The sequence below is a fragment of the Sylvia atricapilla genome, chromosome 2 (assembly GCF_009819655.1).
Source record: "Sylvia atricapilla isolate bSylAtr1 chromosome 2, bSylAtr1.pri, whole genome shotgun sequence".
NCBI classification, from domain to species: domain Eukaryota; kingdom Metazoa; phylum Chordata; class Aves; order Passeriformes; family Sylviidae; genus Sylvia; species Sylvia atricapilla.
The window spans coordinates 3,523,577-3,767,369 of record NC_089141.1 but is presented as its reverse complement, the minus strand read 5'-3'; the positions used below and the strand labels follow the sequence as shown (position 1 = coordinate 3,767,369).

The 243,793-nt window shown below is 38.5% G+C and overlaps 1 protein-coding gene across 1 annotated transcript; it reads right to left on the bottom strand.

The window, feature by feature from the left end:
- Positions 1-377: 377 nt before the first annotated feature.
- CBLB (Cbl proto-oncogene B) lies at positions 378-121,675 on the bottom strand. Its single transcript, XM_066340687.1, is given in 20 exon segments — positions 378-2,415; positions 7,958-8,071; positions 10,720-10,857; positions 12,123-12,254; positions 12,356-12,435; positions 16,334-16,477; positions 19,969-20,063; positions 21,818-22,168; positions 24,714-24,899; positions 32,557-32,760; positions 36,483-36,614; positions 38,883-38,970; positions 40,499-40,636; positions 43,006-43,127; positions 46,857-47,013; positions 58,114-58,201; positions 58,204-58,259; positions 110,808-111,058; positions 120,578-120,736; positions 121,540-121,675. Coding segments are annotated over 19 exon segments (2,886 nt in total). The 5' UTR covers positions 120,725-120,736; positions 121,540-121,675; the 3' UTR covers positions 378-2,152.
- Positions 121,676-243,793: the final 122,118 nt, after the last annotated feature.

The following is a 243,793-nucleotide window of genomic DNA, read 5'->3' as shown; positions in this document are numbered from 1 at the left end:
TTCAGTAATTCCAGTACAGCCAGAGTGTATCATTTAATAGCATGAATCATTTTCAATTCACAGCCAGCTAAAATGCTACAGTCATGTTGCAAAGAAACCAAATGAACAAGGGGATTCAATACTACACAAAACTTTCTCCCAAAAGAGAGGGAAGAGATGAACTTTAGCCAAAAGCACAGACTATAACTTACACCAAAACTTTTCCTAAACTGTCCTTGAGGCATGAACAATTACAGGAAGATGCAAATGTCTTTTCCTGGAACATAAGCTCAGAAGCATTTGCCTAAATCTAAATGGAGCAGCAGCTCTTCCCTATCCCTTGTATTCTCCTGGTCATCTTTTATCACTGCAGCAGATTAACAATATCCATACTATGCTTCGTGATGCTACAAAATAATATAATTTGTTTTAAGAGTAAGTTTTTTGATGAAACAAGAGGACTTTGAGATAGCACAGTAATTTCACTTCAAATCCTGCAGTTCAGCCACGTGCTGCCTTTAAAAACATCTTTACAACAAATGCACCGGCTGATGAGATCTGATCCTGTAAGTGATACAAATTCCAGCACTTGCTCAGAGTGAAAGAGAACTCTAACAGCTGAAAGGGAATAATGAATATATACTTCACACCCAGCCTAGCACACTGAAAATTTTCATATACTTATCACATCTGAAAATGAGAAACAATATTCTAACTACCGCATGGTTTTATTTTTTCAACAGTTTAAAAAAAAATAAATTCCAAGTTTCCTAAAAAAACCAAGAAAGCAGCATTCTTAATTAATGTTCTGAAAATATCTGGACTCAACTTTGAAAGTACTCAGAAGAGAATTGTCTTCTCTCTTTTTTTTTTTTTTTAAATCAGGAAGATTTTCAAATTGGCTTGCATCAATTTGGGCTCAAAAATAAAATGTCAAAGTTTGGAGTATCACTAACCAAGTAAAGCAAAAGATGTATGTCCAACTAACCAGCTGGAAAGTGAGTGAATGAATTTGGGTGTTAAACACATTCTTGAGGATTATGAAGTGTACAGGGGGGAGGGAGGCAGTTAATAAAGAATTTTGCAAAAAATATTGCTACAGTAGCATTAGGAATTAACAGTGCATCAAAGATTTAAAGTTTCCAAGTTAATACAAACTGATCCAAGCCACAATGAACCACAGCATAATCACTCAAACCAAACAGGAACCACATTCTACTTTACTGAATCTAGAACTGGATTTTCCCCAAATACCTTTAATATAATTGAAAAAGATTCCTTTTAGTCTTGCCATGAAGAAGTGGTGCCATTAGTGTGGAATCAAAATACAGTTTTATGATGTGCATTTGGCTTTTTGTGAACATCTGCAATCAAATACTCAAATTTGAAAGAGATTTTACAGGTGAGAACTCAGTATCACTGCTGCATGAAGTGTTTTATTTGTTGTTTGGGATTTCTTTGTGGAAATTGCATATAAAAGACCTCGAGACTACAGGTCACGGAATTCTTGTTTGACAGAAAGCTGCCCAACAATAATGTCAAAATACCTTTAAAAAGGCAGTTCACAGAATAATGTGTTCTACATTCAGATACTTCCTCTCTCAAAAGCAAAGGAATCTCAGAAGAAAAAAAAAATCAGTAGTGAAGGCCACATACTTTTTGCATTTGATGAGCTGAAATGCAAAACACAATTAAAGCATTTTGTAAAAGAAAAAAAAAAAAAAAAGACCAAAAGAAACACAGAACTTCTGGAAAGTGATGATTTAGTTGATGGAGTGGTCAGCATGGAAACTGTTGAGAATGCTACAGCAGAACTGACCCCAAGTACAAGGGAATATGAACAGGACATAGTACAGGCACAAACTAGAAAACTGTAACTTGTAAACAAGAAAAAGCATTTCACAGATTAAAAGTTCAAGGGAAGTAAACTCTTTTTAAATTACTTTGTAAGTTCAACCCTGATTTAAAAAAGTATGGCTAGCAAAAATACATAAGCCTCAGCATATTTATAAGTCTTGATCAGAGCAGCCAGGAGCCTTTGATAAACGGCTAGAAACAAACATCCTTCTGGTAAGGATGGAAGAAAAATATTCCATTCTGTTCTTCCTCTCGTTCCCCAATCCACAACGTGTTATCTGCAGAATTCACATGCTCCAAGAAAATCTTGACGCTGCTATAGATTGAGACGTGGGGAGACTGGTGGAGGAAAACACACAAACTCTCTTAAAATACTACGGGCCACGTCAACATTATTCTGGGCAATTTCAAGCGCCCTCTTGACTTCTTCAAAGGAATAGCCCTCTCCCATAAGTTTTGCAATTTTGGCATCCACGTTTTCCATGGAACTGTCAGAGTTGTATGCTTTCCTGTGATGTATCTCTGGTGCAGTTCTCCGAGGAAGTGGTTTAGGGGGCCTGGCTGGTGCTTGTGAACCATCTGTTCCAAACAAAAGAGATAAAAAAACATTACAGATTTACCTAAGACTGTGTTATAGGTCGGTCAAACCCCCATGAAGCTGTCTTAAAAAGTAAAATTCTAAAAGGAACGTGAAGAAATATTTAAGTTAGCCGATATAGCTCATTTTAAAATTTTGACCGAAGAAGTCCTCAAGAACATCCTAAATGGGAATAATGTAGCAATATACTATTTTAATAATATGACAGGAATGTGCAGTTTACAATCTGGATTATCTAAAGTTGGGAGAAAAATAAAGCCTGCTGGAACAGCAAAGACACTGAAAACAGTGTCTTTTAAAGGCAAACTCTTAAAGGCTATCCACTCTCAACCCACTAAGTTTGAGAACTCCTCAGTTAAAAACAAAAAACAACAAACCAAAACAACAAAACAAACTAACAAAAAAACCCCTACAAAAACAAACAAATAAGCAAAACACAAATTTGATCACAATTTTATCGAGGACCGTAAATTCTGTTGAAGAGGAATCCAGACAAATACAACTAAAGGAGAAAAATCCTTAATTTAATGGTCCATCTTGAAGATTCTGTTCATTCCACTGCTATTCATTTCATGCACAGCAGCTACACCTAAGTACATAAATAAGTGGCTTCTCAAAAAGACCTCTAGCCCAATTATTCTCATGATGAGAACAGAGCATGCTCCTTCCTCTTCAGTCCCCCTTTGGAAACATCTCCTGGTTCCTTATCTTCTGTGCAAAGGTTACCTTCACAGCCAGTGCTGGTGACTAAGAATCATGATGTGCTGGCAAAGAAAAGCTAATATTCAAACTTGCTAATCTTCTCAGAGTCAAGAGTTTCGTGCTCAAGTAAACTTAGTACTTTACTGAAACGCCTTTATCCTCACTGATTCCACAATAAGAAGCTTAAATACAAGCAGGCAGAGCTCAGAAAACACTTTCAAGAGCAAAGTATTTAAAAAAATTAAGAAGTCTTTAATCCTTCATAAAGGGTTTTAACAAGTCCTATCAACAGTGACTTTGATAGATAAATTAGAGGAATTTCTGGCTGTGATACTTCCTGTTTATTTACACTGAAGGCAGTGGCATTTTCCAGTGTTAAGTACTTCAGAGACAGTATTTTAAGCATGGAAGGAATGTTCTATTTCCAGTATTCTTGCTGCAAACTTATCACAGCACTGGACAGAGAGAACTATAATTCAACCAAGTGCATGAAACCCCTCAGATACACGAAAACAGTTCACACAAGAGCATGTCTAATGCAGGTGTATTTTTCTTTCAAGTCAGTTTTGCCATCAATTTGGATTCATGTTGCTATAAAATTTAATACCACTTCTTAATTCAGAGAGTTAATAGCACCTTGAGCAAGATTGTGATATTCATGTAACAAATGGATGAGAGAGATTTGATTAAAGATTTACACTAAGGGGCTAATACCTACAGGTATGAAGGGCTACTTCTTATTTGTTTTGATTTTTTTTCCTCTCTGAAGATAAAAAGAATGATGTAAATGATAAACATTCTGAAGCAGATCCAAACCTGCTAGGAAGGTGTGGAAGATCCATGAAACACTTGTCTGAGAAATTAACTATAGCTCAGGAAATGCAGTTAATGGCTAAAAACTGAACCAGAAACAAGTCCAAATTTCTTCCTTCACTTATTTTAGGAAACTCAAGACTGTGAAAGAATAATATTCTTTATTTTTATAATAATGGCACATCATTTAAAACCAATCACTTTTCTTCCACAAACATTCAAACTGTTTTAATATGTACACTCCATTACGGACTTCATTTCTATACAGTATGAAGCAAAATTAATTTACAAAATTTACATTTTCCCCTGGGCTTGAAGTACAGAAGAAATTCCTTATGCATAAATCAGATCCCTCCCTGTGCTTGTGTTACAGGGGAATATTTTTGCTTGACTCAGTCTAATACAGGCTTAAAACTGAAATTATTTCTTGTTTAAAACCTTCACTTCGCTGAAGCTTTCACGTCACTTTGTTAAGCAATCACATCCTTTAGAAAGGTCATTTTTAATTCTGTCAGCAGATTTGAAGCAGAGGCATTTTATTCTCACTACAGCAACCATCTCTCTATAGCACAGATACTCTGAGATCTTCAGCACTCTCTCTCAATTCCCATTATTATTTTTTTAAACGCTGACATCTCTTTCAATATCTTCACATCCATATAAAATTTCAGCTAAAGCTGGGTATCATATTGGATCCTGAGCTTAAAGATACTAAGCCTAAGCTGCATGCCCATCTGGCCACTGAGATAGAGGTATTAAGCAGGACTTTCCTTCCTTACCTCCCATCCTCTGATGTTTCAGCCACCTTAAACGTCTAACTACAAATTCAAATAGATTTTCCTAACTGTGCAATTCAATTAACAGCCTCTACCATGTGCAGCTTCCTCCACTGCTCACATTTCTGTAATTCAGCACTAGATTGAACCCTCAGGTAAGGGGTTAGTACAAAGGCATTTAATAAGTGCTTAAAAAGCAGGAGAAAAGTGGTGAGAGCTCTGTGGCACAGTGGGAGAGGCTGTTGGTAACAATGCCAACTGTCTGCTCCTCTCTGCTGTGAAATGCCCTCCTTTTCCTCCCTTGCTGCTTCTCCTGGCCTTTCACCAGGACATACTGAGGAGCATCAGAGAAGCAGGTGAGAAAGGCTGTGGAACAGTGGCAAGCAGCTACACCTCACCTAACTGGGGTACAGGAACAAAGCACACCCAGGAGAAATGGCCTCTAAGGAGAGAAGAGAGAAGGACCCACTGTACACACTGCTCCATCAAGCTGTTAGGCACACTCTCTTTGTATTTTGGAATTCTGTGGATTGCATTGTTTCCTCCAGTGTTCACTGAAATACACCCTGGAATAATATTTTTGTAAAAGGAATCCAAATTTGCAAGCATTTTCATAAGGCAAACTGAGTGAATGAATAGGCAGCAGGCAAATATAGTTAACCAATCATTTGAATCTGTAGCTTACAGAATAGCCACGTTCAGCAAAATAGAGCAGACATCTGTCAGAGGCTTAATTTTCTTCTTCCTTTTCCTCTTATTATTGGCTGTGCTTAGGTAAAATATTCTAATTATTAGCAATATCACAGAACAATAGAATGGGTTGCGTTGGAAAGAATCTTGAAAGATAATTTAATTCCATCCCCTCTGCCATGGGCAGGGACACCTTCCACTAGACCAGACTGCTCAGAGCTCCATCCAACCTGACCTTTAACATTTCCAGGGATGAGGCATCCACAGCTTCTCTGGACAACAAGTGCCATGCTCACAGTAAAAATTCTTCTGATACCTCATCTAATCTCCTTCAGATCTCCCCTGAATTCCCTCCTTTGCCACACTGCTTTGGATGCAGCCCAGGACACTTTTGGCTTTCTGGGCTCTGAGCACACCTTGCCAGCTCATGTCCAGTCTCTCACCCACAGCACCCCCAAGTCCTATCTCCTTTTCCTGCTCTTTTTGTAATAACTTTAAACAGTTGTCCATAAAAAGTTTGAGAAATCATGCCTTTGGGGGAGTGGTTGCATGGCTGAGTACTGTTCCTGAAGTGCTCACTACTGGACACCTGAATTAAAACAAATTACTCAGTAGATGCTAAGGATTCAGTTAAACATCAAGACAGCAATCTTAAAAACAGTGAAAGTGAAGCAAAGAAGTGCTGCCCAAGCCACTGTAGGAACCCCGTGGCTAAATTATAACTAGATTTTAGAGTGAACTCCATTTCTTTTTCAGCTAGTTCAAAGAATCGCCTTACAAAAGCACTGAAATGAAGAATTTTTTAAGTGAGCTGATTAGTTAATAATAAATGCAAAACCAAAGTTCTGAGTACAGTTACACTTTCTACATTGTCTTTTTAAATCATAGATGAAGGTGAACCAGTTCATCCTGCAGCTCATCAGTTCTGTCCTTTGGAATTACTGCCACTGTAAAAACAACTTTCCAATTAAGAGAATGACATGATCTATAACATAGTTTTCATCTAATTGAAATTAAATGGAATATCTTGCTGCATATCATGCTGATTTAGAATGATATTTATAGCAAAAGCTGACACGTGAGTGCTTTAGAAGATGGCTGTGGGAAACACAGATCAAAAAGTATTAAGTAGCACTAGAAAACTCCAAGTTCTTAACTACCAAGTATCTTGCAGTAGTTTAGGAAAATTAAAAATTGTTCGACCCCAGAAGCACAAGAATTGCAGGAAAACTCCACAGCTTTAAAAGTAGTGACATCACTGTCATAATTTGCATTATAAGAGAGCTCAAAACATGTTGAATAAATTGAGTGAGCATTTTAAGACAAACAGACCCCTCACAATGCCACAAAAAAAACTCTTTTCTTCCAACAACTGGAAACAAAAAGAGAAACAGCTCTATTTGTTAAGATACCCTCCCAAAATAGATAGTATTTACCAAAGGCATCACACTAATTCACGATTACACTATTCATTAAAAAATAAGTAAGCCTGAAGAGAGCTACAGAAACTTCCCATCATTCATGTTGCAATAATATACTCTTTTTTCCCCCTCTACTCCACCAGCATGAAACTCTGTATTTCTGAGAATGTAATTACTACTAAAAAATATGGGGTTTTTTTTCCACTTTGGAATGCTGCAATTGAACAGTGATTATTACAACTGAAAGACTGAAGTCCTTTTCTTTATTCATAACAAATCTTTACACACAACTTTATCTATCTGGAGAATGATTAATGGTACAAGACATCACTTGGCTTCTTCTTTGTGTGGTTTCCTCATACAGCAAAATAATGTGGTTGAGCCAATCCTCCCCCTTCCCATGTACATCTAAAACCAGAAAATTTGTCTAAAAACTGGTGAAAGTACTTTAAAATAATGTAATACTGTTATTAATTTTATTCACTTAGTAGATTTCCTTTAAATTTACAATTTTTTTTGCCTGATAACCATAACCAAAATGTCTTTGGCAGAGGAATTGTTTCTACTGTACCTGTCCCATTGAAAAGGAAGATTGAATTTTAAGTGGTTTTGATTCTTGCTGTTTAATTAAGAAGCATCTTAAAAGTTTCTTAAAAATTCAGACAAACATATTAGTGAAAAAAGACAGAAAATAATAATAATAATACTTGAAGAGTTAAGCCACAATTTTTTTGTTTAGGAGAAATGAAACAAAGATGGAAATCAGATGCTTGTGTTCCATTCTGTACTTCTGAACTCTTACGAGCTTGAAGTGTGTCAGGAAAATCTCAGCCTTTCTCAAAAAATAAGGAACACTGTAACTCACATAAGCATCCAGTTTGGCAGCTAGTGAAATGGATGCCTTAGTATATTCACTTACACACAACAAGAAGTAGCCACTTCTACCTCGACTGCAGAACTTCAGCCTCTGTTATCCTCTGATGACTTAATACTTTTGTAAAGCAGTATTACCATTGCCATTTGTTGCCCAGAACGACAAAAAACAGGCATTGGACTTTAGGGATGCAAGTTATTTTCTTCATACAATTGTAATTTTCTACAAGAACAGTTTTCTGCCTTACCTGAAGATGGAGGAAGTTGATCATAGTCTTGAGATGTCCTATTTGTTTTGGCATTTTCTCCTCTCCGAGCAGGTGGCAAAGGAACATGACCAGTTATTGGGTCAAAATGAGGATCTGTGACACCAGAATAAAAAAGTGTCTTAGAATAATCAGAATTACTATTTGAGAGAGGGCTGAAGCACAGAGGGTAGGATTAAAATAGCCTCCCATAATGCAGGGGAACCATGAAACCAGAGGTGTCTCGAACAGCATATGCACATAAACCTCCAAATTCAGCGTTCATAGTACACATCACATGTCTACACACACATGTAAGTATGATTTGAAGCGACCAACACAGGAGCACAGCCTAAAGGTGGTGTGTCCTGCACTGACTGTGGTCTCTGCACATCCATGAGGTGCTTTTCAACCACCCAACCCTGACACTGCTGGGATTGTGCCTGGAAGCAAAGCACAGAAGAGGCTCCAGTGCCTGAAGCAGCACAATTAGAAACATCCCAACTATTCAGTTTACTTAGAGCTTCATTACACTTCTTTGCTTTGCAGTTCACAAAGACTGCAGGGCTGATTTCCTATTCATACAGTCCCAGCTATGGGTAAATATTACAGGGACAGAATTTAAAAAATCAGAGAAATAAAAAAATCCTGGTATATTATCCCTTCCTTTTTTCTTTGGCTACCAAAGATGCTGCTGAGCAAGTGCAACATCAGATCTGGCTTCTGCTCTGGACTCAGTGCTTGCAGAGTGTTTGTTTTGCATGTGAGTGCAACTTTTTTGCTGGTGTTGATGATGAGATTATTATTCTAATCTGACAGGCTCTGATGGATAGCTGAGAAATCACCCTCAGGACTTGTATGGAAACCAATCATCAAAAACTCATCATAAATCTTCTACAACAGATTATGTGACAAGATGCAAAGCGAGTAATATGGCTTTAGAAATACCATATGAATAAAAAAAAAGACCAATTCACACAACCATGCCTGCCTAAGTAGATGCAACACACTGCTAAGATTAATGAGAGCTGCTGCTGTACAATTGCATTCCTTATGCAAATACAAAGAACAATACATGGCTGCAGATACGTATTCCAGATATTTATTTTAAAGCTCTTAGATGTTTTTAACACCATCAGTGACATTCTTAGACTGTTTGAAAGTTACATTTTAACATGTAAAATTCTGCATGTTTCTGGGCACTGGAGCTACTTGAAGCTTGTGTGCACCTGTGTGTGAGGCCTCCTATTTTTCCTCTCCATTCCCATCAGAACTGAACAGTGCAATGTGTGTTTCTAAATGAGATGATACAATTGAGGCACCCATTCAGACTAGACTGCTGAACATCACATTCCTTTTATTTTGAAGTGAAGAAGATAAACTACACCATATTTATGGACATCAACCTTCAAATTCTGTAGTGTGCCAAGTCTTTTCACCTGGATGCATTCAGCAACTTGGATGAGAAAGTAACACACTGAGTTGGACTTGCATTATAAAATACACAAAGCTTTGGCAAATTACTCAATGTCAGGCCTTGACTGATAGCAAAACACACATAATAAAAGACAGGCCATAAAAGGTCACTATTCACAGAAAAGGCAAACTTAAGGCACTAACATCCTTTGAAAGCTTCCACAGAGGAAAACAAGCAAACAAAAAAATCACTTAAGCAACATGCGCTATAACCCACAAAAATCCTGCTGTAATCTGTATCATAATCAGCAAATGTATTCCACACTTCATTAACCTGAAAATCAAACTCCTTTCAACTCAAAGACAAAAATCATGGATTGTAAACACACTTTTCATACCTTTGATAAACAAAATAGCAGACTGAATGTATCAGTGATTAACAGGAAGAGGCAGGCAAAACCTGACTTAGCAAAGAGGTTTTGACCCCCAGGACCTAGCAACTGTGCTCACAATGTGGTTTTGGATCAGAATTTTACAACAGTTCTAACAAAGCAAAACATGCTTTTCCCTTATTTTACCGCTTCTTTTAAAGTTTCAACTTGAAAATAACACCCTTAAATATTGATCTCATTTTATTACTCTGTGAAAATGGAAAGTGAAGTCTTTCTATCTTCTGAGTAGCTTCACTTCCACCATTTGAAAATTCAATTTTTGAAATATTTTGTGCAATGAGTTCTGAGGGCTAGTGACAACTTTATCGCTGAACAGATAAGCTTCTGAAGTAAAGGAAAATAAAATAAAATAAAAACTAAAATAAAAAATATATTAAATATATTAAAATAAAATAATAAAAAAATAAATTAAAATAAAGAAAAATAAATAATATTATCATTAATTAACACAATCATATAATTATAATTATTATATTTTAACAATATATACTTTATAATATCGTTTAATATGTTTATATTAATATATTATATTTATATTTTATACCGTAATTTAATACATTTATCATTTATATTATATTTATAATCTTTATAACTATAATTATATCATTACAGCTATTAATTATTAATATTATTAATATTATTTCATGAATAGAAAAATAAAATAACTAAAATAAATAAATAAAACATAAAAAACATAAAATATAAAGCAAAATAAAATAAAATAATTAAATAAATAAAAATATAGAATAAAAAATAAATACAAATGAAAATAAAATAAAAATTTAAAAATTCAATAAGAATAAAAATTAACAAAATAAAAATACATAAAAATTAAATTAAATAATAATAAAATAAAACAACCCAAACCCAAACCTGCTGTTTCCTCTGTGCTCTTACCAGAATGAAGGAACAGCTCGTGTCCTGACGAGGGTCTGCTCCCTGAGCCTGCAGGTTTGCTGTGCTCGCCCACGCTGTGCCGGGCAGGTGGTGGGGGTGGGGGGAGTGAGGGGGGAGAGTTATCAAATGCATCCTCACCTGCAGGTTAGAAATGAATCATTAGACGGGCAAAACTTCATTAAGAACTGTAAAATAAAGAATAAAGCTTCAACTTTATTTTTCTCTGGCTGCTTTACTCCTACGGTTCATCTAAGCAGTTCAGTGACTCCAGTAATGAAACTGTAAACCTGACTGTTAATATCCACAGCCCTCTTCTAAAACCTGCTCTGAATGACCTTTTGCAGTGCTGCTTCTCTGGGATGGAAGGAGAGATCACTTTTAGTGACTCAATTGCCAAGAGTGTACTACAGTGAAAGCTTCACTGAGTATCACAGTAGAATAACAGCTGTATTTCAGTGGCTAAGCAAGTGTATTTATATACAAACACCAGTGCACTGAATCTGCTGCCTTTCTACTGTGTATTAACTATATCTGCTGTTCAGGAGCTCTGACTCTGGATATAAACTGAATTTTCTAGAGCTTGGCAGAAGAATGCACCTCTTATACAAAGGTGGTGCAAGCAGGACTAGAGTTACCAAGCACTGTGGGTTTTTATGTGTTCTTTTGCCTTAATTTCTGCTGCATCTCAGGAACTCTTCAGGGACCAGAGGGAGCATAGTGCAGGAACAAGGCAAATGTTCAAAAGGTTTTATGGAACCAGAAATTTGGGATGCTGATACACACACACAACCATGCAGGTGAGTTTGTCAATGAAGGTGTGGGTGGTCCCCAAGCACAGCACTAATATATATGCAGAGAACACAGATTTTTGTGTAGAACAGAACAGAAATCAGAGTTGGTAAAAAGAGCTTTTGGCGATTGTTGACTGCCGTGAGTTTTGAACTGTCCCCTGATGGGGGAAAAAATCACAGAAATTAACTTAGTAATTTAATTTAGCGGTTTGGTTCTTTTACTCAAATACCATCTTTTTGGCACTCTTCTTTGTATTTGATAAAATAAATGGAATTATTCAAGCTACAGCAGGAAAAATGCTCCATTACTGCATTAAACAGCAATGCTCAAACTTCTTAGCGAGAGACAACTAAAATTTATTCTAGGGAAAATGGATTTTACTTTTCTGTACAGCTGGAACACAGATTTAGTATACCTTTTCACTTTTCCCAAGCGAGGCCTTACAAACAGACTCCAAATGACACAAACATTGACTGACAGCTATAATATTTAGCTCGTAGCTTGTCTGGTACTCCTAACATACTCAACATTGGCTGTTTTGCAGTAAACATGGCATTTAGTTTATTTGGGCAGCATTAACCATTACATGTAATCAGCAAAAAGTCTGCAACCTAAAGGGGGCACCAGAAGATCATAATCGGAGGGTGTCCTGTTGAGCAAAGAGCTGTGTTTGGGGCTGTCTCTGGCAGGAGGCCGTGCAGGAGGCAAAGGTACCGGAGCAGTAGGAGCATCACAGACATCTCCTGAATGACACAACCACAAGAGGTGAATGTTTTCCTGCTGCACCCCCTGGGGCAGCACAGAGTAAATCTTCTGGGCAGACAAGGAGAAAACAGAAACGTACCCGACTCCGGGTGTTTGGATTTCTTCAGCTCCGAAGTAGCGCCGTGTGTTCCATTTGCACATTGCCCATTCTCACACACCCTGAAGACAGACATCAAGCAGGGAGCAATGAATCATTTAGCCAAGCATTAATTCCCTGAGCGAGCAGCACCTGGAAGTTCACTACATGGAAGCAAAGCAGGGACAGAAAGCCGCACCGATTTTAAAATTTACACTTTTAGATATTGAGAGCGGGGACTGGGTAACCCTCACTCAAACTGCTTTAAGGATTGTGCTGCTTTCTTGGTGATGTTCTGACATGGCTTAAAATAACACAGGCTGCAATAGAAGTTAGAGGATGAACTAACATTAAACAGTCCTCACTTCAGAGCTCAGGTCATTACTTTATTCACACAGTTACATCACACGCTCGACTTTAGTTCGCCTTCCCAGATGCTGAATTTTCCCTAGCAGAATTATGAAAAAAGGGAAATGGAGATTTTGGTAATTATCCACACCAAAGCACACAGAAAGAACCATTAAACAAAATGTAAGAACAACAACAACAAAAAAAAACAGACCACCACAATACACACTAATAACAAATTTCAACTCAACTCTGCCAAACATTAAAAAAATCCCCAGTGAAAACCCCAAAACTGAACTAGTTAAAGCAATTTTTCAAGAACCTATTCATTTCTTTATCAAAAAACTGAGCCTTGATGATACTGCCACCACAGTTTACTGATTTTTATTTCTTAAATGGAAGCATATTCTGCCCTCAAAACTTAACAACAGTAATATGAAATTAGTATGAAATTAATAAGAAAAGCATCCAACCAAACAGCAAAGAGTGCCTACAATCTTGTTGAAAATATTGGAGATTATTTTTTTAAGAAGACTTTGTTTGAATATGGCAGGAAAAAAATAATGAACAATCCTTTTAATAATATTAAATATTGTTTAAAAATATGAAAGAACCAGGAAATTGCTCCTGTCGCTGGAATGTGGGCCCTGTGTATTCAGAAAGATTGAGAGAGTTTCCTTGGAAAAAGGCCACCACACTAAGCAATTCCAACTTAAAGACAAAACTCCCAATTCACCATGCACCACTATTATTAAACATTGGGAAATGTGCTAGAGTTATAAACAACTAAAATTTCAGATTTGGAGTTTTTACCAACAGTATTAATAAATTCATCAGCTTTGGCCAAATGGAAAGGAAGGAGGAACGAGTAAGGGTCTGGAATCATTTAAAATATATAAACAGGAAAGAGGAAGTGAATTGCATTTGTGGTCCCAAGAGTTACAACTAAGAACAGTGAAATATAAGAATAATTACAAGATTTAAAAACAAACAAAAAACAAAAGCCCCTAATGGTAAGAGACCTTTTGCTATAAATTAATTCCTCCAGAGAAGTGGTAGAGGAAGTACTGTTTCTTCCTTTGACATTAGATTGGTTTAAGTCTTTCAAATGCAGTGGATGCAACACTTCGACTCCTCACCATATTCACTAAGTAATTAAGAGTATTTTCTAATCTAGTTGCAATCAATTCTGCATTTTCAACAATGCAACTAGCCACAGGGAGCAAGGCAACTTAACATGGCACCACTTCAGAAGTATTCAGTCCACGATGAGCATGGCTAAGTGATCAGTTTATGAATAATGCTGAAATAACTGTTTACATTAACAGTAAACTCCAGAAAAAAGGGAATCCAATGAGTACTAAGGAGCAAGCCTTCTGTCCTTTCCCTTTTTGGAGACAGCTTTATTAGGAAAAGACAGCAAATGTAACAATATAACGTTATTCTAATAATAGCCTAATTAGTAATGCTGAAATTCTTCTTTCCTTTTAATTCTTATTCCTGAACTGAACTGATGTTCTGCAGTAACACACCAGACAATTAAATGATCCACCAGAAAGTAAGACTGTGAATCATTTTTTGTATTATTCTTGAAATATTTTTAGCACTGTCATATCTACAGGTAAAAGCAAAAAAAAAAAGGTAACACATTTGTGAGTAGGATGGAACAATTACATAATTCTAAACTACAAAACAGTCTGACAAAATTTTTAAGCTCTTTAGCTTACTGAAAACTCCAAGTACTATCCAAGAAGTGAGGGAACTAACACTTTGGGAAGAGAAAGTGACATGGGGGCAAGAACTGAATTGTGCTAAAAATTTATAACATTTCAAAGAAAAAGCTGATAGCAGTTTTGCTGAACAATAATGAGAGGTTAAGTTTCACTGAAACAGAACATCCCTCCCATGTTACTTAATGAAATGCATTAGAAGAACACAGCATCAGCCAGGAACCAGAATGTTTCTTGAAAACTTTATCTCAGCTTTTACATCTAAGCAGTGACATTAGCTAAAAGACATCATGGAACATCAGACTATTTTTTTTTCTTTAATGCCTAGGAGAATGGTTTGAGTCAAATCTTTTATCAGAATGCCTAAGAGGAGTTGGTGGTTTTTTTTCCATGTAAAAAAATCCTCCATAAGCACAGTAAAAAATGAAGAAAATTTAGAAATTGTCTACCTATAGCCTCTATTAGTAATTCTAAGGGTCTGGTAAAATACTGCATCAGCCAACTGAAGGCACTCAATTATTTTTTTCAGTAAAATAAAAATTATAAGATGCTATTTCTCCAGCTGCTTATTTTCACAAGAACCTTTCAGTCTGAATCTATTTGCATCATTCCCATACAGAAGCCGCAACATGATCCCAAAAAAATGGCAGAGGTAAAAAGGATTAGGAACTTGGAATTTTTTTCCTCTTGCTTCCCATTTTTTTGCTCAGCCAGCATAGTTTTATTTATCATTGATTTTTTTAAGTTTCATACGGTATATAAAAATTTAAGGACTGAAGTTCATTAAGGTTTGGCAACTGTACAATATTCATGTCTATGCAGTGAAGCCTGGATCAGGATTTCTAAGACAGAATTTTTAACCTGCATTCAAAGAATGATCATATTATGAGCTTTTTTTCTACCTGTTTTAAGTTCTGACTTAAAAGGTCTAAAAATTATTATTGGCTAATTTTGGAGTGAGAGACATGTTGAGCGTTATTGCTGGTGTGTCCTCGAGATCACATTCTGACAGAGGGAAGAAAAAATGGCAATATGCCTCCAAATTTTCTTTATCACAAGAAGGTCTAAATTTTTCAGATCAATACTTGATCTTAATATCCTACTTGTGACCTACAAGACTGGTAAAACATTTGCCCTTTTTACCTCCCTATGACTCCAGACTTATTGTCTTAATTCCAGCCATTCATGTCTTTTTAAGGGGCAAAGTTCAGCAGGAATGTCACAGCCTTCTGTTGCCAACGTCCCCTGCTCCAAGTCTCCTTGTCATAGTCCATTAGCAATTCTGAACAGTGGAAGTTTGGAGGCGTTGTTTCAGAACACATTTAAGGCTAAGGAGACATATTCCATCTGTATTTAAAAAAATGTTCTCTTTCTGAGAAGCACAAAGAAAATATACTGCCAAATGGGCTCAAAAAGCTAAAAGACACACTATACATTGGACAAAAAGAGAATCAAAGTCTGTACATAAGGCTGCCAGTTCACATATTTTTCAGTACTACATTGCTTTTAAACTGAATTATATAAAATGTGAACGGCTAAGAATTTCAAAGCTGATTGGGAATTTCAGTCACACAATTCTCCTTAAAATTAAATTTGGAAGAGTTTTAGGGGTTGAATCTCCTGGTCAGTTTTGAAAACCTCAACGTAAGGGAAAAATAAAAAGACCCCAACTGCAGAAATGGTATGTAAAGGCAAAAAATACCCAGTTCTGACACAAGAGAGATACAATGATGAGAACTTGATAGATTTATATCTGTGGCAATGGCCAAGTGAAACAGAAGTATGGGTAATCCAAGCTTAGAAGGCAAGGCAAGCTTAACCATCATTACATTGAACCCAGTTAATCTTGGAAATAGCAGAGGTTTTGTAAAAAATGCTTTTCAAGGCTGCTGAATTACCTTACCGAGCAAGAGGTTTTATATTATGACCATGAGGTGGTTGTGAGCTCAGTATTACAGGATGTGAAGAAGGAATTTTGTATTCATCATCATCATCTGGGTGCTCCCTTGATTTATCAGATAGAGGATTTGCTGAAGGGCCAGGGCACCTAAGGAGATGAGAAAAAACATTGGTTTATCTTCAGCTGTTAGGTACTTGACCTCACATAATACCAAAAATACTCTTCTTTAGCCCCAACACCCTGAATGCATCTGCTACATATAAGGAGACAAAAGCACCATGACAATCAAACTTGTAAGGTTACTGACTTTTGGCACAAGGGCAGCTGCCCTTCTAAGAGTTAAACAGCTACTTTAAGTGAGCACCACACAGCAGAGGATTGTGAAGAATTAGAGTATTAAATAGCACAATAGTTATAGCTGGTACAACAGCTGCCAAGACTCAGCCTGTTTGCACTTACCAAAAGCACTAAATAGAAGTTAATTCAGGACAAAAGGTGTTTAGCAGGGCTCAGTGATGCAGAGGACAGTCACCTTTTCACTGGCCTGTCATGTCTGGAACGTGCACATCAGCCCTGCTCCCTCTGCCACCAAGAAGTGCCATGCCAAAGGCTGATCTCAAGGGAGACAAGGAATTCCAAGCCACAGCTTGCCTTAATGGAACTATGATTTCACCTTCAGGATTTTGTTAGCAAGATGAGACAGACAGCAAGAGGAGAGACAACTAAATACTCCTTAATTTATTTACAGATGACAAAAGGTGCTTGGAATTGGATCCCTCATTGCATACTAAAAATGAAAGCTCCCTCGTGTAAAATACCACTGTGGTTTACAGTACTTTTGAGACAAAGAGTCTGCTACTGATGGAGCAAAATGGGAGCTACCCACCAGAATGAAACAAACACAATTTAATTGGAAATTTTTGGGGAATAATCACTCTGTATCTTTGACGTAAGAGTTTTAGATATCTTTTCAAGAATAAAATAGCAGTTGGATCAAAACTCCTAAAAAAGCCTGACATAATTACAGAAGTCCCATTAAAAATAACTATTTTCACATGTCCAATCAAAAACATAGGGGCTGTGTGGAAAATAAAAATCAGATGTTCAGTTAGCAAGAGTCCAATATTTCATTACTGAAGTACAGTTTATAATAACTACTTAAGTAAAAAAAAAAAAAAAAAATTGCCACTGTTTCCAGGGGGGGAAAAAACCCAACAAAAACTTGCAATGCTTTTCTATCAATGTAACTTTTTAAGAAGAAAAAAAAAAAGTCATATTTGTAGCATTATACTCAGTAAAAGCTGATCAAGCAATTTAAGTAGGGACATTTTAGAATTGTGCAGGTTCAAGTAAGAGTCATTTTGCCTCCTTGTCATTTAGAATAAGACATTTCATACATGATCAATGTATCAAATGTTTGGCATTACAGACTGATTATAACAACTAGAAAGAACAGAATGCCTTGGAGCTACATGAAACAAACCAGTTCTCAACCCACCACACAGCACAGATTGGAGAGCACAAAAAAATGAGCAACTTGCTCAGATTAATTGGAGTAGCACAGTTGCAAAAAGCAGAGTATTTTGAATCAAGTACAGTTCAACATTTATGAGTGCTGAGTGCAGTCAATTCAACAGGAGTAAAAACAGACTGTAAAAATATTCTCTCTGACATTTTCAAATAAATCATGATAGATGTTATTTGAGTTACTTTTTATGAAAGCAATTGTTGTGGTTGGTGGAAATTGCTGTTTTTAAATATTTTTTTCCCTTCACCCCCCAGTTTTTCCACCTACATATTGTCACATAATATTGTAGATTACTGGTGTATTTCCTAGTGGTGACAAAAACTTAATTTGAAATAAATTATAACCAGATATATTAGAATTTAAAGAAAGAACATACTATGATCAAATTTTAACAGTCATTCCCATGTGGTATTTTAGTAATTAGATAATTTGAACTTCTTACTCCTAACATTATGCATTGATACTTTGACATTTTAAAAATCAAAATCTAAAATTTCCAAAATCCAAAATAGTAATTTTTAAAAGATGTAAGTACAAAGCCAAAACAGAAATGAAGGTTAATTTCTTCCTCAAAAATCAATTGTTTTTTGTAAATGAATGTTTTTCCCTCTTCCTGGAATTCATGAGTTTTCTATTCAGAAGTCTTTGGTTAATGGAAGAATTTCTTTTGAGAAATTCAAGCTGAGATCTCACATTCTAGCTTTGGATTGGCCTGACACAGATTTTGTACCTGTACATATGGTTACAATATTGTCTGGACTTTCCAATGCTCTGTGTATACACTTTGGTTCTAGGTTGCATCTGCAAATATCTGAGTAAAAAAGTAGGATTCTCAAGAAGGAGGGTGTTTTCCTATGCTATGAAACACAAAAACAAGAATATTCCCCTATTGAGATTTGCACTGTGTTATGAAATAAGTAGACTAGAAGGGCACTGATTACATGAGGTACCCAAGTGGTACTCCTCTGAGACCCTACCTCCATCGGGTTACATCCCCACATTTAATTACAGGTTTGTCTGGATAATATTCTCAAATCTTCTTCTGAACTGAAAGTAGGCATGGACAACTTTACCTCAGCAATTGCTCCACCTGAAAACAGGCTTCTAAATAAAGAAGTCAATGCTTCACTGTGCCTTTATGGTAGTGCTCAGGAAGAAAAAAACCCAGCATATTAATAACATGCTGAAATATATTTGACTTCTGCATTAAAGCTAACTGAACACAAAAATGGAATGAGAAAGTTCTCACGACCGATATGAACTGACTGTCCAATTGTATTATTTAACAGGAAGAATCGCACGCAGAACATTGGAAACAAGTTGTAGGATAGTATTACTGTGACATGCTCCAATTTCCTTACAGAAACACAAAAAAGGACAAGCCATATTATAGGACTTCCAAGATATCAACTTTAAATATATCTTTGTTCTGGACAAAATCCTGTGTTGTTCAGAGTCTGAAGACACTCAATATGACAGCAACGTCTTCATTAAAAAAATAAACAGTTATTTTACTGGAAGTCTAACAGTAGCCTGCACTTGAAATGACAAATCTTCCCATATTGTGGAACTCAGGAAGGTTAATCATATTTAAAATTATATAAAATTGTTTTGGCTGCTTGTTTTTTAGCCACAACAAATCAGAGATGATAGTGTGAACCCTGGATAAAGCTCCACGTACTGAAAGCCCAAAAAGCCTGACTAGATTAGGGGCAGAACAATAACAGAACGCATTTTTTAGCCCTAACACTCCCCTTAGAATCTGTCATCTCCTGTGACAAACAGCTCTGACCACTCTTCTCCTGTAGTAATAGAAGCCAAACCAGACAGTATCTGCTCTCACTGCCAAATGCCTGTGAGCAAGATCTGCCACAATTTATCCCCTCTCCCTATACAAACATGCTGTGTTCAATTAACATTAGCACTGTTCCCACTTAATCAATACCATTTATGTTTCCTTTGTAAAGGCACATGAAAATTCATGGAAAGCATATCAAGTTATATTAATCAATTTTTTTCCTTTTCCCATTTTTTTCTTTTAGGACTAGAGAGTCAGTGCTATTATCTAACATTAGCTAGCACTTTTCTTTTATAGATAAAGTTAACTTACTTTATACTAGGGATGACAGAGCCAGCTGGAAGAGGGGGTGAAAGCCGTGGAGGGACATCATATTCCTCATTTATCAGATGACCATTTGAAAAAACCTGAAAAGCACACAAGTATTACAATGGGTATCTCCTATCACCATCAATATTCATCAACTAGGTATTACACAATAGCCCTTGAGAAGCCTTTGGGTAAACACTTTCCCAGGTCACCTAATCTTGGAGCATTTTTAGTCTAAAACTTCACCAAAAGAAGTTGTTTCACGTGACAGTTCCTAGACAGACACTCAGTTACAGCTGAACTGCTTGGGGGAAAATTAAGATTTTAAGATTGCAAAGTGAGAGAGATGAAGTGCAATGGCAAAGCAATGGGTACATCATGCTAAACATATTAATTATTAACACTGTGATACAGTGCCTGCCAGAATACCTCCTCTACCCACAGGACTGTCTTCCCAGTCCTTGGCTTCTACCAACAGCAAGAAGTTTATATTACAATTGATAAATGAATCAGGGAAGAAAATTCATTCCATGTTTCCCTTGTGAATGTAAATACAGCCAGAAAAGGTAACTCAGCATTGCTTCCTCTAATCAAATGGTTTAGATCTACAATCTGAAGATGACTGTTCAAGCAGCACTTTGGTTAAAGACATGTATATGCAATTTCTCCAGACTAAACTTCCACACTGACTGGGTATTCTGATTTGAGAAGTATTCATTCCATCACCTTCAGTACTGTGCTAGACCACAACAAGAATGCTACCTGGAGGTACAACTGAAGATATAAACCCAGTATCTGTCCTTCTAAAATCAGAAAAAAAACCTGCAGCATTTTAAACAGCCTAGTTGTAAGTAAAATTCTGATGCTTTGCCTCAATGCTGAGAAAAGTACTATATAATAATAATTTAATTATATATAAAATCATAGATTACTTTAGTACCTTTCATCACATATGCCAACGTGCCTTATCAGCAGTAACTGAATTTCAGTAATGTACTTTCAAAATAACCAAAACTCCCATATATATGTATATATATATATGTACTTATATATATGGGAAGGTACTTGCTATATATGTACACACAAAAAAAAAAAGAAATTAACTGGAGATAGAAAGGTTAAATAGCTTATATCTTTGGAAAAGCAAATAGATGAAAATAATTCTTTCTAACTACCATGACTTAACCACAAGTCCATCCATCTAAGCAAGAGCTATGTAGCATTGCAGAAGCTATGTAGTCTTCAAGCAAACAAGGAGAGCAGCTTTGAGTTAGTAACTTCTGTGAATAAATTACTGAGCTGCTTTGATAAAACTGATTAGAGCAGAACTAGGGTTTTTTCCTTAGGACATCATCATTTGATCTCTTTTCAAAGCTAAGCCTGCCCAGCTGTATACGGTTTTGGAAGTGTCTGAAGCTGCTAAATGCTGAAATTCAAGCCACCTACAACAGAGCTAACTTGAACACCTACTACTCCATCAGAAAACGCATACACACTTTTGGGATAGGACAGTTCCAAAGCGGACTTGTGATGCTACATTATTACAACATACAGGGATAAACTGTTATCACGAATAATTCACTAGAAGAATATAATAAACCTAGAACATTCTCTCAAAGATATTTTTCAAAGGTTTTATTCAAAGGTTTTACGTGTCAATTGTAACGCGGACCCTCGCATGCCATCGCCTTAACAAATCACAGAGTTTAACGAATTATTCCTTTACGAGCAGCTTATTATTACGCATCCCCAGAAAAGACTCGGGAACCACAAACCAACCACAACCTAAGCCAGGCCAACGCTGCAGCGGGGTGTGAATTTGGGCTCCATTTGAGCTCCCCATCATCCATACCTTGGTGCCTTCTGCGGGCAGCTCGTGCCGCCTGTGTTTCCTGCCGAAGCCCGGCTCCGCGGCCACGCGGCCGTGCCTCCCATTGGCGTGCGACACCGCGGCCAGCCCCGCCTTGGGGGACATGTCACCCCGGCAGCCCGCTGGCTGGCCTGTCCCCAGCACGTCCCTGGGACACCAGGCCTCCAGGGGCAGCTCCCTGGCGGGCAGGCTGTCCAGGAGCCCGTGCCTGCCCGCCCTGCTGTCCGGCAGCAGCGGCGGAGGTCGCTCCGGCGGCGGCGGTGGAGGGTCTCGCAGCGGAGGCGGCGGCGCTGGCAAAGGTTTGTCCTGTTTCCTCATCATGCAGGGAGAAGACTAAACAATGCAAGAGGTTACAAAACAAAAAAAAATGAAAAAAGAGAAGTTACACAGAGGTGTGAATGCTGCTCGTGACCAAGCATGGTTTTATCATTTCTGGCTGGGTGTTTTCTGGCACCACACCAGTCCTTGCCATGAGATTAAATACCGGGATTTTGCAGACAACCTGACCCTCTCCAGAAAGTGTGCCCCCATTTCTGATGTTGCATGAGTAACCCAAGCAAGGAGTGGAAAGTAGAACAGACGACTAACTCAGGGAGATTTATATGACCCATAGTTTTTTCCAGTGTCCTTTGCTTTGATCGTTCGAATCATTTATTCATCTGCTGAAATGAATTCTGTGGAGTGTTTGGAAAAAACAGGCTTACTCATGTGGAAAAGAAACCCAAAATCCCACAGAAAAGAAATTCCCAGAGGAGTAACTCGCTGACAGCAAATGAGCGCAAAAAACAATGATTAGAGAGCAAGGGGAAGAAGAAACAATTATTCCATTTTTAATGATATACCTAGGGATGACTCCAGTCTTTACATGACATGCACTGTGTTAGAGTGCTGAATTTGTTTGAACTGCAGTTCAGTTTTTCAGGTAGCAACTTAATTAGTTTCTAGTTTTACTTGCAATTAGCTTATCTGCAAGAAACATTTGTCAGAATACTTGCTTTCTAAGAATTAAATTATACCATAAATGGTTAAATGTGGCCTAAAATTATGCATGCTAGTACTAAAAAGCTGAAACCCAGGTTATCAGGGAAAAAAAAAAAAACCTCATAGCTGCACAAATCTGACAAAACCAAACCATTTTCACTATGACTGAATTACTAAGGGAAATTTACAAAGTAACAGTAAGGCCAGGTCTTTACAAATGTTTTATCTCCAGTTAGCATAAGAAATTCAGGAAAGATTCTTTCCCCAGGAATGTATAATTTTCTTGGACTTCGGTGAGCCTGCATATTATTACCACTTAAATGGAAAGAAATGGAAGTCACCCAACTTTTAAAGTAGGAACAGCATTTGCTCTCACTTCACTGGCTAGCCCAGCACTATTCTTCAAGCAGTACCTCAACACGTGACTTGAATTGAAAATAAAGTTATTCTACCTACAGGCCTATGCATATTAGAAGGAAGTAAATTAAATAAAGAAGAGTTTAACTCACTGGCTAGTCAAGTAAAATAGTTATTTTCACTGTCAACATAGGAAAATAATACCCTGATCCAGACTTTTTGTTATATCTTAGTTATAAAATGTAGTTTTTAACTTGAGTAAAATAGAAAAGTTGTGTGTTTTTTCTTGTGAAGGAGAGTTTTGGCAGGACCAAATAATCTTTTTTTTCTCTTTAATATAAAATTTTTCAATGGATGAGATTATTCTTTGTTGCCCCAATCCGGTTTCTCTTGTACCCAACAATTTTTTTCCTAGGAAAAGTTTCATGTAAGAAAAACATTTTCAAAAATTAAAACAGCTTATTAAAATGCTATTCCTGGTTTATTTTTTTATTAAAGCCATGAACTCTGCCAAAAACCCTATTGTAAAACCAATTTATAATGGATGTGCCATATGTTTTGTGTATATCCTCAATGTGTTATAAATTCCTTTGCATAATATAGGAAGCTAAGAATTAAGATTAAAGAAACTACTCAAACTTTTATCTTTTATTCTAAATTATAAACCACTAAAATCTTAAAAAAATATTTATTTTCAACCCTAAAGTAAAAATCTGACAAAAGGAAAAAGCGCTTCAAACTGAATTATTATGAGCACATAGGTTTCATGTCCTGTACTTGGATTTACCATATAAAAATGAAAATTTTTAATCTAATTCCCTTTCTCTAAACAGCAATTACAATAAATCAAGCAACTTCTTACAGAGAGCAACAAACAGTATTTGTTCTCTTTCATGTTTATCCACTCAAAAAATCACTGAATCTTTAGGATCACTAGTTTTACGAAACACAGCATACAAGCATATTGACTATAGAATCATTATTATTTCCCTTGAAATTTGAGTCCTATTATATGCCATTTAAGGTTTAGAAAGCAGTGTATCTGCACATATTTTTCTTGTAAGGACACTGTGGAAATTGAACATAAATCATCATGAAAGGAAAACATATAATTTTAATGAGATAATAACCTTTAAATCTATTTTCAGGAAACTTTAGCTTCTATTTATTTTCATTAATCAGAATTTGTTACAGAACTGATCCATTACTGCAACATCTTTAAACTTCTGACCATAACCACGTACAACATAATCATCAGACAAACTGAAATTTGACCAACACACACAGCCAGAAACATTTAACTACATAAAGTATTATGGAAAGAGAAGAGACTTCATCAGTATGGATCTAATATAAAGTTCCTTTCAGCTACAAGGAATTAAAGTTCTTTTGGGCAAAGCAAAATCCTGAAAAAGCAAAATCCATGGAAAAGTTTGAAACGGTCTGCTACACAAAACAGACAAGAAGCTCAACTTGGAAAAAGGCAAATGCAATTTCTCAGAATTCTTATACCCAGAAATAATGGTTCAGTAGCACTCACCTTTGGTGACCCTGTTGGGCTGGCACACGGTGACCGTGCCACTCCCTTCTGAATCAGATCCAGGCGCGGAGGTACAGGTGGAAGGCTAAGATGTGGGATTTGCAGGGGGTCTGGAAGTGGTTTTCTTCTTTGTGCAAGAGGGGAAGATCCTGGGGAAGTCACTGGTGAATTCTGCCTCTCATTGCACTTCAGGACAGAAAAAATAAAATTACCTTTTACCTGACGGTCAAGTATACAACTGCCATTCCACAACTAAACCAGTTGATATTTATCAGATACTTACTAAGAGTCAATTTTAATAGTCATTTTTCATAATGGACATCTGGACAGTTGAGCTCATCTTATAGTTACTGAAAAAGAAGTCTACAAGTCATTCTATCTCAAAATTATGACCCATATCAACTTGTGATGAAAATAAAAAATATATATTCTAGTAATTTGTATAAAAATCTAATGACTGGTGCCAGACATGAGAAAAAAAGAAAGTCTACCGAAGCACTGCTACCCTTCATAACCTTTTTATTAATAAAGAGTACTCAATCTAAAGTTCTACAAATTACTTTTAAAAGCTGGACATCCATATTGCCTGTTAATGTATAGCGCTCATTTTCAAATCATACTTCCATACAAAATAGAATATATGTCTCCTGAAAATTTACCAAAATCACCAATAAGACATTAGAAAAGGAAGTAAAATCAGCAAAAAAAAATAAGTGATCACAAAAATAATTTTACAATAGTTCTATCATTTAAGCAAATACTGAACTGATAAACATTTAACATCTCCCTCCAGTGACAAATTACAATTTCTTTTTTCCTTGCCCCATCCTTTCAAATTCATCAGAACCAAAGATTTCAACTGTCAGTATATGGCTCTGCCCAATTCTGCAACTACTCCCTATCCCTCATCTGGCTCAATTTAACAAACACAGCTGAAGTGTTTGCATAGTTCAGTTTGAGCTATTTTTACAAACTCACTGTATGAGTTTCAGTGCACTGTATAAACCTGAATGTCTGTGCTGCTCTTTCTGTGCTCTCCCTGAGAGTAGACACAAGTAGCTGGAAGACATTCCCACCAAGGATCAGCCTTGGGCCACTTGTACACTGAGGCATCCCACTGTTCTTATATCAGAGCTTGCCTAGACAGGCAAAAACGCACCCATCTTTAGGCTAAACCCCTTTGATAAAAACTTCCCCCTCTCTTCATTCCCCCATCTCTTCTTTTTCTCATGAATGCTGAACATCCCATAGTGATAACTGGGATGACAGTAGAAAGTTCTTTAACAAGGTAAACAATCAAGCAACACTCCACCTTTCTTTACACTCAATAATTATATTAAAGAAACTGGAAACTTCATAAATTCAAAAGCAGATTGAGGAAAAGGATCTAGAGCACAGGCTCCTTATCAATCAATGCTCTGTACTACATCTTCATTTAATATCCTGTTCTATACAACAGAGATTACTATTATTAACTTCAAAAATAGGAGTCAGCACAGTATTACTGTCAACAGTGCAGGAAAATGCAGGAGAGGGGTGAGAAGATGTTGAAAGCTAGAAGGGTAATGTGCAACTCCATCATCAGGGTGGGTTTTTTGTTGCTATTTAGAGTCTTCCCCACTTTGTCTACATGTGCAAGCTCAATATCACAACTCAATATTCAAATTGAAGAGACAGAGCAGTTTGAGATTTGTGGTCCTCATGGCCACCAGAAGTTTCTCAGTTGCACTCTCCAGTGAAGAGATGGTCTCAATATTCATATTAAATGCCTTGAATAAAATTTAAGACTTTGTTTTCTCCAATTGATGAAAGACCCTGTCCTTGACTGGAAGACTATAAAGAAAAGCACATGAATTACCAAAGCATTTAGCCTCTCAGTGTTAAGGAAAGTTGAATAACTAAGCAAGATATGTATCTTGCAAGCATGCCCGAGCAACCATAATTATAGAATTACTATAAAGCAAATGTCAATTCATTTTCCTTATCAGAAGGCATCTAACAGTTAAATAGCATAATAAACATTGTATCATTCAATAGCATTAGTTTTCAAAGTTTAGTTACAGCTCCATAAAGCATTCCTGAAAGCCAAGAACCATGGAATACAATATACTCAAAGGATTGACTTCAGCGGACACAAAATGAATTTATTTCCAAAATTATCTGAAATAGAACCAAATAAGCAGGTCACACCTCCAAAAAGATTCAATTATTTAAAATAAATGAAAGTGATGTAGTTAAGTCAGTTTTATGGTGTTGCACAACATAATGCATTTCAGCCAGCAGGGAATTGTTCCAGAAGAGCAATCATATGTGATAGGAGTAGGAAACAGAGTAAGAAAGACAGGAAATACTGAAAAACCAATTATTGGACAGGAAACATTTGTTGGGAATTTAAAATGTTCTAACTGTCGCATCATCAAACTAATTAACACAACTTCCTGAGAGAGCAACCTGAGAGTCTCAAATGGGAGACTATATGGAGTTGTACAAATCCCAGCTAAGTGAACAGTGCTGTTACCAGATATCATTTCAAGAATATCCACCTCTGTTTCCATCTGGCAAACATCTCCTACACAGTTCTACTCAAATGAATCATTAGGCAAAATGAGGCACTCTTCCCTCAGTGTGCTCACTGGTTCCATCCATGTCACACTGCTGCTGCAATAACAGTCTAGCTTTTGCAGAGACAAAAATCAAAGAATATTCATATTTAAAACCCATTTGTTTAAAAGTTGAAGATTCTTAAAGCCTGACATGCCTTTAAACCAAATGAAGCAAGCAATGTAATTTATGTGATAAACTTTCTAGTTCCATATATGCTTGGTATTTGGCTATCTCTATCACATTCCATGGACAGTAAACCACAACTAACAAAATCAAATGAAAATTTTTCGAAGTAGTAAGTGTGTGAAAGGACTTAAATTTAGGCTTACATCCATTGTAATGTCATATTTCATAACAATGACATATTTCATATCTCGTAACAATGTCTTGTTATGTCATATTTCAAAACAGCAAAGTAATTTTTCCCCCTGAACGACTATGCTCTACTACAACCACAACGCTAACAGAACATGCTGTGACCCCAGAGATTTCAAAAAGGGAATTGATTACAGACAACAAGTTAAAGAGTAACTTATCAGGCGCACACACACACACACACAAAAAAAAGGAAAAAAAAATAAAGTTAAATAGTTGCAAGCAAAAGCAGCTTTTCTCCCCCTGCAAGGAAGGTTAATCTGTATCACCACTTGGTGCTGAAGTAAGAGCAAAAGCTTTGCTGGGACAAACTTGTAATTTCTTGTTTGGATCCATGGATAGTAAAAATAAAACAAAACCAAATATTCCACAGCAACAAACAGGTTTTCCTCAGCATTCAGTATCAGATTCCCATTATAACAATCCCATATTTTTCAGTCCACCTCCATCCAACCTGTCTAGGTGCATCATTGGATGTGTGTTGACAGCTAGGCCAACAAGACAGCTGCATCTCACGTGGATACCAAGGCATTAACAGACATACTAACATCTACCCTTTTTGGCACACTCTCCTAAAATTTCTCTATTTGTCACCTACTGGAGACTTCTGTGTGTTTTCTGTGTGCTGGGAAAAAAACGTGCAATGACAGAGAACAGTGACAAAAAAGCTAAAACAAGCAAGTGATTAGGACACAAACGAACTCAAATTAACTGGCAGTGACAGAAGACAGACCTTCAGCGTACAAAGGGGCTCTGCTGCACCACACAGAGACCTGTGCAATAAAGATGTAATTAAGGAGAAGAACACAGACTCCTTTGTAACAACGTGGACTTCATCTGGTTGGCGTGACTGCTGCCAAGGGAAGAGCAGCTGTGACTTCCTTTGCAGTTGTACAGCAGAAGGGATCACACTTGTTTTACTCCATCAGATGAATTTGTCACTGGGGTATACTTGTGTAAGTCTGCCCCTAGCAGTTGTGAATTCAAGAAAAAGCCTGCTCCCCACACTGATCACAATTTCTAGTCAAGGTTTTACTTCTAATGGAAATAGTAACAGCCAGGCTATCAAATAAAGAGTTTTTAAATACTTTTATGCCAGATAGGCACATATGAAAAGCATACTCAAAATAAATCCTAAGGATTGACTCACTGAGGAATACTATCCTGCCTGTTAATGTCCTTGGAGCAAACTCAAACTGCAGAAGACATCTAAGAGGGTCCAAGCAGACCTATACCAGAAGTAGTTCTCTAAAGTTTATTTATTTATAATCAGGTAAGAGTAACTCACATATTTGTTACTTCTTGTTAAGATAAGCTGTGACATTGGCAGAGCTGTATTATCTAGGCTTAAAAAAATGATATGAGGATATAAATTTACATCACTTAACACTGATGACTGTAAACACGTTTTTAAGAAGACAGATTTATTCCCTTTATCTTTGCATGTGAAGGAGGGAGAGGGAGTTAGGTCTGTGAGAGTCAGCAGCACACTGCCAAGGGAATCCATAATTAGGGGAGGCACACTGCCTCCCAGCATTTATTCCCTTCAAATACTAGAAAGTAATCAGTTAAGTAAGTCACTCCTGTTGAGTGACATGATTTGAATACACTCCCACCAACCAGGTGTACCATTACGTAGGAAGTGATGTGTATATATGAGTTCAGGTACTGCCAAAGGGAATATCTGGATATGTATTTCAAGTCTTATTTTACATGTTTTTAGATTTTATATAAAGAAATGAAACACATGATTACTATGTAATACATGCCTTCTGCCATTACCAGAAAAAAGTCAACTTAATAATATGGAAATGAGTGCAAACAGCTTCCTCCTGTATTTTGAGAGCCAAGGTATTTGTTGTGATGTACCAAATTTGACCTAACTCCCTGCTGGAAGAAGCCTAGTCATGGCAAACTGTCTTTCAGCCTTGACAATTTCCTACCATAATTTTAAAGTACAGTGTAAATCAATCAATCAATCAATCCGGGTTTTGTGCGTTCAGGTATCTAGGAAATTAATTTCAGAGAAGACAGTAACACCCTAGATGGAGTAACTTCATCTACTTTCAAACAGAAGTGTTAATTCACTTTAAGGAACTGAAAACCTCATAGTCTCCTATACTGGTAGAGCCCTCCTCTATGTTTTCATATTATTATTAGTTATTAGTTGGATCAAACAAATACCTTAAGCACCTATGAATTCAAAATTATTTGCTCTTAGCAAGAACTCCTGCACTATCCATTTTCCTTATCTTCCTTCACTCTTTTTAAAAGAAGTGTATCAAATGTAAAGTGACAGAGAACTCTTCATTCATTAGGACAATTAAATATTAAACATCATAGAACAACTAACATCCTCTACTAGAGACTCAAATGCCCTCTTCAAAAATTAAGAAAAAAAAAAGCTATATTCAATATTTACTGTAATCTCCTGTAATCTCCACTTTTTTTTAATGTGCATTTCATAATACTGTGCTTTGCTAGAACAAAAGCTGAGAAAAGGAACATTTTGGGCAATAACTGCATTAGCTAATCTGATACCATGGGGCTGGAAATTTCTCAACGAGGAAACAATTAACAGAGGCTTTTGGCACCACTCTTTCTCTTTTTTTCATTAAGAAATATCTGAAGACAATTTGGAAATAAAAAAATTAGGCTGACTGATGAAGCAGATAAAGAGCCTAACTGCAGTGAATTTCTCCAAAGCCTCTGTTATCTGCTGCTACTGCTGACTCATACACAACACCTAGCAAGAATTATTCATTTTTCTTAATGTGTATGTACTAATTGCCTTAAAGAATGACTAAGGAGCTTCATGATTGGTTTTTTCCTTAAAGCAATTTCAAGTCTGAGATCTTTCAGAGACTTAATTCAGACACCTCTTAAGAGTGTCTGAGTACAGTTCAGGGCTAAGAGTGATAAACTGCATAACTGGTATTTTTCTGATATCTGATTATTTCTACAGCACACTGTGAAGCCCTACAGTCACTTTCAGGACTTCATGTCCCTGAAACTCTCCTCTTCTGGTGAGTTTCACAGCCCAGCTCACTACTAAGCAGATATTTCTTAGAATGATCAGCCAGGTGGTTTGACACAAATACAGCCCCATTTGATTCTCAAGGATTAACAGATTTACGTTAAGAAAGCTTACCACAGTCCAAGCAATAAAGCAAGAATTGAAAAATTTGTTCACTGAGATTACAAAGTTACAATAATATCAGCAGGTTGGCTCCAAGAGCTAAATTATTGTCCTTGCCACCTACCTCCCATCATTTCAACAGATTACGTTATGACAATGCAGTTATTATGCAGCACCCTGTTTATATGAACAGCATTAATGGGAAACAAAAGAAAATTTTACAGAGAGTGAAGTCCTACATAATGTCACAGGGAAAAATGTAATTTCTTCTGGCAGGCTCCAAAGATACACTGATTAGCAGGAAAAACAATGGTAAAAGAAATAGGCAAGTCTGAGGAAGATATTGCTAACAAGAAGTGTATTTAAACCATGCTGTATTACACACAGGTATTATGGTTAAGACCATCACTGCAAGACCAGTGGTAACAACTTGAAGAAAACAGCAGCTAAAAATCATCAAATGCCACAATAATTCAACGATTTCAAATAGACTTGAAGAGGCTGGCAGAGTGAAGATTTCTTTCACTGAAAATGAAATCAATGAGGAAAAAAAAAAAAATAGCAAGGCACCAAAGCACTCAAGCACTTGGTGGATACCTAAAAGAAGACTTCTTATACTAAGCCTTTTGTTCCTTCTTTTGATAAACGCATAATGCATTTTTGCCTTATCATGGAAGTGATAGCATTATAAAAGCCCATCAATTCAAGGCTATCTCACAGAGGTCATGCTGCAGACTGCAATTTAAGTCCAGGCAGGAAGGAAAAACTGTTCCCAAGGGTAGAGCATGTTGTATTACATACACAACACAAGAATGATTCATAAGCCCTAAGAGGTTAGGAAGGATATCAGAAGCTTGTATATTAACTGACAGATACTCTCAGATATGAGGGTGAAGAACACTTTTTTTAAAATTAATACAATGATAAGGAAATGGAAAAGTAAGATGTTACAAAATTAATTCCAAGGCAACAATTTCATCTAGATGACCTTAGTATAAGGTAAAAATCTAGTAAATGTCCTGTCAAAATCAGTGTTGCCTGGCCTCTGACAATATCTATTCCAGGTTAAAATACAGTAGTAAAAACGATCACCATGAAATAAACTTTTGTCAATGATACTGCTTATTTATCAGTAATAAAATCTCCTGTGACAAAGATCTCAGAATTTAACACCGAGCACTTTCAGGACAAGCAACAAACAAAACACAAAGTCATTATGGATAATCTCAAAAATACTTTTCCCACTAAGAATATCTAACACTAAAAATTACAGAAAGAAAATCATAGGCAACTCACATGAAACATAACTAAAAGTTACCTGTGTGCAGTATGAATTAGGCAGCAAGTCACTTTTATAAAGTAATAATATTGGAAACTGTTTGGAAACTCAACTTCCATCCTAAAACATCCTATGCATGTGTGCACACATGTGCAGAAAACAAATGAATATAGGAAATGTTTTCTTCTTTACAAATAAAAGCTCAGGGAATTGTCCATACAGCATAGTTTGGGTCAGAGTTTCAGCTGGTGCAAACTCAAGCTTCACCCATTATTAACTAAGTTATCTCAGTTCACATCAGCTGAGAGAACCTGGAGTATTTTTTTTTCTCCAATTCAACTTCAGTTTTAATGCATTTATATGGATATATTTTGTTTTTTCAGCCCAAGGACTGTTCAGTTTAAAAACCTCTGGGTTTAGCAGTAGTGCAGTGTGTGAGGAGTTACCTTTCTGACTGAAGCCAAACGATTCATCATCAGAGACTCTTCTCTGTCATCATCATCATCCAAGTCCAGCATGGGCATGCTAAAGCTGTCCATAATACTGCAGCACCTGGAGTTCTCATCCCTGGGATCAAAGGGATCCACGATGATTGGTTCTGTCCCTTTGATTTCACAGCGGCAGAAAGGGCAGCCCTGGCCATCTGATTCCTACAGCAAGACAAAAAAAAGGAGGTGAATTCAAAGAAAAAGGAACAAAACCAGCAATAATTGAAAAAGTAGGACTTTTTACACAGAAACATCCTCAATCAGTCTCTAAAAGCGGTGAAAAAGAACTGGAGTAAACAGGAAATAGTTTAAAAAACATTAAACTATAGTAAATCGTAAAATGACTGCATATTTAAAGCTGCCTCTAGTTAATAGATTAAGCTTCACTTAAAAATTACTAATCAAAATGTAACTATTATCTCTGCAAAGCACTAAAACAGTCTTAATATTACAGGTCAGAAAGCAACACATTTCCTCCCAGGCTTACAATTTTGCTATTTCTTCAGGAGAAAGAAGGTGAGGTGTGCACAAGAGATAATGCATTTTATTATGTACTTTTTATATTAACCATAAAGTATTTCTTTTTCATTTGACGTTAGGAAATGCAGGCAAGCTCTGTGGCATGCAGCTCTTCTTGGAAAAACATATTCAGTCCATCAGAGCTGCAACATTCCCAGCATTCAGAACACCTAAAGCTACAAACAGCTTTCCTCACATTTACATAAAAAAATCAGGACTTAACTATATTTTCAATAAATTATATAAGATGAGGAATTATTTTCACATATTATCAGAAACAAGAATGACTTGAATTTTAATTTTTAAGTCGTATCTGTTCAGTGGTTTTCAAGCAGCCATATTCAATTCCTTTTACTTATTTCAGAAATGTATTTTTTCTAACCAGAAATAAACAAAGAGCCTTTAGATTCAGACTACTAATGAACAAAAATCAGAGAAGTCTTTCAAGCACTTACAGAAACACTTCCATCAAGAAGTACAATACAGATTTGGATTAGAAAAAAAAAAAAGAAAAACTGACCCCCAAACAAATCAAACCACAAACAAACCCACACCCAGAAGAACCATGAAGCTTTCAGAGTTCGAGATAACTGAAATCAGAAATTATATTGTGTTTTATTTGCAGTCAGGTAGACAGACAGCTAAAGAGATATGAACACCAAAATGAATTCTAAACAACCCACTTATACTGAAATATAACCAAGCAAGCACAGGTTCTTGATTACTCCAATGAAAAAACAACTTTAATTTTTTCTACCATTATTTTTATCTGACACTTACTAAACTGCCAGATTAGTTTACAGCTTTTGGATGAGTTGTATCACAAGGCCAGATGACCATAAATGGGGTCTTATGACAAAATTTGCAGGATTAATACTGGATTTTCATTTTATATACACCTACTCTACTTCCAGCACCATAAGTACAACTAGCTAGTCAATTTTACTACCTCAAAAAACATCTTCAAATTATATGGTCCTACTGAAGTAGCCATGGTCAATCAAACAGAAGTCCTCCCTCACTCTATACAACTCCTTACAGCTTTATTTTTCTAAGAAAAAAACCCAAACCTTACCAACAAAGCACATAGCTTTTTGTTTTCAAGGCTCCCTTATACCTGTGTTCTGCTCTAGCAGCTTCCATCCTTTCTTTTAAAAAGCCTTAGTAACCAAACACATCAGCAACTCATATTCACTGGTAGGAATACATATCTGAGATGTCTATATTAATACACATCCTTGTCCATGCCCTCAGAAAGGTTATTGAGAACATTATCAACCTTACAATACAGCCTATTATGCCCATGTGCCTTTATAAACATGTACTTTTCACAGAATAGATTTCTGCGGTATAAAATGACATTTTACCCCCGTAGCATAATACAAAAAGGAAACAAGTAAACCAAGTCCTGTTTGAGAGACTGAGCCCCATAAAGGTGAACAGCTCAATCATCCTTAGTATTCTATGCAGAGCTGATGCTGCTTACTCAATTTTTTCCTGCTTAGTGAAAACATCTGTATTGGCTCTCTTGAGGCACGCCTAAGGAGCCATTATGCTGCCAATTAAACAACCCACCAGAAGCTCCCAACAGCTGATGCTGTTGCAGTGTCATATTTCTTCATTGCCTCACTAATTATACCAAAGTTAAATTTGTAATGAAGTCTGAAATGTACCTGACCAATGGCAGCTGGTAGCTATTGTCCTGATGAAGCCTGGTGCATTCAACACATCATTTTGCTGAGCCTAAAACGCTTTGGCATTGTCATCCTGAATCCCTGTGCCACAGCCAAGCACTGGAGAGCTCAGCTCCTCAAGTCTTCACCATCAGAGCACATCACTGGCCCAAGACTGCACCATGCTCCCACCACACCACCAGACCCTCAACAATCAGAAGTACAAAGATTTCAGTCCTTCTACTCAGCCCTGTTGGCTGAGCCAAAACACAAATGAACAAGCAAACAGAAACAACAAAACTGCAGGCCTCTAAGAATTTTTCAGAATTTTTTAAGTCAATGATTTACGTGGTCAGACCTCTGTGTCTGTCATTCAGAATGAAACTTAAATGAATAGAGAAAGGGTACTCCTGAAATGAGAAACATTGTTCCAGCTCAGCAGCTGCTTAGTAGTGAAATAAATATCCTTTGGTGAGTATGCCTCAAATGGAATTTCCTCAGAATTTCTGATCTGTGGCCTATTAGAAAGATTTCTGTTCGGAACATCAAACTCAAATTTCACAAAGAACACAAAATTGGAAACAGAGAGTACTTCTATTTCAAGAAAGCTTTATTGCTAACGGAAGAAAAAACTCAAATGATACTTCTGATATTTCGCGTTATTTTGCCACTGAGGCTTTCTTAATTAGGCAGAAAATGTCCTAATTAGAAAAGGAAAATTATAGTACTTGAAGACATGCCACAAAGAGAAGAGTGAAGACACATTGATGGAGGTAAATTCATTTATAAACAGGTCCGAAATGGACTAGACTCAAGGACTCTTCACTCTTCTCACTACATTTGTAAGCAAAGACTGATAATTAAATGTCAAACAAAGTCCTCTCTGAAAAGTGGATGAACCTTACTCCTCCTCTTAAAACACAGATGTGAAAGACGAGGCAGGGATGGATGATGCACAATTGTAAAGAGGAATGACCTCAGCTTTAGATGCTACTTTTTAGGTCAGCTGCCCTTAATGAAAGGTATTCTCCCACAGACTGGTGCACCCATGAACAAGGCAGACAAAACACACCAAGCTGTGCCACCACGAAGTCTCTGGGTTTTTTTGGATGTTCTATAAATGACTTTGAGAGAAGAGAGCTTCCCCTCCATTCAAATCTCTCAGTCCAACAACCATCAAAAGCCATGTAGGTGCTTCAGTGCTCTGCATGTTACTAATGTGAAACACAGGCATTCTAAAAGCTTAATCTTCCACAGGTCAATTCATGACCTCTACTACTGAGTGAATCCTTCTCTCACCAAAGACATCCCTTCTCCTTTTAAAATGCTGTCTAGTCAGTTATCCACTCCCAGCAGCTATGTGTCCTCTTTGTGTCTTTTAAATCCATCATGAAGTGACCTAAGTGAGTGAATTGGCACCAAATGCCCAGCTTGTGCTGTCTGAGGTACTGCACTCAGGAAATAGTTTCCACTCAGCAGCAGTCAGCAAATGGTCTTGGCAAGACTGCAAGTCCAGACTGCAAAGACTCCTAGAGCTTTATTTTTCACAGATTTCTGGTTTGAAAAATGAGGAAGTTTATAATTTTAAATATATACATCCTTGTACCTGGAAAAGTAAATATATATCCACATTGCAAACAGGAATGGAACAGAAATCCACCCCCTTTCCCACCAACTAAACTGTGACAGTACCTGCCACGCTGTAAGACAAGAAGTGCACATAAGGTGTCCACAAGGCTCTATCTTCACATCCTTGTCATTCTCTGCACAGATTTTACACAGCTGAAACGTGGAACCCATTTCACAGTACAATTCGTACTGCTCCTGTAACAAAAGAAAGTCAAGTGATTATTTCTTTCCAAGGAATTGTTCACAAAGAATACACTTCTCCAAATGCCCTGTTTTCCAATCTGCTTTACTTATTAATCAAGGAACTCTTGCTATGGGTCTGTCTAAAAGCCACACTGAAGTTACTGAAACAGCTTACTTTTTTGCTTCTTCCAACCTGTGATATACTACAATTCATGCCAAAAAGTGTTATATAAAAATATCTGTGCATAATAAATTTTGTACAGACTTGTCATATGTAACTGCAATGCAAGGCACATCTCCTGCTTTGCTTTGGTTGCAGCCAGAAGGAAGAAAATGAACATACGGTTCTAAGTGAAAAATTAAGTGATAAATAGGAACAAAAGGAGGATTTTCATTTCTAGGTATGAGTTTAGGACTAGGAAGATTATTGGATTGAAAACTGACAAGCAAGAGGGCTACAGCAAGGATGTTGTAGAGATGTTCAAGTACACAATCCTTGTAAAGGAAGTTTGGCAAGAACACCTGCAGGATAATTTGGCAACAGTCATGCACAGACTGTTCAGTACTCTGCATCCTTACAAGACTGACAGGAAGGTAGAACACCACCTTTGGAAGGAACAAACAATAGACAAAACTCAAGTCTAAACAGTTTTCTAGAATTAGTTATTATTGGGGAACTGACATTTAAATGCATTTGTATTGAAATAAGCTTTTTTAGCCTTGAAAAACCAAATTTTGAAAGCGTAAGGTGCAATGTAGATCACAGGAAAAATAAGCAGCTACAGCTAAGTAAAATGAGGGGACATGAGGCTAAGAAAAAGAGGAAAAAAAGAGAGAGTTTGTATCTGCAGCTGTAGTCAGTGTACTAAGCATGCTTACAGTAGAGCTCTAGCAAAGTATCCATCTGCAGCAATCAAGCCCTGCAGCCACTTCCATTCCATCTTTTCACAGCTTAAGCAGGTATAGTGACAACTTTAAACCTCTTCAGTTATATATTATTTCAGACAGACTCACATAATTCAGACTTTGTGGAATTACCACCAGAATTAGCTAATAACATCCTTGTAACTACATGTGTAGAAATAACTTGATTCATTCAAAGGATGCCAAATAAAATATGATTGGCTTGTGAAGAACGAGGTAGTCACAGACCATGTTCTGCTTCTCCTTTCTTTGAGCAAAAGCAAAGATATGGGCTGGAGCATTTCTCTGCACAACACAAATACCTGATGAATCTCCATTACTCTTCCACTATTATCTTAAGACTGGAGGGAAAAGATGGAAGTCAGAGATGCAGAAGTATTCAGGTTTTCTTTAGGTAAATTGTTTTAGGAAATCTCTTATTTACAAAACAGATATATTTGTAATGATATTTCTGATAACTCCATAGATAAGGAAAGAATACTTCTTTTCTAAAATACTTCTGGAGGTGGAATGCACACAGAGCACCCAGAAGTACAGAAGATCCAGCAGGTCACCCAGTCTGATTTGAAGAAACAGAACACCATCTGGAGCAGCACGGCTTGTATCTAGTCTTTGAACATATCCTCAAACGTTCCTGATGTTTTCATCAGGAAAAATGTTCAACACGGTATTCCTTAACCTTATAGTGCTAATTTCAGCACAATTTTTAATCAAGCATTTCTCCTGGGGTGGCTACTCCTTAGTAACTTGACCACCAAACATCTGCACAAATAATCACTTAACAACACTATAAAGACAACTACATATTGTAATTTTCTCTGCAATTCTCTGCAAAGTGACTCTGTTTAGGCATTTAATTACTTCTGCTGTTTTTCATGATCTCTCTGTCAATTTGCACCATAGACAAAGAGGAAATGAGAGAACTGGATACCCTAGAACTGGTATTTTTGTGATGTATGAACTTTTCCTCCTGAACTTGCCAACCAACTGTACCATTCCTACTCAGGCTTCCAAACTATTATTTGGCCCTCATTTTGTTTCTGTATTCCCCTTTGTTATTAGCAAGAAAAAAACAAGCTACATAAATCTCTCGCATAAATATCAGAAAACCCTTTAATAGCTGTTTGAAACACTTCTGACTTGGAAAAGGCTCACAGTAAACAAAACTTTCCAAGACATGCCATCTCTACAGTCTAAAGGATTATTTTCCTTTTCTTCACCTAAACCCTTCCATCAACAGCTGTTTTCACTCTTATGATCTTATTACCCACATTTAATAAAAGCTTATTATTAACTGCTAGGTGAGACACTAAGGGAAGTGAGACTACAAAGTAACTCAAAACTCTGCCAACGTACCTGCGTGACTTTTATGTGATCATGTGGTGTGGGCTCACATAATCCTGTCAAATCAGGATTATAACTTCGTCCATCTGGGAACAGATAACTGCATGACAAGAAGACTGTTAAAAATATGCACATTGCTTTAGCTTTATCAGCTAAATCATACTTATAAAATTTCAAGGGAGCAGAATAAGTTACGGTAGACATTAACTAAACTAAATCATCTTTCCTCATCTGTTTTATCTTTTGAGTGCAACTGAATTATGACATACTCATTTTGACACATGCTTAAGAGTATTTATAAAAGCAGAGGAAAGATTTTGACATCACTTGCATGGCTACCACCAGAATGCATCTGAGTCCTGATTAGCAGATAACCTTCTGGGGCAGCTCAGAAGAGCATTATTTCAGATCTTTGTTCCACAGTGAGCTCATATTCCTAGCAGTTTCCCCACTGAGAACATCATGCTCAGGACTCTTTAGATTATTTCAAGTAAAGCTGCAGTAAAGAAGATAACATTTGTGTGTATCTGCATTATGAGATATAAAATATTTTACATGTCACAACATTATATATGTGCGTATCTATGTGTATTATGACAAGAATCTACACTGAGAACTTCTGATGCAGACTGGACATTAGGCAAGAATCAATAGGAGCATTTCAATCATGTGGAAAATTAATAACAGGTTAAATGATATTACAGCAACCCTAAGTTGTTCTACATTCAGGTTTATGATACCTGTGACCTGGAAACAGTTTCTTAAACGTCATTAATTCATAAGTCACATAATGAAAAAGTTATAAGGCACAAAAATATCACTCTGCATAAAATATTCTCAGCTCCAGTTTGTTTGCTCAGTTTTTGTCAGAGAGAAACACAACCAATATAAGTGTATTTTTATTACAGGTATGAAATCATACCTGAAAAAAATACTAGGCTGTGTAGGACTGAGAAAAATTACAAGACTGCAAAAGATATATCAACTTCTTTTTTTTGAGGATTGATCAATTGCCTTTCCCTTTTCTTTCACATTATATATATTTATATTAGGTATACCAAAACATGTATCCCAGGGAAAAGATTCTGACACCAAATATTTGTCTGTTACTTCAGCCAACCCAGCAAAAATGTACTACTTCTCCCTATAAACTTACATTCTCCAATAATTATAAATCTTTTCAGTAAACTATTAGAATGTGGAAAATGTTCTGGCTGCACAATATATAAAAAAGCAATTACATAGCTTTCAAATCATTGTCCACAGTTAGACACATGAGTAACTGGAAGTAGTAACTGTTCAATAAGCCTAAGTGCATTTGGGACTCTTGTGGGGCTGTGGGGGGAAGGAGGGATCAATGCAACAGCTGCCTCATTTTATTTTCTCATGGAATTTATTTGCTATGAGATATGACTTTGGTTAACTTTCAGTAACTCTGGTTAATGAAATTAACTAGAAACAAGCGGGTTTTAAATGAATTAAATGCACGGTTCTTAAAACTCTGGAAGAATGCTAAACCCCACATGCAGACTCTCTGTTTGAAACATCTTTAACTCTCCATACAAGCATCAAGGGAACGAGGAAATCAGGATTTCATAGCCATGGTGGCTGTAAGAATTTGTACTTACAATCCTTCCCGGCTGCCATCGATCAAAGCTTGAAACAGAGGCTTATTGTGAGGTATGGTCTGCAGAATGTTCCCATCACCAGTCACATACCCAATGGCCCACTGGCCCAGGCGAGTGCAACTCAGTCTGAAAATGTAGCTTGATAAAAAAAAAAAAAACAGGATGAATGAAAAGTCAGTGCAACTCAGCAAAAGAAGGGAAGAGAGCAATTACAGCCTCTGGTTCAGACACTGAATTAGGTCCCCAAACATTTGGGTCAGATTCTCAATTCTTTCATGGTCTTTGTATAACCTTAAATAAACCTGCCTCTTCCACACTGCCAGTTTCTCATGGGCAGAAATAAAGCAAGAGGAGCTGCCTACCCCCTGCTTTTCACCTGCTTGTGTTTTAGCTCCCAGAGTGAAAGCTGCACATTCACCATGAGCAGCCTCACTCAGACATGTCCATAAACCTCTCCAAGGAGAGTGCATGATATTATCCAGTCTCCACAGCTGCAACAGACACCTTTGGTGCATGTGCAGGCCAAGAACCTGAACAAGTGGAAGGAAAAAATATAAAGCATCTTTAGATGCCACAGAAACAGGCAAGATGAATGATAAAACCTGCTCTACTAGAAAATGGTTGTTTCATGTGAGCCTGTGGAGGGGAACAAAAGAAATACCACTTCTGCTTCAGAAAAATCAAATATGAACTACACAATTGGACTTAAATACTTCTCTGTGTTACAGGTGATAGCTGGGAGTATACATTATGTAGACAGAGAGCACAATCTGAAAAAAAAGGAAGATTAAAGGCAACAGGATTGGGTATGGATAGAGCTTCTTACTAAAAACTCTACTCCTTTTCATGATAGATACTATTTTACATGCAAAAACCTCACTGAGCAAAGCATCTCACTGTTAAAGACCACAAACTCAATTCAGCATTATAGAGCACTTTTCTTAATTACCTATCAATATTTCATTTTGTTCCAAACTACTATGAGCAATCTAAGCCTCTCTGAAGTTTGACAGAGCTCTTACAACCTTCAGTGGGGTCCACATTAGACTGAAGTACTAACCATGCATCTGAACAGAATCTTGTAATTTGCAGGATGTTTTAGTTGGATTAAATTTCACTTCATATCCCCTCTTTTACACTCCAGCATTTCACCTAAGCAACTCAGGAAGTGATTTTCTCATATACAATAGAAAGCTGGTTTAAAACTAACAGAGTTAGAACTGGATACCCTAGAACTGGTATTTTTGTCATGTATGAACATTTCCCCCTGAAATTGCCAACCAACTGTACCATTCCTACTCAGGATTCCAAACTATTATTTGGTCCTCATTTTATTTCTGTATTCCCCTTTGATATTAGCAGGAAAAAACAAGCTACATAAATCTCTTACATAAATATCAGAAAAACCTTTAATAGCTGTTTGAAACACTTTCACTTGGAAAAGGCTCACAGTAAACAAAACTTGCTAAGACATTTACAAGGAACATAAGAGCTATGTAGGATAATTTCTCTATCACACCATCAGGATCAATAATAGAGAAAACACTAAATAGATCAAATGCTGTCAAAATCAGCCTAGTTATTTGACTTATGTAGTGGTGTCCATGAGTATTAATTAAAAATGAGGAGTTTTTTCTTGGAAGAACCACAAGAGTTTTGTATATATGCACTCGAGTACTAAGGTAACTCAAGATTCAGTATACTACTTGCTAAAAATCAAAAGAAACCAAGTACAGAATATGGTTATAACTGGCTGTAGACTTCACTAACGAGCTTCAAAACAATGCACTTTTAACTATGAGTACAAGTGTTTCTGCAGAAGTTTCAACAACGATACCTCAGGGAAAAAGCTTCATAACTCTAAGATAAAACCAGCAAAATAAATGGCGAGTAAAAAAGGATTAAATCCATTCTTGATTTCTTTTTCTCCTGAGTGATGAAAAAAAACCCAGGGAAACAGTGATATACTGCTAAAAGCTCAGTTTAAATCATTTACTATGCACAGCACCACATAAAAAGTATTTAAAAACTCCACACGTCATGATCTTTAATCTGACTGATTGCTTTTCTAGGTGAAGAGTTTATGATGTAGAATGATACAGGCAAAGGGAAAAGAAAGATATGAAACACAAAAGGAACACAAAATCACAGATTAAATTTACAGCTGGAATGTTACCATGAAAGGTGTTAGGGTGAGTTTTGCTTTACCATTAAGTAAAAATTCAATGTAAATTTTGAAAATCGAATTATATTTTAAAATATGCTTTTCAAGAACGCATTGCTTGTTTTACCTCATTCAGAAGAAGAGGGAAAAAGCAATTTATTTTCAGTTTATTTTTACATATTTAGACTTCAGTGTCCTAATGTGGTTTGTTTTGCTCCACTTCTTCAGCAGGTTTTAAATAAAATGCAAAAATATGCAAAACAGAAGTCTGAACCTAGCAGAATGATGCAGGTCCTGAGACAGCAAGTTTATTTGGTATGCAGTACAGAGTGAAACCTCTCACCTCCCAGGTTTAGTGCTGTATTTTTGAAGCCTTGCTTTCACTTCATCATACGTCAGGAATGCCATATATCCAGGATGTGTCACAGCTAAGAAGTTCCAATTCCGTAAGATTGAGCCCCACGGCTACAAAAAGAAGAAAACAAGTAAAGACATGAAGCCAGGTAGTTCTGTATTTCTGATAAAACTCAAGTCTGTATGTCAGAGACACCTGAAGTGTTTTAGCTTCAGCTGAAAAATACACAATTTTGTTTTAGGTCTGAATGGTACAAAGGACTGTCCCATGTATCCAACTTTGCTACAAGTATTCCTTCAAAAGAATTATTCCAAGAACACCAAGCATGACTTTTTGGATAAAGATTTTGAAGACTCAGAATTTAAGAGACCTTCCATTCGTAGCTACATAAAATACTAAACATCATATTTAGTTAGAACGTGGAAAGTGTGATTCCATGATGGTTTAATAAACCACAATTAAACCTGAGAGGTCCTGAAGCACTTTCATAGTTAATGATCAGTAACACTAACAAATGAATCATAATAAAGCTGCTATTATGAGCTGTCATTCCTTTTTTTTTTTTTAATTCTCTACTTTTGATTTCTTTAGTCCCCATAATGGTATTAAAGCCAGAAAACAAAACAAATATTGACAGCACTTCACCTGAGTATTTGCTAACCTGAACAGCAAATGCTTCAGAAAACTCAGTGAAACATTCTTGATATGCCATCACTTCAAAGAACACAGCACAGCTCATTACTGTAAATGAAGGATGATTTTTTTAAAGCAGTGGATTAATACAGATGTATATCAATGTCCACTGCCAGCATTTGGAAAGTCAAGAAACTGCCCCTGAATGGTTTGCAGATTTTTAATCTACTTCTCAGAAGATCAAGGCAGTTGAAGTCAAGCAATGTTCTTATCTGCCCTGAAAATTCCCTTTAGAAGAACTTCTAAGGGCTAATCAGGCAAAGATGAAATGCCTTGAGCAGATTATCCCAACAGTGAGATTCTAGATATCCTGTCTGGATTGAGAGTGTTACATTTCTCAGGTATACCCTAGCCACTACCTAAGCACAGATGAATACCTGTTTATTTTAAAATTAGTACCTCATCAAGTCAGACACATGGAACAGAAGACAGAGCCATAAGAAACCTGAAGTGTTTAAATTTGTCCAGAAGCAAGCAGGGATAAACCCCAAATCCCAGTCCTGGATTCAACACCGCATCCTGCCAGCTCCTTCAGCAACTTCACCAAGGCCAAGTGCATGGTCCTGCATGGAGCTGGAGCAATCCCAAGCACAGGTACAGGCTGAGTGGTGAATGCACTCAATCCTGATGAACAGGACTTGGGTGTGCTGCTGGAGGAGAGGCTGGACACAACCCAGAAAGCCAAATGTGTCCTGGGCTGCACCCAAAGCAGGGCACAGCAGGGGATGCTCGCTCTCCTCAGCTCTCCTGAGATCCCACCTGGAAAACTGCATCCAGCTCCTGGGCCTCTGGCACAGGAGGGACAGTAAGATGATCAGGTGGATGGAACACCTCTCCTATAAAGATAGGCTGAGAGAGTTGGGACTGTTCAGCCTGGAGAAGAGAAAGCTCTGAGGAAACCTGGAGCAGGACCCCAGCACCTAAATGGGTCTGCAAGAGAGCTGGAGAGGGACTTTACAAGGGCTTGGAGTGATAGGACAAGGGGGAACGGCTTCAAAATGAAAGACTATAGATTTAGACGGGATATTTGGAAGAAATTCTTCAGTCTAAGTGTCCTGAAGGCACTGGAACAGATTGCCAAGGGAAGCTGATCCACAACGTTTCAGTTGATGCCCAAATCCTGAAAGTGTTCAGGTTGGATGGAGCTCTGAGCAGCCTGGTCTAGCAGAAGTGTGTCCCAACCCATGGCAGAGAGGTTGGAACTAGATGATCTTTAGGGTCTCTTCCAACCCAAACTATTCAAAGGAAAGAACCCACAGCTTGCCTTCTGTACAAAATCTTACCAGAGCAGAAGTGCTAAATGGCACAAGATTTGCTCCCTTTCTCTTCAATGGAAGTATTTTCACACCAAAGGACATGTTAACAGGAACAGACTGAAGTTCCTGCAGAGCATCCAGATATTCTGCTTGCTAAGCTTCTCTCTGGTCAGGGAACAGAGCACTTAAAGCTGTGCATACATACAGTGGGGAGGCAGGGGGAGCAACTTCACTTTCACAGGACGCCCACGAAGCCTAGTCTTGCTTTCTTCTGTGAATAAACACCATTAAAAAATGCAGCTTTTCTGTAACATAACCCACAGTTGGCAAAACACTATTTTGATTACTTAATTGGGATTTGCTCTCTGTGGGTGTATGCATACATAGCTACAGAAGCTGTTTGAAAAGTGGAGAAGTAAAATGTAACCCCCTGGGAGAAGTTCTCAGACCAGGTTCAGCGCAAGTTCAGTTCAACAGTTACACAGCTCTTGCACCAAATCTGTTTGGCAAAACACAGCTCTCTGCTTCTCTGCTGAATTAAAAGTTAACCCTTACCAGCCATCTCTAAGTGCACCAGTACTGCTGATCTCCTTCTTCTGGCACAAGGCACAGCAATGAATCAAACCAGCAGTGGCCTCACAAAGAAAATAAGTGACCAATATTTGTGCTTGAATTAAAAAGAGATTACCGACACCATTGACATTTGCAGCTGTGACACTGTTTTGACTCAGAATGCAGAAGAGATAATCGAAATCAAAACTCTATGTACTAAAAGCATTAATCCCCTCCTGCCAGATTTTACTATCAGCTTCATAATGGCACCCTTTACCACAAGAGGAAAACTAGGACATCTAAGCAACAACTAGCACAGGACGATGTGGAAAACAGAACAAACATCAACCCAGGGTTTGATGTAAAATTGGTGTTTTGAACATGTCTCCATCAGGCTAAAGAACAATGATATTTCCATATAGGTTGGAAAAAGACCTCTAAGATCATTGAGACCAACTTTTAACCCAGCACTGCCAAGTTCCCCACTAAATCATGTCCCTAAGTGCTTGACATTTTTCAGTGAAGACACTTTTTCTAATATCCAGTCTACACCTTCCCTAATGCAACTTTTGGTTCTGTACTAGTTTACTACTGTACACGGTAAAGAATATAAATTATCAAATAAATTATTAGATATCACAATGGTTTCTATACACAAAAAAATAGCCAAAGTGATAAATTCAGAAACAGTACATCTAATATGGATACAAATCAGTAGTCTTCTATATGGACTAAAATATCTTAAGCATGTCCTCTAGAAGAGACATGAGGTTAAAACAGACACATAACATCCATGAAAAGCTTATTTCATATAAATATTAACAGTAATACAAGTAATGCTATTCCCAAATACAGTTCCTTGCTGTAAATAAGCAGCAATGCATTAATGGCAAAAATATGTTCATAAAAAAGAGTTAGGCCTATATTTAGCCTAAAAGAAAGTAATATGTAACTGTCTTCATGTGTTTGTAGAAACACCTCAAATGGGGAGATAAAAATGCACAACAAAAAAACACAACAAAAACTCTGATTATCAGGAGGTCTACATCCCTAGAAATGTATTTAAAAATAGGGAAAAATAAATAAGCAGCAAACACAAAGCTATTGTACTAACACTAGATGCATGCAGAAATGAAGCAGGTGTTGCTGGATGCTTTCAGTTTTTCTGGTGTGTGTGTTGCTGCCTCAAACATCTCTGAAGGACTAAAGGAAAGGCACAATTTATTTCTAAATCATAATGCTTTCATTTTTTCAGTTTTTTAAAAAAAATCTGCTTCCTTGCCTCAGGGCACTAAGCTTCTCAAATTCACACAAGTGTCTAAAAATTTCAAATCTTACCTGAAATAATCTAGTGAAGATATCAAATTCAAAAATTGAAATGTAGTCGTTGCAGGTCAAGTCAATAGTAGATTTAAGAGCCATTGCTTCCAAGCCAGAGCTAATCTGATGAACTTCATGAAGGCACTGCCTGAACACTTTCCATGGCACTATAGTTCTGTTAAACACGGAGAAAGAATAAATTCAATTAAATAACATATTGAGGATTTGATATCTCACTCAGACATCAAAACTGAACTTTTAGAGGAGTGAAGTGTAACATTAATTTTGTTTCTCTACAGAGGGAAGAAACCAATATAAATTAAGTTTTCTGAAAGCATATATAAGAATGGCTTACCTTCCTTTAAACACAGTTGAAGTGTCATTTATTTCACAATGATAAGTATTCAAGCTTCCTTAGGAGTACAACAAAAAGAGCACTGCAGAAACCAAAATACCCTACCAAGTAGATGTTGCAAACAATCTCACATCCTTCCAGATATAAAGGACCAGCTCTGTGTTTGTTAAAGAACTCCTTTCTTCACAGCCTCCCTTCCCAGAATGATAAGCATCAATTTAATATCCACAATTAGGATTTTTGCTACAGCTAAAGCTCATGACCAGTGGTCAAGGAACATGACAGCAATCAACCAGATACCACCAGTGATCCAAGCCCTGTCCTAAAGCCAGTACAGTTACATTAACTTTCACAGGCAGGAAATCAGAATTATCCTTTCTAACACATAAAACTACGTTCTGTCAGATCCAGTTTCTATCTGCACAGCTCAAGATAATGCAGGTTAGTTATTTTACCAGCCAAGTACCTGCATTTGGAAACTAGGATGAGGCTGATCACTTCAATGTGCTCCATCTTAACACTCTCAATAACAGCAATTCTTTAGGTGTCATTAGGGCTAAATCCAAATTTTGCCAAGATACAACACCCCTTAAAATGTTCAGCCTCACATTGAGATCAGATTACATGATATTTTAAAAACATTTTAATTAACCAGAGCATAATTATCCAGGACATAAGAAGATATCACACATTCATAGTGTTATTTTGTCAACAACTGCTAAATCAACAAAAGACACAGGCCTCACAAACTTGGTAATATTTCCTCTAAATTTTATTAGTTCGAACTGCCTTAGTTTTTCTAACTATTTTCTCATGCACAAATGTAAATTACTTAGTTTTGGGGGGGTGAAGTGTGGGGAACCAACTGTATTAAATTGGTCCTGTGTAACAAATACTATGCACTTATTCAAAGTAAAAACAAGCAATAATTTGAAGTGCAACACTAAACTACACTCCTGTATTTCTACTGCAAAAAATAGTCACTACATTTCTAAGTGCAAAAAAAAAATCCACTTGTTACATGCAGGCTGCTATTGAGAAAGTCATAAATGACAAAATGGGAAGTTTAATAGATCTCAGCAGATACTTTCATCTGTATATGAAAAACAGGAAACCACAAAGAGCTGAAGAGAGATACCACATCAGATGCCATTTATGAAAGAATGCACATCAAATTTTCATTAGGGAGAAGAGAGAATAAAACATTGCATTAAATTCAGACAAAAAAAAAAAAACCCAGAAAACTCAGTGCTTTTGTGGTGTTAAAGTTGTCTTAGTTCAAGTGCCTACTGCTTATTTAGCTCCTGTAACCATGGCTCCAAAACCTTTTCTGATTCTCTTTATAAAAGCACCATAAATGGTTACAGCACTGAGACTATGCTGAAATGGGGTTAGAAAAGTTTCAGGGTTGACTGTGGGTTTTGTGAGCTTTTTGTTTGGTTGTTATTTGTTGGTTTTTTGGTGGTTTTGTTTTTTTTTGGTTTTTTTCTTTGCCAGGTGGGGGAGGTGGTATTAACTTCATTGCTTTGAGTTTTTAAAAGGTTAAGACAATAATAATAGTAAAAAAAAAAAAAATAGAGCATTTATCAGATGTGATCACAGCCATACTACACCTTAACAACTGGTTTTTCAGGCCTTGCACAAGACAGTTTCTTAGATGCAATCGATAAGTAGGATCTTTGGCTACCTATTCACTAACACCCTGCACCCCCAAAACTCCACCAGCAACACAGAAAACAAAACTCTTCAGGAGACTCTGTTTTCAGAGCTCTGTTGGCTAGTGCTTTGGCTAAGACAGAAACCAGATGCTGGAAATTGAGTGATTAGCTAATGAAATAACATCTGAAGTTATTTTTTTGGGATTTCTCCAAGAACAAGTGTTTGGAATAGTGGCGGCCCAAATTTAAAATCCACGCAATTCAGCAGATTTTTTATTTTTTTTTTTCTCAGCAGCTTTGAGGAATATGTCTTTTATCTTCTGCTTTCTTTAAATAAAGGTGTGAATTGGTTATTGAAACCTATTAAGTGCTATCTCTCAACAGCTACTTTATAGTTATAATCCCTAAATACTTAGAAACAGAAGCAGCCAGGCATCATCTCTCCTCCAGCATCTCTCTCCAGTTTATCCCCACATATGCTCAGCTCTTTTGTGACCTTGCAGAGAGCCCAGAGCCACTAAGTGCAGGTGTTCCTGAGTCTCCAGGAGGTGAAGGTTTCTGCAGTGTCCTCCACCACTGAAACCCCGGTGACCTTTGCGGCACCCTGAGAAACACATCCTCCGGCAGACATCGGGGATGGGCTCACACAGCACGGAAGAAGCTCTCAGAGATGGCTTGCAAGTTGAGTTTCTGCTTGAATTAATATTTCACTGCTCTTGTTCTCATGTGTTTTAGGGGATGCACAGCCTCAGAAGGCATCAATTCATGACTCAAGCCTAAAGAGTTATTGTAATTTGGGGTTTGGTTGGTGGCAGGGGAGGTGGAAGGGAAAAGAGAACAGGACCAAGGCTGAGATTGGGATTGTCCTAGTTAATGGCATGTTTAGACTGTTCCTTAAACATATACATATGTTTAAATATATAAAACACCTGTCCTTATAGGAAAAAAAAAATAAAATAAAATCCTGTTTGCCATGAAATCACTGCCTGCCACATTCAGCTCCTGAACCATAGAAGGCACCTCCTAGAAACATTTTCAGGGATTTTTGTCTTTGCACTATTTGTTACACCATGTCCTAATTGCACTAGAGGCTGGCAGATATTCTGTGTATGTCTCATGCTGAGGCTGAACCTGTGGGTGAGTCAGTCAGCTCCGCCTCAGCTCATCAGAAAGATGTGGTTTGATGTCTTGGGCACATCACTTGTCTACAGAACAAGGCGGAGGAAGAGCAGCTCTCAGCATTTCAGATATTTCATGGTAGGTACAAAAGCTAAGCCTTGTAGAAGAAGTGCCCATGGCTGATTCCAGCTGAGGAGTCTCCCACAGGAGGGGATGGCACTGAACAGTCACTGTACTTCCCTCAAAGGTGTGATGCCCAAAGTCTACACCACTACTGCATATGGACACATTACAAACAGGAGCTTTGGTAGCAATTTTCCTTCTTATAATGCAATAGGGGCGGGGGGAACTGACTAAATTACACATAAATACCATTACTGTGCTACATGTTCATTTATTGCAACCCTCGATCAGTTCAAAAAATCTTCAGAGAGATAATATTAGAAGGAAACAAAAATATTTAAAAAAATTTGAAAGCCGCAGTGTACATGATGTACAGCAGAAAAAAACAAAAACAAAAAAATAGAAGGATCTTTTATAAGGAGATCCCAATCTCTACCTGCCAATCTTTTAGAAAATTATTTATACACAACATGTCCTTGTACTGTCTTTCCTCATCGTTAGAGTAGAAGCAATCCCATGCCAATTCAAGGAAAAAAAAAAAAAAACAAAATAAAACAAATGATCCTTAAAAATACTTCCTTAAGGGGTTTTCTGTGCATCTCTCAAACCAACAAAACTATCTGGATCTTGGTATTTACCCTGGGATTGTCTTCCTAAAGAGTCCTGTCAAAAACTCTAAAATAAGCCATTTCTCCACAGGCCTCTACTAAATTACTACTTCTCTCTCCCCTTCTCCTGCAATAGTAAATCAAGTAAGTGCATTTAAAAATGATGAATTCAAAAGTGTTCTAACTGAATCATAAGGTTTTAAAAACACTGTTACATAGGATGGTATCTATTTACTAGCGTTGGCACACATCAAAGCCAAGTATGACTCTATAAATCTTGAATATAGTGTTTTAAACACCACTCACACAACTTCCAAATGCTTAAAGGAAAAGGATTAGTGTCGAGCACGTGATTTTCAAGCAATTTAGCAGAGGAATTTAGGTCCTCTCTTCCTTCCTGCCCTGATTATGTGTACATGAGATTTTCTAAACTCTCCAAATGTTGCTACATTATCAAAAAGCCAAAGACAGTAAAATAAACCTGGAGATGAAGCGTATATTTCCTGAGCACGAAGAGTACAAAACTTGTGTAAAACTGCAGGGATGCAGCTATCCTGGAATGTCAAGTGACTGCTTCCATTGGAGTCAGAGCAGACCACAAGAATGTCCAGGGAGGTAAACACATACCTGTATAACTTACACTTACAGGGAACAGTTTTGTCTGCAAGAAACTCTCTCAAATGTTGCAAAAAAACCCACAAAAAAAATAAAAACCACACCATGAAAAAGGCCATTACTGTTTTCAGAGCAATCTCAAAAATATTCAAGCAAACACTGCCCCAGACAGAAACAACATTCTTTGTAAATCTGCAGTGAGCAATGTCGATTTTGACTTATCACCACTGAAAAGAGCATTTTCTTAAGACTGCTTCTTCAGTTTTAAGTGAGAGGCCACATGTTTCCACTGCTTCTGAACTGCAAAGCAAATAATTGACACACAGAAGGCTTGAGAAATTCAATCCTAAGGGACAAAAAGGAATTCTGCGATATCATGCCAGTACAATTGTTAAATAGTGACATCATTCCAAGTAAATACAGATTAATCTAATGAGAACAGAGAAGGTAAAAGAGAGAAAATCAGCCTTATGAAATGCAGAAAATATACCACCAAAAAAAGCCACCTCCAAAGCTGTGTAACTGGACATTGCTGAAGAGACAGCAAATTCCTTAAGAGAAACAGGAACTCTATTTCCCCAAGTGTCCCCAAAGATATACACTTCTCTATATTTTCAACTCTGATCTCTAACCACAAACCCAAGGCACACTCATGTTTTTGCACATCCTTTTATACTTTAAAACATGGCCTCTCCTGTATATCCATGGAGAACGTGTTCCTGTCTCAGTCTCGTGTGCCAAACATCAGAACTTTCTTCTCTTTTGTAAATGAAATTTTACCTTATTCTTAGTTAACCAGAATGGCTGTGATGACTCTTTTTTCATTTTTTAAAATTTTTCCATTTTTTAATCCCATCTTGCAACTTTCTACTGACCTGCTCTTCTCTAGAACATTACCTGTTGTCTCATTCCAACTTTTTTTTCCTCATGCATTTGTAGGAAAGAGGTCTAGAGAGATTCCTGCCTCACTAGCACCCAGAGAACAGCACCTTCTGTCTCTGGCTCAAGCTTAAACAAGTTTATCCATGAAGCCTGTGCCACTGATGAGCTGAGGAAGGAACCACACTCCAGAAGCCCCATTCCTGTTCATCCCCCCCTCTTCAGAAGTTGCTGTTGTTAAAACACCTGCCTGTGCTGACACTGATGAAGGCAATGGCTTTTGGATCACTGTCTCTTCTGCTTTCATCTCTGTTTTTGGCTTCCCTTTACACTTCAGCTCATATTCAGATTTGAAGCTCTTTGGGCCAGGACCAACTCTTCAGTCTGTATTTTTACACTGTTCAGGCAGTAATAGGGCTCTTGGGCACTATCAGCAGCAAGAACAGAAAATCAAGCAATAAATTAAGGGGATTAACAAGGTGTTAAAACTTAGCTTATCTGAGGTCTCTTGAACTTGGAAACATTTAACTGCCAGATAAGTTGTGCATTGTGGTCTGCCTGTTTTACTGCTTCTTCTGTGAACCCAAACCACTGAGGCTGAGTCTGTTCTATCCTGAGCCAAAAAGCACTGACCACAGCAGAACCACAGCTACTCAAAGTTCAAAATATCAATTTGAAATGCACTATTTAACTGCTACAGAGAAATGAATAGCCACATTTTTTCCCCATAAATTCCAATAGAAAATAAATACATTTCAGGCCTCATCTAGAAAAAATGTACAGGAGCATTAAAACAGTAATGCCTTTGATCTGAACAGTAAAAGAATTTCTATTTCCTCAGCAAGTAAAAGGTGGAGGGAATTCAATTTACCTGAAAACAATAACAGAAATGCTTTAAAATTTTTAAAGTCCCACAATAAAGAATAAAAAGCTTAAAAGTTAAATAAGTGGCAGAACTATGGAAAAAAAAAATCTAAGAATATTGACATTTTGCTGCTGACTCGTTCTCCAACAGCCACAAATTTGTGTAGCAAATTTCAATAGTTACCAAGCCCTGCATGACTTCTGTAGTTTTCAAATTCAGAAGCTGAAAAATCTGTTAGCTTATCCTACCTACTCTCCTTCTCAGTTAAGGATTGCTCCCTGTGGCGTTCTGCACACTTCTACTAGAAAAAAAAAAAAAAAAAAAAAAAAAACAAAAAACAAAAAAAAAAAACAAACAACAAACCAGTAAAATATGTAAGGTGCTATAAAAACGAGCGAGAAATCAAGGGAAATTCTCATCAAGCACTATACAGTAATAAAATGTTGCTAATGACAATCAGATTGTGTTTCATTTGCATATTTACAACCCACTTGGGGGGGTTCCTAAGGTCTCTGTAAAGAAATGTAACTGCTGATTACACGCCCAACAATTTCCCAGTTGCACTGAACATCACTGTTCAGCTGTACATGTTACCAACACTTATATATATATATATATATATATATAAAACCAGCACTTCTATAACCAGCTTCAGCACAACTGTAATGGTGAACCAGGGGTGAAGATTCACTCCACTGAAACCACTTGCTCCAATCATTGTACTCTTAATAATCACTACAAATTCAGAAAAGTCACGTTTTCTCAACTCCGTCACTTTGCTGCTTTCGACACGAATGAGTTCTTTCTTGGTACAGGTAAAGCTTGTGGCAATTTATTTCTTAGTTCTTTTTCAGTCAGCTCCTTTATATTCTTCAAGAGGCTCTCTTTTTTCACCTGGTCTGTGACAATACCAGAAATTACCTATTCCAGGCATCCTGCCTTTGAAACGTTCTCGCTAATTCCCCATTTTTGTTTCCAGAAAGCAAAACCAGTCTATTCCCCATCTCCCTGATATCTTTTCTCTCTCAGCTTCCTGGACGAAATTCACACACCAAAATAATCCTGAGCCTTCTATTGAACACTGCTGACCCTCCCTAGTTTGGGTACATGTTTCACTTCCTCCTTGCAGAAAAATCAATACCTCCACTTCTTCCTTCTTCCTACGGCTATTAGCAGCCTTCTCTTCTACCCAAACAAACAAACTCTCATTCTCTACCACCTTGATTTATCAATTCTTCCTACACACTCCTAAACCCCACATCAGTGTCTCCAGATCCTTTCCCAACATTCTGTAACTTCCAAAGTTTCCTGTTCTCCTCTGAAACTGGAGAGTTTCACTGCAATTTCCAGTGCAATACTGGAAAAACCTCAAAACTGTAAAGGCTCTGTGTGAGGTTGATGATTTCCATTATTGATATATCTGATGCTCTCACATAGCCTCCTCTCCTTCTCCAGCTACTGGTTTTTTTTATTTTAGGGTGTACCAGAAATGTGAAAGGTGAGAAGGTATTTGAAGGCCAAGAAGATGTGGTTATCTCAGCACTTTGCTCTGAGGAATTCAAATTGCTTTGCTGACTTCTACACAGTGTTTTCAACAGAAATCCAAAGAGCAGCTAGATGTATGATCCAAGGCTGGAAAGAGCCTAGCCATTTCTTTTGCTCCTGAGTTTGAGGCCATGTGAATTTTCACCTGACTAGCCCTACACACAAAAAGAAAGACTGCAGATTATGACAATTATTAGTAACAAGAGAAATCAACTTAGTTGCAGCTGCACAATTTTGCAGCAAGTGCTCAGACAGACAAATGTAGCCAACAAAATTAAGAGTTCCCCATTCACTGGAAAAGACAAGTGAAAAAAAAAACCATTTCTTTTTTTAAAAAAAGTACAAACTGGACTCATGAAAACTGCATGTTTTGGATTTCAGTCCTCAGCAAAACTGTTGCTTTCTGTAAACAGAAGTGCAGGTCACATTTTCAAAAACTGAAAGTCAAACAGCCAACTAAAAATATAAATTATTATTGGGGACCTTCTTGCTATTTAAAATATTTCAAATTAAAAAATAAAAAACTGAGTATTTCAGAAAGAAACGAGTGCAAAAAGTTGATTATATAAAAAAGCATCCAATTCATGTTCATTTAGAAACAGGAAGGTTTTTATGACAATACATAAAAAAAAATGGCAAGTTAAATCCAACACTTCAAATTCCTGCCTTCCAATCAGATCAAACCACAATAGAAATTTGGTATTAACAGTTTACCATCAGAAGCCAAGATCCAGCACAATTTACTTTTTACCTATGCTGTAACCTTGAGCAGTGTTATTCAGTGACCCAAAGCAAGGGGGTTTCAGAAGGTCCTAGGGGCTTCCTTCAGGCAGCCAGGTTACAGAAAGATATCAAGAGTTATTTCCAAAACCTTTTTGCAGGCTTTGCTTTTAGGGAAGTGATACCAGCATATTTGCAAACTAATTTGTCACAACAGGCCCATTGTAAAGGATGTGGCTTGCAGGCATATCTGCCATATATTTCTAAAAGGATTAGAAAATAATTAATGCTTAAAAAGCTTCAGGCATTTTGTTTAACAAAGAGATTAAAAATAATGCCAAATAAACTTTTTTTTTCCTCATCTGTCTGCTTGGCATATATATGCTGTTACATGTTTTATAGTTACTTAAGCACAATTAACTAAACCTGAGATAATGCCAAGGCTGCCAAGCACAGGTCTACTGCTCCTTGCTTGGAAGACAGGCAATGAAACCAACTTCACTTTACTGGAGAAGAGCTGGGAACACCAGTGACTTTTTCACTTGGTCTGAAAGTAAAGCACCTGACCAGAAATAAGTCAAAAAAATTCTTCAGGCTATATTACAAAACCAAAGATACATATGTTTAACTGGATGTCACCAAACTGCCTCGATTCCTACACATTTTTGATGATGTTTTGCAAAAAGCCAACAAAACTCAAATATCCAGTCACCCTCCCTAAAAAAAACAACTAAATAAAAAATCCCAAACACAAAAACCCCTACCAATGTACACAGGGGAGAGCAGAGAAGGTCAGAGGGTTTGTACCAAAGGTTCATATTTAAAGCTACATTCTATGCAAAAATTTGCATAAGCAGGAAAAAAACCCAAAACCTAGAAAAGTCATGGCAAGAGCTCTGGGGGCATGAAAAGTTTTACAAGTCAGAGCTTCAGGAGGTAAAAGTGTGCACAAGAAAAGGACAAGGGTAGAGCTGAGTTGTTCAGACAATGTGGTGCATTGAAAGATTCTCCTCACCAACCTTGTTCTGATAAAAACCTACTAATATGTTACAGTGTCCCACTGTCTGACACCTCGAATATCCATCTCCCAGGGGAAATTGGCAGGACCAGAGCACTGGAAGGAAACCTGAAGGCAACCTCTGGAATCTCACACAGACAGTAAGAAGTCAGTGGGGAGCCCCAAAGGGGAACAGCACAGGGAATAGGGGAGCTGAGAAAACTGGTCCAGATGAAATGACAGAAAGGAACAGCAGCTTGCAGATCTCTGAATCCCAGCGACAGAAATGCAATTTTTGATCAAGACATCTGCTAAAGGTCATTCAAGGATAGAGCCCAACAGGAAAAGAGAAGTACCACAAGGAAATTTAAATTCTGAGAGCTCCTAAGCAAAGGGGGAAAAGAGAGGAAGAAAAAATAGCAACACTGAACAAGCATGATCATTAGTCATTTTATCAAAGATCCTGTTTTTCTGTTCTTGACTGACATGTTTTTTAAAAGCCTTGTCTGATAGAGAAACCCTACATGTCACTTAAGTTAATCCTTCAGAAAACTTTAGCTGAACTTTTAAAGTTATTTTGAAAATCATATTCACATTAAAATGGGTAACACGGAACACGGTTAAATTCCTTTTCTCTAACAAAACAGAGGACTGATATAGAAACTTCATCACCCTCTAACATTACTTACATGGGAAAGAAATTATCAGAAAACACTACCATCAACCCAGAAAGAGGAAAGCTGACAGTGGGTGTGTTTAGACTAACAAAAAAAAAAACATGGAAGTGAAACTTGTAAATTCACACTGAACAGAACTGATTTGCAAAAGTGCCAACCTGCTACGCTGGCATTCTAAATTAAAAAATTACTTATTTTAAAGAGCTGTTTATGCTCACAAGATGCAACAAGATTGTTGCAGAAATTGTTCTGCCTACATTGTGCATGATGGCCATGGTCATAATGACTGCTCTGTTATAATGAAAAATACACCAACCTATTGCCTCTGGCATTCCTCTTATGTCCCTGTTCGACTTACAAACATTCCATATGAGAAAGTGAACACGCTGCACATCTTCTATTAGCTTATATATGTATTCAAAATGGACTTTTCCCCCAGAAACAAACCAAAAATCCCACATATGCATGTTTTTACATTTTCACTAGTGCATTTCCTACATGGATTAAATCACATATCTACACCTGGCACGCTTCATTCCACCAAATACTGTAGTAGTTAGAATGTTAAAGGTGAGATAAGGAAACATACTGTCCATGGAACTAACATCAAGTTCCTAATTCAGACTTCGAGTGTTTTTGTTTGTAGATTATATATATATTAATATGAAAGGACATGATTTGCCATATATTTGTGAAAGCAATCTATCTTCACCCTATAATGGAACAAATAAACTTCTTGCAGTAAGACTGAACTTTAGTACCCTTGACAGAACTACCTTTAAGCATTGGAAAATTACAGCATTGGGAAAAAAAAAAAAAAAAGAAAAAAAAAACAAAACACCCCCAAAACCCAAAAAAATACCAAAAAACAAAAACAAACAAACAAACAAAAAAAACCAAAAACCAAACAAAAAAAAAAAAAAAAAAAAAAAAAAAAAAAAAAAAAAAAAAAAAAAAAAAAAAACCAATTGAACTTAGCAATTTCAGCTAATTTAAACGACTTAGACAAGAAATTATCTTCAAAACAGCCACCAACCCTCATTTGGATTTGTGAAAAGTTCATTTTTTATGCTTACAATTAGAAAGAATAGAAGATTTTACAGAAGTTACTTACTTATCTCCAAAGAATTTTCTCCAGAAATCTGCAGCATCGGCTTTGGTGATGCGAAAGTTATCACCCTGGAACTGTCCATTTGGAAAATAGCCTTGATTTCTGCTAACATGTGGCTGAAGATGAGAGACAGCTTCGTAAGGTTTCTCCTGCAAATACAGCAAGGGATAAGAATCACAATGAATCCTTCGAATTTAATAAATTTCATCAATCTTTCAGTATTTCACACAGCCCATGCATTTCTGTCATCATCACTGTGTGACACAAGAAAAACACAGAGCTTTCAGCTGAAAACACAAAGGAATACAAATCAGTGGTTTGTGTTTCCATGGACACATTCTGAGGACATATTCATCATAAATCTCCATGAGTGTAAACTGACTTTTTGGCAAAAGAACAAATTTGAATTCTCAACTGCATATTCAGACACACTTCTTGTGCATTACGCTTGTGTGTCTCTATTTATTTATTTACTGCAGAAGCAAGAATTTATACTAATTAGACAGCTTATACATTAAAAAAAAAAAAACCACACAAAAAAAAAAAACACCAACAAAGAGAACTGAAAAACTACCCCACACTCAAAATCTATAATTACAGTTTTGTATATGACAACAAACCTGTTCCAGCCCAGGTTTCTAGAAATATAAACATGGCACAGAACTAGATTTACTCCTTTCTCCTATGATAGCTGAAAAGAATAAAAAGAATAAAACTTTCTTCTCCTCCCAATGCTCTCTACTTGAAACTTCCTTTCACTTGCATATTATAGACTTAATTATAAAAACCTAACTTATTTTAAAGAAACAAAAAAAAAGCTTCTCTGCTATCATCTCATTTCCATACTTTTCCAGTTAATCAAAAATTAGTTAGCTTTGGCACAGAAATCTCATCTAGTATAGCACAAAAACCACAAAGAATCCCTAAGTGCAAATAATCCCTTTGTATGGAAAAATCTGTGGGAAATTGTAAGGAGAGGAGAAAAGAAAGAAACAGCAAACTTTCTAAGAACTTATGCCTCGAGATTCCTTGATGCTCCTTGCAGTTAAAATAGGGCATCTCCCAGGCTAATATACAAAATAGAGGAGACCAAGCAGTTTCTGATGAAGGATTTGTATTCTTGTGAATTCCACTGGAGCATTTTAATGTGTTAGAAGGGTCCCATATATGTCAAGCCCATTCAGCTTTAAACCATCTCAGGTACTACTTCAAAATGATTCAAGCAATTTAATGAAAAACACACTAAAATGCTTATCGATCATGTCATTTATAGACTGCATCAAGACAGTATTTCAAATAAACTTAAACTTATTCGTAAGTTCTTTGCCACATGGAAATATTAAGATAGACATTTATTTTAGTTGAATATATTTCCTGGGTCTTCCTAAAAGAACACTCAGTTTAGCACTGAGGTAGCAATTATTTCAACTGCATTTGTGACCTTCATAATAGAAATTTCTGTGTATGCTACATTGCAGATTTACCATAGGTTTTATTACCAAGAAAATGGTGATAAAGTTGTTGTGAAAACATAGTAATTTATAACAAACAAAGCAACCCCCAATGAACACACTCTCTCTTCCCTCAAGATTAAGAATGGCTCTTGGGCTGAGTCATTCAGAGCCCTCTAATTCCTTCAGTAAAATCAGATGTCTATAATTATGACGCTCAACAGTTCCTTGCCATCCCCCTTCCTATTTCCTTTGTATTTTAATTACACACACGTGTTCTTTATTATTTTACCCTTCAGAACTCAAGCCTGATGCAGAGGAGCAAGCGACAGCTTTTTTTTTCATGTGGCTTCTTTGGTGTGCCCTAACCCCAAGATTAAACAGCATCTTTCTGTACTTGGGACAGATGGGAACACGACTGGGTGCAAGTTTGAGCAGAGCTCTGCCTTGCCTGGCACAATCAGCGTCCCACATCCATGTGCTGTGCTGCAGGGGCTCTTCCAGCTACAAATACACCCAGTGAACTGGCGGGATGCGTGATGCTCCAGCCCTGCAGAGGATTTAAGGGATGAAGTCCCACATCTGGGGCACTTCCCTGGCTGGAGGCAGCGTGTGTGTGTCCCTGCAGAGGGATGGGCACAGCTGGGCACAGCTGCACAGGACATGGCCAGCAGCTGCCAGGATGTGGCCACTGAGTGCACAGCACACACACCCCAATGTCTCCATCTAAAACACAAAGCCTCTTCCTCCTCTCTCACAACAGCCACTAAGTGCTTCAGGACCCCACTTTCGTCCCAAAATCGAAAAAGAAAAAAAAGTAAAATTATTTTTTTGTTTGCGTTCCGTATAAACGTGAAAAGATATTTTAACACCTGAGACAGCTTCTTCTTTTTTATCTGATGGCAAAGGTGAAACTTGAAACCAACTAGAAGCTTGTCTGTGCTTGAATATATATCACAGCATGTACAAACAGCAAGAGGTGGCAAATGCCTAGTAATTATATGCAGGATATCTGGGGTTTTTTTTCTCTTTAATTTTGACTCTTACTCTATGAGATCATTATCTCAGTCCTTCTTTGGCAGCAAAAAGCCACGATAAATCATGTCTCAATATTTCATTTACGTATTCTTTTCTTTAGAAGAGCAAAGCACCATATTTGCTCAGATATGCTATGTGATAGCAGATCTCAGTACCATCCTTGAGGCAGAGACACACAGCTCACTGATTTCAGAAATGGTATTCTACAATTATGGTGCAGGGATGATGGTTGGTACTGGGGTGGGCCAATGACTCTCCCTTTCTGGGCATTTCACCTGCCTGAAGATGATCCATCTCAGCAAAGCACTTTTCCTGTCTTGGGCAGGGCTTTCCCAGGCCATGTCAAGAAGCACATACTCCACTTTATCAGACTTGGCAGTCTGTGTAGCTGCATTTTTCAACTTAGGATGATTTTCTTCTTTCCCCCATATGAAGGATGGAGCAGCGTCAAAATTTTTTCCATCCTACTTTCACTCATAAGTTTAAGACAAGGCATTTAAGCCCTATTCATCTGAAAAAACAACACCTGAAACTATCAAGGTTTGGCAATTTGGTGAACAATTCTAATGGAAGCCAAAGAGCTGTTCCATCTGAGCACCTATTTTAGGTCTCATTGCCACCATGAGACTAAAGAAACCGGTCTGCACTCTTGCAGTAACAAAGATTTTTTTCTCCTGGTCACAGCAAAGACTGATGTCGTGGCAAAGGGGCAATTGCACTGGCAGCCCAGCAGAGCAGAAGAGCTGAGCAGACAGAGATATGCTCCACAGACCCTTTGACTCACTGGATTCCAGCAGGGGAGACATCCTAAGGGATCACATTGGAGCTACAGCTCAAAATAGCACCATCCAAATCACACAGTAACAGTGGGTTTAATGCCTCAGCAGCCAGCCTTCAGGGTTTAATATTATAATATAATAATACAATATTATAATATCTGCTTTAGCTAGCAACCTGGGGCCAGTTAGAGGTGGAATTTCTTTCCTTAGGTGTGGAACAGAGCACAGACATCGTTATCTCTGCAGAGAAGGGATTTCATGCTGATGAGAAAAACCTAACCTTCCTGAAATTAAAATCAAACAACACTGCTTTATACAAAAAGTGACCAAGATGATCCTTCTCCAGTATATAACAGCTACTGTGGTAAAATACAACAATATTTTGACACTAAATTATGTTATATCAACTATGAAATACACAGTCTCACAGACATATCTCGTCCATATTACTTGCAACATACTCAACACCTCCTAGGTCATGTTTTTCCTATGATTTTAGCTTAGATTTTGCCACCTTCCTTTCACCAAGTCAAACTCATGCCATACAGATTTCTGAAGTACCATTTTGTCAGTCATAGTCCGTGATTTGTTGCCAAACACTGTTGCATGTGACAGATCTACTGAAGAGCCAACATGGTTTGAATCAACCCCAGAATCTGGTACCTAAGACACAAAAATTTAAAACTGAATTTTCGTTTCATATAAACTTGTGAAGATCTACTGAATCAGTAAGCATCTTCTGGTTAATCAGAAAGACACATTTTTTTTTTTCATTTCAAAATTCATCTGTCTTTTAGAGAGAGCAAAGCCTGAAGACAAGAATTTTGCATTTCTTCATTTCTCAGCAAATTGCTATATTCTGAATTAATTTTCTCTTCAACTGTTAGGACTGGGGTCAGGCTAGAGAATTCAGTAAGATTTACAAAGTAAGATTAACAAAAATTTAGTAACTGAAGAACTTTTCAAATACCAGCCACATGCAATGTGAAAAAGGGGCTTGATGATGGAGATACCATGACATCCCAGCCAAAGCAAAACAGCAGCAGCAGTTGAGTAGCAGGAGGTCTGGAGCAGTCCTCCCCTCCTGGATCTATTGAAAAAGCAAGTGCAGCATGATCAGCATGCAATAAAACACAGAGGTTTGGCTGTGTCAGCTTTGTCATCATGGTATGAAATGAATTCTGCTTGCTGGAAGGCAGCATGGTCCAGCAAACAGGAATTAGCAAGTGCCAGTTCCTTTCTGCCACTGGCCTGAATTCAGAGGTGGAAGGAACACCTGAGTCCTGCATTTACTGCCTGTGTACATGGATGAGCAGAGCAAAATGTTCAGAGAGCTCCAGACTCAGGGAGCTCTGAGCAAAAACACATGGCAGATCTGGCCTGTCCATAAATACACAAAGCATCCATGTGTGCCCTGATCCTTCATAATTCCTGAATGTCACAGACAATAACCAAGACAAAGTCGTTATAACAAAATGTACTTTTACTCCTGCAACCACTTAAAAAAAAACCTAAACCTACCTACAACTACATGCATATACAATTTCTACTTTCATGCTATATTTTACTATGGCTATGAAAAAAAAAAAATCATTTACAACTACAAATATTTCTGGAAAAAAAGAAAACAGTCTGGAAGAGAAGTCTGAATGCATATTTCTGCAGTTATTTATGTCATTCCAAGAATTAGGTTATTGCTGGATTTCCTTCTCCATTGCATTTAGTAAGTGTTTAATCTTTCTGGATCCACATTGATACACTTTGTTAAACGATCACCTGCTGTAATAAGCAATACACCAATTTTCCAAGCTCATATATACAACTCAACCACCTGGCACGGAAAAACAGTCTTTAGAGTTTGCAGCTAAGAATATTTTCCAGATATATCTTCACAAAAGTACACCAAGCTACTCCTAATAGCAGATAATTCCTCTATAACCATTATATAGAATATTCACACAAAGACAGCTCTCTTAGCTGGCAAAACTGCAATCATAACTGCATAGGAACTAAGATGAAAGAAGGTTTGAAGTATGAATTTCATCAGGTGAATTGTTTATTTGGACTTCTAAAAATCCATCCACCCCCAAATATTAAAGCCTCAAAATCCAAAGCATATGTACAGAGCTCGTTTCACTTAATTAGTTCTATTCAAAACAGATTTCTGATCCATATGCTTGACTGTGGTAAAACTCAAGGATTCTACAAAATACAAGTTACTAATCCAAAGGAACAGAATAGTGTCTTGTGATTCAGGTACAAAAGGGGGAAGTGAAGACCCATGTTCTGAGCTCCATCACCCCCATCTCCCAGAGTTAAAAATTTTGTTTGTGACTCAGATTTCCATTGTGTGAAAAAAAAAAAGCTCTTTACAAATTATTTCCCATTTTTATTTTGCCACCATGAGGACAACCATAGCTGTTCGTAAAACCCTTTGACAGATGATGCTTCTGCCATCAGCTACTGATAGTGACTCAAATAGGAATGCACTAAGTCTAGGATAAAATACCAAAGAGAAGAAAAACCTGAACAAATATGTGAATTTTTTAAGATCTCCAGAAGGACATAGGAACAAGACTAAAAATTATGCATGCTGATAGTGGTTCACTCTTGATAATCCAGTATAACCCTGACTCATTCATTCCCCTTCCTTTTACAGAATTTCCCTTCTCAGAGACAGGAAAACATAGGAAAAAAAGAATTAGCAAAAAAAAAAAAAAAAAAACCACCCACAACAATAATTCCTCCCCACTGCCCAAAACAACACTCCCACAAAAAAAAAAAAAAAAATTAAAAACACACACACACACAAAAAAAAAAACCAACCAACCAAAAACACCCAAATAACGAAACAAAACAAACCAAAAAAAATCCCCCAAAAACAGAAACAAAAACAACAACAAAAAACCAACCAAACAACAACAACAAAAACCACCAATCACACAAAAAAAACCCCCCAAAAACCACCAAGCACACCTCTCCCAACACTTCTTTTTTAGAAATCTACAGGTGTAGAAATGCAGTCAGAAAATCTTAACAATGGAGCACTCCTTAACACTTCGGAGGAAGCAAAGGAAACCAGAGGTTCCTGTCAATATGCTTGCAGAGAAAAAAAAAAATACCTACCATCATATTTGGCAATCAGATCAACTCTGCTTCTGTGCAATGATTATTTTAAAAGCTATCTATATAAGGACAGAGCATTGTTCAGGGACCAAAGTATATGAGCCTACTCTTGGGAACACATGCAATTAAACTCTGCTGTGTTTAAGTATTCCTCATCTGTAAGCTGCCCCACAAACAAACCTAAACCCTGCCTTAAACATAGATTCAGCCAATAACTAAAGTTTTCATATATTAAGTATTAAAAAAATATAAAATTGTAAGAAAGTAACTGGAGACAAGTATTAGTTTTCTTTGAATCCTGCAAGAGCTGGGTTTATTATAGGTAAGAAAGCAGCATCCTCCTTGGATGCCTCTTTATCAGCCTCTTTGTGACAGACACAGGAATATGGGACAAGTCTGTGCTATTCACAATGGACACCTGAAAATGAGGAAATGGCAGACTTTGGGCAAGGATGTTTGGGAAAACAAAAACCTGATTCCAATGTCATCTTGAATTTTCCTCCATCTTTCCCTTTCCTTAGAAATCATTTTACACGGATACACCAACTTTCACCAGCAGCCTGGTTCCTTTTGTTCTCATATTTTTAAAAAGAGATTAAAATGGGAGAAGGCAATGCTTGAAGAATTCAAAATTTCATTTCATCTTGTGCAACTGCTTATCAGCTACCACTGCTTTTATAGCAGGCATTTACTGCCCAATTTATACAAAAAACCAGAATTAACTTAATGTACAACAGCTTAGTAAAGAAAGTGGAATACAAGCACAGAGGAAGGAAGAAGGGGTTTTGCCAATCTGTGACACTACAAACTGATGAGTCTGTCTGCTCACTGCTCTTTAATTTCTGAACTGTCCAGCCTCTGTGCCACCAACATCTCTGAAGCAAAGTTCTATCCAAGGTTTATGTTTGCTCTTTGATAAAAAATAAAAAATGCTTCATACAGCAGCAATCTTGAACAGCTCTTGTCAGCTGGGCCTTTAGGCTTTAACGTCCAAGTTTTGAAAACTTCATTACCCCCAGTTCTGTCCAAGGGGCTTTTATCCACACAGATAAATGTCTCAAGGTACTCCAAAACAATTTTAATTTCTTTTCTCCCTCGTCCTCTGGTACACGAGGTAAAAAATATAACCACGAAATGAAAACCTAAGGAGTGCTGGCAAGAGGAAGAAGCAACAAAGGAACAGTCTGCAAAATGTGAGTCAACAATAAAGAGGGGTGTTGACACGTAAAGATTTATAATTTTGCCCATAATTATATCTTTAATTACTTATGCAGAAGGAGAGGTTACACAAAAAAAAACCAAAACCAACCTCTAGAGAATGCTACTCTGAAAGAAGTTGCAACAAAACTGATCTGAGTATTTACAAGTGCAAATACTTTGTGAAGGATAGTCAATCCTGTAACACTTTAAGCAGAAAACATCAACTACGAGCTAACAGACTTATTGATTTTTATTACAGGACTTTCAATGGACCTACTAGATCATCCTTACAAACACACATGATTTAACATCCTTAATCTAATACGTATAGAGATATAAAACCAGAGTGACACTGGCTGTTTACTTTTATTTGCCACCTTTTAACAGTCCATTGCTTTTGCACTATGGTTCCACTCATCAGCAACAACCTGCTGTTCAAGCACTGCTTGTTTCCTCCAACATCCTCCCACAGAAATCTTTGTCTACAATGGTCCAATATTATTTAATTGAACACTGACTTATGTCTAAAGCCTAATACCTGTACGTAAAAATGAAACCGAAGTTGTCACAGAATTCTCCAGGAAGAGAGCAAACTCAGTCTTTTAAAAGCTGAATTAATTCACTGACACACAAATACAAAAAACTTGTTAAAAACATGATAATTAATATGAATATGGGAGACTGAATTAGCAACCTTCACCATGTTCCAAAGCCTTTTTTAACGGAAGGAATATTCAAAACAACACTCGGCCAAAATAAGCAGTCCTAAAGACAGAGGCATGGTTGGTATAATTTTAGTACCTGATTAGGCCAGCAAACACCTTGAACTGCACTGCAAAGTGAGGTCACTACTATTATTCCCACTGTTCAGGCTGAGTATCACTGACAGCCCCAAGGGCGTAACATTTCCCCATATAACCATCTTCCTCATAATTCTTGCAAGGATGCCCTGGTTTGAGACTATTTGCAGACAGAGCTGGACCAAGCAAAGCTGTGTGCACAAAGGGACCCCTCTCTCTACATGGACCAATCTGAGTGGCTCCAGAAGGGGTAAAAAGCTGGAGATTTGGCACGAATCCTGCCACGGCCAACACAGCAGCCAAAGGCCAGGGTTGGCACAAGGAGGTTCTGATGTGACTAAACGCTCATCCCCCCGACAACAATCGAGCAGGAGCAAAGGAAAGTAGTTTACTTCCTTTGTGTCACGCTTCATCTAGTTTGCTGTCATGCAAAAAACTCAGGAAACTCAGTGGTTCTGAGGTGCTAACACCAATAAAGCACGTGTGCCATGCAGCACCCCGAGCAACCCTTTTCCTGTGCAGGTCTGCCTCCTGTTATAAATGCCCATTATAAAGTTGGCTTTTCACAAGATGTGGGCTAGATGATTAATAACTTTGTGGTAAGGATGTAAGTTTTTATTTCTGCTGTTAGTAAAGAAAATTAGGCATAGTGGTAGTAGTGATGCTTAAACTGTCTGTTTGGCTGGGATAACATCCAGTGAATATGTAAAGAAGACTCTGCTAATCTAATCCTTACATAGGGGGCTTCAAACACCAAAGAGGATAGAAGAAGAAAATATTCTCCATTTCTCTCAGCAAAGCTTGTATGAACTCAGAAAAACAAGCTGTTTGAATCAAGAGCAAAGAAGACAGAAGCTAGAGGAGAGAGATGGAAAAAAACAGATGGCAACATTGCACCCAGAGAAACTTTATTTACAAGGTATGATAATGCATAGATCAGCACAGGAAAGCCCAAGAGAAAAAGCCAACGTTTTCAGAGAAAAGTTTGAACAGCATGAAAAAATTGAACTATAAGGAGATGCATTAAACAGCAGGAACAAATGTATTTATTTTGCAACTGCTGTCTAAGTGAACATCTCTCCTATGCATTCATGCCTAGCCAGGCAACAGAGCATGGAATGAAAAAATCTCGTATCTATTTAGAGACAATCAAAATGTACAAATCTAAAGGGGATCAACAATGGCCACGCACAGAATCTTACTCCTGGCAATCTTTTGAGACCTTAACGTTTCAGTTACGGGTTTTGCTTTTGTTTGTATCAGTTATAAGAAGTACAGTACTATTTTTATTGATCAGATCTAATGCAGATTAGGGATCTAAAGAGAAACTTTAAAACACTATCCTCTCTCGTGCATTAGGAGTGTACAGAAGTATCAAAACTGATGGATTTTCAGAAGTGCTGTCACCTGCCCAGGTGCTAGCAGCTGCTGCATCACACACGATTTCCAATGAGTGCAAGTCAACAAACTGTTCCAGTGTTTCCAAAAGCCTGGCCAAAAAGGGATTTTCCTGGCTGAGCTGCTTCTGTGACTCGTTTGAGAGAAAATAGTAAGCTCCACGTTTTGCCCTATAATTCAACTTTAGAAAAAGTCCTTGGATTTTACTTTGTGAGCTTCTTATGCATCATCACTTTTATTTATTTGTTCTGTGGCAGTGGTAAGAGCCTCTCATCAAAAGCAGAACTGTTCCACAAAAACTAACCTCTTCATCCCATGTAGCTTCCTGTCAAAAGTATCATCACTAAATGAGTAGAGAAACTCTCTAACTCTACATTTTAACAAATATATTTATATATAATAATTTTGACCCTAAGCCCTGAAATCAGATTTCATGTAGGCAGATGCTCTCATTACAGCATTCTAAGTGTCGTAACGAAAGCATTCTAAGAGAATTTTAGACCACGTGAAATCATGTTATTTATTCAAAATGGAAATCCAAGTGAGAGCTACATAACCCATCAAAATATAATAATCAGCCTTCGAAACACATCTCAAGGTATTGAATTCCTATCAAACATGTAATAAAATTTCCATTTCCTCAGATCCACTCTAATCAAATCCACTTGAAATCACTCACTGAAATTATTTAAACATTGCTTAGAACTGAGATGCAGCTTGTTTGCAACATTCAGGTGACAGAAATCTGTGTCCCACAGCTAAGCAGCGTCACACAAATGCATATGGCACAACAACATACAAAATAAGATATATGAAGTACTGAAACTGTATGGGTCTCAGAATAATCACTGGGGGGTTATTCAGTGAGAGACTGCAAAGTGACTTTCATGGAGAGAAGAAAAGTACCATCTCTGGCCCAAACATATTCCCTTTCACACACACCTGAGGCACTCAGTCGCCTGTCCTCCTGCATATGAGGAGCACATCTAAACCATTTAAATCCAGATGCATTGCTGCCACATTGTGTTAGGAACTTTATCTGTACAGAATGGCAGGAAGAGAAAAATCTAATCCTGCTTCCAAAATGCCACTTGAAATGATGACATAGATACTTCCAGCCCTTGAGGAACAGGTCAGTGTGTACTCAACAGGACACTTAGGAACAATCTGGCATCAAGGGAATACAGCACAGTATTCCAAAATCTAACAGATTTTATAATAAGATGTGTGATTTCCTACTAACTAGAAAACATAGAACTGGCTGAAATATTTTCATCAGTAATTTGGAGAGTAAAAGCAGGCACTAAACCCCACAAGGATATAGCTAGACAGACAGGTGTGTTTTCATGTAAACAGAGGCAGAACCTTTGCCTTCAGGAAGTACTGATGTCAAATCTCCAAACAGAAGCTGTCCATACATATCAAAATGAAGTGTTTTGCTTCCTCACTCCTTATCTCTCATGAAAAGCAAAGGACGAGAACAGAATTAAAATGATTGAGAAGTAATTTGCAAAAAATTACTTTTTTTGGTCTAAAGTACAGTAGCAAATGAAGAAATTATACCCTGATCTGCTGATTATTTTTTTATATGAAGCTATTCAAAGGCTGACAGATAACTGCATATAGCTGCAGATGACTGCACAACAAAAACAGCAAATGAAGTTCAATATACGTGAAGGCATAATGTATTTGAACAAAAAATCTTGACAGATTTAGAAAATGGCAGGCTCTGAGCTGTCCATTGTCCGTCAGAAGCAAAATTTTCAATTATCATTGGTAATTCCATGAAAATATCTGCTCAGCGCTCATCAGCAATAAAAACCCAGATCAAATATTATGAATTATTAGCAAAAGAAGAGAGTAAAAAGAACCCAGCAAACATAATTATGCCACCACATAGAAACACAGTCCCTGTTATCAAACCAGATATACGAGAAACAGACATAAGAGATACCCTGAAAGACAAGTGAGGCTACCAAAGGTAAGAAATGGCTACAGACTGAGGAGGAATTAAGTATGGTGGGACCCTTCACCTTGGATGAGTAACCACAGAGGAACTCTGACAGAGATAGACAAATTGCAAGTGACAAAAGGAGGATGGATGAGGGCTGACAGTAACTAGGAACATTTAGTGATGGTGACAGGAAGCCAGCTCAAAACAATCCCTGACCCACAGAAGTTGTTGCCTAAGGATACTGAGGGAGGCAAGTTGAAATAGGTTTGAGGGGAAGCTGGGAAAACACCAGGAAGAGCTGCTTCACAGAAGGTTACTAAAGCAACAAAGCACAAAAAGAGCTCAGGAAATCCCTTAGCTAAAAATGGCCAAAGGCTGAGTGTGTACTAGGGAAACGTACTAAATTATACGTGTTTGCCCCATTTATTCTTCCTTAGGTATGTTTATGCTCACCACTGAAAACAAGAATGACTATAATAATTCAGATCAGGGTCTGTCTTAAAAACAAGACACAGCACTTAAGACATAAAGCACATGGTTCACAGGTTACCCCCAAAACTCAAACAATTTTATTGCACTGAACATCTAACACCTGAGCACTCATAAACTAATTTTGGATGCCTTGGTAAATGGAAGCATTCTACTGTTGACAATTTTTTTTTTTTTCCACCCCCATGACTGAGATGAAAAAGTGGAAGTTGCCCAAATCACAGCCTTTATCATGAGCGTGGTTATGTGTTTCACCAGGAGAAATGTACAAAGATGGAGAGAAGGACCAGGGCAGATCAGGAGCAGAGCCCTGTTCTGTGCTTTAAAATGATTGCTGCAACAAGAACCTAGAAGGGCACTTGCCAACACTGGAGATGTGAGGAGCGTTTATAGGGCTGGTGGTGAAACTGAATCACAGATGTCTTCCAAGATAATCCGCTTCAAGAGTGAAAGCCAAGTAAGATAGCATTCCTAAAATTAGGTGAAGAGGCTCATAGAGGGCAAGAGTCCAAAGAGAGAAGGTTACTACACCACAGCTGCAGTGGAAACTTCAAATTCGGAGCACCAATGTGAAAAATCTCTGTTTTACTTACAGCTAAATTTGATGACATGTAGGCCATTAAAACAACGCACATGAATAGAATCACAACTAGACGCAGAATGCACTAAAATTCCTTCTGGTAAAAATAGTTTTAAGGCACAAACGTTCCAGGAGTCACACCCAAAGAGTTCACTCCCTTGAGACAACACGTGTGGTTTGCCCAGCAAGACACTTCACTTTGCTACTTGCAAAAGTAAACACTTTATGAGGTTATGGATTCCTGGAACAATCCATCAGTCTCTGAAAACAAGTTGCTTTGAAACAGGAATGTAAACCTAAAGACAATACTGTTCTTCTCTCAACACTGAAGCATTCCAGCTCTTCCTACCAAAGCAAGTAAGAACAGGAGACAGAAATGGAAGGAAACAAAAATCTCTGGATACTAAGGCATCCAGCTGCAAATTTCTAATCACTCTTTTTTTCATGAATCATCCTTAAAATCACTGCGCTAAATAGCCTCACCACCTGAAAATACTTATATTAAATTATATGAAATTATACTATCTTTTTTTTTTTTTAGTTTTTGGACCCAAACTTCAATTTCTCTAATTATTTGAACGCTGTAGCTAAATTAAGTATTTAAATACACTCTTAAGAGCCATTGGGCTAAAATATTCAAAGTCAGAAACATATTCCTGCTTCTGTTTTTTCAGATCAGCCATCTTGCGATAGGAAAGGAGCATTAACTACCAAAGCATACCATGTATTTAACCACCCTTTGATATTATGAACAATGAGATGACTATTCAGATCTGAAGGGAAACAGAAGTGAAAAATAAAACTGCATTCCTTCCATCTCTGGGGAGCTCAGAGCACCAGGTACCACAGCAGGTAGCTTGCTGATGCTGGGCACAGTTGGAAATACCCTTGACAAAGAGCTTCAGTGTGGCATATTTGGTGTTGGAAGCCCTTTCATTCATATTAGAAGTTCTCATCTCACATAGGAGACATCTGACATAACGTGGATGACAAATATTATTGCTGTAATAAAAGCCATATGAGTTACTATAAAAAATACTTGTGATCAGTAGCTATTGTTGGCTCTTATAGTCAAACAAAGCCTCTATTCTAGTGACTGAAAACAGATCATTACCAAAAAAAACCCAAAAAACTATTACAGCTAACTACAAGAGAGAATACTGGAGAAGCTTGTGCAGCCAATTTGAAAAATATCTCAATCTGTATCAGCAAAAAGACAGAGTTCTTGAAAGCTTTGGTGCCCCAAGTCCTGGACAGCTTCCCAGAAAAAGCAACGTCCTGTACACCACTTTCCACCAGAAGTCCCACAGTACTCCTTCACTCCTCCTATTCCCTAATGGCTAAAAGTAAATTTCTCATCTGGCTCCCAGAGAAGAGAAAGGAAAGACTGTGAGAGACAGAGAGGGAAAGGGAAACAGAGAAGGCAAAGGCCGAATAGCTAATCCTGGAGCTTCTGGCTTCCCACCCACCAAGGCACATACCACAGCCCCACAAGGGAGAGACCCCTCTTAGCACACAAGATAAAGTAGTCTTTGACATGGAGCATTCTCCCAAGGAACGTGCATCCATGGAAAAGACTGACGCAAAACATGGAATATCCCGTGTGCTGCCTTCATGTGCTCAGAGCAGTCTAAAGCCCACTTGTAAACATTTAGGAAGAGAAAAAAAATCTTACTCTGCGTTAATATCCTGAACACAAAAACTCCCAAAGACTTCTCCTGAGAGCTTGAGGATTAAAAAGCCTGGCTAGTGTGTCATAGTGACTCATTGCTTAAATCCAGAATATTAAAAGATAAGCTAGCCAGACGAAACTTTACTTTTGTCGTAAGTGATGGTGATTAAAAGGTCAAGAGATCTAGAGAAGGTATTGAGAGAAAAACCGCAGAAGGAGGAAATGAGCAGGACATTAAAAATATTTTTAAAAGGTGGGGATTAAAGGAGGATAAAATAAAACCCTTTGAAAGCTGAAAATGAGGAAAAGGACGAAAAAGCAGAAATGAAATCATAAAATTTATGTTTCTAATTCTTCCTTCAGAACTTTATAGCTCACATTTTCTTCCAGGTTTAGTCACCCTAATTGCACATATGATTCACAGCAGGTTCACTGCTAGTAACAGAAGATTCATGATTAAGAAGGCGCAGTAAGTTTCGATTTCGATAGCTAAGACCTCAGTATATCTAAAAAAATATTTCAGTCAAAATGCACAAGTATGTGACGAATAACTCTGAATTTGATTTTTCCATTCTTGATTTTTCTACAGTGTGGCTGTGAAGAGTCTAGTAATAACAGCAACAATGTACTAACACTGAGCAGTTCATCAACATCTCACACTAGCTGTACATTCTTAGGAGAATATAAAAACTATTTCTTTCCAAAAGCAAGCCCTTAGTATATGTTAGGACCAATGTAAATAATTTTGGATTCAGACTGTGCTAGACAGCAGTTTCAATTTGTAACATTACTCAAACCAGTCACAACTGTGGAAATAAGAAAATGTTTTTAAAGTAAACTTAATTCTGTAATAACGTTTTTAAATAGTATGTTTAGGAAAACACACAGGGAAAACTAGCTTCTTTTGGAAGAAAGGGCAACGCTAAATAAATCATTTCTTACCGAAACTCTCAGCACACTCAATGGTAAATCTGAACGTTGATGAAGAGATAGGAACGTGCTCAAGAGGTGGGATTGTTTTTTCCTGCAGACCAAAGCTGAGCCCCCAACTACAAAGTTTAATCAGTCAAAAGAGAGAACATGAACACTGCAGAGGATCTCTGCAGTGTTCATGTCCCTCCGCTCAGGTGCTGGGAGGTCACAGACATTTTGCTGCAGGCTGGAGATTTGAGCCTGTCATGTGCTGGTTTAGCTTCCCACACTTGTGCCTGTGCAAATTAACCACCACCAAGTGTAAAACATCAACTCCAGCTCTGTACAGCTGCAAGTGAGTACATAGGTGCTGCTTCCCAGTGGCTCAGCGCCAAGATGCTCAGTGCCATGATCCTGTATCATCATTTCATCCTCCTACAGCTCACAGTCGACTCCTCCACAATGGGTATTTAAACTCAACATTATTTCATCATCAAGGCTGGGGGTGGAGGGAAGGAGCCTGAGCAGCAGATCCTGGAAGCATTCAGTAAAAACATCCACTCTGCTTGTACATGGGGAAACCTGAGCTTTCAAGCTGCACTGAAGTCATTTCACAGTCAATCCTCAGATCTCAGCAGATCCTGCTGTAAACAAGTCTTGGCTGAAAACAGTGTTCACTCCACTACAAATCTAGTGCTATATTCAGAATAGATGGCCTAAATTCTACTTAGCTTTCTGAGTGCTTATACTTGAAAATGCCTGAAAGGAAGACTCACTGAGCAGCTACAACAATTAAAAAAAATAAATAAAATGGCACTAAATGCCTTTGATCTAAAATTATGTTTTCTCCCCAGGTAATAGGATTCTCATAGAAAAAGACTTCCCTTGAATTAAAAAATAAAAATAATAAAATAATATACATTTATACTTTGTTTCAAGAATTATTATATCAGAGCACATTATTTTAATAGTCTTTGACTTTTTACTGCTTAGATGTATACTATCTCACAAACCTACAGAACTGCAAATACACCCACTTAGGATAAACCAGAAATTTCCCTCTGCTTGCTCAACAACTTGCTCTGTTAAAATAAACCCAGATTAATAATTTTTGTCTAAAAATTGAAGATTTGTAAAAGCTTTGGATCAAATATTGTCAGATAAACACTAGAAAGAAGCTTTTACAAAACTCGACTTAAAGCTGACGGCATCCTGTGACACCATAAAGTGGAGACACTTTCAACCTGCAAATTCAGGAACACCTTGAGATAATGGAAAGGCACAGAAGATAAATCACCATATGACTTGCTGTTATAGGGCTTGTAAACACCAATATGTGTCATTGCAACATTAGTCCAAAGGCAATCACTTAGCATTTCTCAGACTGCAAGTAGTTACTACCAGGTCCAGAACTTAAAGTGACACTATTTTAACAGTAGCCCCAAGACCTCTAAGTTCATCAGGTCAAGTGTAAAGGACAAACACTTCAGTATTCAGAGTGTCTTGTATCCATGAGTTAATTTGCATTAGTCACTGTATTATAAATTCCTAATCCAAACAGAGATCTCTAATTTCAATAAGCCAGACAATAAGGCAAACCTTAAGGCAAGTGTTATGCTGATTTTGTCTGATAAAGAGCTCTGTTGCAGGTACCCTGCCTCTGCCAGAGGTGAAGCAAGTATCTCCCAACAACCTCCCATCAGCTCATTAGCATCCCCCACCATCTCTCTCAACAGCAAAACCATCTATGTAGATGCAAACAAAAAGCAGAAACCCTCTTTTCATAGAGGACTACAGCCTGCAGCAGCCAGCACTATCAACTGAAATCCTGCCTGTTACATAATAAGGATTAAAAGGAGAGGTTAGAAGAAGTATTACTCTGCAATTTATTATCTGTCTTCTGACAACAAATAATAAATCCTTTTCCTAATTATTAATCATTAACTACTGACTTTTATAATGATTACCTTCATTATACTACACTGAAAGAGTAACAAGGTCTCTCTAAAGATAGTGACAGGAAAGCTCAAAACAAAAACCAAAAATATTTCCTCCATTTAATAATTGAAACTTCATTCAAAGCTTCACTATTCATACAGGTTTCCTTGGATTAGTTATCTTAATGTCTGAAAAAGTTTCAGCTTGTGGTGAGAAGTATGGCTTCCTGGAACCCCTTCAGAATGTGTTTGTTCTGGAATATCCTTGGGGCACTTACTGTCTCTTGTGCATCATCACTCACCCCCTGGATACAGTGCAGCTTGGCAAAACACCTCTTCAACAAGGAACAAAAACCATGATATTAGTTATCCTTCATTACACAGGACAAGGTGATCCTTTTATTACAAAATTCATACCAACCATAACGCCAAGAATATATGCAATATATGGCAGGATTTACCTGAAACCCATGTCATAAAAACAGCGTGCTGTTTCTGCATGGTAAATGTCACATTAGCACATTACATAACAAATATAACATTCTCTTCTATTCCTAACTTTATATTATCTGCCTAGTCGACCACGCTCACCTCTCACCTTTGGTATTTTCTTTAGATTACTTGCATTAATTTTAACATTTATTCAGCTGACTTGAAAGGTATTTTTCGGCTACAAGTAGGAGTGAGGTAAGTATCACCTATCTATATAACTAATAAACTAGTTCTGTCCTGTATGCCTTTTGGTACCAGAGGGCACTGAGATACACACATTGGAAATGCATATATATTTACATGTAATTGGCAGTTAGCTTTAAAAGGTGGTGCAGGGTCAAAGGTTGGACTCGATGACCTTAGAGGACTTTTGCAACCTAAACCATTCTGTGTTTCTATAGCACAACAGCAGGTCACTTCCTCTCCAATACTGAATTAAACTGAAACCAAATCAGGTTGGTTTACACAGTAAACCAAAGTGAAGTGGACATTCCTTTGTGAAGACTCTCAGACTCCAGACACATTTTGAGTGTTGCCTCCAGTCCCACACTTCTTGTCACGCTCTCAGTTGCAATTAAGACTTCGTAGGTGCATGACACCAACAGTACATTTACATACCTTGCATCACATCCCACATTTTGTCCCCTCAGGAATGAAAAGCATTCCTCTGCACCATAAATTTGCACCTCCTCACACAGGGAGGACAACCCACCCTGGTTACGCTCCAGACTCCACACAGTCTTTGCTCCTTTCACAAAAGACTATTATTATTATGTAAATAACTTAACTAAGGGGTTCGTGCACCTCTGTGCAGCAGCATGTTGCAAGGCAGTAACAATTTGTTTTAACGAGGGTGTTAAAATGAACAGTTTGAACAAGCTTTGCTATATTCTACAGCAAATGTTTGCTTTTCCGACTCGCAAGACAAAGCGAAGGCTAAGAGAAGTTTTAACAATAAAAGCCTGACCACACTGGCTTGTGTGCATTCCCTTGAAACAAGAAATACAACATGAGGATGCCCAGCTGCAGGCAAGTGCCTTGCCTGTCCCAGCCCCCCACTCAGGGACCATTTATCTGGGTGACAGCTCCCATGGGAGACCATGCCCAGCAGGGCCAGTGGATCAGCTCCCCCTGACCTTGGAGGAAGGCATGTCCTTCTGGACACACGTGTCACACCACACTAGGACTGCACACAACGAGCATGGGCATGGGGTTTATTAGGGAACACCAAAAGGGCCATTGGGGTTAGAATGGAAATCCAGGGAAAACCGCTCACCTGGGATCTAACCGAGACATTCCTAAGGCTCACGGACAACACTGAAACTCAGCAAATGTACCAGTGTTTGATCAATTAAAAAGGAAGTTAAAAATACCAGCGTTAACCTGCAGAAAAAAGTTAATAGTGATTCAACTCAGACGTCTGTAATGTTCATTCTGTTGAAGGGAATATGTCAGTTGAATACCAGCAAAAAAAGAGCAAAGGAAGAACAGACTGAGCTTTGAAATAGAAGGCAAGAAACAATAAAGCATGCTCCTCTTCTAATAAAAATGTACCAGAAGTTTACAGTGTAAAAACCTGAATATTCACTCTCAAAAGCACAAAGCCATTTCAGCATCTGTTGAAAACACTGCATTATGTCAGAATGTAACTATGACACAAATATACAGAACTATAAATACAATTACATCTGTAGCTTTTATCTAAAGTAAAGTATCTAAAGATGTTATGCATGAGATTATCAAATCCAGGAGTAAAACATCAGATTTTGATAAAGGTTGAGATATTCTAGAGTTTATATGGCATAAATTTTTCTCTGAAAAGAAGACAGATGCTTAAAAGGGAAAGAAACAAAACATCATGAAGTCCACTGGAACTTCCAGCACTCCCCTTCTTTTTACAGGCAAGTAGTCAAATATAAAACCATGAGAGTTTGTACAAAAGAATTTCTCCTTTGTACATAGAATTTCTCCTTTGTGTATTTTGTTTAAGTAGACCACAGTATTTTTAAAATAAACCATAACCCAAATGCTAAAGAACTAAAGAACAATGCTGCGTACTCTAAGATTACCTATAAGATGAAAGTAACTTTAGGAAGAACTGATACTTGTTTATTCGACTGATATCCAACACTTGCTGAGACCACTTGAAGATCCTCTTCCCATTTTAAAGTGTGGAGTTTTTGTATCTACTTTGTTTGAACTCTCCCATGACTAAGATTAGACTTTCGCTCAAATAAAATTATAGGGAGAAATCGGTCTTCTAGAAAGGGCGAAACCACAGAACTTCCCAAAAGTGAGATTTGTGTCCAATTTCCTTTTCTTGTGAACAACCTGTTCCAAGTTTTCCTGTTTCAAAGTCAGCAGCAGTTTCCACACTGATAATTAGTCACCTCAAGGAATGCACAGCAAACTTCACAAAGCCACCAGAAAAAAAAAAAAAAATGCATCAAAACTCTATATGATGTAAAAGGGGTTTTGTCCCATTGTAACAGCCCAATCACAGATCTGACTGGGAATAAAGGTCTGGATTTTAGTTTGGTTGGTTTGGGGTTTCGATTGAGCTGGGGAGCAGAGGTTGGATTGGGTGCCTGGTGTTGGGTTTTGCATTTTCCAGCATAATTCTCGAAACACCAAAAGAGTTTTTCATTTTTACATGTTTTTTCAGCAAAAAAAGATGAGCAAATTGTTTTCCCCTACAATTTAGCTAGCAAGTTGTAAAATTCCTCAAAACAGAAATTTTGACACATGCTCAGTTAGAGCCACTCTAATCAGCACTGGTTTGTGCAAGTTCTGCTTAAAAGCATTTACTTTTCCATATGTGATTTTCTTGTAAAATTCTATATTTGGGACGGCTTTTCCTCTCTACTTAAAATCACTGAGTTGCTCTTGCAACTTGCTGTTGTCTTTTTTCTCTCTTTCAGGGGGAGAAAAATGAATACATTTTCTACGGGCTAAGAGAAGTCAGATGCCTAGCACTTAACTACTTAGCATCCAGCAGATGTGAAACAATGCCAAGTCAAGGTGGGAAGTGAAAACAGAAAGCAGGAACAACTTTGTTTATAGAAGTTGAAGCAATGGAGAAAAAAAGGCTTGCTGGGTTAATTGATCAGCCTAATGCAATATGATATATAGATCTATGTAGATGTTTTGGTGCCAAAAGTAGTACTGTATTTTAAATATTTTTGGAAAGTTAGGCAAGTATTTTTGCTTATATTCCAATGGAAAAAAAAATGGTTACTTTCCTGACTTCCCACTGAATCTAGCACTAACACTCTAATATTTACCTAGAATTCACTTTTGTAACAATTAAATATAGATTTGGATAGCGGAAAACTGTAATTTTACTTTTTTCCCCCACTCTGGATCATTAACATTGAAATAAAGAATACCTGGTTGCCTTTTCAACTTTCACAATGGAGACTGGTGTTCCTCTGATGCTACATACATATTTTTGTGCATCCTAAGGTGAGTCAGCTACACTCTGAGTAAGGAAAGGGTTAGCACTGTCTTACACAAATGACCAGAGTAGTTAGGAAGTAAACAGAAACGCTTCAGAGTTCACCTTCACTAAGCAGCAAATTGGATGGGAATGATGAAGGGTTTAATTATTGTTTTTACCTTTCATAAAGAGCAGAAAGTGGAGACAAAGAAAGAATTTTGTAGTAAGAAAATAAGAAAGTAATCAAACTGCAATTCTGTTATACAAACACACAACAAATGGAAAACTGCTTGGGAGCTTTATCTCACCACTGGAACAGAGGTACTTAAAATACATATTCCCCACCCAAATATATTTTCCCACTCTTTTTCCCTCCTGTGTGGAAAAAAATCCCAAAAACAACAGAACAGCAAAACCAAAACTATCAACACTATCTCATCTCACTTACTTTGTGCACTAGTTTACAAACCTTTCTAATTTCCTCAGCCACAAACAGGAATAAAACCATCATCATCAGGAGCAGAATTATTTTGCAAAAGCAGCAGAAGGTTATCCCACAGCACATGGTACAGGAAGCAGCTTACTCATTTTTACTAAGCAGACATCTCACCTCTGGAGCTGATAAACTATTCTGAATGCGTTTTCAGTTTCCAACAGGAGAGGAAACACTTACAGAAGTATATATTTTGTAGGTCCTCATTCATTAATAAAAACACAGTAGCAAACTATTACTGAATGTGATCTGTACAAGCAAGCCTGTGAAGGCCTTCCAGTTCCATCCAACCCTAAAATGATGCATTGCATTAACTGCTTTAAAAATAAGTCATTATTGCGAATTACATATGGCATATTAATCAAATGGAAACCGCATTCTCTAGATAAAATCAATTAGCATGATGCATGCTGTGTTCCCTTGTTATCCATAACATATTCATAGTCAACAAATGAAAATCCTTTGGATGAAAAGTCAGTTCTTTCTGTCAGCATTCCTCAAGAGAATTAAGAAATGTAGCCCTGCCCTGGCAAGGATCCTGATTTTAAAAGAGGAACAGACCAATGAGAAGTCAAAGGTGTCCAAGAGACCAAGGTGAAGCACACCAAAGTACACCAAAGGTGGTCCACGAGGCTAAAATGAAAATAGATTGAAGTTAAAAAACCAGGGCTCCAGGTCCCCTCTGTACACATTTAAAATCACTGGCTGAGAAAGAAAAAGGCACCTGCCCTGCTGTTTGCACCAGACCACACTACTGGCATTTGCAACAGCAGTTTGAGAATAGGTGAAGCTCTGATAGTCTGCAAAAGCTTTTTTGCCACCTCCTAACCCATAACTTTATCTAAATTATTTTTGCCAAGGAGAAGTAAACGCTCAACAACTTGCCAAAGACCATGCAGTAAGGAAGCAACTCCTCTCAGTCTGACATTAGCACAGTATATTATTCACTTAACCTAGATCCTTCCCCACCTATTTGCTTAAACAGCCTGAAGTTCTTAATAACAGCTGAGCCTAGTCTTCATATCTTCACCTGTCATTTTAGATAAAATTTTAATTTCTGATTTCCGGTATTTCCAACATGTTTCATATATTCTCATTTTCCCGTTCTACTTATAAAGCACAATCTGTTTGGCATCTCCAAAATTTTCTTTAAATTTGACATTATTTAGGTAAAGCCTGAAACGGGCAGAGAGCCCAAGGATGGTTTTGAGGCTTGGCCTGAGTTCAAACAGAGAGCAGTAAGAAAAATCCAAAAGGTGAGGAAACCCACCTTTTCAAGCCAGGACCATTACAGAACAGCTCTCAAGCTGCTCTGTGCACCCAGTTTCTCTACAGATACCCCAAAATAAGACCCAGAGCACTGTGTCCTCCCCAGTGTGTGCCACCCTACAACTGGAACAAGGATGACAGAGTATAAGATACTCCAGCAGCTCTGCTCTGTCTCCTGCAGTTCCCTTAATAGAAAAATAAGCACAGGTAAGGTGCATCAGTGCCTAGACTCTCCTAAGCAAAGCAGGAGAGTCACTGCATCTGCAAATACACTGACAGATTTTTCCTCATCTCATGATAACAACCACAGACCTTATGCAAAAAAAAAAAAAAAAAAAAACTTAAATCAAAACACCATAGAGGTCCCCCTTCAAAAGAATAATTATCCTCCCACTTGGCTGAAGTGCAAACTAGCAGAGTAAGAGCCAATTAATTAAAAAGCCACATAAATTACATGGTTATTTTTTGCTATCCTGCTGTGCAGCTTGACAGTCACCCAGTAAGGGGAAAGAAAAAAGCAGGGAATGTATTTGTAAGTGACATATTAAGGACTGTATTCTGCAACCAAGAAGGAGTTAATGATGGGATTACTTTAGAGATGTCTCAGGAATGAAGGTTTGCTCTCTGGCATGTGGAAGGATTACACAATCTGCAGAGTAGGCTGGGCAAACAGATGAGGAGATAATACACCAGGAAGGGCACTGAGGGAAGTTACACACTCACGAGACAAAGAAACAGCTGATCAGTTTAATTAAATGTGGCTTTTTTGTTCAAACACTTTTGTAAGGAGATATTTTCTGTCTGTGCCAATGATCTGACTTTTTTTAAAGAAACATTTCCCAATTATTTTATTCTTTATTCCTTTCCAGCATCTCTGCCATCAAATGGGTAAAATTTAAAATTTCTCTCAGTCTCTTCTTTCTCTCTGTGCCTCTGTTTTGTTAACTAGTTATAATCTTTCCTCAAATTGTTCTGCCCTAAGTTTATTTTTTCGTTCCAGTGCAATGACCAAGAAGTCAGACTACACTCAGAAATGTCAACAACTTCAATCACACAACAGCAAAGTCTCTCTTAACACATGAATGAGCACCACTTAGTTTTGCTTTCAAAACACTGATCCTTTAGCTCTATTGTGAAACAGCAGACAGCACATAATCAGAAAGAGCACACTATTCACTCAGTGAGCAAATAAAATCATGTACAAAACATACACTTTTTTTTAAGAGCCCTGAGGATGACCATTCATTTGAACAAAAAAAAAAAAAAAAAAAAAAAAAAAAGTGGAGGGAATATTCAGCCTTAGTCCAAGTTTCAGAATGCCTATGGAAAGTCTTCCACCATTAGACATGGTTAAGACTGTATATTACAGTATTTCCTTTGAGCTGAATACATATTATAGCTAACAAACTATCAGAGATGATCTTCTGAATTAGTCCACAGTGGATTCACATCCAGAGCTCACAGTTCTCACCCAGAACAGCTCAGCCTCAGTAATTTGTGCCTAAACAGTTTTCAAGCACGTTTTTCTTTGTTTCCTATTCATTAAGTACATATTTACAAACACTACTACAAAGTAAGTAATAGTATTTTTCCCCATGAAAATTTAGCAATATTAAGACCTTAAATTCTAGCTGCATCTATCTCTATAAATACAGTTTTCTTCCAAGGAAAGATGAAATGATTAAAAATACCTTAAAATTTCTACCTTTTTTTTTTTTTTCCCCCTATGCAAAACATTTCAGGTTGAAGATCTTTGCTTTCATCTTAGCCAAATTAAATGGAAAATAAAAAAAAAGATTGTACAGAGCATATAATTCCACAGCATACTCATCTCATTAAATCTGTTATACAACTAATTCCAAGTTAGGTTACTCACTTTTAAAACCCAAGCAAAGCTACCAAGGGACTACTGCAACTGCTTAAAAATGGATTAAAAGTACCGTAGCAAAAACCTGCCAAATAATATCAAACACTGTCACTTTACTCCTTTTGCTGAGACATAACATAACATCAGCTCACGGTTCAGGTAATTTTATGACTGCAGGAGGAAAAGAAAGGCAGGAGAGTCAACAGAGTCATGGCTGGCTGGTTTAAATACACTACTGAAAATTCCTAATTGATTCCTACCAGCACTGCTTTTCAGAAATGTTATCTTACACAACTTGTTCCTTGCCTGCATGCATTTTGGCCTGTTCTGGTGTTGGCACACAAATTGTTCCATAAAACAACCACACCCCAAACAATGAAATTATACCATAAAAAGAGAATTAATTTTTGCCTAGAGCGCTGAACTTTTTTATTAGCATTAGAAAGCTTCCTATAGTGTGAGAGTATATTCCTATCTGCGTGAGAGTTTAGAGTCTTGGGTTGCTTTTGTTTTGGTTTTTTTTTTGTCTTTGTCTTTTCATTTGCTTGTTTATTTGGGGTTTTTTGTTTGTTTGTTTTTAAACTAAGTAGCCAAAATTTGGCTGAAATGAATGAATTCTTGTTTCAGTTAATAAGGACAAGGAGATTGCTAAAAATATTTTGTGAAGTTTGTGTTCGAAATATTTTTTTTTTCCCAAATGATAAATAGAAGCATGAGAAGCATCACTTTAGGAAGACAAGACTGAATTCAGAATAGGATTTTCCACTGTAGTATCAATTTCCTGAAGCAATATTCTGAGGGTCAGAAGATTCACTATTTGTTTGACACAATTTTTTAAGAATTAATACCTGCCAGCTTTTAAGCATTGAAGATAAGAAACACAATAGTACCATCACTCTGTAAAATGTTTTATCATGCATTATACTTTGTTTCAGTAAGTTTCTTCACATCATAGTACTTTTACAAATAAAACAAGACAGTAAAGACCTCAGGCTACTGGCAACAGCTCCAAGAATACTAATTTATGAACAGAGAAACAATGAAAACCTCTGACTTCAGTGCTTAGCAAGTATGTGAAAATTACCAATATCCAAAGTACAAAATAACCATGTATTTGTTTGCATTGAAACCCACCACAGGTTGGTCAAATTTGATTAATATGCAAACATTCAAGAAAATCCTGGCAAACATTTATCAGAGTAACAAGGTAATATCAAGTAAAGCCACTATTTTCAGCACGTTCACCCTTTTCTGACAGCAGTTTCTAGCAGGAATCCTTTTATTTCTTTTGTTACTGTACATCTCCAATGCCACTCCCATTTGGAACTTTGCACTATATAGAACACAGGGTGCTCCTGAATCTGAACTGAATCTCTCAAATGATTACAAAGTTGGCCACAGAAATGTCACAGCAGCAGCTTTTGCCACGACGTGGAAAGTCTGACAAATCCAAAGCCATTTTGGTAACTGCTAGGTCATTTCACAATATGTTAAGATCATTATGACATTTCTTGGGTACCTCACATGGTAATTTTAATCATTTTCTTTCCCACAAATAACTTGCTGCTCCTCTCCTCCCTTTTTTTTTGTTCCTGGTTATACATGTCAGAAGTTCACAGTGCTGCTCTCTGCCTTCTGCAGAACATCACCCACTGGCTCCCTCGTTAATGAATTTATTTGCTGCATGCAAAGAAAATGGCTTTTTTTCTTTCTAAACTTACTTTCCCTAAAGCTCTTGAGTCCATTAATTATGGCACCAGTAGCATGCATTTTCTTTAAGGAACAAATACAAGGTCTGGAATTCTATTTTCCTTGCTTCTAATACAGTGTTTGACATTTTGATGCCTTTAGATGGGGCTTAGTTTTCACTCCAAATTATATCTCTACACACAGAAACATGTAAGCTTCATCTCACTTTTGGCTGCAATTCAATTCTGAGAAATTATTAAATATCAAGGGATTTTCACTGTGATTAAAAGAAAACCTATCAGTAATTCAAAATTTCAGCCTCCTAATAAATTAGTTCAGAATATTTTCAAGACAGAAAACAGAGAAGGGAAAGGCTGTCTAACAAATAGGTCCAATCTTTTTGTTTATGATGACGATGATTAATATAGTGCAGCCTATTTCAGAATTAATCTGGTAGAAAGATGGAAGGCAGGTTATTTAATTTTTTATTCGTGACAATCTGGGTTTTTTTTAAGCTATTCTGTCTTGTAGTTAATTATATTATTTTTGTATTAATCCAAATGAGAGATCTTTTCCTCCTCATTCTACCAATTTTCAAGATTTATGAATCTTTTACTTGCTCTCCTAAAAGCTTAAAATCATTTGTGTTGTGACCAGTAAGCACATATGGAAGATGTACACTGCTGATACTGCTGCCTAGAAAATTAAAAACCCAGAGCATCCAAAAATAGATCCTCCTACACAAACATATTTTAAATGCATTTCTTTAGAGGGTAGTAAGTAAGACTTTAGTGAATGGTCACGATGTATGTGAGCAGATGCACTTTTCTGAAATACTGAAAGTTTTGTTCTCTGTATGTACCACATTTGCCAGTAATATCAGAAAAGTTTTTATTGCCCGTATTTAGGCACATGTTTTTAGATTAATTTTGCAGACTGATATTCCCCTTGTGTGTCAAAAATATAAAATACTTCGTGACAAAGCTCCCAGCAATACCTGTAGAAATAACATGTTCCAGTTGTCCATGACTATACAAACACAGGGAGTAGTATCACAAGTACCATAAAGTTCAACTATTCAGGCAAGAAGGGGCTTTCAGGAGCTTTGGGCAGAACCTGGAGAAGGGGTTTTCAGGAGCCTTGGGACAGACAAATGCCAAGCCCTGCACCTGAGGAGACACCACCCCATGCAGCATCAGGAGATGCTGGGGGCCCTGCAGCTGGAAGGCAGCTTTCAGCAAAGGCTGTGAGCTCCTGCTGAGACATTAGTTTTAAAAAATTAAGGACTTTAGTTAAACTAGATATTGTTGAGGTAAACTTCTCACTGCTGGACACGAGCTGGGCAGGAGACACACACTCTTGCAGCCCAGAGGGTCAGTGCCATGCTGTCTGGCACGAGGAGTGCCACCATCCAGTGACTCTTCCTCTCTACTCAGCATGGGTGAGTCCACATCTGGAGCACTGCATCCAGTCCTGGGCTCTCCACTGTGAGACACAGAGAGTTCAGCAAGGAGCCATGAAGATTGAGAGACTGGAGCATTTCACATGAGACAGCCAAGACCATTTAGACTGGAGAAGACAAGGCTCAGGTGAGATCCCATCCACGTGTAAAAATACCTAAATGAAGGAGAGGTATGAGCTCAAATCGATAAAGACTGAAACACAGGAGGTTCTCTCTCAACATCAGGAAACACTTTTTCTCCTGTGAGGGTCAGCAAATACTGTCACAGGCTGCCCAGGGAGGTGCTAGGGTGTCTACCCCTGGAAACAGATAAAATCCACCTTGGACATGGCTGTGGGCAGCTGGCTCCAAGTGGCCTTTCCTGAGAAGGTGCTGGAATAGAGGAGCTCGAGAGGTCCCTTACAACCTCAACCATTCTGCAATTCTGCAATTCTCTTTTTTTATTTTACAGACTCAATTCAACATAAATGATTATGTAAGGAAATCACGTGACACATCAATTCCAGGAATAAATGCATGATCAGTAGTATCACACTGTGACAGCAACCTGAGAGGAAAGCTGATGCAGTATCAAGTAGTTAATGCCTCATTTAATTTAATAAGGTGAAAATATCTACTGGTATTTTAGATGATGCTGATCAACTGATCCTGATTTCATTGATCCTGATCCCAGGTCAATGTTTGGAAGAGCCAGAAGTTTCAAAATATACATATTCATTTACCTTAAAAATCTGAGAACAGGCTAACAGTATAGAAGAATACCAGAGCAAAGTTAGACCATATAGGAAATTTTAAACAATGTTTATTCACGGAAAATTAATTATACCAAATAGCCTCAGATCACTTTGATTGTCATTTACTATTATAAACAAACTAATGCCTGAGTACTCTCAAATTAAGTGCTCAATCTTCATCAGTACATGTCATATGATGGGTATCTCAATTTTCAGAAAATGTTACTTGCTTTAAACACCAGATTCAGCAAAACACATCCTTAACTTTGAAACAAAATAAAAGCATCCCATTGGGAAGCAACTAACAGCATTTATAAAGACTCATCTGGTTATTTGCACACCTGATGCCCAAAACAATATGCTAGTCAAGCAAGAACACAATTATCCTGACTGAGTCATACTCAGGATACAGTCACAGAGTTCCAATAACATTTCTTTATAGACACAGAAAAAAACTAATCAGCTTAACAGACACAAGAGAGTTGGTCTAGAAATGAAAAGGGGAGCGAAAGGTTAAACTTTCACAGCTTACAAAGTTTGGCATGGGTAAAAGACGCCACAAGTCCTACGAAGTTTCACAAATTGAAGCTTAAATATCTCTCTTAAAACAGTCAGAAGCCTACAAAATTCCTCCCTATGTCAGACTTCTGTAATGCAATAGCACTCTGAATCCCTTCCCATACACTGCAGCCCATTGACTTTTGCCTTGCAGGGTGGAAGTTTGGAACTGTGGACAGGCTCCTACTCAGCACATAGTCAGCAACAGCTCAATAAGGGGCTGCCCCTGTCAAGGCAAGATTTAATCACCAGCAGTAGAAACGTAGTTCAGACTGCTGCGCTAGCAGAATTCATCCAAACATCTCCCAGGGAGGAAGCAGACCACGACAAATATTTCTTTTTACTGGCACTACGCATAGAGACGAACAGCTGTTAGAGTGAGGTATAAACCTGCCTGCTATTTTCAGCCAAAGCAGGAGGACAGTCATTCTTTGAGCTCCCTGGCAGCGGAAGGCGTTGAACTGACGCGCTCTGTGCTGCCGCTTGGCACGGCTTCGGCGTCGACACAGCAGACTTCCCATGCCATGAAAGCTGCCTTCACTCTGCACTGAAGGGCACAACTGTTACAGCTTCTACACACGGAATGTCTGCCCTCCACAGCCCACCACATCAATGGCAAACTTTGCTGAAGCGCAATCAACAGAGAAAACGCAAAAAAAAAACGGGAACTCAAGGTAAGCGGCTATGGAGAAGATGCTGCAGATCTTTTGATATACATACAAAATGACCTACAAAATGATCTCAGGGAGGCACAGCTTTCCTGTACCCCAGCCTCACAGTGGGGACAGCATGGACACACAGATCAATCCTCACTGCTTTAATTCATCTTGTGTTGGAAGGCATGGATTCCCTCACTTTCCACGTGGGAAAGCCCTTCCAGAAGGCTGCTTTACCAACAGTCATGGAAGGCTCCATGTGCTCCAAGTGCTATGGCTCCAACAGCAAACCAATTCAGTGAAGGACCCATTGATTTTTTTAAAGAAGTGTTCTGGGAGGTGCAGTGTCAATAAAATCCTCTACTCACTCAACCACAAGAAATTCCAAAAATGAAATAGCTGTATTAAAGGAGTCACGAAAAGTCTCAGTATATTGAAGTTTCATATGCTGAAGTCTCCAAGTTTAAAAAGCACAAAACTAGAACTGCACACTACTGCTAGAAGAGTTATGATTTATCATAGGGCATTTAAAATTATTTCACCCTACAGAACAGCTTACTTTGAATACCACAGACATAACATTTACAGGAAAAAACCAGAAAATATAACACTATGAAAAGAAAGAACATAGACATAAATATTTTTACAGATTAAAATATGAAATTTAATTCAACAGCAGCAGCAGATTGGGAATAATGATTATTCAAAATAATAGAGCTCTCATTAGCCCAAGCTATACAATGTGACTGAAAACATATTTTATGGAAATAAAATAAACAGAACATTTACATTTGAGATTTTTAACTATCTTTAAAAGCTAAGGTTGTGCAAACTTTTTTTTTTAACAGAAGGCAGTCTAATATTTTACTCTTACATAGTTCTAGAAAAACTTCACACATGGTGTCTATGAGTAACTTTTAAGGTGGTCTAGAAGCATTATATTCTTTTTTACAATACCCAAATCCAAAATATCTAAAGAGGAAACTGATTTAAAATTATACATTCTTCTTTATAAAACACTCAGTTCCCTCTACACACATATTTTGTCCAAAGACAAGTTTATGCCTTTGCCTTCAAATTCCAAATGTGGTAAATTTGACACACAACTAAACACACAGAAACCCCACCAGGGGCAGGCACAATGTGCACAATGTAAAGAACTCAGCTATATACACATCTGGCAATTGCTTAAGCACAAATAAAAGTATCTCCAAACGTTGGCCAGAAATTAAGAACACCTTATATCGAATACAAAGAAATTATTCAGCAAAGGACTAAAACCCCAAGGAGTTACAACACTTGCCATATTAAAAAAAAAAAAAAAAAAAAAAAAAAAAAAAAAAAAAAAAAAAAAACCACAAAATAATATGCACAGTGGAAGAGAAGCATCTCAGAAATTTAAATCTCTACGTGCCTGTCAAATTTTAAAGCCAGCTTCCTGTATTTTACTGACAGATACACATTTTGCTAACAAACCTGTGCATGTAAATCGTGCCACTGGGGCTACAATCTCATTATCTATAATCTAGTGGATTGAAACCTCTCCTTCTGTCATCAGGCATAACACAGCAGCTCAGGTATTAGTCTTCAGTTACTTTTCTTGGATGACTTGTTTGCATTATATACTTCCCTCCAGAACACAACGTGAGTAACTAAACCCCTGGGAGCCAAAACAAGGGACTAATCAAGAATACCTTTGGAGTTATTTCCAATTAGTAGAAGTACACGTGTATTGGAGACCTGAGTTCATTAACAGCTCTTCAAAGAAATAAGCATGTCTTACACATCAGACTACATCCTGAGCTTTACAATTTCAGTCTCTCGCCGTGTCATATTTATGGGTTAGCAAATTAATGTTCTGCTCTTCTAAGTATAACTAAACCCTGCAGCTTAAAAATCTGCATGGCTGATGAGTTTGGAGGTACAGCCTTAGAAGGGCCACATTCACCTTCAACATGGACAGGCCACTTCCAGGCATTAGTCTCCCATCCTCAGACATATCAATCCATGAAATGCCATAGGACTTCTTCTTCTGTAACCCCACCTTTTCTTACATACATCTAAATGTTACCAACAGTGTCCTCTCTTTGAAACACACCTAGACCACAGGTTGTGTCCATGGTTCTTCCTTGTTCAAACTAGGGGTGAGAAAGCCATGTGCCTCTGCCTCAAAAACCTTGCTCTGTGCTCTTTTCTTTTGAAAGTCACATGTTGATTTTAGATTAAACAGGCCCAACACCCTGTGCTTACTGCATGGCTGAAAAAAAAAAAAATTATATTATTGTTTTTAACCTATTTGCATCGTTTTGGTAAGGCTTTGGTCCTCCATCTACAATCTGCTTCTCTGCAGTTCAACTGTACACACTCTTCTGTATAAAACACATATATAAATTAGCAAACAAAACCAATTAACCTTGCATCAGGCTAGCTGTCTTCTTCCCTCCAAAATGGAATTTTGTCAGCTCAGCAATTTTTATAGCTTAAAGACTGAGCAGAACTCAAGGTGCCTTAGCCACTTCTTCATCAGCAGGGAACACCTTTTTCAGTGGACCTTTGCTCACACTACATTCCTCCCCTGTGCCAATATCACTCCAGTTTCATATGGCACCCAAATTAAAGTGTGCAGGGAGGTCTCTTCTCCAGTCATTTAAAAAAAATTCTCTGTGTGGTTTTTTGAGCTTTACCTTTTCTGTGACTCTGTTTTCAGTGCTACTGTCATCCAGCTGGTATCTATTAAACACATGCAGTGGATCACAGCTCAGCAAAGGCAGCATCAGATGTATCCATACCCTAAAGCTCCCCACAAAAGGAAAAAAAAAGGTGGCAGGGGGAGAAAGGGACAGGAAATCTCTGTTACCAATAGACGACATCCTGTTAACTTCACTCACATGAGTCTATGTGATACATACTCAGTAAGTGTTAAACTGAAACCAGAGTCTATTACAAAAGAAAAAAAAAAAAATCCATCTGATGCCAGCTGCCACAACATTAAAATAGATAATATTTTAGGACAGTTATTTGTACATGGCTATGACTGCTGTCTGCAAGAACTAAAATAAAAGACAGGACATGGACCTTCCCTTGAACTTGTGAAGAAAATTAATTATTTCTCTCCCTCCTCCACCCTCTGTGCCTGGGCAATTGGCTGCAGGTGGCCCTGCTTGAGCAGAGAGGTTGAACCATATGATCTCCACTTGGAAATGCAAGTGTGACAAGCAGTAAAGTCGAGGAGTTGACTGTTGAATGCTAACAACATCACCTTTTCAGGAAAAGGCTGAACATCCATTATAAAAAGCTAACTAAATAAATACCACCACAACAAGGAGGAAGAGATAAGATTCCCACGAGACCCAATTTCAAAGCTGTGTGAATTGAAGTTTAAAACTAGTTTCTGTGTGTCCCCAGCTGTGTCCTGGAGTACTATCTGTCCAACAGTTGCAGCTCAGCTGGGAGCATCTCTGCACTGAAAATGGAAACAGCCAGCATAAGACACTGCAGCATTCCCTACATCCAGGCAGGCACAGAACAGCCAGCTCCAGGAGAACCAGTTCTGTTCTAAGGGCAAGATCCTTTTGAGAACAGCGTTTCTTCATTCACTACAGCTGAAGCCAAAATTCACTGTGACCTTTGGAAATAAAAAACTGTTCGATTTAGCTTTTAAAGGCTTCACTTCCTCTTCACAGACTGGTGAATACTTAGATACAAGAGTGGTGATTTGAATGTAGGTTTGATCATGAGTGAGTCATGGATGCCTATTGCTCAACTTGACACCTTTTTCACATGCTGTCACAAACCACTGCATTGCATCTCACCTGTACTACACAGAACTAACTCCAAAACGCTCCATTTCCTGATACCATAGCAGAAACTAAGTCCACTCTCCTGTTTTCAAGCAGTTAAAAAGAAATGGTTATAACTGATTAGGTTGGCTTCTGCTTTGCTCAATAAATGAAATCAGAAAAATCTAACGTTTCATGGAAATTTAGTTACGTAACGTGGTTCTACTATTATTCATTGCATCCCCTGTGTCTATGCTTGATGCCAGGCAATGTCTAAAGAGTTTTTAATCCAGCTTGGTAGCTATCCATATGAAAAGCAAATTTGTCCTAGTAACTCCACATCCAATCTGCTTGTTTCTCCAGGAAAGATCGTCCTTAAGGAAAGGTCTTACAGCAAATCCCTAGATCAGAAAGGGGCTTAACAAAGGCAAATATCTTCTTATGTATCATCCCCTTTTTAATAAAAATATGGAGACAAAAAAATCTTTAGCATGATATAATACAGAAATCAAAGCAAGGGCCTGAAGAGCTGGAGACACTCTTCTGGCACTTCTCTGAACAAGCTACATAATCCTCGGAAAATTACTTTCACACCTCTCTGTATCTCAATTTCCACAATTTCCGCTTGATGAAAAATTTAAAAGCACTTTTGTAGCAAGAACTAAATACCATATAAAAGTCAGGAATATGGCCAAAATCCCACTTGTACCTTATTTCACACAAAACACTAACAGGTTGGTCTTTGTGTAAATTATATAAACCATATAAATGTTTCCATGTCTTTATCTACACGTCAAACATTACTAGATATGATTCTGAATCAACTTTCAGAAACACAGTGCAACAATTAATTTAATATAATGTTTAAAAACAAAGTCTTAGAGTGCATTCATCTTTCATCAAGTTTTGGATAGACATGAAAACATATATTAACTCATCATATAAGCTTATTAAAATAATGATCCAAAAATTAAACAGGAGGGGTTTCTTTGACAAAAAAAAATCTTAGTATTATAAAACTATTTTGCTAAGTCAGATATTAAAATTTAGAGCAGTTGCATCTCTAAGAGTGAGATAAGTAACATAATAAAAACCATAGAATGCAGCTCTCTGTTATGATATATTTGGAGTCAGCTGGGGTTATTTCCCCATGCACTCCAATTTAAAACAGTTCCATATGAGAAAAGCAAAACCTCAACTTCTTTCATCCTCGACTTGATCCCTCCATCAGTACTACACACAGAGTACAGCTTCACTAACTCAAACACATTGGGTTAATAGCACCTTTCACAAACAAAACTGTGTGTTGACAAATTGTGATGTATTATTTTCTTCAGATATGTTGCTGAGGCACCCTTTTGCCCTGAAAACGAGCACAATTTATCCTGCAAACCAGAAGGTGCACTGACATCCAAAAGAATGCACTAACAACAAACAGTTTTTGGGAGGAATGGTGGCAGGAGTAGCAGAATCAGCAGTTTTGGGTCTCACGATTCAGAAGATTTCTGGACAGCAGCCATTGTCCAGCATTTCCTTTAAAACTTATGGTATGGGGAAGAAAAAATGACACCAAAGCATTTTAACTAGATCACTTTAAGTTAAAAGGAACACACAACAAATTAGCACTTACTGGTGGATAAATTAAATTTGAATAGACATTCAGCTGTCTAATAAATCTTATTTCATTCTTCACTGCAAAGAACACTCAAACCTTCCAACTAGCTTTGACTTAAAAGAGGTACATAAACTTAGTTCATTCTTCAATTTAGTCACAAATTCCAGATTAAGGAGATACCATAAACCAAATGAAATCAAATTAAATTACACACTTGAAGCGCTCCTTGGAGAGAGCTACTGACTAAATGTTGATTTTTCAGGAACACTGAGGTCATATATAGCTAGAGGAAATTCAGACATGCATTTTGTGTGGTTTTCTCATGGACTCCATCAATTTGACTGACTATTCTAAGTGAGTAGAATAGAACTCTACCCATAAAAAGAGATTCCAAGAAAAGGAAATCTGCTTTTACACAAACTAAGTAAGTGATCATGGGCTACTAATGTTATAACAGAAAACAGAATAATGTTAATCATGTCATGCTTACCAATTTGCTAAGAAGTCACAGGCCACAGAGACACCAGGTTAGAGCAAGGGTGAGTCAGGACTCCATGTATCATGTCCCTCCTTCATTCTTCCTCTGCAAGTTTTTCTCTTCTGACCCTCTCTGGCCATACCTAACACCTTTTAAGACTGTTACAAGAGCAACAGTGGAATATATCCCAACTTTCACTGCACCAAACTCAGTCTGCTTAATGAGAAATAGAAGTAAATTGGTCTTCTTCAAAACTCATCTCTGATCCATCGCTTTGTCCCACACTTTGGAAACCAAATTTCTAATTAACTGGCAGATAAAATCTTAATAACGTTTTGTTGGGAAGAGAACAGCGAGAATCAGTTTCCACTATTTAATTTGGAAAGCACAAATTCAGGCTGTATCAAGTACTTATTTTCTAATAGCTCATGTGCAGATTTCTTTAAACAAATTATAGTAGACAGGGCACATGGAATTGTGCAGCAAGCAGAGCAAAACTCTCAGTGCAATCAAGTATCTAAGTTAAAAAGCTAAAGTATGGTTGTTTAAAAATAAATCTCTCTGAGCATAAAAATCTAACTACCCTTTGTAAGACCACTTTGAAGAGTTAAAATACTGTACAAATAAAACTGCCACTCAACTATTAACAACATCAAAAAGAATAAAGTAAGCTTTTTGTGAAGGTCTGGTGAACATTTGCTGGACTGGCAAAATAGAAATGTTCTCTAATTATTCAAAGATGAAAGAGTATCTATTTAAGTGCATTTGATTGTTTGAATAGTCCTTGATGGGACAGCATTATTACTGCTTAGTTCTCTCCATTACTAGCTAAAGACTATATAAAATCTCAGCTGTCAGTGTAAAACTGTGTTATAACACTGCAGTCATGGACAGCTGGATTTGCTGACTATATTCTTTTTTTCTCCCCAGGGTGCCACACATTCATTCTAGACTCACAGGGGAATCAAGCCTTGTGGAAGAAGGAACCCTGGGGACATTTTAGCCACTGCAGTGGGGAGGGAAGGCTAATTATGAAAATGAGGCAGAACCATTACAGTGGGAGCTCCAGGGTACGCAGGACTTACACAGAAATGAAAGTAGCTGCAAAATAAGAAATATGACTAATCCAAGGCTATTCAACCACCTTTTTTTTGTTATCATGATTAGTGTGCATTTTGTCATCCAGCACGTTACTCTTGAAAGAAGCATGCTATTATAAAAGAAAATTAATTTTGCACTATTAAACCCAGAAAGTGTATGGTCTTTACGAAAAACTCCAAAAGGACACATAAAACTAGTATGTCATCAAGTACATTTTATTAAGCAGAACCCAATATACATGAAACTTAAATTACTCTCAAACTTCCAGAATATACTGTCAAACACTCAGACTTACACATGCACCCATCTTTGTTTTAAGTATTATTAGATGGTATCTTAAAAAGTAAAGGCCTAAAGAAATTTTGATTTTGGCTGAGGTTTGTGTAAGTTCCCTCCATCTCTGATGTGGAAATACCATTCAGAGGAAACATGTAAATACGAGCTTAGGCATCACCCATAGGAATTTAACCCAACATCAGTGCAGTCTGATGCATAAAGACAGAAGCACTTACAAGCATGAATAAATTAAGTAAACAATCACATTTTGCAGCTGGAGAAAACAGGACACAGACCTTCTAATCACAAATTATGGCTATCATCCTGCAAAGACATTTACTGCAGGACACAGTAGTGGCTGACCATCGATGCATATTTATTGCACCCTAGATGAGATCTTTACACAAGATTTAATGCCTTAGTGACCTGCAGACTTCATTATAGACACGCAATTCTCTTGGACCAACATTAAAAGGACCTCAGACTACAGTGATTCATCTAATCAGAAGGGCAGTTGGATTGCACACCCAAGACATTAATGTGGTATGAGCCCTGCTAGCTACCTGATTACAGCCAAGACATGGGAGCATTCCTTCCCCTGCAAACTCCACTCACCCCAAAAAAAGGGACCAAAGGTTACACTGCTGTTTCCTTCAGGGTTTAACCTCTCCAGCTGACAGAGGATAAGCTCTTGCAACAGCTGGGCTCATTGTTCTTTGCAGTCAAAGTTTCAGGTTCCAGAAGATAGTTAGATGTTTGAGGAGAGGTTATGGCTAGTTGGTGGCAGTGCACTGACAGGGTTTCAGAACCGAAACTGAAAATCTCAGGTTTCTGTCAATTCAATATTCTTTTATCAATATAAACTCTTATTTCCTAAGGGAGGCACAAAATCCAAGGCCAGCAATCTGCACACTTGCTGTCACTTGCTGTCACTATGCACACTACCTGACCTACTGCACATCTACTTCCTCTCAAGAGGTTCAGGTTAAGTCACGAACAGGATTCATTCCATACAAAACAATAATCAGAATAATCTACCACTGCAGAAACTACTGGATGTCCCAATGTGATTAGCAGAGCTGCTCATGAGAAGAGTTTACACAGCCAGTGTCCCACCCACTCACCTTTCCTATCAGGGATGCACAGAGGAGCTCTTTCCAGGGGTGTCAGTTCTCCGTTCGGATTTCAAAACGGGGAAGAACATTGATTTGCTTATCTCCAAACTGCAGGCTTGTCTTGTTGGCCTGCTGTTACTCAAATGAAACCATTTGCCATTTTTATGGAGACTTGTAGATGGCGTTCAGCAAAAGAGGGCTCAAAACACATTCATTTAAATTAAAACTTCTGTCCAGCAAACATAATCACACGTAAGTAAATCCCAAGTTGTAACACAACATTTTGTTTGCAGCATGTAGCTTTTGAAACTACAGCAGCGAGTCATTGTTCATGTGCAGGAACTGAAATGTTTGAAGCCTGCCTGTTTCAACATCCAGTCTGAACCCTGCTCCTACACAGCCTCCCACATGCCACACAGTCAGCAGCTCCTGTCCCAGGGTTTGCTCTGCAGCATGTAGGAAACAAGATGGTTTCTTCATCAGCCAAAGGCTTCTAGCAAAAAAAACCCCACTAACTTGGGGGAACAGAGTTTAAATAAAAACAAATATGCCACCTACTTACCCTGTTTTTCATTATATAAGAAAGACTGATTTGACAAATAAGGGAGACACCAATTAATTCTAGATTATTACAATGATGGAACCTCAATCAGCCGAAAGAAAGTGAAACTGGAAGTTCTCCATACTCAGATATGATTACTAGAAAAACATAATTGTTCTTCAGCCTAGACAACAGTCACAAATCCAAGCCCAAGGCCATCATCTTTTACCACAAATCTCTTACAATTTTTCAAAAATAGTGGTATGCACTATAACTTCAGTGCACTTAGTGATAAGGTACCGCTTTAGAGTTAAGAGTCTATCAGAACACCATGCCTCTAGATGCATTCCATTCAATTTGCATACATTAATTTAACTCAGCTTATATTCACCTGACAAAAAGTCACACTTGAAAACTACAACGGCTGAGACCGTGTGTAAAGTTCCATCACAGACAACTTTCACATACAGGCTAAAATAAGGCCCTTAAAACAGGGAACTACTCTGGAAATGCTGACACATCTTTAACACTGTGAGTGGGCGCCAATATAATACACACATTGTGGACACATATGTTGCTGTCTTCCTGGGAAGCTTAGCTGAAAGCCCACATGGTTGATGTGGGACAGCAGGAATGCCTCTTTGAAAGCACTCACACTGCTTATTCATAGTATCTCTAACGAAACCCAAGGCATATGGTAAAATTATGCCATTTCACAAAACAGCACTTATGGCAGCAAACAATCCTTTTGAATCTAAACTACTCTTGACACTTCAACAAAGAAAAGAAACACCTTGATGACAGAATTTACACACAATATCAAGCATTCAAATTAAAAACAAAAAAAATCTTAAGAGCTAGAATTGCAAAGGTCATCATCAACAGTTTAATAAAGTGAGTTACATCCATTACAAACAGACCTACTCCAGTTATTCTTTTCCCACTATAGAGGGTCAGACTCTCAAAAGAATAATGAAACAATAAATGGACCATCTGCTGTTACACAAAGCAAACTGAAAACCCAGGAATAGAATATATGGGAGCTGTAGCAATATCAGCACTACCTTTCCATTTGCCTTCACTCCAGATTCTCAGCTAAGCTTTTAAAAATGAAACCAACAAGAAAGGCTACCACACAGCAAAGCTGTAAGAGACACAAGTAACACAAAGGTAAAAAAGAACATGAAATAGCCTTTGAGACATTTTATTTTTTCCTTTTCTTGGCAACTCTAACCCATATACCACTTTTCCAGTGACGAATACTCTTCCTTCTGTTAATACAGCAAATGGCTGACATTTGTGGAACTGGCCTTCCACAAGGGTATGACAGGTATCTGAAATTGCATATCCATGATTATCCACAACTTCAACATGTCTTCACAGATTTCAGCTGGTTTCACACTAAGGTTTACTTGTTCCCTCCCAGCTTATTTAGGCACATCAAGCACAAGGCAAACAAAACTCCTTAACAGGCTTAAAACAAGTGTGAACAAATAACTACCCAAGGAAAAGACTGCCTTGGAAACACTTTCTGCATAGTACAACATTACCCAAAAACAAAGTGCAAAGAAATGAAGGAACAGCACATTTACACGTCTCTTTTTTCCCAACAAGTGCTTCAAACTCACGTAACAGCCAGGACTCTTCTGTTCAATTAGCTTCAAAGGATTTAGCCACTAGACACTTTCACTCTGTTCAAACAGATACTAAGAATTGTGTCTTTTTCGTTGCTTTGTTTACACTGAGTGAACATAAACTAGTTTGTTTCACTAATATTTCCCTAGCTATTACCCTTTCCAGTAGGCTGGGTGCACTGGGCTTATAGGTTTGGAGAAAGTATGTCAAAAGTCCTTGAAGTTTGTTACTGGAGTGGATGACTGAATTCTCAAAAATCATTACATAAAAGACTGATTTTTAAAACAAATATCAAAAAAATCCATCTCCCAAGTCGATCTAAAGATATATTGGGGGATTCTAAAAAATTATGTTTATCTTTTAGGTTACCCATGACAGTTCAGCATTATTAACACCAAATTCATGCAGTGCAAACAAATGGAAACCCAAAAAAACCCTTTCACTCTCAGAAAAGCATTTTGTATTCATATTCCTCTTGACCCTCTAAAAAAACCTGTATCTGGTGTTCAAACACAGCTCTTCCTGGCATTGAGGACTAATTAAAGATTATTTCAAAGCCACTGCCAAGATCCATGATCCTCAGAGAACAGCTTCCCTCCCTCATTCTTTTCTTCCTCCCAGTGGAAGAGGAGAAATAGAGCAAATAACCGAGTCTATCTCAGTGGCACTTAAGTTCATAAGGCAAAAATTGCTCTCAGACAAGCATCAGGAGCCTGCCAGTCCTGCATGGGTGCAGTTAATGACACAAGCACAGGCTGGAGGACAGCAGGGTCAGCCCTGCTCCATCCTGCTGCACACCCCCAGACAAACCTGCCATGCCTGTGCTCTGCAAGTAATCACAGCCCCATTCCTCAGAGGGCATTAATTACAGGGATTAACAGTAAAAGAAAACATATGAACAGGATGCTACATACTTCGGGGATTTTGGTTGGTTTGGGGTTTTTTTGCCTTTTTTTTTTTTTTTTCTTTTAATCTTTGTGTATTTGCTGCAGCCATGAATTAAGGGGTAAAAAAGGATGTGCAGAGATCTGAAAAAAAATAGTACAATACAGTCTTCCAGTCTGCCATATTAAAGAAGCCCATTAAGAAAAAAAAACTGGAGGACAGGATTTCAGCCTGCTGACATATGGCTTTCTATGGAAGACAAAAAACAATTTGCTATATATGGCACAATTTCTGTATTTTTCCTATTTCAGCACAGAATATGTATCATTAAGCTGTAAAACCACTGGAGCATTAGCCACTGGGAATGAGCTGTCAGTAAGATGCACTGATGAAGTGGATTAAAAATTCTTATGAAGTTAGAGCAGACACAAGCTTTTATCAGCACTCCTATCACCCAACATTACTCTGCTGCTATAACCAAAATGTATCTGTAAATACTACTCTTAATTCTAGAAAAACCTGGAACTGATGCACTGTAAATTAAATGGCATAATACTGACATCTAAGTGAACTACTATGACTCAGGCAACCAGCAAAAAATAACCTAACCAGAAATAAAGCATAACTGTTCAAACTCAGAACAAAAAATACAGACACAGCCTATTCATTATGACCTACTCAGCATTACTGAGATGATCTAACAACTGAATATGTGCTTTTCCTACTACAGTGTTTCAGAGCTGAAAGCTAGAACATTATTTCATCACCAAAAAAATAGGTTTTTTCTAGTATTTTAAAACCAAATACTTAGAAATGAAGAGACAAAAGCTAAGTTAACATAAAATAGACACCTCCTTTATTGCTGGCACATTAGGCAAGCAGATGTTCTTAACAGAGACTGTCATCATTTTTAATGACAAACAGTTGGAATACAGGTTCTCCACTTCAGGATTTTCACAACAAGCTGTATATCTGAACAAACAAATATTTTCAGACTCTACTTGTTGCATTATATATTCCTTTAACATGCATGACATTCATAGAGTATTAAATGCAATTAAGTGTTTGCCCTAAGCTCTACCCTAGGTGTACTGATGGAAGGCTTACACACCATATTTGCTGAAAGTTTTCACTTTGACTTGAAAGAAATTATTTTTCTTCTGTCAAAACTAAGTGTTCTCCAAAATAAGAATGGTGCTCAGGGACTAAACCTTAAAGTAATCTGGTAACACAATAATTTAATTTCTTACAAGTTACACAATGACTAATTCTCTATAGCCCCATAAACGGTTGAAATTGCTAACATGAAAAACATCTGAAGGTGTTTCTCTTTGTCTTTGCACATTTTCCCACTGGTGAGAAGAATTAAAGGTCTGCTCTAGGATATAGACCTGTCAGGTCTCACCAATTAATGACTGCTTTTAAAAAAAAAAACCTAAACACTGTTCTAAGGAATGTTCTTGGGTACAAGACGTTTTATTACTGACCCTGCATTTCATACTTCCCATGACAGACATTCGTGACTCAGAGTCAGCTCTGAAATGAGTTCACAAAATCTTCTGTTGGCTAAGGACCACGTTCCATTGGAACAATCTGAAAACAGATGCTAATACATTTTTCTGTCCTACATTAAATGCCCTTTAACTTGTAACGGGAGGCAACTTTTTTTTCCCGTGCAGTCACTTCTTAAACAATACTGTATTGCCCAAAATACCCTATTTTTAAGAGGGTTAACTAACAAACTAACTTATCACCTCCTAAAATGTAACAGGATGTCTGATACAGAGCCAGTGAAGGTGTTTGAGTTTTTTTCAGAACAAATAATGAGGTTAGCAAAAACCTTCAGAAAATTACTGAAGCCTAGCGCACGCACATGAAACAATTAAGATGATTAAAATGTTTCTTTATTCTTACTGTAACCAAGACTAGAGTTTGTCACAGAATTATCCTCTACACAAGCAAGGGAAGGATCACAGATTTTCCACTAAGTCTGTAGGTTTCACTTCTTGGAAAGTGTGTCCTGGTTGCAGCCAGGGCAGGGGAATTTTTTGCAGTAGCTGGGATGAGGAGCATGTCCTCTGCTGTTATTCCATCCCACCTCAGCTGATTTCCTTCTGGTCACAGTGGTGGGAACGCTGAGCCAGAGGGAGCACGGCTGTAGTCAGGTCAAGCACTCTCCTTTCTGGAAATTTTTCTGATTAGCATTGTTACTGTCCCTGCTCATTTTCTTATCTCAACGCTGCTTCCGGTAAATTGTCCTCTCTGTGCCTTTTCTGCCTCTGATTCTCCTCTCCAACCTGCTGCAACAGAGAGGAAAAGGAAGGGAACAAGTGGCAGTGTGTGGTTTGGGGTTTGTGGGAACACTCAATATCTTTCCTAAAACAAGAACATAACTTAGTCAACAGATACTAGGAAAAAAAGGTGAACACAGGGTCCTAGGCATAATTAATTATTTTACTCACTCATAAACAAGCCCAAGAATCCTTCTCTTTCTGCCATCAGTACCCCATGTCTAATCCAGTCCTGCAATATGTCAAGTATTTTCTCAAGAGTCTTGATATTCTCCACTGTTGGTCATATCAACATAAACAGACACAGTGCAATATTTTGGATTGGAGCTCAAGAGACAGAGATAGCAGCTAATCAGGAGCTGATAAGACTTTCATACCTTATTACTCAGTATTCCTCTCCACCAGGAGACATTTGCATTGTGCAAGTGACATGCAAAACTGGGGCTAATCATTAAAATGTCATATGGTTGTGGATTTTTTTTTTTTTTTGTAAAGATACATCTATTCAGTACCACAGACAAAACAAAGTAAGGCTAAAACTATTATTAGTGATAACTTCGAGTAAGAACTGTGGAATAAATAAGATAATCTTTTTAGTAGAGATGATAGGAATCATTTCCTTTTTTATTGTTGCTTCAAATTTCAAAGTCATATAGTTTCACTGTTTTATCTTGGGGGAAAGCAAGGATGTGTTTTGTGAACTCTCCCACAAGTGGTAACAAGTGGAAGAAAAAAAACCAAACCTAAGTTTAAGTATTTTTCCCCAAAATTTTTGTTGCCACTGTATACTTCATCGTATATCCCAGAAATGTGTTGTTTAGGCATCTGCTACTTCTATTTAGTTTATTGTCTTACATCATATAGGAAGAAATACAGTTAAAACCTACCTCCACTTCTTCTAGTGTATCCAATGTAATCATTATTATGACTAAATATACTAAAATATACAAACAATTACTTCTTTACCAGTTTTCTGATTTGCCAGGATATTTGCAGGATACAAATACAATAAAGTCAACATACTCTTCCAGTATGTATTTCACTTCACACAATGTTAAAAATTACGTAATGAAAGAGATTATGGGGAAAAATCTTCCATTACGAGACAGAATACCTCTTTAATTCCAACATGAAATCTGAGCAAATAATGGTCACTGACTTACTGACTTCTTTTTCCACTTGTACTGTGGGTTAAGATGTGCTTCTTTTCAGAGTATACTCTTGGTCCTTTCTACATATTAGTCATCCAGTTTATTTGGATTTTTTAAATAGTTTCATTCATTGCACAGTCTTTTGTGTAAATATCACATTTTCTTTCAAATCAAGCAAATCATATTCCTAAACTGGCTCTCAAGAGAATATGCTTTCAAATAATTTGGAATTGCTCAGTATAAAAGAATGAAAGATGCCAATATATTCATCTTACAAGCAACTAAACTGTTTTGTGCAGACAACAGCAAACCTACATTTTTAACCACAAATCCTTGTTCCTCCAATGCAAATTAACCATATTAAAGCTTTGCCTTGTTCTAGAGCATGCACAGTATTATTGACCATTCTGTAAAGACAAAGTTAGCTTGCAAATGTGCAGCCACTGATAAAAAGACCTGCTAATAATTATAACTCTTAATTATAGTACGATTCAAGTAAATTAACTTTATTAATACTGAAGCAAAGAACAGAACAGGAAGGAAAAAAACTTAAGTCGAATGATCCCAAAGTATTTTTTAAATTCCGTGACAGTATCAAAATCTAGCATGCCAGATTTTAATGAATGGAATACAGCAGTTCCATCCATCAGTTTTTCCATCAATATCCCACTCTGTCACTTTTGTTTTGAACTGAAACTTCAACCGTGTTAATCTAAACATATACTGCCACTTTTTCAGATTAAGGTAATTAACTCTTTGCAGGTTAGTGACACTGTCTTGACCATGGGTTTGATACATAGCAACCATGTCTTGTAGGCTGATTTTTTGATCAAGCATTCTTTGGACAAAGGATTACCACTACAGCACGTTTGTTTTTATAAACTGGCTTTACTTTACTTTCAAAGAGTTTCTACTGACTAAACAGCAAGCATAGAACTTGAAAGTGATTACTCCCAACTTTTTTTTTTCATCTCTTTATAGAATAAAAGCAGTCTTTTATTCTTTCATGTTTCTAATTTTTAATGGAAAACCATGCCACAGAAGGTTAGGAAAAGGAAACCATTTCTATTTATAGCCTAAAAATAAAATTGTATGTGGTTATAAGTTTAGGCATACATTTCATAAAAAATGGATCCTTTCTTCTATAATCTTTCTCTGTGCTCCTGCTTGCACGACAAGCAGCTTCCATCATGCCAAGTAGTGTTGAAGGCATCCTAAAACAAACACCTTATCACTGAAGATAGAATAATACTTCTGGAGACAGAGAAACAGAGATCAAATTTTCTAAAAATCAAATGCACACAGAAAAGTGATTGATGGAAGATGCATTCAGATCCATCACAGAAGCCTTCCTTTCCACAAGCTAAATTCAGGAGTCAGCACTGCCTGCTCCTCAGAAAGTTCCCAGAGGTGCTCACTGGGGCTTTTCATACCTAATGACACAGATTTATTGATAGTTGGTGACCATGGTCACTCACAAGCACAGCTGCTCCCTACACAGACCCTGCAGGAAAGTGTGGGGAAGAGATGTGAGACACAGAGCTGCTGCAGACCAGAAATGGGCACTGGTATCCTCACTGCAATAGAGTATTTCCAGATATCTCTGACCAAAAGCACTGTGTGGTCAGAAAACCACCTACTGCCCCCAGTTCACTCTGCCATCCTGTATTATGCTCAAAAGACAAACTGAAATCATATAGAAAACTGTGTCAGTTCCAGACATTGCAACAGCCATTTTGTATAATCCCAGCAGCAGAACTACCACTAGCTTTATCATAAAGGAAACTAACATATGGAAAGCCTATAGAACTGATTCCCCTAACTGTGCTTTTTGTGAGCTTCCACACTTGCCCAAAGTGGGTATAAATGGTATGGCACCTTTAAATTTGGCCATAGCATCATGCACACTTTCATAAGGCATAAATAATTATAAAAAAGACAATAAGGAAAATATCAGACTGTGTATATATGCCCTTACAACCAGCTGAACTTTACTCAAACATGACTGTCATCACCACGTTACTTGTAAAATAGTTTGAAAGAGACCTTTCACTAACATACAAAACGCTGTTTGATTTTACAAGAGTAAAAGACAAAGTGCACCTCTACACAACCAGATATGAATCAAGGATCTAAATCAATTACAAGAATTTACAAGCCATTATTTTTTCATTAGGACCTTCTGTGGTTTTCAAATCCTTGTCTTTCTCTGCAATCTGAATAAATAGCTGCCTCTAAGTAACTCTGGTACTAATACTTCCTTTGTTCTCATTTGACAATACCCATCCCCAAGCACAGAAGATGATAAAAAAAACAAGCTAGAATTTAAATACTGCCTTAGAACAACTGCAGTCACACAGCCTGTTTGCATTTCTGCTGAGAACAAGCTGTCATAATACTGCTCTACCATTTGTAACCTCCACGCGTTCTCACCTGCCCTCTGCAACAAGAGTCTCTTTGTCTGAAAAGTGTTTGTGTAACATTCCTTTTTTAATTTAAACTACAACCAAAAATAGCAAACAGCTTGTGCTCCACCAAATCTGCACTGAAGCTCAACTACTCACCTGGATCAGGTACACAAAAGGGTTTATTAAAGCTGTTTGGTTTACATGTGATTTACATCACATCTAAGGAACAGGATGGGAGAAGAGGGTGGAAATTCTCACCATAACATAAAAGCTTCAAAAAAAAAAAATCATTGCATTTCCTCCTCCCATGCAACGCTATCTAATCAGTCATGCACTCATTTTTCTTTGGAAAAAGTCTCTTTGTTCCATTCCCAATTACCTTATCATACATTAGACATTGAAAGACAAAGTGCCCTCCTTTTTCTAGAGACACACAAGAGCAATGGGCTAACACTCCAGAAGACTTTGATGCAGAGCAAGACAACTTTTACTAAAATTCTAGTGAAGGAATCATCTAAAAACACCGGTAAATAAATACAAGAAGGGGAAAAACAAATGCTAGATTGTTTTCTCAAAGCTTCAGCAAGATTAGAGTGAAACAGTCAATATATTATATCTCTAAAATGTGCTGAGACAGTTTAAGTTTAGGGGTTTTCATATCATGTTAAGCAACAGACTGATGGTATGTATAGCTTAGCTCAGAACCTACAGGAGACCAAACACTACACAGGATGCTTGGAAAATGGAACAAATCACAGGATACCAGGGAGTCCATAACTTTTATTCGACAATTGCCAAGTTTTCTACGTGATGTCAACCAAAAGCCAAACCTGGCTCTAAGAAAAGGGCCATGAACATCCTTTTCTGAAGCTGTTCTGAATTCTGTTTGCCAAACAAAAAAACATCAGCTAGAACAATCTTAACTTCTCCAAACAAAATCATTCTGAATTAAAACTTTACTCGTCCTCATCCTTCCCACAATCAACAAAACCTCCTCTGCCTGGAGACACAAACAAGCTGTGAGGCTAGCCAAGTTATAAATTTCCTAAATTCCTATAAATAAAACAACAAGGTTGTGATATAAGCAGAGGTAATTCAAGGAAGCAGGGTAAGTTAGCTCACGACAGAAGTACACAAAGGGCTACTGCATTACAGATGGCACACCTGACACTCATCCTGATACTGTTTTAACCTCTTCTGAAGTCTGTTCTTTCAGGATAAGGAGAAAGAGGGGTAAGTTTCTGTGTCAAGAAGAACACTGTGTACTTTAATGTACCAGTTCAAGGACTTGATCCAAGAACCATAACTGATCACTGTTGTCAACACGGACTTATGGAAGAGGAATGAATACTCTATAAACCCAGTAACCAACATGAACAGTAACAAAGGAGAACTTCATCTAGCATATGAACTGCAGAAACAAGACCTCCTCAGAAGACTTAAGAGACTGTAAGAATTCTGCTCCAACATTTAAACAAGCTGTACAATATAGAAACATGTTTGAATCTATAGACACCAAATGGCCAGATGCACAAGAGAATTCAATAAGACTTTCTAGACAGAAGTGCTTTTACGATCACCTTGAAGGACTTCTTTGTTTCTGACATTCCCTTCATGCACACCTTCCTACACTGACCACAAAGCCACTACAAATCTTCTCCTCTTGACATCTTCATCCGTACCATCCACTACTAAATATCCATCTTCCACTTCTGGAATATCACCTTCAAACAAACAGCCAACCAACTTTGGCTGAAAAAAGGAGCATTTTAAGAGATTTTTAAAAATAAATATACACCCTGGATTTATACCTTTCTTCCTCTCCTCATATAAAGGGCCTATAGCAGAAGGCAAGCAATATTAAAAGTCAGAGAAAAGTTCCATTTGAAGACATTCTTCTGAGGATATGGTTTACAGGAAATCACAGGAAACCTGCCACTTGTCTCCATCAGTAAGAAGTGAAGACTATGTCCAGCACCTTGAAAGAATCCAAAAGTAATCTCCCCACTGCCACTTTATTCCTCCTATAGTCTTATTACTATAACTTATGTGCTTGATTTCTACACCTGGATAACACATTTGTCTCAAAAACTGCCACTCTACAAACCTTCAACTTTTTCTGAACGCCAAATTCTGGAATACAGCATAAGGGAAGGAAGTTTGGACATCACAGAAATGATGCTTTCCAGCTTTAGTTTATTTCTCAACAAACAAAGGGCACAAAGAAAACCAACAAAAAGAAGAAAAGACAACCCCCAAACCCTCCAAGACAGAGAAAGCTTTTTAAGAGTAGATAAGCTTGAACCTGTAATTCTAATAAGCCTTCATTAATAACTCTTTAAAAAGTAAAATCTGTGACAAAAAGTAAAATTACCTAATTCATAAAAAGACTTCTGTGCAGCCTATATCTAGTACAATTTACAGAACTTAGTGGACATTATCTCTTACTGCATTAAGCAAGAAGAATGAAAGGATTTGTAGAAGGCACCATATTCAGAAAATAGATGCAGTTAAGCACAAGATACAAACTTGCAAACCCTGTTTTCTATTCTTAGCAAGACTTATCCAATACAGTGGAGAATGACAGCACCAACTACTCTTAAATGGCTATCACATGTGTTTGATATGGAAACAAGATACTGTGCCAGTCACATTTTGTACAAATGGCCAACACAAAAGCTTACACTGTATTAGTGCTGCTTCTTTAACTTGTTTCATCCACAGGATCTTTGAAAACTAGAATTCATTCACAGGATTTCTGAAAACTAAAATTCACGATAAACTATTGACAATAGAGCAATTTGTGTGTCATCACACAAATAAAATCACATGTATACTGGTACTGGTTCCTAAATGTACTGCCACTATATAAATTAAGAATAGTCAATAATGCTAATAGGTTAAAATGATACCAATCAAATTTATGAAGAATGAAGCATTTATTTTCCATTATACCCTTTTATCCAGAAACCAAAAGAGAATAAGAATGAAAACCACAGAAACCATCCAGGTGCCAATATTTCCCTTACCATTTTCCAAAATTTACTATTTCCCAATATTTCTAAAACAAATTGACTACTTTAATTTGACAGTCATTTTAGAAGCATCTTCAAAAATACAATCTTTAAATGACCACTGCTACCATTACATTATAATGCTAACAAATAAGGCTAATGTAAGCATATTTGGAACCAAAGAGGCTAAACATTAAAAATTTCTTTTCCTAAGTTACCAAGAATCAGCATGATCAAGTATATTGAAGCACTGCTTAGCAGTGCTCAGATACTTAGGCATATGGCTCAGCAAACAAGTACACCTTCATTCAACTTAAAACTAGGACACACAGATTAAACACCACCAGCAGATGAAAGAGGATGCACTGAAATCAAAAAGATACAGACTTTAACTAGGAATGACATGGGTTATGATCTAATGAAGTAAAGCTTACAGTTTTTTTTTTCATTTAAGCGTTCTGACAGAGTCAGAATGCAATTTGTATAGGAAACACAACAAACAATTTGAACACAAGAAAAAACATTTCTATTATGCTCCTTTTCTCAAGCTCTGAACTCTATCAGTGAAGCAAAATAAGATAGCTGTCACCTTCTGATATACTAATTTTAAAAGCCTGAAATATTTACAATAATTCGGTATGCTTCATTAGTATGATTTGGTTTAATATCCCTCCTCTCCAACCATCTCATAAGAATGGCCCAAATAGACAGTAAATATGCTAACTACACCTTCTTCAAAAATTCTAAGCTTCAAAAAAGATGTTCTTCTATCACCACTATTACTCTAATGCAGGAAATGAAATGGGTAACTGGAAAGAAGCAACTCTAGGAACTAGATGGGGTTACTAACATACTGCCAGAATGACTGTACAGAGCTTATAGCAAGTATTTTGAAAAAGTGACACTGAAATTAGCTTTAATTTTTGTTAACATTAAGCAAACCTGTAAATAGATTAGAGTTTCATACAACACAGCTAAGTAAAAATAGAGTCTCCTTCTATAATCCAACTACTTCTGCCAAATTTCCCTTGTCACAATAAATTCTTATTTCCTCTGAAACACAATGACTTCTGTCCATACACCAAACTGGATGCCTAACATAGGCAGCCACAGGCTCAGTGATGAACAACTCTCCCAGGAGCTCTGGTAAGAATGCATCTACAGTGAAATAAATCACTGCTTTACACACTTGCAAATTCAAACACAAGAAAACCAGACATGCATCAAAATCTTTACTTATCACTAAAAACAGCTTAAACAGTGTCTTTTGCTCCTCTTGGAGCGTTTTTGCCTAAGTATATTCACACTTGGACAGTTCTTGATGTACTTTAAGAAAAAAGTCCTTAGATGTCAAGCAAATCTCAGACACCCTCCCAAGCCCAAAAGACTACCACAGTAGACTGAACAGCTACAATCATTGCCAAAGATCTGGAAGGAACATATGTATAATTCAAACATAACGGCGGTGACATTTACAAGAATGTAGACATTTCACTGTTTCTACCAACCAATTTCACCAGCTGTAAAAACTATACCACCACCACGCCTGCATCAGAGCTCAAGTGCAGACAGACAGAAGAACAGGAATTCAATCCTCCATTCACTTGACATCTCATTCCCCACTATCTCCTTTAAAAAAAGGAGAGACTTCCGAAAGAGCAGCATCTCTTTTGTTTGAATGGATTTACAGTAATACCACACAAGGCAAAGACTAATGGCCACAACAATGTTGTATCCTCCTCTCCCCAAAATAAGATTGCAGATCTTGCACAGAATTTCCTGAAATAGTAGTTTTTAAAGTATTAGGTAATCAAATCAAATATTAAAAACCTCTACAGTTATCACTAAGAGTGCAGATAAAGCAGTCGTTAACTCCTTTTATTAAAACTGAACCACTGCAAATCAAGATTCCATTAGCTTTCTGAAAAGGTTTCCCAGCAAGAAACTAACATTATTACTACCTTACCACAAAATCACACAATGTTTTAAAAGTGTGACTGTCGTTCTGCTTCATTCCCTCACTTGTGAAAACTCTAGGTCCCTATCCATCATGGCTCACAAAGTTTAAGGATCTAGGGTAGGGAGGGAGGTCAAGCTCAATCCAAATTAACAGTCACTCTCTACCACAGGAAAAACTACATACTGTAAGCCCTGAGAATAAGTAATTACAACGAAATGAATGTTTTATGAAGAAAATGCACTTGGTTTTAAAGGTCACAAAGTGACAGATAAGAGCATAGAGTGAAACAAATCCAGCAAATTACTGACTGACCTGCAGGGTCAATGAACCCAAGCAATAAATATTTCTGCCCTTTGAATAATTAAGAATGTTAAAACACAACGGCTGCAGACAGCAGCATTAAGAACAGAGACAGACCAGACGATCTACTGCATATTTAAGCATTTCACTTACCTGTCCTGTGACTGCTCTTCATACATTCTTTCCTTTCCTTCTTTAAAGAGTCTTATGGCCCGTTTTGATTTTTTCATAAGACTGTCAATATAGATTTTAAAATACTCGTTCTCACTGAGTTGTGCGAGTTTCTGGTTGTCATCGTATTTGCTCAGGATAAGTCGCAAATGTTGGTAAGTATCAGGTAGAATGTCAAGTATGTAAGGTGGGCTGTTCTTAAGTTGAAGCTTTGGGTTTTGGCACAATCTGACCTATAAGCAAAAAACAAGAGAATGTAAAAGGCAAGAAATCCATTGCAACAAAAACTGATCTGATATTTTCAAATTTATCAGGTATAACATACTTCTCTAACCTCCAACACCAAAGAATTAAATCCTACTTCATTTATATTCTGTGAAATTCCAACATAATGTCAAAAGAGGCAAAATTTGACCTAATCTTGTCACACCTATAAAAAGCAAACAAGTTTACCTACATACTTTGTGAGTTTGCCCCCAAAGTATGTTTTTTCCTGTCTAATGTATGCTAAGGAGCACACCAAAACACAGCATACAACAAATGCCAAGAGCAGTACTTTCATACAGATCTGTTTGCTGCAGGTTAACTTAGCTACAGGTGTTTATCTACTAAGAACTGACAGAAATGACTTTGTCATCTGCTGGCTCTCTTTTCTTTATCCAACAGTACAGCCTCTCAGACCCTAGGGAAATTGAGTTTAGGAAGCTCTGCACATAAGAAAATGGTCTGAACGGTGACAGTGGTTCAAAAGTTACTGCCTACAGACTTTAGGTACTCAAAAACATCGTAAAGCAGGAAACAAAAGTAATATAAACTGATTATTTCCGGCTCCTGGCTGGAATAAAAATTCAGTGCTTTGCTTTTGGCTGGATGAGGAGGTGCCCACCAAAGCTGCTTTCTCATTCCCCTACTTATAACAAAAGACTCACACGATCAAGACAAGGACAGGAAAAGATCATCCACCAAATACTGTCACAGGTACTTAATATTAAAATACTTAGCCTCGACTTGGGGAACTTAATTCATTTAATTACCAATCAAATCAGAGCAGGCTAACAAGAAAATAAAACCAAACCTTAAAAACACATTCCATCCCCTGCTCCCTCCTTCCTGGGCCTAATTTCATTTTCCTAATTTCATTTTCACTCGACCTCCTCCCCAACAGTAGCACAGGGGGATGCTGAATGGGGGCTGTGGTTAGTTCATCACATCTTGCCTCTGCCACTCCTCACACTCTTCCCTTGCTCCAGACAGGGCTCCCTCTCAAGGAGACAGTCATCTTTGGACCTTCCCAAGGTGAGTCCTTCTCATGGACCACAGTTCTCCATGAACTCCTGAAGAACATATCCCCTCCACAGGGGTCAAGGTGCAGTCCTTCAGGAACAGACTGCTCCAGCATAGATCCTCTGCAGGGTCACGAGTCCTGCCAGGAAACCTGCTGCAGCGTGGGCTCCTCTCTCCATGGGACCACAGGTCCTGCCAGGAGCCTGCTCCACCACAGCCTCCTCCAGGCATCAGCCTGCTCTGGCATGGGATCCTGCATGGCCTACAGTCAATGTCACACTGTGGACCTGCCTGTTCTTCACTATGGGCTGCAGGGGAATTGCTGCTCCAGCACACAGAACACTTCCTTCACAGAGCTGCATGGCCACAGAGTTGTTTCTCGCACATATCCTCGCTGCCCTCTTCCCCAGCTGCAATTTGCTTCTGCACAGGAGCTTTTCTCCCCTCTGCTTTAAGACACCACCCCAGAGGCACCACTGCTGCCAAAGGAATCAGCCTTAGCCAGCAGCAAGTCCATCTTCAGCTGGATGCTCTACTGGACAGGGATGAAGCTTCTGGCAGTGCCTCAGCAAAACTACCCCTGCTGCTCCTTCACTGCCAAAACTTTGCCACTTAAACCAAATAGAAGAAAGCATCTCAATGGGCTTGGAATTACTGTGATCCCAAATGGCACAAACTGAATTCATGTAACTCAGAGGGTAAGTTCAAACTAACAGAATACCTTTATTTGAATCTAGTTTCCACTGGAAATGTTAATGGAAGAGAAAGGTACCTTTTGTTTCCTACACCTCCTTAACATAACAAGATTAGAATTGTCTCCTGGCTATCTAAATTTTCTGATGGTTTGTCCTGTAATGTTCTGTTCTAGAAAGAAAAGAGACTAAAAGTAACAGGTGGTTTTTGACTGCTGTCCCACTGAGCTATTCAGGCTAAAACACTGCATAGGGACACATTCTAGATGTGTGTGCAGCTGCACATATGCAAATACTTATGAAAAAATCAAGACCATGTGGTATAAAAGTTTTATAGTCATCATTTGGAGATTGCCACATTATATATTAGTGACTTGGAGGTTCTTTTAAGGTAACTAATGAGGTTATAAAAATATCTTAATACTGCTGAAAGTAGATTCCTACTACTATCAACTTGAAAAAAATGCATCCTTGAGCTTTTCTGGGTGAGAGGGGAACAAACCTGTGTCCTGCTCCCCTCTCTAAACTCAGAGCTCTATGATTATTGATAACACCTACACCACTAAGAAATTCACTGCCCAAAGAACTGCTGCCACTAACAGACCTTCATGCACCCCAAACAGCAAAGAAAACACTAATAGTTTGTGTCTGAAACAGACAGTGCAGAAACACAACCAGGTAAAATTAGACAGAGGTAACAGGGGGTCATAGTGAGGAAAGCAGAGAGAGAGTGGACAAAAGTCAACAAGTTTTTAAAAAGTCTAGCACTATTCGAAACGGTATTTAATACAGGACATTTGCAACAGCTCTCCTCATTTCACTGATTGTTTAGCAATTTCTATTATTCTTTCAGCTTCTAGACCAAGTAATACATACAGTCCTTATCCTAGAGAAATTTACATCTCAGAAGTAAAAAAAAAAACAAAAACCCACAAACAAACAGAAGCAGGCAAATACAAATACATGAGCAGTTCAACACGCTGAACAGTGGTCCAGAGACTGAACAACAGCAGTTTGCTGTTTCCAGACACAAACTGCTAAATTCCAAATAATTTAAGCTCTCAAATAATTTAATGGTTTATAAAAGGACTCCTTAAAGGTGAGAATAAGCTGGAAGGAAACAAAACAGCATATTTGATCATCTCTTGACCAGTAATGAAGTCTGAAACTGCAACTGACAACCGCAAGAGCTTCGAAACTGAAAATAACTTGTTTGTATTTTATGTGATAAAGTTAAGGTCATTAGGATTAAAAAAAGGGACAACAGGGCTCCATTTGTAAGTGAGGAGATGTCTAAAGCAGGATGCTCAAAGAATAAAGGTTGGCTACGATAGCATTCTTTCAAGATCAGAAAAGCGCTGAAGTTAGGCTGATAGACAGAATTCTCTAAGGAGATGTCAGAAACACAGCCAAAGATTCTTACATGTGTAGCTAGACCTGAAAATCATCCATGCAGAAACAGACATGAATTTCTTAGCAGAAGAACTGGAATCCCAAATACAGAAGTGAAAAATCTTCATGAAAACCATTTTTTTTTTCCTCTGAACTTTGAGTTCACTGTGATTTCTGGTTTAGTGAAAACTTGAAACCAGACTGACATTCTTCACAAGACCAAATACAGGAGACATGAATCTGTCATTGATCAGGCCTTCCAACTCTCTGAAGTAACAAGCACAAGAGAAAAAAGCATCTGAAAGTTCAAAATGTTTATTCAGAAAAAGAAGTTAGCAATGAGAGCAGACCACAAGCACAGAAGGCTGCAATCATTCCGAATTACTTATTAACCCTAACTTAAATCTCATGAACAAAGAATTAATTATCTTTCTGAAGTCTGTCTTTTTGACCAGATGTGCCAACGAGCAGAATAAGTGATTTCATATATGTTAGAAATACCATTAAAATACTCAAACAAGAAAAAAGCAATTTGCATATGCTGGTTGCATATGCAGCCAATCCATTCAGCTATACAAAAAGAATATACAATTAAAAGGAAGAACGATTTTCTCTTTCAGAAGTTCCAGAAAAAGTTCTCTTCAGTCTCACATCATTACATACAAGACAGTTTATGAGGCTTCACTTTCTGCTGAATTTGAAGAGAGAAATGCACCACATCACCACAACCTTCCATTTTAGAACAAGCTTTTAAGAAAGCCACACAAAAATTCTTCAACACCTTCACTAGTTTTGATGCATTATACTTGGAAAAAAAAAAAACACATCAATATTATGTTCAAGTCAGTGATCCACTGAAGTAGTAGTATAAGGTTTCCTTCACTTTACAGAATACACAAGGCTTCAAAGGAAGTAAGGCTGTAAGGAGATGTTTGGTAAACCATATGGTTTCCAGTCAGGATATCCTGACACATACCACAGCAGTTCACAATTAAAAGTCAGCAATAAGAAATGACACCTGCTGACGCAAAACATTTGCCAAGACCTTTCTTCAAAAGAAAACAGAACTCAAAACAAACAAACACACATACAAAAAAATAAAAAAAAAACCCAAGGCCCCTAAAATAAAGAGCTCTACGCTGCTCTTTACAAGGCAATTCTCACCAACACATTAGGAGCGGACATGAATCATATCACTGTGTGATTTTTGTATTGTTATGACTGGAAGTAAGCATGTATATATTTAGCAAGCACTCAAGTGGTAAAAAATGAAAAGCAGTAAGCAAGTTAGTAAAAAATATCTCTCTTTTTGAGGCAAACTGAGACAAAATTAAGCTCCTTTCACTAGCTCACACACAGGGAACAATCCAAGTACTTAATCCAGAATCACAGAAACAATAAGAGTGCAACTCGGTGAAAACTGAGGCATTACCTTAATCTACCAGAAACTGATTTTGAAACAGTTAACTCTGGAACTTCCAGACAAGTTAAGTCCAGCTCCTTTGCAGAAAAAACATTAACCCCTCTCCCATTCTCTCCTACCCCAACCAAAATAAATGCCACTACTCATAACACTTTTGAAGATAGTTGACCTAAATTACAAGGCATTATTTCATAGCATCATCAGAGATGAGAGTAATGGAGGACTATTGGAGACAGACAATTCATCTCTTGCTACAAACTATCTTCTATTTACTTTTTAAAGCAAAGTTGAAAGCCTTTGACTCATTTGAGAAAAGGATCCTGGTTCAAGCAAAGGATAGCAGCATTAACACAATCTGTTTAAACACCTAAGGCTAGTCAAAGACAATACAAGGAAAGTAACTCAGCTAAAACAGAGCAAGCATCTAATGAGTAGGACATCCGCTCAGCACTGTTTTCAGCTGGAGGGAATGGGTCACAACAACTGGAGCATCAGTGCTCACACACTTCCAGAGCTACACTTCCAAACTGCCCACCTGAACCAGTGTCCTCTGCCCTGCTGCACAAAATAGTCAAAAGTGCTAGAAAATGCCTAGAAACATCAAAAAGAGCATCAAGGCAGCTCTGAAGTTAAGACACCAAAACAATTCTCCAGCAAGCCACAACACCCAATGCAACCAACAATGAACTCTGAAAAAGTTAATCAGGAGGGGTTAATAAGGAAAATAGTCCATGTTTGAGCATCCTGCTTCTTCCACACAGATTTCTTCTGAAGTTACCTTAACTGCAATGCATTTCGTTTTCCGTAGGAAAAAAAAGTTCACATCAGAATATAAGTAGAGGTGGCCCAAACACCAACCTGTTTACCTAAAAATACAGAGCTTGTTCAACAGCTACCACACTGCAACTGAGCCATACATTTCCACAGTGGAAGAATAAACAAGAATGCTGATGCCACAGACACACAAGGGCACTTGACTTTGGAGGGTAATTTTACTTTCTTCCAATCAGAAAAAGAGAAGCCTCTGTTTCTCTAATTTTGTATTCTTCTCCCATAAGCAGCATACACAGGACATAAGATTTCCTACCAACTTTGACCACAGAATCAATTACGTGAAGTTTTGCAAAGGCTAACCAACTGCACACTTGGTTCCAGCTACCATGCTCTGTATGCTCAGACACTGACAGATGTTAATTCAAACAAAACCACAGTACCAAGCTGCAGAGGTAACACAGCTTTTACTCACTAAGTATAGTATAAGCTTTGGAGAAGCACTCTAGTTTGCTCTTAAATAATTACTAAAGAGCAAATCAATGCTATCCACATTTTTACAGTCAGAGTCAAGCAACTGGTGGGCCATGACAGGACACCCAAACAGTCTAGGCATTATTGTTAATCCTCACAGTAGAAAATTTAATACTTTTCAGGCCCAGTGCATAGGAGGAATGAGAAGTGATTAAAAGTTGATGAAATATACCTGGTTTAAAAAATCCCATTCGGAATGTGTCATGATTTTATCAGCTTGAATCCCACAAGAGTGAAGTGTGAAAAAAACCAGCACTGACAACTCTAAAAAGCCCAAGCAGTAAACAGACCTAACTACTCCAACGCTTACATAGTAGTAATTCTCTCCCAAAGTTGGTCTCAACATACCATTACTCTCTAAGAGTAATACATGGCTAGGGTCTAGGTTTTAAAAGCCATTAGGTTTACAGTCTCTCTCATGTAATTTATACACAGTTTAAAGGAAGACATGAATTATTTGTTAACAATATTCATTTTTCATTTATTTACAGGATACAAACTTTTTTAAAACACAGATCACGTTTTAAAAACAGTAACTTGCTTCCTACAAGTCCAAACATATATGGTCAACTTTTTTATACAATGTAAGCGTTAAAAAGCAAGGCTAGCCTTCTAAACCATAAAAGAAATACTATCTTTTGCATTGCAGGGGAATTAAAATATTTTTGGTTCTAATGATAAAGCTACTGCTTACCTATGAGAAAAGCAGCAGAGAAACCTGACATTCATGCTAACTGTTGCTTTCCCTTTAATAATGCAGTTAGCACTGTAAATTCACATAAGACATCCCAATAAACCACAAAAAGTATAGATCCCAGTGGATGAAGTACAAAAAGGAAAGATACACGGACAGAAGGCAATTTACATTCACTGATTATCTACATGCAGATTTTTTTTTATATACCCTGCAAGAATGTTGCTTATGGTAACTTTTACAAACAAGGCTCTAAGCAGGAGCACTATTCCAACATTCCAATATAAAGAACTCTTTTTCAAAATCCAAACCAATAATAAAAGTTTAAAGAGAAAGCACCCAAACAGAACTGCAATATTCTGCCTATTCAAACCTTATGTATCAGCCCATGGAAAACTGACCTTATCATGAAATCTGAACAATTTGAAAGCAGGACACATAACCAATTCTAGACAAAGAAGTTTGCATGGTATCTAGGTGGCCAGAATTTTTGCATACACCACAAAACACACACCTTCCCAGTTCTTACAACGTGGCAATGTCTGTAGTATTGGTTAATCCCTTATTGCTGCAAACAAGTAATTAATACAGAAAATCTCATCTGCCAGAGGACAAAATTACAGAAAGAAATGAAGGAAAGGTAGAGGATGGCAATTTTAAAAAAGAAAAAATGCAAACCAGGAATTATTGAGCCCTGCCACTAGGTTTTAAGACTGCTCTTTCCTCAGTGTTTGGTCAAGATAAAAGCTTTGCTTTGTTTCCATTACACATTTTCTTAACATCATTAGAAATGGGGGAAAACTTCAGCTACCTTATTACATCAATAAGATGATAATCACAGCTACTATAGTTAAAAAATAAACAAGCATAATAACTGTTATTACAACAAGTAAAATAGGCCTCCAAGGCACAACCTTACTATGGGTAGCACCCCACTGACTTGGCAGAGCTACTGCCCTCAATAGGTATTAATTTGATCACTGACCCACCACAGAAAGCAGTCACAGGACACACTCCAGAAATGGGATTTAAAACAACAGTTGATCAAGCAGGTTTCTATTTCTGATTTTAATCCCTGGGTTTGATCTAGGCAGAGGAAAAAATGACCTTCCTGTGCTTACTGCCACACAAGGCTATGAGATTTAAATTTTTTGTTGCCAGCATATTAAATTTGCTCAAACACATCCTTTCACTACAAGTACCAAATGCTACAAACTCAACCAACAAGCTAGAGCATTCCCACACTATGACATCATCCTGTCTGGTATACTTTAATACAATTTGAAAATAAAATTTGATTAACTGAGAGCAGCTTAAAGAGGATACATTAAAGATCCAAATTGAGGACACTTATCCAGTAAAATGAAAAAGGAAGCACAATGTCCAGCCTTTCCAGTGACTTCTACCAAACAGGCCTTCCTGGCTGTTCTGACAGGCTGTGACAAATACAGTTACCCTGTTTTGGATGAGTGAAAGCAATCCAGAAGTCTAATCAGTGGAATAAAGACCTTCTGGTAACTGTGATTATACAAACCAATCAGGGTTTGTATAATAAATAACCTTACCATACAGATCTGTAAAAGACCTGACACAAGGAAATCAGACCTCCACATTCCCCACGTGGCTTCAACAACAAACCAGATTCTGAGTTGCCAAGCTGAAAACTTCTTCCTACTGAAGAAGAGTATCTACTTTTGAATACTTATACTTGCAGTTCTTAGTAAAAGACAGCTCACTGTTCACAGCATCCGGACCATTGACAGGAAAACATCAACAAAGTCTTTGTAATAATACCCATTCTCACTAAAGCTGGGGTTTCAGTTTATAATTGCTATCAGCAACCACAGTGGAAATGGAGTTCTGTTCTTGAAGCATCAAAAAAGAGCCTTCCAGCACTTCAAAAAAATAATATTTGTAAAGGCATATTACATGAAATAGTCTCCACCCTGCTAGCACAACTAATTATGAACGTTAAGAAATGTTGAACATCTTATTCCACAAGAGCCACGGGGAAAGCAAAGAGCTGCACTAAAATCAGAGTTAAAAAGTGGTAATTGTATTGCCATGTGGACCCAAGATCAACAGGCAGTGGTAATCCTCCCTGCTCAGCAGTTCCAGGAGGAAGCTTTTAAGTATCATCCCGTGTGCATCTCCTGAACAGCAAGCCATGTTACAATCAAACTCTTCCTACCACTCTCCTAGATAATTTATCATGATGCAAGCTGTCATTTCAAAGACCACTAAACAAAATGTATCAGGACGGTGAGGGGAAGCATAAGAGCTAAAAAGCTACAGTCTATCTCCTCACTTCCTGAAAAATGAGTTTCAGTAAAGTGTATTTCTAGTTTCAAAATTAATAGTAGAGGTACTTGTAAGTCATTAAAATGCAGAACACGTACTTAAAAAGTTAGGCATGCCATACTAATCTGTTTACTAAACTGACAAGAGTGACATCCCCCAGTCCCCACGCACATTCCTAAAAGCACAAACACATCTCTGCTGCCATCACCAACACATCTCACAGGACAATTAGCTTCAGTGAAGCTTCATACTTCAGAGGTCTTGTTTGCAGACTAACAAAGTCACACAAAACGAAACACACAGAATATGTGATTACTAGTCTAAGTTAAGCAGCTTTGGGTTAGGACAGCTCTTCAACTTTGAGTCATTTTCAAGGATCTGAAAATAACAATAGCCTAAGGCAAACACACACATTTGTTTTCTTTCCACTAACCAAGATTTAAAAAGAACATAGCCAGAGGCCACTGGAAAGGAAATAAAAATAAAAAAAATAATAAAAAAGACAAATGATGCTTAAATAACATAAAACATAAATCCCCTAACTTCCCGAGGCACATGCAGCACAGCACCCAGAGCTGCAGGAAGAAGCTGTTTGCTTCTATTTAAATAACCCCATTTTTTTTTACCGTGTGTGTATACACGGTCGCACACAGACACCCACCACTTTGTCCATAAGCTTCCAGGTCTTCTCCACAGTCCTGCGGTCGGCGGCCGCCTGCTTGGGGGGGCCCACAGCATCCTGAATGGCATCGATGAAGCCCAGGATCCGTCCCTTGCGCGGGTTCCGGCCGTTGAGGGAATTTGCCATCTGGGAGCCAAGCTGGCCGCAAGGACAGAGACACAGGCTCATCACAAGGCGCTCCGACAACATCTTGTCACAGAACCCGCCGCAGCCTGCCAGGCAGCGCTTCCTTCTCCGCGGGCAGGAAAGGGCGAGAGCAGGGCATGTTTAGGAACAAGCTTAACTTTTCACGACCGACGGCGTAAACCCACCTGGCGCGGGTTTACCTTGGCAGAAGCCATCCCGGATTTATGGTCAACACCGGCGGCCGGGAGCGGGGCACACGGCCCGGCTCCGCGCCGCGCCCCTGCCCGTGTCCGCGGGCACATGCCCGGCACCGCACACAAAAGAGGCCGCGGGCGAGCGGGAGGAGGGAGCGGAGAGCAGAGGAAGGCAGCAACCCGCAGGGCAGCGGCACACACACACACACAGGCACGGACCGGCACCGCCAAGGGCGAGAGCGGCCGCCGGGAGAGCCGGGAGCAGACAGGGAGGCTCCTCAGCCCCCGCGGCGGAGCGGAGCGGAGCGCAGGCGAATCGCGTCTCTCCGGACCCGGCTCTCCTCCCTCCGGCCGCGGCGGCTCCAGCGCCGGAGCGCATCCCGCCCCGCCGCCCGCAGGACTCTGCCCCGAGCGGCTGCTGCCGGCGCCGAGCAAACCAGCGCTGCCCCACCGGGGAGCGTGGGGAGCTGCTGCCCCGCCGCCCGCGCCGCCCTCCCGCAGCCCAGCACCGCACAGCCCGGCGGGTGGGTGGGAATGTGCGCGCGTGTGTGCGGAGTCCTACAGGCACATGCAAAAAAGAGAGAGACAGAGAGAAAGAGAGAGAGAGAGATGCACACGCACAGGTCTGTCTGTGGCACCGCTCGCAGCCCCCGGCAGGCTGTGGTCTCCCCGCACTCCGAGGAAGTGAGGCTGGCTCCCCGGCGGCGGCGGCCCCGCTCCTCCTGCCGCGCCCGCCCCCTCCCCGCGGCGCGCTGGCGGCCGCTCCTCTCCTCGGAACATGCCCACCCCCGGGACAACACTCCGTGCGCGCCTGCGCGCCGCGCCGCCAGCGCGGCCCTCTGCCGGGGGGCGGGAGCGCTGCCGCACCACAGCCAATCCAACGGCGGGTTTCCTTGATTGACGCGGCGCCCAGCAAATGGAGGTGGGTGCAGGCAGGGGGCGGGGCAGCGGCCGGGAGCGGGCTCGGCGTGAGGAGGGGGCGGGAAGGAGCGGCCGGCAGGGGTGGGAGCGGTGGCGGTGACAGAGCGGGCCGGGGCCGGGCTGAGGGTGGTGGGGTGGCGGTCTCACCTGGTCCCGCTGGCTGTGGGGCAGCGTGAGGCCTTTGGGGCCGGGTGAGGGTGCTGCCGTTGTCCCTGTGGGTCTGCAGGGGCGTGTAGAGTGTGTTAACAACTCGGATAGTTCCTAGCGCCTTTTGAGTGCGCTGACTTTGCGCTTCCCCTTCACGCTTTTGGGAGTTTGCTGGGGTTTTTTTGTGGCCACGAAGAACGAGAACTTTTTGTTTCTCTGTGTCTGGTTTCTTTTCTTGGTTTGTTGCTTTTTTTTTTTTTTTTTTTTTTTTTTTTTTTTTTTTTTTTTTTTTTTTTTTTGAGTTAGAGATTTTTACTGTTAAACAAGTGCTGAGATTTTCATATTTCCGTGCTGGGAATGGGCTGGAGAGCTCCTAAAAATGGTGAGGGAAAATAGAAGCACTTTTTAGTTTAAAAGACACTTTCAGATGGGATTATTTTGATACGAGCACTTCCCCTGGGGATATAATAAATAAAACTCAACTGGTTGTTATGCTTGAATGCTACAAAGAGTGAGGTTTACCTGTGTAGGGTACAAGACACTTGACTTCAAATCCTTTTGAAGGTTTTCCAGGGAGTAATTATACTTTGCAAGTGTTAGTCTCCTAATGAGCTGTCAGAAAAGGAAACAAAATGCAATACTTAGTAACAAAAGTTTTTATTTTCCGCAGGCAATTGTATTAGAGGACTATTTTTAAGCTTTGTGTTTTAAAATAATCTGCAGATGTGGGTTTTGTAGTAGTTTTCTTTCCAAAGATTTTCTTTCTTTTTCTCGGGGTTTTATTTTCTACTTTTTTCTTGGATTTGACTTTTAATAAGCAGCAGAAAAACTCAAAGAGTATTTCAGTGTCGCTTTTATTTATATTGTAATTTATAGGTATTTTTAGTGCAGGTATCTTCCTGTTGACTTAAAATGTGTCATGTTATTCTTTGGAACTCACAAAACAATAAAATCGTATCAATGATGTCTTCCTCAAAGGCTGTTCCTCTATAGCTTTTAAATACAGCTTTTAAATATGAGTTGGCACTTACTTGCCTTTAGTGGCTTGGAAGCATCTCGTTTTATTGCAGTCTCTGTAAATTACCCTCTTCCCTGAGTTGGTTTAAACCTTCCCTCTGGCACATGTCCTTATCCCTTTTTTCTTCGGAGCTCGGCTTTCGTAAGATTAAGTCGATAGTGACTGCTCACTCTGTTGCTGTCATTTGGTCGTGAGGAAAAAAAAAAAAAAAAAAAAAAAAAAAAAAGCCGAGGAGCTGAGGCTTTTTTGGAGCTCGTGAAGTCTTTGGTTCCCGTTCTCGATTGTTTTGTTTTCGCTGTTGTTATGTCATTCCCTGCGTATCCCAGGCTCTGCCAAGAGCTGTGATCTGTGAGCTCCTGGTAGCGTCTGGGGCTGAGTCATGGTGTCGTGCAGTTGGTGTGAGCGCAGGGCCAGCAGGAGCCAGCGGCTTGGTTCCTGCATCCCTCTGCCCCTGTGCTGCCTCCTTATAGAGGAGTAGCCAGCTCCCCGGGGAAAGTGAGTGGGCGCAGGCAGTGTGCTGTACAGTAAGCACGGATATTCTGGGAATCGCAGTCCTCAGAGGGTCATGTGAGTGCATTGGAGGCGAGCTAGCTGGGAGAGATAGCCATGGCTTCAGCATCAAGGCTGCTAAAGATGGGTCAGGATTCTGCGGGCTGTGCTGGGGAAGGGTGAGGAGACACAGCACTGCTGATGTGGCTTCGGGCACACAGAGTGACGAGGCTGTTTGACAGAAGATGGCTGAGACAAGTGGAGCAAACAGCTGCTGTGTTTGAGGTTCAGGGCATGTCTTGTTAGCAGTTAGCACTGTTATAAATGCCCATTATAAAGTTGGCTTTTCGCAAGATGTTTGCTAGATGATTAATAACTTTGTGGTAAGGAGATAAGTTTTTATTTCTGCTGTTAGTAAAGAAAATTAGGCATAGTGGTAGTAGTGATGCTTAAACTGTCTGTTTGGCTGGGATAACATCCAGTGAAGATGTAAAGAAGACTCTGCTGTTGATACACCAACTATCAGCATCTCCCATCTGAAGAAAGCACGGACCAAGGCCCGAGCTGGAGGTGATGATGAAGACACAGCCCAGAAACACACAGCTCTAAAAAGGCAGACCCAAGGAGGGGCCATGCAAAACAGTCCCTGGAATATGGAAACTGGTTTATGGAAAAATATGAATATTCCACAGACTGATACAACAGAAAGGGTATTTAAAGAAAGCCAGTGAAATAGCAATTTGTGGACTTGGCTAAATGCCAAGTCACCCGACCGACCGTACTTTGCTTTTTTTTTCTTATCTCCTAATTGTCTTATCTTTTATTAAACCAATTTCTTAAAATCTACGTGAAAAGTGACTCTCGTTTTTCACAGCACATAAAGGCTTAGCTTGCCTGCTGGATCTGTGGGGTGCATAAGGATGAATGGTGGTTGCTGAAGGCACTGGCCGCCTGGAATATTTTAATACAGGCCAGCAGCACTGTTTTAATGTCCAGGTGTTCCCACTGCCCACTTTCAGGCTCTCTAGTAAGCTAAACCAAGCTGAACTGCTGTGTATAGATCCACTGAGAAACCACAGAGTGTTTCAGAGAAACCTAGGTCAGGTACTTTAAATCTCAAGGAAAGAGCACCTTTCTGTTTGGGCTACATGTAATTTACGTAAGCAAGTTTGGTGTCTGAGGTCCAAAAATTTTGTAGATGCAGTTAAAACGGCTCCACAGATCTCTTTTACTTACAAGCTCTCCAACAGAATGTTTATTCTACTTGATATTATACTAAAGAATATGACAGTTTGTGATTTAATCACTTCTGTAGTGAGAACACTACAGAAGAAAGCATGGTGAATCCGAGGTGTCAGATTCTGAGATTTGTACATTACATGAGACTGACCCTCAGCCTAGTCAACGTCCTAATCAGTCATGTAGTGGTGACAACGTTAGGATGGCATCCAGGATTTGGTAAGATTCTATAGTGAAAATTGTGGAGTGAAGGTGGTTGGGAGTCAGGATGTGATGGAGGAATCAAGACTGTAAAAGCAGGCTTGAATTGAGCTCTCTAAAGTCCCTTTGTAAAGTAGGGATTTTAGGACTAAGCATTTTACTGGAAAGCAAAATCGTGAGTTCTTGAAAAGCCCTGCTGGTAGGGAGGAAACAGATACAAAAGATTGACATAACAGTTATGTTTGTCCATTGTAGTATTTTCCTATCTGTTAGCTTTTGGGATTTGTTGCGTTTTTGGTTTTGTGGAGGGCTTTTTTTGGTTGGTTTTTTTTTTACTTTCTTGGTGACTCATTTTTCTGGGGTTATTAGACAGCCTTATGAATGAAACTTTATGTTGGTGCTCTTGATTGAGCTCCATTCCATCAAAGAGCAATTGACAGGCATCTGGAGCAAGAGAGATGGTTTGGTTTGGTTTTCTTTGTTCACCAGCTATTAAAATATTATTGATTCTCTGCAGTTGGTCAATGCATGTGGTTTGGGACCTTTTGTCATTTGTGTGTTTTTTGCTGTGGTACAAGTGGTTTTGTACTTAAATACACTGAAACAATAAGAACCCAGAAGAGGACAGATGTAGATTCTATTTATAGCAATATAAATAATTAAGATAAGGTTAATATAGTATATAATTTGCTGAGTTAAGGGATATGGTAGTAATGCTTTTAAAGCTTAAGCCATCAGTTTCAAAAATTGAATGTGAAGTGATTTCTTGCTAATTGTAAAACAATATCCTGGCTATCCCAGCATCCTTAAACCTTCAAATTTCTCTCTTGGTGTTTTGACTGGATACATACGACGTGATGAAAAGGCTGTTCATGGGGGTGTAGCCTTCTGTGGTGCAGGGTCAGGCAGTGGTTTAATGGCTGAGCTCTGACAAGGTCATCCTCTTCTCAGCATGTGCAGTGCTCCAGCAAACGCAGCTGGTCCCTCTTTGCAGGGAAACTGAAGCTTTAAGGGCCACTGGAACCTACTGGTATTTTGGTGCCCTACCTTTATCTGCTCTGTAAAAACATCAAACAAACAAGATCAAGAAACTCTCACAGTACAACCCAAACAGACAAACAAACAAACAACAACAAAAAAAAAAAAAACAACAAAAAAGAGAAAAGATAATTGTTGTAACAACAGATAACTCTTAAGTTCCAGGACTGTTTGCTCGAACGCATTTTGGCTAATCCATTCTAAATACATACAATATCTTATACTACCCTTCTCCCATATCCAATTACTGCATAATCACCTGTAATAGTTGTTAAGAACATTAAAGTGGAGTAAATGCAAAATGCTTCCAACATTATTAATTTGCAGTGCCCTCAAGGATGCTAGGATCTTTAGATCTAAAAAAACACCGAAAAAAAAGGGTTTATAAGCTGCAGACTACCATCATGGGTAATTTTTAAAATAGATTGTAATGTACTTACCTGGGTTTTATTGTAGCAAACTCAGTGACAGAAAACAAAACTGACCTGTGACACTTGATAGTCTCTTACTGATAATTTAAGTTGGTGTAATAATAATAATAGATGATTTACTGCCTTAGTGGTTATTCCTTAGAGAAAATTAATGATGAGAGTGACAGTTTGTAGTCAGATTATTATCTAGGTAATTTGGCTACCATTATTTTTCCTCTACTTTCTTATGTTTTTCATAGTCATCAAGTACTCAAGGTTTTTTTAAAAAACTTTTGCTACTGCTTTCTAGGAGTGAAAATATGTTCTTTTCACACATGAAATGTGAATGGTGTAATAGTTTAACCCACTTTGCTGTTGAACTACTGCAAGAAAGAAAAAAAACCAACCTAGCCTTTCCAAGTTTCTGTACATTGTAAAGATTGCTCCAGCAGGCTGTTGCAATACAACAGATGATAATACAGTGTTGCTTTATTAGTTCCCTCTGCTGAGTAATTACATCCACTTTTCATTCTTGCTGTGGGAAGACAAGCTAAATTTAGCTCTGTACCTGTAAATAAAAGGAGCCAGGCATTGTTCCTGGGCCCTGAGGCCAGGTAGGCTGGCACAGGGCTGGTTACCACCATCCTTGCTGAGATTACACCAGCCTCACACCCCCACATCCAGGTCAATCCTCCCATCCCAACCCCTGACCTGTGCTGATCCTGAACCTCCCTGGGATTTGTTTGGGAGAACAGCAGCTGACATGGGCCAAAACTGCTCAGCATCTTCATGATCTACTACCACACTTCATGGTGTGGCAAGGTCATTGTGGCTGCAGTAACTAGGCAGATATTGGTGAGTTTGTATGCATATAAATATAGACACGTGCATACACACAGTGTAATAGGAGATGTTTCATCTTTGGTAATTTTGGTTGGGCTGCAAATAATGAAATCATTTTCAACTGGCTTCCCAGGAAGTGAAGTCTTTAAAGGGCAAGAATTTAACTGACTTTGGCTCTTGTGCTCACGTTTTCAAATCTTTCCTTTACATTAGGAGCAAATCTATTTAAGTATGATATTGTTTCCCTTGCAAAATGCAACACACCCATTTGCCTGACTATGAGTAATTAAAAAATGAGTTCTCTGTTTGCAGAATGGGTATGGAAACGAATTGTGGGGCCAGGCCTGTGTTTGTTTACACACCTCTCTAATGAGTTCGTTTGCTGTAAACTAGACAGCCCACTTCAAAACACATCTCCGCCTTAATATATTGTATTAATAAAGTGTGTGCCAGCTTAATTTTAAAACAAGCTACCCCTCAGGGAGTGTTCTTCTGTTTCTTTTCTGTTATTAATTGCATCCATCTGTCAGAGCAGGTGCAAAGGCTTTAACTAAGTCCTGTCATTTTAGCACTATCTCTTGAATTTGCTCCATCTGTGCAATAGCATAAAAAACAAAAATCAATGTCTATATCTCTTTTTTTTTAATTTTATTTTTTTTTTAAATTTTATTTTCCTGTTACTTCTGTGGGCCATGATCTTAGTTCTTCCCAGTCTTGGTCTGACAAAACTAACGCCAACATCCTTTTTAATGTCTTGCCAAAGTGCCACTGGGTTTTCTTGTTTGACTTGATAATTAGGAGGTTTTGTTCTTTTCCATTCAAATAGCTCTTTTTTCTTTTTTTTCCATTTTTTTCCAATTTTTTTAAGATTTTCAGCTTTTAGTAAGAAGTTTTAAAATACTCCCAGGGACTTTTCATTTCTGTCTTTCTCTGGAGTAGGAGTTGTGCTTTGACAGGAAAAAAAGCTTGTGTCTATTCTGTGCTTCTACAAGTCGAAATAAACTCAGTGGAGATGTGAACTATATTGCTAGCAGCTTTAATTGAAATAGTCAGATGAGACACTGTCATAGAGGCTTTTCCTTCAGAAAACTGTGTTTTCAGCTGAGTGAGATAGCACTGCATAATTCCCTTTTAAGATGCTAGGAAATCATAGCTTAAGCGTGATGATTTATTTGCTTACATTTCTTCTCCTTCATTGTTGCTTCCAATATTCTTGTTCATCCCTCTAAAACAAGACAACTTTTTGTACTATAATCTGCCCGACTTCTTGTCTGTGAATTTATGGTGTATCTTGTGTTTCCTGTATGCTCCAAGTTCTGCTGATATGTTGTTTGTGAGCAATGACAGGAACCTTTTGTCTTCTACTGGTAGAATAAACAAGTTGAGGTTTTTTTTTTTCCCCTCTGCTTACTTACCTTCATTTAAAATAAGTTAAATTTTCCACACTGAAAAGTAAACCATGTGTTTTGTAAGGCAAGTCACTATTTTAATAGAACTGAGTAATTTTTGACCTTTTGCGTGGCCCATTTTGTAACACAAACTGCATTTGGTATTTGTGATTATTTGCTGCACACTTCAGAGCATTCAGTTATTCTCAGACTGAGCTGATGAGATTTTTGCATCTTCAGAATGTAGTTGGTGACTGTTTTTCTACTTCGTCACAACTCTCTTTTTCTTTTTTTTTTTTTCTTTTTTTTTTTTTTTTTCTCTTTTCCCAGAGGAAAATGAAAACCAGTGAATCAGCCTTCTGGAGAAAGCATTAAGTGATTTTTGCCTTTTGAAAATATTCATTTTATTACATCAAAAAGTCCTATTTTGAACAACAGTGAACACTGCAATGAAATGTGCTTTTACTTTATTCTATTAATTCTGTTGTGTGGCAGAGTGTAACATTTGTATCCATTAAGTTTCAGATTAAGGAATATTGTGTCCAAGAAATATAAGGAGGTCAAAGTAAAACTAATAATGAGGTGAAGCATGAATTAACCTCTTCTGCTGAATTTATTTCATTTTCCTATCAAGTTTTCAATGTATCTAGTTCTACATGGATGCCCCCATTGTTTAGACAGTCAGCAGTTGTCCAGCAGAACATTGTGACCCTCATATCAAATTGCACTAAAGTAGTTTTAATTACCAGGAATGTGATTTTCTTTCAGTTTGGTTTTTTTTTTTTTTTTTGCTCAGCAGATTTATTTCCCTGTGTTTTTATTTTGTTCAGTTACCATTCTTTTGGTACCATTCAGTTGTCATTCTTTTGCATTACTTGCTGCTAAATGCAAAACCAGCTATACTGGCTTACAAGCCTGTTGTGCCAGTGTTTTCCTCTCTCCTTTCTGTTATTCCTGGCTTTTTTAATGGGTCTGGTGTTTTACAGATTTTCTTGAAATAGTGCAATGCTGTAGGGGCTATCAAAAAATGTCCTCTTATGTAATTCAGTTCTTCTGTAACTCTTACTTCATCAGAACTGACAATAAACACTCCAGTACAATTTTTCTACATACCCACCAGTAATCCATGCTGCTCATAGGTTTTATTGTGCTTTTCTGCAAATTAGCCAGACTGTGTCACAGTGCTGACTTTTTAAACGTTGAAATATTTATGGTTAAAGCCTTGTATCTCTGTATAATTTATATATACATATATACAGCTGTCTAATTTTGTCACCAGGTACAGTGCGTGGTTGGTACTCAATCTGCCACATGAAATGACATTTTCTTTTCAGTTTTTCTATGTAGATATGAATAAAAGGCAGAGTTGATAATATTACTTATATTGTCCCTAATTTTCAAGTTTGCCTGGTTTTGTGCCTTTCTCTTTATGAGAAGAGAGTCTAAATGCTATTAGTCCTAAGAAATATTGTTAATATTCTTTTATGTCAGCAGTGTGGACAGTGTGTAGTGCTTTATTCAGTCCTGATAGAAAAGAATATCAGAAACTGAGTTTTTAATATTTGGTGGGTTTGTCCAAAACTTGCAAAGAAAGTTTGGAGGAAGTAGGAATGCCCTGCATCTTGGAATTTTTTTTTTTTTTATGCACATGTTTTCCTTTTACCTATAGGCAATGCATCCAGAATTTTGAAAGGAAAGTAGCGATCTGATTGTCTATTCACGGATCCTTGAAAAGGCAGGCTGATCTCACGAAAGTAGATATTTGATAATTTTGGAAAAGTTACTGGAGTGTGAAGGCTTCTCTTTTTGAAGGCACACTGAGGTGCAGAGTTGCCTGCTGATTCTTAAACCCTTGAATACTTTTCTTTGCTTGTGCCTTGTTTTCTGAAGTTGGTTTTGACCAAATACTTCAGTTTTTCCGTAGGTACGTGCCTTGGGCTGTTTATTTTTCATGTGTAGCATGCTTAAATATTGTCAGATTGAAGGAGAATAATATGGATTCATTAAATCCTCAATTCTTTGATTCTATATAAATTGGCTTTGGATTTCTTTTGTCAGAACCTCAGCAAAACTATCCACACACTGTTTGTGTGAATATGACATAATTGCCACTTTGCTGTCTGGTTTCACTGTCTAATACAGCTGAAGAGACTGTACAGCTTCCAGGGAAAAAATCCATGTGCTGGAAGGATTGGTTGAAGCTCAGCACGTCCAAAAGTCTCATCTTCTCATTCATCTTAAAAGTCATTTTCTGAAGGAGATGAGTGCTTTAAAGCAGACAAGCTAATGTATTCAGAGAGCTTTTTCCTTTTGGTAACAAACACAAGCAAAGTGTGGTAATTTTATCCCTTTTTTTGTACAGTCTCAATTCAATTTGTAGGGCTGCGTGGGAGTTCTTACTGCTTTTCTTCTTCCTAACACTGTGGTCAGCTAGAGCAGTGTAATGGCAGGAGTAATTCACTTTGGAGACCCTGAATAAAGGTACCTTCTGCCACTCTTAAGCTCAGAGACCTCACTTGCAAGGCTTTTCAACCCAATTTCATAATCTTGCACAGCCTCATGACATAATAAAGTCTACAGTTCAGTGGAGTGTCTGTTCCTGGACTAGTGCAATCTCTCCTGCCCACGTGGAATATCTACTTTAACTTACAGGCACTGAAATAATAGGTGGCTGTGACTTTTATAGAAACAGGCAGATCTGCACTTTTAAAAAGCAGAGCATGGTAAGTACTGTGGTGTGTGTGACAGAGTGCATGCCAGTTCAAATATTTTAAAAATGTGAACCACTTTTTAAAAGGAAAAAAAATCATTACGTGCATCTATCTCTTTTTTTTTTTCCCTTTGGTCAAAGCTGAAAATATTTTCTCGTGGAGTTACTTCCTTTTACTCATTGGCCTTCTATATTTATTTTTTCCTTCCACTTGGCTAAATTATGCCAGTTGGATTTTAACTCTGTTTAACCTGATTACTGAGCCACAAAGCCTGTGAAGAGTGTAGTAGGTGGAGTCAAAAAGCAGAAATACAGCAGGTAGCCTACTCAGAACTAAGACAATTTGGACAGTAATTATAACCTTTAAAAAATCTTCGAAGAATGTAGTGATTATTTAAATGGTAGATGTGTTCAATTTTGGGTCCTCTTGTGCTACTGTGTAAGGCCAGAACTAGCAGAAGGCTGTTATCTTTGTATGCAGTTGTATTTATGACCTCTGAAGGAGGAGGAAAGGAATCAAAGATGAGGTAAAATAATCAGAAAGGGCAATCAGAAAAAGTATGCTGTAAGCAATAAGTTGAGATTGAAATCTTTTTAAAAATAAAGGCTTGTGGCTGTAGTTAAATGCCTTGGTTTCACTGACATTATGCAAACATCACCCTGGGATTTTATTTAAAGGGCTCTCACGTGTACATGGTTTTGGAAGAGCTGAGACTTCACACTTGATGGTTAAATTAAATGCATTTGTTTATCACACTTTCCAGAGTTTCTGATCCATTCCTGGTAGGTACCACAGCTAAAACTAAGTGGTATTTACTGAGGTGTTAGTTTACAATATTTATTTTTGTAAGAAAGAAATGTGTGTTTTTCACTGCCTCTGCAAGCAGCACTTGATCTATTCCCAATTACTTGCATACCTTATCTGTCAGTCAGTTCAGCTTCTCTTACAGATATTTTACGGTTATACTCACTCAAGCTTTCTGCATTTTCAGTTGGAGCAGCTTAGCATTGCAGAAGTTACAGCTTCCTTTGAAAGAATGCTCGTTGGCTGAAATAGGGAAACTTGGCTGAATATAGGAAGCAGTGCTTGGGAAGGGAGTTTTGAGCTCAAAAACTTTGATATTCTTTTTGAATAATTGACTGTAATTCCTTCTTCCGCTGAGTAGAGCACAAAAGTGTCATGAGACTTGTTTCTTTTTTTAATTGGGCCTGCCAGCCAAAATTTAAAATATTAAAATACTATCTATAAGCTGCTTATGAGTAAGAAGTTGGATAAGAATTAGTCATAATTTTGGCAATGATTTAGAATCTAATCAGTTAGCTACAGTTATAGCTCTTCTATGAAGGGGTGTATCCACACACACAGTTATGTGAAACCTTGTTTGGATCTCACTTGTGCAAGTTTATTGTGTTTTAGTGGGATTTTAATATAATCTTGGAAATAATGTCAGATTAGCCCCAAAAACAGTAGAAAAATGCAGTACTGTTCTTTTAAGTGACGTTTCTACAGGCTTGTAGAAGGGCAAGTGACATTAGGTAGATTTGGTTTCCACTCAGCTGATTTTATTTTTCAGAATAACAAGCTTGTAAAGTCAACAGGAAAACCATTGGTACTAATTATGACTAATGTTTCACTGTATTGCATGAAAAATTTAAACACCATGTGGTCTGAGATACTTAATTTTACATGTTTTCAAAACTTTTTTTTTTTAATGGTGGTCTTATTTATAAAGTATATTGAGCCTTTTTCAGGAGAAGTTTAAAATTAGGGTGAAGTGACATCAGTGGGACTGTCTTGGTTTAAACCAAAATGTAAAATGTAGTTCTCCAAATTGTCTTCTAAGTTTACTTGGTTTTGTGGATTTATATCTTCTGTCGTGCTTAATCACTTTCTCTGCTTAGTGCTGTATTTGTTCTCTCATTTTAATGTACTTATATAGGCTTAAGTTTCATCTTTGTCCAAGTGTGTTGCTAAAATAAGGGTAATTTTTCAAGGATGGTTAGGAGCATAAATGTAAGAATGTATGTTTGCAAAATGTGCATGACTTTGCAGGAAATTTTTTTGGGGTCTCTCTGTCTGTGTGTGTATATGTGTGTATGTGTGAGAACCAGAAAAGCAAACTTAGGCAACTTTTCACATCTCATTCATACAGGCAGAACTACATCCTGTTAAAGTGGATATGTTTGGTTTCACAGGGTTTTTTCCATAGATGAGCTTGCTTAAATGCAGCTTGGTTGTAGTTCTCAATGGATTTTGTTTTTAAAGTGGACACTGGGGAACTGCCGAAAAATACAACTGGTCAAATTTCTCTGAGTTTCTTCTTTTTTTGGTGTGAAGTTTACCCATCCAGTCAAATGAGTTGGTTTCATCTTTTCCATGTACCTGTGATGTAACAGAAAAAATGGTCTTTTTAAATAGTGGTAACAGTCATAATTATTACGAAAGGGTGAGTGGGGGAGGAAAATAAAAGAAACCAAGTGGGAACAAGTCTAGACCAACAGTGACTAGTAGTGTCATAAACCATGAAATGAAAGCCATGTATCTCTAAAAACTCATTGATAGTGTGTCCTTGCTCTATATTACACTGGCATGAGAACTCATGACTATATTCATTAAAATTAAATATTGAAAAACCCTCTTACATACTTCATTGATGTTGGTCAGTGTTTGAAATCAAAACCTTTACTCATCAAAAGGTGAGTAAACCTTTTTTCATAAATATACAAATCATGTAAGGACAGAAATCATCATTACACATTTTTACTTTTTCTTTTGAAGTTAGGAGGCTTGCTTCTATCCTGAGGGTGGTGTATTCCTGTATTTGCCCAATCTTCTCCATAATGACTTCAGATAGTTGTAGGATCATGCCTCATTTTCACAAGGATCAGAAAATACCTTGTTAAAAGTGCATCTCATTTTCTTATATGAGAAGAAACTTTTCTTTGCTTTTAAACTGCACAGTTAATTAAGATCTTGATTCTGTCAAATTCTCACTGGCATTCTCAGTTTGTCTTGTTCATTATTTTAGTGAAACCTGTTTTACATGACTATGCAAGGGACAAGAGGGAAATAATTGCCCATCAAACAAAGCTTTTTCAAAATAATGCATGGTAGACACAGCAACGAGAATTAAACTGTTTGGAAGAGAACTTCAATAAAAATCTAAATCCACTTTGAAGTATTGAAAAAGGCATAGAAGTAAGGTCTGCCCTTTGTTTCTGTCACTGTTGTTTTTTTCTTCTGTGCCCTTTTCTTCTCGGCTCCCCAGAGGCCTTTGCTTACAGTGCAATGGTGATGTTGTGCATATCACAGAAAAGCAAATGCAGTGGTTCAGCTGTAACCTTAGCTCCTACTGCTCGCAGAGATTCATGAGCTCTCTTCCTTTAACCTTGCAGATTGCTAACTGGAAAGCTTGGAAGGACAAATAAGATAGAAAAGGAAGTTATTCACCATATTGGGCTCTTGTTGATCCCTCTTTTTCAAAGCTGACAAAAATATTTTACCCCACAAAAAACAGAGTCTAAATGGTCCGTACCTGGTTCCAGCTGATGTTTTCTGGAGAAATGTTCTAAGGGGGTGGTCTTACTTCTACTTCATCTGTTGTCTTCCTATCTATCTTCCCATGTCAGTCACAGGCAGAAGTGCTGAGCTCTCTGTTCCCTGAACTAGATTATAAAACTGTACCCCTGATGACAGGAGATATTGTACTGATAATTTTGAATGGGAAGCAAGAGACTTGACTATGACTAAGAGCATTTCTGTGGATGGGCTTGGCTCTGTGTTTTCACAGGGCTTTGAATTTACTACCAGCGTGTCTAATGACAAGGAATAAGCAGGAGACTTGAGCTCACTTTTCTACACAGCATTTGTAGAGTGGCCTGGAGTGCCTTCCCTGGGTGCAGCACTGCTGGAATCCATGCTAGTAGCAGAGTGACAAGCAATGGTGTCAGCCACAGGGTGAGAGCTTTGCTGTACAAAACCCACTGGCTCTGATTATTTCAGATCAGCTTGGTATGAGACAACTGGCTGTCCAGGACAACTCAGATGGAAAATCTAACCTGAAAAAGGTGTTTGCTGTAGCATCCTGAGAACCTTCTCAATGCCCATCACTTACTGCTTGCCTTTTGTGCATAATAAAGTGGGGATATGCTTCTATTCAGTATTTCTCTGTGCCACTGTGAGTCCTTCAGCAGCAGAGGCACTGAAGGGCCTTTTTCACCCTTGTGGATGACATTTTCATGCAACTGAATATGCAAAGCTGAGGTGTTGCGTCACCAGAAGCATCCAGATCCAAAGAATTCTGCTGGAATGGATAATGGAGCATGTCCCCTGTGGATTATGATAAAACAGTTCCTTGCTATTGTGTGAGACTGGACATGCCACTTTTTTCCTGGATTGAACCTGTTTACTGGACACTTTAGGTAATTGGAAAGAAATGCTATAAACATGAATGCTAACTGTCACAGCAAAGTGAGTGTTGGAGTCCAGAAAATAAAGTTACCAACAAATTTCCTTCATGTCAAAGTTAAGGCCTATTGAAATTCATATAATCTAACCATATTAACATGTGGTTAGTAATAAAAATGGATTGTATAGTAGTGTTATTTCTAAGATAATTTCAAACAGGTCTGTCTGCATTTCCTGACTGCATGACTTTGAAAGGTTGTGTTAATAGGTTGCCTGGGCTGGGGTGCTTGTCTTGTTTTTTTTTTTTTTTTACTTGTGCTTTCCCTCATCAGTTCAGTTGTAAATCTGTGATTTATTTAAAAAAAAAAAACAAAAAACACACACACACACACACACACACACACACCCCCGAACAAAAAAATAGCTTTTACATCTGTTTATGTCTCCAGTTTTTCACTCTGGCCCCCTCCAAGGCCAACACAGCCCTGTTCATTGAGAACTGCTGCAGAGAGCTGTTCCTCTAAAACTCCACGGTCCTCCACCAACATGAGTTAAATATTTTTTGGAACAAAACTTCTCAGCTCATTTAAAAATTAATCAATTTATTTCATGGGTGATGGATCTTCAAACAACCCACAGCTGATAAGAAAAATGTAGAAATCTTGAACACTTTGCATCATCTTGTTAGTCTGCTGCATATCTGTTCCTAAACTTTTGAAAAACATGAGCTTCTCCTATTCACTTAGCTGTGGCAAAGCACACTTCCAAGAGAACTTCCTCACTTCCCACTGGCTGGCAAGAGTTCTCCCAGGTTACCAAACTGAACTGCTATCTCTGATTTCAATTATTTATTTCTTTTTTTGTTGTTGTTTTAGTGACACCTATAGCTAAAGGATAAACCACATTCCCATGTTAGAGGAATTCTGTGGTGTGTGTTCCAGAGCTGTAAACTTTCTTAAAAGCTTTGGGACACTTGGCCTTATGAAATCTGAACTTCAGTAGAAGTTGAATGCAGGAACCACCCAGCATTCCCTTTTTCAGTTGTTTTTGTTCTGTTTATTTGTTCCTATTTGTTGCATTTTGGATGCTGTTTAACTTTTAACCTCCACAGGGTATGTTGGAGCCAAACATAATTTAAATTGCTCAGCTTGCTTGATAGGAGGGCAAAAGAATAAAGAGGAGAATGAGCTTTAACAGCAGAGCAGGCATGAAGACAATAAATTTAGCTGAATTCTGGAATTGCAGCTGTAATGTTGTAGAATTTGATACAGATGGAAAATAGGAGTTGAAAAGCCCAGAATTTCCAGTGTGGGTGCCATTTTGAGTAGGCTGTGTGTGTGGAGAATGGTGCTAAATGCCAAGCAGGGAAGCAGAACGGAGACTCTCTTTCCAACTAGTAACAGACAGCTAGAAGCGGAGGGAGAGGGGGCTGGGGAAGTTGGTTTAAATGTCCCAGTGCAGCTGTTTTCTAATAAATCTCTAATACTTGTGGATAAAGTTCAGCTCATCAGTATTTGCTATTTCCTTGTCCTTAGAATTCTTTTCCACAGTAGTTTCATTATTTTTATGGTAACTCTGTTTAATGTCCTGCTGTATGTAACTGGATGGTTCATGAGGTTGTGAAATCTTTTTTTGGTCAGACTGCATGACATATAGCAGGGCAAAATTGGTTTTGGCTTTTTTGGTTAACTATCCTTCTTCAGTATGAAAGTAGCATTACTTTTAAGAGTGAAGTGCTGTTCCTTACAAGACATGCAGTACCAGTCTTAGTGGACATCTCTACTTCTGCTTTGGTTTCAGATTCTCAGTCCAAGTTCTGATGCTTTGTTTTGGCATCAGGCTCAGGAGCAGGTATTTTCATTTGATGCAGATGTATTTCCTGTATGTTCATGTGACTCTCCTTTAAAAATGATAAAAAAAATTATGCAGCAAACAATTCCTAATATGAAAAAAAGGCTTTTCCTCCAGTAACTTTTAAGAGGCAGTTCCCTGCCTTGAGAGAGCATAACAATACTTATTTGTCTGGTACATTAATGTACAGAGGAAAAGGGGAAGGATGAAGTTATTCTGGTTGATAGTCACTAAGTATTTGAGTGTGTTCTTGTCTACCTGTCAGTGAAAGGTGGATTTGTTGTTCAAGATGGACTCATGCCCCTTTGGTGACAGAAGTCCTTTGCAATGAATGACCCAACATTTTTCTTCTCTCATGTTAGATTGTAGATGAAGCTGTAAAGAGTTTTAAATATTTATATGTGTAATAGTTCTGGTTCAGTTTTGAGCAAAGTGGAGGTCCTTTGAAACAAAAAAAAGTGTCCCTTAATGTTTCAGAAGGATTCTATGCTTGAAACACAGAGCATTTCTATTGTAGTGTGAACAATTTAACTCTGTCTTATGTGTAGGAAATGAAGTATAATGGATATAATCACTAGGCTTTAGTTGTTCTAGGAGAATCCTTTTGTTAGTCTTTAGCTTCTAAGAGGAAGGTTGTAGTTTTTGCAATCCTCTCCTTTAGGAAAGATTACAAGAATGTTACACAGTAACATTTAAAAATCTGCTTTCAGCTACAGCAAGAAAATAAGGCTGTAGTGCATAGAAAATAGTGCACAGCAAAAGTGAAAATTACTCTGTTCAACAAGTTCCCAAGTGTATTGATGGTTGACTTCAGAGGGAATGACACTGCAATGCATGTGGTAATTATCTCCGTGAAAGAAGAGCACGGTCTGTGAATGAAATTGAGTATTTAAGAGCAACATTGGGTGTGAATTAATAATTGAGAAGTCATTTGGAATGCAAAAGCAGTGAAAATAGGATGGGCCTTTATACAACATGGGTTGTTGTTCACAAATACTATTAACATCAAGTACTCCTTTCACTGATTTTTAAATTGTAACCATCAGGCTTGGAGGAGAGAGGATGTTTTTTCCCTTATCCAATACATTTTTAAAGGTTTGGAACACTACAAGTTCTAGTGCTTGCAGGTTTTCCTGCTGCACCTGGAAGAGGCGTCATAACGCTGATGGCCAAAACTGGTCGTGTTCTGAAATCATAGCCCAAACAAAGGGAAATGCATAGTTTTACACCTCTCCCAGCTGCTGTCACAAGAAACACTGCCTTGGACACACCTGTGAGTCAGATTTCCTGTGGCTTCCTTCCTGCAGCACAGTAGTGGTAATTTGCCTCTTACTTCACCTGTAACATTTACGGCTGTTCTCAGCCTCTGCGTTGTCTCTCTTAATGTGAGCAGGCAGCAGAAGTGAAACTGAGCTGTCTCTTACTGTCCTCTTCCAACCCATCTATTCCGAAAAGAGGACAACCAGTCAGAAAACTACTCTGTTCCTCTGTGCTTGAGCACAACAATTTGGGTAGACAGTAAATCATAAAAGGACTCTCTTCTCTGAACTGATAAGTTACCAGGTCATAAGCTACATAAACAGGAACTGGACTGAAGAAAATCAAAGGTCGAGATGTTTCTTAAATGCAGTGCACAAACTGTTTTGCTCAAGGATAGTAATGTGGTTTATTTAAATTAGGTGTCTTCCCTCTGGTTTCACAGACAGTTGTGTTCTTCGCAGGGCCTCTGTTGTTGCATTACAGTTTTACTTGTCAGAACATAACTCACTGTTGATTTTTAATGTCCTCTTAAGAGCACTGACTCTCAGCTTGTTATTTTCAAATGAGTCAATGATTTTGATTCTTTTCTTTTTTGGTTGTCTGTCTTAGATCCTCTGAAGGGTCTGAAGCAAGTGCTGAATTACCTATTTTGCTATAGAGCTATTTCAAGTTGCATAACTGACATAAGAGATAGTTGCAGAAGAAGAATTCCATCTTTGCATTGATTTTTGTAATTGTAGATTGTCTAATTAAACAAAAAGTGAAAAAAAAGTCCACCCTGCAATATAATTAGATAACAGTTAGAAATGAACTGAGTTAACAACAGGAGAAACAAATGGTCTGTGGTTAATTCAATCACTTCCTTTGCCAAAAAAAGGCAACCATCAAGTTTTAAAAGACTTATTCAGATGTGACGGGGACAACCCTTAAGCAACAGCAGCAGGAACATCCACTGCTAATCATTCTCCTTTGCCAGTTTTTATTCCAGTCCTGCGATTTCTCTGCCCACAAAAAGAAGATATGAAAGAATATTTTGTTTGAGCAAGGACAGTCAGACTAAAAGTCCAAAAGCACAGCTCCTGAAACTTCTTACAGATTTAAATTTTCATTTAAAATATTCTATAATAAAATGCAGCATATGTAACATAACTATAAAACCTTGTGCAGAAGTTTTATTTTGCTTTCCTATTATTTAGGCACAACCTGCCTCAGGCTAGGGAATACTGGAAGAAGAAATAACTGTTAAAATGATAAGCACCTTTTACTTTATGAGGACAGTGGGATAGAATCAGAGAATTCTAGGCAAGTTTTGGTTCCTTAGAATTCAGCATGGTTTTGATTCCAAGCTATAGACAGGCAGTTAAATTTGAGGTGAAATCAGACTAAAAGAGGAATGTCTTATTAATCTTATTTTGAGTCAGATGAAGAGAGCAGAAAGCTTATAAAAACAAAAAATCATTAATTTTTTCATCTAACACAAAATCTAGAAATGACAGTCTAAGAGCTTGGCCTTGGCAGATCTGAAACAGCTCTGGTCCTGTTTCAGGTCTGAGTTTGGCTGTTGCTGAAAATACAGGTTAAGAGACTGCATCTGTGGCATATTTTTCATATTAAATTATTTGTTCGTAATTTGATAAACAGAGTTTATCAAACTTTATTTCCTCTTTACTCCACATGCCAGAGCTTTTACACTGTGTGGATGTTATATTGCACATTAACTTTTGCACATAAAAATTCCATGTTTAAATTTGTGAATTCACTACGAAGAACTGTGAATTCACTATATAGAACTGCTCTTTATCTTTTTAATCGGTTGAAGTATCTCTTCAAGCTTTTAGTAATAGAACCCACAACTTTGATTTTCTTTGTAAATATTTAACTCCTCCTAGTGTGTTGAAAATCTTAACATTGCTCAGCAAGTAGTCCTTTGGGGTGTTCTGGTTAGGTTGAGAGACAGTCTGCCTGGATTAGGTGCTCATTCAGGACTCCTCATTTCCAAAAACCTGCCTTCCTGAGCAGTTGATAGAGTCTGCTTACTTGGTGTCATCAGCAGCACGCAAAAAATTTTGCAGCAAGTAATAGCCCATTCACCTGGAGACACTCAGGACACACTCTGGAGACACTTGAAAAACAGTGCAAAGCTACCAAGTTTTCAAGGCAGAAAGACCAAAGGATTTAGCTGTTGGGAATTCTGGAGCAAAAGTAGCTTCTGTAAAACAACACAAGGTCTACTGGTGAAGTGCTTTATCAGTGGATAGAAGTCACATCTGTGTGACATTTAATGAAAGCTTTCAGAAAAGACTCTCAATCTGATTGCTAACAAAAGATCAGCACTTGTGCTAATGGTAAGAGGCTTTCAGTGTAGTATCTATGCACTGCAGTAAAAAAATGCATTGGTCAGTAACCTCTGTAATGTATAATTTGCTGTATTTCCATCTGGGGCAGAGTTTTGATCTTTATTCTGTTTAAGTCCTCTACCAGACATTTGTGTAATTTCCTCTTTTTGGATGTGAGACTCACTTTTGTATTTATTTTATGCGTGTGCGTGTGCATTTTTTTGTGAATTTATTTTGGATGACACAGGCTGTCTCCAGTTACATCAAAATGGGCATTTCTGAGAGACTACTGGCATTTGCAGGAAATCTTTTCTTAAGCACCTGGTTTTACCTACACTTAAAAGTGCTTTGCTTTGGTTTGGTTTGGGTTTTTTTTGCTTTTTGGTTGGTGGGATGTGGTGTTTTCTGGTTTGGTTTGGTTTTGGTTTTTTTCCGTAAGGCATAAAAATTTGCAAGGACAGCTACTCAAAAAGTGTGAAATAACTAAACTCAGAGAAAGCGGCAGAGTGGTCATTACATTATTTTTATCTCGTGGTTTTTTGGGTTTTGTTTTTGGGGTATTATTTCAAGTTGAGTTTAATTTAAAGGCTAACGTAGAGAATCTCCAAGGGTAGGTGGAAATACTGAGAGAAGCTGACGTGAAGTTCATTAGCACTCTGGTTGGTTTGCATGGCTTGGTGTTTGGTGGCAGGGAGGCCACAGAGGTGGCTTCTGTGAGAGGTTGCTGGAAGCTCCCACCATGTCCAGCAGAGCCCTGATGGCTCCAGAGATGGACACGCTACTGGCCAAGGCTGGGCCAGTTGGAAATGGTGGTAACACCTCTTAAGAAGAAATCAAAGCTAAGCTTGGGGTGCAGTTTTAATTCCAGTCAGAGAAGAGCAGAGTGAGAATATGTGAGGCAGCCAGCTGTGCAGACACCAGGGTCAGTGGGGAAGGAAGGGCAGGAGGTGCTCCAGGGGCTGGAGCCCAGATTCCTCTGCAGACCATGGTGAGGCAGCTGTGCCCTCGCAGCCCGTGAAGGTCCACCAGGGGTGCAGAGATCCACCTGCAGCCCGTGAGAGAGGGGCTCACACTGGAGCAGGTGGATGCCTGGAGGGGACTGTGACCCCCATGGAGAGAGGACCCCTGGCTCCCGTGCTGGAGCAGCCTGTCCTTGAAGGACTGTACCACATGGAAGAGTGACCCATGCAGCAGCAGTCTGGGGAGCACTGTCTCCCATGGGAGGGATCTCATGAGGCACAGAATGAGGCAGAGGAAGGACTCCTCTCCCTGAGCAGCAGGAGAAGCCTCGGGTGATGAACTGACCATAAGCCCCATTCCATGTTCCCTGCTGTGGTCGGCAGTAGAGCTGGGAAGGAGGGAGGGGTGAGGGAAAGCATTTTTAAGGGCTTGTTTTAATTCTTATTATCCTGCTTTGATTTTCTTAGTAATGAATTCACTTTACTTCTCTAAGCTGAGCCTGATTTGCCTGTGATGGTATTTAATGACTGATGTCTCTTGGTCTTTATCTCAACCCATGGACCCTTCATTAAATTTTCTCTCCTCTGCCCAGCTGCAAAGGGAGTGAGTGAGTGGCTTTCATGGGTACCTGGCATCTGACCCCTAGCAAGTATCAAATCATTATTATCTATACACTCTTCCAGAAAACTTTTTCTGTCAAGTGAGTATTGAGTTTGCAAGAAATGTTCAAAGCACAGCATAACCCATGAACGTGGTTTGTTTAAAAGGAGATATATTGTATTAAAGCATACATTTTACTTGGGTGTATATATAAATCTATTAATTTAGGAGATTAAATTCCTTTAGTGGCCTATTTGTAATAATTTATTTTCTATGATACTACTCTTTCTGTTATTAACAGACTGTCTCTACACCTGAGCTCACAGCCTCTGTTACACTGAGAGTCTGCATCAACCAGCAGCAGGAGTGGGATTGATAACCTGGTCTTTCTGCTCATTTTTGGACATTTACCGCTATAAATTGTAGGTTGGGTAAGCACCTCAGATAGAAGTTTTTGACTGCCTTCTGGCCAGTCTGTGTTCAAATAAGCCTCCCAAAATCTGTAATCCACATTACATAGGCCATTAATGAAAGGAAGATTTCTTTTCAGAAGCAGGAAATGGTAGCAGCTGCATAGGAACATATTTTTACTCTACTAGACATTCAAAGCATGCTTTCAATGCCCAAGCATGTTTTCCTGTTTGTTTTTCATTTCTATAATTTATTTATGTGTTTTTGATGTGAGCTTGTGCATGGTTTTCTCCATGAATTGAGCCACTAAGTACTTGGGTCAAACTGCTAGAAACCTGCTAGAAACTATTTCATCATGAATGCATCATTTTCAGGATGCATATTTACAAATTTGCAAGCAAATATTTAAAATATTTAAAAACTCTAAATTGCTTTTGGAAATCTAAGCTCTGTAAATGGGAGTTATGATCTTGAATGATAGAAATTGCTAACAGTAATCTATTGAAAATCAGTGTAGCTCATTTTTAAAAACAATTTTAAATTAAATATGTTTGGTATTTTGGAAACTCTGAAAACCTTAAAATATCTGACAGCTGTGGAAATCTTATGGTTTCTTTAACCACATATGTTGGTCAGTATTGCTTATAAAGAGTGTAGTCATTGTTGTTCTGGTTTAGGTTTGCTTATTCGAGAGCCAGGATTTTGGGAGAAAAAGGCAAAAGCAGGCTCAGCTTAGAAGCAAAGCCAGATAGATTTTAATAACATACACTAAGAGAAGAAAATAAGAAAAAAAAAAAAAAAAACAAAAAAAACACAAATTAATTTCTAAACCCAACCCTTTCTCTCACTACAAACTGTTCATTTTCTACAAACAATGTAAAGAGGAAAAATTCAGAATTCTAGCTCAGTACCACTTATAAAACAGTTTTTTATTCAGTCTTTGAGAGAGAGAAGTGACTCCTGTGGTTTGGTAACTTTCACACAAAAGCAGCCTGCCCAGAGAATCTGCATCTGTGGAACGTCCTATATCACGTAGCCTTTCCCATGACTACCTATGGCCATGGATTTTACAAATTGGGGTGGTACCTTTTAAAAATGGGCTGTTTAAAAAAAAATGAAGGATCTTTTTCGACTCAAGGAACAGAGATAATCTCACTTCTTCACTAGCAGAGGGCTTCTTCTCATCTCTCTCTGTTCAACCTCTCATGAGGGCACAAAAATATTCCCTTAGTTTATCACAGATACCTTTGCTCAATTCCACAAATCATCTCCTCAATTTATATGGTCCACAGTTTAAAAGAATTTGTAGTTACCAAAACCCATAGAAGATTTTTAGTCTGGAACCAAGGCAACACATCATCTCTACCACTTAAAAGTCACTTTTCCTTTACTGACTTTGAGATCTCCGTATTGTCCCTTTTACATGTCTCCAATTGGGCCTTTTCTTTCATCTCTGAGAAGGGTAAGAGTTTTAAAGTCTCAGTGTATGTCAGGAAAGACTTAAAGCTTGCCCAGGCCTGCGGTGATCAGGTGATCATCAGTGTTTCACAAATATTCCAAAGCCATGCCAGAGAGGAGGGGGCTGATGGATACCTTGTCTTCCACTCCTCCATCTGATGATGTGAGCCGCTCATAGCTGCTCTGAAAGGCTCAGTGTAGAATGGAGGGGAAGAGATCCTGTCCTTTCCCCGGACCAGGGGTGCCAGCAGCCAGGGGAGCTGGGGAATGGTCCTGCCACACTCTGCCCCAATCCCTGCTGAGACCCCGGACACACGGCTGGCCCTGCTCACCAGACAGGAGGGAAAGAGGAAGTCTCCAACTCAGCTTCAGCTTTTATGTGGTTATTACCAGAAGTCGCCTTCTGTTTTCTGAATTTCTGAATTCTGAACAGAACTGCATGTAGAATTCAAAACCTGCCTCCACCTCAATAGGTTCCCAATAGGTTTCCACAGAATTCCAAGGTCCTAGCAGAGATATACTGTTTCAACCTATGACTGCTGTATACTCATTTTCTAAAAACATCATCAGTCTGCAATGTGGCTTCATGAGGGTCTTGACTTATTTTGAAAGAGGGACTCAGGTTCCCTGTACAAGTAGGAGTTAGAAGCCCCTATTGCATCCTTTCTGTTAAGTTGTTTATAGAAAGTCATGGATGGGTGTTACAAGTTATAGGACAATTTTATATGATATACTCCAATTCTTTGCATAAGCTTAGACTGGGCCACTTTGACACAGGAAATCACTGATGTGTTTGCAGGATTGACATCTTGAGGAAATAAGAAAATTGGGAACATGTGGTGAACATAGCTCTAGCGCTTTGCTAGATTTTTCTTGTAAAGATTAATATGTCAGTGTGATTTACAGTGAATTGAGTGTTGCCAATCTGCCCTGGTCATCCAGTAAAACAAAGCATGTATGTGTCTGTATGACAGAGGTGAGTGAGGGATATATATCACCTTATCACCAAAACCAAAACTGCAGCATGGCAAATAATTTCCAGTGCTAAAGCCTTTACTTCTTTCAAGGACTACATGCTGCCCCAGTGTTATCTTAAGCATAACAGGGCCTGGAAAGCATAACTGATCCTTTTCCAATAAAAATGTCTCTTTGTCTCTTCTTTGGGAATGTTGTAAGGAAGTATGCTGTGTATAAAAGGACTTCCATATTTAAGCAGGAAGAGAAGTACAAGTTTGTATACAAGGATGGAATTAACTGCAAACCTTCCTTTCCTCCCTTCCCTCCCTTTGTTTTTTTTAACTCTGTAGCTGGCATCAAAATGACAGCAGGAACAAACTCATATTTCTGTGTACTCACAAAAAGGGACTGGGAATTTAAGGCATTGGTGCTTGTATGTTAACAAGACAAATATCAGGGCAATTTACAGTCTGTGTTCAGTCTTTAGTGATCTTCATGAAGCTGCTAACAAAGGGCTTCTTTTTGTTTTGCTGCAGTGTAATTTTTAATGCTGCTGACAGACTTGGTTGCTGAAATTCAAGCTCTGGTTATTCACAGAGCAGATATAACAGACAGCTGCAGTTGCATTTTCTTGAGATTGTTCCAGAAGCTGTACTTCTCCCAGACCTTTGGGGACCACTTACTGAGGATGTGGAGAGCTTGGTGTCAGTATTGACACAATCCTTGGACCGTTCTCTAAGGTTATGCAAAATCTCTTGGCTGCACTGTCATTGCAGCCACCACTCACTTGAAACTGAACACTGACCACCAATTTTATCTACAGCAGCTTTTTCTTTCAGACTAGAGCTAGTGACCTGTGGGTGAGAATGCTTTTTATTCAAGTATTGATGTGCTCATCTAAAAGCTAATTTTATTAGAATATTACTGGTGGTGGCAGTCTAGGGAGGTAAATGTCATGCTTAATTTTGATAGTGCAGTTAGGTGCCTATTTCTCCCAAGTAAGGGTGGGAGCTCATTAAGTTAGTTTTCTGAATTGTAGCAAGTCAAAAATAGATGAACCCTCCTGAATATGTACACTGTACAAGCCTCTAGTGCTTGTGAGTGAAGCTACAGCATAAAAAAGTCACCAAGTACCTAAGTATACCTGTCAACACTTTAACTCTTTGCAATAAGTAAATGTGCAGTTTCTTTGACTGTATGCTGATGAGGACTGGGAGACATTTAAATATTGATATAGATATTAGCATATTTTATACACTTTAGACCTGACTATTCCACTTTTATTTTAGTGCAGGTTCTTAAAATTTGGTCTTAAATAGCTAGTGAACAGGTATTTATGCTTATGCTACTATGCGAAGGTTTCATTTATTTAATAAAAAATGCAATTGAACCCATTTTACCAATATTTATGGATTTAGGAGCTCCTGGGGAATAATAGGTGAAGAAAGCAGAAATCAAGGTTTTTACAGTAATCCTGTTCCTCCTTGAGCCCTTTCCTTATTATCTATATTAGTCTAACATAAGTATCCGTGTATGTATTCCAGCTCTTAATGACTCATTCTGAACATAAAAAATAAAACTTCCATTTATGTAGACAACTGAGTAATTTCTGAAACTCATAAAGGTTTGGAATTGTCCAGCAGTGTGGTGAATTTCCATGTGGTGTACATTTCTATTCCCTTTTTATGGTAAATGAGTATGCTTTGGTTCCTCTGTAACATTTACAGGAACAGGAAGCAACCATGCTATTAGTAGTCTGAGCCTGGATTTTTCTTTTGTTCCAGGCAGAGTTCCTAACCTTGGGACTGAGTATTTCACTTTGCAGTTTGAAAAACTTTACCTCTTTGAAAAAGTAGTTACTTGCAGCACCCTATAAGGAAATGAGTTTTTTCTTGTTGAGCAATAAGTTTTTGCTAATGGGGACTGTTTTTCCTACCTCCTGGAACATTCAAGTTTATTAACTTTAAACATTTTTCATAGCACTTCAGTGTATCTAGAGATTTTAGGCTGCTCTTAATCTGAAAATTTATAGATCAAGCTGTAGAAGGATAGGAGGCAAATCAAACAACTGGAGTATTTTGTCATTGCCTCTATAAAACAAAACAGTCGAGACAAGACAGAGTTTCAAAGGTTCATTTCTAAGCTGTGTTAGTTTTTAATTAGTGAAAGAACCTAGTGAGTTACCTTGCCACTTATTTATCAGTAGTTATTTACTCTACTAAACTTGCATAGATACATTTTATGTTAGACTGCCACTTCAATTCTAATTCAGTGTTTACAGTTTTTCGAATCTGACTTTATTTTTAAAATGTATTTCGAACAGTATTGATAAAAAAATCCCTTGAAAATGAAAGTTTTCTGTTGGGATCCATTCCATCTATGTAATTAAAAAATATATTAAAGATTTCATTTACTGAAATGCCATTCCATCCTTTAGCACAGCAGCTTTTGAGCAACATCCTTGTAACTATATTTCATTCTGGGGAGGTTCTGAAATCCTTTTTGTCTCTCTACCCTTGTAGTATTTCTTCTTTGCCCTAAACTCAAAGGATTTTAAAAAATAGATATAAAAGATTTTTAAAAATCCCCCTGAATCATCCTTTGTCGTTCAGTGACTCCATAGTTCTGGTTTTCCCCATGTAAAAATTACTAAGGACCATATCATCCTGTCCACTGGAAAGGACACTACTGCACTTTGAGAAACTGTGGCTAATTTGTGTGGTAAGAGGAAGGAAATAGCAACCTATGAAGCATTCTGTCTTGCTTAGTAGGAGTCATACCACATTTTCTCAGGGTAGGGAATCCTGTGTGACTTAAAAAAAAAAAAAAAAAAAAAAAAAAAAAAAAAAAAAAAAAGTGGATTCTTGCCTATTTATACAAGGAGCAGCATTTTCTCTCCTAATTTTATTACATGTTTTTTTAATGCCTGATGTAGTTACCTGTGCTCTGAGAAGCCAGTTCATTCTTGAAACTGATTATTAAAAAAGGCAGCTTGAACCAAAACTCTGTCATAGCTGAGTTGCCTAGCACTGCCTTGGAATGTCTGTTCTGAAACAAAGAGATTTAACCCAACGCAGAGGCTGAGGTGGCAGCTTAGTGACTTTAGGAGTCAGGTGGGTACACAGCCCATATTTCCTAAACAAGGCACCTTACAGGGCAGAAATTCTGTGATGCACATCATATCCTAAGCCACACGTCTCGAACTCTTGCTCTCAGCATAGATAGAAGCCTGCAGAAACGTGTTAAATGACACCTGCCTTGCTTCATAACTCTGCATGTCTAGTTTGGGGTGGCTTCAAAACAGTTTGCTTTGACAGGAATACCCTACATAAAGTAGTTCTGTGGAAATTCAGTGAATTTTTGGGAGTTATCTTGCCCTTGTATCTGCAGCCTCATGCATTATCTCACTCTCTTTCTGCATTAAAAGGAGATAATATAAAGTTTGTAGGTTTTTACTTACACATTTTTTACATCGTTTCTATTTTGGTATGAACAATGGTTTTTTTCCTCATGGAGTGTGATTCAGCAGAGCAGCCAACCATTTCTTTAGCTTTAAAGTTGTTTAGATGGACTCTGGGTTAAAAAGAGCTCATTCCCAGGCTGTGTCTATAAACAATTGCTTTAGGCCAAACCTTGACTTTCCTTTCTTGCAGAAGCCCAGGAGAGGGATTCTTGTTTAGCCAGATGTGATACACACTTATCCAAGGATGCTCATTCTTCTCCCTCCTCAGCTGAGTTCAGTGCTACCTGATCATAAGACTTTCAGTATTCAGCAGTGTACAATAGGCTCTCGTGTTTATGGGAAATTTTAAAATTTAAAATTGTATGGGAATCCCATTTTGTTGTCACAAAATGGGGCGAATAGTGCCAAACATTTAAACTGTTGCAGAATATGGGCCCTCAATTGTCCCCTTGGTAATATAAATAAAATAAAAGCTGTGCTAATGTCATGAGCCATTTTGTCTTGCCTTTCTTTTGTAGTCTGGTTGCTACTAAATGTTACTTATTTGGTGAAATGTCCTAATAGACCACGCTGCTTTTTAATTTAAACTTCTTTTTTTGTAAATCCACCAGCAGTTCTTTTTATGTTGGAATGCACACTGGATGAAGCAAATGGCTACTTGAAGTGCTTGTTAAAGTCTCTATGATATCAGCAAATGACCTAAGTGTAACTTTGGGAAGTTTTTTGCATGACTTCCAGGAGCTGTAGGGCAACTGAGGTAATAAGTGAATATGACTCATAAAGAATAAAAAGAGCCAAAGTGGGAAATTACAGGAAAGAGCATAAGCTCTGGCTTTTCCCTGTGATTTCAGGGCTATTTTTTATTAGAGACAAGGGAACTTTTGCATGCCTAGAGAGAAGGCAAAATAAATGGAGACATAGATATCCTTAGAGGAAAAAAGGTAGATGGATGAAGTAAGGAAGTAAGGCACTAATAATCTCCAAATTCTGGTGCAGAAAGAACCAGGAACTTTTGTTTTGGTTTGGTTTTGTTGTTTTGTTTTTTGAGGTTTTTTTTCATTCTCTTTTCCATTGACCACCCCCCATCCTCTCAGTAATCAAGTGCACTAAGGTTAGGACGCATCCAAACTGTTTTTAGGGTTCCAGCAGTTGAGGCTAGTGAAGGAGATCAAGCTGTCCTCAGGAGAACTGGACTATGAAGCCTTCTATTTTACTGTAACTGGGGTGAAAGATGCAAAACGTTATGAGCAGTGTGTTCCTGAGCCCTGTGTTTCTTATAGAGAAATGCCTGCATATGTAGAAGCTGTCCTTGAAATTAGGATAAAAAAAGACATTTCTATTCTCAACAAAAGAAGCATGGTAAAAACTAAAGCCAGCTAGATGTAATTTCTCATTAATATAACATGCCTTCCTTTCCAGTGTCTGCCAGGTTTTCAGAAAGCTCTTTTTGAGATGGGCAGAACTAGTAGCTGCTGAATTCAAGGTGGATGTTTCTGCTTGTGTATCTGTGGAAGACTAACAGACAAGAAAAACTTGATCATTTGAAAGACCAAAAAAAAAAAATATATATATATTAAGGAACCTCATAAGATAAATCCTTGTTTTACAAAAGCTGTCTTCCTGCTCCTCCCTGTGAATGGCACAAAAACGCCTCTACCTATAGCTGCCCTCTGTGTCACTTGTGTTAGCATAACTCATCCACACCCACAAAGGCACACAAAGCTATTTTGCTTTGTGCTGGAATAGTGCCATCCGGGAGTCACAGCCAAAAGGAAAAATTCCTTTCAGCAACATTCATTGCCCTAAGCCAAAAACAAAGCAGAAAGATGCGCTTCTCTCTTTCACGCTTGTGAAGCTGCAGAAGGTGCCAACACAAACCGTGACTAATGCTCTGAAATGGTGCAAGTCCGTGTCCCTATTTCAAATTCAGTGATGCAACCTGAGTTTACATTAATTAACTTTCTTGTGAGTTAAAGCTTTTTAAAATAGTTTAGAGCTTTTGGGCAATGGAGATTGTGAAGTGTCAGGAGCATGAGTCCTGTGAGGAGCAGCTGAGAAAGCTGGAGGTGTTCAGCCTGGAGAAAAAGAGGCTTACAGGGGACCTTAACACTGCCTCTGAGCTCCTGAAAGGTTTTTGCCAGGTGAGGGTTGGCCTCTTCTCCTAGGCAGCTAGTGACAGGACAACTGGAAACATGCCAAAGCTGCACCAAAAAAGGTTCAGTTTGGCCATCAGGAAGAATTTCTTCCCTGAAAGGATTGTCTGGTGTTGCTCAGGATGGTGGGGGAGTCACTATCCCTGGAAGTGTCCAAGAAACAACCAGACATGACACTTAGTGCCATGGGTCTTTTTAACAAGATGGTGTTCAGTCAAAGGTTGGACTTGATCTTGGAGATCTTTTCCAACCTGAGTGATTATATGATTTCACATGATGTGATTATACTTGCTATAAGCTATAATTTCATAACTATGGTATGGTGCAGGCTCAAAGTAGCCTATACCTCAGGTACTATGCCTTTTTTGATTACGTCTTTGTAAAGCTTTAAAAGGGAAATGAGATTATACTGTACAAAGGAAAACTGCTTGCCTCAAGTTAATCGGGTCTGTAATTTTCATTCAAATCAAAGGTAGGAGACCCACTGATTTGAGGAAAGAGGCTTTAATTTATCCACAAGAAGAAACCAATGAAGAAACATGAGAGAGATGCATGCCCTTGTATCTGAAGAGAAGTCAAAAGAGCAGCTAATTTCAGGATAATGAAAATCAGTTGGGACACAGGATTTTAAACTGTATCTGTACTTGGAGATTGACCACCTCAACTTCTAGATCTAGATGAACAACAAGAATTTCAGCTCAGTGTAAGAGGGAGGTGCACACATGTCAGCCAGACTTCACGTGGCCTGACAAATCAAAAATGCGAACACTTAATCAAATAAAAGCCATAACTTTGATCCAGGTTCTTGGCCTGAATAATGGGTGGTTCAGGACCTGGGAGTTAGAAGTTTGTATACGTGTAATTGATATGCAACCTAAATAAATACTGCAGCTGGAGGTCATAGAGTCAGATTTTAAAAGGCCCCTGGTACCATGTTAGCTGTGCTTAATCATCTAACTATGAAAATAATGCACAGATACCACTGAGAATGTGGATGCAGATGCTAAAAATCACCTTTAAACACCAGTGAAGAAAGATTTAGGGTAGCATAAAGTAGGGGAGTTTGATTTGGAATGCTGATGTAAGGCTAACAGTTGTGTATCGGGAAATGTAGCATTGGTAGGTCAGTAACAGAAAATAGTAACAAAAGCATGTAAGCTGATTTCAGACAGGAATTAGAAAATATTTTCATTAATACATTTTGAAATGTAAAGTAGAATACTTCAGAGTGAGAACTATTAAATGTACCAAAGCAAAGCTAGCATGTCTGTGATTTATGTAAGGCTCACTAAAAAAAGAAAATCATTCTCTCCCCTGACAAAATCAAGACTGCCTGCTTTGTGTTTGCAGAGCATTTTTAGGCTAAAAATGCACTAAAGACAAAAGCCAAGAAAGTTTAAAAAATTATATTTATTCTCCAAGTGGTCACCATGTCACTAAGGAGAATGAAACTGCAGATGCCTTTGTTCATTATTAGCAGAAGATTCACAAATTTGGTTCAGCTTTAGACTCTTTGTGCCATTTCCAACTTCCTTTATATTCTTCTCTGAAACAAAATAAAGTTACATACATAGAGTTTTTGTACCACAGAAATTATCCCTCTTGGGGTTCAATTCCTTGGATAATATTGATCCTGCGTTTTCCCAACACCTAAATTTTGTTTTAAAATTACCAAAAAACATCCAAAGGCCAACATCAGTGAAGGTGGCCTCTACAATCAGTGTGTCCACTGGGGATCTGACCTCTCCTTTTCAAACCAGACCCTATGTCCCATATAACAGCACATTTTTCTACAAGATTCCAGCTTGTTACAAGCACCACAGCTTTTCTAACACTGAGAGTTGCCCAGAGGCCATAAAACAACTGAGGCCACCACTGCAGCTTAAATGATGACTTCAACCTGGAAGAAGGCCACGAGTCAGATGGAGTCTTATTCCTCTTTTCCATGGCTGTTCTGGGAGGTACCTCCTAGGTGAGGTAACAAAGGCAAACTAATCACTCTCTGAGCAGCTTTAGATAATGTAATAGACTAGCAAAGATGTTATCCTGTGGGTTCTAGCAGGAAGGTAGAGAGGAAGACTTTCAGGGAGAGCAGAACAAGAGAATTTCTTTGAGCCCCTCCTCCTAGCTCTACGTTCTTATTGTTTCTTACATTGAAATAGTCCAGAAGCAGTAGGAGTGCTTGTCAAACTCATGCAAATATTAATTATTCTCTTGGGAGAGAACCCAAACAAAAGTTCATTGGTGGAGTGCATGCAAGAACATTTTGTTTTAGAATTGTTTTAGATCATACCACGGTTCCACCTCTTGCTGATGTTATTCCAATGAAGGCATATTCAAACTGCTGTCTTTTATGTGCTTCAGCAGCTCAGTGAATTTTAGTATGTTTGGTGATATACTCCCTACATCAGAAGAACTGCAAAACACTTAAACAGGGCACTATATTTAGGTGAGAGTCAGTCTTTTTTTTTCCACAATTGGCCTAGAATGCACCAAGTTTGCAGGAATCTGCCACCTGCTCCTGTTTTCCTCAGTTTAATCTACCCCAAGCTCAGCTTTAGAAATTTATATAAATAGATCAGTATCCTATTTCTACAGACTGGATATTTGATATTTCAGATTTGTTTCTTGTTTCTAACTTTAGTGAAATACTTTTCTTACTAACTTCATGTTGTTCCTTGCTGGTTTTTTTTTTTTTTTTTTTTTTTTTTTTTTTTTTTCTTTTTCTTTTTTCTCTAAGTAGATCTCTAGTTCTGCAGTATATGAATGCCAAGAATATAGTCCCAGAACACTGATCTCGGAAAAGCAAAACTAAATGAGAGAAATGTCAAGAAAAACAATTCTTATTGATGTTTTCTTTTTCTTGGTATTGCTAGACAAAGACTGGAAGTGATAAATCTTGATCTTTTTCAAAAGTCTTTTTCAAAATTTGAACAAGAATTAATTGGTTTTGGAAAGAAAAAAATGTCACGATCACTGTTTTTGATACTTTTGGCATTTTTAATTTCTTTTTAATAGAATGTGGAAGAGAGAGCATGCTAGAATTTATCCTTATTTTCAAAGTATCAGATAATTGTCTGTTTATCACTTTGAACTTCTTGGACCACAAGACTTATTTCATTAGTAGTCAAAATGGTTTGATTGTCTTTATACAAGCTGTTTTCAAAGATTTGGGGTTATAGGGATACAACATGCTTAAATGCCTTAAATGCAAGCAAGAACCTCAGCAAATGTGTTTTGAGTTGTGAATGGCAATGCTCCTGGAGCAATATGTGACTTTCACATACCTGCTTAATTCTTAGAGAAGATACAGTCTTTATTTACATTGCTTTCAGTTTGTATAACATGAAAAACAAACAAACAAAAATGTTGCCAAAAAGGAAAAAAAAAAAAGCTGTCATTAAAGACTAACATAAGGATAGTAATTTCAGTGGCCTAAAAATTACTGATTTCTTTGGGGTTCCAGTGACAAATCCTTTCTTTCATTTTATGAATGAGTAGAGACTTGAAGAAGAAGATTGTGGTTTTGTTATATCAGACTGTGACAATGAGCATTGGTTAGAGAGAGTATTGTTTAATTCACATAATTTAAAGGGTAATAATCTAAGTCTTTTATGTTTAGCTTGATCTATTGTGTCGGTGTTCGTTAAAGACATTGAAGTGTTTCTTTTTTGAATCCCTTTACTTTGTACTCAGCCTCAAGGAGCGCTCATGCATAAAGAATTCGTGGTTAATTTCTAGAACAGTTCTTAGGAATTAATGTGTACCTGCAAATCCTTGCAAGCAGAAATTAATTTGTTGTTGTAGTTAGTTTAGTTTTCCTTTCTCTGGGATGAACCTCAGTTACAAGTTCCTGTGAGTGTGTGGCCTTAGGGCAGGTTTACAGTTCTTGCCTTGCCCTAAGAGCCATGTCAGCCAGAAGAGGCAGGAGTCTTGGTGGGGAAAGTTGCCATTTTGCAGAACAATAAAATGACCTGGTGGTATCAGTCCAAATAAATGCCTCATAAAGGACTTGCTAAGCAACGTGTGCACTAAGGAAGCCCCACTCAGAAGCTTGTCTTGGCTGCCCAAGTCTGATGCTGCTGGAGCAATACAAATCCCTGCACTTGGATAACTAGGGAGGATTCTGGGACTGTGTGGATTTGCTTCCATTGTTGCCATCTAGACAAGGTGGAGTCGAGTTTCCACGTCTGTAATGTGGCAATAATCATCCTCCCCACCGGCAATGCACGTCTTATGATAAGTAGCTGCTTGTTGTGCTGAACATCAGCTGCAGCCTATTTTGGCTGTTGGTTTTTCTGTGATTGATCACAGCAGAAGCAGATGTTAGGTCCTGAGCAGAGGGAATAATTTAGGATATGCATCCTTTAGAACACCTCTTGTGGAGCCTGAGAGAACTGACAAGAGTAAATTCAAGCAGAGTTGCAGCCCAGTAACACATGCTGGGACATGCTATTTTGTACTTAGAGAAAATAGGTGCATTAGTCCCAGGATATCATGTTTCAAACCATCAAATAGACATAATGAGGTGATGTACTGGTATAATTACAGCTGGTGACAGGAACAGCTTTTGGAATCTGTGCCTGGACACTTACAAAGGCTGTGCCTGAGGCAGCTTAATAGAACCAGCTTCTAAAGACTGTGATGGGTACATCAACTACCCCTAAAAACACCTTCAGTAGCTTCTGCTTCCTACCATTGCCGTTCTGTCAAGAAATGATACTCTGGTTAAGTAGTGGTTCCTCATTATTTTGTTCCAACATGTTAAAATTCAGGTTTAGCAGTCTTTGCTTTTGAAACTGGTAGTGGTTGTGGGCTGTAGAGTTAAATTTTTGATTGAAAATCACATTTTCAGTCTTTTAAATACCAGTCAATAAGGTGTCTCTCTAGTAAACTTTTTTTTTTTGTTTAGAGAAGGAAATAAGGAAATAATAATAATAATTATTCTTAGCAATAATAATAAACAAAAGAACAACAAAACAAAACAAAACAAAAAAAAACACACCTGAATACAGAACTTAGTGCAGCTTTCCCATTATATGACAGTCATGGATATCAAAAATACAGTTGTATACTTGCTCCTGACATGGTACTTTTGCACTCCCAGGCCTGTAAAACTGTTGACTGCATTTTGAGCTTTCAGTCATACTTTCAGACATACTTTTGAGTTTGAAAGTATTGTGTGTTTTCTCAGTCATAAACTATGTATCAATGAGAGGGCTCAGAGTGTGCAGATCAGATGGTGAAATAGCAGGTGAAACCAGGATTTCTGGACCAATTAGATATCATTCCCAATCATTCTCTTTTGGTCTCTCATTCTCACATCAGTTTTAAACCTGGAAAGTGAACTATCTTTAGAGCTAAAGGCTGATTTGTAGGGATTTTGTGAATAACTGTCTGGAGATTATTTTCCCATAGGAAATTCCCTCATCCTCTTTGAAATTGAACTGTTACTTAGCACTAGATACATGTGTGTGGGTTTGATATAAAACTCAAGGGGACATTATTTTTTGGATGTTTGCATATATATGTGTGTGTATTGATGTTGCAGAAGGACTTGGGGGGAGGTTATTATTCATACTACTATTGTTTCTGCTGGCTTCGACAAAAGAGCAGCTGGTTCTACTAATGAATGTTTAAGGTGCCCATTTTTCCTCTCTAGTCTCAGCTGTGCTGCAGGGAAATATATTCTGGTGGGAACATTTCATGAAACAATTATTCATTAAATGAGAGTGTAATTTCCAAGGTACAGTAACAGGTCTTCCACGGTTTCCTTCTGTAGTCAGCCTCATGAAATATTGGGATGAACAATGATAGGAATAAAAACACCTTGAACTTTGGACTGATTCACATCTAAATAGGACTAGTGTAGTTTTCTGAATGGAGAGGGGATTTGCAAAGATCCCTTGGGACTCCTTTTAGCTTGCCACTAGGAAAGTCAGTGGTAAAACTCCTGGTTTAAGAAAATTTGGGTATTAATTTTAACCTTATTTTAACCAAATTTTAACCTTAGTCACTCAGGTTTGAAATTACTTGTATAAGCAAATACATCTCCATCCATATTAGCCACTTCTTCTTGGTCAGTGTATGCTGTTGAAATGAAACTGTTTCTAAAAACAGTTGACTGGCTGATGCATTAAAAACTGAAACTAATTTCCTTAAAGTCATCTTCTTGAAACTGTAACTTTTCGTAATTTAGAGTCTTTTGATTTATATTCTGTGAAAGGAAAATTACTTATAAATGGTATGTTACAAATGGCATGTTCACACAAAATTTCACTTATTTTAATAAAAAATCCACAAAAGCTCCATTGCAATTACTATAAAGAATTGATCACTGCTTTAAACTCTGCAGTAATTATAACTTCACAAGTTGACAAAATCTAGGTTAGGAAATAAACAGTCCACTCTCTGTCCAGATTAGAAAAACTATTTTGACTGTCCTTTGCTTATTACACTCATGCTTTCAAGCTTTTCTCCCAAGGACCTCTAATTCCTTCTACATTATAACTACACAAAAAAATATTTATTTTGGTGAATATTTGTGGAATATTGTGTTACTTCTAATAAAGCCTAGAAAATCCAATGTGTCTGGATACTTACTCTTTCCACTGCAAATTCATTCAGTATCTGTTGGACTTTTATCCTGCTTGCTCTTATGAGGCATGTTATGGTAGCACCTGTAGGAAACCAAGTGCTGCATTAGGATTAGGAGAAAATACCCTCACTAAAGCTGCCTGCCACTTACAGTGTAGATTTACCTGCTGCAGGAATGTGAGTCATTATTTTATTCTTCTCTCTCTCCCAGCTGCTGCTAAAAGCAAAGGATTTATTTATTGTTTGCTTATCTTTGGCATTAAAGACCACCCCAAAGCAAACAAACCTCCCTCCAAAAAAAAAAAAAAGATTTGTCATGAGGGATAGTATAGGCATTGTACAAGGTCAGTGAATCAGACACAGATATACTTGTAAGGAGGTCCTGGCACTTCCTTCTGTGGCATGTATCCCACAAGTGATGGGTGAGAGCAATGACACCTTAGCCATCCATTTCTTGGATGTATCTGGTGGTGATGTAAACTTTCAAACAGCCATTTCTGGACTGAAGAGCTCCTGAGAAATGCAGGTGGCACAAATAGTGCTTTTTGCCTGAATGAATGCCCACGTGCCTTTCAGATATTTTTGGGTCATCTTTAATTGCCTACAGCCCTTTTCCATTTTGCCCATTTTTTACAGCCTTGGTAAAACCAGGAGAGCTTGAAGACCTAGTTTCAAGGTCTCTCCTGGAGTTTCTGTGCACCAATAGGACAATTGGTGTCCTATTCAACAGTAGTGTTGAAGCTTCGTAGCATTATCCATGTCTTAGCACTTGGAAACAACTTCCATCTTTCTAAAGAATAAATTTTCAAAACAGATGCCCTTTTAAGACAATAGCACTGATGGGATAGAACAATACATATATTTTTCATGAACCCTTCTCTCTACCTGAAATGACGTAAGAGAAGACCATGAAATAAATTTATTACCTATAATAAATCTGCAGTATCCATAGGCATCTGTACTGCTTTTATGAACACATGTGCAATCACAAACTGAAATTAGACAGTTGCTAACACTGTGCTGTACTAACACTTCTCTGCTTTATCATTTTCAGAGCACTGTAAAAAACTCCATGTAGCTGTAGATCAGTGGTAAGTTTACCTAGCCCTTTACTTTGCAGTTCAAACATGCATGAAATAGGTAAATACCTATTTTATCCATCCATAAACTGAAGCTAAAATAGGGAAAAAGCCCAAGCTAGCTCTACTAAAGCAAATGGGAAAGTTCTGTACTGCTTTTAAAGCAAATTGGATATTCTGAGCATCTTGCCTGAGGCCATGTAATAAATAGCTTATACAGGTAGGAGTGGAACAAAGGCACCACATTATTTTATAATAATGTTCTAACTGCTCAGAATCAAAAGCATAGCATTCAATGTATTATTTGTTAACGTCGTTTTAGCAACACTACCACCATGCATTTTTTCATGAAGCAAAATGTATTTTAATTTTTTTTTATTTTGCCTTTATAATATTTCATAGATTCCTAAAGATACATGGTCAAATTTTATCCTTTGTACAATTGGAAATTAGATGTATCTATAGATGGAGAAACATATAATGAATTTTCACTGGTGTATCAGAGAGCAAAATTTGGCCCTCTTGACTTCAAACCCCCTAACTTCGCTTAACTGGATAAAATTTAATGACCATCTCTTTATTAGAGCTTTTAATGATGAGCTATAGTTTTGGAATTAAGAGTAAATTATTCCTGATTTCCATTGTGCCCTAAAGTAGATACTTAATTTAAAAAATAAACAAAACCCAACAAAACCCCATGATTTTTTTTGTTTGTATCTTTTCTCATCTGTCTGCAATTTTTAAAGGAAAGGACTTCAGGTGGTAAGGAGGATTTTGTGTATGTTTTTGACAGCCAAAGTGGGTTGAGCTTTCTGTTCCATCTTTAGAATCCAGTGAGGCGCCTGAGGCAACATGAGTAGAAGATGGAAAAAGAATCTTTTCAAAAAGATTCAGAAATCATTTTGATAAGTCTGTATTTCCTTGCTTGACTTGACAGTTTTATTTCTTTGTAGGAGCCACTGGCTATTGCTGTCTTTGATTCTTCTAATTCAACGCACCGCAGTAAAACATTTAATACCCCATAGGATCTGAAATTGTTTTTACTAAGCCAAAGCAGGGGCTGGGGGAGTGGGCAGCAAGGAGCAGCAAATGTGGTGGATTTAGTAACAGCTGCAAGTGGCTCATTACAGGGCGTTGAGTTTGGTTCCTTTTGGATCCCTGGGGTAATTCAGCTTTAGGCAACACAAGCCTAGAGAGAGGCAATGACATGAAAGCCTCTAGGAGGAACAGGGAAACAAGCTGAAGCAAGTTGAGCAGGAAGAAGGTGTATATAAAGAAAAAAAAAAAAAAAAAAAAAAAAAAAAAAAAAAAAAAGTGTGATAATCCTTGTCTACATCAATATACTCCGTGGTTTTGTTTTTGTTGTTTTATTGTGTGGGGTTTTTTTTAGTTGTTGTTCCCAAAGACAAATATAATTATTTCAGATACATTTTCTGGCTTTTGACACCATGTGTCCTACTGGAGCTGCTCTTTTTCTGGTTGCACATTAGTGTGGGAGGTGTATTAGAGCTGTCAGACTATGTCCCTCTCTTTAAAAGTGAGTGGGAAGTATGTGGATAGTCCTGGTTTGTGCACAGGAGACAGAATGGAAAAAAACCCCCACACTTGCATCGTTAAGATCTGTACCTTCTGAAATCCTTCTGAAATCCTTCTTGTAAAAAAAGCTAACAATCCTATCCCCCTCAAAAAAAAAAAAAAAAAAAAGCCTCAACCAAAAAAGCAGCCACATTTAAAAAAAATAAGCGAAAAAATGAGAGAGCATAATCCCCCCAAAACAAGCACTTGGGAGTTCTTAGGCCAGGCAGAGATGATTATGATAGCCATGAATTTAATCATAAGCAAAAATAGTGCTGATTCTCTCACATAGTAACTATTCCTGTCTTCAGCTGTTGTTCTCCATATTGATAGAGGGTTGCCCTCCTAAGCAGAGGCAATGAAAGCAAATTTTTTTGTTGTTCTCTGGATTCTCATTGGAATTTATGTATGGGAAAATTCGATGGAAGAGAAACATGTCCATTAGACTTGGGGATTTTAAATAATCAAGGGTTGAATTTTTATTTTATTCTTTCATCAGCACTGTATTTCTCAGGAGATAGGAGAATTAGGAAGTTCACTAAGCTGGCTCTGGGCAGAACAGTGGCATTTCTGGCTGTATGAATATTGCTCATGCACATCTTAAATTTGGACATCAACAGTTTTGACAGTGATAACTGGAATGGGAAAGGTCCTTGTGCAGCACTGTGTTGGTGGAATTGTATCACTGACACAGTTGACAAAGGATTGCAATACTAAACCGTTCCTATTTTCTTATTCTGTATGTTGAGGAGAGAAATACTGGATAAAATACTGTCCAAAGCTTTCTGAGGAGTTGCTCCTGTTTCTGACCCTGTTGTCTCATTTGCAGTGCTTTAAGAGCTCTGGCAGAGCTCTTAACAAGGCTTATGGTGTGATGGGAGAGGAAAGAAAATGAAACTCTTACAACAGCAGAACAGGCAGAGGGAGAAAACCTGGGGGAAGAAGGAAGATAAATCTGCCATTTGGGGATTTTGGAGACAAACAGCCCTCCAAGGGAGGTGGTACTCAACACATGCTTTGCTCAGTTACTCAAAACTGAGAGCTCTTTTGGAACTGCACACCTGGGCATACACTTGCCTGCCCTGCTGCACTTGCCTCTGCCTAGATCACTGTCCCTGTGTCATCTGACCAAAACAATAAAAGAAATGCAATGAGTCACCACTGCCAAATAACTGTGAGTTCTGAAATCAGCCCAGAGCTGCTCCATAGGTCGTTCTGTTTTAACTCAGACCTAGTGCACCACACGAAGACATGGCAACACTTCTCTTGGCTTAAAGGCAGTTGTCCATTAGATAGATTTAGCTATGGATTTAAGTCCAAGCCTACAGTACTGGAGCAGTAAATAGCTCTGGATTTTTCAATGTCTTGGTAAGCCTCTGAGGTTGTTTTTTTTTTTTTTTTTTTTTTTTTTTTTCCTCTGTAATGTAGGAGTTTGGACTTGTAAGTATGCTAGAAATCAAGATTACAGAAACTTGTGGTTAATTCCTGTTACGGGGCCTCTCACCAATTCTCTTGGTAATATTCACAGACTCTTCTGCCAAGATCCTGACAATTACAAGATGCTGAGACTATAAGAAATGGAATGCCTATTGTTAGGCCCCAAGTAATCAGGTACCGAAATGTATGTAATAGCCAAACTTTAGATATCAGGGCATTAAAATTCTTGCTATTATTTATTGTTGTCATTGTGTACCTATGTGACAGGGTATGACAAACAAGCTAGCACAAGATAATGAATTCTGAAATGTGCTAGAATAAAACTATGACTTCTTCCCTGGTATCTTAGAGCAAACATAGCCTTTGAGAAGAAAGAACTTTTTTCTTTTAGAATAGATCTTTGCTCTTAGCAGTAAGAGAGAATATATAAGCCCAAGGGCTTAATGATCAGTTTTGGTACAAGAGATTTGTAAGTGGTGGGAGCATTCTCCTGCCTTTGGTCCTTTCCTCTTTCAGAGTTATAACTTTTAAAAAGGATTTTTTTTTCCTCTTTGCTTTAATACTTTTGATATTGGTACTCTTTGGCAAGAGTAATATTCACTTACCTGCTTCATGCACCAGTGAAGTTCCTGATGGCAGTGTGTGTGTGTAATTAGATAATACTGAATTCTTCAGTGTCCATTGCTGGGACACAGAGAAGAACTTGTGAGCTTAAAAATGCAACAAAAGATAGAACCCTACTACATTAATTAGAGAATTTAACATTCAGATCAAAGGTAAAAAGCAGGCAGCGGAAGTGTGAAAAGCTTTTCCTCTGCAACACCAAAGTGAATGAAACCTAATTTGAATCTCTTGATTGAAGTAATGATTTTCAGATTATATTCAGCCTTCTGTGCTGTGCAAGGCTTGACATTGCTTCTAATAATATTTGGTTCTGAAGAGATCTCAAGTTAAGAGTCCTGCCCACAGAAAACTGTCTGAACAAGAAGGCTTCAAGGTGCTCAGAGGTGATGATTGTCCTGCAGTCTTTCCTGGTAAAAAAGGACCGAAATGGAGACAGAAAGTGAATGCTTTGTGGCTTAGAGCAGGGGGAAGCAGAGAGAGAGGTGATAGAAAGAGATTAATACAGAAGTTTGGGGAGGTGATGATGCAGCCTCTGTTGTAGGTGTTTGTTTTTAATACTAAAGCTCTTGGAAGGCTGGGGGGAACTAAGAGAGGGTGAGTGGAGGAAGGAGGACTTGCTGGGTTTTGTGGGCAATGGATCAATCCTAATTCCTCACGACCTTCACACTTCCTTCTCCTGTCATATCCTTTTAGACAAAATAATTAAATGACAGCTACTCAACTGCTTCAGGAGTGAAATACTGCTAAAACAGGGGAAGTGACACACTCACACCTATCCATCTGGCAGGGGAGTGTGACAGCCAGTCTTTCTGCCGCTCCAAAGCAATGGGTGTCTTGAGGTGCTCATGTAGGCTGACTAAGATTAATTTTCCAAACACTTATGAGTATGTCTGTGCCTATAACTCAAGTTAAAGACTCATTATGAGAGATCTGGTATATTCTTTATTCAATTATTTTCCCCACCCACAGTGCTACAGGCTCTGCTGCTTAGAAAATGAAAGTGAGAGTGGCAGGTGAAATGGAAGAGGCATTTGATGTACCTGACACTTAGTTCATTTTTCACATCTGAAAGTCACGTACATGTTTTCAGTACTGTTTTCTTTGAAAGGTAATTCCTCAGCTAGGCTCTTTTAATAACTGCTTCCCACTAGGTGTACACCATGCCCACCTCCATGTTTTGTACAGGTACTTCAAGTTACACTCTGCTCTGTCCAAAGTGTGAGGGGTGATACTTGGAAATGTCTGGTTTACATAAGGCATGAAGAGCATTGTATGAACCACAGATAAAAGGTGCTGAAGATGTAAAGCAAACAACCTTTTCCGTACTGAACAATAACCTGTTTGCCTGTCAATGAAAAGCAGATTTGGGCTTTTTTAGCAGTCTCCTTGGAAGAATGCTGTGGGGTACAGTCCAAGAGAGCTGCTTGAGTGGTTTGGGGCTGTTTTCCTCTTAAGGGTTGTGTCCTCCAAGTCCAAGAGTAGTTCAACCCAACATGCCAGAAATTGAAGCAAAGGTAGTAGGAGACTTGTGTGGATTTACAATGATGATCTTCTGATGCAATTAGATATAAATAAGAAGCATACACAGGATTCAAAAGGTCAATGACCTAGGAAGAGTATAACCAAAGGTACAGGGACAGGGTTAGGAATGCCAGAACAAATGTAGCATTCAATCCAGCAAGGGATTGAAAAGTAACAAGGGCTTCCTACAGGTCTATCAGCAGCACAAGAAAGACGAAGAAAAACATGGGCTCAGTGCTGAATGGGGAAGGAGACTTGATGACAAATGGCATGGGAAAGACTGACATGCTCAATGCCTTCTTTGCTTTGATCTCTACTACTAAGACTTGTCTTCACAAAGGCCCCTGAGACCTAGAAGAAGAAATATTTAGCTTAGGGGATGAGAATCAGGTTAGAGAATTTTAAATGACCACTGTCAAGCACATATCCCTGTGTCTGGATAGGGTACACCCACATGTATGCTGAGGAAATTGGCTGATGTCATTGTATGGCCACTTTTGATCTTTGGAGGGTTGTGCTGGTAGGGGAAGGTTCCCGAGGACTGGAAACAAGTAAATGATGTGACTGTCTTCAAGAAGAGAATGAAGGAAGGACTGGGAAACTACAGGCCAGTCAGCTTTACCTTGATCCCTGGGAAGGTATGGAGTGAAAAATTCTGGAAACCACTTCCAAACACAGCGAGAATAAGTAGAGGTTTGGATTAGCCTGCCTGAATTTATGAAGGGAAAATTACCCCTGGATTGTATTACAGCCTTCTGCATGAAATGAGTGACTGTGGTTGGTGATGGTGAGATGCAAGTAGATGATCAGTGGATGCTTATCTTCACTTTAGTATTACTTTCAACACTGTCTTACAAAACATCCTCATAGACAAACTGATGAAGGATCAAACTGATGAACCAGATGAGTGAGTGAAGAAGATAAACTGAAATCTGCTTGAATTGTAAGGCTCAAAGTCTTGTGGTCAAAGGCAAAAAGTTCCAGCTGGAGATTAGTCACTAGTGGTGTGCCCTAAATATAGATGCAAAGTTAATTCTGCTTGTTACCAGTTCATCTGGGTATTGATTTGTTTAATTCTTGCTGGTTTTTTGTTCTGGCAAGTCTGATCAGCTGAAAAAACAAGACATATCAAGTCTGAGAGGAGCACCTCTCCTCTCTGCATCCAGTTTTATGGAACTACGATAAAAGAGTGAACTTATATATTTAGTAACACTGTTTGAGTGACTAACACATGGTTACATATAGGAAATTCCCAGTTATCTAAAACTCCATTTATAAACAATCTCTGTAATTCCATTTTCTCTTGACTGCTGATCATTTGACCTCAGCTTTGTCCAAATACCCTGGATAAACCAAATGTGGTTTGGCAGCCAGGCTTCTGTTATATTTAAGCTTGATTCATAACTTGGCCATAGTCTGGTAATGACACATATCCACTTTTCCATACTCAAAAACCTGTGGATAAAACATGAGTGCGTAAATGCTGGGACTGTTTTGCTTAAATTACAGTGGTAGGAGAAAAGAAAGTATTTTTAAGATCACACAAAAGTACATTTTCAGATTACTCAGTTACAAAGAGTTATGAGGAAGGGAGATGTCTCCTTAACTAGTGTTTAGTAAGCTTCTTTGGCACAGAAATGCTCCTTTCAGGGATGAGAAGAAAACTGAGGAAAGAAAGATGTTCTTGTGTTGTGCAAAGGTGGAGGTACCCAGATCAGAGCAGGTGTCAGGAGCAGGGAGGCTGGTGGAAGAAAAGCAAGGGGAGTAAAAACCAGGCCTCAGAGATGGGAAAAAAAAAATACAAAACAACTTTTCAGAGTCCCCAAGAGGACTTTACAGCACAAAACCCCCAATGAACTGATGGCTAGAAAGGGATCACTCCTGAAAACAAGGGATCCTTCCTACCAGCAGATAGGCATATTTGGTTACAGTATGCCTGTACTGAGATTTTTTTTAAACATATCTATTTCATGTTTTGAGGGTATTGTTCTAGTAAAGCCCAGTCTCCATGTTTCAAAACCCTCGTGGTGTACTTGATAAGTTCAAGTTGCAGGAGAGGTTCAGCAAGATTCACTGGAGTTCTCAGTGCTGATAGTAATTTTGAAGTAGGTTTGCAAAAATTCCTTCCCAAGTAAAAGTTTGAAATAGGATTTCTAGAATTCCTTTCCAAAGAAAATATAATTTTTAAGTTCGTGGGGAGTTTTGTTTGATATAGAATTTAATTTTTTTCTCTTATCTGACACAGAGATACAAAATTCTATGAGTATTTGAAATTTGAATACTTTCAGACTAAAACCCTTGTGGAACCTCATCTGTAGCCTAGATTCAACTTCCACAATCAAGTAAATGATTGAGAACTTATGGGAAATACCATTTTTCTGTGGAATGTCACCATTGTGTCAGCTAATGAGATGATCCTGCCTTTCTTAAAGTTTTATTTGCTTACTGGATTTTTATTTCCTGACTGCTGAAGAAATTCCTGCTGATGACAAATTGTCTTTGTATGAAGCGTGAACCAGAATCCCTCTGACTAGTTGTGGTTAGCAAAATTCCCACACTATTTTTGCAATAACAGTGTTTGCCAGAAAATTCAGCCCAAAATTCTATTAACATTAGGTATGCTTTGCCTAATGAACTTACTGCCCTAATTCTCCCATATTCTTAATTCAATTATTAATGGAATCTAATATAATTCCTTTTATCTTATCTAAAAACTTAGAGCTTTTTAACTTTATATTTTTAAGTAAAACACAGATTAAAAAAGCTCAGATTCAGACTGCATCTTCAATTCATGTCTTCACATCATTTAATGCTATAGTGCTTCAATTGTTTCTTTATTTCATGATTCCAAATGTAACATGTGGATAATTGGAACAGATAGACCCGGGTCTTTTTCTAGCCCAGCAGTTGAGAATGAATGCTTTGGATGGGGTTTAATAACAAGATTTCTGATTAATTCCAGAGGAAATGGATTAATACCTAAACTTGATTGTTGGATCTTTGGTCTGTCGAAGACATGGTGGGAGAAGTCTCTCATTGTCTTGCTCAGTTAGTGTGTGACCTTCTATAAGTCCTTCCACTTCTCCTTTTTCCACTTTCAGTCTGTAAAGGATGGTAATGGTTACAAAATCTCTCAAGCTTATTGTAAAAATTAATGTGCTAATAATTTTAAAGCCCTTTAGCTCATCAAAAGATAGTTCAGATTATTTTTCTCCCCTCTTATTAATGATCTAAGAGAAATTTGAGCTAATGAGTAAGAGGTGTAAATACATCTCCCATTATTAGTTCCAAGAAACTTCCACCAATTCTAAATCATAAAAAAGAAACACAGATTGTTTGACAGGCTTCCCAACACTGGCTATGAATGATTCTTACTGAAATTGCTGAATCATTCTCCACAATATTTTATATTCTTTAAAAACCCACATGTTCAGTAAATCACCCTGAAACTCTTAACTTTTTTAAATTAACGAATGAGTTTTATCAGACCATTAATTTAGGCTTTTAAAATTTTTATACAGCCTCTTTAGACTTGTGTGGAGAATTCAATATGCTTGATCATCTGGCATTGATTTTAAAATTCAAAAGTGTAAGCCTGAGCTTTAACAGCACCTCATTGGTTTGAACCTCCTTTAGCTTAGAGGCCTCAAATTGCTTTAATGGATACATGATTAGGGAGGAAAATTCCCAGCCTCAAGGAAAAGTGGTGAAAGGCAACAGAATTGTACAATGGCTTTAGGAAACAAAGGATGTGCATAAAGGAAGATAAAGTGGATTTGGACTCAGTTCAGTTAGAAGAGACACAGATCAAAAGAAACAATATGATGCTCCCAACAGCCAAACGAGTGTATATGAGGCTCTCCAAAGCCACAGGTGGTGTGAATATCTTGGTGTCATTTATGCCTTTGGAAATCTAAAGACTTGCTTCTTCACTTCTTGAATTCAACAGCAAATCACTTGATTACTTTTCTGGAGAAAGATCAAGCTTTAATCATTCCAGATTTTATGGTATCTTGATCAGAAAGTCCATCCTTCACAGTGGTGGGCTGGTGTCTTTCAGACTAATGTTAATGTTCCTAGAGTTGATTGCTTTTTATACCTGCAGTGTTTTTTGTTAGGGAATTGTTGGTTTTGGAGAAAAAGTGGCCTTTTTTTCTGGCCCAAAACACCAGAGGGAAGACCAGTGCAAGTCAAAACTTGCAGCTTCTTTCAGATATTTCTCAGTCTCTTTAAAGTATACCTGCTTATCAAATTTGTATAATTTGCACTTTAAATCACTCTGGAATTTACATGTTCCAGGGCTAACCTGTGCTTTGCACTATCTACTTTTCCTTTGTGGAATCACTGATATTGGGTATACTCACAGCAGCCTGGTTTGTCACTGCACTGATAGAGAATAACATGGCCACATAAATGTTACAGTATGGCTGAATCTTGAAACAAAGCCTCTCATTGAATTTTGCTGTTCATATCAATCACTATTATCTTTTGTTGGTTGAAAACAGAGTGATCTCTTCCTAGCTGGAAACTCTGTTACATACAATGAAATGTTGTACTAAGAGCTCTGGAGGAATTAACTCTCATTGCTGTCTTCTTTTCTGTGCATGAGATTACACAAAGCTGAATTTCTGCACAAACATTTGCATAGAATCAGTTTCTTGCTTTGTTAGAAGCAAGTTCTGACCAAGGGAATTAAATGTTTGTGAAATCACTTCACGAAGAGGAGATGGGTGTCTGGTCCTAGAACATCACAGACATAATGGTGAGTCTTTAGAAGCTGCAATCTAAGAACAGGTGACCAAATTGGCTCTTTCACAGTGCTGATGCAGAAAGCTGACAGTGGTTTCTGCCACTGTCATCTTTCACTTGCAAGGAAAACTCTGGGATCATACACATTTGTGCTAATGTCTCACCCTTATTCTCTGGGGAATCAGATGCAATTTTTAATTCTTTTTTTTCTGTTTTATGGTGTTATTCTTGGTGAACAATTTGATAAATACACTTAATTACATTTTGGGGTTTTTTTAATACAAAACTTGTTCAGGCCACCCATTGAACCATCTGAAACCCCCCTTTTTACTTCCTCTGCAACTGAATTACCGAATCATAGAATCACCTAGGCTGGAAAAGACCTTTGAGATAATCAAGTCCAGCCCATGACCAAACACCATCTTGGCAACTACACTGAGTGCCACGTTCAGCCTTTTCTTAAACATCTCCAGGGATGGTGACTCCACCACCTCCCTGGGCAGCCCAGACTGAAATACCTTTTTATATTCAACCCAGACTGAAATACCTTTTTATATTCAACCCAGATTGAAATCCCAGCCTGAATTTTCACATTATGTATTCCCTCTGTTTTACTTTTTCTCCATACTTCCTGTTTTACTTTTCCTCCATACTTCCCCAAGTAAATTTCCAGCCTTTCAAAACTTTCACGTTTTTAACATTTCTTCCCTTTATTTTGACAGAGACTCTCATTTGGGGTGGATCTTGGTAGAAAAAGTGGCATGTATAATCAAATTTCAGACTAATAATAGTAAAATATCACTTTGTTTCATACTTTTCGTCTGTCAGTACTTGTAGACTTTTTTCATAAATGTGAAAATCATTCCTGTGCAGGCAAATTATGCAGTCCTCTGGTGAACCATTGTGTTTCATTAACTTGGTGGGGAAGGGTGGAGAGGGGAAGAGTTTAAGAGAGGCAGCAGCTGTATGATGGCTCTAGGGGAAAAGAAAAAAAAAAAATCAAGTGAATGCTTCTCTTGAGCTTTCTACACTTACACTCCAAGTACCACTCTGATTTTTGGTAGATGCTGAGTAAAGTTTGGCCTACAGACATACCATGGACCAGGTTTGAACAGCACTTGCAGGAAACACCATGGCAGTAGGCAGTCATGCTTTTCATTTTTCACTTTTCTCTGAGGTCTGTTGACCTGTGGCCTTTAGGTCAAGGTCTCCTTGACCTTGCCAGGCTACACTGCAGTTGTTGAATTTGTGGGCAGCTTCTCAGGTAACCTGTGCTAGGGTGCTGTTTCCTGCCTCTTGGACAGCAACAGTGAGAGCTGCTTTGTGTGGAGGTCTGCAATGCTGGAGATTCAGTAAATTCAACTTGCTTCCCAAGTGGGCTTTGGGAGGGTAAAGACCATGTCCAGTACTTTGTCCTATTCAAATGTCTGTACAGAAAATCATTATAGATCAATCTTCCTAAGGTCTCAGAATCCTGACCCCTCTTATCAGCAGACTGTGAACAAAAACTTCAAAGTGTTGAAGATAGAAAGAAATTGAATTTGTGCCTGAGTAGGACTAGACCATCTTACAAGAGGCAATGGGAATGTACTTGCCATGAACAAAAAGGTCATTTGTTCAGAGGTAAAATTCTTGTGATGTACTTAGCTGGGTGAAAGATTTTATTCTTTGAATTGCCTTTTGTATTCAAGGTACTGCTGTGCAATAATGAATTAGAACTGCAGCACCTATGTCAGCAAATGTAGCTCCAATTACACATTTGGCAACAACTTGCATCTTGTCTACAAGCTGAAAGTGTTGTGAAACACAGAGATGTTTGTTTTGGACTAGAATGTTTTGCCTTCCAAAATTTTATCATGTAGAGTTAAATATCTATCTAGAACCCACTGTACATTTCTAATGTATTCTTCCAAAAATACTAATAATTTAATAATTTAATATGTACTCTTAAGTAAGATGGCTTCACAAACTTATGCAAAATTGTCAAGAGAATATTACTTACATTGGGTTATAAGTAAATAGGTGTTGTAGGAAAGAGCAAAATTTAGTCAATTAACTATTCACATGCTAATGAGGATTTCCCTCAATTTTGTCTGCCAGAGATTTTTTAAAAATAAAAATCTTCCAACTCACTGCTTGAGTAGTGTTAGCCAGGCCTATTTTTTTTTTTTTTTGCATCAGCATAGACATAAACTAGATATTTTCTAGTCCTGGTGGCTCTGTCCTAGCTGTGTCTCTGCACTGTACCCTCACAATGACTCCACTGAAATGAGTTAGTGATGTTGGTCAGGACAGGAATCTGAGGGAAAGCATGGCTGCTTCTTATCCACTGGTTATGACCCTGCTCCCTTCTGGCTGGCAGAGCCAAATGCAGAGTGAGGCCTTGGTTTTTCTTATCTTTGAGAAGATAAATGCAATTTTGTCTATAATGTGGTCAAAAGCTTGCGCTAGTCCCAACCTTAACCATTAGTGTGGAAAAGGCTTCTTCCCAAGCCATTGTAATAACAGCAAAAACTGAATGCATAACCTCAACTGTTACTCTTGAGCACTTCAGAGAAATGCATTAGTTAATTACTAACTATTATAACTGCCAGCTAGTACCTGGTTAAGTCTGCAGTTTATTTTACTACAGCCTGCCGTGGAATAGTTCTTCTGTTCCATGGTACGCAGACTTTTCCCTAAATCTGAGAAACCCTGCGTAGAGGGGAACACACTGGTTGTTTTTAAAGGGAAGTTTTTTTTGTGAACTCTTGTTTCTCAGCTGTATTTCCCATCTTTCTTGTCACTTACCCATTCCCCCAGTGTCTGTGAACTAGTGCTCCATTCTGTGCCTGCCTTCCAGTACCTACAGACTGCAGAACAGAGGCAACAGGAGCTGCTCCATACTCTTGCAGAGGTGGCCCCTGTAGGGTCATCTCTATTGTAAAGGCCCCCAACACATTCATTCATTCATTCATTCTTGCCGTACTAAATTCTGAAAAGGCAAAACCTGGTTCTCAGCTATACCTCTGTCCCATAGGAGCTCTGCTTTACCCATTTCAGTGACCATAAGAACATCTGTGCTTTTCATGGGAGGCTATCAGTGTGATAAAAAGCTGGAATGGGTAATGAGTTATCCAGTTTAGTGGCCAAGCTGGGTTGGAAGAAAATAATTTTACAGGATACCAAAGCATGCTATTTACCTCAAGCTAAAATGTTTTGTTGATTCTTCTAGATTACTTAAGATCAGTTTCTTCTTAATTAGAAATTTTATTTGTTTTTTTTTTTTTAAAACACAATGTTTTGATTTATAATTTTTTCTCTGAATTCTCTGTGGGAATCACCAAGAATGATAGACTTCAAACTGACATCTTCAAATGGCACTTTTACTTATTTTCATAATATATGATAAAAACATCTGCTTGGGTTTATTATCCTGTCTTATTGCAAGTATTTATACAATCATCATCCCAGCCATATTTATGAACTAATTAGAAATTACTTGGACTCAACAGCAGCTGCATTCTAATAAAGGAATGCAATGTAAGTGAGATCCCTCTCAATTTAGGAACTGCTTTTCACCTTTCTGCTGAGAATCTCATAGAAGTAAACTTGTCATACCACATCCTCTCTTAACCTCAGAGAAATTTATGCACCTGATATTCAATCCATATTAATTTAAATGTTTCATAATGCAGCAGTTGCTAAATAAATTCTTTTAATGATATAACACATCCATAATGACAATTTAAAAATTTGTAAATCTATTTCATACAAAAGTTCAGAGGAAGGTGAGGGGCGAAGTAAGTCCACAAGAGTTTTTAGAATGAGGTACCAGAAATTTTTACTTCTGATTTTATGTGGAGTGTGAAAAACAGAAACAAGAATTTTCTCTAGTATCTCCCTCCCTTCTCTGCCTCCCCCCATTTTGCAAACCTCAAAGCATTAAATTGCTTTCTAGTTTTAGATAAACAAAGTCCTGATGGATTACACAGTGGAAAGTAGAATAGGGAATACAGTGAAGCTTTAGCTTTAAAAAAGACCCAACCAAGCAAATCTTATCTCTATGGCTTTAAAATTGTGTGTGTGTGTGCATATGTGTGTGTTAAAGGATTCTGTGTTGATATTGCATTGCTAAATTGTTCATAATTGAGCATTTACAAACACTTGGTATACATGGAGTTTTTGATTTATGAAATGGGCCCAGTGGTCAAAAGATAAATGATTCGTTTCAGCAATATATGTGTCTGGTGGCACCTGATCTATTAATCAAGAGAGTGATTTTCCAGTCAGGCAAGTGCTTTGCAAGTAAGACTGATTTATTTATAAGTGTAGAAAATAATGGATAGTTCATGTGCCTGATTTATAAGTAGCATTACTGTCATACAGATGGTTCAAAACTCAATACTTTATATGTTGGATGTAAATATCTATTTTATTAGTAAAAATGCACTGATTTACGCGACTGATTTATAAATCTTTATTCTAGATTTTAACAGAAGTCACGCTCCGATATACGTTATTTTTCAAACGAGCCATTTTCCAAGGTCCAAAATTTGTAATCACACTTTAGCTTATTGATATTTACTTTGCATTCTTCTCGCTTCGTGTTCTTACCAAGATGAATTGCTTTCTTTGTCCTTTTTAGGGTACTGCCTTGATGAATGTTGTAAAGGGGTGATTTTCTATCCCCTCACACCTTCTCTCCTAGTGATGCTTTCTGCACAGCCTTCACATTTACCAGTAGTTTCTGACCTCTGTTTATGTCTGGATACCACTTCAAGAGCATCTAGTGCTTTTTCTTAGTCTCTGCATACAAATTACCACAGCAAACAAGCTAATGAATGGATAGAGACTGTAGCCAAGGGTTGATAATACTTCACAAATCTGTTAGTGGCTGGGGAATTTGGGCTATAAACCAAGTACTTTGAGATAGTAAGCTTTCAGTTTTGTAATTAAATCGAATAAATTTGTTCCATCTGACATCAAAAGGAAAAGGCGCCCGTAAGGCGGATCTTTCTGCAGTTTTTAATCAGCATTGGATTATATCAAAAATGTATTTGTAGTATTTTATCTTCTTTTTTTTCCCCTCCTCATACTATTCCTCCACTGAGGACCTTCACACATTTTTTACTGGAGTATGTACCCCCCAAAATATCCTTTGCATCAGTGGAATTCTCGAATAAACAGCAAAAAATTCTGAGCTTTTTATTAAAAAAAAAAAAAAAAAAAAAAAAAAAAAAAAAAAAAAAAAAAAGTTTTAACTGAAAATGATACAGCAGATTTGAGTTCATTTTTGGGATAGCTTCAAAAATACTAGTAATTTGGAAGCCGACAAGCAGTACTTTACACAAACACTGCCTGATTGAGCTATTCATAGTGGGTATTCAGATCCTTATTGAAATGCTTCCTATTGGTCATCTGGCTTTATTTGCTGTTTAATGGTTTAATCTTCACACAGTCTCAACAAACAGCCACTTGAATGAGTTGTGATTACAGTCATGACAAACATATGCAGGAACCACAGCTCAAGCTTACTAATTTGTGGGGGAATACTGTCAGGAAGAGGGGGGTGAGTGAGAGTTTGGATCAGCATTAGACCCAAACTGGATATGTAGCATTGCAGCAGTACCCTGAGGCCCTGACTTAGCCTGTCCCTCACTTTGCAAGGCAGCTGTCGAGGAGAAAAGGGAGCAGTTCCAGAATATGAATAACCCAGATCACTTTCATGGCAAATTTAGGGACAGGTCTCATTATACTTTACATGGAGACGCAGCATGCCAGGAGAGAGAAAATTGGAGCTATGACCCCTTCAGTCAGTGCTTCAATTCCCATCTGTTTGAAGAGAGAGTTAATACACAGCTTATTGGGAATTTATAGCACAAGGAAGGCAGGGCAAGACCAAGCAAGATTGTCATGGAGTAAAGCTAAATGCAAAGCGTGGGGAATACACAACCTTGCAGGGGCTGTCATACAATCATACCATGACTCTTGGTCATATGCCTGAGCTCTGGAGTTTTAGCAGATAAGATAAATGGATGTGGATGGAGAAGAATTCTGGAAGTCCACAGCAATGCAGTGACTGGGCCAAGGCCAGAGAGAGTGAGAATGAAAAACAAATATCTCAGCTCTGTGATAAGTGGGTGTTCAAAGATTTGTCATTAAAAGTTTGTTCTCCTTTTCTAGTCTTCAGTCACTGCATTTCAAACAACATGAACCACAATAAACTGTAGAGGGTTTTGCTTGGCAGAAACTTTAAACAGATCTGATGTTAATTAGAATAAGCTAGAGTAGCTTCAGATCCTATAAAGAGCACCATTTTAATGATCAAATTCATGTCGAAGAGATTCACTAACAGCACATTAACTCACTGTAAAAGATCTGATAAAGCTTAGATGAGCTACACAATTGACTATATTTCTTGGAACATTAATTGTAATTTAAACTGTAATATGCTTACAACTGTTACTTTGAGAATTAAAGGACAATTTAAAATGACAAAACATTAGGGTTTTATGGATTGTGCTTCATTTACACTAGCATATTTTTAAGTTATTGTGGGATTAGATACTGTACCTTCAATTTATGGGTGGCTGGAAAATTTCTGGGAGTTTTGTATACTAAAAGTTGGCAGCTGGAGAAAATATTTATCAATCCTTTTCTAAATTCTGTGTTTAAGAAGTGACTCTGTGCTGTGAAACCTAGAGAGAAATATTTTGGTCTGACTGAAATCTGAACATGTGGCTTCATAAATCACAGAAGAGTGGATTTTGGTACCAAACTGATCTCCAGTGTTAGCACATAGAAAGAGTTCTGTTATCTTCAAAGTCCTGGTAAGCTCATGGTTTGGGCTTTCTCTCTGAACTGCAATATTCATGATGATTTTGTTTTCTGCCTTGGCCTTACCCTTATCTGTCCTTTCACATATATGCAGAAGCCTTACCAACTGACTCAGGCAGAAGGAACGGGCAAATAACATCAAACTATAATTTTCACACCTAGTGCACTGGTTTTGGTGAAGAGAATTTGTATCCAGTTAGCTAAAATCATATCTCTTCTCTTTGATTTAAAAAAACCCTATTTTAGTCAATTTTGAAATGCTAGAATATTTTTATTTGCGTGTTTCCAGACATGTTCTGTATTTTCACCCCTTCTCTTAAAAGCAACACCTTTTCTCTTTCAAGTATTTGTTCTAATCCATTAAAAAAAAAAAAAAACAAAAAACAAAAAAAAACACCAAAAAAACCAAAAAAAAAAAAAAACCCTCAGAAGTTCTCACAGGTCAAGAGGGACAAGAGCAGTGATTGACAATGAGTTTCACCCCCAGCTGTTTCACATATGTTTGAGTAGGCAAATGGCTTTGAATTCACACATTGAGTTACAACTGTAGTGCCTATATAGTTACCCTTAAGGGTCTTCACTGATACCTGTAGTAGGTTTTTTTGGATTCTGAATCTGAAAGGACAACATTTTGGATTCCCAACTAGTGCAAATCATTGCTGACTAGAGCTTCCCAACATTTACAGCAGTTCTTGTTGCTTTCACTGATGCTGCCTTCTCATTGACCCTTTACATACACAACCACTTTAATGGTATTGTATAATTGCCTAAGCACTTCTGTCAGTTTTTCTCTTTTTTTAACATTTCTAGAAATAAATATGCTCACTGTCTTGTCTTCCTTCCCTTTCCTTAAAAGGGTTTGTTTCCTTCCCATTTTCACATTGTGGATATAGCCTATGAATTTATCATGAGTACCAGGATGTTCCTCACAGCTGTAACTCTTACATTCTGCTCCAGTACTATTTGTCATGAGCCTTTTTAAAGATGAAATTAATGAAAAACATTGCTGGACGAATTACTCAGTTCTGAGTGTGTGTGTCTGTGTGCATCTAGGACTTGGGAGGAGAGACCTTTTGGAAATATCTGCCTTGGCAAGCCATAAAATTTCCTACTAACATGAGGAATCTTACAAATGTGACTAACAAAGGAGCATAATGTTGTTTGTACAGTGTGTCACCAAGAGATACACACTCATTTTACGTGAGCGTGCTTCCTGTGTCGTAGAAACACAGTCTTTTAACTCTTAACTACCGTTAACTCTTTTTCTAATTACTAGATCTTTGTGTTTAGGTCCTCTTTTTAAAGTAAAGTATTGCAGTAAAAGTCTTAGTTGAGATCTCTTGGGATATTAAGGTAGATATTGCAGCTCTGTGGTAGCAAACATACTGGCTTTGGTAAACAGCATGGAACCACTGGAAAGAAACAAAGCTGGTGTCAGGATACCATTCCTTATGTCCTCTCATTTCAAGGCGTCATTCCTTCCTGCACTTGAATCAGCAGGTATAGAGATCCATGAAAATAAACCATGAATACTGAGACAGAAATGAGGAACAAAATTGCAGATGAAGCTCCAAGGTTTGGCTCCTATCTAAGACCAAGCACTGCCTTGTTTCTCTATTTTACCTGAGTGGTTTGCCCATTTTCCCTCTACACATTTGCTTGTATTTTGAACGTCAAGCTGAGGGCATTAGCAGCAGGATAAATTGCATTGTTAAACTGCATTACAGTTACTGGGATCCAAGCATCAAGCTGTGCAGTGGCCACCTAGGAATTGCACATTGCTGAAAGAGCATAATGACCAATGGAGCTTAAATAACATGGCTATTGGACTACAGTGTGTGTAATTCCAAATTCATTTCTGACAAAACTGAACCCCAAACAGTGTTGAGATAGTGAAGTCTTATGGTCCACTGTGTTGGGCTGCAATGGAAGTCACATATTTAAATATTCAGGGAAATATTAGGAGCTTTCTTGGAAAATTCAGTGACTATGGCACTTAAAGTCTGCTATAGGGGCAAAACATAAAATATGTGACATATTAAAGCAATACTTGTAATTTGAAGGTTTATGATGTACAAAATTGTGAACTGTTACTGCAGCTGAAGTTGCTTTAGAGCTTTAATGCAGGTTTTGGTGTCAGGCTCTGGAAGAGGTCGCTGGGAGAATTTACCTTCAGGTGGTTACACCAGCCCTCTGCTAGAGACTGCCAACCCCACAGAAAGCTTAGAACAGTGTTCTCATGCACAGCTCAGGCAACTTAAACATGAGGAGTTCAACCCCTGATGCCAAAGCATGAAATTACACCATTGAGATACATTTGTGTATTTCTTCCTATTGTTCTCCAAGGCTGAATGAATGCTCGATAAAATAATGTCATAAATTTCAAGAGCATGATTTCCTAGAACTCAGCTCTTAAATTCCATCCTTAGTTTCATTTTAGTTGCAAACTCCCTGGCTTTCTTTATAACACAGTCTGAAGAACTGAGATGCTGAGTCTTTGAGATGAAACTGGGAAAGAGCTTGAATAAGATGGTTTCTTTAAGTATCCTAGGTTATGTTTGTAGATGTACTTTTTTGTTTGTATAAAAAAGCTGATTTTTGGTTTGGTTGTTTATTATTAAAAAAAAAAAAAAAAAAAAAAAAAATGGTTGGCTTGTTAGCATAGCATTTGGAGAGTGTTTAGGTCTTTTTGTGACCTTAGTCTCATGTCTGAGTGGGACTAAGAGTTATGTTGCTATGAGTTTATTGTAGATGCACATTTCTTGCCTGGTGTAAACTACCAGGGCTGGGACCATTACTTAAATGATTTCTAGTGATATCTGTTACGTCATTAAGTACCAGTGTTTTTGAGAATTCAGATTTTCCCTCTCTACTTTATAATATCAGAATTGGTAGAAGTCAAATAGCTGCCTTGCATCATACCTTTTACTATTTGACTAGACTACTGCCCGTAATAAAATCCAGTTTTAAGTGTGACTCATGGTTTATAGAAGAACAATGAACTTCAGTAACCACTGTAATAAGCCTCTTGCTTTTCTTGCCCACAGGTGTCCATATATAGGTGAGACTTCCTGTCCCTTAGCCAGGAACCTGAGCTTGGATCAATATTGTATGGCTGCTGTGGCCCTGCAAAGATGTATGTGTTTGCTCACTTTTATGATTTTGCTGAATATATTTAGAAAGACACACTCTTCATTTAAGGAAATGAAGCAGCAGCTGTTGCTTGGAATGAAAATTTTGTTAAGCTGAGGCCAAAGCAGCATCCTAAAAATAGTGGAATAACTTCAACTGTTAATACAACAGTAACCTTTCAAAGCTGATAACACGGTTTTGTGGTTCCCAGTGAATTTTAGTGTTACACATTTTTTTGCTGCGCCAAAACATGAGAGCAGACACTCTGGATCATTGAAGCTGCCAGAAAATGGTGAGTGGTTGACTGGTGCCAAGATAAAACATCTGTAGGATAAAAACCCACCACTGAAATCTGTGCTTTTGGGGAGTAATTTGCTTAAACAGCTTGTATTTTTGTCAGCAAAACCCTGAAGAGTGTTTATCCTTAATTGCAACAACATAAATGTTGATAATCAAGGACTTCAGGAAAAAATTACAGAAATGACAGTGTTCTCTAACTAAATTATTAAAACATCACATTACTTTCACATGTGAATCCCAATGAGCTTCTGTACTTATGTGCCTAGGAATTACTTGGCACCGGTTACAGGAAAAATAATTCTTTGTGAGAAGGCAACAAGTGTGATTTTGAAATCTAGACTTCTGAAAAATTAGTGGCTTTATTTCCTGGCATTTGCTTAAGGGGAAAAAATAGTGCTACTGAAGATATTTTTCATTAGAATGAATTGAAAGTAAAGGGAGCAGGATATCACTACAGCACTAATGGGGGAGGAGGATGGGTCTGGACCTGAGCTGGGGACATCTTATCCGTTCTTCATTACATGAGCCAGATTGTACTCTGCTGGAGGGGAGTGCCATAGAGTCTCCTCGTAAATCCCTGGCAGCTGTAAGTAAAAGCAGAGAGAGAATTAAAAAGTCTACTGGTTAATGCTTAATATTTTACCAGCTCATCTTTCCAAGAATAAGATTTAGGACGTGGATGTATTATGGGCTGCTGTTCTGGGAGCACAGGGGGAGAGAGGGAGGGGTTAAGTTAGTCCTTTGTGTGTTATGTGGTGCTGAGGTATGGGAGAAGGGAAGAGAGATGACATCTGGTGCTGATCTCAAACACCCACGCAATGAGAAGAATAGATCGTCACTCCATCCTTAATTCCTGTTTACTAGGAATCCCAGTTTTTTTCTGGAATTGTGTCACCATGCAGAATAAATCTGTATGCAAGCCAGGTTGCTTTACTTATAGTACTTTTTTAATACAAAAAGGGAAGAAGCAAAAATCAGAGTATTTTGAATATAATTTAAACATATTTGGAAGAAAATAAAAGTTAAAACCCACTGTCCTTGAGTGACACCTCATCTTTTTATCACATGCTTAGCTCTCTTCATAGATCAAGATCCAGAAGATAATTTGTCGATGGCGGCCATTGCTTCTTTATTTCTGTTTAGAATAAGCATAACTTAGAATTTTCTCTATGGCAGATCAGTGGAGATTAGTTAAGTGTCTTTTGAAGTCTTGGTCTTCAGGTGAGTGTTTTTGAAAACAGCTTTCCAGTACATTGCTAAGGAAAACAAGAACAACTGTATTTTAACCTCTGAACTTTCACAACCAAAGGCTGTAACTTGAGGCATTTCACTCGCCTGATCTTCTGTAACTTGAGGCATTTCACTTGCCTGATCTTGTTGACAACCAACTGTTTTCAAGTGTAATTGAGCAGGTAGGAATGACTATTGATCTACCTGCATTTCTTGCTTGAGGTTTAGTTCACTTCTGCTAATGCCAGTTTAGGTGCTCTGAGCCATCTGGAGCTGGAGATACTTTTGCTCAGAAACTTAAACCAGTGCCCTTTTACCCCATTTATTCTCACTGGGTATTTGTCTAGTTGTTTTTCTTTGCTTCAGCATGCAAACCTGCATTTCACCAGTTGAATTTAATTCTATTTTTTTTTTCAGGCCTCTTTTGCTTTCTTCTCAGGATCATTTTGAATTCTACTTGTATCCTCCGGCACACTGGCAATCACTCTCAACTTGGTGTACCTGCAAAATTAATAATCTTACTGTCTTTTCATCAGCCAGTTTATTAAGGAAAGCATCAGATAGTCCTGTACTTAGGATAGGCCCCTGTGGAATCTTGTGGTGGGTATGCCAAAGATGGTTTCAGAATTTCCCATAATGAACTGTACATATTGGCTAATAAAGCTTTTAAAATTACTTTTTATATTGCTTTGGGAGCTCTAATGTGTGGTTTCCTCATAAATTTTGCGGCATAGTGTACTACCTTAACAATTAGTTCTTGAGTTTGCTTGACTGAAGAAGTTTACTTGGGTTTTTATTTCTTCTGAGAACACAACCAGCTCTGACTGCAAGGCCCTTTTCATCATAGGGCAAGTGAAGGAAAGGCTTGAAGAAGCATGCTGCTAGATTCAGGAGTGGCAATGAAATCAGAAAATCCCTTAATATCTGCAATTATACATGTTTCATTCCAGAGGGTAAGAAGATTAGGCTGGTTTATGCTCACCAGGTTTCCTAGGCTGGTCATGATAAAAATATTCCTGACCCTTCTTGGATAGCTTGTGTGTGGACTGAACTTGGAATAGCTGGTAAACACAGAGATCTTCCTCTTGCCTTAGTAGGGATTTAATGCCAATAGCTTTTCTTCAGTAAGTTCCAATAGTTCTTATGGATAGAAATAGCTGCTATTTTCTAATTTTTTTATTGCTGTGCTTAAGACTCAAGGGAGACTTAGACTGTGCTTAGACTCAAGGGAATGTCTTGTCAGGGGCCTCAGAAATATGAATATTGTCACTTTGCAGAACTCATACAAGGGGCCAAGTTATTGACCCCCAGAAGGATGCAGATGTTGTAAAAGGAGGCAGAGCATATTCTTAAAGATAGAGGACATCTGATGTAGTAAAGTGCCATATAGGGTCACTTATAGGTGACTGCACAGGTGGTTAGGGCCTGAAAGGGGCACTCAAAATTTTCTCTATTAAGCTGGGCTTGGTGCTATGTGACTGTCAATACCTGGACCTAGGCTGCTCGTTTCCAACCACTCTGCTGCTTTTTTCAGTTTTTTTTTGTTTTCTGAGTTTTCAGAGTAGTCCACACTACCCTGGTTTGTCTGCAATCAGTAGCATGCCCCTTGCTTACACATGCTGACACTTGCCTCAGGTCAGGCAAAGGTAGGCTTCAAAGTTTACCTTTACTTGCTGCTAACATCTCTCTTATTAATTGAAATCCGATCTTTTGGCACACTCAGAGGTTTGGTACCCTGGGTGTTGTCATATGTACAAATCTGAAGAGATGCTGGAAAAGAAATATTTTGTTTTGTCTTTATTTTTGAGTATGGCATTAGAGTGCAGAACCAACTCTGTGTGTGGATTCAGCCACGTTCAAGTTTTGGCCTCAAGACATACAAAAGGGTGCTAATTCTGCATTTTATTAAGAGTCCTGCAACTCCTGTTAATGAAAACTGGTATCTGCTGTCTCTCTGCAAGTGGTGTCCTTAAGAAGTGAGGTTGTGTTAACCTCACCCAAGCTGGCAGGACTTTGCAGGAAGCACTGCATAGGTTTGGATGGATTGAGAGAAAGAATTGTGATGTGCTTTAAGCAAACAGAAGACCTTCTGAGCATATGAAGTCCCAGAGCCCACAGCAGCTGTGCTCACAGGCTGAGGTATTTTGCATGAAGAATTTCATGGATCACTGTCCTTAGTGGGCCCTAAGTCCTACTGAGCCAGTCTCAGTTGACTTTACAGACCTTCTCTTGATGAAATTCCCTGTTCCCACCGAACTCTAATGAGGATTTAGCTGCCAAAATAGTTGCAGGATATCAAACAAGCAACAGCCTCTTATGATTGGATGCCCTTTTTTTATTTTTTTCTTTTTTTTTTTTTTCAATTGATCTGTGTCTCTATCATATTGATATTTAATATGTACCTTAATAAATAAGTATTTGATAAAAGGATCTTTCTAACAAGAAGCCTCCCTGGCATCAACAGTGGCAAAGCACCAGTACAGGCATAATGATGCATTCCTGCATTTGAAAAATGTCCTCCTGTGTGCAGTGTAAGACTGGCATTAGTGAAGACAGTTTTCATAGCTGTAGACCACCATGGCTGGAAGGGAAATTTAGTACCTCTAATTAGAGAAAATACTGCCTTTCTCTGCAAGCCTGTCCTTAGTAATTGAAGAATAATGTGTTAAACCATTATGATAATTAAATATATGAAGAGGAGGGTACACTTATTTCAGTTTGCCTTTAAAAAAATGGCTCATTAATAATTTAAAATCCTTTGCTTCAGGGTTTTTTTAAACACCTAACTAAAAATTAGACTCCTAATTACATGTTAATAGTACAGTGGCAAAATGGGAGGGAAGAAGAGAATCATAATTACTCATTCTCCCTGGCCTTATTTCAGCAAGTCATTTTAAAACCTGGTTTAAAAGCTTCAGTAGTCAGAGAAGAAAAGGACTCAGCATAAAGACGGCAGCCACAGGAAAAATGAAACTGCAGTGTGCAAGTGCTGCTCTATAGTGCTTGCTGTCAGAAATGTCTGAAGGGTTGAGGTTCTGTTTCAAGAGAGACTTTGAATTTGGAATGAAACCAAAATTGGAGAGAATTGTCTTTTCCAAAGCAAAATAGAAATAAGCACACTATTCTGTATGAGTACAGAGATTCATTGTCAACAGAGTCACAATAGTTCATTTTGAAAGGTGGCAGGAGAAGGCTGTCTGCTGCAGTGGCCTACTTCCATCACAGATATCCATATGTGCTTTCTGGAAAAAGCTTGTATTCCTGAGATTTGCTCCTGGATAAATGCACTGAATTGTCTATGATGTAGTGATTGACAGCACCAGTGGAAAGGATTCATGCTTTTTAAGTAGATTTCCTAATGCAGTCTTCTTGTCTTTGAAAGAGTGGCAGCTTTTGCTGTTATGTTTCTAATGAATGATGTATGTACGGAGTACTGGTGAAGCAGTTTACTGCTTTGACTCACTCCTGGTGGCAAAAATATAGCATTTTAACAGCTTGTAAAGAGCTAGAGAAACTTTTAAAAGGGCTTAGGCTAACTGGCATCACCAACATTTATTCTGTCATTAATGCTCGTATTTCTGCTCAGTTTCCTTCATTGTGTCCAGATGGCCAGAAGAAAAAAATAAATTCTAAGATCAAAGAGAGCAGAAAATAAGAGCACACTCTGTTTCAACTCCTCCTCTGACATGTTGGTTTCCAATTTGTATAACTACCAGATCATGTTAGTGATGCCTTAGCACAGAGTGAAGAATAATACAGATCTGTGATGTGTCTGCATATTGCTGGTTGCTTGATGACTGTGAACTGACAGCTCACCTTATAGCTACTGAAGAATATTGCAGATTTTACAGGCTTTGGAATTTGAATGGGTGAATCTGTGATTGAATCAGGGCTGCCACTCTGTCATTTGTCTCAGAAATCAGCGAGTCTCAGCTCCCTACTTTAAGACGGATCTTTTCTTTCTATTGATTATGAACCTTGGATGGATTGATTAAATTCTTTGGCTAGTTTCAGGAAGCCAAATCTTTAGCTTTTTCCCTCTAGAAGCAAAATGACAATGTGCTCTATATTGTCCTATAGCAAAAAAACATTTGTAGGCTTGTATTCTTTTTCATGTGAAAGAGAGAGGCTATCATCAAATTCTCCATTTGCTTGATTCATTTTCTAAGGTTACCTATTTTGGTCTGCAAAGAGTTGAAAATTTTCCCTGGCTTGTGCAGTTTGCGATGACTTTGTTCCACCTTTATGGCGTGTTCTGCTTTCAACAACATTCAAAGCAGAATACCATCATTTTTTGTAATTCACAAAGGTATTGGCAGATTAAAGCTTTCAGCCATACAGGCAATCCCTCATTTTACTGCCACAAAGATAAAGCTCCTCTTGCAATAGAGGAGAAAGGAAATAGAAGAGGTGGAACAGAGAGCAAGACTTGCTTCTCTCCCCTTGAGGGTGGTGTGGTGAAGCTGTTCAATGGTGCTGGAGGGAGAAAAACTCATTACCCCAGCAGTTTACAGTGCCTCATGCACAATCTGTTCTTGGTGGGACAGCACCCACAAGTTTGGTGTTTTATATAAGCAAAGAGCATGGAAGCATGACCATGTGTCAGTCCACAACAGCTTATGAACCTGGACCACAGCCTATTTCATCAAATTAAAGGCTGATCTTGTTCATTAAATTAGGCAAATTCCTCTATCACTGGGAATGTTTGGGACTGAGGCAGCAACTAAAATCAAGAGCCTTTGTCTTGGTCTGTGTGTGTTGGGTTTGGTTTTGGTAGAGGGTTTTTGTTTTGTTTTGGGTTTATTGTTTGGTTTGCTTTGCTTTGGTTTTTCCCTAGTCTTCCAAAAGATATTGTTGTTATTTAAGCTTAGCTCAGCTCCGTGGACAGTGAATTCCATGGGTTTGGGTGTACCTGAGCTGTGATGTGGGGCTGACACAGGGCCAAAGGCCTGGATCAGAATTGTCAGTACATACAGAGGTCATCTTTCCAGCTGTTTGCCCTGTGCTGGAGGTCTGAGCCAGCAGAGATGTGCCGTGTGCTCCCTTGGAGGATAAGGCATCCTGATAATGCCCTGTGCCTTCCAGGGGCCACTTCATCTTCTCCATAGTACAGCAGTGTCTGAGGAGGCATTGCTGAGTAATTCACTGGACTGCATCCCAAGCCTCACTCAGTGAACACACAGCAAAAACTGCTCAAAGGATTTCGAGACAGTGTGTGTGATTAATTATGAGATGCTCTTTTAAAGTTTTTCCTGTTTAAAGTAAATAAAACGAAAAATGCTTTTCTGGGGGAAGCAAAGTAGTCTTATATCCATATTGAATTCATTCAAGTCATTACAGATTTATTTTTTAATCTCTTGAATGGAGCAGTAATTTTCTCTTTGATCGTGACGAGGGAGAGGAGCAATGGGGAGAGTAAATTGTTACTGAAGGCAAGTTATTGCTTTCCCTCGTGTTTCTTCCCTTCCTTGGTTACCCAGACTGAGCTGAGAGCTTCTTACACACTGTACACACTTGCAAAACAAACAAGAAGTTCAGCAGAAAGATATATGCTGCAATTTTGGGCAATAAGTGGAAAAACTGTTTAAGGAGAAAAGAAAATGCTCTCCACGCTAAGTTAGCTTTCTAACACAAAAAAAAAAAAAAAAAAAAGAATATAACCTAATTTTATGCATGCATTTATCTGTGCTTTTTACTGGCCAGTCTTTGCAAATAAAGGCTTGGATCTGCCAAAAAGGTGAGACACACACCAAATACTTACCTTTACTGGCACATAATAGCTGAAGGTAAGTTAAGGCAAAAATAAGAAAATCTTTTTTCTCAGGATTCAAAAGACCTTTGACTGTGACTTTCACTAAAATAATAGACGGACCTGATTTTTTTCCCCTTGTGATTTCTGGAGTATTTTTTTCCCTCTACAGCTTTGAAAGCACTGTACAAGAATGAATATGAATAGATGGAGTAGTCTTAGAGATGGGGGAAAGTAGGAACACATAGATGAGTTATTGCAGGCCTCATCCTAGCCAGTCACTACCAGAGCAGAGAACTGAATCCAGGTGTCTTGGTTTCACATTGGAGTGTATCACACAGTCTCTGGTGAAACCCTTAAACTCAGCTGTGGCTTTGCCAAAAGGATAAATAGCTGCTTCTTTAGTGTTTAGTCTTCTGTAATGACCTAGATAATGGGGAATTCTTGACATGAAGAATTTAAAGATAGATAAAATTATGGGTAGAGACCCAGGTAATGGATGTAACTCTTCGCTTTTAGGATGTGGAAATTTTGGAAGTTTTTATAGGAATTAGAACTGAAGTACATTTGTATTTGCAATGGTATTTACAAGTCACTTCAAAGAATCTGTAGAAGTGATATGGAGAACTGTGACTTAAAACTGAGGACAAACAGCTACAGAAAGTCTCTACATTTTCTCCTCCTTTTAATCCTTACATTGTTATTGGAAGTAGAGATGAAAACAAGAAGAAATATACTTCATCTAATATATGAAACAGAAAGGGAGGAAGGGAATTTTAAAAAACGTTGAGCTCTGTCCTCTCCTCAACCAGAGGGTGAAATGTGATGCACTGACTTCAATTTCTACAGCAGCAAAACTTGAGACATCCAAAATTTTCTATTTATTGATCTCTTCTGCTCCTGAAATAACTTAAAACCGAATAAACACCCAGCCAAAAATTAGGTCTGTCTTGGGAATAGGAGAGTAAGCCTTTACACATGTCAATGCATGTGGAAGTTCCAGTGGCTCTGCTGAATACTGACAGAGGTGCTGTTAAGCATCATTAGGCATGTAAAGCAGTGATATTGGGAGGTCTTCAGATTTTTCTGCTGCTTTGAATGAAGCCTCAGGTCTCAAAACTGTTGTCATAATCTGATAATTTGTTCCACTTTTGAGAAACTGATATCCCAGTCCAAAGGTGAAGTAGAGACAAGGCTTCTGTCATTCTCCAGTGCTCAAAAGCTACAAGGAAAATAAGAATGTTAAAGCCCTGATTTAGAACTCCAGCGTTTGGTTTTGGCAATATTGCAACAGCCTTACAGCAAGATGACTGATTACATCTGAGTACAGGGAATTCCTCCTGCTTTCTTCAAGGCTCCTTGTTGAGGGTTGTGTTAAGGAGCATCCATGCATTTTGTGTGCTGCAAGGATGGGCTGTGCCTTGTCTGGAAGGAGTCTGGTGTAATGAACAATATCCTTGTACACAGCTGGAAGTTGGAGGGTGTGTTCTCTTTGACTTCTTCCATTATGAACAGTCCAGCTGATTTTAATCTTGATTAACTGAAGTATCCTTGAAAGAAATCTCAGGGAGTGGAAAGAGCTGTTAGTCTTGCACAGTTTGCATATTGTTGCTGAAGGTTATTTTTTTATTTTTTCCTGAACAAAACATCTGCTCTCAGATCAGCCCAGGTAGAAAATAACTATTTCCAGATGCTGATAGCTCTGAGAACAAGCAGTAGTTTGCTTGAGGAGAAGGGAAAGAATAGATCTGCTGCCTTTTTAATATTGCAGTTTACAGCTGACTTCACTGTCCTTTGCAGGAGAAGAAAGTCCTCTGGCAGTCCTCTGAATTTAGTGGGATCAAGGTTGGCTGCAAGAGATTTCTTCAGGCTGCAGGTTGTTAAAATGAAAATCATTGAGGTCTCCTGTTACATCTGAACAGAGAGACCAGCCTCTCTTTTGCCTCAGACAGTAGGTAATAAGGTTGTGCAGGAAAGAAAGTATAATATATTTTTCTGATATTTAGTGGTGATAATGGCCAGGGATAGGGGCTTTACTGTGCTGGACACTGTTAAGTTAATCTCTGCCCTCCACAGCCCAGGTCATAAAGATTCAGCAGGTGTTAGTACAGAGCTATAGGCACAGGAGAGATGGGTTCATCTTTGCATACATTCATATCACAGTGATCTTAACTGGCACAAGGGAGGCACTGATCTAAGCAGTGCCAGCAGACACTAATCCAGCAGCATCAAGGCTGCTGTAGGGCTGTGTGACTCTGGTGCAGCTGTAGTAGGGTACACACACATCAGGATGACATTCTGCCAGTGCAGAGCCACAGAGGAATTGTAGTTTTTGTTGTCCCAGACTCCCTTTTCTCCTCCCTTCCTCCCCTCTTCCTTTCTCTTTTCTTTCTCTCTCGGATGTAGTCTGCTGCCACTTTTGTCCACTTGGACAGAGAGGTTTGAGCCAGAGAATTGGTTGTCCTAGAGATGGAAAATTCCTGTTGGTATATGGCTGAGGGAGGGGTCAAGGCCAGCTGGCTCACTTTTAACCTTTCCTACCTGTCTCTTCAGGTGGACCAACACTTTGCACAGGCAGTTCCCTGATGGCATCAGACCCCATCAGGACATCCTCTAGTGATCTAAATTAGCTTTGCCCTTTAAGTTCACAAAATTGCAGAAAGAGCAGGCAGACTAACCAGCTCCTTATGTCTTCTCAGCTTGCCCAAATTTCAGAGGGACTTTGGTGTGGCTAACTTTCCACTTCTCCAGATATTTCACTGTTTTCTTCCATTGTTCTGCTCTGCTTTATTCTGCCTCACTGCAGTCCATGTTTCTGAGTTTTCAGGGAGGGGGCTTTTCAAATGGGATTCTTGTATCCTTTTGCTGAGTTGTAGAGGGGCCTGACAAAGCAGTAAATTTGACATAGTCACAGCCTGAAGTCTAGTTGCTGGCAGAACTTTCAGGCTGTATCAGCTTTCTGTGGACTGGCTCTCCTGAGCCACTCTGGGAAAATATTTGTTTGCCCAGCACTTGAAGTAACAGATTCTAATTCCAATACCAAGATGTTGACATAGTGAGACAGAGGGAAAAAAATATTTTCTTTTTTGAGGGGATATGGAGAGAAGGAATGAGAGACAGGTAGATGCTAAGGCACGTAGCCAGGCAGAAAAGGAAGGCTAAAAGGCTTGTGAGGAAGGGATTTTGAAACAACAACAAAAAAAAGAGTATTGATCAAACCCAGATTCACCTAGAAATGGTCACTGCAGAACTGCTTTCTGCTAGTGCCAGGCATTGTTGCATCCAGGAGAAAGCTGAAGTCACTGCAGGGTGTTGGTGTTTCCCTAAACCATTCTTGAGAGGAAGACCAGGTCTGGATATTGTTCTGGTGAGTTCAATGCCTGCTTGGTCTAAGCAACTTCCAAACATCTAAGGCAGCAAAACCCCACTTTCTTCCCCTCAACAAGGATAAAAAGGTTGGTTGGTTTGTTTTAATTTACTAACTGTAAGCTAAATTTATCAACCTGAAGAGAACTTAGTGATAGTTTAAGTTCTCCTTAAAGTTTGCAAGTTGTGAAACCATTTGCTCCCTCTTATTGGTTTCATGGCCTTCATTCCCTCATCTCCTTCAAACACTTGAGAGAACTGTTGGTGGGGAAGGTAGGAATTGATTTGAGCACACCGGTGTAGAAAGTCAAATTTATCCATCTTGATTTTTCTCCTGCTTTGGCCAGCTGATGGAAAATTCCTTTTTATCCTTAGCAAAGACTAGGAACTACACCATCTGGGAAAAAACGTAGTATGAGCTGATGCTTGTTGGAGACACCATAGAGCTGTTAGCTACTTGGTTGCAGTAACTTTTATTTGTATTTTACTTCAAAACTTTACACATGGGCTTGAAGGATTCCACCACTCAGAAGCATTTGAATTTAATTGATTCATAGACTTGATTGCTAGTGTAAGTTTTTTTTATGTGTCCTGTGGATAGGAATTTTCCAATCCTCTTACAGGAATCTCTTGTGCAAGGCCTATTTTTAGGTAGTCCTAATACCATGGCACTTAAAACACTGGGCAGAAGTGAGAGGGCTTCTTCAAATTTGAGATGAAACAATTTGCCAATTTTCTCCATAGGTTTTGCAGGGAATTTAAACCTTTGGTTTTAACCAGTTGCAATTATTTTCTCATCACAAGGTACTGGCCAAACCTGGTGGCTTAACTCAGTGTGTGCATGAGTCTTGCTGACTCCAATCATCATCATCATCATCTCATTCCAAGGCGCTGCATCTCATCATTTCCATCACTATAATATATAATATATAATATATAATATATAATATATAATATATAATATATAATATATAATATATAATATATAATATATAATATATAATATACAGTATACAGTATACAGTATACAGTATACAGTATACAGTATACAGCATATGATTTATTATTTATTATATATTTATTATCTATTATACATTATATATTATATATGTATAAAGTATATATGTGTATATTATTTATAATGTTTCTTTGAGGAGTTATATAATATATAATGTTCTGATGTTTCTTTGAGGGGTTAAATGCCTGCTGCTCACCAGAAGAGGGGCTGAATTTCACCAGTGCCTTGTCAATGTAGCCACAGGACACCAGAGAAAATGAGAATATTTGACCCCTTTATGTCAGCAGGTTTAGTGTGAGATGTTGGCCTCCAAAGAAAGCCCTGTGAAAGGACTAGAGAGGTTGAAGATCCAAGGACAAAATTAAATTAGGTGATGAAGGGTACAAATAAAAAATGCAAGTGAATAAGTGATTTCTCTGGGACTAGCCTGAAGGAAAAGAAAGGGGACAACTACTGTTTAAACTGAGTGATTTTTCAGTTCAATAACATTGAATACTGACTGTACTGTAGGGTAGAGATACAAAACAAGTTCTTCCAGGGAAAAGAGGTTATTTTTACCACTTTTCACTGTACTGAAGAGACTATATCAAATTTTGTATGTTCATTTTTGGTCTCCATTTGCTTAAAAGAAATTTCAGATGGCACGGAGCTTGGGTTAAAAGGAGGGTTGTAGTTCAGGTAGTAGCATATGTTCCAAGAGTATGACCAAGGAAAGACTTAATCCCCCTGTTCCCTAAAAAATATTGACATTTCCAGAAAAATTTACTAATTTACTAATTGACTAATTGACACCTATGGTGACATCTTGAGTATAGAGATAATGGGAAGAATTAAGAGAGCTTTCAGAGTAAAAGTGAGCTACGTTTTTAAGGTAATAGTGTTTACTTCTCCATATGTATGAAGATGTGTTATACCTGTCATCGGGAAAATGAAAATACACTTTCTTTTCTTTATCAGCTAGACTCTTTTAGAAAATAAAGCATATATTTTGACTCTAATCCCTATAAACTTAGCTACCTCTCTAAAAGCTTAGAAAAAGAGGAAAGCAGCACATCTGAAAAAGTTTCCATAATAATTTTTAAGAGAGGTTTTGTGAATAAATGAGAATTGGAGCTGACATCTATCTATATTCAGAGGAAGCTGAACCTTATTTATTTTCAGCTTTGTATAAACTACCACATCAGCCAAAAGTCATTAGACCATTCAGTCATATTCTTCTGGGGCTCTGTCAGCTATCTTGGGGGAAAAAAAGAAAGCAAACATATGAATTAATAATCCTTTGTTTCATGGGTTTTCTGTGAAATCAAAATACAGCTGTATGTTTATATGTGCATACTAAAGAGGAGTAGGTGTATGATAAAGATTTGTGGACTTTTTTTCCTGCCCAGATGCAAGCATGAGAAGAGAAATTGTGCCATGGGCAGACTTTGCATGCAAACCTCAATTCCAGAACTCAGTCATCACATCTGTACTACAGCTGTCCTCTACTTTTTAGGAAGTCCTCACTTGGTTTGAGAAACCAGATATGTAAATGAACTGAACACTCACATTTGAGAGCATGGTTAGGAGTGTTTTGTAGCATCATTCTTCATTTGTGAGCACTCACACAAGTGATATTGCCACCCCCCAACTCCTGGGAGATTTTAGAGTGCCATCCTTTGTGTGCCCTTAGAGCTGCTGTGAGCAGTGGTGTCCCCCAGACTTGTGCACCATGCACTGGTGTAAGTGAGGCCCTAGAGGTGCATTTTCAAGCCTTTTAAAGTTTTTGAAATCAGCTGGTCTTGTTTTATGTCTTCTAAACCCGCAGTATCTGTAGATAATTAACTGGTTGTTGAAGGACAGTTGTTACAAGAAAGCTGGAAGGTACATTCCTCCCTCAGGCTGGGTCTGACATCAGGTCTGCTGGAGTCACATCAGGCCACCACGTAATTTATTTTTAATTTACTGAATATGTTGCCTTGGGGGGTGACGTTATTGCTAGAAAACCTGAGGTGATTTATGTCATGTCTGTACAATTTCCACACACAAACTCGCTGCAGACACACTGCAAAGTCAGGATTATCACTGTGGAAAAGGGAGACCCCTCTAAGACAATGAGTCTCTCAGGTTTCCTCTGCTGAGTGATGAATTACAGGAACACAGAAGAACTGAGGGTTCTCTTACAGTAATTTCTAGAGGTTTGCCCTTCAAAGCCATCTCCTGAAATGTCAGGTAGTAAAACTTGTCTTCCAGGAATGCAGGCAATTTTCCTCAAGCCTAGGGGTCTTAGCCTATGGATGCAAGTGTTAGCTTTCAGCAGGGGATATGGATGACAAAACCAAGAAGGCTGAGCACCCACGGTGGAGCTCTGCCTGATGGAAGCCAGGAAGCACCACAGCCCTGAACAAGGCTCAAAATTCAACTACTCACTTATGGGGTACCTTGTGATTCCAGAGCACCAAGAGTTGCTGGCATGGGCTGTCCTGGAATGACTGCCCCTCCTTTATTTCAGCCTTAGGCTTTAAAAAGAATCAAAATCAAAATAAAAGAACAAATCCCCCTCATCCTTACCAAAACAAAAGGAAACGTTCTTAAAAATGGCTTGTGTGTGTTTATGGAGAAGGATGTATTTTGGGCATTATAAATTTGCAGAAGGCAAGTACAGGATTAGGACAGCACAACATGAAGGTATGAATAACACAACAGGTATGAAGAAGATCCTATTGGATTGGAAAAACCTGTGACCAAATACACATACTGAAGTGAGAAGAGTGTGGGTGAGTGGGGAGAAACACAGAACTTGTATCTAAGTTTGCAGCAGAAAGGCATTTGTGTGTAGAAATGAGGACAGATGTGAAACTGAGCATCCCTAATTGCAGGTTCAGTACTTGAATTTATCAGAAACATTCTTCACCTTCCCTCCTTCAGTGGTTCATCTGTTTTGTACCTTTTGACCAAAGCAAAAAGGTCCTCAATGGTAGCAGTTAGCCAGCTACCCTCCCTCATTTTTTATTCATTTGCCAGATTTCAATGGACCATAACCAGACCATAAACAATGATAATCTCTTCCTGGAACATCCTGAGGGGTTAACAAAAAAATACTGTAAAGTGCTAGGAGATTCCTAATGAGTGCAAGGACTTCCTGATGGCTTTCCTCGGAACATGATGAGGAAAGTGCCTTCTGTATGACTCTAATTGCACTAAAGGCCTTCAGAAAAAATCTTGAAGTAGCCCCTTTTGAGTTGTATTTTTGAAGGTTTCATCTCCTTCATCTGTAGCAAAACTCGTTCAGTTGGGCAGTTATGACAGGAAGAAGTGTTTAATGTTCACATCTGTATTTTCTCAGCATCACAGACACTCAGTCTGTAAAAGAAATACTGGCTTTACAAAGATCTGAAGGCATAATGCCAAGAGAGTTTAGTTTTTTAGTTTCAAAAAACACACACACAGAATTCAAGGGCCAAAATGTTCATGTTTCAAAGGTTTTTGCACGTAAGGAGGACAAGAAAATAGCCAGAAAAATAATTTTAGTATTGACAAAACCCAGCAGATGGGTACATTATTCCTGTTATGTTCTTCTGTCAGACTTTCATGGTAATAGTTCTCAGTGTACAGATAATAGCAGGGTCACTGCATGACTGTGTTTCTGTGAACTAATGGCACCTCTGATGTATTTGCTTTAAACCTGCTTTATTAAGTTTATTCTCCTGAGCTGGATCCTCAGATGCTGAAAATAATTGTATCCTTTACAGAGCATCTAACCCTTGTTATATATTTTTTAAGTCAGAAAAAAAGAAGAAATAGAATCAAAGCTATTTGGACTGTCATTTGTGTATTCCTTGATCTAAAGACTGATTTGTGCACCCTTCTACTTTTGTTTGCCCCTGTGGACAACTGATGTTACAATTTCCAGCCATACTTGACTAGATAACAATCAAGTGTGGCCCATCCTGGGTAGAGAACCATGTACAAAAACGACTGCTGCTGCCTTAAATACCAATCTAAGCATCACCAAGGAAGCAGTGAAAGGTGATATTGCTATAGCTAGCTAACAATGCAAAAATAAATTATTTCAGCAAGTTACCACTCTATTATAGTCTGCCTCACAGGGAATTTATAATATTATTATCACAGAAACTCAAAGTGAAAAGGACACAGCTGTGAAAAGCGTTGTAGGTGGGAGCTGTGTCAAGGAAATGGGCTTATGCCACCCATGTTGGTATAGATCATTGTCTTTTCTACCTAGCTGAAATAATTGCATTTGTCTGTGCCAAGTTAATAATAGTTTGCACTCCATGCCCCAGTCTGAAGGTGTTATGTGGTGACCAAAAGTGCCAACAGCTGTTGTGTGACAGACAAAGGGCACAGGGCTGGCCCACGGAGGGCAATGGTGAGCTCTGAAGGGTGCTGGCAGTGACAGGATGTTAAATGACTCAGTTAGCAACAGGCTGAGAAGTTTGGACTAGAGCCTAGGTTGCTTCATTCCCCCTCCCTGGAGCTTCCTGTTTGGACAGTTTTCTCCTTACCAAGGGCTCAGATCCCAAATGCCTCAGTTGAAGTGTGTGTTGTAGTAGGCAAATTTTCAAATGGGCCAAGCACCGTGACCTAGACTGCTGTTTATCTGTGCTTCAGAGTGATCAAAAGGATGAGTGGGAGGGGATGCAGATAATGTGCTGAGTGACCTTCAATGAGGGGCTTAACGTCATTGCATCTCTGTTTCCAGTAATGGGAAATTAAGATTGCTACACTCATCTCTAAAACTGCCGTTTAAGTTTCTGGATATGATCCATTATTTAAATGTAGGTGATAACTCTAGATGCTTCTGACATTTTGAGATGGTCTGTCAGATTTACACTGCACATCTAGTTTGGGGGAAAGGGAGTCAAAGCATGCTTAGTAAAATGGTCACCCTGATCTGATGCTAAGTAAGAAATTTCATTCAAAATTGATAGAATTTTTAAATCCTCTACTCTTAGAACTGATTGAGCACTTCTTTGTAACCTCATAATTAAAACAGCAAAATTGAGTCGTGCAGTTTTGTGTATAATGACCTACAATGAGTTTATTCACAGTACTGAGAGTGGAAAATGTATATAACATATATCTCAGCTTCTTCCTCTGCATGGTGTGAGATTCAAAATGATAGGACCAAGAGTGTTTAAATCTTTCTCACCCTTCAACGGCCTTCCTCAAGTACATTTCAGTTAAAGAGTTGATTTTATGCTTTTAATGAGATGAAGCATGTCCTAAAGGAGGATAATGCTATGGAAAGGGAAAATAGCTTGGTCAGTGATTCAGTACAGGTACAGACTCCAAACTCCACTACCTCTTGGTTTGTTTTGCTTTTGAAATTCCATTTATCACTTGAGAAGTAGGTGATGGATTGTAAGCCAGCAGCAAAACAGCCAGGATCATGGAAGCAAAATCTATAAAATGAACCTCAGAATCAAGAATTCCCAGTTGTCTGGAAATCTTTTAAAATTGGTGGCTTTTAAGTGCCTGTCTTACTGGAACAGGATATATTTGGTTATGCTGCAGCACTTTTATGTTGGGATAATGCTTATTATGAAGATTAAATGTTTCCTGCACCTTTTCCTCTTTACAGCTTTTGTTTAATTCTACATGAGGCCTCATTTAGACTTGCAGGAGGTCTGTGTCTGGATCTGAACCCTGTTGAGCTGGGTGCAGCACTTTGTTCAAAGGATGTGTATCTCTGAATAAATAGTAGAACGTAGGAGTATCATTTTCTGCAGCCTTGTATAGTTGTTGATGCTTACACAGAGAAGATAGAAAATGCCAACAGATTTTATTAATTAGCAAATTCTGATATTTTAGTGAGATTTTCCCCAGCTTCATGGGAATAAGAAGGATATGCAGGACAGTGGGAGCAATGTTTCATATTTGAAGCGCAGGGTGGGATTTTAGTTTTTGCAGCACAGGAAACCCAAGAAATGTGAGGATGTGATCATACCATGTCATCCTGCTATTCAGTTACTTAGTGCAATCGCAGCCTTACTACTGCAGGCTGTGATTTTTGTCAGCTGTTAAACTGAATTTATCTTCATCTGTTTTGGATGGAGGGTCACCCAGGGGAACTCACAGAGAAGACAGTAATGAGCTGCTGGTAGGAAATGTTCATCTCTTTCAGGCCTGACAGCTTGGTGACACTAGTGACAAGAGACAACTAGTGACAAATGGCTGTTTAACACAGACCATGGCACCTGGCGTGGTGGGTGAGCTGTGTGTGAGCTCTGGCTGCAGAGGTGAGCACCTGTGTGGATGAGGAGAGCAGGTAGGGCTCTCAGCTCAGCTGCTTCTATTCCCAACAACCTGCAGGGTGTTCTGGAGGAAGGCAAACCCCTTCTCATACCATGTGCTTTCCATCACACCCAGGACCATTATGGTAGAGACAGGGCTGTCTGCTACAACTTTCACCTCGTTTCACTGTTGTTTTTCCCTTCACCCCTATAAAGGAATTTTCCATCTGCTGCTCATGCCAGCAGGCCAGACACTTCTCCAGCATTCACCTCCAGCAGGACCACGGGTGATGAAAGTATATCTGCACATAAAATTTCCCATCAGGTAAACCTCCCTTAGCACTAGCCAAAAGCTGCACCCTAACAGAGTGGCATTTACTGCCCCTGGAGAAACCATTCTGTGCCTTTGAAGCACTGAGGCCCAATGGTCAATGGAAATGGAGAAGAGGCAAAAGATGATGGACAGAAGCAGTGGTTTTTGCTTTTCAAATAATTAGGGTAGAGTAACTGTTTTTCATTGAAAGTCTTTGTGTGCAGCTGTGTTCTATTTTGATTTTCTGGGTAAGTATAAAATGGGAAACACTCTTTAGGAGCTGACCCTGTGCAAATGGTCAGCATGTGATGGGGTAATCCCTTAGGTAGTATTAGTTTGCATGGTCTTGCTTTTCCAGTGTGTACTCAGATTGTGCCAAGGCAATCTTTGCTTGCACTTGGGTTATCAGGTGTCCTATTTTTCTTCATAAAGCTTTATCTCAGGCTATTTTTTCAGAGGATACAGCAGAGTTGTCAAGGTTCATTTTCATCATGTTTGAACTCATTTATGTGAAGGTATAATCTGTGGGGCTCATTATACAAAATTCTCACACTGTCCTGATAAATTTGGCCCTAACAATGAGCATAGTTAAAAAGAATCTGAACGTACGCTGAAAAAAATTAAACTTTGGCCATTCCTTCCTAATGGGCTGTGAACATACTCATCGTTGCAATAGGTTGTGTTTGCTGTTCATGCTCTCATAAAGGTGTCCATTAAATGCAAGACCTGCAAGCTCATTTTTTAGGAATTATTAGTCAGCTTTGTCCTGTGCAGTCTGTACTAGCATTTTACTTAATGGCAGATTTTCCCCTGGGCTGTGGGGGTTTGTCTACCAGCCTGTGCATTTTTTCCCTATTCATAGCCTGCTCATAGGGATAGAAATGGATGTCTAAAGCAATAGGAGTGAAAAGGCCAAGGCAGACTTTGGGCATGGCCTGTGTTGCAGAGATCTACCTGCCTACGCATGGATTTTTTTAAAAGTATATTTGAGAGACATTACCTTTGGAGGAGAAAAACAATGTAGTGTCTGCTATCTCCATTTTGTACTAGCACACTAAATCATAGTGACAAAACTATGCACCCAATTTCTAATGCAGCCTCAAAGTTTGCCGGGTGGCTGCTAGGTTATAGGGTTGGTCAGCTCAGGTGACAGATAAAATCCATATGCCTACCAAAGGGGGCAAGGGGGGAAAGCACAACTATTTAGTTTCCTAAGCAGTGAGTATCCAGAAATTTCATTTCCCACTCTGTCAGTGGCTCAGCACATGTTCTTAGTGTAGTCATAAGGTTAACACTTCAAAGCATGTCCATTCATTTTGAAGGTCTCTCTGAAAAATCTCTTTCTTTTTTCTTAAAAGTGCTGTGAACTTTTAAAACTGCTCTTGGAACAAAAGGTATCAAAGCAGCTTGTACTTTACTTATGGAGAGATTTACAGTTAGAATACTCCTGATCCCCATGACTTCCAAAATTAAAAGCCACTTTTGAGAATATTGCCTTTATCTTCTGTATGTCTGGTTTCATACTGTACAATGAACATAGTCATGCCTTCTACTTTACACAGGTATTGCAGTGTAGGAATGCTTCGTGATCCTTGAATGATGAAATTTCCAGATAAAATTCCAAGTGGTTTTTTTTTGCACTATCAATAGTTTCAATGCACTTGTTCTTCAGAGATTTCCCCAGTCTCCATTCCCAAGAATAATCCTGCAGCAGATTTTTCTCAAGGAAGGCGTATGTATTAGTGGTGTTTAGACCAGGACACCAGCTCTGGCTCACGCTCACTGTCATGTAGGGATGCACTGGAAGCTGGGGGTTCACAGGGTCACATTGTGAAGAGTATTGTTCTGCCCTGACACCAAGTGTAGCTTTAAATCCCCCTAATTCTAGTGAATGCTGTGAGCTCCTGTTTCCTATGTGCTTCATGGAAGGTATTTGCTTCTCATGGATGAAGCCATTTACTGTTGGATCATAATCTCCTTCTTCTGTGATGTCACATGTGTTGGTATTCCAACTCCAGAGTTGAAAAGGAGAAGAATAAGTATTTTAGCATTGGTTTTTAGTCTGTTTCAATGGAATTTCTCCAATTTGACCTATCAATGGTGAAAGTATTGTACAGAAATGTATTAATAATGAAAACCTAATATATTTGTTTAGATTCTGTAAAAATTATTTTTAAAATCTTGTTCCATTGCTTGTAACTTTAGGCCTAGTCTTAGGCCTAACAACCTGGCTAGCTGTTAATTTTTCAAATTAGTGGCATAAGCCAGAGGACTGAGGGGCCAGAGTCTGACTGGACATCTTTCTCTTCTTTTGCAGTGGAGCTACATCACTGCATTTGATCATCCTCTTATACCCTGAAGTTTATTCTCCCCGGGATAATGCCTGTGACTGGAATCTGATTTCTGCAAAAGGAGGACGTTTGTGTGATCAGAAACCCAAACACAACTGGAAATATTTCTGTGGAAATGGAAGGAGCAGAAAGGTCAGTGTTACATCTAGCAAATTCTTGTGTCTGCTGAGGTGTTACTTTTCTTACAAGTTGAAACTATTTTTTGCTGCTATTTTTTTTTAAATCTGTTGTTGAAAAAAGTAGTGTCTTGAGTCATTCTACTGTTTATCACCATCCAAATCAAAGGGCACAGAATTAGGTTTGTGTTTTCACAGAGAAGATAGATGCTGACACACAGCTGTCCTTTCCTCCTCCTCAGCACATCAAGACTAAATGTTTTGCAGATTATAAGCTTCGTCCTGGTGAGGAGTCTGAAATAAAACTTCTATTGTCTCAAGAGTTTTGGTGTTTCCCCCAAAAAAATCATCAACCTTTGTTGTTTATTTTTTCTTCTGCAGAAAAGGAGGGGGATGGGGAAGTCATCCATCCATCTGTTTGCAATCTTAGTTTTAAAAGTCTAAAAGTAAACAGGCTCCACAGTCCACCCAAAAACTGTGTTTATTGGCAGTCCAGAACCAGGGACAATGTATACTTCAGAATCAGTTTAACTTAGAAATTGTACAGACTGGAAAAAGAATTCAGTGATGGTGTTTACCACTTTAAAGTAAAACAAAAAGTATTTTTTAGACATCTGCACCAGCACAAATGCTTACTTCTAACAAAGCCAGAACACTACTATTTAAATTCCTCTTTGTAATCCACTCTTTCTTTTATCTCTTGTTTTTATCCTTCATTGGATTGTGTTGGATATGAGGAGCCACTGAAATACTGCTGTGCTGATATGAAAGGTTAAAGAAGGTTATCAGAGACAGGGTGTGTGCTCAGATGTTTTGCACACGAGGTAAATTTAACTTAAAGCATGACAAATCTTTTGCAGGGCAAGCTAGTGAGCAACCCAATATATTGCATAAGTTAAGGCTTCAACCGTGGTGTCTACAATGAAATATTGATGGTTTAGGGACAGTGGTAGAGATGGCTACAGAAAAGACTCTGCTATCTATGGCCCAAAAGCTATTGCTAACCTACAATGCTGCTATTATGATTTATGTTAGGATAGATCAACAACAGAGGTAATGAGGTCTTTATGTGTGTGTCTGTGTGTCTGTTGTCCCCCTTAATTTCCCAGGAAATTCAGTTTCCTCTGGTGTGTAGAGGTATTTGGACAACTGCATACAGGCACTATTAAGAGCTGTAGCACATGAATAGACACTTGTTGGAATGCATTTATATGCATACACATGCATAAACAAAAATTGACATGGTACTTGTAATTAAATTGGAGAGATATTCAGTGTTAAAATTCCCACAGCGTATGTTCATAGGCATGAAAAAGCTAATTTTCTCTGCATCTTCTCATCTCCTTTTTTTTCTCTTGACTTGTTCTTTATTTTTAGTCCGTTTGAAGCTTCTTAGTGCAGAAGAATCAAAGCCTAAAAAGCAGGATTGCCTGACTGGAAAAGCCATAGGATTGTTACGATTAAATTGGCATGAGTAGAAAATAGTCTGCCCACAGAGTAGTATTGCTATTAGTAACTTGATTGAAATATCAATCAGTTGACTTGATTTCTGTGGCTGGGGATGGGGTCCCTGAATAAAGCATGTAGTTTGCAGGGGCTCTTCACTCTCCTGTGTTATGACACCACTGTGGTCTCATGTGGAGGATGTTGATGCCCCATCCTCTCTAAAGACAGAAGCTGTTTAGTTGGGGAAAAGCAGTAAGAGACCTGCACAAAGACAGACAGAGAGAACTTTAAACTCTGGAGGGAAGGCAGGCTCCAGAGAAAACCTCCTGTGTGGAGTCAGTAGGCTGTCTTTCCAACATTTCATTCTTTGCACTTCTCTCACGAGTCTCTCTGGGTTGGTTGCACTCTGCTAAAACTCCCGCAGCAGGTTTCAATCTGTTCTTTCTTAACTTCCTCAAGCAGGCTGGTGCATTTTCTTGTTTACTTAAATGTTTGTCTCTCCATCTCGGGGTAGTTTTTTCCTCTCTGTAGCTGTTAAGTTACGCACAAGGTCAGATGATTACTCAGAACTTCCTGGAAAGCCCCTTGTTTGGTTTAGACAAAAATACTCAGGAAGTTCCTCAGCTCTTCCAGCAGAGCCGTGCTGGCAGTGGCCTGCCAATCCTCCAACTGCATTTACTGCATTTTTTTAGAAGATGTGCTAAAATAATTTTCAGTACAGTACTAAACTCAGGGTGTGTCAACGTTTTCCTGTGTATTTTAAATGCTGAGACTGTTTTCAAGATCTCCTGCACCTCAGTTAATAGAATATTATGGCTGTGATGGCAGTGTGGCAGTCAGGCTTTTTGGTGTTTCCCACCAAACCTGCCGTGCTCAGATGAGGATGTTCCACTCCAGGCACAAATGTGATGCTTTTACAGCTCATCTCCCCCTTCCCCAGACAGGCTTTTCAGTCTTACTCCTTTGGTGAGGCCTCACCCTGCTTCAGACACTTCCTGCACGGCACAGACTCAAGGAGCTAAGCAGAAGTATATTAAAGAAGATAAAAGGAGGGGAAAACAAAACCAAACACACACTCAAATTGCTTGGCACACAGATTCTCTTTAGGGTCACAGCCCCTGGTGGCTCATTTCTCTTGAATCTATACAATTAGATGGAATATTTCCTGTGGTGTTGGGCAATGGAGTAGTCACTTTTAAATCTTTACATCTTGATAATATATTTGCTTCTCTTACAGCCCTCTCTGGGCAGAGACACAGTGATACACATAACTGAACACTGAGGGGCTGTTGTCTGCATTTGTGGGTAAAGATTTAATTCTCCAAAGAGCCATCAGACTGTGAGAGGATCAAAGACAGGTGGCAGCTCCTTCCTGACTCCGACCTCTGAGTCCTCCACACCCCTGCCATGAGATGTTCATGGGAAGGAGGTCTACAGGCTGGTGAATTCAGCTCTTACCTTGGAAATTATAAGTCTGTAAATAAGGCCAGCCACTTCTAATGTGAAAATGCTACTGATGTGGCTAAATTAGTTTAGCGACTACTGGTGCATGAGAGCACTTGCAATGCTGTTTTTAATCATATGTTCTGCTGGCATCTTACCTTCAGCTACCATCAATTGTTCAACACTTTAAAAATTGATTCTGAGAGCTCCACAGAAGTGGCCTGTACTGACTTGGTCTCCATGAGCTAGTCAAATATTGCTGCTGTAGACTAAATCATTTTGCAGACAACTTTTTAGTTTCCAGCATGTGTCTGCATTCCCTCTCCAGGAAAAAAAATGTGGAAGGACAGGAAGCTGTTGATGCTAGGACCTGTGCTCAGCAACAGCTGGATTTGGAGGTCAGAATGACTTTGAGCTGTTACCTTTCTGGCAGCTCTGAATCTCACTGCACCTCAGGCATCTGAAGGAACAGGGCGAATCTCAAATAGACTAATAATATCTATGAAAAAACTCACAATAAAACAAAACCACAGAATTCAAAAGGAGTACCCGTTCCTGTGCTACATGAACCACTGCTTTTCAGCCAGGTGAGTCTTTCTACCAAGCAACATTTTGTAGAACTTAATCCAAATGCTTTGGGGCTGAATTACTTTCCAAATTACCAAGACTTTCCATTTCAGCTTTTTTTGGCAAGTTCACAAGTGTATATTCTGTAGATACGCCACTGATATGTTTGGGTCTTTTCCTTCACAGAAAGGAAGGTACTGCCAGAAGACAGATCAAGGAAAAATAACTTTGTGCTGAGCTCAATGAATTCAGTTCAGCTGGTACTGGAAGAGGGAGGTTTTTCTGTTTTTCCTCTCGACGTGCCTAGAAGGCCCTTGCAGTAAGAACCAGGCGAAATGTGAGTGCAATTTATCATTCCTGTTGTTTTATTGTATCAGGAAGCTGGGAAACTTGGTTTTGTAAGTGGCTGTTGCTAATTCTAGACCCCCCTTTTCTCATTGAAAGCAGGTTTTGGAAATTTGTTCCAAAGTGTCGTGAAATACTGAGTTATAGTGAAGCCGTGGTTTTCTTCCTCTGACAAAGTATTAGTCAAGGCTGAAATGATGAGAACTGGTAGCACCTAGTGTGCTCTGCTTTTTAATGCTAGAAGAGCTAAAAAAACTGGTGCTCATGTAGAGCTTCCCTGGCTCACAGCAAATGAAATCAAATTCAGACCCAACTTGGGAAGTGTCTTTAACCTTGAAACCGAAACCTTTGGATTGTAATTGCCATTTAAATAAAATAATTTTGTATGATTATTGCAGAAAAAAAATTTGTACATATCCTCTGTCTTTATGAAAGATCAGTGCCAAATTATAATAATTTATAGCTATTTTGAAACTGGATCCAAGCCCCACAAAAATGTTCACAAAGTTTATGAGAACTGTATCCAGTTAACACTTTAGTTGCATGAGAAAAAAACTTCAATCTTTTAGTGCAAATTTTAAACATCTTTTTTTCTAGGAAAAATTCTAAGAATTTCTAATATTAGACATCATAACATTTTTTTCATTCTTACATGTGGAAGAGCATAACATCTTTCTCTAGTTAAGGGTTTTAGCCTTAATGTTTCTGAAATAGAGAGTTTAATAGTATTTGGTATCTTCAATCAGAAACTGGCCAGACATTAACATTCAAAACAAGACAGCAATTCTGAAATAACAGGAAAATTATGATTAAACCAGGCAACTAAACTCTGCAGAAAAGAGCAGATTACATCCTTGAGAAAATAGACAGTAGTTGTGGGTGCTAGTATTTTGCTGTGCTGACTCTAATTGTTGCATCCATAGTTTCTAGGAGCTCAGGAGTCAGCTATGTACAGGCATTCACTGGCTTGGGCATTTAGCAGGACAGGAAGAAGTCTGCCAGCTAATTTCCCATGGACCAGCTCACAGTCAGACGCTGGAATTTTACAACTTTATGTCTACTAACACAGATTGGTTTCAAACCAGCAGACCAGAGAAAGAAGTGATTTGCTTTCCTCGGCTAGTTCCCTTAATTCTTTCAACTCTTGCATTTGTCATGCAATGCATTGGTGGCTGAATGAATATGCATGAAGTGTGCACCACTTGTTTAGCAACTGAGCAATTGGTTATGAAAATTGCCTCCTGGAAACATTTTCTGCCTAGGTGGCTGCAGTTATGCTGTGTTTTGTTGTTTTTAACTTGCACCCACTCCCCAGTTTAATTCTGAGTAAGTGATCCTACTAATAGGTATGTGCTCAATTTGTAAAAGCAATTTGTCTCTTGTACCTGAAAATCAGTAAGAATGGACTGTTTGTTCAATAAATCTTGTAGTCATCCACTCTGTAGTTTAACCTAACAAACACTACCAGTAGTTTGACTAACACTAGGCTGAGCCTCTTCCTTACCTGAATGTATGTTTTCTGAGATTGTTAGCATATTGCCTTCCTTAGGCACATCCTCTTTCTGCACACAGTCTGTGAGCATTCCTGCAAATGACAGAAGCTCAGTGTTTCCATGCATAGTAACCACTCATCTTCAAGTTCCTGGAAAAGTAGCAAGAGGGGAATGAAGGAGGTCAGAACAAATCACAACTGGGAATACATTACTATATCTGTGGATATTTTCTTCCTGCTATTCTGCCATTCCTTGTGTTTCACACAGTCTTATGCTTTTTAAGGCAGGGAAAAACTCAATGAGACAGAAGGATAATGGTAAATGCCTAACAGCTTTGGTGATAGAAGCATGATACTCCTTAATTCAGATTTCAAGTGATTTGTTTGGCTTATATTTGAACCATCATTTAATTTGTTTTTTTCGAAGACTAAGGTTATGAAAGAGATATTGCTGAATGGTTTTGGTTTTTTTGTTTATTTTTTTTTTTTTTTAATGGATAGCCTAAAGCTTCCCAGAAAGGCTTGGAAGCACAGGAGCTCAGTACTAATAGTGACAACCATGTGTTTTATAATCCTTGCTAGGCAGTACATCAGTCTAAGGGTGAAAGGAATTCATTACAAGCATCTCAAGGAATGGCCATCCAAGTCTCACTTTTCCAGCAGAGGCTTGGTAGTATTTACTTAATAGCAATTCACCTCAGGAGACTCCATTTTGTCAATGGGAACTTAGGGCTTTCTGTATCAATAACCTTCAGGGTAAGCACAGAATAACATTTCTCTTACTTCTCTTTTTTTTTTTTTTTCTTTTTTTTTTTTTTTTTTGTTTTTTTTTTTTTTTTTTTTTTTTTGCTTCTGGTGGGGAAGCTGTGCTAGTAATGTAGAAGGGTAGTTGGGACCCCATGGCTCAGATGGCTCAGCTAAGGAATACCATTTGTGATGTCTGTGTCAGGTCCCTAAGCACTAGACCAAGTTATTTTACATACACTGTGAAAACCTCTGTCAGAAAAGGGTAATTATGAATTACCACCAATCAGGGCTGATTAAAAAGGGTAAGGTTTTGTATACCATAACCCCATATTAAAACGAGGAATTAGGCACCTCAAAGCAGGGGGAGTGCTAGCCTTGCTTCTAGTAATGTATGCAAAAGTTGAAAAAACCCTCAACACTGAACTTTATTTGGAGAGGCAGGCAGGCAGAGATATGTGCCTAATTCTAACATTTAAGCTCACTTTGCTTCCAGATTTGTAGTCTTTGTGCTTTACTCTGTCAAGTAACATGCAAGGACTAGATTTTTCAAAACCATAGACGAGCTGTAGGGATGAACTCTGCAGTCCTTTTCTATGTGATGCAGAGTTTTGGACATCTAGCAGTTGCTTAAAACTTCCTAAAATAATGATGTCTAAAATAATGATTCATAGCTTCCTGTAGTTACTCATCTTTGTCTTCATTTTTGTGCTGTGAGTCTTCAGATCTCAAGGAGATGTATCTGAGGGCAGTTCTCTACCCTTGGGTTATTCTGGCACAGATACTATGCTGTCAAACAGCTGATTTCATTGGTAAAGAGCAGCTCTAAATTTACTGCCTGGGTTTTTGAACAGAGACTTGCCAGCCTAATCTTGTGAAACTAAGACGTTTGATTAATTCTGCTGCTCAGTGGAACTGCCTTTTTTTTTTTTTTCCTTTTTTTTTCTTTTCTTTTTTTTTTCTTTTTTTTTTTTTTTTTTTAATATGTTCCTCATTTAACAGTTCAGTTGAATTTGCCCAGAAGGATGGAGAAGAGGGGGAGTGAGGTTGGTTTATCATCAGAGATGTTCTCTTGTTAGCCCTCTCTTGGTAAGTGGATAAGGAGTTTTAAAGCCCTTTTCCCTCTGGAGGGCAGTTGTTTGAATCACCAGTTGTTACCCACCTTTGAGAAAACTTCTTTTATTGTTTACATGACCCAGTCTTGAAGCTTAGTTTTATTTGATATACCTATAATAACTACCAAGGAGTTTTATGGCAGAATAAGAAAGAGAAACTTTGCATTTCTACAGGAAGGCATTTCCTATGTGTTTGATTCAACATCCAGTACCTGGAGTTGTATGAGCATGGAAAAAAAACTATCAATTTGTGGATTATCCTTGCCATCAAAACACATTGTATCTGCTTTTAAGTAAAGCCCTACATTTTGTTTTTATCTTCTTCAATTTTTTTTTATTTTAAAAGTATTGGGAATTTTTAAAATATATATCAAAAAGCTGTATAAAATCTAGATGACACTACTTCTTGTGGTTTTTTGGTTTGGTTTGGGTTTGGTATATTTGTTGTTGTTGTTTAGCCAAAGTAGAGGATTAAGGTAGAAAAAGAAGCAGTATTATTTTTTCACTATTTTAAGAAATGTAAGCTGAACTTCAAGAAACAACAGCATCAATGGCGACTCTCCTATTTATAGACTCTGTTTGGGTTCCCCTCTGTACCTGTTCTGACATCACAGGTTGTCACTATTTTTTGAGAAAATATGGACATAAAATAATTTAATTATTTGTTTATAGATCCTATGAACAAAAAGAAGCACCCTTAGAGGAAGCATACCCTGGCAGTAAGCCAACATGCCTTAGAATGAAGTCTTCTGGAGGGTTGGGCAGTGTCCCAAGAGGCCTCAATAATTTTTCATAAGGTATTATACCAACACTACCACCTACAGGAGTTAAGTAAAAGGGATACAGAATTTAACAAAAAATTCAAAATACGACAGAAAGCAAGGTTCTTTGAGTATGGTCTGACCTTCCTCAATAACCAGCATTTTGGGGAAAATCGTCAGCAATTTCAGGAACTATTAAGATACAAGTCTTGTCTCATAAATCCAAACACTTCTATTGACAACCATACTTTGTGAAAGGCAGTTCTTGTTCCACTGTAACCCACTAGAAATTTAAAATCTCTTGTTCTTCAGGTCTCAAGCCTGAGCTTGTATGATTAAAATTTAAACCTCACAAACATCCATAGATCAGATGCCAATCTGCACAAAAACTTGGCTTAGTTTAATGTGCACATTTCTGTTTTTGGTTTATATATAGATATGGAGCAGCACCAGTATTTTAGCCTCTGTGGAAGTTTTATTGCTTGCACAGATGTTGTATATATTTCATTATTTTTTAGTAAGCTGCCATTAGGCCAGCACGGGCAGAATTATCTGAAAATAGATGGAGGCTATTGAAAAGAAAATATGTCATTACTTTTGGTATCTTGCAGTCTACTGGACATTGAGGGATTCTGTTTCCAGTCACCCCCTATCATTGCTTACAGCATTTCAAATTATTTACCTAAAGAAAGGAAATTGTGAAGCTGTAGCTTTGCCAAGTATTTATACTGAATAAATGTCAAGTTCCATTTCCTCATTTTATCACTTTCTTGTCAGTCATTGCCAAGCTGAGAGAGATGATCCATAAATAGCAGACAAGTTTAAATTTGCATCTATATAAGAAAGGAGTGCTAAACATTCTTGTCCTGGGTAGTAAGGCACTTAAAATTGTGCTCAAGCTCCTTGGGTTTCAGGGAAGCTGAAGTACAGAAAAGCAATAGGCATGGTTGCTTGGCACCCCATGGAATCCACTTTCCAATAAAATGCACCAAAATGCCAATTACATGATATCTATCCAATTTATCAGTGAGTAATAAATGTATTGAGAGTTACTATGGCTTCTATTCCATGTGGTCTCATATCCTGATTGGCATTTTAATTTCCTCAGCCAGGTAGAAAAAACTAAATTTTCTGGGGTGGTACCTGTGAGATTTATTCCAAATGCCTTCTGTTTGTGGTATTTATATCCTTCAACCTTGCTAGGAGTTTCATTCTTGCTTTGACAAGCATATTTCAAGCTTAGTCCATTAGGAGTGTCATCTCTGGAAGCACTCAGAGCACATCTGCAACCCTGACTTTCAAGTGGTTGGCCTGAGTAAGAAAACCCTCAGGACAAAGTTCCTGGTTGGCAAATTGACTCCAAAATTATGGAGTGGAGAGGCTCAGGAGCTTTACTTACAGCTCCTGCAAGTTGCTTGGCTGTTGTAGGAGCTGGCTGCACTTCCTAGGTGGCTGAGGGGTTTCCAGTGCTCAGAAAGAACATTCTGGTGGTTGAAAGGAGTTTGGAGGCACCTGGGAAAACAGGTCAAGAAAGCAATTGATTTCAATAATTAATCCTTAGTTTTGCTGCTCTCTTTTCTTTAGCTTTTCTAGGTTAACTGTGGTGCTTTCAGACACGTTTTCTAGTTAAGGAGATAAAAGAAGGGCTTTTTAAAAACATGTGAACTATGGAAGGAGGCAACAAAGATCTGTGGGGGAGCCAGGCAGCAAGACTTGAGGGCTGAGCTTAGATGCATAGGCAAAACTCATAATAAAACTATAAAATAGAGAAGCAAAACTGACTTGCCCAGAACTGTTGAACAATACTTCCTGTCAGCCCTGAGAAAAGCATGGACACCAAGCAATAGAATATAAGGTTACTTATGGTCATCATACCTATAAAAGAGTCTTGAATAGCTGTAGTTGACTGTAGGACATTGTAAAAACAAGTTTTCAAGCTATTGCTGTGAGATATCAGAGCAGTTCTCAGAAGTCTCTGCTACCAAGTCCAAGCAGCAGCGTTTGGGAAGCTTGTCTTAATTAAAATTTCAGACAGAAGCAGACAAAAAACACCCTCAAACCCCAAACAACCAAAACGCAAAGGCGTGAAAGAGAAAGAAAACCACTGAAAGAATTGTGTCTGCAAAGTCAGACATCGAAAAGGTCACAGCTCTTGGTTCTTCCCCAAGGTCCCTTGGGTGTTTAAACCTAGTATTTTCACAATCCTCTCTATATTAAACCTTGTAAACCACTTAAGACACTTAAAATGAACAGTGCCAATGTCGAGTTATCTGGCCTTAGTGTTAGATGTTAAGCTGTGAGCTGACACATATTACTTCACATTAAAACCTGGATTGAAAAGTTCTGATATGAAAAATATAAAAATTAATAGGTTTAATCAAAATAATTAAAAAATGAACAGTAGAATAGTAATGATTATAACCTTGGAGATTCATAATTAAAGTTCACTGTTGTCTGAAAATTATCTCTTCCTTTGCTTTTCCCATGACAGGGAAAGTTTTTGGGCAAGGGGATAACGATCTCTTTTTCTCTTTTTCTTTTTCTTTTTCTTTTCTTTTTCTTTTTCTTTTTCTTTTTCTTTTTCTTTTTCTTTTTCTTTTTCTTTTTCTTTTTCTTTTTCTTTTTCTTTTTCTTTTTCTTTTTCTTTTTCTTTTTCTTTTTCTTTTTCTTTTTCTTTTTCTTTTTCTTTTTCTTTTTCTTTTTCTTTTTCTTTTTCTTTTTCTTTTTCTTTTTCTTTTTCTTTTTCTTTTTCTTTTTCTTTCCTAATTAGAGTAGGTGGAAGGATAGAATAGTAGCTCTATGCATGCTTTGCCTTTTCATAAAAAAAAATACACTTGTCAGTCTTTCTCAGTCTACTTCTACTTAAATTCTAAGAATGAGTTAATCAAATCCACAATTTCCTGAAGTTGTCAAAATCTGGCTTTAGGACTGAGTATCAAACATCACTCTTCCTAAACACGTTGTGTGCTATTTAGTCTGTTTGCAGATCTAAAAGGACTATATTTATTTTGTTCACCTCTACACTCGCAGTGAACTTTGTAGGTGGGGCCTTACAAAGGATGATTTTCTTTTTGTGCTGATGGAAAACTGATCTGTTGACCAGCCTTAATGCCTCAGCATGATTTTGCAGCTGAATCTCAGCTACCAGGGACTTCACAAGAACCAAGAACTGATCTGACAGACTGTCTGCCTGAGGCATGCCCAGTGCCCCTCTTACAAGATCCATTACTCTGAAATGTCCTAAATGTGACACTGTTGTCCTTTCTTGTAGCACTTTGTCTGTGTGCTGAGCAGTGCCAAAACTCTGAGCTGGCCTCCTAAAGATGGACAAAACCAGTAAGAGAGGGTCTGAGTGATAATAATGTGTGTTTTGTATGTATACTAAGGAAATGTTCCTGGAAAAGGAGCGATCACAATAAAATGCAAACACTTTCTCAGTAACATGAGCTCCAAATCGTGCCTAGGGTGAGAGTCTGGTTCAAGAACTGACTCTAAACTGAGAATTTAGAGAGCAATCTAATTCTTGAGCAGCTTGCACACCTTCATCTCCAAAGCCCACTGCCAAAACAGCATCTTTTCCTAAGTTTTCCCAGCAAAGACACCCTTCATAACAACAACTGGCATTGACATTAGTTAAGCACTGTGACACATGACTTGGCTGGCACAGGGTAAGACCTTGTCATGCATCTACTCACAGAAATAACCTGTGCTTGCCCTGATTCTCAACAACCAAGTGAAAGAAAGCTGGGGCAGTCTGGCCCTACCTGGGCAGAAGCTGGGGGACTCTTGACTTTCTACAACTAAAAGCTCCATATGATCAGATGATAACCAGCTGCTGGTGCATAGTGCCTCATACACCTGGCAGAAAGGGAAAGAATCTGTAGCCTGAATTTTTTATGTGGCAATGCAAAAGACTCAAGTGCCTGATTAAAGGCTTAGAAGATGGTTCATGACCACTCTATTTGATTTAACAAAATTCCCGAGTTTTGATAGCTTCACTTTTAAATTGTGAGCCCCATTAACTAGTGGTGTGGGTTTGGTGAGGATGTTGTTTCCACCAGCTTTACATCTCTGTGAGGCCAATTACCTCTGCATGGCTAGGCTAAATTCCAGTTTACACAAGAGTGAGAATCAGATGGCCTCTGAGAGTTAAATGGTGTATGTAGTGACTATTTGCAATGGTGCTTTATGTGGCATTTAGAGAGATCCTTAGCCCTGTTTATCTGTTGATGCTAAGAGAATGCAGAAAGTATTAAAAGGTAGTGTGAAATTATACTTATTTGCCTGTTCCTCATTATTGCAGCTCATAATTGAGTTGATTTGCATACTGGATGTATTCCTGATTTGTATTTTAAGGTTATTTCATTTCCTGTTATGCTTGCAATGCAAATTACCTTTGTATAGGGAAGAATACTTTGCCCTCTGAAAACAGATTAGAAGATACTGTTTTGGAAGGGCAGGTTGCAGGTAATATTTTACAACAGCTATGTTTATTCTGTTCTCATTTTTTATTGTCAGTGAAAGCAAAAGCTCTTCTTAAACCCCAATATGTAGCACTCTGCTGCACCCACCACAGCAAACTCTTCCAACAGCAGCTGAATTCTTTTAATTGAGTCTTTCACAAGGCCAGAACCAAACAGGGGACAAATATATTAAATCAGTCTTGCAAAAGTGGCCTTCACCAGAGGAAAAAGGGTAGGACCAGACTAGGTAGAGTTACAAATGTTTGGGGAAAAAATATTAATCCCCCAAATTGGGAATGAAACTATGCAGGCAATTTTCATTGTAATTATTGCTCTGCCCTTAACTATAAGGATGTTGGGATTTATGTAGCACTTTTCATATGTAAATTGCTCATCAGATTGCTAATTGTCTCATAACTTAGACAGTTCCTTGCCTGAATGTGGCTGCAAAAGAGTGCAAAGATCTTTCAACAATGCCACATACAGGCAGCTATTACAATTTTCATTTCGTTTTCTGAAGAGATTACACTTTTACACCATTCACCATACAGCTCCATCTGTGTGCCTGCCTAACGATGTCAGAGCACTTTTAGTCAAATATGATAGAGCACTAGAGGTCCGAAGGATTCAAATTCCCCAAATATTTTAGGGAAATAGAAGACTAAATTCAGGAAAGAGACTCAATTACTATTTCCACTGAGGGAAAGCTGGCAATGTTCCCTGTTTTGCATTGGATGCTAGAGAGTTTTTCTCTCTGTACATGCTACAGACAAGTAAACATCAGGAAACTCTTTGGTCACTTTTCACCTCCTTACACATGAGAGAATCCAATCACGAGACAAAGACTCATAGAGAGCAGATTTCATTGCTTGAGGTATGGTGGAGTAAGAGTTAATTCTGGCTTTTAAAAACAGTGATTTTGAAGCAGCTCCCCTCCTGTGAAAAAGCAGAGAGAGGCAAGGAGACAGAATTCAGCCTCCACTTTTTCAAACTTGCAGTAGATTACTTCCCTTGTCATCCAAAATGTGTTCATGAAAGGAACTGAGGCTCTGGAAAAATTAGCTGAAAAGACATTTTCCTGTTGGAATGTGCTATTTAACTGAAACACATGCCATTTTCAGTGCAATTGGATGTAAAGAAATTGTAAAGCAAATGTCAGTAAGTCTGTTCCTTGTTTGTTTCGACATTTTTCGTTTGCAATATATTTTGTATTGTATTTTACAGTAAGAAAAAAATATAGGGAAAACTTCTAAATTTAATCAAAGCAGAAATTTTTGAAAAGCCCAAAGGAGTCAATTTAGATTTCAAGAAAAAATAAGTTTTTCTTTCAGATTCAGAAGAAAAATAAGATTCAGAAAGCTCTAATTTCCTGTAGACTGCAATTTTAGTTTCTAATTGCAACCGCTATCAACCATTATGACTCTAAGGAGCCTCTTTCCTGAGCACTCTATCAAGAAACATGTCTAATTCTTTCTAAATAATTTATATCTTATATTTAATGAATTTAATGATGGAGGTCTAGCAAACTTTCTAGACTAAAGACTAATGTGATTGTTTTTATCTCTGTGATTGTGGGTTTTCTCATGCCACTGGACGTGAGTTGAAAAGGCTGTTTCCATATCTAAAAACCATATGCTAAGAGGGAAAGAAATGTCTATAAGGGTACAATTGCTAAATACTGGGAATGCAGCCATAGACCCAAGTATAGGATGACTAGTCAATTTTTTAAATTTCTTTTCTTTTCTTCTGAATTAAACATATGCTTTGATAGTATGTCACTGTGACCAGGATTTTGTTTCTCAATACCATTCAAAGAGTGTTTCTGCACAAATCCATTCCATTTCTTCATTTATATCTTCTTAACAGAGTTGTAACAGTGAGGAACTCTTATGAATAGAGTAAGAGACCAAAAATGTTGACATGAAATTTTTAATTATTTTTCTTTCTTTTTTTTTTTTAATTGCATTTTGAAAATTTTCATGGTAGAAGCTACAGTTAGTAAGTCCATGCTAAAAGCTATTTTAAAACTGCAAAATCTTGAGCAGGCTGAAGTTTTCTTTGATTTGTGTATATATCACACAACAGTGATGGTGGCACAGCAAACCTCTGTGATCTTCTAAAAATCAAACACTTTCAAATAAACTGATTACTCTTTCTTGAAGCTTTAGAAACCAGGTGCAATGATACCAACTTGCTCAATTTTTGTAGTGCCATGTGAAAACTGAAATAATAAAGATGTGCTGAACTTCTCTACCAGGAAAGGATACTTTTTCACAGAAAATGGTTAAACTCTGTTTAATGTATTTAGCAATGAAGGAAAAAAATGTGCTGTTACGGGGAAATAATACTACATTTGCCTAAAGTTTGTGTAAGAAAATATGTTAAAACCAAGTGGCTCATACTGTTTTATGAGCCTGGTGGTTGAGGATTTTCTCCACCTGGGGGAAAGTGTGAGAATGGAATCAGAAAAAATAATGACCTTTGGAACTGTAAAGTGTCCTGGGAATTCCATTCTCCCAGGCATCACATTAGTGCCAAAGGCTCTGATTTTTTTTTTCCTTTCTGTTTTACTGAGCTATTCCTGTCAGCATCTTTGGGTAGCCCGTTTTTGGGGGAGAAATCCAGCTAAAATGAAGCAAGGTGTTGAGACTAGGCAGTAACTCTGCACACTTCACTGTGGTTATTTTGAAATGTCCAAGTCAGCTGCACGAGTGGCAAAGTGCAGCAGCAGTCACTGGCAGGGGAGAACCAGTTTGTGCTGTGGGTGTGAAGGGAAACTTCACTTTTTCCACCTGTGAGGTGTGAAGAGCTGCGTGGGGCACTGCCACTCTGGTGTCACCTGAGTTACTGTACCTGAGAGTGTGAGATCTGGTACAAATTTACTTTATTAGTCACCCAGAGCTGTTCGTGCAGTGGTAGAGTGGAGGTGCTCCATGGTGCAGGTTGATCTTGAAAGGAATTGAATGCCCTGGCCTTAATTTAGCCTAACACATCAGTAGGTGTATGAATTTAAATTTTCAGCTCTGCTCACTGCTGTAGGAGAGGGCTAAGGACTTTGTACCCTACATAAAACTTCAGTACCTCCTCCTGTAAATATAGAGGAAAAGTAGAATTTTGCTAGTTTGACATCTGAGAGGAGCTGGATTTCTAGATGTCTTTCTGAACCAGAAACCTAAACCAATAAAATATTTTGCACCTGCATAAGTACAGTCTTGACCTTTACTATTACCATCTAGCTTTTCTCGCCTCCTCTGGTATTTTTCATCAAAGAAGAAATATTATTAGTCTGCTGCAGCTTCCAACCCTGCCCAGAAGCATGAAGGAAGTGTGAGTTTTAGATGTGAAAACACAGTGCACTGATGGCAGGACAAGTGTCAGTGGGGGTGAGAGAAGTAAAGTGGCTCATTGCCTGGCTGCAGGGGTGGATAGCTTGTGAATTTCTGGTGCAGATTCATCACCTGACTCCCAGCACTGGGCAGCATGCTCTGTGCAAATTGCTGGTCATAAATAATTATTCATAGTAATCCACTGTAGCTACAGAGTTCAGGTGTCAATATTAATGGAGTGAAACTACCAGTGGCTTTCACTGTGAATTAAGAGTTGACCATGACAGTTCATGCAAATCAGTTGTGAGTAGCAGTGAGGTGAGATGCATGCAAATGAAAAAGATCTTTCTCAACTATTGCCTATGGCTTTTTTTTTTTTTTTTTTTTTTTTTTTTTTTTTTTTTTTTTTTTTTTTTTTTTTTTTTTTTTTGCCAGCTATCTCATTTCTTTCTAATGTTTATCTTTCATCACCATCTAGTTTGGTAGGTAGAGTGCTACAGATGGGTCTGAGTGAGAGCTCGTGTGCCAAAAATTGCTACTCCTGCCTGCTTCTGGAAAAGGATCAGCATCATCAAGAGTGTGCTCTGCAGTGAGGCAAGGGTGCTGGGTGGCATATGGGTGAGACAGAAATTGCATATAAATTAGTCGAAGTGGGTTATTTTCTGGGAAGTTTGAATGTGTGAAAATGTAGATCTCTGTGGATATACAGTTCAAGAAGCGTAGGGAATTCCTGTAATAAAGAGAGAAATTATCTAACCAGGTTTTACAAGGCAGTTTGTCAAAATCCACAGCAATCTGGGGTAAAATGAAAGATTAATGTTCGAATCAGGAATTTCCTTGCACATAATCCCTCTTACTTACGATGAATATTCATGGTGACCTTGCCCATAATTCAATCTTATTGAATTATAAACCAGCCCTTATCAGACAGATATTTTTCTCTCCCCATGGGATTTCCTTGGGGCCACATTTCCTGAGTGTGCTGGCTATCTCCTGAGGACCAGAGAGAGTCAGGGTTTGGATCAGACTGGGCTATTACTGCAGTAGAAGCAACGGTGGGGATTGAGAAATGGGTACAGGAGCAGCATCTTTTTTACTCTGTCCTGCAAATCATGTAACACTCTATGACTTTCTACTGCTTTGTTCTCTGCTCCTCTGGTGATTTCCTGTTTCACTTTCTGCCCTCTTTTATGACTCATGTACAGCTTGGTCTCAGGCAGTGGTAGACCTTATGGATTGTGCTGTGGCTACATAAACACAGTAGGAGCAGTCTTAAATGGGAGGTGAGACTCTTCTGTTCTGTGGGACAGCAGGCTCCACAAGGTCCCTTCACCCAGAGAAAGCAGATGCAAGAAAAAAACCAAAATGGAAAAGAAAGATACTGAGAAACCTTCACCCTAAGTCCTTCACCCCTATGCTCACCTTTCCAAGGGCACAGTGGAGCTATCTGACCTGGTATTATTGCAAACAGATGTTTTTGTTTCAAAGTCATCCATTTCCATCACCTTCCTGATGCTGCTGGCACTGTCTCAGTTTTCTGATTGCAGGTGTGTTCAACTAAGACAAAATTAATTCCTTCTAGATATGTCACACTGTACAGCAACTTGATATTTATATATATATATGTATTAAATATTGGTGTTTTGCTTTTTCCTGTGATGAAATTCTAGAAGGAAATGCAGGTGAAACATACCACTTCCTACCCAAGCTCTTTACTGAAATTTGGGTGAAATTCTCATTCTCAGCAATTCTCTTTCCCAGAATCTCTTCTGTTCACTCTCTATGGAGTGTCTGAGAAATTGTAAGGAAGGCTCACTGGCCTGTTGCCCTTTGGGTGAGTGGGTTCCACAGAAAACTGCCGTTTTTCCTCAAGGGTTTTGCTCCATTCTGTGTGTGAATTTACAGAAGGAAAGAGTGCTCCTCTGTGGCTGTCCCTGTACCAGAAAGCACTACTGCTCACTGTGGACAGCAGCCTCCAGTCAGGCTAAACCTGGAAACAAGACCACCTCAGTGGTTTTATTTAAAAGCACTGTATTTTGAATAACTTGTTGCACCAACCAGAGAGTGCACTGGGAGGAGAAAAACTTGAGGGTGCACATTGTTCTTAGAGTAATTGTTTTTGAGGGGTTGAATTCTGTCCTCAGCCATAGGGTAGGACTGTCATCTATGCTTGAGGCACACAGAAGCCAAGTTTGGTGAGGTTTCTTTGTCAAATAGTGGCAGAAATGCCTCTTCAAATCTATAAGACTTCCCTTTCTTCAGAAAAAAACCAGCCATCTCCTTAATCATCCTTGCTATTGATCTTTAGAACATGGCTTTGAATGTCACCATCAGAGGCAGCACAGACAAAAGCATTTTCTCACAAAGGAGGTTTTTTAGGCCCAATGATACAAAAAGTTGAAAGTCTAAAAGAAATGTTTAAAGATACTGTCATTTCATTTCATGGCTCAGTTATGGCAAAAGGTTCTTCATCTTATGAGATCGTAATTTCTGTGTTAAGAATCAATTGAGCTTCTGAGACTTTGGCCCTTGAAAACCCATCACCACAGGAAGCATTGTTCAAGGTTACATACCTTACAAAAGCTTTGGGATCCCTATGGCTGCAAATCAAAAATCCACCTTAAGTGACGCTATCTTTTAAATTGATGATTTCCCAATTGTAGCAGAGTCAGAGACATCAGGACAAATCTGCATGTCAGCCTGGAATATCCCACACAGACCTCACAGAATCACAGAATCAGTTAGGTCAGAAAGGGCTTTGGAGGTAATCAAGTCCAACATATGACCTAACACCACCTTATCAACAAAAACCGTGGCACTGAGTGCCACATCCAGTCATAAACACCTCCAGGGACAGTGACTCCACCACCTCCCTGGGCAGCTCACCCCAGGGCCCAATTCACTCCTTCTGTGAAGAGTTTTTTCTAATAAATAGCCTAAAGTTCCCCTGGTGCAGCTTAAGACTTGAAACCAAATCCCACAATTTATGAAGCACAGTAGAGGAGGCAGTGTGGAGCAGAGGGATTATCTTTTTTCTCTCCTCTTCCTGGGACAGCATAGAAATTGCATCAGTTCTTGACATATTTTAGAGCATCAAAGATGTATTGATTATCTCACATCAGCTGGAACAGTACCCTGTGCTCTGTTCTCAAATACTCCACGTTCAAACTCTTCTCCATCTCCTACCACAGCCAGTGTAGCTGTTCTCAGGAAAGAACTTTGTTACTTTTACACTGCTTGAGGATTCTTTTGTGGCAGGAAAACCCTTCCCTTGTGTTAAGACACAGCAGTAGAACAGAAGAGAAAGGTTATGGGGTAAGGGTATGACCCTTCAGGAATGGTTATAAGCTATAATCCTTTGAGCAGGTGCCTCAACATGGTGCATTGAAATCAGTGGTGTATGTAAATATAGACTTCTGCCCCTCTTGCTAAACTTTACTATCTTCTTCATTTGATTATTGTGACTTTATAGATTTTTTTCTCAATTAAAAGAATGATAATCAGATAATGGCTGTGCTTTGAGAGTTTGCTTGAAGGCTGGCATGGTCCTTTAACTTTACATGAAGTGTCTTTTTCCAAGGCCTTTTGAATTGGACTATTTACTAGTGGCTGCAAAAGCTCAGGATTCAGGCAATTGGTTCCCCTGCCTTAATCCTGCTTCTGAATGTTTCAATTAGTGTTTGTCTGAACCATTTTTTCATCGTGAGTTGCTTCAAATGATGCTGTAGAACCCCATAGCCTCGAAAATCGCTTTCATTTAGAACCACATCTTTGTAAGGGCTTGACCAGAGAGAACAAGAGCAAACAAGGGGAGAGACCCTTTCCTTCAGATCTTTCCCAGGTTGAGTTGAGTGTTAGCTGCCAATGTAAAGAAGCTACAGAAACAACCAAAACCTAGTTTAACTTTGCAGCTAGATCCCAGCCTTGCTAACAGCAGACTCAGGCACGAATGCCACATGTTGTTATGCTAAAGAGTTTGCTCAGGAGCTGCACTTCTATGCACTGATAACTAAGAAATTCACTAGAGATCCCATCTGCTTCCTGCTGTGGCAACATAACATTGTCCAACGGAGAGAGGAGATGAGCTTTCATTTCCTTGTTTCAAGACAGCACTTGAAAGCTGTCTGAGGAGACGTGGAGAGAAGTTCAGGTCACATCTTGTAGTCCCATTCTTCTTCAGAAGATCAAGAAAGGTCTTTATGTATGGAGAAAAGTCTGAACCTCCCCCCCAGTAAATTATTAACTGAGATTTCCCATTGATGGTACCCATAAGAGTTCTGCATGACTTCCATGGATGTGTAATTAAATTATAAATGATGTGCTCTCCAGTCTTCTTGAAGGATTATGTGTTTGGGAGTAATTAAGGCTAGTCCAGAACATGTCAAAACTATCCTAATAAATTTGGAAGCAGTGTAGACCTACTCACAATACTTTTCCATTGCCACACCCCCTTTCAATGCAGCAGCATGGAACACTGCATGGGTTAATTGAACTCATGTTTTAGACCCGTGGCTGCAGTGGGAAGATGCTGAGCTAATTACTGTAAAGTCAGCAACGTCCTGTTACTGCAGCCACTGAAGTGCAAGCTCACCTTGAGAAACTTTTGGCCGGAGGATATGTAATAAAGAATTTATTAAGCAAGATTTTGTCCATCTGGTTACAAACTCTGATAGCTGTGATGTGGAGAAATAAGGCTCATTACAAGCTGATTTTATTTAGGATACAGGTAAGTGGGAGCTCTGAGGTCTTACAGTTCTAAGACAACATGTTCCTGTGAAGGCAGAAACATGATCATCTGTTGGGCCCTGTTTTGCTCCTTTTTAAGCTCTCAAACTCATAAAGAAAAGAGACATTTAAAATCATATGAAGTATAATTTATAAGCATTTCAATGTTTTATTAATACAAAATATTTTAAAATATATATAAATATAAAAAAATTTCCTGTGCATCAGATGTTTACTTGTGCTAATCTTACCTCCACAGCTACATTTTTCCATTACTGTAACAATGCTGGTGATCATAGGAACAAGAGTTTTGGTCTGTTGTGCTTTGCATGCTGATGGACTGTTCCTATTGATTGCCAAACTCTAATTTCATTTCTTTCCATGAAAAAGACAAAATTGCAAAATCAACCCTTTAATAAACAAACCCCTCTTTCCTCTGTAGGCTTCTGTCACAGGAGATGACAAACTTCTTTCTCCGTGGGCCTCTAGGGAGAGCACAGAGACAGAGGCTCTTTGACATTGTGCAGGAATAATGACCATCAAGGGTAAAATGTGAAGCTTATGTCTTACAAAATATCTTACCAAAATTTGCCAGTCAATCTGTGATTCACAAAAGACTTGCCAGGGAGGAAGAGGAGATGCTTTGTGCATTTCCTTTCCTGATCCAAATGGACCTTTAGGAGATGTGGGGTAGGTGTATAAACTCTTTGGTTTTGCTGTTTTTTTTCTTTTTGTGCAAACACTGCCAAGTCCAAATTCTCCAAATATGATGCCTCAGAAGTAGATTTATACCAGGCTGAAAGTCACTTCATTTTCCATTAATGTCTTCCACTTCTGGATCTTGCTGACTGTTAAATAGTCCAGATTGTGTTTTTAAGTGCAACTATCAACTACAGGACTGACAGCTTTTTCATAATCCAAGCATTTTAATTTCAGGTATTCTTTAAGCCACAGGAGCAGATGATTTCATGCAAGAAAAGCCTTGGAGTTTTTCATGGCAGAGAAGGAAAAGAGAAACTCAGGGAAAATATAGTAGAACTGTAATTGTTCTAAACCAGAATGTTTTCCAAGAGAAATCACTGTCTTTTTGAGGCATACTCAATCTTAGCAGAATGCTTTGGAATGTGCTTCATTGTAAGACTGCAGTTTTATTGAGGTTGTTGTTCCAAAATTAAGATGAGGGAAAACATATTTTCCCTTTAGTTTCCTTCAGATGATTTTTCAGTATTCTTCACCCAGGTTGCTTCATCAGGCAGGTTATTTTGTCATAAGCACTCACCTCTGAAGGATTTCAGTAGCAAAATGGAAGCTTCCTGCAGAAGGAAAGTAAATGAAAGAAATGTGAGGTTTTTTACTTCCAGTGTCCTTTTTACTATAACAAAGGGAGCAATTCACTTTAAGTGAAGTTTAAGACAGCACTTAAAACAAAAACAACCAGTAACTGCACCTTATTAAAAAAAAAGTGCTGTTTTGAAACTTCCTATCTAGACACTCACTTGTGTAATTTGTGCATCAAAACGTTATGGTATGTTAGTTTCCAAAAAGAGAAAGCATACAGCAGTCACCTGCTATGACTCCACTGGAGATGAGGAGTGAAGAAATGTTTCTGGTGATTGCCATGGGAAGATGAGGGTGCACAATTACCCCACTGCTACTCTAAAAGATTGCAGTTAGATGTGGAGACATCCTGGAGCAGGGGAGATCAGAAATGCACTTGCTAAGAGGCAGATGGAAGCACATACAGAGGAAATTATTCACTCTCCAAGTGGCTGACTGGTATAAGCTGGGAAGAGTGGTGGGTTTTTTCTCCTCAGGGTCGCTGCAGCCTATTGAAGGCACGTACCTGTATGCACAAATATGCAAGAATGCCCAGTTATCCTGTACCTCTATTGTTCTCCTCTGTCTTTCATCTAAAATTGCCAAGGCAGTTGTTAGTGAACCACTTTGAAGACCCTGAAGGCAGCTTTGAAGGTGTCTCCTTTCCCCAGGGTGGTGCGCTGAAGGTTTGATGCTGTCCTGGTGGCTGCCTTGCTGGAGAGATGTTCTCCTCCTAGCTGGAGTTTCTCAGGGACTGTGGCTTCATGCCGGGTCACTGTGCTGGAGTTTTGATAAGAGAGAAAGCCAGATCAGCCCTTGTCCAGGTGGGATTGAGGCTCTTGTCAACTGGAAATGATAGAAAGTGTCGTTCCTGGATGCTGCCAAGATCAAACTTGCTGTTTTCTGAAGAATGCAGGACAGCTTCTAAGCTAGAGATTGATCTGGTGTTGCTGTGTTCGTGCTGTAGGGCTCTAAAAACTCGTGCTTTTTTTCATATTGTAGAGCTACTGCTATCTGATCTGTAATCCAAGTCAAGCAGTAACATAGCTAAGCTTAGTCACTGGGATGCAAAGATGCCAAATAGAACAGGCTGAGCAAGTCTAAAAGCTGTGTCTTTGTTCTGATTTTATTTTGAAAACAAAATTACTGAAAAGTGCAAGAAGTCTATAGATAAGAGTGGGTTCTGAAACTTTCTTTACTGAAAAAATACATAGAGTAACCAATTCAACATTGTCCTTGTCAATAGAGGCTTTATATTCCCATATGATTGTTCCAGTCCTTTGTTAATTTTGTTGACAACAACAATGCTTGCTAGCTAGAGAGGTGTTTAACTAAAACATTTCCAGCTGTCAGATGCCCAACATCTGATATTTTCCAACACCTTTTCTTCTTGGACAAATGATCCATGCAGAGGGTTTGAAAGAGTGGAGTATTTCAGTCTAGAGAATAAAGTACTGTGTCAGAAAGGATGAGGGCAAAGTAACTTTTCATATATGCTGCTGTAAAGAAAAAGGAATATTTTTCTCACAGTCTAGCCTAGGTAGAGCAGGAAAAAATAGGCTTCAATTTCATGATGAGAAGTTAATTTAGCTGTTGAGAAAAAAACAAGTGAATCACCAGAACAGATCAGCTGCAAAGATTATGGAGTCTCTCAGAAGTTTTTAAGAATAGGTCAGATAAAAATCAGAAAAAAAGTGAAGTTAAGGGTAATTTGGGATTGATTAGTTGTCTTCAAATCATTTTCAGCACTTTTTTCAATGGCTTGTTGCTTGGCATGACAAGAAGGGGATAAAAAGGAACTTTTTGTTAGTGGACCATAACAACAATTTTTCAACAACAACAAAAAAATACTGTGAAGGATAATATCTTAATCTAATCAACACTATTTAATAAATAGTTAAACAAAGCACAAAAATTTTTGTGGGAGTAGAGAGAGGAGAGGAGTAGAGTGGTATATTGAAGGGGCAGAGAATGGAGCCTGTAATGTACTAAGCCCATGGTTCCAATTTAGAGAGAAGTTGCATCTTGTCTGACTTTCCCCTTAAATTATAGGAGTGAAAAACACCACCAGGACCACAAACCCAAACAATCTTCCAAGCTTCCATGTCCTATTCCATGGCAGAAACAGAACACAAAGGAATGGCAGAGTTTGCCCTGTCACAAACTGACCCGAGGGAAACAGGTATTTTGGGGGCACAGGAGATGCCACGAGGATTCTTTAATTTTTAATCACATGTTAATCCAAAGTAAGATTTAACTGGTGCCTTTCAGGTCGCTTCTATCCTGGCAGACCCACAGACAGGCCTGGAGACCAAAATTATCATAGCTTTTACAATTTAGAGAGTGGGCTTTATGTAGCTGGAATTGCCATGTTGCTGCTGCAGCCATGCCCATGCAAATAAAAGGGAGAGTCCAGAATAAAGCCATTTAGCCTTGATCCGCATTGCTCATGTGGTATTTTGCAATAGGAGCTATTGGGGGGTGTGTCTTTTTATTAGTGGGATCTCTCCCCTCTCAAAAGTTTTCATTGACCTTTCCTTTTTAAGACACTTTCCTGAAATAGATGCTTTTAAATGTAGAATATTCAGCAGTGACTTTTTGCTCATTTTCCTGTAAAGCTTTCTCTGCAAGTCTCATTGGCATTTATCCCCCAAAGATGTTAAAATTATATCATAGAGGAAACCTGTTTAAAGCTTACTGGAAAAGAGCTGGTCTCTTGTCTTTAATTCTGGTATATGCCTAAGTAAGCATAATCTCTTGGTTGCAAAACTGAAGTGCATCCACAGAAATCTTCACTAAAACATGTACAAGGCATCATAACCAACCCAGTGCCTTACCCAGTACTTAAACTAATATTTTCCTGCTGATGTTCAGGAAACCTGACTGGGAAAACTGGAAGAAAAAAAAATGTATTTTTTGGTATTTCTGGTGGCAAAATATACTACTGCATTTTTTTTGTCTTGAAATTTCTGTAAGGAACAAGCAGGTCTCATGACTGCTGCAGTCAGGGGCCCATGCTGTAAGTCATCCTGACAGTAAACAGCTGGTGTGATCTTATCACATGTGTCTGTGCAACAAAAAACCCCAAAAATCTCCTTTGATATCTGTATCAATATTCCCCTGGACTTCCACTGCCTCCCAAGAACAACTCATGCAACCCTGACGTGCCTTGAACCTATAGCAACATGTGGAAAAGCAAAAAAATTGCCCTCTTGGCTAACTTCTTAGCTAATAAAATATAAACTTCTTAGTTTGCATTTACTTCTGAGGGAAGGGCTGTATAGCCACAAATATTGCATCTAAATTGAACCACTCTGTCTTCAGATCAGGAGGCTGAGATGGGACCTGTTTTGCATGCAGGGCTTTTGGGACAGTGTCTGCTGAGGGAGGTCTGGCATCTGGACACGCTATTGTTTCCACTGCCTGAGAGCTTTCCTCTTATAGACTGAGTAACCTCAGCCTTGAACTTTGTTTGTACCACAGGAGTCATGTTCTCTGTGACTCACTGAGCCTTTGGCAAACAAAAAATATTGAGCCTTTTTTTGGAGGGTGAAGAGGCTTCAGAGCAGCGCTGAGCTTAGAGGACGCTCAGAAGAAACGGAGAGGAGGAAACTTTGAGGAAGCTGTTCACATGGACCTCTTGGAAAAGACAGAGAACCTTAGATATTGCTCAGCAGCAGGATGACTTGAAGGAAAATAGAGGGAAATCTTGGGAGCAGGGGTGAAAATTCATAAACAAACCCCTGGGATTGACAGGGGAGGAGAGAGGTTCCAGGACCTTGAGTGGTGACCATCCACATCAGACATTGGGTCTCTGGATCTGGTCGCCCTCAGAGGTCACAGAAGGATGCTGAAGTTCCTCAGACTGTCCTTCCACTTCTCCAAGTCTACTTATTAGATGTCACACAGGCCCCAATAAATAATATTGGACAGATTTTAAGTGTAAGGGTCACCACTAACCTAAAATTGCTTATTGTCTAACTCCATCTCCTCCCCCTCAAAAACAGTAAAAACTCTAGAAAACTCTTAGGAAAGACAACATAAAGCATATTTTCTGCAATAAAAATAATTTTCCCAGTATTTATGTGACCCAAATCATAAAGCCTGTGAAAAGCTGGTGATTTGCTCTAATCTAGCTGTCCTGTAAATAGGGTCCAGAACAAGGGAAAAGTAAGTCCCTAGAAGAGTGCAGATCAAAATAGTGCTGGGGAAACAGAGAGGAATGAAAAGCAATAAATTAGAAAGTACTACTGTGTAATCTTAGACACTCAGGTTCTTAATCAAAGCTTGTTGCCCTCTGATGTGGAAAGAGAAGGGAGGACACAGGGAATGAGCCAAGTGGTGAAGGGCAGTCTGTGGTTTCCCACAGGTGTGGGAGGTGTGTCTGTGTAAATCACAGCCCTGGGGATTTGTGCCTGCTTACCTGTGGACCAACAGAGGAGATTAAACTTCCCAGGCCCAGGATGACCCTGGGAGGTTCACAGAGCCATGGTAACACAACTGCTGTGAGTCCTAGGGAAGCTCATCTGCTGTACTGAGGGCCAGCCAGGCAGGAAAAAGCTACCAGTGGAGAAAGTGTTAGAGTCCTTGCAGTTCTCTTCTCCCTGGAAGTGATGCCTTCTCTGCCTGGGGTATCTACAATATCCTCATGTCCCTCCTGAGCCTACAGGCAACACTGTGCCTTAAGGAAGTGTGGGGGGAAATGTGGTGAGGGGACAAAGGACAAGGTAAGAGGCTGACCAAACTCACATTAGGAAGCCTGTGTTGAAGGTCTTGTGGATGTGTATGCTGGAGGCATCACAGTTCTCTGAAAAAACTGCTGGGGTGTGTCAGCTTTCTTCTGCTATCTTTCCACTGATAGGAAATATTTCCATTGGGCAGTGTCCCGCAATTACTGTGACAGTTTAGCAGCTCCTGTACAAAGGTCATGTCCCTTTTCTCTTTTGCAAGAAAAGTGCAATAAATGGCATTACAGTCCTATGAAAAAAAGTGCTGTAAGATCAGAATATTTTGGAACAAAGTGGATCTGGGATAAGGCTGAAAATAGACCAGAATTAGTGTTGACTGTGAAATTTGTGCAATCAACTGGTTGCTCATGCAACCAATCAACACAACATGATATTAGTAATAGTATTGTCAGATTAGTTTCAGTCTAGCTTATCTAGCAATTCCAGCCAGAGCTGTATAAACCTGGTTTTCCTTGTCATGCCATTGAATAATAAGCAGTGAGTGGCTGACATCTGTTCATATGCTCACTGTGTTTCATGCTGATTAGCTTTTTCCACAGGTAGGGAAAATAAAGTCCCCTATTAACCAGGGCTTAGTGGGGCTCTGTGGCAGAGGTCTGTAAGGCATAATAGAAAGTAATTTACTGACAGAGTCCTATTCTCAGTCACAGCAGTTGGTTGAAGTGTTAGTTTATATTCACTGAGGATCTGGCTGTGAGACCTGGCTTGGCACTCTTATCCCATATTTACACTAGCATAAGCCAGCTGGAATTCTCCAAGGGTGTGGGGTGTGGTTCCTCACAGGGAACACTCTGACACCCGTGTGCGTTCAGTTCTCTTGTTTGGAGAAGTGAGCACATTCACAAGCAGAATGGTACAGGTAAAAATTAAGAGTCCCCTTTTGGCACGAAAGCTGCTATTACCATAAACCAACATGATTTATATACCAATTCTCTTTTTATTGTCATCTCTGTGTCGCAGTGACATGATTTCAGCTGCGAATTTCCTGAGGACAGCATGTACATGCTTCCAAATACAAAGTTCCTTTTCTTTCGTGTTCAATTCAAACTGGTTTAAAAAAATATATTTTTAGTCTTGGGAGAGAGAAAATAATCTTGGTATATGTATGTGCTTTTCATCATCCACCAGCTAAGACGGTATTTTATTCTCAGTAATTCAGTGACATAATTTCACTCTAATTAACCAAACAAATTATTTGCCTTCAAATGAATTTTAAAGAAGAGGCTGGAAATAGGGTTTTCTGGGAGGAAATTAAGTCCTTTTCTTTTCTGAGGTGTGGACTTTAAAGCATGAGCCATGCTTTTATTGTGTCCGTGCTGCCTTGCTGGAATTGGAGACATACCCCCATCACCTTCTACCTAAGACTGTCTGGAAGCATCACTCAAAGGGAGAAGGCAGCCTATTTACTTCACTGAGTCTATCACAGGGTGAAGATGGTGGAGAGCCTCATATCTGGACTAAATTCTGGTTCATTTAGAAGCCCAGCTCAAAGGCTGATGGTACTGCAATAGCTGAGATCAGTTGGTGTGTGTCAGAGCTTACAGACATTCCTTTATTGATCTTTAACAGCACCTCTTGCCCCTGATACTCCCTGAGCCTGAGGTGCTCTGTTGCATTGATCAATTCCATCCCCAGCTCCTCTCTCAGAGGGTAGTTTGGGTTCAGAGGCACATGTTGGGACATGGAATTGTGAGTGCCTTGGATGCAGCTGCTGAGGTAATCAGCTGCTTGAAATTTAAATTGCATCTTCCCCTGTTCCATACTTTGCCCAAGTGCCATTCAAAAACCTGCACAAGGTTACTGTGCACTTTCAGATACTGTTTCTGGAAGCTCCTGATGCTCTGGCACAGGCAAATTGGAGGAAATTCAGAGCAAAGCAACACAGGTGATTAGGGTGGCCGACATGACTGCTCACAGGGAAAGGTGAAAATGTGCAATGCACCTAACTTGGCCAAGCAGCAGCTGGCCCAAGTGCCAGATGAAGACAAATGAGAGGAATGAGTGTGAGCATGAAATGAGACAAACCCAGAGGTAAGAAGCATTTTGGCTGAATAGCAGCCAGTGTTATGAAGAGAAAGATCTGAGTGATCATCAAGCCTCAAGGTTTTGTCATACCAGCAGTTTCTAGCATCTCAGTCTCCTCTCCTGGGAGGAACTGGCTGGAAAAAGAAAACTGCCTAAATAAGAAGGGCAGACAGGTTACAACCCAGCCTGTTCCAGGTTGTACAATTTGTGTGTTGGATATAGGCTGATTTTCAAAGAAAATGGTTGAAACTCCATGAAACATAGACAGGTTAGTGTGCCAGTGAACGCTCCACAGGGGTCAATTAGGAAACTGTAGAAGGGTGTATTAGAATGTTTATTAAGACTTGTTCCATTTCTAAATGGTAACATTTATGCCAAACAAACTCAGCAAACAAAAAGAAGTTAAAAATAAAATCCAAAGTCATAATGATTTCCAGTTGTATTTACTTTCCATCCCATTTCAGTGATCAGACAGTAAAGTTGGCAGCTTTTATTCATCTTAATCCATGGGTCAGTGAATGAGCCAGTCTTGAATTCCAGGGCTAGGTTTGTGCCACATGGATTTCTCTCCAGTGAGCAGCTCCTATGACAAAAATTTGCAAGTTTTTAAAATTTTCTTTCTGATTTTTTTAAAATTCCCTTATGTACACACAACCAATTCATCTTCCTGAGGTAATCAAATAATCAGGGTACCTAAGTCATAGGAAGAGAGATAGGAGTAATTCTAGTGTCTTTTTGCCTTTGTTCTAGTACCTAGGGATATTGCCAGTCTAGCAATGTCCATATTCACTCTTTTCAGCCTCTCTGAATTTCAGTCTGCTGCAAAGTTGCAGGTGACTTACAAACCACGTGAACAGCTGGATAGAAGTCTAATACAAAATTGTTATTGTGCTTGTCAAGTTGGGATAATGTGATTATGTGCTCAAGAGACAAGGAACTAGACAAGGAATGTTTTTTTTTTTTCTTTTATTCACTCATAATATCTGGTGCTGCTTACCTCATTTTCCAGCTTAAAATCCAATGAGATTAGGAGAAGTGTACTCTTTCTTCCTGCCATTCGTAAAACGCTTTTTCAGAAACCCTGATGGAGTAATGATTCACGCTGACTAATAGATTAGCATTTTTTGCTGAGTTTCAGAAAGCACTTGTTTCTGTATCTGCAATTTTGTGGATTCTGTTAACACAGTCATTTAAAAGTTAAAACAAATAAATTCAGCAGCAGGAACATTGCCTCTAGGTCTCTGTCTGGCTAACATCAGTCACACAAGTCTGGAGAGAATCTGTCAGCAGAAGAGTGAAGAGTTAAATTCTGTGGATGTCTGTGTGTTGGTTCCTGTTGAAAACAGTAGCTGTATGGAAGTAATAGAGCAGCCCTTGGCCTTAAGCCTTTCTCAAGAGCCAAAAAAGTGCCGCATTATCTGGATTTTCTCTTGCAGACTTTCTCCCTCCAGGAGAAAACCCTATGTACTGGATGTTCTTGAAATGAATAACGCTGTAAACAGCCTCATAAATAACCCATCTTGCCTAAAATGAGAGTCTTCCTAAAACCTGCTTAACCTTGCTGGGATGGCATTGTTTAAAAGACAGCTGCAGTTGACTGCTCTGATCTGAAGCACAGTAATAAGGGGAAAATTTGCAAGAGAAAACCTATGAGATGAAAAAAAAAATGTGATAAGTGAGAGAGGAGGCTAAAATCAGATTAAGACAGTTCCTTTCTTTGCCCTATCTTCCTGTTTGTCTTTGTCTTTTTTCAGTGGGGGTGGGGTGAGGTGGCACCTACCATGCAGGGCTCAATTTGAAGACTTAAATCCCTTAATAAAGGTGTAGGAATTGCCAAGAAATTGATCCTTGCCTGGAAAAACAGTGCCAAACATATTCATCAAAGGGGCAGGTGAGACGAGACTGGAGTGTTTTTTTTGGTTGGTTTGTTTTATTTTGCAGGGGTTTTAACATCTTGTGAACAGTCAGAGTGGGGACTTCACTATTAATATTTTGGCACTTCATCCCATGCCACTTGCACATATGTTTTTGAAATAAGAGAGATGAAGTAAAATTGTTTTAATCTTTTCCTTTCCTGCAGTGTATTTAGATGAAAGAGTCTGCAGCAATCACCATTAGGCATCTGGCTACCCTCACAGAGTGGGCACTTACCTAATTTTTGCTTGTTCTCCAAAAATGTTCTTGGATTTTTCCTTTTGCCTTTAAAGATGTTCTTTTTACAGCACCCTGCCTCCAGCTCTGTTTATTGAATTTCATGCTAGGATGAGTGTGAGGGGGTTAATGTGCTCATCCCTGTTTGTCTCTCTCTGTGAGCTCTTCCCTGAGCTGCTTGGTACAGCTCACACAGCTGGCAGTAGCTGGAATGTCCAGGACAGCTGCTGCACATTCACTTCTGGCAGCAGTAAATGGAAACAGGTATTCCTGGAGAACACTGACCACTCTATCCTTGCCTTTTATCTTTGTTACCAGCAGCTAACAAAGAGGACTGATGCAAAGGTCATTTACAACCCGAATTTAAAGGTCCTGTATTAAAACAGGGCAAGGGGTGAGTTCTGCTCTCTGTTCAGTGGGTGTGTGTGCAGAAGGGTTAAGCCAGCTTGTCTAAAAGGAGGACATACCATGGATTTAGTTTTACCAAAGTAATTTTCTATGTGGAACTCCTCCTAAGTGTGATTTCTTCTGTATGAATTCTGTTCTTATAACTTTAAAACTCTGCTGAGAATACTGAAGGACTTTTGCCTTGATTTACTGTTCCCTTTAAGTTGTTTAGTTTTAAATGAGTTGGGAGATTAAGAGCATACTTAGAGGAGGTTAATCGCGGTGACTTCTGTGGCCTGTGTGATCCTGCAGTGCTGGCTCTTATTTCAGCTCTGCTGACTGGCTGTAGCTTGGACTCAGAACCTGCTTGGGAAGAGCTTAGGATAGAATAGGATGAGCTTGCTTGGTCCTGGATATGGATGATTTCCCCATATCACCAGGAACAAAAAGGTCAGCCTGTATTAGCTGGCTGTCAGCTTTTAGGCTCCACCTCAGGGAGTTTCTGAGACCATCCTCAGTCTGTACCCTGGTGTATGTTCATGTATGAACAACAGAGTGAGCAAGTTTTACCTGGAGAATCACTTCAAGCTTGGCTTTGACTTGCAGTGTAGACATACATTCAGAGGCGTTTTGAGAAGCAGCAATCCATACTCAGAATGGCTTCAGAAACTGCAGAAACTTGTTCCAACTTTAAATACAGGTCTTAACAAATGCTGGCTAAATATTTACAATGCCATTGACAGGAAGAGTGTGGTATGTGAAGGATGTGTTGCAGTTGAGGTCAGACTGATAAAGAGTAATTTAAGATTAAGAGCTATGCATTCAAGGAGCCAAATAATATAATCGTTAGGAATAGGAACACAGTGAAATGCCTCAAGTTGCAAATGGAAACTTCTTTAGGTATTTATAACATTGCAAAAAATCCAGCCCACATACGCTCTACGTCCATCTTTGAAGTTTAGCTGTCTCTGTACATCTGGGCCCACAGATATTCCATAAATGAGAGCTGTATAAATGTCCTGCAAACTGACAGATTGCTAGGTAAGTGAACATTGGAGAGGTGGGAAAAAACTTGAGATAGCATAATAGTGAAATTGTAGTTGTGAATTTCTGTCATTGATGTGTTCTTCTCATCAGCCAGTGGTGTAGAAAGAGCATCTTTATGGTGCCCTGTCAAAACAGGACTTATCCGTAACAAAAGACACTGGGCTATGAGTGCTGTCGTGAAAGTATTAAAATCTCCTGAGTGCAAAACAAAATACAGAAAAGAAAAAAGATGAAAAAAATCTCCTGGAAACACTTTTCTCCCCTCCACTCCCCCCTCCTCCCACTTAACTGAGAAAGTTACTTTTTCACACTCTGATATTTCTCAAATGAAAAAACTACTAATTTCTCATCTATGTGTAGTTTTTCTTTAATGGTGTTCTAGGACACTAAACTTGGTACATATCATCTTGTGTGAAGAAACCCAGCCCTCTAAAGAATTCCAAAAAACTGCCTGTATTTTAATTTATTTAAAGTTAATTTATTTAAAGTAAATAAAATTATCACATTTGGGGATATTGCTTTTAGTTTTGGGGATTTTTTTTTCTTTTGTTTTGTTTTGGTTTTTTTTTTCTTGTGTAAGAAGCCAACATGAGAGCAGGAATAGAAATGTTGGTATTTTTATGCTGGAATATATCCATTAGTGTTTGTGCTGTATTTCAAAGCTGAAAGAATCGTGAAGTCTCATTTAGACTTTATTTAGCTAAGAATATGTTCATTAAGCTCTACAAATGTGGAGTTTTCCCAAAAGGCAGTGGCTGCAGCAGTGGGAGAGTCATCTTAAGAGTCTTCTACAGACACCTTCCACTATGTCAATGGCAAAAGAAAGATCATCTTTCCACCTCGTTTTTTGGTGAACTTTTCTTCTGCACATAAGTAGTTAGACATTAACCAGCAGAGAGTTCTCAGGGAGCAAAGATGGAGATGCCAACATCCAGCAACTGTGGTGTGAGGAACCAACATGATCTTAGTTTTAATATTGCATCTGTGGAGTGGCACCCAGGTTACTCATTTTGCAGAAATGTGACCTGATCTGCCCTCTCTTATAACTTGTCTCTGGAAGTGGATCCCTGCTGTTTCATTACTCGTTCAGTTTTTGTATGATGTAGTCATAACGTGGCTGCAGTCATGTGAATGGTTTTGGGATGTATCCACAGGAAGAGCTTTTAAGTGTTTGTTCAGTTTTACACTTGTGCAGGTTAACATGCCTCATTTCAACTTGGAGTTGCATTATAGTTCATGAGATGTTCACGAGTACAGATGACTCAATCCAACTGGCAACATTTTCTGATTTCGTTTTTTTATGTTCCATTTCACTGTGTGCAAGTGCTGCTGAAGGAGCATTGTGTAGGTGGAATTACTTAAAGGTTAGTAAGGGTGATGTCACCTAATGGGACTGTTTGTTTGGGCTCAACAGGATAGCTAAGCAGTAAAGTATGTCTGATTTCTTTCTTCAAGCAAAACCGATGTGAAAAACTTCTCAAAATACAGAGTAGTTCACACAACACGTGGCAAAGATTAACAGTAAGAGACCAGTTCTGAGATTAGAGAACCAGCTTTATGTACAAAATTATACACACAAAACAAAGCTCAGCCCATTATGTCTATCTACCCTTAATCAAATTGATCACTTTTACTCCAAACAATAATTGCATTAAGATATTTTGGGTTTTTTTTCTCCAAAATCACAGTAATTAGATTCAATTAATTGGTGCCATAACTGTTGAAAATGCGATGGTGAGTCTCTGAGAAAGACCTTAAAAAAGATTTAGTTTTTCTTTGTAAGTTTGTAACCTCATTGCTCTTTTTATGTGTCAGCATAAATTGTAAGAGAGACATCCTTTAATCAAGTCCCAGACAAGTGTCTCTTTGGAGACATATACACAAATGGGGGGATTGGTCCTTTTCTCTTTACTGAAGGGTTAAGACGAGAGAGAAGAAGAACAGAAAGCTGTAAAAGAATAAAGTAGACAGGGAGTTGAGAAAAGAGGAAGGGGAGAGGTAAGCGAGAAAAAAGACATGAGTATGAAGGAAGGAAAATAGTCTGAGAGGAAGGAACTGAGAAGCCTCAAGGGAAGTAATCTTTGACACTGAGAAAGTTACCATTTTCAGTATGATTATTCTGAGGCTGGTATCTAAGGCTAAGAGAGTCCCCAGTGTGTGAGTTGAGCTGTTCTGTGGTTGGGTTTCTCATGAGGGGTGGGTACTGCTGTGTGCAGGATACTCCCCTCAGCTGGGTGAAATGCACGTCACAAGGGTACAGGTTGTACCAAACACGCCTCTTGAGCTACTGGAAACCTCTCACTCCCAAAGTGCCTTTGCATTTCTGAAAATGACCCACTGGAAACAATAATACACTCTGATGCAAAGTGGAATAAATCCTCTCCATGAAAGCAATCTTACTGCTGGGCTACAGAAATGAGGAGAAAAGCCTACCAAACTAGTTTAAGAAAATACAAGTTTCATTTTTTCTGAATTCAAATAGAAGTTTTCTTTATTCTTGATAAGGCTGATTTTTATTTTTTTTTTTCCTGGCAACATTCTATTGAGGTGAGCTGGAATTACATAGTCTACTGCTCCCATCCAGGTCAAAGACTTAAGTCTCTGGGGTACTCTGACAACAGCCTGAGGTTTTTACCTGGCTGTGAAATGATAGGACATGGCTACATTTCAGGGGATCAGGGCAGAGAAATAAAATATTGTATGTATCTATGCAAAGTTACGCAAAACCTGCAAAGTTTGAACGCTCCAGTCAATAAGCACTGGACAGGACAAGGCAAGACCATTTCTGGCAAGATTCTATTTAGGATGAGCAACTTTTTACCAGAGTTTAATCATCAAATTGGTGAAAAGATCATTGCTGCTTTCCACACCACGTTTGCACACCAAGCCTTTGTGATTCAGCACAGAAAATCTAAAAACTATTGACACTAGGCCACTGTTTGCAGAATCATTTCCTCGGGTATAATGGATGTTGCAGTAATGCTCTCAGTTCACACAGGGTGACCAAGGTGGTAGAGAAACAGTGAATCTCATGTGTATCAAGACTGATCTTTCTCCCCATTTTTTAATAGCCATGTTGATATGTTGTTTTGTTTGACTGCTGACATCTCCCTCTGTCTCAGAGTGGGAGGGACAGTGCAGATCTGCTCATCTCTGGAGAAAAGAGATGGGATACTGCATTTCAGGGGACCAGAACCATTTTGCTGCTCTGAGGTGCACTAAAATCATTCTCTTTTGCTACATCCCTGTGACCACCTCTCCCTGGCTCAGCATTCTAGCAACTTTCCCTCACTCACAGTTTTTGCATGAACCTCTCTGTGTGACTTTGGACAAACTTTTATTTTTCCCAACGTGCCTATACAGTACCAGTGTAATATACAAGATCATTTGCTCTAGAAAAAACAGGTCTTTATCTCTTTTTTTTTTTTTTTTTTTTTTTTAAAGCCCTTCCCCATTTTACAGCTTCCTATAACCGGTGAGGGTATTTCCTTTACAAACACTGTTTTCCAGGCATCAAAAATTATAATTTAAGATTGTAGCAATGCATTGCAAAAATAACTATTCTGTCTTGAAGTTACAAAGCATTCATCATGACTTAAAGGAAATACCTTCCCAATTTTTCCCTTAACTTTTTAAGGATTTAAGCTTTCTCTTCTCTTCTCTTCTCTTCTCTTCTCTTCTCTTCTCTTCTCTTCTCTTCTCTTCTCTTCTCTTCTCTTCTCTTCTCTCTCTCTTCTCTTCTCTTCTCTTCTCTTCTCTTCTCTTCTCTTCTCTTCTCTTCTCTTCTCTTCTCTTCTCTTCTCTTCTCTTCTCTTCTCTTCTCTTCTCTTCTCTTCCCTTCCCTTCCCTTCTCTCCTCTCCTCTCCTCTCCTCTCCTCTCCTCTCCTCTCCTCTCCTCTCCTCTCCTCTCCTCCTCCTCTCCTCTCCTCTCCTCTCCTCTCCTCTCCTCTCCTCTCCTCTCCTCTCCTCTCCTCTCCTCTCCTCTCCTCTCCTCTCCTCTCCTCTCCTCTCCTCTCCTCTCCTCTCCTCTCCTCTCCTCTCCTCTCCTCTCCTCTCCTCTCCTCTCCTCTCCTCTCCTCTCCTCCTCCTCTCCTCTCCTCTCCTCTCCTCTCCTCTCCTCTCCTCTCCTCTCCTCTCCTCTCCTCTCCTCTCTCCTCTCTCCTCTCTCCTCTCTCCTCTCTCCTCCTCCTCTCTTCTCCTCTCTTCTCCTCTCTCCTCTCTCCTCTCCTATCTTCTCCTCTTTTCTCCTGGGAATTTGCAGTTTATGTGGCACAGGTAAATGGAAGTGAGATATCCTAGTAACCAGTGGAGATGTCCGGTCATTTTTTGTTTCTGATGGTACTGCTGAGAATTCTCCCTCTTACTTGTCACAAAAAGCCTTTTGTGTAGTTCCCCTCTTCCTTTAGGCTTTAATCCAGCAAAACACTTCCAACACCAAGTGGTCTCATTTGCTTTCAGTAACAATATTCACAGACTTAACATAAAGCATGTGTTGGAGTGCTTTCCTGGGTCAGGGACTGCTTTACTTGAGCTGCATATCAACTCTGCTTGTATGCGATTCTACAAGTTTCATAAACCCACAATATCAGTTCTTCATTGTGCTCAGTATTTCCATACAACACTCAGAAGTGTGTAGAAGATGGCAGATTCATGAAAACATGTAAAGAGACACACAGACCTGCACCTAGTTCTGCTCTTTAAAGTTCTGCAGTGTTCAAGGAGTCTTTTTTTTTATAGAGCTGTGTTTGCAAAGAACAAACCACATTTTTTTTTTCTCCGATTTGCCTCGTTTCATTTTGAGATTTCAGAATGACAGCTTAGGGAAATAATCAATAAGGGAATTAAAACAGCCAGTTTTTGCCTGCAGTTATTCAGGTTGGGCAAAGTGGTTACCAACACTACTTGAACCTGATCCCTGGTTTGCTGAGGCCTCACCATCTGTCTATTTATTTATCTCTTTTTAAAAAAATCTTTTCAAAGTCGTGGTGTCTTTACAAAGGGTTGAGAACATAACTTGTGCTCGAGAGGGAAGAAATTAAGGATCCATGTGACACAGGCAGGGAATTAGTCCCAAGGCCAAGTGCTCCCTGAGTCATTTGAAGGGGTAACTTATGCTGATTTCACCTTCTAATTTTGCAGTTTGGTCCTTTATTAATAATATTCTAATGAGAATTGACAGCTGCAGTGTGACATTTGGGTTATCATGGATCTGAAAAGGGTTGCCTGAAATAATTAACTGACAAAGAGGCTTCAGTTAAGATTTCAGTTAGACAGAAAAGCTCTCACCAATATCCTGGATGCAAAGTGGATTTTCATCCCATATGTATTGTGCTGACTGCATTTTAAAGTGCCACATAGAAAAAAAAAATCCTGTAAAAAACCAACAACAAACAAAATCAACCTTATTAATAGTCAAATATTTGTCTTAGAATTTTGATTTTCTATTGTATCAACAACTATTTTGGTTTTCAGTTGAGATCTTAGCTGAAACTCACACCCAAAAATTCTCTTCCAGATCTCAGTACTGTAGATATTTTGATTTTTGTAGCGCATGTTTCAGTGGCCACAGTTCCTGAGGGGGGAAGATGTAAGCCCTCTTTTGCACATTTGAAGAAATGCTTTGACCTCACCATTTCCAAAATAGAAAAATCCTTTTTAAACCAGGTTTTTCTTTCTCTGAAATTGCCTGTACAAGGTCAGACAGATTGAAAACCCAAAAATTTTTTAAAAAATTGTGATTTAACTCAAAGTGTCATTTAGTGCTGGGACCCTCCCCTCCATAATGACAGTGCAGCTGTGGTGTCTTGTTCTGCAGGGAACTGAAATAGAATCAGCCTCTACTTCCCACAAAACCTCCTGTGCTCTCTGGGGCAGCATAATCAGAAGTCTTGTCTTAGCAGCCTTCACCAGCCACTAAACCAACTCTAGTTCTGCCTTAATATAGAAAGAATAGTTGTTTTACATACTGCTGGGCATGGTGCTGGTGACCCAGAAGATGGTGATGTGTTACTGACTTCTTTTGAAGCATTCATAGAGTTTGAGCATTTGTATCAACAGAGGAGATGGGAAGACTGTTTCAAAATGTGTTACTGTGGTTAAAATTCTAGTTTTACTAAGATTGTTCTTGTTGAATTTTTCAGTGCAGATACAGTCGTGTTTTTCACTGCTTGTTGTGCTAAGGACAGCGTCACAGTGGTCCAACACAGGATCTTTATAATCTTTTCTTCTTGTTTTGTAATGTGCTACCTTTGGCAAAGAGATTCATGTATTATTCCTTCATGGCTGATGAAGTGTGTCTATAAAATGTGGTTTGCAAGGTTCTCCTAGTGCCTGTCTAAATTTGAGATCTTTGTTTCTGACTCAAACTAGCAAATACATTCTGAAATTTCATCTCTACTGGCATCTCACAGAAAGGGTCAAACTTTTGTGAGGGTGAAGGTTAAGATTCACCACAATAAGACTGAGTTAAGCTGTACATTTAATGTGATTGATGCATAACACATTTAGTAGTGTGAGGAATTATGGCAGCTGTTCATGCAAGATTCAGCTGGGGAGGCTGTGTGGGACCCTGGGATTTGGTGCAGAAGACAGTCTTGGCCTCTGTTAAGATAAAGAAAGCGGAGTGTTAATTGATACATTTTAGTCAATGATTTTTGGACAGTATTTTTGGGTTAATCTCAGATGTAGTTTGAAGTTTTTATATTAGAATCTGTTGAGTAGCTGACCATGGTCTGTTAAACATATCCCAAAGATGTTAAACCTTATCTCTGCATTAAGACAAAAACAAAAACATACTTCCTTTCAGTCCCTTCCTAACTAGCTGGGTATTTGCCTCGGGCTTCTCATCATTACCCACAAAATGGGTAATTACTGCCTCTAGCCCAGTGATTAGTGTGAGCACTCCCTAAACCAAACAACAAGAGAGCACTAGCTAAGATGGTGAAGCACCCAGTCAACATTTTAAGCTAACTCACTGCTTTGTTTTCTGAGATGGGTTAGGAGAAGCTCCTGTGAAGCAGGTCTGTAGAACAGTCTGTGTTTGTGACACACCCTTTGTAACTCTGAGGTAGTGATTTCCAACAGCAGGTAATAACAAATTGCAAATGGTGGGGAAGAGAAGATGTGTTTTTCAGTGTTGCTACCTGAAGAGTGATCAAATATCTGTGGTCCCCAGACCCCGGCTTGATTAGTGTGAGAGGGGAGATAAGAGGTGATGAGGGGCAGACAGAGATGGGATGTATAGAAAGGTATAGATTTATTTGTGAGGCTGTCTGTCTTGCACCAACATAAATGTTCCCTTATCCATATGCCTCTATCTTGAAGCATTCATCCTGCCTCTTCATCTTACTGCCCCTTGTATCTGTAGCAGTTGAAGTGGCATTTTTTCCTAGTTAATGCCCCCCATGATAGCCACTCACTTTAAATCAGGCCCAGAAGGTGTTTGAGAATTTTGCCTCTGCTGTTCCTCCTCTCTCCTCTCAGTGTTGGGAGTCTAATGAGCTAAAGCCAGATGTTTGAAACACAGATAAGAAGACAGAGGATGTTTATGTCTGGGGAAAGCAGGGGTATATATTTTTAGATTTTTTTTCTCTTAGTTGTACAAATCCTGTCACTTTGAAGTGAGAAGTTTATTCTCTTTTAAAGAGAATAGCAGTTCTACCACTGGCTATACCTGCAAAGCATTGCAAATCATTTAGGTCACTTTTCACACTTCACACTGCAACCCTAATGTTATTTCATTCTGAGATCAAGGGGGTGTGCTGGGACAAAAAATTATTCTCATTGGCAATTTGAAGAGGATCTGAGAAACACATGAAATCTCAGTTGCCACAGCATAACCCCAGATTATCTGAAAGTATGTGGGAAAGACTGAACAGAGATACAAACACAGAGGAAGAAAGTAAGCCTCCTACACATGATTTTCACTTTCCTTGGCTCAGACAGATGAAAATCATGCCCATGTCATGTCTGTATAATGTCAGATCCAGTTAAAGCTTTGAAGAGTTGATACTCTGGTGTTAACCTTAACCTGACTGGCAGAGTCTTTCCTGGAGGTGATGTGAGCAAATATATAAAAAAGATTGACTGATCACTCTGGTGAGCTTCATTAGTGCCATCATGGCCAAAAATGAGATTGCATCCCCCACACTAACGAGGAATCTATTCTGCTGCTCCTGTGGAGGGTTGTGCTTGAGGGAAGAATGAATAACAATGAAGAAAGTGGATTTGGGGAGTGAAAAAATCTTGATACTAAGTGATTTCAGGGGGCAATAATTAATGGGACAGATGACTGTGTTCTTGGTTCTGGAAATAAAAGTATATTCGCTCTCTGAATTCACCAAAAAAAACATGACCCTGAGATTCTTCTGGTTTATGTAACATATCACCCAACAAATCAAGATAAATTTATGAGAACTTCTGGGAACAGTAGAGACTCCTAGAGGAAGTTTGAGCCCTGACCTTTCCTCAAGCTGTCTGTATAGATCTGATCACTGCTGTATCTGCAGAGTGCACAGAGCAAAACCACCCTTTTCCTGCACGTCACCAAAAGCTGCCTCAACATACATACATGTAGGTCTACAGTGTTTATGTAGAATAAAGACTTTGGACAGCACAGAGTGACACCTGGCAGGGAAGTTAGATTAGTGCTATGGCCTCTAGACAGGACCTGTGTAACATTTCCTAACCAAAGCACTTCAAATAGGTACTGCTTTATTCCTCGTGTCCTAGAGCACAGTGTTTTGTAGCCTCTAGAAGTTCCACACTGGTGCACTGGTGGAAAGGTAAGCTGGTTTTGGTGGGTTTTGTTGGTGGTTGTTTTGGTTGTTGTTTTTTTTTTTTTTCCCTTGTGTGTTTTAAAATGCTGCTGAAATGCATTCCCATTGTTTTGGTTGTATATTTTTAGTTCCCTCATCCCCAGAATATGCCTTATTCTGGGGAACCCTTTTTATTAAAACCACAAATAAAACACTCGCTGGGTCACTAGGCACTTGTAGGGAAAAGTGGAGACTTGTATTGGAGGGATGACAAACTAATAGAGGCTGTAGCATGCAGATACATGATTAGGGGAACTACAGATCCTTGTTGGATGCAAAGGCAGTGAAAGATGAGCTCTCTGTAGGAAAGTGAAAGCAGTCACATAGGAGTTATTTACCAAACAGTGAGAAGTGGGATTTCTGAATTGTCAAGCTTTTTTTTTGTCTTAATATTTGTTTTAGAGCCTTGTTGAGTCAATTTAAGCACTGAAGGAAGAAGATATAAAATGAAATTATTCTGCTCATCTGTCAAAATGTATAAGTGAAGAAAAATGTATGGAGGTCTGCCTGAATCATAAAAAAATTTGATGGACTGGGTTTTCCTCTATGACTAAGGAGTTATATAAATAGCCTATTGTTCTTTGTTGAAAACTGGAAACAAAAAGGTAGCCACATTTCTGAACTTTTTTTATTTTCTTGGGATAGTAATGCTCAATAAACTGTATTATTACTTCAGCTGCCCAGGGCTCACAGGACTTTTTTAGCTTACAGAATGAGTTGATATAATTATCAGTATTGAAAGAGGTCTTATTCTTGTTCTAAAGCATGTAGAGAGTTCAGGGCAGAAGCACATACATTGCACACAGAGCTGTACAACCCTGTCTGCCATTAGCTGAAAAGGCCCCATTTTATTGCAAGTCTGGAGGGATCTCTGACTGTAATGTCCTTGGGACAGTCAGTTTAAGCCCCGAAATCTTCACTCTGTGAATGCATCTCTAGGTTATGGATCTGCTTTTCAAATATCTTTCTTAAACTTCATTCTGCAGGTATTGCCAGCACCAGTAGGTCGCACACTGGGGAAGCAGAGGACTTCTTGCCCCACCAGAAAATTTTCCAAGCTTCTACCTCCTTGTTGTAAATTGGACATTGATTGTCTCACACACAGTGAAGTCAGATACCCCCACAGAGAGTCTGAAGCAGTATTTATTGATAAACACTCTAAGGAGCAAGCTGCATTGCTATTTCACATTCTCTCTGCTAAACTGGCCCTGGGTTTTCCAGTCATGCCCACATTGCATGCCTGTGCTCTGGACCCCATCAATAAGAGCTGTGCTCCCCGACCTGTTTGTGAAGCAGAGGGAAGAGAGCTTATGAGTGATTTTTAGCTGAAATGGCACCTGCCATACATTTCAGACATATGGGTGAATAAGCGGTGACTAATATTAATTTTGTTGTGTGACATCAGAGGTAATGCAATTGCACAGAGAGCATTGTGAGTGAAGATGTTGCATCAGGTTATCTCAATTTTGTCTCATAAAGCATCAAGGGTAAGCCACATGTAGCACTGATTATTAACTGTGGTGTTACTTGCACACCAGGATTGGAAATGCCAATGAACCTCCCTGTTGACCACAATAGAAGTGATGTTTGATATGAATCTGAATCATCTTTCTTCTTTATCTATGCTACAAGAAGTTTTTTGATCAGGAGAATTAAAACCTGGCTCTACTGCTGTTAAAGATCATGAGAGGTCCAGAAGCATGTTCAGAAAAGTTTACTTGAAGGATTATATGAAGGCAGCATTCATGACAGTAGCAAGGTGAGAGGAGATGAAAGAATTTAAAAGAGGATGTATCCTCTTACCTACTACGGAGAAAGCTGATTCCTATCTTCTGACTGATAGGGCACATGGCAAAAATGTCATGGTGTAGTAAAATATTCCAGAAATGCAGGACAAGAGCTTTTTTGAGATGATAGGCGTAGACCTGACCTGGCTGAATGTTGCTAGTGTTTGCCAAAAAACTGTGAGGTGGTCAGGAAATCCAGGATACAGGGAAGGGACAATACTAGCTAATAAAAGGGTGCTTGCATCTGCCAAGCAACCAAAGACTTATGAGGAAAACAAAGCTGGGGAATACAGTCAGAAATACTTGAATTAGCACATATCTGGTGTTCATTGGTATTGACACATAAAAATTAAGATGCTGGGTTTTTTTAGTTTTCCAGCACTGAGTAGTACTTCTTTCCTCTGCCCTCACAATTTTTACTATTTTTTTTTCTTTTATATCCACACTTACTATTTCCAAAGGGAAAGCTGTAGCTGCCTAAAGTGGCTAAAGAAGCTGTTTACATTTTTCTCCATTCCTGATGTTAGTTAATATTTAGAGGAGCCATTCTTGAGGCTCCAGAGGACCCTGTATTTGAACACAGAGCTCTCTGCCAAATACATCTGGCAGAAAGGTAACCAATATATTTGGTTTTGAAGACAAGCACCTGCTTGAGGCTGAAATGTTGACATTTAGTATCTTTGCATGTGGTGTGATTGCAGCTCTGCTGTATACACAGTGCACGCATGTTGTGCTGGTAAATATTTCTTCACTCTCTGTCCTGGAGTCCAAAATTGTTTAGCTGTAGAAAAGGGAGAATTACCAACAGCAATGCACTTTTCTGTTCCAGCAGTGATAAACATTTGACTGTCATTATGTTCAGCTTGGACTATTTTGTAAATACTCCGAGCTCTCCATATGTGAGTAGTCATCACTGTAGTAATCTAGCTTCATCCTGCGAACTTTTATCCATAAAATTCAACCCACAGGCCTTAATGGGACAAAATGTGTGAGGAAAGGGTAACAAGAAGCATAGCTGAAGAAGCAGGCCCTTAGAGAATGATGTAGTATTTAGAGTTGGAGATAATAAAGTATAGTGTCTCACTAATAGATGGTAATGTGTTACGAAAATTAAACTGCCATTTCTGGAGTACTGGGCTGTGTGATACAGAATCATTGGGAAATGCAATGGCAACAAACATATGCATTTCAGATGAAGTCAAACTATATTTTGACAATCCTTAAGTATTTCAATTTTCATCGTTTTTCTTTAAAATTAAATGTAAAGAAATGAGTATAAAGCAGCTGCCATATTCCTGATGAAAATAAAATTTCTACATTTGTATTCAAAGCTCACAGTGCCTGTCCTGGTACTAAGAGAAGATAGAAACACCTCTGTCAAAAACATCTCTTACTTGTGGTGCATTGAAAAGCACCTGGTCAAAATACACACCTTTTACAAGGTTAGATTGTAGCCTAATTTGGAAGTTTTTAAAGCTTTCAAACTTGAAGTTTTTACTGAGGCTTAGGTTCATCCTTTACAAAAGATACGTCATTATGATAAAGTTTATGGGGATGAGCTCTAAAGCCTCAGTAAAACATCCCAATAGCTTCATGAATCAAAATAGATTTGTTGCCCATTGAAACCAGCTGAATGATAGACTCATTCCCAAATGTAGCCCTAGCCATTTTACTTTTCAAGGATTGGAAGAAGAGTC